Source organism: Gasterosteus aculeatus, chromosome 20 (genome assembly GCF_964276395.1).
Source record: "Gasterosteus aculeatus chromosome 20, fGasAcu3.hap1.1, whole genome shotgun sequence".
Classification (NCBI taxonomy): domain Eukaryota; kingdom Metazoa; phylum Chordata; class Actinopteri; order Perciformes; family Gasterosteidae; genus Gasterosteus; species Gasterosteus aculeatus.
Window position 1 is genome coordinate 16,594,139 of NC_135707.1, and position 225,221 is coordinate 16,819,359.

Genomic DNA, 225,221 nt, shown 5'->3' on the forward strand with positions numbered 1-225,221 from the left:
GGCGATAATGGTCCTTCGCTCATGCAGGGCAGCTAAAGCGTCAGGAGACGGGCAGATCGAGTCTTTATTAGACGCAGTGAGAGTCACATTTTCCGGTAAATGATCAAGTTTCTGCTTCATTAAAAAAGGACAAGGAAATAATCATCTCCCGCTTTCATTTTGTTTGCTGCAATCTAAATAGAAAAGAAAAGACAAAAGACCGGGACGTTGCCGCTGAGGAACTTTATTGCATGCCGTTTTCTCTTCACAACGTGAAGTCTCAGACAGACAAATGGCAACAGAAGAGAGCAAATAATGGAGATAAAGGGTATTTATGCTGATGCAACTGAATTCCTTATGTGATGAAGGCACACAAACTTCTCAAAAACGCACTGGTGAGAACTAGAAAGCCAGTTTTTAGACAATCTTCTTTAGTAGGACGGCATCAAATAATGGATTTTGAATAAGAACATTTTAGTCTAGCAGGATTAGCATGGCACTGCAAAGCTGAATCAGCCAGAACAATCAACGTTGAGGGGGGAACAAACCCACCGTGAATAGAAAGTGAACATGCTGCCTTGGTAAAACAGCTCACTCTAAATCTCAACAACAAACGACGCTTTGCCACAGTTGATAATTCACACTTTTCCTTATTGACACCTTTGACGCGAGCTTCCACGGATTTAACACGCACTAGCCCTCAAGGTGATGCCGTTTGGACCCACCTCCATTTCTTTGGCAACTTTATCTTCAAATACATTTGGAAAAGTTGAGGACTTTTGACTCACGGTTTTGTCCAGTAAAGCCATCACCCCCGCAAGAAAAGGACTAGCATTGCATGCGTAATCCCAGGCCAAAAGATTATTTTCCAGGTACCACATTCAATCAATAAAAACCCTGTCGATCTCTCCGTGTGTGTGTCTCTCTCTCTCTCTTTCTCTCTCTCACTCACACACACACACAAACAAACAAACAAAAACGCGGAGCAGCAATAAAGTAAAAGCTTCAACACTGCAGCAACGAGCATACGTTTGAGTCCCACGCTGGTGTGGTGATGTTTGGGGAAGCTGAAGAAATAACTCCGGAAGGACGACTGCAGAGGACGTTCTTGTGTTTGCATGTTGCACATCAGTGTTTGTTCCAGGTTGGGGCTGCCATGGGACCCCTGGAAGACCTCTCCACCACGATCAGCTCCTCGGGGTTGTCTCGCGCTTTATAATGGAGCAAAAGGTCTTGGATGGCTCGCTCTTCAATCTAAAACGGACGCACAGAAAACAAGCTATGAAAAGGAGATGTGGGCGATGAAACCAGAGGACATTTGAGGGTAAAGGAGAAAGCGCTGACTCTGCGCGCTTAAGGGTAATGAGGGTGTTTTACGTAACGGCGAGCAGAAAGCCTGAGGGAGAGAAAGTGTTTTGAGAAGGCGCTGACAGAAGCTTGGGGGCGTCCGGGGAAGAGCAGGAACGGCTTTAAAGGGAGCAAACCAAAGGCTCGGAATGTGTGGAACATGTTCTTCATTAGATACGCGCATGCCAGATCGGGATAGAAAAAGGAGAGGCACTCTGCCGCCGGCCACATCACCCTGAAGCCCCGCCTCTGGGTTTTATGAGTGCACGACGGCTAACGAGCACAGACAAGACGCCGTACCTGGATGAGCGCCAGCGGCTTCTCCCGGCTGCGGATCAACGCCGCTTCCTGCTCCTTCTCCTCCTCCACAATGGAAGCAAAGGTCACCAGGGAGGAGAGGGGAGGGCTGCCCACTGCTCCCAGCACCCAGGGCCTGATGGGAGAGAGAGAGAGAGAGAGAGAGAGAGAATGGGCATCAGTGCCTGCTGCTGCGGACAAAAGCTTAGTTCAACCACCTCTGCTGTGTGTGAACGGCTGCCTGTTTACTCGGCAGCACGCACACGAGCACGCAGGCACGCACACGCGGCCGCAACCTGTTGACCCATCCAGCAGACACAGAGCAACGTTAGCACACAAACGGCGCTTACACCGTCGGCAGAAGTCAAATTCAACCACCGTAAGCTTTTCCAGCTCCATGCATGCCGTGGCTTTGGTTGGGAGTAAACAACTGTACCAAAATGAAAAGTGATGTGGGAAAATGATGCAGGCCTTCTTCGTTAGAATTAGATCTTTATTTCCCATTAACGTTGAAAATATGTAGAGGACCTTGAAGCTGCCTTGAATAGCGGTCATATAAATAAATGTGCCGAAGCTGAAAGGCATTCAATTCAATTTAATATACTTTATTGGCACTGAAAAGGACAATATTATATTAATATAAGTGTCAGGTATCATCATCATTTCCCACTTCGTTAGTTGACAACCCATCTTGCATTTTCCTTTCCCAAAAGGGATGGTGGACATCTATTTAATACGACATGTGAAATATGACATGAGATTTTTGTGCTCTTAGATTGGTTTCTTATTTCATAGCTGATGTGCTGCATTAATAAAGTTATAAATGTGTATAAACCCATTATCTGTCAAATGACGCACGGTAAAGCTATATGAAAAGAATGTCGATCTGGACAACAGAGACCTCTGGAAAGAATTATTAAGATATCAGAAAGAAAAAGAAGAAAGGCATCTCTATTAATTCTGACTTGATATGGAAAAAGAAGGAAGACATACGAGAATATACGAGATTGCTGCCGCTCCCCGAGCCTTGAACTCGTCCGTCTCTCTGCTCATCCAAATACTGAGAGGAACCCAAAACCTGCTCCCTGTTCTGTATGATCCGTTGTGACACGAGTGCTGCCCTTATCAACACGGATTAGCATCAGCGGCTTTGATATCTACAAGTCTGCTCCAAAGATTACCCACGCTTCACGCTGCAGAGACACAGGAGAGGAAGCACGACGTCTGATTAAAGAGACTCGCGTACTAAAGAGAAAGCCAGAGGAAATTTACTTTTTAGACGTGAGAGGACTGGAGATTTTTTCCTTCTCTTTCAATCAAAACCAGATCAGAAATATCACAAAATCAGAAATAAAAGTGGTAAAAAAGGTAATGTGGTCCGTTCTTGGTCAGTTGTATGTAAATAAACTAGAAACAAATTAACAGACGGATGTAAACCCCAACTGGATCCACATGTGACGTGTGTGTGTGTGTGTGTGTGTGTGTGTGTGTGTGTGTGTGTGTGTGTGCGCGCGCATTGTGTTCCTCCGGCTGTCAAGGCGATGGAGCATTGGTCAGGATGACTCTGTGTCGGTGGGCAGGTCGACCCGGCGGTACCGGGTCACTAAGAGCTGTTCACCTGAGTGGGGCGTTACTCAACTAGAGGTGCCTGTCAGCCAGCCGGTCTGCTCACAGCTCACAACTGTCCTTCTCCTCAGAGTCCGTGTTCGACAAATACACATCGTTACTTCCTCTTTCATTTCTTAATCTTAAAGTCAGACATCGTCCGTTTCAGATCCGTTTCAGATCTTGAAGGTGCGCGCACACACACACACACACACACACACACACACACACACACACACACACACACACACACACACACACACACAAGATAAAAAAAGTTACATCTAATGATTGGGATGCTAATAATATGTTTAAATAAGTTGGAATGCGTTTTCTTATTAAGGCTTGGATTAAGTATCACGAGTATTGGAGAGCAACAACTGTTAATAACTGTTATAGTTGTATCAAATATCTCAGAAAGCTGCAGTTTCATGAAACACCTCAAGAGTGCCACCAAGTGGAAATCAGCAGGACTCAACAGAGTTCAAGACTCGACATTACTTTGACAGCAAACTTTTTTTGAAGTATTTGTACTTCAGTGTCTGGGCGCGCGCGCGTGTGCGTGTTTCATAGATGCTCACCCGGTGTGTCGCTCTGGCTCGCTGCTCTCGGCGCATTTGAACGTGACCTTCCTGGTTGCACAGGTGGCGGAAACAGGCGCCACCGGAGCACTTTGGCCCCTCTGAGCTCCGGTTTTTGCCGCCATAATCATGCAGTTCTCCTCCTCCTTCAGCAGCGCTCGAAATGAGCAGGAGGAGGTTGGGGACTGGACTGCTGTTGCCCTGGAGGAAACAAACGACACAGATAAATAGTGTGTGTATATATATATATATATCACACAGATTCATGATTCAAGTTTAAAACTGATCACCTGGAAGTTGTCCTGTACAACAACCGTCTGATCTGCCGGCCCGTGCCGCAGATGGGCTTCAAGGGCCTTGCTAAAGGGCACTTCAGTGGTTGTAATAAGACGTTTCACTTTCCGAACCCAGATTGCGATGTGTTTCTAACTTATTCTAATTTGTCAAGCACTGAATCCTTGCGGTGCTTTTAACGTGAAGCAGGCGTGTGATTTACTGCCAACGGATACTATTCACTTGTGGCCAGCAGAGGGCGCCATGAGCTACGGGATGGATGTGGAGAGTCTTCTACCCACGACTGCAGACAGCATCGAGCAAGACAACTTGTAATTGCAAAGCTTTGGTTTTTAAAGAAAAACATGCTGTAGGGACGGGGGGGGGGGGCTTGGGGACGGGCTGCTGCAGATCAGATGAATTTAATGCAAAGCATGCCGATGCGTTTGTTGTTTGTGTACACCTTTCTGTTGTCAGTAACTTATTCGTGGCTGTGCGGTCAGTGTGGTCTTTGTTGAGCCGGCAGGTGTCTGTCATTTGAAACGTACAAACACAAGTCCTATAAAAATACTTTAAAACCATCTGTCCCCCGACTATGAACTCGTCAACGGCAACCAAAGTTATTCCTGGCTGTCGTGGTGTAGTGGACAGTAGTGGTCTTCATATTCGGGCTTGCTCACCAGGCCTTCCCACTGCTTTTCAGCGGGGTGACTGGAGGGGTTGGTTTGGATGCAACGGACTCCCCAACGCCTTCTTTGTTGGCCATGGCCAACATCTTCCTCTGCTTCTGGGACAGCTTCGTGGGAACAGGGGCGTGCTTAACGCCGGTGCCGACACTGCAGGCAGGAGGAAGACGTATTTGCTGTTAGCTGAAGGCAATGAGGTGAAACCAATAGTACCGTCATTCAGACTGGGCAATTGCATCATTACATGTCATTTAGCTGACGCTTTTATCCAAAGCGACTTACAATAAGTGCATTCAACCATAGGGGTACAAACTCGGAGCAAGAAACAAGAGCAAGAAACAAGAAAGTGCAATTTCCTCAAATATGCTACAATTTGTTAGTGTTTTAGAGGAGGTAGAGTCTGAAGAGGTGTGTCTTTAGTTTGCGGCGGAAGATGTGAAGGCTCTCTGCGGTCCTGCTGTCAGAGAGCTCGTTCCACCACATTTGGTGAATAAAGCAACAGTTCAATTGTACTTTTACCGCAAGTAATCATGGAATGATTATTATCACCGTCTGGTTTGTAAAAAAAGAAAAAGCGGACCACTCGCACCTTGCGGGGCTTTTAGGAGTTGCTCCGAGGGTCTGCAGAGAGCTGGCCTCCATGTCCATGATGGTCCTCAGATCCAGGACAGGGGGTGGACGAGCAGCACTGCAGATGGTGATAACACAGTCACACATACTACCACAAGATGCAGATCAGACATCTATACTTATTTATCATTTCCTCTCTCTGTCCAAACTTCATCTTCCTCGGAATGAAGCGGCAGGACACAAGAGCCGTGTCAGCATGGCTTTTCCTTGGCAGTGTTCAATTAATATTCAATTCAACTAGGTCCAGTTTTTCTTGAGGCAAAGGTCTTGACTAATCTCTAACATATCTAAACAATGTTTTCTACTTTAACTGGATGAATTGAACTGTTCTTCTCTCAGAGCCATTAACCAATAATACACAGAATTTCAAATGCTAATTTTTCACAGGGACACATGAAAAATATTGTGTCTCATATGTTGAGAGACTGGGAATATGTGTGTGTTTCCTGGAAGCTGCTCTGGTTCAAATAGCAGCGTGCGCTGACGGGTGGAGGTCGAATAAATCAGCGCGTGGGTTCGCTTCCTGCTGTCAGCTGGTCTATAGCTTGAGGAGGAGGAAAAACCAACATGATGGTTCAAATCAAATTTAAGATCTTGAAGTCCAGCTCACCAGGGCGGGACCTTGGGGACGGCTCGTGGAGCGGAGTTGGGGGGTGCAGGGAGGGGCCCCCTCATGGAGTCCGTCTTTAGCCCTTGACTGAAAACCTTCTCTTCCTGCGGATGATAAAACTATTTTATCCACGGTTATATTTTTCTGTATAATAGACACCACTTAATGTATTGTAGCTACATTCCTTTAATTATCCAAGAGGATCAAAACAACCACTAATGGAACTACAGTGGGACTTTTATAATAAAAAAAAGGGTTTGTTATAAGTTTAATTATAATGCACAGACTGTAAAACCATCATAAGCAGAGAAGTACATTAACATGCGCAGAGCTATAAGACCCTCCCCCCAAAGAAATGAATAAAAACATATGTTGTAAATGTAATTGTTGCGGTGGTCGGACGTTAACCTCGGCCCGGACAAGGAGGACCGGTGACTGGATGTCTCGGGGGCTGCCCGCCCCCACGTAGCTGCCCTCAGAGTCAGACGTGAGCATATCCTGCAGAGACTCTGTCGAGTTGGCTCTGCCAGACTTCACCAGGCACGGGGAGACCACTGAGAGGACAGAGAGGGCGTTACTCGAATAAGTACATAGCGTCGCCGCTACTTAACGCTCTTTAAAAGTAGCTTTTGTTTAGTCGTACCTGTAGCAGGAGGACTTTGAATGATAGCAGCGAGAGTGTAGCCACCCGAGCTGTCAGAGCGCCGCCGTGGTTTCTTTTTAGCCTTCATCTTGGCCCTCTTAAACAGGATTTCCCTGGAGCGGGAGGAGATAATGTGGTACAACCATTAGCAGATATCTATGTGGGAGTCCAACTTACAGATGTTTAAAGAGACTGCAAGGACTTGCTCATAGCCTGGTAAGCTCCCGCTTCCCTTAAAAGGCTCCAGTAGTCCTCAGCCTCGGCTTAGTACGAGTCTTTCATGTCTACTTGGGGAGCAGGTCCTCTTCAAGGAGGCCACCCCTTGCAAACCAAACAACGGCCCCAGTACGGTGGCCTAGTAGTTCTCCCACACGCTTGGAGAAGCGTCGGACTATCGTGTATTCTGTATACACGGCAGCTGAATCACGAGACAAACCCAATGACAGTCCACGTTGGGATACTAAATATATTTATGTTTCTGTACCTGCAAGAGTGATCCAGTTCTTCGTCTGACTTGGGGCTGAACGCCGAGTTCAAATCCTCATACACACTGAGGTCTGGGGCGTCGGGGTACGGAGTGATAACCCTCCTCTGCATGGCCGGGATCTAAAATGAAAAACAGTCAGAACCCGACCCTGTACACATTCACAGTAAGACGTGAAAACCAGGGTGGACTTGCTGCAGTCATGATACGTTTGACTTTATTTTATAACAAAAAGCACATATTGCATCTTCAATGAGATAGAAAACACATCTTAAGGTACCAGAGGTAGCTGCATCCAGCAGAGTCATACAAGAAAAAAGAAAATCACAATAACATTACATTTTTCTCCAAATCCCCTCTTTTCAAGAAAGAACTGACTACATTTTAATGGAGCAACTACCGCGGGTGAGCTTTTCTTAAAAGTCTGAGCAAGATGACAAGTCTAGAGAGCCGTCACTAAGGAAACTGAAGCAGTGGATGATTCAGATCGATGACTTCCAAGCGGTCGTTTTACAGAATTGCCATTTTTTGCCAGTTCTTCATTGAAAATCAAATTAAAAAGACAAACAATAAGCAAACGTCAAAGCAACGGAAAGGATGATGCGGATTTGGATGTCTTTACAGGTGGCTGCGAGGTGACTCACCATCCTCCTGTAGGCTGCAGAAAGCTCCCCGAGCACTTCTTCACTAAGAATATCCAGCGCTCTGGAAAGACAAAAAACAAAAAGTAGAGCGACAGCCAGGGAAGAAGATATGTTTAGCTCTCTCCGGATTTGTCCTGCTGAATACAATGTGTGTGAAAATGTACACAACTTTACTTGCAAATTCTTTAAATTCTTGAGATCAACCAATGTATACTTTAGAAGTCAGAGTGAAAACTTTTCAGCACTGGGTTTAAACTGTTCTTCAAAAGAATGCTTTTAACTCATTTAAAAGATATTTCCGAGTCCAGTTGAGGTCATTTCTTGTGATTCTTACTTTGACTCCAGCAGGGCGGCCATGTTGACCACTATGAACTGGAGACAGGAGAGCTTAAGCTGCTCTGCGTTGTACACGCTGGCAAACTCCAGCAGCTCTGCACCATTCTTCAGAGTCACTGACAGGAGCAAAGCGAGCAGAGTCATTGACTGGAAATCTTCTCAAAGATGCAATTGTGTCTGTAAATAGTTGCCTTAATTGAAATTTATAAAATTGTGCTCAAATCAAATGGAATTTGTGGTCAAGTAACTTAAAAAAGGGCAGAGCTTGATGCTTGACTGATCCAATATCTCAAGAAACAGGGTAACACGAGGAGCCTCTTTCCAACCCCCACCATGCATTTTTGAAACTATATTTCCTTGCTCACCGATCTAGTTTGCTGTGCTTTGTGACTGTGACGTCTTTTCTGTCATTACCATTTTGCCTAAATGTAACAAGAGCACAACGTTCTTCAAAGCTCTAGCTTCTTAATTTGGATCTCAAAGCGCCTCTGAATGAACTCAATCTTCGCCCTAAGATCCAAAGTCTGCAGACTAAAGTCTCACGGCATCAAATTGTAATTCATGACAGAAATGCAGTATTATTTCAAGATGAAAGGAAAGCGCTATTGGGCAAAGTAAATGATGCGATGTGGGCCAGATTAAAAACAAACACAGCATACGGTTCTCCGTGATGACGACCTCGCACATCTCCTTCAGGCGCGGGATGAGCAGCTGGTCGGCCACAACCAACACGTTGCAGACAAACTCCACATTGGAACACTCTGTCGGGCAAAAGAGACAACAATGCGTCCAAATTAGGCAAAACAAGTCATGATTAGTTTATAATTTATTGGATCAACATGAATCTGGAGAAGTTACCTTTAATGGTGTGGGACTCATCCGTGTAAACATACTCTAGAATGGCGTGCAGAACCTCGGAGCTGGTAGCCATCTCCAGTGCAGAGCAGGAGGTGGCCTGAGGGGGGACAAGACAAGACAGTTGGGTCCCCTGCCGATACGGTTCCCTCCACAAAACAACTGCAAGCATTGTGACTCGTGAAACATGGCGTACCTCAATCCAGGGGTTCCCAAGCATACTATTGAAGTATTCTGAAACAAGAGTTAAAACTTTTCTGTAAGTCCAAAACACAGCAACATCAAATCTGAAGTGGGCTTTACACACGGGAGGCTATTAGCTGAAGAGCCCTTTCATAGCTTTACGGGAAGGTTTAATGAGGAGGCATTTCTTAATGTAGGACACACAGCACCAGTAAAAGGGTGGAGCCAGCTCACCATTTTTATTGAATAAGAAGGTGGGTCCAAACTTTTGACTGGTACTGTACACGTTTGTGCAATAATAAAAACGTGCTTTCACCATCAGTATGAATAAATGAGAATGAACAGTGTTGGTTCGATGGAGGATGACAGGGTGACCTTACCTAGTCGTGCACAGAGGACACTCTTGTGACACGGAAACTCTTTTCCATCTTCAGATTTCAGTGTAACATCACAAAGATACGAGCTGCACAGACAAGCAGGTGGAGACATCAGAAAATCTGCGTTTTTATGTAAACCTCATTATTTGCCTTGTCTATAACAACGGATCATTCATACACTCATAAACGCACCCTTTCTTCTGGTAGAACTTGGGCTTGTTTCCAGTTTTCTTCTTTGTGACATAGATTTTTCCACTTTCATACTTCACTCCATCCAGCCTGTTAAGGACAAGAGAAAGCATGAGTGAGGAGCAATGACACCACATGCGTTCCTGCGCCGGGGATTAGAGCAACACTCTGCGTCTCTCACCGTGCAGACAGGCTTCCCAGGCCCAGCTGCTTCGCAACCCCTTGCAATGTTTTCACCGGGTTGGCCGCTCCCTCGTTAACGCCGGCCTTGTCTCCTTTTCCTCCTTTCCCCTTCTTGCCAGGCTTGGCGCACCTGCTCTTGGCCTTGTCACCACCTGTGGTTGCGGGGGACAGGGAGCGGTACACCTCCAGGGCTGAGCGGCCTGTCAGGCTCAGGTCCTGCAGGCTGCTGATAAGCCTCTCCTGCTCAAAGTTCTTGTCGATAGAAAGAGGGGAGCAGCGGCGTCAGCGGCTCAGTTCTTCAAGGACCATACAGATATTCTGCACATACTCGAGCAATAGTATAAAGTTAAATCCGGCAAGTTTCGGCGAATGACACTTTGTTTTTCTTCTCCTCACCTGATTCGGTCCCGTAGAGGCCCCTGAGACTCTCGGCCGGGCCCCGTGCACCAGCAGCTCGCAGGAGTCGGTGTAGATGAAGTGCAGTGCGTATTCCAGCATGTCTGGTGGGATCTTCTCCAAAATGATTAAATCGCAGCCCACAGCATCCTCGCTCTTCCTCACTTCTCCGTCGAGCTCCTCGTCAAGTCCACGCTCGGACATGAACTGCTTGCGGAAGAACTCGGACCTCATGGACAGGATGTACTTATGGGCGGGAAAGGTGCGATTGCCGGCCTGCAGGGTCACATCGTGGATGCTGTCCGTTTCGTCCGCCTCATCCAGAAGCCTCCGAAAGTGTTGGGAGAAGGAGGACGGAGAAATGCTGGGAATCTCGTACAAACTGGATTGAAGACAGGGCGGACGTCATTGTGGCAAAAGGATGAAAAATGAAATGTGATACGCATACATTTAAAACACACACAAAAAAAACAACAACACATAATCTCTGACAACTGATTGCAAGAAGCTTCCATGCTGAAAATCCAATAAGCAGCGAAGTCTTTCAGAGATCTAAAAATAAGGCCTATTAGACACCCCCAGAAAACACGAATTGCCCACTAAAGTATGCAATACCCAACTGGCTGAATGTGCAAACGAGACACTCTGGTCAGTCACTATGGAGTCCCTGGGGAGACGCTGCTTTTAAAGTCGCATCAGCCGTTTAATGCTGATGAATCATAAACTAAAACTTTGTTTATGACTCAGCCATTCTCTATATGCTCTTCAAGCATCAACTATTTAGTGCAAAATAAACAAATGTAGAGATTTATGAAGATAAGCAAACTATCCAGGGGAGCATTATCGAAGCCATGGGGCAGGTAACCTACCTTGTCTTGGGGTCGGACTGAAGCGCTCCAAAGTTCCGGCCCTTAGAGTCCATGGTGATGCTGACAGCTCTGTGGACATAGGGGAGTTTCTCCAGGCGAATCCGCTCATACATCGTCCCGGCGTCTGTGTGTCCACAAACCTCCACACTGCGCTCTGAGGTTACAACAAGAATGGACATTTTATTTAAAATAAACAATTTTGTTCTATAATATTTTTACTTATTGTTCTTCGTCCCTTCCGTTGGACACCTACTATTGCTGCCTTTTTATCACAAATGAACGTAATACGTTTTGAGGGTAACTCATTTCTTTCATCAAAGTTTCTGCATTAGCTTGACACATCTAATGTCTGTTGAAAACTATTTAAATAGAGAGAAAAATTGACCAACCAATACAGCATGTACCTACATTCCTCACCTTTCTTCTCCTCGTACTTCCTATACTCTCCAGCCCACACGCCACTGAAGCCCTCTCCCTCCTGAGTCACAAACATCATGCCGTTCTTGCTGAGAGCGATGTCCGACATGAAAACCTGACGCCCATACGCCCACCGGCACTGTCTCACCGAGCTGGAAAAGGACCGCCAGCAAAACACCTGACAGAAGGATGGAAGTTACCTCAGATTAAGTTACACAGAAGTCTTAGTCACCATCTTTATCTATAGAGCTGCATATGGACTAGCCTGCTTTGGTATTGTATAACTGTCTGCAATGCAGATATAGTTAGATAACAGTAAGAGGAGTTGCACATTCTGCTCCAGTCTCTAAAAACAGCAAGAGAAGTAAGATATAAGTTGTATTGTATCACTAGAGATACATTTGGGCACATGTATCAAGGGATGCTTCCCTGCATATTATGGCTAAATAACAGGATGAAAAGCATTTTCTGTAGTACTACTAAATGCACGTACTCTCCCAGCTTCATCTAATGCCAAGACGGACAGTTTTTCCCCTCCTCCCTCATTCAGGATCTGTGGCACCACACGGTGGTCCAGACACCCGCCGCTGACCAGCACCTTCTTCACGTTCAGCTGCCTGAAAAATGTAAAATTAGAAAAAAAAGAAATGATAAATATGTCATACTTTTTGCATTTAATGAAGATCCACATTTGTTGATGGAAGACGTTCAATTGACTATCTTTAACATCTGCCTTTGAAGGGATCCAATGTTGGGTTAGTGCTCTTTAACAGACAGCCAGGCACTCAGCCACACGTTCCAACAAAGAAGAAGATAACATAATAGCTCCCAGTTTAGATGATTCAAATTTGGTTTGAATAGAATACAGGAGGTGATGCAGAGCAGAAAGTGTTTCTGGTGACTTGAAAAGGCTGCACATGTCAATCAGATCCATGGGCACTGAAGAACATAGCGCTCACAGAAACTACATCTCCACATCTGCCTCTCTTAAGTCTTGAGCTGCTTGTGCAATGAGATGCTGGATATTGAGATAAATGAGAGCCGACTCAGAATGAAAGAAGTAAGTGTGCTTTGCAGTTTGGTGGATATTAAAGGACAATTTTGTGTTTATTAGGTTTCCCCGTGTTCACCTGGAAGCCATTTTCTTGCACTGGTACTCAGCCAAGAGGTAGACATCGCCCTTCTCAGTCACGACCACCGTTGCTCCATCACTAGCTGCTGCCATCGCTATGGTGACATCCTTGTGGTGCAGAGCGGACACCTGCCGGGGGGCTGTCACGCACTTCTCTCCGTTAGGATCCAGCAAATAACCTGGATGAGAGCACGCAACATACATACAGCGTTTTTGGATGTCACAAACGGTTGTGTTGTGGTGTCTTACCCCGTTAAAGTGCTAGTTGTGGGTTATTAATTGTTATAAAGTTAAATAGCTCCGACCGCTGCGCCCTCTGAGGTTACCGCTGAACATTATATTTTACAACGCATGCCGAAGAGCGACAACAGTTGTTACAGCTGTGCTCTGGTGTGAGAAAAATTTATACCGTGAGGAAATTTGAAAGCGGTATACTGCGGTGTACTGCCACATTTAGTGTGTGAGAAGCAGCGCCCATTTGCTCTCACAATGCTGGCTTTAGCTGACACTCACCCAGCTGGCCTCCGTTGAGTCCCATTGTGTAGACTGCCTCCCGGGTCCAGAGCACCGTGTGGAACCTTCCTGCTGCAACTCCGATCACCGTCCTGCCTTTCAGCGCCTTGGAGGACACCTGCGTCCACAGCATGTCACAGTGACATTGAAGCAAAAGCATACAACGGTTTTATAAAAATTGACGTTGTTGGATGCAGAAAGTACTACATCCAGCTCAAGAAGAAACACCTAAAACAGAGAGCAGACTGACGAAACCTCTGAGCCTTGTTTACTTCATTCACCACAACAAACAAAATGTCATTTGGCACATAAACAACGCTCGTGGAATGCACTGCGAAAATGTCATCGGCCCCGTTTCCATCGCCCTGCCTGCTTACCTGTTTAGGGACATGAGCAGAGGCAGGAGGCGGCACCAAACCGAGCTGGTGGAAGGTGTTGAGGCCAAAAGTGTAAACGTAGCCTTCTTCCGTCAGCACCACTGTGTGGTCTTTAGCTGCCGCCACCTGGGAGCAGTGGTGGGACATGAGACCCTTCACCACCCGGGGAACCTGTGGAGGGGAGCGAGGAGGAGAAGATTAAAGAGTACGATTAAAAGTTACTCTCAGTTGCAGGCTAATGGAGGCAAAAACTTTTTCAACGTTTCCGTTGTGAAACAAAAGGAGCAGCTGGACACATGACGAAGTAGAAATGATTGATATTTACAAATAGGCTTCAAAGTTATGAACTGTTAGCAGACACAGCCTAAAAAAAATCCTCCCTTATGGTCAAAAACTGATATGATTATCGTACAAAAACACCAGATTTTGTCAACTAAATGCACAATGAGTAGGACATTAAATCGAATGGAAGCAATGATCATAGAGGCTTCTGTATGATTGTAAAACATATGGACGCATTTACAGATTTTCAAATACAGGCAGAGGGTTGCCACACGTAGATATAACGAGCTTCACCAGATAAGTCTGTTCATCTCCATGGCCAAGTCGTCCTCCTAGTCCATGTCCACAGGTGAAGACCTGGCCTTTCTGGGACAGGAACACCGAGTGGAACTTGCAAAGGACCACCTACAGGGAGAAAAGGATATTAAGCAAGCGCATGTTTATTACCATCAGGATTTTTTTTAAAACAACAAATTCTATTATTATGGGGGGGGGGGACTGTCTGAAGTTTGTGCTGATAAAAGCTTCTTGTCATAATAATTTGGACCTCATAGCAGAGGCAGTGACTCATCTCTTTCCATGTCCCTCGGCCAAGCCCTCTTGTAGCGATAGTAAAACACTACGACAATAAAGGCCGGGGCAGAAGTGGAAAAGCAAACATCATTACTAATACATTGCCCCCCTCAAGCTTTCAATAGGGCACAGGGATGTTTCCCAAAGTATCACATTGATGTGGACATTCACTCACATGCGTACACACCAGAGTAGTTCATTTAATTAAAAACATGTCATTGTGGAATTAATATTTAACCTCTGGCACCTGTTTGGTCGGGCTAGGAAGACAAAGACTAAACGCAGTGGCACTGGGTCATTGTGTGGTCATGAAATCAGATCTATCCGTCCCCCACAAGGCTTCATAAAATTACTATGCATGTTGAGTCCTGTATGTCAGCAAAAACAAAAAAAAAGAAACAAAACTTTAGATATAAGGTTTCTCCTGTCCAAAAATACTGGTACATGAAGCCCAGGTGAATCGTGTTTTAACAGACCCCACAAACACAAAGGTCTTAAGAAAGGATTACAACGACAACACATGTAACACAGTCGATACTTAAGCTCCGATAACCAGCATCTGGTGTGTGCGCCACGCACACCACTGGGGGTAGTTGTGCTGCTGCCAGCAGCTATATTAATCACACAAAGAGGCTCCACAGGACAAATGCATGAAATTGTAGTCGTGCTGGCACAGTGTGGCAGCGTGGTTTAACCACGCACGGACCGGCTTTACAAAGTCACAAAGGAGAAGAGCGATCAATCCACACCAACTCTGCCCTGGATTTGACTCAAAACATGTCAAACATCAATAGTTTGTTTTTTTCTGAATTTTCTTGCTGCATAACAAACTTAATTCAGTTATCAAACATACAATTTAAAACTCAAGCAAGGTTTTCACCTTGCCCAGTAACTAATTCTTTCTTTTTTTTTTACCAAATGGTGATTTCCTCTAAAGAGAAGGCTGTGTAACATCAGACTCTGGGGAGGGAGTGTTTTGCTGGTTTACCCACGTGGTGTGTCTTATCTGGAGTGCCCATGTGTAACACATGTTGGCATCGAGTTGAAGCATGAGCCCATTACTGGAGTGATACAAGTGAAAACACTTTCTTCACTCCACGGAGAGGCGGCACAATAACAGCATGTTGTTAGCTTACCTGCTTGATGTAAACCCCCGTCCTGGCAAACACATCCACAAGCTCAGGGTGCTGCCGGCTCTCCTGATTACCATGACCCAGACTGAAGTTGGTATTGTTTCCCCATGTGTATACTTCCGTTGGGTCTGTAATGAGGAAGAAAAACACAATTAAATACACAAGCACAACATGAAGCCTCTTGAAGCTTAACTGAACCACTGGTCTCTTCTCTGCAATTAAAAGCATCTTTGTATGGCACCTTTCAACAACAAGGCAAATCAAAGTGCTTTACATAAGACATGAAAGCCATTAAGAAACTGAAAGAACGGCAACGCAAAAAGACACATTTAAATAGATGTAAAAAGGGTCAAATAGATTAAAAAAAAAACCAGAGGGATGTTCTGCTGATTCACAGTAGGTACTACATCATTTTCTACTAGATGTGTGAGTAGAAATCATTATATGGCACAAGGAGAGTTAAATCCTGTGTGAAATGTATCATTAAACAGAATGAGTTACAATGATGTTGAGAAGCCTGGTTACACCTGATAAAAACATTATTGGATCCACAGTTTCACCACTAACGACATAACAACAACCAAAAAACGTGTGAGCATGGTTGTGTTCCCTGATGAAGGACACAAGTTTTAGGTCCCACAATAAAGAGTTTTGAGCTCTTTACATTTTTTCCATCCAGCTTTTCTTACCGGTGTTTTTGAAAACAACATGCGTTGGTCTGTCCTTCATTGTAAGGTCCAGGACAGAGAGACCCTCCTTGTCCTGTGTGGAGAGAAGTCCTCCATGCTGAAACAATGTCAATAAGCAAAGGTTATTCAAAGTTAAGTCCACATTCTTAAACTTAGTGAGAAATATTATTGACTAATTTTGCAAATGGCCCCATTGAAAAGGGAAGACTTGGGTTTTTGGAGATGCAGGTTCAATACATACCTTGACTAGTGATATGAGACAGTGGATGTGTCCGTAGAAAGCGCTGCGATGCACCGCGGTCCAGCCGGACTCCTTATCCTTCACCGTCAGGTCAGCGTTCTTGCTCTCTAGCAGCCAAGCCAGCAGGGCCTTCTTGCCCAGCGAGGATGCCAGGTGCAGGGCGGTGCGACCAAAGGCATCCCTCAAGGCCGTCGCATTGTGGCAGTGTGAGGTCAAGAACGCCCGCAGACGCCCCTCAGAGCCGCCCGTCAGTGCCGCCACCACCTGGTCCGCGTGCTGCTGCGAGCGGCATTTGGGGGTGCAGTCTGGCAGTGATAGACTCATCCTGACCTACTCCAAACACTCTGTGTGCGCCCTTTATTATCCCTCTGATTGCCCACCACCCAATATCGCAAATAAAAAGCTTTAAAAAAAAAAAAAACAATGCGATGTAACAAATCCAAATCACTGACACCAATAGCGGTTAATGTAACAGTGTTGTTCTCCCAGGAGAAAAAGGTACATAAAAGAAAAAAGAAAAAAATGCGTCAACAAAAAGGTTGAGATGGTTTGAAGTGCTAGAATTGTGCTTGTGTTAAGGTTCCACCGCACCCTAGCATCCCCAGAGCCTCTCTGCGGCTTGTTTCAATCCACCATGTCAACCAAGATTTGAACACAAACTAAAGTGCTTGCCGCATACGATGGCACCATGAATTCAATAAATACAAAAAACTCTTTTATACAAATGTGTACATTTCAATGTTAGCAAAAATAGTTTCTTCTTCTAATACTCTATTAATAATTTATGAAAGGCAAAGATTGACAATCCTCCGATTGTCTTGTCCAGCAGTCCAACCATCAAACTTGAGGGGAAAGGCCACCTTTCCCCCCAAAATTCGCACAATTTTTTTTAAAACTCCATAATTGTAGGTTGCACCTGAGGAGAGAAAGGTGACAAGCGTCAGTAATGAGAAGCAAAGGCCTGCATGCACTTGCAAACTGCAAGTCCAGCTGTGTAGTGTGGAGAAGTGAGCGGAGATCTAAAAGTTCAAAGGTCACAGAAAGTTTGACCGATCAAGTAAACACACACGCTGAGCCGACAGGTTCTGCCAGACAGCTATTTGACAACACTGTGCATATTAGATTAAGCTGAATTGAATCGTTGCATATGGTTTAGGTTATGGGACCAAGGGGGTTATCATTGTTGACTAAACAGCATGATTAGGAACAGCTAACCTAACGTTAAGTTAGCCAAATAGCCTCTTGATATCCATGTCAGGCCATATGTTTCTGTGTAATCGGGGGCGTTGAAGCCATTGCGAGCCAATTAGTTACGTAGTCTCAGAATGCATTTCCCACATCTGTTACAAAGACGCCAGCAGGCTGTGCAGCACTGCTGGCTAACTAACGTCTCTTCACACAAGTGCTAACGTTAAGCTAACGTTAGTTAGCATTAAGTTAGCTAGTGGTGCCGAAACCGGATAACGTTAGCCGTCAGGTTACGTCATAGCGAGCTATGTACTTCATATGTGAGAGCTACCAAGACACCGGCTGTGAGCGGAAGCACTGGTTAAGTTATACGTAAGGTCGCTAGCTAGCGAAAGACATGCTAAGCTACGCTGCACTGACACATCACCGGAACATAACGTTGGCGAGCTTTTATGCAAATTAGCGTTGTATAATTTCTTACCTTCCGCTAGATGAAGAAACAGGGTGACATGGAGAAAGTTGCAAATACGACGTACATCCACTGTGTCATTACTGCGAAGACGACTCTCTTTTTTTTCTCAAGGGCTAGTGAATTTTGACAGCACAGGAAGGCTGAAACGCTGCAGGTTAGGTAAAAACCTTCGCTACTGTCGAGACTTGTGATTGGCCGGGATGTGTGTATCCCGTTACGCTATTGGTTGACTGTGGGGGGTGTTGGTTGCGTCTAGGGTGTGTTGTCTCTGTCGCGATGACGTCACAGGCCTTTTTTACTCCTGCAAACAGCATGAAAAATCAGTAAATACGTTTTTTTTTGTATAACAAGCGTACTATATTTGTGAATTCATCTTAAATGATACAAGGAACCCACACTTGATATTAAATTGTAATTGTAATTCTTACAAAAGTTTCTACTTACTTCAAATTGCAAAAAAAGGCAGAGAAACTGTTTTTTTTAGAATACTTATCGAATAAAGATAATATCTTTTGTGAGTACAGTTGTGTGAGCGATTACAATTGTTTCATAATCAACAGATTTCAGACTTCAGATTGAGGATCAATTTATTTTCAGGTTCCATGGTATAACTCAGATGATTGTCACAGTGACCGGCAGTACTAATAGGAAGGGGGGAAAGTAGGGGCGAAGCTAGGGTTACACTGGGATCTACACCACGTCTTCCAAATATGACATATTGATGAGCACCCCCCCCCCATCACCCATGCATGAACACATCCATAGCTTTTCATTGCAATGAGGCAAAGGTTTATGCCTCAAAAGGTGGAATGCGAAAAATACAGTCCATTTGAATAGTTAAAATAATTAGACAATCACATTCTTTTTTCGAAATAACAAAATGTTGTAGAACCCTTGGTGTTATAAAATGTTTCACTTTTTCTCATTATTGTTTGGGCGAGTTATTTACAGAAAAGCACTGGAAAATTGCCTTCTACCCAAATTGGTCAAATCCAGGAGTTCCTTTCAAATAATACCAAGTCATCTTTCCTTTGCTCTTATTATAAGCTTGTCGTCTTATAAGTCGTGTATTCTAATGGGTGTTTTTCATTGTCTTTATTGGTTTTATGCTTTAGAGACCCATAACATCAATGATGGTTAAAGGGATGAGGATGTATCTTAATGAGTACCAGTAAATGAGGGCCTCAGTGACGTCACATTATCATCGATGGATCAAATGACGTGTTTGTTCATTTGGTCCGTGTGTTTAACGCAAAAGAAGAAAAAAAAAATAAGGCAAAAAGTCAGTAGAAAATTACGATATAAAATAAACTTGTAAAGAGTTTCTATCCACCCCCCTTTCTGCGTGTAAATGGTATGCTCCCTCCTTCCAATGGTCTGCACTGTGCTGCCGCTGTGGGTTCTTCTCCCCCAGACTCCCCCCCGCTTAAGAAAGCAGCAAACTGGGAGCTCGTAACACGCAGTGATCCATATGGCACCTCCGGCAGACGGCGAGGTTTTCTCAGTTTCGGAACCAGCAGCGCCAGTAAGCCATTTCCCGATTTGACGTCCAGCATCCGACGATTGTTTTTGCTGGAAGTGGGAGAGATAAAAAAAAAAAGAGATTCCGGTGAAAGCGTGAGGTTTGGGAGGACGAACGAGGAGGGGGGAAAAAAACCTGGGAAGTTTGCGAGCTTTGTCCACCGCCGCCACCTTCATGGAAACGTAGAGTCATCCTCCCCGAAGATGGTTTGGGGGTAGTTATACGCAGTCTAGGTTGCAGCTGGCAGCAGTTTTTCGAAAGGTTTACGGCGGGAAACACAGTTGGAAAAAACAAAAACTTTCCCCTTGTGTGAAGAATAACAAGGCGGTCGGTTTTCTGAAAAGTAATCTTTACGCACGCTGCGCGCACACACACACGCGCGCGTTTGTGCAACCCGAGATGCGCCTGTTGAGCCCGTCGTGCGGAGAAATGCGAGGGACAACGCACATGTGCGGCGTGATGCGTTCGGTTCTCCCGCTGCTGCTCGCGGCCGCGCTGTGCTGTCACGGCTGTCCGGACAAGTGCTTGTGCTTCTCGCAAACCGTGAAATGCGTAAACCAGGACTTGGATGCGATTCCGCGTTCTTTGCCGGCAGACACCAAGTCCCTGTTCGTCACGGGCAACCGCGTCTCCCGAGTCAGCGCGGACTCGTTCCCGACCCGGCTGCCGTCGCTCACGGACCTCTATCTCGGCGGGAACGGGATCGAGTCCGTGGATGCGATGGTGTTCGACAACCTGCCCAACCTGGCGCGCCTGGACCTGAGCAACAACAGGATCCAGGCTTTCAGCGAAAGAGCCTTCCCGGAGGACAACAAAGTGCAGCTCCTGAACCTCAGCAGGTCTTTCCACAATCACTCCTTCATGGACGTGGTCCAAAGCGTCCTGCAGGGAGGAAACCTCCTCCAGCTGGCAGTCCTGGACCTGTCCAACAACGACCTTGTGATACTTCCGGACGACATGTTCACGGGCCTCCCCAGCCTGACCAACCTGAGCCTGCAGAACAGCTCGGTCCTGTCGGTTCTGAACGGGACGCTGAGGGCGCCGCCGCTGCGTGACCTTGACCTGAGGGACAACAGCCTGAGGGACCTGCCCTTCGCCACCCTGGAGGACCTCGGCCTCAAGCCCGCCCTGCACGTCCAGCTGGCGGGGAACCCGTGGCGCTGCGACTGCTTCTTCGAGGACACGCTGCTGTGGCTGAAGAACTCCACCCAGGTGGTCGACGCGCAGAACCTGACCTGCGCCGACCCCAAGGCCCTGAGGCGCCGGCCGCTCCTGCGGGTGGAGCGGTCGCAGCTGAAGTGCTCGGGCGACATGGAGGGCGTGCTGGAGACGTCGTACGTTTTCCTGGGGCTGGTGCTGGCGCTGATTGGCGTCATATTCCTGCTGGTGCTCTACCTGAACAGAAAGGGCATCAAGCGGTGGATTTACAACATCCGTGACGCTTGTAGGGACCACATGGAGGGGTACCATTACAGGTATGAGATCAACTCCGACCCGCGCCTGGCCAACCTGAGCATCAATTCAGATGTGTGAGCGAGGACGGGACACTGTCTGGGACCCCGCAGTGAGATCCATATAGATATAGATGCATATACTGTATATCTATCTCTATATCCATATATGACATGACTTGTACTGTTGAAATATGCATGAAAGTTTTCTTCAACCCCCCCCCATGATGCTATCCAGATGTTGCATCTGCCATTGCTCCTAATTAACCCCCCTCAGAGCTTCCATTCAACAACTGCTGCATGTCCGGTACAAATACAAGGCAGCCGTGATGTCGACGGTAGCCTCCACGTAACATTGCATGGATAACGGCAAAGATTATTTGGGGAGAGTTACAAAGAGTGATGTATCCTGTTTTAGGATAAACCTATGGAGCTTGAACCTATGGAACATTGACTTTTAGGTGAGAAGAAGCATTGCATCCTTGTTACTTTGCCTCTGATGCAGAGAAATGCTCCACTGCTTGTTTCTGTTCTTTTTATTATGTGAATTTGTGAAATAGAGTATGCATATTCGAAATGATTATAGTGCACATTGCATAGTTATTGGATTTAGTAGGTGGATGTAATTGCTTTTTCTTTTTCTTTTTTGTGGAGTTATTCGTCGAAATAAAATGCGTCTGAGTTGCTGGTATTTGTCTCGACTAAGGGCCTTTTTAATGTTAAGAGCGAGCTGTGCGATCCACGACTTTCACTCCCTCCTGAGACGAAGCCAATGGCAAACACTAACTCTTATTCCAGTTCAACCATGTGTGGGAACGTCATTTTTATACTGTAACGTCTCTACGGCAACAGCTTAAGCGGTGAGCTGCTACAGCTGCAAATAAAGTCAAATTGAAGCTGAATAGAGGACATTCCGTCTGAATTTAAATGAGATGTCTGCAGGTGATGAGAGCAGAAAACTTTTTTTCTTCCTGTATTTTATTTAATCTCCCATCCAATTTGCCGCCTGCTGTGAATCTGATAAAAAGAAGAAGAAAAAAAAACCTTTGCTCTGCAGCCAATTCCCCAAAATAACATCTGTGTGCCGCAGCCCTGTGGGCAGGTTTCACATGCAACAACCCTTCTCGGTCGAGTCCAGCGTGTAATGGAAACCTTTCAATGTACTCCAGGTGCAAAATAAAAAACGGAAAACTGCTACATGACATTTGATACATGCAAATGAAGGCAAACTGAGGTCTTGTGGCGGCGCGCATACACACACGGGAGTGTTATGGAGATGAGGACCAGCGGCTTTTCATGTAGCCCCCGTTGAGGAACTGGCATCCTTGGACAAAGCGCTTCCCACCGGCGTTTATACCCAACTGTCAATAGCAACTTTGGCCGCCATGTATAGTATTGATGAATAATTAGTGTGTCTGCTTTTTCTTTTGAAGGCTGCACCATGCATGCTTGCAGTCTAGCGGTCTAAGCTAATGAAGATGGTTCGTTTTGTCTCCTCTCAGGAATGACCTTCCTTGGCCCGGTGAAGTGCACCTGGATAGGTAATCATTTCCCTCTTGCGCACACTTGTGTGAAAAACACACCTAACGTCTCCAACTGGACTCCTAGGTAGCCTGCGGCAACATGGCGCGCGTTGTTGACAGCGTTGCTTCTTCCCAGAGTTCATTCATTTGTGCCATCAGCTGCTGCAGTAATTGTCTCCAATGATGCTTTTTTTTAAACTTGAGGCGTGTGTGTGTGTGTGTTTGTGTGTGTGTGGCAGGGGAGGATGAATTCTGTATCGCCGTCTGTCTGTTGTGGTGCTCGGAGCAGAGCAGACGCTCAACTGTCTCTGCGGGCCGAAGACGTGTCGACACACCTTCAGCTTCACGCTTTCTGGTCTCCCAGTCTTTTGTCTGGGAGACGTTGGCTCAGAAACGCCAACGCCGATGTATGGAATGTGTGCTATGCAACAGGCCTAAACCTTTTGCAGGTTTTGATTTCGGCCCGAGCCCAAAGGCTGTTGGTTATCAACACCTGTTCCCTCACTATGGATCTGTGATTGTTGCAGGTTCAATTTGGAAACGGATGGTCACACTTCACACGCACACAATCCCCCAAAGTGAGGCTCCCTTACCGCTTTGTCCCAGGAGGGACCTCCAGGTGCAGGCTGCTTACAACCTAATGTTTCCACAGAGACCTGTCGGTGAGTAGCGCCCCCCCTTCCTCACACAGTCTGCAGATTCATATGAAGGAGTGATTTTGCCCGGCCACGCCTCAAGCCACGCTTGGCCGATCGGGTGTAATTACAGTGAAACGGTGGAGAGTTAGTGAGTGAACGGTCGGATGGCTGTGTTCTCTCAGTACACCCTTTGTGCTTGTTAGCGCTGGTCTCCAAACGGCTTCCACGTCCAAATAACAACCCGCCACTGACTGATGGGGTCAGCGGAGATCCAGAGAGGCAGCGCTGGTTCCCGGGCAGCTCCCTCACCTCTCTGCTTTTTTGGTTTGCCGCCTGTTGTTTGTTCGTTTTGTCGGTTGACGCGGGTTTCGTCGCAGACGCTGCAGCCCCGCCGGGGGCTTGTGTCAGCCCGACTATTGTGTGATAACACCCGTAGGGAAGTTACCTTTTGTGTCCGGATGTGTTATTCTGCCCTTGCTAAAGCAGATGTTGGATAAGTGTTATTCACCTTGAGGAAGATGGATTTGACTTCAATGGTACAAATGATGTATTATTATACTCAGTTGGATGCTCTGATAACGAAATGGGTATGAAAGCGCTTTGTTCAGTTCAGTTTTATTTCCCATGAAAGAACTAGACTGTATCTTGCAAAATTAGCCTTTCTGGAACAAAATAATGTCCTTGCGTTTCTAATCCTCCCCTGAAGCTCCGTAAGGGAACATAGAAGAAAGAACTTTGGCTAAAAGGGATTTTGGTACAAAAAAGCCCCTCTGTCACTCCCATTTGTGGAGCCTTATTTTCGCCCCAGCCAGATACAAATCACTGCCCATTTTGCAGAGCAAGCCTGCAGCCAATTATGTTCTCGCAATCTTTTCATGTAATCTGTGGTCTTAACCGTACACAGACCTTGGTTCCCTGCCTCCCTCCATGCACCGTCTTCAGGACAGTCGCCACTAAACACAGCGTTGGGAAGCTCTATTCAGATGAAGTAATGTCATTTAAAAGCCACCTGCTGTGGAAGAAGATACTGGCCCTCAAAAACCTGATCACCAGTCGAGCCCTGTCCCATGCGCGCGCACCATCCCCCGTCCTCCCTCACAACCGCGTTTAATATGCCAGTTGACTTTCCCGACGTTGAGAGACAGACTGGCAGGTTATCGGGTTGCAGATCAGAGTGGCCATAATTACATTCACCGCCCAGCAGCGGTCGGCTGCTCCACAAACACCTGGCACGTCGCCCGCGGCCGCAGGACCCAAAGGATCGCGTGCGTAAGCGGCTGTTCTATTGGGGCGCGCCGTGTAGACCAAAAATCACAGCCAAGAGACCCCGCCGTCCTACCAGCCGGAGCCCCCCCCCCCCCCCCACATGAGATGCCTCCGCTCCTCTAATGTGGATTTATGATGTGGTAGGAGAGCGCGTCGCGGAAGCCAGCGCCCCCCCCCCCCCCGCGTAATGAGCGAGCGGCATCCCGGACAGAGGCGGATCGGAGCTGACAGCGCCGCGGCCTCTTGGCGAGCTCGGCGGCCGCGCGTGGACGCGGGGATCATGGTCATGGGAGGGAGACTGGAGAGATCCAGAGGCTAAACGCAGCGCCGCAGATCTGCGGAGATGCGTGGGGGCTTTTGCGCGCTGAGCTCGTGCAAAGACGGGAGACAACGTGAAACGTGTAGAATGTCAAAACGCACCCGGAGAATGACCTTTTCATGAGGAGAATCTCCGGCGCTGTGGTTCGGGTAAGGCTACTTGTTTGTGTCCACAGCACTTTGAGTAACTGCACGTTAACTTATGGTGTATAATTCTGACATGTTGACCTTCCCCGGGCGACATCTACTCTTGGAGGACTATTAAGAAGAGTTTAATCACAAAAAATCCCCTCTGAAATAAAAGCTCATGTCCTGATGATCCTTAATTCTAGACTCTAAATTGTCCTGTGCTAATGGTGGATGACGGGCAACAAGCCTCTTTGTAATGAGACAATGGGAACGTGTAGCTTAAACTCACTACACACACACACACACACACACAGGTTAAAGATTTTTCGTTTTTTCAGTCTTCAAAGTCAGTCTTCACTCAACATAGTTAAAACATGTCGACCCGTGATGTCCGAGCGCTGCAGCTGCCCATCTGTCCGGCACACGCGGTGATTTCTGTGTTGATTCCTCACAGCCGATCTTTTGGCCAGTCTAAATGGACGCTGGTGTTTTTGTTAAGAGTGTATGGATGCATGTACCTGTAACTGTTTCCTGGGTCGTGATATCAAGAGCACCATTCCCATATAAGGGCAGTGTTCCCTCCCCTTCCCTGTGTGTACCCGTCACTCCCGTGAGCGGGCAGTTGAGCATGTTCTGCTTACATTAAAGAATGCCACGAGTCGGATGGCTAAAGAGATAAACGCCTGGACGTCCGTTCATTCTCCGGAAATCATTGTTCCGCCGCGCAGGTAGGCCGAATAAATAAGCCTACCTGTCAACAGGTTATGGGCCCAGGAACCGGGAATGATTCCAAAGTTTGACGGACTTGCGCGTCGATGGCTAGCATGACCGCGCTAGCATACAGAAGTATCCAAAAGAGCTAGTTTAGCATCGGGAGAACCGGGAAGCTAAAGCTAGGCTAAATAAACGGGAGCTAAACCGAACTACAAACAGCCATGGCAAACCGAAGCAAGAGCCAGTGGCCCACTTTTGACGGGAGGGCAGAAGAGTATGAGCTCTGGGAAGAGAGGATGCTGTGCTGCATGCACGGGGTGGGGCTGAAGCAGACAATCCTGACAGAGCCCGCTGAACCACTGTCGGAGGAAGACAGGGCTAAAGACGATAAGCTGAATGCGGACGCCTACTGTGCATTGGCGCCGCTGCTTGACAACACGAGCTTGGGGCTGATATTCAGAGACACAAAGGACAAGGGCCGAGAGAGTCTCAGAGTGTTAAAAGAACACTACATCGGAAAAGGTAGGCCCCGAATTGTTTCCCTGTACATAACAATGACAGCGCTGAAGAAAGCTGACAACGAGACCGTAACCAAGTACATCATCAGAGCTGAGCAGATCATTACAGCACTCAGGAGCGCAGGCGAAGCACCGAGCGAGGGACTGATGATGGCGATGATCATGAGGGGATTACCGGAGAAGTACAAGCCGTTCACACTGATGGTGACGCATGGTTCAGCTGACATGACACTGGGAGAGTTCAAGGCAAAGCTAAGAAATTTTGAGGCTTCAGAAGACGCAGACCCAGTCCTAGAAGAGGCAGGAGAAAGGGTGCTGAGGGCGCAAGCGGCGCCGAGGAAAAAGACTGGACTAGTGGAGATGGTGTGTTGGCGGTGCGGAGAAAAGGGCCACAGAAGGGATGACTGCACAGAGAAAGTTTGGTGCAGTTTTTGCAGAAGCAGGGGGCACACCGACAAAGCGTGCACAAAGAAGGAGCGTGAGCGGGGCGCCCGGTGCGCATGTGTACAAGATGGCGGCGGTGGCCGTAGGCCCGGGTGTGAACCAGACGGCGACCGGGGAGCCGCGGGAGGAGAAGACCGCACCTTCAGGGCACAAACAGAAGATGCCAGTCTCTCAAGGAAAATGCTGCAGACCCAGAGAAGGGGAATGATCGTGGACACGGGCGCGTCGTCCCACATCATCAACGATAGAAGCAAGTTCAAAAGCTTTGACAGCACCTTCAGGCCGGAGAGACACAGTATGGAGCTTGCAGATGGGAAGCGTACTGTCGGTGTGGTGAAAGGCAGGGGAGACGCACAGGTATGTCTCATAAGCAGTGGGGGGCACCGGTGTACAGTGACATTAAAGAACGCTCTCTACATTCCCTCGTACCCTCAAGAACTCTTCTCAGTGAAGTCTGCTACCGCCCACGGTGCCAAAGTGTTTTTCGATGAAGGAAAAGACGTTCTAGAGTCAACGGATGGCACAAGGTTTGAAATCTATGTATGTAAGAGAATGTACTACCTGCAAACCGAGTGTGATCTAGATGATGTGTGTCACGTCAGCTATGATATTCAGACATGGCATGAGGTAATGGGTCACTGTAATTACGACGATATCTTGAAATTGCAGGACGTGACAGAGGGCATGCACATTAAAGGTCCAAAGCGCAGGCCTGATAAAGAATGTGCAGTATGCATAGAGGGGAAGTTCACGCAGACGAGAAACAGAGACCCGACTAACAGAGCAAAGACGCCGCTTGAGCTGGTGAACACAGACCTAACCGGCCCAATTAACAATGAGTCCATAGATGGTTTTAAATACATGCAGTCTTTCACAGACGTGTGTACGGGGGCAGTGCTGGTCTATTTTCTGAAAGCAAAAAGCGATGCAGTTCAGGCTACAGAGAAGTACCTGGCAGATGTGGCGCCTTACGGCACTGTGAAGTGCATCAGATCAGATAACGGGACTGAATTTACTAACCGAGAGTTTCAGACACTACTGAGAAAGAACAAAATCAGGCACGAGACTTCCTGTCCTTACTCTCCGCACCAGAACGGGACAGCTGAAAGGGAAGGGCGAACTCTTTTCGAGATGGCCAGATGTAAGCTCATTGACAGTGGCTTACCTAAGAGCCTTTGGCACTATGCCATCCAGGAAGCAGCCTATACCAGGAACCGGTGTTTCAACAAGCACACAGGCACTACCCCATACACAGCACTGACAGGTAAAAAGTGCAATTTAGCCGATATGCATAAATTCGGGTCCGAGTGTTATGCCTACCAGCAAGACAGAGGCAAACTAGATTCTAGGTGTGACAGAGGATTCTTTGTAGGGCACGACAAGGGCAGTCCCGCCTACCTAGTTTACTACCCGGGCAAAGGAAAAGTACAGAAGCACAGGCTGGTAAAGTTTGTCACCAAGACAACCTGTGAAAATGAGACTCAGACTCAGGAGCTAGGACTGGATCCCAAAGGGGGTTGTGATAAGGGAGTAGAGACTTCACAGCCTAGCGTACCGAACACCGATGTATTGACTGACCGTCCACAATCCGCATCAGAGGACGACTGCGAGAAGCATCCTAGGGAGACGCCACACGACAGTGGGAGATACCCTACCAGAGAGCGTAAAGCCCCGGGGTATCTAAGAGATTATTCTCTGGAAGATGCTGATGACGACAGTACGCTAACTAGTGTAGATTATTGCTACCGAGCAGTTTGTGGTGTGCCTCTGACCTTTAAAGAGGCCATGACATCAACTGAGTCAGGAAAGTGGAAGAAAGCAATGGACGAGGAGATGGGGTCCCTAGAAGACAACCAAACCTTTACCCTGACTAAGCTACCAGAGGGCAGGAAGACAGTGGGAGGAAAATGGGTATATTCGATTAAGGGAGACATTGACGGAAACGACCAGTACAAAGCTAGGTTTGTAGCGAAAGGATACAGCCAGAGAGCAGGGATAGATTATGGCGAGACATTCTCACCGACAGCAAATCTGACAAGTATTCGTGTAGTGATGCAGAAGGCAGCCCAAGACGATTTGATTCTGCATCAAATGAATGTGAAAACCGCTTACCTACATGCCCCTATTGATCGAGACATCTACATGGAACAACCTGAAGGTTACAAAAAGGAGGGAGATGAGCTGGTGTGTAAACTAGAGAAGTCAATCTACGGCCTGAAGCAGTCGGGGCGAAATTGGAATGAGATGCTCCACACCTGCCTAGTAGATGACAACTTTATTCAGAACCCGACAGACCACTGTGTTTACACAAAAGAGTCTACAGAGACAGGGAAGGTAATAGTGGTCATTTGGGTGGATGATCTGATCATCGCAGCCAGCAACACCCAGAGTTTGGAGAGGGTGAAAAACATGCTTTCTAACAGATTTAAGATGAAGGACCTAGGCAGGTTGAAGTATTTTCTGGGCATGGACTTCATCCAGTCTGACGGCTGGGTAAAAGTGTCACAAAGGAGGTTTGTTGAAAAACTACTGAATCGTTTCGACATGCAGGAGTGTAGGGTTAGAGAAACCCCATGTGAACCAAAGCTAGAATACTCTGAAGGTGCGCCTAAAATCTCTGATGTGAAGAAGTACAGGGAGGCTGTCGGCAGCCTCATTTACCTGACAACCTGTACACGCCCAGACATATGTTTCGTAGTGAACAAGTTATCACAACATTTTGCTGACCCTACAGATGAGCATTGGGTCACGGTGAAACATGTTTTGCGGTACCTCAGAGGTACTGCAGACAAACAGCTCTGTTTCACAAAAAGCCAAGGAAGCCTAGGCATACGAGCATATAGCGACGCAGACTGGGCTGCGGATGTTAGTGACAGACGCAGTACCACCGGGTATTGTGCGAGTATGAGTAAAGGTAGTTCATTAGTATCTTGGAAAACCAAGAAGCAACCCACAGTAGCACTATCCACATGCGAAGCCGAGTACATGGCTCTAGCTCTGACAATACAGGAGTGTATTCACTTGGAGCAACTACTGGGAGGGATGGATTCCTATGTGTATGAGAAAACGGTTGTCTACGAGGATAACCAGGGAACAATTGCGCTTGTTAGGAACCCGGTGTGCAGACAACGGTTTAAGCATGTGGACATAAAATATCATTTCATCAGGTCTACCATAAGGGAAGACAAGATGTCCCTTGTTTACTGTCCCACCGACAACATGGTCGCAGACGTTATGACAAAGCCTGCCTCCAAACTTAAGTTAAAGAAATTCGGGGAAATCATGTTTGGTGTATAAAATGTTGATATTTGACTATGCCATGTTTTTGTTCTGTTTTTTTGTTTATTTGGTCATGTAAGTTTTGCACAGTATACATGTCATTCATAAGTGGGAGTGTTAAGAGTGTATGGATGCATGTACCTGTAACTGTTTCCTGGGTCGTGATATCAAGAGCACCATTCCCATATAAGGGCAGTGTTCCCTCCCCTTCCCTGTGTGTACCCGTCACTCCCGTGAGCGGGCAGTTGAGCATGTTCTGCTTACATTAAAGAATGCCACGAGTCGGATGGCTAAAGAGATAAACGCCTGGACGTCCGTTCATTCTCCGGAAATCATTGTTCCGCCGCGCAGGTAGGCCGAATAAATAAGCCTACCTGTCAACAGTTTTCCCTCAATACCATTTTTTTTTCTTTTTGCGAACTCAAACTTAAGGATCCCACCTGCTTCTTGTACAGTAATGTTTGTAACATGAGTGGTGTCTTAAGTTGTGTTTTAAACCCACTGGAGACTGATCACAAAGTGCGGAGATGTACATCTGTCACCGGCTCGACCATCAAGTGCTCTCTCTCTCTCGTGTTTCACCTTCAAGTGTTTTTACACTGGCTTGCATGAGCTGATGTTCCAACAGATGTGGTGAGAACGATGCTGCCCCACAGTTTTTGCAGCTATTTACACAACACACTCTCAGCAATAACTGCCTTTCCTGGGTGGTTTATGTCACAGTATTCAGCAACAATAAATAAAAAAAACCATCAAAACAACTCATTACAGACTGCAGCCTAATGGAGAATGTTGACGATCAACAAATCGCTTGGAGCTGGACCCTTTATCAACAATAGTGCACCTTTTGTGCAGAGACAGAAATCAGGTAGCAGAGAAAGGAAGCTAGATTGTAAATTATTAAATCAACTACTATGGATTTGTTTGCCTGGAAATGTGATCTGGACCAGATAACCGTCAACGTCTGAGCTCACGGAAACATGTTACTCTGCTGCTGGTGTTTACACTGGGTCATGATCCCATCCACACACATTTACAATGATTGGGCACAGATCGCTTACCTTTTTAATCACGTTTACACGCAGGAAGCCAGGAAGCAAAGCAGCCCTCCATTTAGCTGCATACTCACTATTTAGCAAATCAACAGTGTATAATCACCAGCTTATTATTCAGTAAAGGAATGTACTGTTATGCATGTATATTTATGACATTGTCTACAAAATGTAATTAAATGTAATGGCAGCTATTTGTGTATTTAAGAGGTATTTCTTAAACATTTATATTGATGACTTATAATTGATATGAGTCATCAATATCAATACTGTGAAGAATTAAATAAATTTGACATTGAATGCTTTGGTTGAATATATCATTATTTCTCTTTTTAGATCTTTTATTTTCCAAATTATCATTTTTCTGTTTGTAAAATATGAATGTATTGTACTTCTATGTACAGTATTTGATATATATAGATGTTTTCCCCAGTGGTGTGACGAGTTTGCTAAATTTGTCACTAGGCACCTATAGTGTCAGAAAAGTCGCCAAGCAACGGTGTTCCTGAAGTCCCTGCCGATAAATAATCCAAGACACAACTCACCATAGAAACCACAACTTTTGCTTCTTTCACTTCAGTGTTTGTAGGGATTCAAGACCTGACATGATATAAGACAGTAAGATTATACTGGGTTTTTTTTTAAGATCTTTCTGTTTTTTTTTTGCGTGCATTGTTTTTCAAATTCCAGTCGACAATCAACAGAATATGAAAAGCAGATGCAAGGCAAACATTTTGAAAGTTTTTGGGGAAAAATGAAGGACAGCAGCGCAAAGCGTACAAAGAGAACAAAGTCAAGTCAAGTCAAGTCATTTTATTTTGTATAGCCCAGAATCGCAAATTACAAATTTGCCTCAGAGGGCTTTACAGTCTGTACACATACGACATCCTCTGCCCCGAAACCCACCATCGGCACAGGAAAAACTCCCCAAAAAATGAAAAAACCCTTACAAGAGGGAAAAAAGGGAAGAAACCTTAGGGAGAACGTCAGAGGAGGGATCCCACTCCCGGGATGGACAGACTACAATGGATGCCATGTGTACAGAATGAACAATGTATAATACATGCAATTCCTATGACAGAAATGATTCAAGTAATTGTGAGTAGTAAGCCAGGCGCACAGCAGGACCACTGCAGAGGCAACCACCATCAGATAGAACCACCATCCACAGAATCCTGTGGGGAGGGAGAGCACAGAGATTTTAGGAGAGGGTAATGTTGGTTTATGAGTAAAGTAATATGATTAATATCTAAAATAATGATGATGATGATGATGATGGCAGCAGCAGGCGTCAGCATGGCCACGGTAGGTGTCAGGACCAGGGTCCCGAAGGAACCACGATCTATGGAGACCTGATAGGGGCGAAAGCACAAAGCAGGCCTTCGTTACCGGTAGTCCTCTTGGGGGTGTTTTTTTTTTTTACGAGGGGAACAACATTAAACGATTGGATGTATGATGTGGAATAGATCATCGCAGGGTGTCACAGTGAGTAATGATCTCATGCAGCAGGGAGGATCCGGCAGCAGAGGCAGCCAGGAGGAGCTCGATCACGGCTCCCTGCCATGCTTTTACAAGGTCGCGTTGTGCCAAAAACATTTCCTTTTTCTTTTCCTCCTGCTAAAACCGTGTAACATGATCCACACAGAGAATGAAAGCTGTGTTCTTGCCATTAATCTGTTGGTACCCAAAGTGTTGAAGTGGACACTGTCCTCCTCTGTCCTCAGGCTGCCGCGCTCAGAGGAAATAGGAATTTGCTATGTGGCCTAAAATGATTTTTCACAGGTCTTAACACAAGGCAGCCTCACGGGGAAAACCTGCACGCTCTCTGGTCTTGCACATTTTTAGTCTAGGAAAAAACTATTTCTCCGTGTTGCAGCTGATCTCGTACATCTGGATTTTTCCATCGAGAGGAGAGATGTTGAAATAATACAACCTCACGGTGTTTATATTGTCTGACTCCTTATTTCTTGTTGCACTTGGCAAACACCACATATCTCATTTTAGTCTGAATTATGTCCATGTACTTTGAGCCGTGTGGCCTGTCATCCACGTACCGTTGTTCTAACATCACTGAACAAACTCTATCGCTAAAACAATAACCAACTCACCACTTACAACTTTTGTTTTAAGTGACTTGGACACGGTGAGAAAGAAAATGACGAACTAACAATGTAAACATATCTAAACTTTACATTGTCCTTGGTGAGGACAAGAGAGATAATATAGTATGTATGTATATATATATATGTGTATATATATACATATATGTTTATATGAATATATATGTATATATATTCATATAAACATATATGTATTTGTCAAAAGTTACATACATATGTATTTGTCAAAAGTTTTCTCATTTAATGAAAAGGTCTGTCCAAACCTTTAACTATGTCTCTCTCTCTCTCTCTCTCTCTCTCTCTCTCTCTCTCTCTCTCTCTCTATATATATATATATATATATATATATATATATATATATATATATATATATATATATATCGTATACATACTGTATATTATTCATGCAACAGTATTATTTGTTGATGTTGCAGCAAATTGTCTGCTAACCTTTCACAACATTGGGTCCCTGTCAGAGCTGCAGCTTGTCAGCTTTCCACATGTGCGTATAATACCCAAGCCCTCTAATAGAGTCCTCTCCTTCCTGAGAGGACCAGTGAATGTGAAAATACTCACGTTCACATTTCTCCAGTTACAATCTCGGCCCCCAGTCGTCAACTACGTCGTTCCGCCCCTGTGCCCCCCATCTTGTCATCTTGTATTCTCTGTATGAAATGAGACGAGTCTTCATGCCGGCCGAGCAGTCTGGCAGCAGCACCGGAGAATAATGAAATCGGCCTCAGATACAGTGCAGGCTCAGACCGATGAAATGCAATATTCTTAAAGTGTAGTGTAACACGAGCTTCATATGTAGATACCAGATAGTGGTCCACGATGTCTGTGTTGCCGTCCATAAGCCAACGCTTTGGGCAATTAGGATCTATCTGGTTACCCCTCTGCACGAGAGCCAATCCGAGATGAGAGGGATAAAATCTCAATTAGCCTTTGTAAAGATGCTGCCATCTCTACATACCAACTCACATGTTCCATATAATCTCTTTGTAACATCACACACCAAGACTTTCTTATAGATTCTTTGTGTTACTTATCTGTATTTTGTGTTGCGCTCTCTTCTGATAAAACCGAATTCCTGCAATTCACTGGAGCGTAAGAAAAGTGCAACCCCAGAGGAATTAATCCATCCGCAAATCCGCTAAACAATGTGGGGGATAAACCAGGCAGAAGGTTTGATCTGATAGCTGAACCCGTGGTTTAGCTGGTTCATGAGTGGGCAGCCACAAAAAGGTATCCACTCAGTAACCACAAAGGAATGCAGGCAAAGTCGCCGCATTTTGAGATAAAATGCGTCATTTCTCCCAATGCCTCCCGCCTCCCTTCATCTTCCCTCAGAGAGAAAGCCATTTGTTGAAGATCCATTTATTTCAAACGAGAACAATGGAATTATATCTCAGGGGCGTTGTTACCCCACAAACTTCTCCATGATTTGATGGAGAATAATTATGTACATTAAAGAATCTAATTTCAGCCGTTTGCCTCTCCTGTGTGACCAGTTAGATCTGCAGACATCGGATAGTCTTTGTTGATCTCATAGCTGTCGCAGAACCCATTTGTGTTGTGTTTCTTTTATTTTACATACAAACAACACATCGGCTTAAAAGAAATTATCAACTGTTATATCAGAGAATATCCGTCACTATACAAAGCAGGTCCACGTAGTACGCGTAAATATTTATCACTAAAAGGCTAGTCAGTCAGTCTTGCATTAATATTAAATAAACCAACCAGGAGGCAGCTATGACACCCGACTGTTGCTCATATTATTACTGGGAATTTTACCGTTGTCAATTTTTATTGCTAATATGGTAATCATAGCATTGCTGTTTTTATGTATATGGTGTGCAAATCTGAAAATATGATTACATCATGCCCAATCAAATAAAACAGGTTATGGGAGGATATGAATACTTCCTCACAACCATTTGTGATCCAGAACAGAAATCTTTCAATTTTATCGAGACCCTGAAACGTTTTTTTCTGATTGTGTTGTTAGTTCATGATTCAGAGAATTACAAGACATTTCTTCATATCTCAAAATAACAATAGACTTAAGCAACTATAGTATATCTGCTCTTAATATTTTAATACATAACCTGACCAAATACATACAAATGGGATGGTTTATTATGTGCACGCATGTTCAGTTTACAAAGATGGTTTCAGTGTTTTGAAATAGAGTATTTAGAACTTTTTGAAAATCCAGAGCTGTGATGGCGAGCACATTTACCTTCAAGGACATCAAGTGAACGCAAACATTAATTAATGTGCCTATGTGTGTGTGTGTGTGTGTGTGTGTGTGTGTGTGTGTGTAAGAGTCCACAAAGTCAAGCAGGCAGCTGCTGTGAGGAAATGAAACACTTCCTCCTTGTGCCCATTAGCAGAGTTTTCATCAGCACTGATCCTGACCAGCGCTGGCATGGCTGCTGGCAAAACCCACAGGCAGTAATACTGTGGTACACTGATGTTACAAAGAGGAGTGTGTAAAATGTTAATGACAACGGATCGGCTGTGCATGCTACTGTAATCACACCACCATCCCTACTGGCCGGTTAGTCCCCCCCCCCCAGGTTGTAGGAGCTGCGTGTTTACCACCACAACGTGAAAACACAAGAACGGGAGTGACGAGAGTCTGGTCTTTTGAGCGCCTCTGTGATGTGGCGATGGAGCTGTTGGAGTGATAAAGGAGCTACGGGATGCCAAGTAAGAGACGGAGAAAGATCAAGAGGAAAAAAGGCTGCTGTAATAACATCCCCTGGTTGAGACGCCGACTTCCCCAAGAGGCGTCATTTAGTGGCGTGAGTAACAGTGGAGAGATGTGAGACTAAAGCCTGACAAACGCCACACATTACACTTGATTTTAGCTTGCTCTCATGAAATATTGTGTTGAAATATGCTTTTTCATTTAAAATGTGACGTAAAAGATGCCCAATGAAGTCAGTTAGCTGAGTACGTTAAGTCAGACTAAGTTAAATCTGTATAATTTTCCAATATCAGCCACTATAAGCTAATTAACATGGATGCTTTATATTGCAACTTTTTATTAATCAGAGAAAAAGGATGTTGCTTCTCTTTTTAGCAGCAATACAGTGCTGCTTTAACAGTTAAGTTGTTTTAAGCAACTACATTTCAATTAGATTAAAGGGGTGTTCTTTCCTCCTACTTTCCATTGCAAAAATTACATTAACGCTTCCCATCGTGACCATGATTCAGTCTCCACATAGTGGATCATGTCCTAACTTTGTTATAAAAGCTATTAAAGTAGACACAATGCATTACGACATCGTGAGGATCGACCGTTATGGAGACAAGCAGGTCCAACATTTAGCTACGAACAGCTGAAAATAACTGTACAAATTGTGGAGAGGGTGAAACTTGATGTTTCTTCTGTGACAGAAAAACTGAGTTTCAACCAGTGATAAATCCTTAATGGTTGCTAGCCGTTTCATTCGTGGAATTTTCCTACCTTTGTAAAACATCCATCGTGCTACTGGGACAAGTAAGGTGAGTAATACAGAAAGAAGGCAATGGAAAAAACTCAAAGATCATTATAGCCATTTGCTCCTCCTAAGCTGTAAGTATATATTTTAGCAGAAAAAGGGAGGCAGGGGGGGAAAGGTGACGAGACAATGCTCTAAAAATGAAAACCTTCTCCCCGTCACCTGTCACCTCTGTGGGGTAGCGAGTGGATTAGTTATTTCCTCCACTGAACAAAGGCTTCCGTCCGATCGAACGCGCTGCCTGGGAGAGATGTTTGGAGGGAAATATAAATGAGGAGAAGCTCCAGGAAATGGGACACTTGCACCTCAAAAACATTAGTGCCTCACAACGTGCACAGCGTTGGAACCATTCAGAAGCTTTGGCTTGGTCTCATCCCATCTAAAGATAGATTTTAGGAAATGTATTGGAATGGAAGGCCTTTCTTTGGCAAGTGGCAATGGGTAACACACAATCTGGCGCGCACGCACAAACGGAGACCGTGGAAACCGGTCCCAGTTGGCCAGTGGGAACGTGTCTCTGCCTATCATCCGCTTCTGTTCCAGGTTTCCTCTTTCCTTGGGTTTATCGCGAGAAGGACGAGTTGCTGTAAGGTTGTAGGGGTCAGGTCGGCTACACAAACAGAGGGCCTCTTTATCCCGGGGCTACAATCAGCCAAAACGCCTGCAGAAGGAGAGGGAGAGGACAGCAGAGCAATGTGCTGCGCGAATGTGTGCTGTTCGCTTTGTTCACCCTGGCTGTAGCTTCTCTTGTAATTTACAAATGCTGTAATGATAATAATATAGCTTGTTTTTTAACGTTTGGGGTGAAAACTGTATCGTGTGTGTTGCTACAACTGTTGATTGAAACTAAAATAGCTTTAAAATAGGCTATAAAATGTATTTTGCAGCAATTCATAACTTATTGTCAGGATTTATTTTAATAACGTGTGTTACTTCATTTATCCAATACACAGGTCCATAACAAAATAAAAACACATAAAGCTAATTAGCCATATGCTTTGTGTTGTGTGTTAATTAGCCAAAGTTAGCATGCTAACATGCTTACTTAGATAAACCTACCACCTGTACATTGGTGTAACTGTGTCCTTGGGACAATGTTAGCATGCCGATGTTAGCATTTACCTCAAAGCTCCTCTTGGTTAAAAGTGGTAAAAGAGCCGCTAGCATGGGTGTAAGACTGTTACGCTTAGACCAAACACAAAGCTAATTTAAGGGGTTGCACGTTTGCATAGAAAGTTCATCAAAAGATGTAAATTGGTACAAATTGCCCAGCTGAAGCAAAGCAAAGAATGTGTGATTTGGGTGGAAGAAGTTGGGATTATCCTGTGAATCGGGTCCAGCAAAGAACAGAGGAGACTTCAGTGATATTAAATAATTTAACATGAGTTCTGAGATCGGAGGCTTACGGCACTTACAACTCTCTACTACGGTTTGTCCACTTTTCATTCAAAAGGTCCAACATGGCCACACCACGCTGCCGTGGTACCCCGGTGGCGTGCAGAGGAAACATGAGTCTGGGTAGATAGGATCATTTGTCTCAGCCGTGAGGGCTGACAGATTGCCCTGTCGTTAACATCTCTCCATCTCTTCCTGTGCCCAATTCTATCCTTCCCCCATTTAGATCCCCCCCGAAGCAGCAGCAGCAGCAGCACAGCAGTCCATATAGCTGTCCCCTCACTCACGGGACACAGCTTAATGATCTAGCTTTGCTAAATAGTTAGAAGATTTCAATCGTGGGGGAAAAAAGTCTTTAATCCACTAGATGTGGTCCTTTATATTGATACTTTCCTCTTTCTTTTTAAATTGATGCCCATCTATTACCTTTAGAGAATTTTCTAGACAACAAACCCACACTGTACCTTCCAGGAAAAGCAGATTTACAGCAGCCGGAAACATAACTTCTTATTTTTCCCATAATACATAGCGAACATAACCGCTGATAAGAATCCCCCCCCCCCCCCCCCCCCGACAGAGACACAAAAGCTTTTCAGTCTCCAGACTCGGAAGCAGCACCCGATTCATCTTTCCTCGGGCGGGAGGAGATACGGGCTGCAGCAGCGGCAGGGACGGTATTCTAACACCACACTTCCAGCATGGCTTCCGTCTCCTCAGTCAGCTGTCAGCTCAAAATGTCTCCCGTCCGTCAGACCAGAGCATTCAACTCAGTACGCGCTTTCTTAGCTTTAATTTAAAAAAGCAGCAGTCTGCAACCTAAAACAACATAAATATTGCTGACGCATGTGACAAGTATGATTTTCACACATTGTATTCTCCCATTGGACCAGGCACTCATCATAGTGAGCTGTTTTCTCTCTGTCATAGCTGCTGTCACAAGCATGATAATTATGAAAAGGGATTTTTCCTAGTTTCTTTTGGGAGTTGTTTTTTTTTTTTTTTTTTGCCTCGTGCTCACTGAGGCAGCTGTATCATTCTTCTCTGGGAGCTGGTTGACACTGAGGCCTGTCCTGCTGGAAGGCTTGGCATGGGTTTGCTCAAAGGTTGCCAATGAGACTTGTTAAGACCAATGGACAAGCTAATGAGCCCCCGAAGGCTCCACTGATATGCCCCATGGCCTTGTTAGAAAGCCAAGATGGGGGAGTTGCAGAGGGAAGAGAGACAGGCGGATGTATGGGAGGTGGGGTGGTGGTTGTTAGTTATGGGGCAATCGGGGGAAGTGAGAGACGTGGACAGTATTATTTTGGAGGAAACCAGATTAAAAACTGACACGATCACAAGGACAGTGTTAGCAAGTAAACAAAAGAGGAAAAAAACAGTTTTTCCAGGAATTCGCAGTTTTTAGGATACATCATCTGGGAACCATGAATGTCCATCCAACATTTAGTGACATTTAATTCCAGACATTTTAAGCGATTACTAAGGAAAAATTCAAGAGATAACCAAAAGTAATTGGTATCATGAACGTATGCCCAGAATTTCATGGCAATCTCTCCAATGCTTGTTGAGATATTTCCATGTTGGAAGCAGGGTACAACAAAAACGCAGGGACGTCTAATAAGGCCAAAGTCACTCTTCGGGCCGGGGTCCACGGGCTCACCCAGAGCCATTGCATCCGGATCTGGACCGAAAAACATTAGAAAATTATATAGAATTCTGAGTGCTGCAATTTTAACTGGGCCAGCTTCGCAACACTTATTCAGAGCTACAGGAAACCCACTGACCAATTACATGCCTTATACACACAGCCAGTTCAATATGTGTTTCAAATATTCTTCTAAACTTCCCGACGCGAGTGAGATCAACGCACAGGAAAGACTGGACCAGAGGTTGAACAATAGTCGGATAAATGAGTCAGAAGTTATTTCAAATGGCCTTCTCCAAAAAGATTATTTCTTTAATCAATATGGGCCTGACAAAAAGAAATCAATATTTGAAATGACGATGTAAATTATAAATAATGCATAATAATTATTTATAATTAACCTAGTTCAAAAAGATTCACAAGAAATATTGTTGAGATACTCAATTTAACTTTTTTTTATTTGATTTGACACACAGTGGTTGACAATATACATTAAAACATCTGCTTCTTCAATATGTGGAACAAGTTACACATTGTTCTGATATTTTGTATCTTTGCATGACAGAATCCTCTCGTTGGACCTTGTAGAATTTAAACTTAGAGGGTCGCGGGGGGCCAGGAGTCAATCCCAGCCAACACAGAGAGAGACGGGTTCAACCCAAGTAAATCCCAAGTCTTCTTTGGCGATATTTAGCTATTGAAGCGCAAAAGCAAAACCTTTTATGCTTTTGTCTTGACATTTCACCCTAATAGTGACTCAGAAAAGGAGAAAAAAAGACTAGTATCTCTGTTTTGCAGATTCTGAGGATAGATGAACCATTAGGATTGGGTGACTAAAACAGGAACTCAATCTGATGCCTCATTTCCTCTTGGAGACGAGACGAGCTTTATGGCTTGACCTTCCCCAAAAGGATCTTTCTTTCTTTGTACGGGGGCCACGGTGTAATCTCACACATCGCTGTCTCACATAATCCGAAAATAATATCAAACACATTAGCAAAGGCAAAGGACCGGAAAATCCAATTTGAAATTCATACTGTGGCGCTCGTAGACTTGATCACTCCATATGTGGGATGTCACATATGGTATTAACAGACATTTTTCTCCAATGGGAGGCGGAGTCATGGAGGAAGCGGAGTTCTGGGTGACGAGTTACACTCTTCAGTACCAATCCAGGTGCTGAGAGGTTATTCCTCCATATTTCTCTCACTTTACTTCGGCTTTGCCAAGTAAAATACGACTCAATTGCATATGCAGTATTAGGTTCAGGTGATATAAAAAAAATAAAACTCTGGATCTACAAGATTGAGTTGGAGGAAATATTTTTAATTTTAAAAAGGCACATTTCGCCAAAAAAGGGACAAATTTGAAGGTATGAATATTGCAGACATTCCCTACAGATGAACCCCACGGACTTTGGCGATCCCAACTTTTCCTCCACCAATAAGAAGCAAATTTTTGTGAAAAGTATGTAAAGTATTAGATGGATTGCCATGGAACTTGGTGCAGATATTCCTCATGCATATCAGGTATACCCATGTATGTGCCCCTTAGAATGAATTGGCTCAACCTCGGTAAATTAAAACCTTTTAATCTAGTGCAATGAGAAAGTCAAAGATTTCTTCAGTTAGACACAAAATACAGATGCATTTATAGCCTTTTAGAGCAGTTAAGTGTGGCCGTAGTGTTCTGTTGAAATGTTTTGATAATACCCTACAATGGGATTTCATCAAAAATAAGGACTGGTCACCAATGCTACTTTGTACGTTAAACAGGGGTGGCCAAACATGAAGTACACCAAGATCAATGTTACAAGCATACGTACAGACAACAAAGAGGTCTGTCCAAAGACTTAAACTTAAAGTCCTCAGCAGGAATTTGAAGCAACAGCTCAAATCTGTGACTATAGTTGGATATTCTTTCCCTTTTACCCTCAAACCTACTGTGCACATGAATAAGGAGAGCGAGCAAAAACTGTCCTCAAGCCATGAACAAGTAATTACTAAGGCTGAATATGGAGTAGACCTTTATTCAGACTGATCTTTTCATGATAACTGAAAAGGCTAATGAGCTGCACAGTGTCAACAGAAGATACTGGCCAAAAAACTTTTAATTTGACACTTCCATCGTCCTTCAAGGGTAGAAAGACAAAGACTGTCTGAAACTCTTTATGGCTCCTGGGTGACTGCGTCTTTCGGTGTGTTCAAAACAGCGGCAGCGGCACGTAATGTGGAGTAGCTCCTTCTGCTCAGCGGGCTTGAAACAAATAGGTTATTTGGGGCCTACTTCATTTGCACTTGTGGAGAAAGGGCAGGAAGAAAATGAGAACCCCTTGACGGTTCAGCGCTGGATGTATTTAATTAGCCAATTCACTCAATGCCTTTCCACCTTAGTGGCCACAATACTTCTTTGGATTCCTTAACGTAATTGTCCTTTTTGCCGCATGAGAATCTAGCAGATTCAGGCATGTATTTAGGAGCGGGGAAAAAATGGTGCCCTCGCCGCAACTAAAATAGACATGCAAGTACAAATGATGCTGCATTGCTGGTCAGCGATAACTGATGCAGACTATGTGCAGAGTAGAGGGGACGGCATCGTAAGCCCCAGTAGTGATCAGGAGCCGTTTCAGATCCTGGTTTCTTTGCTTAACTGAACCTGACCTGGCTCGGCACAAAGCATGGCTTATTAACAAAGTCCAAATGGCCTCACCTTGATTCGCAGGAAAAGTCAAAGCTTTCAAATGTCACATATCATTAAATAAGTCAAGAAACGTGTACCTAAATAAAAACACATGATTTACATTTAAAGACTAACTCAACACAATTTAATACAAAAATACATAATTGTTACTATGTTGAGAAATGTCCCTGCTTTAATAAGATAAAGTCAGGGGATCATCTAAAATCAGGGGAGCCCAGACTTTATTCAGAGAGGGCAAATATTTCAATGTTATAAATAACCTACGTTATTAAGGAGACTCAAAATCGAAATGACACTTTTTCTGTCGCTTAATTTTTCTTTTCTTACTTAGAAACAGCTAACAAGCCAAATAAAACCTTGGAGTACTTTGGGCAGCCCTAATCTAAATAAGTAGAATTTAACCCCTGAGGACCATGAATGTGTGTAGAAAAATGGATCATTCAATCCATCTGATGTTTTGGTGCCAGTTTACATTTCACAGACGAAAACAGTCAAATGCACGATGGCGCTATCGGGAAAGTCAGTGGATCATCAAAGTCAATACGATTCATCTTCTGGGAACCATGAATGCCTGAATAGAAATGCTCGTCGGGAGACAATAGTTTAAACATAGTCTTTGTCAGTGTTGGACTGAGCAAATGAGATGGTCTTTGCCATCGCCAGATTCATGTGTAAAACCCACTTTGACATAATGTAAGAGCTACTTGACCAGCACACATCGCGATGAACATGAGGAGGTGAAGAGTGTTTAACTAGACACTTTTCCCCAATGATTCTCGTTACCACGCATGTTACATAAATACCATCAGTCATTGGCACACAAATAAAGCCACAACGAGACTAAAATCACCTTGCTACACAAGCTGCAATTACACTCAAGTGGAGGATGGACTGCTGTACCCTGGGGCTGAAGTGCCTCTATAATAAGCCTTCATGGAGAGCCAACTCAAGAACAACGTCCCACATCTCAACCAGTAGTGCTCTCCAGCAGAGAAAACAGAAAGGAGGGAATCTTTAAAAAAATACAACAGTTTAATCTGTTTGTTGAGAATGAAAAAGACAAAAATAAAGCTTAGAAATGGGGAAACATACAATGTACACATACGCGGTCTTCAGCCACTATGGTACATGCCAATATAATGGTACATTAGGATAAAAAAAAAAAAGAGCCTGTCCCGTGAATCTCATCCGGTTCTACATTTAGTGACTACATTTTAACATTTAGACGCGCTGCCTTGTTTCAACATGAATTGGTTTGCAGGTGACGACACTAGCAAACATGTGGAGAGGCCACTAGACGACACAACTAGTTTGGATTTAAAAAAATAGAAAGAAAAAACTATTCCAGGCTTGCTGCGTTTTATTTCTGCAGCAACCTCCTACTTACTAGACAGCTGTGCAGGATATGACCTTAACGTACACAAGCGTACAGCATGTGTTCTCTGAGAGGAACGAGTGGAGTCCGGACCTCCTGGCATCGGCCTTTTGACCTCACAGTCTCAGATACGCCACCTACGGACAACAGGGAAACATTTAGAAAGTGGTAAATTACATACAAATAAAATAAAAGCAGAATAACCTTAAAAAACAACAACAACCTCTGGTTAGTCCTGTACAATGAGGATGTGTGTTCCCCCAAGCACTGATGCACTGCATCTCTGAGGTCTGCTGATCCGCACAGAAGCACATTATCTTCCATTACTGTCTTCACACAACAAAAAACACTGGTGGCAGTGATTTAATCAACTTCAGAAAAACACACATGCAGACAAACAAAGTGGAGAAAAACTGATCAGCTCTGCCTTCCCTCCCTTCCATTTTCTCCCACCATCTGCTATTCCTGGGTGTTTGCCTGCTGCAGACAATGGTTGCGCTCCACTGAGAGCTCTAAACCGTGATGATGGATGAGGGCATTCGCCCCACTCAAGGCCCCGTCTTCTCCATCCCCATGCCAGTATCTGCTCACCACTCGAGCGCATCAATGGGAAATTTGCAACTAGAGGTGAGCTCAGGAGTGAGAAAACAATAACACAGTGTGTGTGTGTGTGTGTGTGTAAGGAGGATTTAGAGCAACGGGAACCTTAGACGGGCGAGAGAGGCTGAGTAAGAAAACCGGAGGGTTTCCGAGGTTGATGCTGGGAAAAGGGTGGGAGAGGGTATCTTGCTCCTCTTGACCCACAACTCATTCTGTGGAGCCGTACAGGTTCAAACATTAGGGCTGCCCTGGGAATCCCAAACGAGCAGATGCGTGAGACTGGAGGAGATAGTAGCGGTACATTTTGGCATTCTAAATAAAATTTGACCAGGAGTTAAAAGACAACACAGGGAAAATAAGTTGAATCTGTACTGAAAAAAGGCCCACGGATAAACACAGCTAGTAAAACATCCAATTATGATTTCTTTCCTCTGAAATCTGATCATCAGAACTTAGGGCGTGGAGTGATGAGCGGGCAGGGAGAACACATCATGTGTATGCCAAGCAGAGAAGCCAAACCACCACCACAAGTCCTGAACAAGTCCTGAAGTTTCATGTTTCCCAATAGGGCTGGAATGGGTTAAAGGGGTATTTTAATCTTCATGCTGGTTGGAAGCCAATGCTAGAAAAAGCTAACTACTGTTAGGCTTTATGTGAAAACAAACAGCCGAGAGATCATCACTCCCTTGTTTAGGATTTGGAGTCAAACTAATGAGTGTTCCACTTCCTTCCTTCTGCTGAGCACATTTTTTTCCTCTTTTTTAAAAGATCCCAACTGTTGAGATCATAAGACACCACACAAAAAAGGTTCAGATAATTCAACGGGCACTGCGAAAATCACATTACAACTACTAGCGTTGCCGATAGCAGGTCTTCCCAGAACAGTGCAATATGCTTAAAACGTGTTACTCTTTGATCTCGTTGAAAAGGCCTCAGCGGGCACCATTTAGAACTTCACGGCAAAGCTCTTGCAGCTCTTTAGTAGAAGGGCCTTTATTGAACAAGGGCAGATGTCTGGGTATTAAAAGGTTCTGAGACAGTGGCATGAGAGTCTTTTGAGCAGACGCATACTCTTTGAGGCCTTTGTGGCCGGGTCTGTTGGCAGAACACTTCCAACTTGGCAAGCAGCACGAAGAATGTTTCTTCAAAGAAACACGTTGCAGCTGATGCTACCACGCCGAGCGGGGAAGTCCTGCAGCTCCAGCAGACAGCAGAGGTGGACAAGGATCAAGTCACTGACAGACATAATTACGGTCGTCGCGTGGGACTTCAACCCCGTCCTGAGGAGAGGATAGTTGATCTCAGTTTGCCTGTAGCGGGTGTGATTTTACATCCTTTACATCCCGGGACTCAGTGACTGCAGTTCTGTTTTGCAGCTAAATGCTGGAAACACAAACGTTACAATCAAACACTCCTGCACATCCATGCAAGCGGCACATCGGCGTGCCACGGGACACATGGACTGATCCGTCCCTTTGTCACAGCTACGCATTAACCTGAGCAGCGGGTGTATGCATTTACCATCAAATTAAAATCAGTTTGTATGTTTCATATTTTTTAATGCACACAACTAATGAGCAGCATTGTTGTACTGTATTGTTAGTTAAAAGAGGCGTAAGGGGTTCAAATAATTATTTAAAAACATCCCCTGATATTCTTAACAGCAACTCCTGGCCAGAAAGGCTGAAAAAAATTTTGATTACGAAATTAAAAATCAGAAATGACCAATTGGTGTCAAGCTGGTCTTCAGCAACTCACAACAACGTGTAAGCGACCAACTACAATAAGATCACTGTATAATACACCCCCCCCTTAACCAGAGGTAGTCATGAATGAACACCTTTAAGACATGTGCTGCCAGTTGATGACAACAATTTAACGAGGTAGCATAGAACTTTAAAGCAATGCATGACTAGTCAAAAGCGTTGGCTAAAGGTTATCCATAAACAGCTTGCTAGAAGTACATTCAACTCTTGCGATGCACATGCAGGCAAAATCACTGGCAATTTGTAGGAAGAAATGTTGTATGTTGTGTCGTGACATTCACTGTAACGCAGACAGAAATGAGCACATTTGGAATGTGATGGGTGGTGACGAAGGTATGAGTAGTCATTCTAAAATTGCTGGTAACTACTACTTTGGACATTAATAGGCATCTTGCACATAACTCACAACTACCTCAGGCTAATGGCGTCACATGCTGCAACCAATGCAGTAAGATTGCATTGATTCATATGATCCATACAGCCCATCGGCTCTTCCTTGTGGAGCGTTTTTGCACTTTTTAAGTTCAGCCTCGGTCTAATTTACATGCCGTCTCAGTGGGAGTGACGAGGAGATTAACGAGGTGCGGGGAGGAGGGAGGCGTTGTCTGTTCCCCAGCTAAAGAGTGACACTCGGAGCTGGAGCCACTTTACACGCCTCTACACCGGCGGGCGCAGGGAGGGAGGGCGGGGAACGCAGCGGCCCTGACAACAGTAGACATTCCACATGCAGGATAATAACAGGCTGGGTCACGGTGCAGGCTTTGATCCATTTTCAGGGCTGAAATGATCCCTCTCTCTCTCACACACACTTCAAAACAGTTACCTGCAGACCATGTGTTAGTGTGGTTAATAGATGGGCTAGGCTGTTAGAGCTCATCATTATATATATATATATATATAGATATATATATATACACACGGGTAAGCTGCTGAGATACACTTTTAACTAACTTCAGTACTTAGTAGGAAGTAGTGTAAGTGGCCGTCATGATAAGAGCTGCTTGAGTTGTATAATGCTAAAGGAAAGGAGCTTCAAAGTAATACCTTGATCCTGCTTGTTTTATGTTGTCTGAAAGATACTTCTTTGTAAAAATTGTAGTTTGGCCGCTGCAGACTGACGTCACTAAGCGTCTAAGCTTATTCAAAGTGGAGTCGGGTTGCCTTCAGACTGCGGCTGTCTTTTCCTAACTCCTCATGGATTCTCCTAACCATCTTTCCTTGACCCCGTGAAGTTTTGCACAGAGGTCAGATAGTGGTTAAGAATAGAGAATCTAGCCTCGGCCTGCTGCGGGCTTGTTAGCTTAGCTGCTAGCTAGCCCCCTTCCTCACTCATATCTCAGATTCAACAACACCCCTGGTCTAATTAATCACCGTGACAACAGCAAGCCATTAAGGTGAGCCGGTCCCAGGGTGCTGGTGGACTCGGCCTTCACAGCAGACATTTTGAAAGTGAGCGAGCGTCCACAATAGCAGGAGCCTGACGCTCATTATTAATGAACCTCAGTAGTGTATACGTACACATGGTGCTAGATTGTCACCTCATTGGCCTGCAGAATTCTAATGCACAGCAGGCATTTTGACTCATCGTGGCATAGCATCGCTAATGATGATCCTAATGATGGCTCGTTACCTTTAAGTGGACCAGCGAGTCCTGGAACTGGCTCATCTAAATTTAGTACCGTGACAATTAGTTACACCTGTGCTTACACAGCCATGACGTATTGAAAGTCCAGCAGCACAGAGAGTTTGGTGATCTCACAAAGCATGGGGACACTCAAAACCTGACGGGAGGTCTTCGTTTTCTCTTTAAAGTCAGTGATTCAGAATGGCTGGGATCGATCCATGCAGAGATTATATCGCACGTGTGGAGCAAGCAAAGTACTATCGTAGCCACTGAAGATCTGATTTTCCTTTGAATGAGGCGGAAGTGATTGTGAAGAACGATGCCAGTTGCTGTTGTCAAGCGATAAAGGAGATTGCTCCTTGGGCCTTTAAAAGAGCAACGGCAGGACCCCACTGCATGCTGGTCCTCTACTTTGGTCATTCTGGCCCGAGTTGCCCGAGTTTTTAAAACCGCATTGTGAACATGGACTGTCCGACCATCTCCGGTACTGAACATGGGCCCGTGATCTGTAGAGCGTCTGCGATCAGGAAGGGCTCAAGTGTGGCGCTTTATTGCACTCCACTTTGCAGCAGACCGATGTGTGCGGGCCTTCTCCATTTCAGCACAGCCTAATTTCGGTGAAATGGTTTCCTAATCCCCCCCCAATCCTAGATCCCCAATGTGCGAGACAAGTCTCAGTTTGAAATTCTCGGTGCTTGCGCTGTGAGAGCAGAACAGGAGAAAGTGGAAAGCGGCGTGAGGCACAATACAGTGATGGCATGACAGGAGCCCACTGGGTGTGAAATAATTAGACCGGCATTCTGGTGTGATTGAGCCCTCCACTCCACTTATTTTAGAAAAGGTGACACGCTGCTGGATTTCATATTGGAAGCGTGTTTGAGTAAAAGCAAAACCTTTTGCTATTATGGAACGATCACTGTCCAACTTAGTGCTGCTATTTTAAGCTTTCCATTCTTGTATTGCACATATGTGCCAACCTTACAATTAGGGTGTCAGGTTTACAACTCTAAATCGGAGGTGAGGTTTGAAACGGGGATATGATTTACGAAATGGTCAATTAAAAATATGAGCTTCTCGTTTCTGTCTGAAAAGGCTAATGGCGGATTCTGTGCAGAACCCTGTGAAATGGTCCAAAATATATACTTGATGGATGAATACGTATACGGTTTCAAAGGCTGTGACTTAAGCTGTCACGGATAAAAGAAAGTAAGTTGGCAGCCTCGCTAGGTGATGATCCATGAAGGAGATATGCAAATAAAGGATTACCACTGTTCTTCCACTACAAAGCTGGTTATACTTGTATTAACGTTTTAAGTATTTATAAGAAAGACGGAGTGAAGGCGTCCATCAAAACGAAGACCCCCATTCGCTTTAATGTTTTATCCTCACACAGAATCATTTTCTGTTACTAATGTTACATGAAAATATATTATTGCATAGGTTATTATTTTGAGGAAAGGAGGTATTCCAACTCCTGTCTCGGTAATATAACAAAAGCAGCTTCACATGACGTCCAACCACACACTTATTCTTCTACGGCGAGCCAACATTTTATTATTCCTACTTGCAGACTTTTTAGCAGATGGAAAGCTTAAGAAAGTGGAGGTAGTCAGTTGTTAAACTTTCGGAGCAGGAGGTGGAGGATAATGGTGCGAATTACCCACCACTGTGTTTAAAAGGGCCGGGAGAATGGAGTTGTCAGCAAAACCAACGCACCTCTCATTTTGCGGTCAAAGGCCTTTCCTTTGCAACTCAAGCTAAATATACACATTTTGCACAATTACAGGTGTAGAGAAGCTGGAAACAGGCTGACAAAAGTAAAACCTTACATTTGACCCACATAATCCCTCTGCCGAAGCTGTGAACCGAAAAGCTCTGAATCGTGAAATGATGAAAGCGCCAGTCAAGCACTGCTGAATACCGGATAAACAGGGTGCTGTAAGTATGTGAAATAAGTGCTTACTGTCAGCTAAGGATAAGGACACAATTCAATCTAAACACCTTCATCAGCTTATGTATCCCAGAAAAGTTTTTCACAAATTGAAAAAAAAAAAAAAATGTCGTGACACTAGCGTGTCTTCGTCGTCATCATCATCATCTTTTATACATAATAACGGTCTCACCTCATAGGACCTCATGCAGCACATGGACGCAGGAAGCGTGGAGTTGCTGTCATCGATCACTTGCAGCAGCTCCTCACACACACTCAGCGGCAGCACCACGGGATGTCCGATGGCATTGGCCTCCCAGCTCGTTACAATGCTGGAAACACACACACACACACACACACGGTAAAGCAGGAGTGATTTATAATATCCGCACAGCATTACACAACAGAGACAATGCCAGCTGTATAGCTGCTGTAAACCGCGTCGAAGCATTTGCCTCGAAGCTTTAATTAAGCTATTAACCATAACCTGTACTTGATAAAGGGGGACGCATAAAAGTGGATGGATGGTAATGATGATGATGATGATGATGAGTGTGTGTATGGTGTCAACATTTATTTTGTGTGAGAGAAAAGAAGAGGACTGAGGGGGCAATAAGGTTTGTTGACACGGCAAATCAAATCCATCCTTTGTGCATGGAAATGTAATTCCAGTGTTTTGATTGCACAAAATGAAGTCTACAGAAAAAGGAGTCGCCAATAAAACTTCCACTAGACTCAATTTCCGCATGCATGAGGCCTCGTTCACGGTGCACCCGACTGTGATGGTGCCTGCAACTTCCACTCAACTCATAATCGAGTCAACGCCATTAGTGACAAGACTAATCCACTTAGGCGCCTGCTCGCCGGTTCTCCAGCCAATTATTGGTAGTTTTAACAACACTCGCGGCAACATTGGGCCGCAGCCGACTGTATCCCGGAGAAAGGGGGGCATCATCCAGGGAATTCAGCTCCCCATTTAATTTGAAAGTGTCAAAGATGAGTGATGGTCGGTAAATGATGTCGAACTGAAACTGAAGTGTGAGTAACACCGGCGTTTAGCTCTGCAAGACTTCAGAGAAACATCAGGGAAAGGTGGCAGTAGCCCAAATGTGAAGCACTTTACAGAAAGGCGCAGAATTCTACATTTAGAACACATCTGTGATTGCGGGAAAGTCTCTGCACAGACGTCAACGCCGTGGCAGCGGAGCGGTTGGCTAGCAACTACTGGTGGCAAAAGCACTACAGTGCAAACACGGTAAATATCTTAACATGGCCATTTGCCATTTTAATGATGCTCTAAATATAGAAAACATATTTATCATCATTAATATTTTAGTCCGGCAGATTATATTAGCGCGCTGCACGTATATGGCTATCTGTGTCTGCTCAATCAAAGTAATTTAGAAACACAGAGAGCAAAGACTTCACTTCACATCAGCTCTGCACGCATCCGTTTTTCACTCTAAACTTTAGGCAGAATCACTGGATTCATTTATTTTAGAGCATAAGTTGAAATCTGCAGTATGACATTATTCACAAACAGTGAAGAAAAGTTCTCCCTTTACGGAAACAGATGTGCCAGTGAAAATGTGCTGTCGCGGCTTGTTTCCCGGGAAGGACTTCTCTGTTGGCAGCAGGCGTGCACCTCTGGCGGAGCGGTTTCCGATGCATCATTCAGCTCCTACAGTCCATCACGTCATTTGAAATGTACTCTGGCTGCTTACAGTAAGACAAGCCTGTCTCCTCTCATGCGAGTCTTACCACTAATTACCCTTTCTCCGCTACTGGGCTTGTCAAAACAGTCGAAACAACAAAACGTCTCTGTTCTGCCTTCACCCGAGGAGGAGGAGGAGGAGGAGGGAAAAAAGGCATAGTGCTGATTTAGTTGAAAATAATTGGGGTGGAAGGCTCTTCCGGTGGGGTGCTGCTGTACCGAACACGAACGCGGCTCATCCACCTACACCTCTGCTAATGCATCGCGGCGAGGAACGCCGAGCCTCGCTCTGTCAAAGCACCACCCGCCGTGTGGGCGCAACGCACGCGAGCACGGCTCCTGCGGCCGACACAATAAACACTGTTGACTGCAATCTCGTTTGCGAAAAAAAAAAAACACACAAAAAAAAACCCCACACAAGACAATTATGAGCGAGCAGGGACCCTCAGAGGAAAGGGTTTCAAAGCCGAGGAAGAATCTGGTCGTCAACAAAGTATTCTTTTATCCCCCTCGCAGTGAGCCCAGACAGGTGCTGATTGAGAGGGTGCGCTGGAAAGATGAAAGGATAAGATTAGGAAGAGAGGGGGGGGGGGATTGAAACGAGGGGGAGGAGGAGGAGGAGGAGGAGGCGGTGAGCGCGCTCGCTCTGCTTACTCTCTCTGCTGGGCGCCTGTGTCGGAGGGGGAGGCGTAGAGGAGTTTCAGGGCTCGGGCGGCTCCGGGAGACGGATCGTGGGGATCCGGGCAGCCGAGGGAGCTCTCCGGCACCGACGCCGTGACCGAGTCGCCGTTCAGCAGCCAGACCTGCGAGGGGCAGACGGGGGTCACACGGGACTCGAGGTCACATGACATGATGAGGCCACCGCGCGCCACCTCGTGGGATTGGCCGTCGGTTTGAGTGAGTGTATAGGCGGTGATGGGAGCCTGCGTCTGCCTCGGGTCCTTAAGCTCAGAACGGTCTCCCCAGCCTGTATTTACCTGGCACACGTCTATGCTGCTGCACTGCGAAGGTCAGCCAGCACGCACACAAACAGTTTCTGAGCACGTTATATAAAAGCGCTGAAGGATGTCTGTGAGTACAGTACAGTTTCTGAGCTGTGGGCTCACACACACAGACACACAGACAGGCTGAGGGGAAAAAGCCTGCCTGCACACAACATGTGCCTTTGTGCACCTCTAACGCAGGTCAGTTTTATTTTTTATTTCACATTCATTATAGAATTCAAAAGGATTTTAAATGTAATGTCTCCAGTTTCAAGTCTTACAAGGGCACCATTTGTGTAATACGGATATTTTAGGTGAGCAATGGTGAGCAAACAAACATCCCCTGCCAGCTTCAGTTGAAGTAACATTATCATTGGATCATAAATGCCATGGCGCACACTTCCCTCAAACCTCCTGTAAATGATGTGCAGCGGTGTGTCAACGTTGCTCTACAAAGAGCCACTTGTTGCTGATTTTAAAGAAGCTGAAAGCCTGGCATTATGCTAAAAAAAAAAAAAAAAAATCCCTTTCAATCAGCTTTTTGTATTGCTGTAAGAACCTGACATTTCACCCTGTCCCATTAATCAACAACCTGAGGAGTCTATTTTTACTCTGACTACGGTGTTCTTACCAATAAGAAGGCTTTTCCGTCGGGGGTTTGGATGGAGAAGTGGAAGGTGCTCAGCGAGGTGGACAGCCCCAACAGCCGGGCTGCGACAGTCTGCTGCAGGAAGAGCGACCTGTACACAGGAGCTCACGCTCATTGCTTCATGCATTTCGTCTTTAGAGAGCATATCGGCGTCCAGGTCAGGCACTCATATTAAAACAGAATGGAAGCATCGATCACTTTCGGCAAGATGACAAAGCGTTTTTCTTACCCGCAGCTTTTCAAGATAAAGTTATGGAAAAATAACGTTTTATGGCCATGAGTGAGCACAGTACTAATTATGAACACAGAACTGTAAGACAAACTATGTTCAAATACGGAATCTTTAAAAAAAATAAATAAAAAAAGGGGACGCTCCCAAAAGACTGAAAAAAAGCTAAACCGTGTGCTTTATCTATAAAGTATGCAGCCGCCGGGAATATTCAAAACATTTTACTCTGAAGCCTGAATTGAAAAAGGCCCCCTCTTCATCTATTCCCCAGAAAAGAACGCGCTTTAAACGGCGAATCGTCACCACTGGCAGTTTGGATGAAAACCTGCCTGTTAAGTGAGGCTTCGGGCTGTCGGTCTCCCACAGCGGGCTCCACCACCACCTGTGTGATGTACAGTTTCAGTGTCTCTGCAAGGCACAAGAGGAAAAAACACTCGTAAGCAAAAGACAAACGAGGACTATCATTATAATCCACGGAGCGATTCTTACCCGGTGCAACAGCCTCTCCCAGCACCAACGAACAGCTCTTGCAGGAGATGAGTGCCAGTCGGCGGCAGGGCTTCTGTACGAAACACAGGGGGAAAAATGCGCACACACACAGGCCCTCAACTTTAGCCACGATTGGTGTTAGAAGAGAAGGAGAGCGTGTTGTTCCCGTGTTTTTCGCCCAGCCATGTCTCATATATAAAAAACAAATCTTGAATTAACCATTTAAACCATCCTCTCCTCGTAGAGCAGATGGTTTACATCTATACAATCCTGTAAACCAATCAGAGATCGATGCGCTCGTTTTCCTCACCTTGGAATCTGGACCGTCCTTGGAGCCGATCAGGCTCACCTCCTCGGTGAGGGTCTCTGCACAGCCGCCATCTTTGGCCAGCAGGAGGAAGGTGTCGCCCAGCAAACAGTCCTCTGCTCGGGGCAGAAGCTTCCTGTTGGCGAACGGATCAGGGTGGCAGCACCAGTCGTCCACGATGGCGTTCCAGTTGCAGTTGGGAAGAGGAAGGACTCGCTTAAACTCTCTGAAGACACACAAGAAAAAAACAAAACACACAGACAGTGGTGGGTGGGTTTTTCGGTCACATTGCTTCACTTACCACGGTTTGATGAACGTCGTCACTTCGTAACTTGCAAAGGTTTCATTAAACTCTTTTTTTTTTTTTGTCCAAAAAACAGCTGCATCCCACAGCTGACACGAGGTTGAGGCGAGCCATGATAGGACACTTTGAGCTCCGGAACCGAAACAACGAGCTGGAACGGTACAACTGCGGATACTCATCTATGGAGCATCACTTATGACCATTTCCCACTACCTACAGTCATCGGACCCATTGTGCATATAACACACTGATTGCAGCAGCTTTAGTAAAACATTTAGTTTATTCATTCACACAAAACTCTCGGTGCCATTAATTCCTCTGATCAGCCATATTATAGAATATATTGATGCATAATGAGGCAAAGTTGTACTTTGAAACTGCCAGCAGTTCTCCTGACTTTATTACTTCCCACCGAGCAACAAACATTGCTGAGAAACATCACCAGAGGACGAGAGTCTCTTTAATACAGCGACTGCAATTTTCAGCATGTTTTTCTGCAAGCCCGAGGGTTTTAACAACAACACCACGGTCCGCTTCAACCCCCTCAAGGTGAGGAACGATTGGTTTTTAATGGCAGACCTTTACGTCACACTGACTCTGTTACTCTAAACCAGTCAGGTCGACGACTGCGGCTCCATCCAGCCATCAAGTGTTCTGTCCCATCCCTTCATCTGACTGGTCACACAGTCCATAAACACCTGCTCCTCGTCCTCCTGCCGAGGAGGGTGTACATAAAACCCCCGTTTCCAACAGTGCTCGTGCGCCGTCTCCTCCTCACCTGTCCTCCAGCAGCCTGGTCATGCAGCCCTGGCAGTGGAAGCAATAAGTCTCTTTGGCCCGGAGTGTCTCCATCGCGCTGTCAGAAGCCTCTGTGGAGCGCCAAAGGCAAACAAATAAATGACTCGCATTTGTTGAAAGGATGGAAACCTCATACTGCAAAGCACAAAGTCAATAAAACACCGGTTGGAGGAGGTGGCTTGGACAGGAAGCGGGCGATCAGTGGGATATTGATTGGATTTCTCTAGAAGTGTCCTTTGTAATAACTTCTTCGCCCGGGAGTGCCAGGAAAAATGCCAAAAAGATGGGAGTTTGTGGATATTACGCAATTACTCTGGGGTACGCATTTGATGATATGAGGGGAAAACTTAAAAAGGGGAGTATTCTCATGACTCCGATGATCAGTTGCTAGTGGGCCATTGCAAATCCAAATCTACATCTTCACAGTCAAACGCCGATCAGACAATTGATTCAGGAAAGAAAGCGAGCTCTAAATAGCTCCCAAAAAGACTTTGTTCTCGCCTTGGCGCTGACTGGTCTAGCAAAGCGGGAAGGGGCGGGGGTTGGCACGTGGTCTGGATGCGTTTCCCCACAGTTGTCCTGGACGTTACCTTCGTCCGGGCTTCGTGTGACGCAGATGCGCAGTCGGAAATGCAGCTCCTCCTCGCAGAAGTCTCCCGCGGGTGTCGGCGTGCAGGATCCCTGCTCGAAGGTGACTCCTGCTGGCAGAGTCAGGCTCAGCTCGCCTTTGGGAGTCTTGATGTGGAGCGATGACTCCCCACCCGTCACCACCACATCTGCGGGACTGCTGGCCACGTTCTTCCTGGAGGACAGAGGCGAGCAGACGCTGTGAGGCCGCGGGTTTAAGAGGGACAGAAGAAGCAGATGTGCGTTTTTCTTCCTGAGCACATGGAGGCTCGTTTCATAAGAAGGTGCATCTTGATCCCCCCACCGATCACAGTCCTTTGTCTCCCATCACAGGGATGTCATGGAATCGTGTGTGTGTGGCAATAAAAATAAAACAAATACACCTTTCACGCCCAAAATAAGATAAGCTAAAGATTTTCTAATAGCTTTATAGTTCATGTAAAACCCGAGCGGTAAGGAGAAAATTAGTTTGGCTTAAAGCAGGGGTCTCAAACTCAAATCAGGTGCGGGCCAGATTTTTCAAGGTGAGGAAAAGGAGCGCATTGGGCCGGAGTTTAAAGACTGGAAACACCTGCAGCGTTAGTTACCATGAGACTCCAGAGACTCATCTCTCCACTTTACGCCACTCGTATTGACCCTCATACGCTTCACATACACGGCGCCTTTTAGGAACCACTTCCGTAAGTCAACCTTGCCCAAGGCAATTACCCACAAGTGATTGCGATGGGATTACCAGTGGATAATGTAAAGAAAAGGTAAACAAAGAGGACAGCACGGACACACACACACACACACGGTTAATTATGTTTGTTGAGCCAAAAATATATATCCAATTATATAATATAAATCAATCAATCATTCAGTTTATGGTTGAAAAATCTGTGTCAGGTAATCTGATATGAACACAACAGTCCATTGAGAGTCCCAAGGTTGTCTGCGAATCTCTTTAGCTCCATCTAGTGAGAGGAAAGGCGACCCTGATGTACACTAAAGCAATTGATAATATGAAAAAAACATTCACTGATGAAGCAGTATGACGTTTACAAGGTGATTTGCAAACATTAAGCACTCAAACCATCCACATAAGTAATACCACAATACAAAGTACTGAACTAGTAGTAAAGGTCCTGCATTCATTATAAAGCATATATGTATGGCCGACGTGCTGTATAAAAATACTTATGTAGAAACGCTCCTGCCAGCGGTATATCGAAAGGTCATTATTATATATGGAGGTGTATTTGTATATCTTAGTTCGTCCCGGTGTAAATGTAACGACTAACGTTGAATATACGGCTCTATAGTGCAATCAATTAGGAATTACCAAATGTTGCTGGTAACTTCAGCAGATTGTGTGACACGGGTGGCAAGAATCAGAGATGACAACAGTTATGAAGGTGTCACTGAAACAACACACAAACACACACACACACACACACACACACACACACACACACGACACACACACGACACACACACGACACACACACGACACAACAACATTAGTGAAGGCGATGTTGGAAAAGGCGCAGCATTCATTCACGTTCATTGGGCTACATTAGCTAACGCGCTTAGCTAGCCCGGCGTTAGCTTGCCAGAACATGGAACAGTGCTAACTAACGGGTACGGTTTAGCTCGCTAGCTTTCTAATACAAATAAAGACCTCACCCCACAATAAGCAGTCCGGTCTGCAGTCTTTTTCTCAGCTCTAAGAAGACCCCGACTCCATGTGTTTTGGCTGGCCCCTCCAGTTCTGCCATTTAACGTTATGAACAATTTGAATATATGTTTTTTTTTTTCAAATTCGCGCACCAATCAAATCAGTGTGTGCCGGTGAAACTCGGCAACACTGCATCCAAAATAAGGTAAATATAAAGTTAAATGTATCTGCTTCAGCACGCTGGTGAAATCGAGCAGCTACTAACGTTACTTGTCTGCGGCGTGACGTCTGACCAAGTCGCCAACATTACGCACAGCACGAGAAGAGCATCCGGTCCCACATTTCAAAATAAAATACCCAAGCCTATTCGTTTGTTCAATTACTGATAAAGGCTTACAAATAGATTGACCCATGGTCCGTCTATAAAACAGTACTTTTTTTGTTCTCAGGCAAGTGGTGGTCTGGATCCCAATGGGCAGTTGTGTGTTAGAATTTGCTGGTAGTCCTTCCTTGTCCAGGCACAAACATTGCTTTTGAAAATGCCTACGTCTGGCTGTTCTTTTTGTTTCGTTATTGCCACCGTTGTAGTAGGAGCACATTCTTACAGCTGTTGAATCGTACGGCTACTTACGGTGGATAATACTAAGATGTAGCGAGACAAATTTCGAAGTCGGTTACATTTTAAGAAAGACAAAAATAAATATTTCCGATTACATTTCCGGTGACTTGACGCAACTGCGAGGCGGAAGCGCGCAGCGGCTGGACGCGTATGGACGTACAGTTAATCTGCAGTGCAGTCTGGGAGCTGTCACTCGTCTCGCTTTGTATCGTTTGGCCGCCGGCAGCTACTGATGCGCGCATCAGTGTTTATTCACCCGCCGCCCGACAACACAACGAGGAGTAAGAATATGTAGGCTACAACTACACGTCGTCTGCCTCCGAAGCCTTGTTGTCAAGGGAACTCGTGTGAACGGGAGACACCGGAGACAGCCGGGCCCTGCATCTCCAGCATTTAAACAACCTGCCACAGACCCTTACGTTAGCTAGCTCTACGGCCATATTATTGAAGTTGTCAGCTGTTTCTACTCAGCCAACCGGACTCATGATTGAATCACAGTTGCCGTCCTACATCGCGTAACGGTAAGCAATTAACGTTATATCGCCCTGATTTGTCAACGGTGTAATGTAACGTTATACGTTAGCGGAAGTCCCCTCACCTAGCTGGCCGCATGCTAGCTGCCGCGCTACTCGACTCTCCTCCCGCTAAACGCTAAACGCTAGTGGCACATTGGACACAATTCATCCCGGAGACAAACGTGCTTTTGTGCGTTTCTAATATGTGTTGTCTTTTTCTTCCTCCTGACGTGTTATCCGCCACGACAGGTGCGCGTACCTGCTCTCTGCAGGGTGATGCCTGACACCAGTGCTCGAGTCAGCGCAGACACACAAACACACGTTTAATCCCCCCCTGACATTCTTGAATAACGTTACAAGACCGCCCTCGGACGCTGCCGTTTCACGCGTGTACTTTTCAAACGTTTAACATGGCAGACTCCTTTCAGTGAATCCACGGCGTCTTCTTTTATCGCAGCAGGTGTGAGTAGTATTAATTAGTCACCGCCTGGCTACAAAGGGGCTCGAGCGCTCACTCACTAACTAACTTCTCGGCACTGAGTCATCAGCCGTGTAAATAGTTCCACCCTCGCTCGCTGTGTCTAATCAAGATCAAATGATATACTCGTGCATTTATCAACTCCCTTTTGAGAAGAGGGGCACTCGTAGCTAACACAGCGTGGCATGAGTAGTGTGTGAGAGTTGATGGACCCCCCCCTCATCCTCATCCAGCTTATCCTCGTGGATCGTATCCCTCCTTCTCCAAACACGTAAAACAGAGACTGTAAATGGCTGTTTGTGCCTTGTTCACTCTGCTGTACGTGACTCTTATAAAGTAGCCGTAGCGACACTCTGAAATGTACCACGTTGGACCATAACAGCCGTGTTTTTGATCTTCTGTTGTTTTTCAGTTGCGGTGTGATGCACGTACGTGTGCCTGGTGTATCACTTTAGCGCAATAACCACCCAGGAGAATGAACGCAGAGGAAGTGGAGCTGCTCAGTGACTCCAAGTACAGGAACTATGTGGCAGCGGTGGACAAAGCCCTCAAGAACTTTGAGTACTCCAGTGAGTGGGCAGACCTCATCTCTGCGCTGGGCAAACTCAACAAGGTGATGACACCCCCACCCCCCCCCCCCCCCCCCCCAAACACTGCTCTAGTTTACAAGCTGCACGTTTAGGTTCCTGCTCTGAAAGACAAAACGTGGGATGCACATTAGAAAAAGCAAGCGTTTTATTTTTAGCATGCAATGACAGGCAGTATAAAATCACATTTAATCTGCTCTCGCTTGAATTACACAGAGGAACGTCGTCCGTGTACACTGTTGTGAATGCACGCTTCATGTGCGCCATCTGTGTCTCAGGTTTTGCAGAATAATGCAAAATACCAAGTGGTTCCCAAGAAGCTGACGATAGGAAAACGGCTGGCCCAATGCCTTCACCCTGCGCTGCCCAGCGGGGTCCACCGCAAGGCCCTGGAGACCTACGAGATCATCTTCAAGATCATTGGACCCAAGAGGCTGGCCAAAGACCTCTTCCTATACAGGTGATCCTGTAGTTCCACTCGACACTGGCCACTAGTTTGCTGGACATAAAGTGTTCTGCTAGTATGAAAATAAATGATCTCTTTTTTTGTTTTTGTTTTGTTACATCACTCTAGCTCTGGGCTCTTCCCTTTACTCTCCAATGCCGCCATGTCTGTGAAGCCGGTGCTGCTGGGACTCTACGAGGCCTACTACTTGCCCCTGGGAAAGACTCTTAAGCCAGGCCTGCAGGGGCTGCTGACCGGGGTGCTGCCCGGCCTGGAGGAGGGCTCCGAGTATTACGACAGGTGAGAGGAGGCGTGATGGGAAAGGAAAAGACGCTTCTGATGTGCACACACCGGAGCTACCAGAACAGGCCGTTAGAAAAGGAATTGATTTCACTCAGTGTGAATGATAAATGAGATGTGACTCATTGCAAGATTGATGTTTCAAACTCAAGACAGACCTCTGGGTTTGGGGTTTGATTCCAGATGTGTGTGCTGTTTACATTTAGGTTCTCTAGAAATCTCAAGTTTTTCTATGGTCTTATCCATCTGTGTTGGTGATAGATTGACTTAATAAATAATAGTTGTGAAAGCTGTCTCGTATGTTACAAAAGAAGCAAATGAACACGTCTCGTCGGTGTGGCTGTTAATTAGTCTCCCGGCCTCTAGAGGGCGCCACCGTTACAGCTTAAGCTTATGTGGTAAAACCTTAAAATCGGTTTAGCAGGAAAGCACAGGTGAGACTGATTATTCCACAAATGGCTCCACTAATGTTCCTCTAAGCAAAGGTGGATGTGAAGCATCATTAGTTACATTATTAGAACAACTGTTCCTGGTACATGGCACAGAAAAGGCTACTTTTTGGGGTTGACATATAAAATGGTTTTTCATTAGTAGTTATTGATCAGATATGCAATATAGTACCGTCTTCATTTGAGTTTTACCAAAGATTATTTTTTATTATTTATTTATATTTTTGCCAAAATATGTCAAACATACAAGGAATTTGTCTCGGCGGTTGGTGCGTGACAGTAGACAGTGTAACAATAGACAACAAGACAGCAGTGCACAAGTAATAAAATAAAATGCTAATGCAATGGGTTAGTAGGATAAGGCTATGGGTTAGTATAGAATAAGAATAAAGTTAAAGTTAAAAAATATAAAAAAATAAAGTGCACTATCGAACAAGTGACAAGTGACGACAAAGTGACGAGTGAGAAATGACAGTTAAAGTGACATGTGCAGTGTGAAGGGGAGGGACCGGTGGAATGTCATAGTCAGTCAGTGGGGGACCGGCTCTGTTGATGAGCCCGACTGCCGACGGGAAGAAACTGTTGGTGTGGCGGGAGGTCTTAGTCCTGATGGACCTCAGCCTTCTGCCAGATGGAAGGGGCACAAACAGGTTTTGTCCGGGGTGAGCGGGGTCGGCTACGATCTTTTTAGCTCGCTTCAGAGACCTGGAAGCGAACAAGTCCTGCAGGGACGGCAGATTGCAGCCGATCACCCTCTCTGCAGAGCGGATGTGTCTCTCAATGTATTTTGTTTCATGATGTAATCGTACTGTGAGATGTTAGGTTGACCAAGAAGCACTAAAACCTGCGCAACTAAAGTATGACCAATACGTGTCGCCGACGCAACCAGCTAGAACATTCTCCCTGTGGTTCTTTAGGCCATGAAGACGATTACATTAGTGCCCTGAGTACTGACTGCACACACTTTCTGACACACTGTTAGTTAATCTATCAAAAACATGTAACAACAAGTATTCCTTTTCCATCTGGGTGCCAGCTTTGCTTGAGTAGCAGAAGTTCATTGTGCGGACGTGTGTGTTTTTGTCTCAAATGATCCCTTGTTTTTCACCAGAACCAACACCTTGTTGGAGAAGGTGGCAGCGGCGGTGGAGCAGTCGGCCTTCTACAGTGCCTTGTGGGGCAGCATCCTGACCAGCCCTGCCGTGCGTCTCCCCGGGGTGACCTTTGTCCTGCTACACCTCAATCGCAAGCTGTCCATGGAGGACCAGCTCTACGTCATCGGCAGTGACATCGAGCTCATGGTACGTGACCGTAGACCGCAATGCCAACGGCCTTACGGATTACGGAGTGAGAGAATTGTGTGCTCTTACACTGAAAAGGTTCTCAAACGACCAAAACCGTACCGCACCACCTTCCCCCAAAGCCACGTAGTGTCTGACAGATCTTTGACCGAGGCGTTCACAGTGCAGTGTTGTTTAATGCACTACTGATCCTATAAGTAGTGTAAGAATACGTGTTCAAGATTTGGAGCCTGGTCGGGGTTATCAAAAATTCAGCCGAATAACTTCTCTCGTTCTGGAAAATTTATTTGTCAGATCACAGGTCAAGTATCAGCGCTGCGTTTGCAAAGGCAGGAGCAGTTCAGGCAGCACACAGGCCGGAAGAACAACTAACATCAGCAAGAACATCATGTTTTATAACCCTGGAAAGACAGAGAAGGAAAGATTTCTATTGGCCCTAAACTGGCGTAGAGGAGGACCTTCCACCTCCCGCATCTAAAGATCCGGTCACATCAATGTCCAGACTCCTGACTTAACGTAAACATCGTAAACAGAGTGTGTATGTTGAACAGTGTTGGTGTGTCTCTAACCCCCCTTTGGCTGGTAAATCTTCTAGTTGACCCGCAGACCTTACATTCCTCAGCCAGGACATAAACTGACTCCCCATCCTGTCAGACTCGTGTCTGCCTGCTTGGCAGATCCTGCTTCCCCCCTTACCTAACTCTTAAATCAAGACAAGACAGCGAACCCTCAACTAAACCCATGAAAAGAACTTTTGATTATCAGTAGGCAATTTGATTAATAATGCGTCTCGGGTCTCACCAGGTGGAGGCGGTCAGTACCTCAGTCCAGGACTCCAGTGTGTTGGTGCAGAGGAGCACCCTGGACCTCATCCTCTTCTGCTTCCCCTTCCACATGAGCCAGGTAAGGAGAGCTGTGTCAGCCACAGTACGGTGATGATGATGATGTGTGTGTGTGTCTTACAATTACTAGAAGAAAGTATTCAATTGGCGTGTATAACTGTTCCTTGTGCATCCGCATGGGTTTGATCATGATGAGGCGCTGGTGGCTCATGCTGGCTGCTTGTTGAATTCTCCCCAAAACATTTCTGGACCTGTCAGGGCTGGAAGTGCGCACATGTGTAAGACACAAAATCACTCCAGTCATTTAAAAAAACCCTTCTTTGTTGTGTCCAGGCGACTCGCCCTGACATGATCCGGATCCTGTCAGCAGCTTTGCATGTGGTTTTGAGAAGAGACATGTCGCTCAACCGCAGACTCTACGCCTGGCTGCTGGGTGCGAAATACACACACAGGCACAGTACCGACATTGTAATGCACCAGGGTTCCAAAATACCATTTTATTTCTGTTGAGTGAATATTATATAGAGTATATTGTCGAGTTCAGAGAGGAATTTATATTTGGAGGAAGTCTTAACAAAACCAGAATACACCCATATGTGTGTTTTTGTGTGGCACATGCAGTGACTATTCTACTGTCTATCTGCTGCGGCCTTTGTCTTACTGCGTTTTCTCTTGTTTGCAACACTCTGTGGATGAACATGCTGGTAAGTGTCTGCATGGCTCAGGATGGACACTGTCTTTCCCCCTCCAAAGCAACAGTTGCAGTATTGCAATATGCCAGATTTGAGATCAACATAAGTGATACAAAACAAATAAAACTGTTAAATACTGTACAGTGGGATTCTGAGCCTTTCCTCCCCAATGAGTGGGATGAATTATCTTGCGTAAAGCTCCAACTAGTTGGACGTCATAGCAATTTGGCAAAGCTTCTAAAATGTTTATACTGTGGCTAGAATGTTATGTTCGCAAAAGCCATCAGGACGGGAACAAGAAGAAGCTTAACAGAAGATACAAATAAATTGTATATTGCCTTTATTAAATATAATAAATTTACCCACCCAAGATCCAAACTCAATTTCTGTCACTCCGGACCGGTCCTTTGCTTCTTGCCCTGTGCTTGCATATTCTGGATGTACATTTACACCTTCATGATTCCCGTGTCTTTTCACTTTGAAGGCTTCGACAACAACGGGGTGATAACAGGCCCCCGCAGCACCCGGCAGAGCAACCCGGAGGAGCATGCCAGCCGCTACTTCAACACCTTTTCTAAAGACATGCTTATCCAAGTGAGGCGTCAAGCTAACTGCAAAAAGAGAATGCTTTGATTGCTTTAAATGTACCTTCCGAAAACCCCCTCCTGAGACGTACAGTATGTCCATGTGGGGAGGACGCAGTGTTTGTTGGGAGTTTGGCACAGCCTGTTCTGTTTTGTCAGCCTCCCAATTTATCCGTTCGCTTTAATCTTTCTCCTCCTCCTCTGGGGTTTGCAAGTACGTCCTGCTTTCTTCTCCCACTCCCGATAGTGTCTTTTTGAAGGTCCCTGTCCTCCCAGTCTTTTACACTTGTGTAGTCTGTCCTGTCATGCTCGACACAGATGAGCATTGGAACGACAGGAGGGGGACAAACCGAGCTGACGGGAGCGAGAGGGGGGGAAAGCAAACAACGAGATATCAGGAGGGGAAGTTTTGTTTTTCAATGTGCTTATTCTTTTGTTTAATTATTTTTGTCCGCCATCTGCCCTGAAATGGCTATTGGAGTTCCCTTCATTGGGAGAGCGTTGGTACTACAGAGACAGTCTGTTCTTCACTTCACACCATTAAGTGGCAGACGAAGCGTGACACACACACACACACACACACACACACATGGGAAACATTTAAATTGGAAGGCAACTAGTTGTGCCAAATATCATAGGCAAAATAGTGTGGGAAAAATGCTCTTGAGTTGTGGGCTGTTTGTGTTTGCAGGCCATGGTGGGGATCTTGCAGGGCAGAGCCCGGGGCGGGGAAGAGGAGAGCGTCCTCATGCACGACCTCAAGCCATTTCGCATCCTCATCAGTCTGCTGGACAAACCGGAACTTGGTAACAAGTCTATGGATAGAGTCCATCAGTGTAGTTAGTGATGTCAACATGTCACACAGGCCAATAAATGTATGTATATATGTCTCCAGGTCCAGCAATCCTAGAGGATGTTCTGATCGAGGTGTTTCGGACTCTTCACACACAGTGCCGAACAGAGCTGGACCTCCAGAACCAGAGTCCCTTCAGTAAAGATCAGGCGCACCTCAGCAGGTCAGTATACGCAGCTGTAAATTGACCTTACATTGAAAGTTATGTTGTTGAATGGTCATAAAGTAACCATAAATAGTTTAATAATTTCAGCGTTACAATTTAAGTACCATAAACAACCGTAAAACATCTTTACAGCCTACTAACTGGCAAAACAAAAGTAGTGAAATGCATGCTTTAAGTTTATTAACGAAATGAGAAATTGCCATCAAAAATTATTTGAAATTTTGAACTTTAAGTGAGAAAATTGTAATATTTCTACACAATAAGCAACTTAAAACATTGCTGATAAGAGGATTCTGTTCATTATTTTTATCCACTCACACAAAGATGCTAACTGAACCTTCTGTCATAGTAAACTACGAGAGAACAAGAAGACAGCCGAACTGATTAAAACGGCCAACCTCCTCTTCAACTCGTTTGAGCCGTACTACATGTGGGACTACATCGCCCGTTGGTTTGAGGAGTGCTGCAGGTTTGTTTGTTCGTTCAAATTCATGTGTGCACAAGTACACAATCTGCCACGGACTAAATACCAGCGAGCAAAAGCTGTAGTTTCTCATGTTTCTCCAGCCATTTTAAGATGGTGATGCGTTATCCCGCCCCGGTGTTGTGTTGTTTTTGGGACACTGTTCAGCTGGTACCAGAACATGCGTTTCCCGCAACCATAACAGCAGAACTCCACTACTGACCTCAAACGAAATGGATCCAGAGGTTTACACTCTAGTTCACTGCTCAACATCTTGAAAAAAGCTACGGTTTGCTTGTTTTGCAGGAGGACAATGAACAGCAACACGCTTGCACCACGGCATGCTGGGAGCTTTGATCCTCCAGAGCTCTCATTGGTGGAGTTCTGTCAGCTGGTTGATTTCCTGCTGGATATCGTTTCTTTGGTGAGAACCATTTTCTTCTTTGCGCTGTCTTTCTGTCGGTTTTTCTCTTCTCTAACTTTCTTGCATCTATTTATCCCTCTGTCTTACTCACTATTTGTTTCTCTGTCCGTTTGCCATTTTGCTTTGTTTTTCTCAATTTGTCTTTTTGTCTCGTTTATCTGCCTTAATTTCTATTGCAGAATTTTTGTCTTCCCTTTTCTGTCATTGCGTTGACTCCACCATTAGACCTTTTTTTCCCCATTCATCATGTTTCCCTTCATGCTGTTGCCATTATTCAGTCTCCCTCCCCATATTTGAAAGTTTCATTTTAGAGATTTCAGTTTCCTCAAATTATTCCGTGTGTGTGTGTGTGTGTGTGTGTGTCCCTGTCCCTCCACCCCATCCGTTCTCTTCCTTCATCTACAGTCCCTTGTCTCCTGCTTGGGCTTTCCATCTCATTCTCAGTCTTCCATCCTCTTGGCTCACGCCCTTTTTTTTAAATCAATTTTTTTATTCCAGTTCTGGGATGTTTTTGCCATCATGATGGTGTGTGTGTGTTCACACCTCCTCTCTCGGGCATGTGTGCGTGTACACAGGTTCAAAAAGGCCTGTGTTTACTTGTCTATACAGAATTTGGAAACCCCTCACTCCTGTTTTACCCTCTTTAAATGCTTGACTGTCTCTGTGTGTATTTGCGTGACAAAGGGAACCTTGCGTTCCGTGAGTGTGTGTGTGTGTGAGCGAGAGCCGGATAGTGTGTTACTACACACCAGGTGTTGTGTGGCGTGCGCTCTGCTTGCTCCTGTCTGTTCAAACGATCTGCTCTTTCTCCTTAAGCCTACTAGAAGCATGAGGGTAATCTGCCAGGTAAAGTACTGTTCTTTCCTGCTTTTTCACCTCGCCCTGCTTCACTGAGGCTACGATAACATTTCTGCAACGTCCTGCAAACATCCGTCAGGCCATTGTTGTTCCTGCCCTGCTTCCAGTGATCATTTCAGACAGTCGTATTTAACACTAAATAAAATGATCCAGAGGAAGAAGTGGGATGCTAACAGTCGTTACATGTGGTGGAAACCGACCCCGGCTGTTTGGTGTGGACCTTGTGAAAATGAAATCTGCCCAGTGTTTTTTCTGTGTCTTCTGTTCAGCATGCATGCAGCTCTATGCTATTGCACTACTCACATATTTTTAAGAAATATGACTCCTCTAATTATCTTCATGATACGATAATTTCTATGATTTTATTTTATTTTTTATTTTTTTTGTATTTGGTTCTTAACATAACGTGTTTTGCTTGTCGAGTCAAAATACTGAGAAAGCGGCAAAAGAAGCTCTGGATCTGATCCAAGTGTGAAGAGCCTTTTCCAGGAAAATAATGACATAACATTAATATATACATATGCAGGTCATATACAATGATAATAAGCCTCGTATAGGTATATTTTTACTAGAATAAAATAAGCAAAGCATACAGTAAATGTATGATTGTAGGGATGTCTTGGGATAACTGTAAACACCTGAATCTTTGCATCTTAATTTTTAATATTCTTATTTAGAGGCTGGAACTGACATTCGTATAATGTATTTCTGATAATAAATTCGCATCTTAAAATGTTACCTCTGCCAGGTCACTTGTATGTTATTCATACTCTGATAAGAGATGTGATCATTCGAGGTTTCAATGTGTGTTTAATAATATTTAACCACGCAAACTATATATTTTTTTTAAATCAATAATTTTGAGTCAATTAAAGTCCCATATCGGCTTTAGTTAATGGCCGTAATTACATTCTATCAGGTTCACCACCTCCAAGATACCCAATAACTCCTCCACTCCCTCTGGTCCTAACTTCCCTTCTCCACGTCGCCAAAACATTTCCAGGAGACCTACATAGAGATCCAGACGGAGCACCTCCCTCAGTTGCTGCTGCGCATGGTGGCAGCTCTGACCGCTCACCTGCAGGCGCTGGGCCTCGGGGAGCTCACCCACTGCCTTCGTCTCTGCTCCAAGATCCTCAGCAAAGTTCAGCCCCCGCTGGTGTCCCCACTGGCCCTGCCGTCGGGCCCCCAGGCCCAGGGCCACTTGAACCCCACTGCCAATCGCTCAGACTCGGCAAGTGACGAGAGCAGGGGCAAGGAGGGCAAACAGGTGAGGAGAAGTGGGGGGGGGAATTGAAAGGGAAATGCACTTCTGCCACTTAAATCCCGATGGGATCAGTGTGTCTTGTCGCTCTAGTGGTCAGTTGGATATAGAAATTGTTCACAAGCTCCAAAACAAAAGTAACGCCCCTGCCATGCCAATATTGTACTTTGAACAAGCCTGCCAGCTGATGACTCTGTTTGCTCTCTGATCCTTTAAAAGTTCTTTTGATAAAAGCATGGACCCCGTTGCGGCCCAACTCTGAGCAAATCCCAGTTTGACCTACTTCCCCTACAAGTTACAGCCCAAAAGTCCATCAGATCAGGCTCTGATGGTGTGACCGGGTCCCTGAACAGTTGGCTGGGTGGTCCCACGACTGGCCCTGTCATGCAGCACTCCCTCGACGTGAGGCATTTGAAGCACGTTCAGACCGAATGCATTGTTTGGCCGTCCTGCTTCTCCTGGTCCCCGTCCAGCAGCCTGGTTGTTGAAGTGTTCAAGGGCTCAGTGAGGCGCAACTTTAGGTTCAGTCAAAGGGCCCAATGCTGGGTGATGGGCCGGGGCTGAATGGATTGAGGTAGGCCCAGGGGGGGGACAGAAGAGGGCATGCGTCGAAACGCAGAAGAAAGTTACCCGACAGCTGAGCCCGGCTCGCCTTCCCTCTCCGAGGAATAAGAAGAGTAGACGAGCAAGCGATGCCTCATGGGTGAGCCCCATCCGTTGGAGTGGAAAACATTTCACATACATGCACTGAATACTTACTGCAACCCCCCCACCACCACCACCACCCACCCCGGGGGAGATACAGAGAATCTGCTGTCTAACGTGCCATCTGAGTCCAGGCCCCAGAGTGTGAAGGCTGCCTCTATCAGAATGCTTTGCCCTCAGGCTCCTAAGGGCTGAATGTCACAAATGGCAGAAAGAAGTCCCTCTTGTCGAGCCCAACAGCTGTGTGTACATTGTCGCTGTGACTAATTGTAAGGTATGCATTTACTGAATCTATGGGATATAGTCTTCAGGCTGATTCTGGATCAGGATGCAGCACATGTAAGCTTATATTTTTCATCTCAATCTAACATTAGGAAACATAAAATACACTCAATTTAGTTGTTGTTATCATGCAGGTTTCTTGTGCAGTGGTCCAGATGTTGATTTTGTGTAAAGCATGCATTGCATTTAGGTGCACAGTTACTGTTCATGCTGCTTGCTCACTGGGAAAGACTCAGTGGGACACGTAAGCAATTTAGCCACATTCTAGGTCTTTTGTTTCTCCACTCTCCTCCTCACGCATCCTTTTTTTCCTCCTGCAGGCTTTGCCTTCCACTCTGGAGCGAGGCAGTGGGGAGGTGTTTGATGACGGGAAAGTCCCCCCCAGCAAAAGCGAAAGTGGCTTCACAGACTTTGTCCAGTACCACTGCAATGGCCCGGATGAGACGGAGCAAAGCCCTCACCCCCACACAGCGGGCAAAACGGGCCGGCGCGCATCAGGCCCATCGCAGAACAAGCCTCTGGACAAACCGGTCATGCAGTGCTGCCTGGAGCACTTCCAGCAGTTTCTCTCCCGACTCATCACCTTGTATATTACGCCGGGGCAGGCGGACAAAGCTGAGGGTGAAAGAGGTGAGATCATGAAATCGGAGCCCCCGGTTTCAGAAGGCCCCCAGCCCACTGGTCATACGGACTCGTGCTCAGAAGCAGGGTTGGTCAAGAGGGAATTGGTTGCTGCCTTCACCGCTGCCTGTCAACTCTTCCTGGAATGCTCCAGTTTCCCTGTGTACATCGCAGAGGGCAATCTCAAGTCCTCACCCTCACAGGAAGAGCAGTTCGGTGAGTTTGGTTACATTTGCTCCTTCTTCCTGGTATTCCCACTGTCCGCAAAATGTTTGCCATTCAAACTGTTATAATAAGTAGACAGTGATCATGGTTTTCAGTGGAATATCTACCCACTGTTTTGATGTATACAAGGTGTTTTTAATATGGATTAAACAGCAGCAATACACCATAATCAATGGTAGGGATAGTAAGAGTATTGTTAAGATGTATAGCTGTGTTCCAGCTTTTAGGTCCAATTCATGACATGAATACTTTCTATCTGCCTTCAATACAGTCAGCGAGCAGGTCGGTCTGCCAGTGTGGTTGCAAACACTGATGGATGCCTGCTGCCTGGCCAGTGACTTCAGCCTGCAGGGCGTGGCCATCTCCCTGATCATGGACCTCGTGGGACTCACCCAGTCGGTCGCCATGGTGACCGCTGAAAGCGTTGCATCCGGGGGCAGCTCAGACTCCGCCCAGCCGATGAGCCCCAGCCAGGGTCGGGTGGCTGTCGTCATCAGGCCACCACTCACTCAGGGAATCCTAAAGTATATCGCTGACAAGACCAACTTCTTTAAGGTACAGTTCATCTTTAGCACACAGTGGAAAATATTCTTTTTGGATGGTGTTGACCCAGTTAAATCTCCCTCCTACCCCCCCCCCCCCCCCCCCTCCCTCCTCCCACCTAGAGTGTAGCTCTGATCTTATGGGACCAGTTGAGTGAAGGAACTCCTCAGCACCATCAACGCAGCGTGGAGCTCTTCTACCAGCTCCACAACCTGGTGCCTTCCTCCAGCATCTGTGAGGACGTCATCAGCCAGCAGCTCATGCACAGAGACAAAGTTAGTACAGTGGACACTCTACATCTACCACGAAAGAGATGCACACGCTTCAGCAATATCTGTCAATGAAATTCATGGTCACGCACGTTTCGCTTTCAGAGAATTCAGCTGGAGGCCCACGTGAAGTTCTCCGTGCTGTGGCATTTGACGAGAGATTTGAACATCAACAAATCCTCGCCTTTTAATCGGACCTTGGACAGGTATACGGCCACATTGAACTGTTTTTTGCAGTAGTTTGTATCAAGAAGGGCCCGTCTTGTGATTTTCGTTTCACTTTGTCCTTCACAGATCTCTGTTCATCATGCTCGACAGTCTGAGCTATTGGGATCCGTGCACTAGCGCCGTTGGCCGGGCTTGGCTAAATCAGGTTCTGCAGAGACATGATATTGCTCGGGTTTTAGAGCCTCTCCTGCTAGTTCTGCTCCATCCCAAGACCCACCGAGTATCCATCCAGAGGGTGCAGGCGCAGCGCCACTGGGCCCAGGTGTGCCCTGAACCACATGAACAGGAGCCATCAGAAGCCCTCTACACCAGGGACTCTGGCTTCTCAGACAGTAAGCAAATGCCAGTAAAACTGCCTTTTTTAGTTGCACTGCCATGTATGGCGTACCTGCTTTCCACATAGACTGTTTGTGATCCACATATTCTCTTCTCTCTTTCATCTTTTCAAGACTTTGGTCACATCCCAGGGGAGATGGGGACGCAAGAGGAGCTCCGAGGACTGGTGATGGGGGACATGGAGCCGTTCTGTCTGACTGTCAACCCCCTGAGCGACAGCCTGTCCTTGCTGAGCCTGAGCAGTGAGAACTTGCCACTAGCTGGTGAATATCACCCCGCGGCACAACAGGGGGAGCTCCAGAGCTCCGCGTCCAGTGGTTCTCAATCGTCTACAGTGGAAAACTGCAGCTTTGAGGAAGCCGAGGTTGACCCAGTCAATGGCTCGGAGCAACAGCCTGGTTCTTCTTGTGACATGTCCGAGGACTCGATAGAGAACGCAGTGTCTTCTGTTATGAAAGACCTGATAGATCGTGTTTCCAGTTTAGCAGACGAGGGATCCTTTTTTGAAGTCTCGTCTCAACATGAAAACTGGCTCCAGACAGACACAGACAGCACTTCCTCAGAAGCCTCTACTGGTCCCTGTCAGGACTCCGTACCTCCTCCGGGCTCCAACAGCCAGACTCTACCTGAGATGCTGGCTGGAGGCACGCTGGAGTTCCTCCATGTCTCGCGGGCTGACCTGTCTGCGGAGGACGAGCACAGAGAAGGAATCACCCGTCACAGCTCTTCACCGTCCATTGTCACGCTGCCGGATGGCTTCGACCCCGCCACCCTGGACCACAACCTGCAGGTGGACGACCCCCAGGCCCGCAAACGTAGCCACAGCAGCACCCAGCTCAGCCTTAAAGGGAAGATCATGGAGAGGCTCTCGGACAAATCCACTGGGGCCAAGCCCAAGATCAAGAAGGCCAAGAGGAAAGAAGAGGCGAAGCAGCGAAAGATGGCAATTCAAGCTGAAAAACTGCGCCCGACCAGTATATTTTTCGGGGACAGCTTGGATCTAGAGAACTGGTACAGCTGTGGGGAAGGTGAGGTGTCAGAGATTGAGAGCGACAGCGGATCCCCCAGCGCGGGGTCCGTTGGGACCTCCGGGGACGTCAGTGTCACAGAACGCAGATCATCCTCTGCCCCGCCTCGTTTTAACATCCATCCTCTCTACCAGCACGTTCTGCTCTACCTCCAGCTGTACGACTCCTCCCGGGCGCTACACGCCCTGTCGGCCATCGCGTCCATGCTCAGAGCCGCTCCCTCAGGGTTTGTGAGTGCCATCTCCACCACCAGCATCAACAACACCTACACTCCGCAGCTGTCCTTGCTCCAAAACCTCCTTGCCCGCCACAGGGTCTCCGTCATGGGCAAAGACTTCTACTGCCCCATCTCCCAGGACTCCCACTCCCACTCATTCCGCAGTGCCATGTACCTGGAGATCATCATCTCCCTCTGTCTGTACTTCCTGAGAAGCTACTACTCTGCCCACCTGACCGCTGGCCCTCAGGACCTGGCGGGGAACCGGGCCATGCAGCTGACCAGCGTCGAGGTCCTCACGCTCCTTTTCAGCGAGCTGGTCAAAGTCACAGGTGGCTCCGCCAAGGGCTTCGCGAGTTTCATCAGCGACGTCCTCTCCAAGTGCAAAGTCCAGAAAGTGGTTCTCCATTGCCTGCTCTCCTCCATATTCAGTGCCCAGAAGTGGTACGAGCAGAAGGTGGCAGGAGCGAACGTGGCCACGGTGGAGGAAGGTCTGTCCGAGGACAGCGTCATCAACCTGTCAGAGGACCAGATAGACAGCTGCAGCGCCGTCCAGTCTCAGCTGCTCCGACTGCTGCAGAGCCTGGTCGTTCTGGAGCACAGGGTCCTGTTGCCAGCTGAGGAAGGAGGAGAAGGGGGACCCGTGGGAGGAGGCGTGGGAGGCGTAGGAACGGCCGGCGCTGCTGGGGCCGGGTTCGAGATGCTGGGTGGCGAGGTGGAGCATGTCAACCCTCAGCAGCCAATGACATCACTGCAATACCTCCACGGCCAGCCGATCACAGCGCAGGGTATGTTCCTGTGCGCCGTGATCAGGGCGCTGCATCAGCACCATGCATGTAAGATGCATCCCCAGTGGATAGGACTAATCACGGCCACTCTGCCGTACATGGGGAGGGTGCTGAGGAGGGTGGTAGCCTCGGTCACTCTGCAGCTGTGTAGGAACCTGGACAATCTTCTCCATCAGTACCGCTACGAGACGGGACTAACTGACACCAGGTATTGACATTTCTTTGGATCTTACAGATAAGCTGTGTTATTCTAACACACTGACACAGGCAGTCCTTGTAATAAAGCTTAGTGTTTGGCCAGCAGATGGCACTCTAGACCACAGGATGCAATGGCTGTATAGCACATCATCATCATCATCATCCTTCTCTCTCATGAATCAGTTGTGATCAAAGTGTTTGGCATTCAGAATTTTGCATGTATATTTTTTTTCAACATATTTCTTAATAATTGCATACTATGTTCCAGACCACAGTGGATGGCTCTCTGCATCCCTCCTGACCTAATTCTGACAGTGTTGGAGGGGGTGACAGCCATCATCCATTACTGCCTGCTGGATCCCACTTCCCAGTACCACCAGGTGAGGGCGCCGAGCACCAACAAGTTGCTCCTTCAGTCCACTGTGATTGTTTTCAACCTCTGCGCACATACTCATGAATATTAAGGAATATATGAATGCAGGCATTCTTATATCGTAATTCTTATTGCAGTTTATTAATATTTTTGAGTAATTACTTATTAATATATGCTTGATGTGATCTACGTCTGTGCACAATGTCTTAGCACCATGCAGTACACTGACTGTCTTGTTGCACAATCTGCCTCTCAGTTACAAGTGAGCGTTAACCAGAAGCACCTGTCGGAGGCTCGATCAGGCATCCTTTCCATCCTCCACACCATCATGTCTTCTGTCACCCTGTTGTGGAGCGTCCTCCACCAGGCAGACAGCTCCGACAAGCCAGCGGCTGCGTCTGCTGCCTCTACGTCCAACATCAACCTGGGCTCCACTAAGGTAACAGGCAATGTTAAAGGTTACATATTATTAATCAAAGACTTAGCCAAGTAGAAGAACTGCAATGGTAGCTCACAGAAAATTTTCAGAGGTGTGATGTTTGGACAGCCAGGCCAAAAGTATTCTGTATTACTTTCTGAGAAAGTAATATTGCTCCTTGTGAAACTGGCAATCATACAAATAGCAGTAAGAACTGAATCTCAATATTGAGATTAAATGTTACTTCTTTCACAGCTCTGATTTTTATTGCCCTTGTCCAGATGATATTATTTCTCATTTTTCTAGAGGTGGCTGTTTTAATTTTTCAATGAGCTGATATAGTGATTTGAATCCTCTACAGAACATAAGCTGTTTGTATGCACTGAAATTTCCTCGTGGCAGTATGGCCTGTAAGAAGCCGTTTGTATTGTGAATCCGACCTTACCTTCTTGCTAACATCTGTTCTTCAGAACCTGCGGCAGCAAATCCTGGAGCTGCTGGGTCCGATCTCCATGAACCACGGCACTCACTTCATGGCCGCAATCGCTTATGTTTGGAATGAGCGGAAACAAGTCAAAACTCCGGTCCGAAATAAGGTGGGTGTTCTGAAAAACGGTGGTTAAGGAAAAGGTAAGCGCTCCCGGGCATCTGTCCAGAAGGCAAACCTTTGACAGATTTCATTTACTTTCTGGTATATGTAGCAAGCATCAAAATGTATTTGAAGAGTGACCGTAACAGCGAGCTAAAGCGCATTGTTCCATGTGACTTTAATGTTTGCCTTGTCTTCCAGGTGATCCCTTTAGCCAGTGAGGAACAGCTGCTGCTGGTGGAGCTGGTTCGCTCAGTGAGCGCCATGCGCACTGAGACGGTCATGCAGACGGTCAAAGAGGTCCTGAAGCAGCCGCCTGCCATTGCAAAGGACAAGGTTGTTGTTGGTTTGCAATTTTTAAGTCAATTTTTTGATACCCATTTCCTTTCACCTTGTTCATGGTCGTTCATGACACTAATATTTGCTTCCCCACAGAAGCACCTCTCTCTGGAGGTCTGCATGCTGCAGTTCTTCTATGCGTATGTCCAGAGGTGAGTTTACTGCACACAGCAGTGTATATGTTAATAACCCATGCTTTACTTTTTGTAGACACCGTGTCGGCCTTCTAACCGCTTTACTCTGCATTCATGGTCTCTTGTGTCCTAGGATCTCTGTGTCCAGTTTAGTTGACAGCTGGCCATCTCTGCTGGCGCTGTTGAAGGACTCCATACCGTTGGGCCTGCCCGCCCCCGGACAGTTTCTCATACTCGGGTCGGTTTCTCTTCCTTTTGCATCTTTTAAGTGTGGTGCTGATGTGCCAATTTACTCAAATCTGGGTATAACCTGTGCAACTATACTTTAGTAGATGTTGGTCTGAGTTAAATGGTCAGTGTGGTTCTGAATGAACAAATCATTCACTGGAGATTTGACCTTCCTTGACTTTCTTGTTGCTTTCTCTAGAGTTCTAAATGAGTTCATTCTGAAGAATCCAAATCTGGAGAGCAAGAAAGACCAACGGGAGCTGCAGGTAATTACTGCAGCCACCTTGTCTGCTATTCATCTCTCAATTGTGTCCATCAAGGTATTTCATTTCCTTTTAAAGAACATACTTTAACACACAGTAACCTCGTCTTACTAACAAGTTGTACTTTCATGTCACCCTGTGAAGTCGCCGCGGTTGTGATGAACTCAAGTGACTGTATGTAACTGGCGTGTTTAGGACGTGACCCATAAGGTGGTGGAGGCCATCGGGACCATCGCAGGCTCCTCTCTGGAGCAAACCACGTGGCTGAGGAGAAACCTGGAGGTGAAGGCCTCCCCCCAGATAGTCGTGGATGGAGCCAACATGGAAGCTGATGTAGAAGGTGCGCTGCTGTTTATAACGACTTACTGCTCTGGAGAGTCCCTGCGTCATTGAATAACATGCAATGCAATATCATTTGTGAAAGTCTAGTTTCAACGGATCCTAAATCCATTCTAAAGAAAATTGTGCACAGAAAAACCTTTTTTCTGCCTGATTTAAGATGAGTCTCTCTGTTCTGACGCATGACTGGTTCATTCAAGAGGCAATCTTTATCAGTTGTTGACTAATATGAACGTGAGACTGAGGGGTCAAATTGGAGCACTTAGATTCTGGTGCTTCAGCATGGCAGTGTTAATCATTTTCCTGCTGTACAGCTGCTGCTAACGTTTGGTATGTGTGTTTTGTAGATTTAATGCTCACAGTGATGGAGGCCTCCAGCTTCACTCCATCAGTGTACAGCGTTCACGCCCTCACACTATTGTCCGAGGTAAAGCATTCTGCTTGTTATTTCTATTCATCTCTGTGACATCTTAAGCTTCTCGCTCACATTTGCCAGCAAGGTTTAGTCCACTAAACACCGCAGCTCCTTATAGCGCATTTACAACCACCTGCCCACCTTCACTTTTAGAATTATTAGTGGCCCGGTGAATGCTTTGTGTGGAGCTGTAAGTGAGCTGCACCATCTAAATAAGAGGCTACTGTCATTTAGATTAAGGTGGAGCTAATTCTGCAGATGGTGCTTCACTGCTTTTTCTGCTTTTTTGCAGTTGATGGATTAATGTGCTCATTCAAAGCAATGCATCAAGCCAATTCTGCAGTGCACTTTCTTTATACTGTTTGTTGGTGCAGCGGTTTACTGTATATACAGTATATACTCAATAGTTCAACAAATGCCTACGTTGTACTTTGAACAGGTAACAACTAAAGACTGACATGAGTGAATGCTGACTTCATTTCTTAGGTGCTTGCTCATCTGCTGGACATGGTGTTCTACAGTGACGAGAAGGAGAGGGTGATCCCACTGCTGGTTAATATCATGCACTACGTTGTGCCCTACCTCCGCAACCACAGGTGGGGATGCCCTTCTCCCCCTTTTTTCATATTTTGGGTGAAATGGTAACAGTTAACATCCTCACCGTGGGATGGCATTAACTGGGTAATACATGAAATGTCTTTGTTGCATGTTTCCTGCTCCTTCTGGCAGTGCTCACAACGCCCCCAGCTACCGGGCCTGCATCCAACTGTTGAGCAGCCTAAGTGGGTACCAGTACACCCGCCGCGCCTGGAAGAAGGAGGCCTTCGACCTCTTCATGGACCACACCTTCTTCCAAATGGACTCCTCTTGTGTCAGCCAGTGAGTAGGAGAGGGAACATTGTAGTTAGAGTAAATGTTAACTATAAAAGAGAGCGAGAGAGAATTGACTAATATAAGGATATTGGACCCAATAACTTGAAAGAGGCTGAGCATAATTGTATTAATTGCTAATGAACTGTACTTGTCTCATCTATCAATCCATCCACTGTATCCATCCAGTGTAATCTAACAAATCTTGGAGATTGACCCATTTTGGATTAGAAATGAATAAAAAACCTAGAAATGGATAAGAAGCATGGCCTTGTGTGCCCTGTCAGTACGCACATCTAATAGTAATAACTAATTGGACATTTATTAGCAGTCTCCGCATTTGTTGAAAAGGTCCAAAAAAGAACTCCGATGCCAGAGATTCATTAAAGTCAAAAACCCATTGACATAAGTGTTGCATCAACAGACTCTTGGAATGGTGCATCTTGTTTCTGGAAATCAGTTGATTGTGTTTGTTATTTAAGTACTTACTCTAAATTTCCGAATCTTTCAGCTGGAGAGCCATCATTGACCACTTGATGACTCATGACAAGACCACATTCAGAGACCTCATGAGTAAGCTTTGGTTACACACCGTTCAGCACATTGTACATTTTCTTTCTAACATTTACAGGGCCATCTTTCGCCAGTTCGCCTAAAATAAATAATAAAAATGTGTGTGTGTGTGTGTGTGTGACATAGCTAATGCCCAATATCACAAATTTCCTATTTTCATCAATTTTAGCTTTAAAACCTAGAAGACCTTCTATCCTTTTGATCATTCCTTTGGATAGTAGTATTTACTTGTTAAATGGATACTAGATGGACAGACATTGACTGTGTGCTCCCCTTCAGCTCGGGTGGCTGTAGCTCAGAGCAGCTCTCTGAGTCTGTTCACTAACAGAGATGCTGAGCTGGAGCAGAGAGCCATGCTGCTCAAACGCCTGGCTTTCACCATCTACAGCAGTGAAGTGGACCAGTACCAGAAGTACCTGCCTGACATACAAGGTAAACGCTGCGCTGTATTCTACATGCACCCGTGTCGTATACTGAGGTCTATACTTGGTTTATTCACCTGCATATTTAACTGAGCTGAGCAGATACTTAACGGTTTGTGTGTTTTCAGAGCGTCTGGTGGAGAGCCTGCGTCTGCCGCAGGTGCCCATCCTTCATGCTCAGGTGTTCCTGTTCTTCAGAGTGCTGCTGCTGCGCATGTCCCCCCAGCACCTCACCTCGCTGTGGCCGACCATGATCACTGAGCTGGTGAGACCTGGACGTCGCTGACTGCAGGCGTTCTCCCTTTCGGCTCACTTGTTATCTTTCCATTGTTCTTCCTTTCAGCCCTTTCCAAATATTTTATTTACACTCATTTACACATTCTACATGTGTTTCCCTGCAGGTTCAGGTGTTTCTTTTAATGGAGCAGGAGCTAACGGCAGATGAAGACATATCAAGGTGTGTTGTCTGTTCATAATACAGAGTTGGAGCGCAGCATAATAAATTCACTTCTGCCTGTGTGATTTATCCTCTCCTGTCCTCCCATAGGACGTCAGGGCCGTCTGTGGCCGGCTTAGAGACCACCTATTCTGGTGGGAATGGCTTCTCCACCTCCTACAACAGCCAGCGGTGGCTCAACCTCTATCTGTCTGCCTGCAAGCTCCTGGACCTGGCTCTGGCCCTGCCTCCCGAGAGCCTGCCTCAGTTTCAAATGTCAGTGCAGACGAGCCTTGTTCACAGTTGCCTCTGTGATTGGTTTATGGAACCTGTTTCAGAGATAATTAGCTAAAAATGCCAGCCTGCCACCATTTCGTACGGACGAATGCATGAATCCTTTAAAACTCTGACTTATTAATTTGATAACTCGTGTATTCCTGATCGTGTCCTGTCTCATTACAGGTACCGCTGGGCTTTCATCCCAGAGGCTTCAGACGATTCAGGATTGGAAGTGAGACGCCAGGGGACTCACCAGAGGGAGTTTAAACCCTACGTGGTCCGACTGGCCAAGCTGCTGAGGAAACGAGCCAAGGTATCCCACCCCCCTCTGCCCCCTGGGTACACAAAGTTATTAAAATGTGAAATGACATGAGAGTACGCGCAGTTCCAGCTCCAGACCATTTCATTTCAGAAAGACGCATACATTTTTCTAATACATTTCCCCTTCCCGTAGAAAAACCCAGAGGAGGACTGCTCCACCCGCACGCTGTCCTGGGAGCCGGGCCACCTGATGCTGACCCTCTACGTCATCCGCAGCATGGAGCAGCTTCTGCCCTTCTTCAACCTGCTCAGCCAGGTGTTCACCAGCAAGGCCAGCTGCCGCACGGGCCCCGCCTACGCCCACAACCCCGCAGACGGCTCCTTCCCCGGCCACAAGGAGGGCCACAAACTGGAGAGCCAGAAAGTCTTCTGGAGTCGAGCTCGACAGAACATCGAGGAAATGGTGGAAAAGGACTTTCTAGAAGGACTCATCAAGACGTGAAAACGCACACACAGGGAGGAGGGAGGACAATTAACACGCAATTTATCAACACTAGTGAAAAATCCCCAACTTGTACATTAAAGAACAAGGAAAATACAAATCGGGAAAATATAGTTTGTACATTTTTTTTTTGTATTTATGATTATTTCACTTTTTAAATACTATTGTATTTCATTTTAATTATTTGTATATATGGAGCAGCTTTGACGACTGACTTTTAACATTTTATGTGAATCCTTTTGAACAAAGTGAAGATGCTGTGCCATTCCATATCGACGTGACTTAATAAAGATTTGTAATGGGAGGGCAAGATGTGACCTCACTGTTGTCATGAGATTAAAATTGAATTGACACTATGCACGTGCTCTAGTGTATCTTCTAATTATGTTTTGTTTGGGATTACAGGTATTGTGTCTATGTGGCTGGCTGTGTCCATATGGCTAGACAGATTTAGCACATCTAACTATCAAGCACGTCAAACAGCCCTTTTTAACTGCACGCATTTTGACTTGTTATAGGTGGAAGACACTCATCCTCCAAATGTCTGTGACAGCATTTAGTCAACCCGCTTCCAAAATCTGAAACCGCTAAATGGAATTCCTCCGTTACCCCTGTGCCTTTCCTGCTGTGACACGTTGTGTCCTCCGCGATGAAGACCTGAGCTGCATGCGTTGATGTGGTCAATGGCACATACTTGACTGTTCACAGCTTGTATTTGACAGCAATAGTATTTTCAGGTCATGATATACAATGTTAAAGATTAAACCAGTGGGTCCCAACCCGTTTGCTCCCCTACAAATAATTGTTAATAAAGTACAATATGGTAGATGTTTGTGTAGCGGAACTTCTTCTTGGTCCATGGGAGGAGAACCATGCAGTAAACTAGCAAACAATACATGGTTGTTCAAGTAGTTTATGATGGTTCAAATTTAAAAAATATTTTTTTCAAACTTTTAAAGCACAAACTACAAAATATGTGTAAGAAATTACTCCGTTGAATATGATTGAAACGTTATGATTTCAATCTATTGCCTTCGTAGAAAAGGTTAAATGTCATTCAATTGATCCCAAAGCAGTGATCCGCATCAGCACCACGGACAGCGACACGTGCTGCCTGCCCGCAGCCTCGCGCGAGCTGCAGAGAGCAGCGTTATCCGAGGCAGCGAGCTTCGTGTGACCTTCACGGTGCGCTAGAGAACCGACACGAATCAAGCCCGGCTGTGCATCCACAACCTCCACCCAGCTCTCGCGATGAAACGGGGCAGCGGCAGTGGTTGGTGACGCTGCGTCACCTGACTCGGAGAAGGAGGCGGGGCGGGATGAGAAATTCTAAATATTTTAATAATGAAATAAGCAAGCGGATGTAAATCCACCAGGGGCGCCGCCATCCAACGACCCGGGCTGAAGCGCGCATCTGAGGGGCTTGCAGGCTGACTTGACAGAGAGAAACCGACGCGCGAGGAAGAGGAGGAAAACCCGCTGCAGTGGATGGTGGGAGATGATGACGGTGATGATGATGCTGCCATCCAGGAGCTGATGTTCCGCCACACGCCCCGCTGATACACAAGGACCGTCGAACTGGTGGTCGTGGTGGGGATTATCCAGGAGGCTGGAGGAAGGGAGACGCATCATCCGGAGAGGAGCGTTTTTGTGAGAAGCCGATTGATAACACGGAACTGAGCCATAACACAAGAGAAGCCTCACATGTACGACCTGGACGAGGGTTTTTCAGTGGGATGTTGTAGCTCGCCTGTATATAACTACATGATAAGGAATACGCTGGTCTCCAGGGAAGAAGGTCAGCGCTGAACTGACTGGAGATCATCCGATCGCAGCATTGTTATGCAACTCGTATCATTCGCAGTCCTGTAGGAAGCGCGCGGCTCTTTCCTCCTCGGCGCGGTGCTCCTGCGGTGCTTTCGAGGGCGGCTGGGACTACTGAGGCCGGTCGTCTATTCCGGTTTGGAGGTGGGCCTGGGGGGAAGGCGGGGGCCGGTGGTGGTGGTGGTGGTGGTCGGGTGTGTGGGGGGGGGGGTAGGACCATAAGCACACGCTCGGTAGCAGCAGCTTGAATCCAAAGAGAGAGAGAAGATGTCGGGTCAGACGCTGACGGACCGCATCGCCGCGGCGCAGTACAGCCTGACGGGATCCGACGTCGCCCGAGTTGTGTGTAAAGCCACCACACATGAACAGACCGCTCCGAAGAAAAAGCACCTGGAATGTGAGTTATCTATCCATCTATCTATCTATCTCTACAGATCTGTATATGGGATCATATGTCCTTTCAACCCTCCCATCCATCCTCCTCATGTACATCTAGGCCATGCACTCCCCCCCACATCCATTCCTCCAGGGTGTGTTAATGTGCTTGCAGTGGGGGGCATCAGCCACAGCGTGTGCTCACATGCACATGCAGTCACGCAGACACAAACACACATGAATTACACACTATAATTCAGACTTTAACGGAACAACCTATCACTTTATTACAGGAGGGGTTTCTTCCCCCGCCGTGTAGAGCCGGTGTAGAACCAGAGCGAAGGTACAGAGTCTTAAAACAAGGAAACCCTACTGACTGGAGACCCGCTGATAAATGGATAATTAAAAGAGGTTTTGTCGCTGGGCCTTTTTCCTTGACTCGTGTCCCCTGTGATATCACAAATGTGCCACTGCAGCAATGTAGCACTGACGTTTTTTTTTCTCTCGGTGCAATTTGTTGATTTGTCACCTTATGGCTTAGACCCGTGAGGGAAATGATGGAGGCTATAGTGCCAATTCAATTACAAGCACTAGAAAGGAAAACAGAGCGGGCCTATGAAGCATCAGGAAAAGGCCTTGGTGCGTACAGACGTCTGAATGTGCTGTATACTTTTAACATTTAAATAACGATTGATGCCATTTCAGGTTAAAGTCATTACCAATGCAATTAGTAAGAAATCACTGCTTTGGCATTCGATTTGTGAAAAGCAGGCTGAGGGAGGCTAATGTGTAGCACTGAAAGGGGAGCGTCAGCTCACCGGGACTTTAAGTCAGCGGCATTTAGCTTCTAGTGCTTCTGACAACATTAACTCAAAAAGTGTTAATGCACAGAAATATCTACAGTGACAAATGTGAAGACAAACATTACGATGTAGTGAAAACATCGCAACATTTGGGCTGATCTGAATGATAACACCGAGGAGACCGGTTCTAAAGTGTGTAGTGGTGAAGGGTGCAGAAGGAAGACAACTATGACCAGGTGACTGTACAGCAGACATTCGCTGTTGCACGACACATGATGAGAGCCGTCATTTCCTCTGTATGAAAACCCAAAGGATTCGAGTCCTTTGGGTTTGGTTGGCAATCTCCAACCCGGTGGGAGAAATCGATCGGCCTGTCTGTTTGTTTCCAGGCCTCCAAAGTGAATGATGGGCCGCGTTAAATCATAGCACTACAAGGTGGAAAGCTCGCCCACGCGCCAAAGTTAGTGTCTGCACTTTGTGCCAGTGTGTTGCATAGTGTGTTGCATAGGTCGCAGACAAAAAAATGATTTCACACATTGTGGTGCAGTTTGCTTTCGCCTTAAGCCAAGAACGTGTTTCTTTTAAAAGAAGTCCACCCTCCTCTAAGTGAGGAAATGTTGAGTCCTTTAACAGGAAGAGACTTTCTGCAGAGGTTTATGCTGGCCACTTCTCATAAAAACATTCTTGCTAATTCTACGCTAAATACAACCATTCATTTTATGCCATTACTATCTTTCCACATTACTTATTACTGTATAATAAATGGTTGTGTTTTTACAATTGTAGTTCTCCAATATGGCTGTTTGTAGTGTTGTGAGGGGGCGTGGCCATTCGTAATGCGCAATGCGTCCACGTGGACTCCATAGCTTGTTTTATTCAAAGTTTAATAATAATGAAAGCGATGATGTGACGCGTTTCCAATTTGCACCTCAGCAATACGCTGGGCAAGTGTAAAGTAGACCCAATGAGCGGTTATTGCAAAGAACAAACACACACACATATCACACTGGGCTGCAGCGGAAATAAGTCACGGGACTCAATTTCTTAAATCCGTTTTATTTCCCCGTGCACATTTGTGCACTCTACTTAAAACATATCAAAATCACACACATACAGACATACAGAGCATTTCCTTTTATTTTTGTGTGACCACAGAGCAGAACTATTTTGCTGAAACCTGAAAGGTGTAGAACATGCACACTATCAACGAGGTCGTAGCATTAATCTTACCTCTGTGTGCCGTCCTATTTCACAGAGAACTAAAAGACGCTTAACTGCTTTATTCAATGCAACCATAGTGATTATCCTGTTAATCTGTTTTATACAGCATCTATAGTGATAAAAGATAATCTTATTTTTCTTAAACAAAGAGTCATGTTTATAATTCTCCCTCAGAAATCTTGCTAATGTTGTACTGCTGTTTACACGTACATCATCCACCCAGTCGCACGCATATTCTGACATTTCTAATTATATAAGAGATTTTATAAAGACGTTGAATGCCCACTTACGTAGCTCTTATCTGGCTCCTTTGGTTGGTTCTCTGATTGGTCGAACTGACCAGCGTTATCGAACCAATATCCTACATGTGACATCCATTCACCTAAATACGTTCTAAAAACTACAGAAATTGGAGGATTCATTTGTTCTCTTATCTTTCCCCAATGCGTGCAGATCTCACCGGATTAGTGTCCACAATCTAAAAATAATCTCCTATGGATCGTTCCGCTGACAGCTAAATGTGCATTGGTCTGTTGCTCATCTGATCTAGTTCAAATGACTGGCAGGGCAGCGAGCTCCATGTGCTTTGACAGCGTTAGAGGAAAACGGAGAAAATCGTTTTTTTTACACTTGAATCTTTCAGCATCCAAATACACCATCAATCGAAACATCTGTGGTGCAAAGACTTGTTTTAATAAGACAAAACTAACCTGCAACTGTAAAGCTGTGAGACGGCTTTGTTGAGGGGAAATGATTCACCACCTAGATGTCCATTCAGTGATGATTCCAATGCTCACGAAGCCTTAGTGACAGAGCCTACATGTACCAGGATGCATTGCACACAGGCTACTGACACCCAGCCAAAAGATTATTTAGCCCAGTTGCATCTAAACCTATGCAGATAATAAAATAAAAAACAGGAGGCTGTGTGTTCGATCCAGCGCTGAACCAGGCGGCAACATTTCTTTTCTTATTGCAGTGTTTCACATAACAGTTAGTTAGTTTCTCCTGTTTTACCTTTCACAATAAAAGCCCAACATCAGTTCCCTGCATCGCTCACTGGTCATCTACCATCTCGGCCCATGTTTTTTACGATGAATCTGGGGACCCAGAAGATTTTTGTCCTTTCAGGTTCAGCATAGCGGACTTTCACCAATTGATTTGTGCCAGCAGTAGCACGATTGTACTTACGTGTCTCTAGAACACACTTTTGCCATTCATTTTAGGAAGCCTTACGGATGATTGCGATACAGATCAGAAGGCCTCTAAACTCGTAAACGATTAAGGCTTAGGCAGCAGCTCTGATTGCCTGACGTCACACATGAACCGAGTGTGTGTCTAAGAGAAGGCTGTTGATAGCTTACTGCAGTGGTTCCCAAACAAGGGTGGGGGGTCGCGGCGGTGGGCCATCCGGCTGGTTGTGGCTTCATCACCAACCCTAAAAAACCTTAGTCTCGATACATTAACAACTGTATTTTCTTTGCTTGTTTTGGGGGGGTGCGGTTGGGTCGGAGGTCTCACAATGTCCCTCTATCCTCAAAGGGGGCCTCGACAGAACAAATTGTGTGAATGCGTTCACAGCCTCACATGCTCGACGTTGCAGACGTTTGCCGTTGTCGGTGTCCCTCCCCAGCCCAGAGAAAGAAGGACTTTGAATGAGGGGGCGCAAGTGTCTTTTTTGTCGTGTGCAGGCAGGAGGAGGAGATGCAGCTGTGAGTCAGCTGTCTGAATGGGCTGTCATTAGGATCATTACTGCCAACAAAGGAGACCACTGCTGAGGAGATTGAAGTTTTTGCATTGGTCACAGAATCAGAAGCGCACGGCGTGTGCCGGCAACGTCGCCCTCTTCCTGTTCAGTGTGAGAGAGCGAAGCTCTGTGCTGCTTCTCCTCACTTAAAAACAGCAGCCTGCCAAACGCAGATGGCTGTGTTTCCGCAAACAGGCCCAAGCGCTTTTCCAGCTCCTAACAGCCTCCATCTCGCGCTACGGCTGCTCATGTCTCCCCAACCTCTCAATTCTCCTGCTGTTAAGATACTTTATAGCTTAAGGGTTATCTCTTCCAAAATGTGTGCCATGATTTTGGGCCCTCCCACTGGGTTGAAAGCACAGAGACGACGTCTATCATACAAGGAACCGATTCATGGCTCAGGTTCCGTCTGTGTTTGCTGCAATAATTATCACCAGATCTGCTCCGCTCAAAATCTAGTCACTCCAATTAACACAAAGATGCGATTATACCTGGCTCAGAGAAAGGCAGGGCACACGACCTGCTGGGTGTGTGTGTGTGTGTGTGTGTGTGTGCGCTCGGCGATGGGGGGAGGAAGCAGCAGGATAAGCGGTGAGAAACATAAACAGTGTGCCCAGTCCCCTTTGGCTGCTAAGGGGCTGTTACCACAACATGAGTCACCATCCATGTGTTGCCGTGTTCGAGAGGCAGATTGTCTCTGAAGTTTCACGTGTGTTTGCGCACGTGCGCATCAAAATATCACTCTCTCTCACGTCTCCATTTAAACCCACGTTAACAAGCAATAACCTTGTAAGACTTGACTCAATAAGACATTTGCTTTCTCAATAACAAAGTCCTTGGCAACCAAATAACCAGGAATACTGTTTTACAAAAATGTTAAATCCTTTAATAAATGGGGCAAGCTTGTTCAGGCTTGTACTTGTAAATACAAGTGCCCTTTAACAGATTCCAGAGGAAGCTGCCCGGTGTTTTCAGTCAGGGAACCGATGGATAATTGCCTTGACTTGAAGATCCACAATATTTATTTATGTAGTACTTTCTTTAGTGTGTCTCCTCTCCTCTTCTTCCATGACCTTCATGCCCTCTATGCCCACTGCTCTGAGTCAGTGTGGATTACATCCACGGCGCAGTTTACATCTTAGTCACTCGGTAGTCTTCACTTTGCGAATTGCATATATTTAAGTTAATCGATTCTCTGTTTCAGCTTACATGTAGTTCTCCGCACTGAGAAGCACCATATTCTCATGGGCATTGTAGGTGGTGAGTTGTATGACGGCTCATGAATCATTTCATGGTTTGAGGTTTTGTTTGGGCATATCAGTGTAAACCCTCCTGCACCTCATTATTACGAACCATAAAATGAAGGCCCTCCACAGTTTATGGTTATAAAACCTCATTGCAGTGAGAGGCAGCGTGTCTCTTTGGCTTACAACTGCTCTGTAATACATGCATATTGCACACTGTGTGTGTGTCAGAATAAAGGCAGAGAAGAAAAATATTCTCTTTCTGTTGCTTCAATTGGTCGCCACACGCTTCCCTTTTTCCGCCTCGCCCACTCGATCTTCTCACCAGCGCTCTCCGTGTCTCCGTACTACTTTGTGGTGGTTCTATGCGATGCCTTGCCTAATGGCGACTCACGGAGAACAGAGGAAAGCAGAAGGAGGTCGGTGAGAGGGACTCAGCGTGCACTGCAGTGCTGATCTAACGGGCGCCAGAATGCCTCTCTAGCGCAAAACACGGGTGTGGGAGGTGGACAGTCCTTCTAACAGTGTGTGGCCAGATTAATGAGCTGCGACGAGAACCCCCCCCCCCCACACACACACTCCCTCATCCAGCTGCTATTAGACTATTATCTTCTGAATCTCAGCAGCGGATTCAGATGCATTGGCTTCTCCTTTTTTTCTGACCCTTTGTCGGGTCACGATGCCCTCGATCCTGCTTGTCAGACGGTAAAACCACTTACATTACAGTGCGGTTGTGTCTGTACTTAAACAGGGCAGGATGATTGTCCTGCGACCAGCAGCTAACCAGCGTTAGAGAGCCATGTCTACACAAAGGCCTATCAATAATGCAGCGCGGGCTCAGGTTTCCTGCTCTTTTATCACGCTGCAGTTCTGCCTCAGGCCCAGACTTTGCAACAACATAAAGTGTCACAAAAAGTTTTTCTCCACTGAATGAATCATCGGATAAAAGGAACCCCTTGCGGATGTTTAGGTAGTTTCACAAAGTTTGGAGACAGCCTCCCTCGCTGTGGGGTGAGTGCATTAAGTTCAGTCACTTTTCATTTAGCTCAACTGTCCTGCATCCGAGAAATGTCAGGAAGCATGCAGGTGCTTTTTGTTAAATCTGGAACACGCAGCCATTTCCCACAGCGGTAGTATGATAATTTCATTAGTCACTCATGCAAACAGAGGACAAGTCTGGGAGTCCAGCTCAAACGTTCTTCATTAATGCACCTGACTCTCAAGTTCTGTGCAATTCTTTTTGCTGTTTCTTGATGGTTTTGAACCTTTTCAGGAGGTTCTCTCCGGAGGTTATTCTATTCACACCATTTTGCCTTTTAACGGTTTGAGTTATGTGAAGTAGGGGAACTATCTCCTTAATATACCATGAAATTGATTGTGCATCTAGGTCACGGCTTACTTGATTAGTTCTGCGGCCTCCTGTTTTTCTTTTCGCTTTATTTTAGCCTCCAAACAGATACTAATTAGTCCTTTGTAAGAAGAAAGAGGAATACAGAATGATATCTGTCTCTGCCTCTTTGGAGCAGAACCTTTACCCAACAGAAATACACCAGCCACAAGCTACTGGTGTTCCATACAGGGGGGGGATTCAACGCCCCATTTGAAGAGAAGAACTTAAAAGGGGTAAAGGCAACTAGAGAGGAGGAATTTAATGTAGCTTAGTCCATAAATTGGAAATGTAGGTGGTGAGTAGATCATTCTTTTATTGAATATCTGGGTGTTTTCAAATCTTTGTTTATTCGTCTTGTTCTGAAGCTTTAGTAGAAACTCCCTGACCGCATGCTGATTGATTTGCTAGCCTACCGGTCCATAGGGCGACCAGCAACGCTGAAGATGCAGCGACGGGGCCCTTGAATAATAGATAGTGGAAGAGTAGAACCGCTTTCAACGTTGATACTATGCCACTGAATCTTTCCATTCATATCTGTATAAGATACATCATTTAGAACCAAGAGCAATTCAAACTTAAGTCTGGTGTGTTAATCTGCTTCTGGATTTTTAATACCATATGGACGTTAAGGCTAATAGAGAATATATAAAAATCTAAAAATGGATATCGTGTGAATTTGTGTGGGATGCCCTTAAAATTTCAATAAGATCTACCTTGCCACATCTTCATTATTGGTACATTTCATTATCCGTCTTTGACTGTGCGTTTTGCAGACTCGCCGCATGCATGCATGCTTGCTTGGCGGTTTGTCTTCAGTTGAACGGCCGCACGTCAGCTTTTGATACCAGTCACTTTTAAAATCTTAAACAAACCCAACGAACGTGGAATTGTCTTCCCACGAGCAGCAAAGACCAATTGCAATGTAGCGGAAAGAGGACGCCGCTGCTATCTGTGTCCACCAGCAGTAGCAGCAGCTTGTGTGGGATGCCAGCTCCCCCCTCAGATGTCACTTCCATCCTCCGCCGTTTCTGGATCCCAATGGCTTCCTCTCTGTTTGGCTGCCACGCCACCTTGGTGCTACGCTACACTGGGACCGAGTGCATTCTGGGTATTTTTTTTCCTTCCCCCTGTATGCTTGAGGGTGAGAGGAGCTATAAATAAACGCCGTGCTTTCATGGTCCGCGTAGCTCACCAAGGCATCGCTCATGCGGCGTGGCAGTGCACTCTTGTGAAACAAGAGAATCTGGATATAAAATAGTGTAGAAAACAACATATATGACCAGGTTTTTGAAAGGTGTTGGTGACAATTAATATGAATTTGTTGCTGAGGGTTTAGTGTTATCACTCACATACATCCGGCTTCGGCTGGATGACACGATCAGTTTGCTGCAACCTGAGTTTGCACCTCTGACTATGATTTCAAAAGACTTTTACTGTAACCTTGATGCCACTGATAATACAGACCACCTTGACATCCCCCCTTATGGCTTTTTGGTACATTAAAAAAAAAAAATCCCTTAATTCTCAAAAATTTGGGAGGGTGTGTGTCGTGCAGGCTTGCGCATATGGTTTTGCGTGTCCTGCATTGCCTATATTCACTCTTGAACACACATTATCTTGGTAATGACGTTCAGTTATTGATATGGTGAAGGCTGCTCTTTGAAATTGGACTCCTGTCAGTTAGCTGTGGCAGAATTCAGGGCAGCCTGATGTGGTTTTCAGTGACAGTTATCTGACACTCTGGAGATCAATGAAACGTAAAGAAGAAGAAGTAGAAGATCTGAAAGCAATTAAAAGGCCATAAAAGAGCTGTAGGAATGCTTTGTGTTTAATACCTAGCATCAAGTAGTATGAAAAAAGGCACTGCATCCCTGATTTGTGCTCAGTGACATCATCTGACACGGAGCTGCTCTCCAGAGATGGACAGGTTTACTGCTAGGAACAAATATGTCCCCCAGTGTCAGCGTGCAGCGTGGTACCATTTCAGTTTGTGAAGATTGCACCGGACATTTTGTGCATAAAAGATGAGGCTGCATGTTGCATACGTAGCCCCAACAAAGCGCTGACTCATTACACGTGGTTGGATTCTAAAGCGTGTGTGCCCCATCTGTTTGCATGTATGCCTGTTAATGAGTGCCCCTCCCTCAGACAGGTGTCCTTCTCTCTTGTATCTCCCGCCTCTTATTTAAAACCTTTATCTCAAACACACACACACACACACACTCAGTGTTGAGAATGGGAACACGTCAAACCAATGGTTTCCCTCTCGTTGCTCCCTCGCTGCACAATGACGGCTGAGGAGATGAGGGTACGCATGCGCCTGCAAACCCTCTCGCTAGGATGAGTGTATAAGATCGTATTGTAAAAACATGTAGAGGCTCTTGTAATCCTCATGTGACCAATAACCTTGTGCAACAACTAAAAAAAGATCTGCAGGCTTTTTATGAAGGACGTGTCCTTTGTGCTGTTAGTGAAGACACAGAAATGTTACACTGGGAACAGGAGATAAAATACCATCTCATCATTGGCCACCACCACACATTTTAGATTTAGTTATATCAAATACTGTGTTGTCGGTCCTGTGGGTACTACAGTATTTTCAACACCCGTAATTCCCTGGATATTAAAACGCACCGTAGAAGCTTACCAGAACCAGAACCAGAATCGGCTTTAATGGCCATACATTGCACATACATGGCAAACACACATGGTCTATATATGTAAGATAGGTTAAATGTTGCTCTGTCATACATAGATATACAAATAAACAACAGAATATAAAAAATACATCTGAAAAAAGACATTAAGGACAACGAAATAGAACACTAAGCATAAACATTACTGATATGTACAATATAACTATGAGGTAGCAGTACAATATAATAGTGCAAGTAGTGCAGATGGAGGTGTTAATTGTTAATTGTTCATCAGAGTGACGGCCTGTGGAAAGAAGCTGTTCCTGTGCCTGGTGGTTTTGCCGTACGGTGCTCTGTAGCGCCCACCAGAGGGGAGGAGTTGGAACAGCTTGTGTCCAGGCTGTGAGGGGGTCTGCAGTGATCTCGCCTGCCCGTTTCCTGACCCTGGAGGTGTACAAGTCCAGGATGGAGGGCAGGCTGGAACCAATAGTTCTCTCTGCAGACCTGGCAGTCCGTTGTAGTCTGGCTCTGTCCTGTTTGGTGGCCGATCCAAACCACACAGTGATGGAGGATCAGAGGACAGGCTGGATGGTGACGGAGTAGAAAAGAATCAGCAGCTCTTGAGGCAGGTTGTACTTTCTGTACAAGTAGAGTACAAGTACATCCTCTGCCGGGCCTTTTTCCGAATGGAGTCGATGTTGGAGCTATTAATCTGCTACCTCTATTTATTTGATTACACCAATCGTATTTATGCCTCTTAATCAACTGGACCTCAAATTGGGGTTACTGCAGGCAGCGTTGGAAACTGTTTCCTATTGTAATGTTAGGACTGATTGTGTCCGGCATGGTCAATCATTCAGTCCTTTATCTCTGTTTTTGATCTCCAAAACCTGTTCGTAAAAATGTATGCGAAAATCTTGAACATACAAATTCGTAGTGATACATACAAAATAAATACGGACTGCAACTGATGACGTCACCCTATTCAGTGAATGGGCACCTGCACCCCGGAAACACACTTCATGAAGTCTAACAATGTAAAGTAAACGTGTTATAATTGCATTTTTAACGAGAAATCAATGTTAAATTGTAAGAATAGAATACTAACCCTAACCCCCTCAAAAAATCCAACATGGCGGAGAGACGTTCACTCAAGAATCCAACATGGTCCGCCATGTTGTTCACTCAAGGGGCGTGGTTAACCACCGCCAGTTCCTATGTATTGTTACGAATTTCTATGTCAAATATTTCGTATACATTTTTACGAACAGGATTTGGAGATCACGTTGTCATGCTAGCTGAGTGTGCTTAACTACCAGCTACTGATAATAACTAGTAGTGAGAACTACAAGCTGCCTTCTTCAGCTGGTCACTATGACCTCTGCCATTTGTGGCCAACTGAGTTTTCCTGTCTTCTGCTTCTAGATGTCGGTGAGAGACTCAAAACGCGTTGTGAAAAATCAAAGTATGAGCTGAAAGACTTAAAAAGGGCTCCATGAATCTTAAGGAAGTTGTCGAGTTCAGGGTTTATTCCCTGTCGCTTAAAACAATTGTACAGATCTAGATTACTTTTACTTTTGCACATCTAGTACAGTACTTACAGGCAATAACGTATTTATGATACAATTCGCTGTATTTTGTAACATTCAGAACAGCGAACCAAGCGTTAAACTCCTGTAATTATTAATCGGTGTGTTCAAGGGCTTCGTATTAAGCTGCTCACACATAATGAATAGTTCGGAAGGAAAGTGGGGAGAGACGAGTGAGTCAGGAGTTCCTGCTGAGTTGCAGTCCAGCATCTCGGTAGGAGCAGACTCTATCCAGCACATTTTCTAACGCTAATATCGGTTCCCTGACACAGTCATTGTTTGGAACCGTTTGTACGGTTCAGAGCACTCAATAGGATCCTCCTGTGATCAGTCTTGATTTTGAGCAGCAATGGTCGTCATAGCTGAACAGAGAAAGAAAAGCAACTTCTGAGTATGAAACCCCTGATTGACAAGCGCAGTGGAACAGCTACCGACCCTTCCCCTTGAATAACAGCTATAATCTCCTTACATTCATGTGTATTGCACTCTCACTTGGACATTATCAGCAGTAGATTCAACATCAACCGCCTCTATAGATCTTCAACGATAGTGACGGTTCAGTTGGTCTCACAGTCTGGCAAAAGGATTCACCTTCACTGCAGGAAAGACAGAGAGAGACAGACAGAAAGACGGGCAGACGGAGAGATGAAAAGCGTAGGACGATGCAGGCTGCTGACTCATCCTCCTGATAGGGATTATCTCTCTCCCTTTGTGTGTGTGCATGTGCTGCCTTACTACTGAAGAGGACGTGCATAGCAGTTATCACCGCATGATGCGTGATGGAAGCATGATGGAAGCGTGATGGGAGCGTGATGGGAGCGTGATGGAAGCATGATGGGAGCGTGATGGAAGCATGATGGGAGCGTGATGGGAGCATGATGGGAGCGTGATGGGAGCATGATGGAAGCGTGATGGAAGCGTGATGGGAGCATGATGGGAGCGTGATGGGAGCATGATGGGAGCGTGATGGGAGCATGATGGAAGCGTGATGGGAGCGTGATGGAAGCGTGATGGGAGCGTGATGGGAGCATGATGGGAGCGTGATGGAAGCATGATGGGAGCGTGATGGGAGCGTGATGGAAGCGTGATGGGAGCATGATGGGAGCGTGATGGAAGCATGATGGAAGCGTGATGGGAGCATGATGGAAGCATGATGGGAGCATGATGGGAGCGTGATGGGAGCGTGATGGAAGCGTGATGGGAGCATGATGGGAGCGTGATGGAAGCGTGATGGAAGCGTGATGGGAGCGTGATGGAAGCGTGATGGGAGCATGATGGGAGCGTGATGGAAGCATGATTGGAGCGTGATGGGAGCATGATGGGAGCGTGATGGGAGCGTGATGGGAGCATGATGGAAGCGTGATGGGAGCGTGATGGAAGCGTGATGGGAGCATGATGGGAGCGTGATGGAAGCATGATTGGAGCGTGATGGGAGCATGATGGGAGCGTGATGGGAGCATGATGGGAGCGTGATGGGAGCATGATGGGAGCGTGATGGGAGCATGATGGAAGCGTGATGGGAGCATGATGGGAGCGTGATAGAAGCATGGTGGGAGCGTGATGGGAGCATGATGGGAGCGTGATGGAGGAAACTGAAGCCTCCTCCCTTGACAACCACGGCCACCGCGGGCAATCGGACTTGATGTATTCACGGTAACAGCGACATGAATTATAGAGCAGATGAAATAATTGGACCATTTTCCTGAATAGTGCTTATAATAACTAGTTTTCCTTTCATGTCATGGATGACATGAATCCCACACTGCCAATCATGTGATCCAAACAGCCACTATTTTGACTTGATAACTACTCATCACATTAAGAATACCCCTGTATGGAAACCACCTCAGGTATGCGCATTTAACCGACGTGTCCGATCACACGTAGCAGCAACGTGGGTTCAGCACTTCAGGTGAATTACAGTTTGCTTTACTTTTCACCGCTTCCCTAACTGGGGATGTTGGACGAGAAGAAGAAGGATGTTTACTCATAACTTGTTTTCTGACTATTGATGGTAAAAATGGAAGCTATAAACATACTAGTGTAAAAGTCCTGCATTTTTTACTTAAAATGACAATGTAGGCTACTTAAATCTAATTAACGTTTGTTGAGCTTTCAGTCAATTATTCTAGGAGGTGTAATGAATAATAATGCACCATATTTCATTTGATATTTTGTGTCTTTATCAGGGAACCGTAGTACTACAAAGTTAGTAGAATAGTAGTAAAAGATAACAGTACTGGCATTTTGATTTTAATGATTGTTGGCTTTGCCATGGTGAGATTGTTCTTTCTGACACATTTGTATGTGACACACACTTCAAACTAACCCGATATTATTCAATGAGTGTGAGATGTGCCGTCATTTTGTCTATATTTCGCCTGGGAAGAAAATCCAATAGGCAGCTCTCAGCTTGCTCCTTTCTGCTGGCCGTAAATACGCAGGATGGATATGACACGATTAATGAATCACACAAGTAGCTCTGCATCTGCCCTGCTCGGCTGAATCAATGCTTTTAAAATGACACTGGTCATAATTTCACTCCCCCTCCGTCAGTCACTGCACGGCTACTTCCCTCATGTTCCCCGTACTGACTGAAGAAGTGCCCTGAGGTGTGCTGTGGGAGGCCGGCCTGTGTATCTGCCAGTGGATTGAGGCAATAGATCAAGTGAGAAGAATAGCCCTTTTATAGCAGACTTCTATACAAATGAAGTTATTTTGGCAACTAGAGGAGTTGCCCTCTGATGGCCGGTAGAAGTGATAGTTTAAGGGACTCCAACATTGGCTTCACTGACTCGGAGGTTGCATTGTGGTGTTAGGAATGTTTGCAAAGCCTTTGGTCCTCTCGCTCCCTTGGTCAACTTGGAAGCTCAATTACTAATTATTATTATTCAGTTTCAATGGTGGTTTAGGAAATGAACATTTGTATCATATATAGCATTCATTCAGTTGTGGGCTGCAGAAGCATCTGTGTAAAATCTACCAATTATGACACATATCACCAAACACGTTAACAAACATCTCCAGCAGACATTAGCATTTCTAGAGTCGTGTCTCTGGCCTCCCAACAAATGTAATATTTGCTCTCCTTTTAGCTGAATTGAAATATCTATTTAATTCAATTCATTTAATTTTGTATAGCCCAAAATCACAAATTACAAATTTGCCTCAAAGGGCTTCACAGTCTGTACACATACGACATCCTCTGTCCCGAAACCCTCACATCGGCACAGGAAAAACTCACCCCCAAAAATATCTGTCTCATTAGCTGATAAAAACTCACCCAAATTCGCTTTGTCTGCCAGTAGTGTGGATTTAACGCTGAGAACAGCGGCAAGCTGTGGTTGGAAGTTACGCGGATGAACCATCCGCCGTAACACCAGGAAAATGTGCTTGCAGAGGCTAGAAGGCCTCAAAATGAGCTGAGGGTAGCAGCAGGGGTCAAGAAGAAATTGTCTTTATGGCGGTGTCCCGTTATGCAGCTTAACATTTGCAGAGATTATTTGACAGGACAGTTGTATCCATGACAACCCGTCCCATTAGCAGATCGTTTTAGTTGCAATATTACCCTTATTTTTTATTCATCATTATAGAATGAAATATGTGGATTTATAGAGTCAATCATCTGCAGGTGGTGCTATATTACAGGTCGCTCCATCGAGCGCCGTCTGTGTTTTGTGGCTGATTGTGATTCACACTGCAATCATTTCTTCCCTTTTGGTCACGACAGTTTCTCTACGTGTTCCACTCGTTCTCTGCCTGTGCTGCAATGAGCCAGTGTGACTCACTCACACCAGGCACTGCTCATGTAATGTGATGCACTTCATCAATCACATTTCAATAAGATGGAAAACGGCAGCCTCCAGTGTTAAAACTAGCCCCTCCTGCTTGCAGCAAGTGTGCTACTTACGAAAAATGATGTCAAAATAATCTGATTTAGACACACATTGCACCCTGCGCAAGCTGACAGTTCTTTCCAAATCTAAAAAGGTTCAGGTATTAGAAGGAGACTGAGCACCTCGCTGCTGGAGTGACATTTTTAAAACAGGTGGATTAATACCGAACACGTGAACATTTCTAATTTCATTTCATGTGCTCAGGAAACTGCACTGCGCGTATGAAACAGAAAATTAGGATGCAAGTGAGTGCGGCTGGAAATGCTGCAAAGCCCACACCCAGTACCACCGCATCGAATCCTGTCTGCCATTTCTCGCCCATCTGCTATCATCACTTGAATAAAAGGGTTTCAGCGTGCCGCCGCCGCAGCAGAGCCGAGTCTCTTCCCTGCTGCTAATATCCACCATCTGACCTTCTGTCTCTCCTCTCCCTGATGCTTCTCAGACCTGATCCAGGCCACCCAGGAGACCAATGTGAACGTCCCCCAGATGGCCGACACTCTGATGGAGAGGGTCGGCAACGCCAGCTGGGTGGTGGTCTTCAAGGCCCTGATCACCACACATCACCTCATGGTGAATGGCAACGAGGTGAGGTTACAACGCGCTGTTATTACACGAGCCCTGAGCGCATATGGTGGTTGCTGGTTTAGATGTCCTGGAAAATACAGTCGGGGGAAGTGGGTCAGTATTTAGATACTCATGAGTAAGGGATTTTCCCCCGAGCTGACCCGCTGAACACCACCATAGTGCGGTTGTGGCTCCCAGTTGTAAAGTAGGGCAGTGCTGGATACGCATATGTCCTGCTCTAAAACATCAAATGCACGGGCACAGATTAACTGGCATGCATATGCAAGTTATAGTGTAAAATGGTAGAGATAACAGCATATAAGGAACGCTATATATATATATATATATATATATATATATATATATATATATATATATATATATATATATAGCGTTCAATCTTTATTTATATTCTAACCATAATCAAACCCATAGGACTTTTAGTTGTTTAGATGATGGGATGTGTGCATCCATAATTACATAGATCTGGAACTATTTTATAAGGAAAATACAAAATAGTAGTCATAGTGTGGAATGAGTGGATTTTTCCAACCGTTAAAACTGCATTTTTCATCATTTCATAAAAGTCAAAACATAATTTGTAACTAGGATTAACCCAAAGAGAATCATCACCCAACTCAGATCCTCTCAGATATGTTAGCGTTCCTCAGTTCATAGGTCTGGTTTTACTCTCTCAGTTTTTACCTCTGTCGGTTCATTCTCAGTACCCTCGTTAGTGATTAGATTTCCAGACCTGAGTTTTTTTTAATACGCTAACCGCATAGCAACAAACAGCAGACGACCGTTAGCGACTATAGCTGCATTTAGCAAACAAGGGATGCAGACAACGTCCTCAGGGTTTGGAAGACACCAAAATAGAGCAAAACGGTGAATGAATCAGCTGAAGAGACGTACAAGTCTTCAAGTGAAAGTTAATGCTGCACTTCTGTCTGCTGGATGTGTAAACTGATCGCCATCACTAACCCTGCCCTCAAATCTCCAATAATATATTAAAACAGAAAACTGTTGTGAGGTACTGGCATTACGCCCCATGTCCTCTCTGCACATTCACTTTTACATTTTTATACTAGCTGCATGGTCGTAAATGTTGACCTCGGCAGCAGACATGGAACTAGCAAGGGACTGGCCTTCCTGCTCCTGGTCCTGACCCTGCGACCCAATGTATCTCCTGACAGCTGAAGCTCTGAATGGGCACCCGGGGACAACTCAAAAGAGATATAGCGATGCTCCTTTACAGTCCACCAAAGACGGCAAACTACCACTGAGTTGCAGATGACGAGAGAGGGACAGTGAGAGACCCAGAGAGACAATGCCAGAGAAAGAGGAGGGAATGTGTTCTGCAGTGGCAAAGAGCATGAGAGAGTTTGCTGTAGTAGATAACGTGAGCTCAAGCCTTAGCTCATTAGTTATTCATTTACCGTCAATACTAATCCCAAGTCACAATCAGGGCATGGCCCTCACATCTATGTGGTGGGGAGCAGAAGCGATTTAGTGATGAAGAATTAACCTCTGCAGTCGATGCAAAGACGATTGTGGTGCCATGAGCTGCTATGGGGACACACGTTTCACCAATACGCTCAGAATAATGTGATGGAGTGGTATGTTTCAGACGGGGCTGTGCTGTTGTAGTGTCCCTAATAATGAGAGTATGAGTACTGGCTCTAGAGAGAGAATGAAAGGAAGTAAATTGTTCCGCACCATCAATCCAGGGCAGGATTTTTCATTCTTGTGCTCCCTTTATGTTAGAATGCTCCGTTATGTGTAATTGCAGCCCCTGGATAGTATTTTGTGTGTGTGTGCGTTTGCATGTGCATGGCATGTATTTATGTTCAGGTGTCTGATTCATATTCACACCCTCCCACCGACAAAGCCTGCCTTATTGCTCCTTTAATGTTGGATGTCTCTCTAACCAAGACCGGCTTAGAATTACACCTCTCATGTTAATTCCACTTTCTTTCCACTTTCCACTGCAGGCACTTTCACAGGTTTAGTGCCGAACAGCTCTACTGAGATGGCTGTGAGCCTTAAAGCCTTTTTTCTGCATTAAAATGGAGCCTTGTGTTAGGATATGATGCTGAAGATAAATCAAGCTATGACTGCTGGAATATACTGTGTTCATTCATAACTGTGTGTCACTGTCATTCCTGTTTATTTCTCATTTGGTGAGTTTATATTTTTTTGTTATTTTGAAATATAGTTCTGTTGGCATGTATTATCCATCAAAGGTCTGTCACCGTGTTGCACCATGTCGTCTTGGGTCTGTTTCATGAAGAATCAGTTAACTAAGCTATTTTTCGCCTCAATTGGAGTAATTTCCCCCGTTGAACAATCAGGGTTCGGCACAGAAATAAACCCCGTGTATTTGTTCTCTCATGCAGAAATTCCTGCAGTTCCTGGCATCTAGAAACACCTTGTTCAACCTCAGCAACTTCCTGGACAAAACTGGCTCCCACGGTGGGTGGAGTGTCTTCCCTCCCTGTCTTACCCATTCCTCCCGTCCTTGTCCTATCTTTCACTCTCATATCTTTCTGTTAAAGACAATTAGCTTAGCTTAGCATGGAGAATGGAAACAGGGGGAAACCGCCTGATCCTATAATCATATGTACCGAAAAAAAGTTTTAGAGATGCTAATGAATGTATTCTGGCAGAGCCATGCTGGCCGTTTCCCGCTAATTCGAACTTTATTCTAAGCTAATCGAAGCATAACTTTAGCTCTGTGCTTAGCATATATACAAAAGTATGGTGCCATCTTTCAATGGAGCTCTCACAACAATGTCAACAAGGTTGAAGAGCTGAGAGATCCACTTCCACTTTTCACATTTTAGAGTCGGCTCACAGAGCAAAAGACAATTGCATTAAAGACATAACTTTTTGGGGGGTGATTTTTTCCCCTCTGCACTGAATTGACAGAGGAGACGGTTTTATTTACGTGTGAGTTTTTCTTCCTCAGGCTACGACAGTTCCACCTTCATCAGGCGCTACAGCCGCTATCTCAACGAAAAGGCCTTCTCCTACAGACAGATGGCTTTTGACTTTGGTCGTGTCAAGAAAGGGTAACGATTCATTCATTTCTCACGCTGCCAAGCTGCATGACTATTTCACCATTTATATTGATTTTTTACTTTGTTAGTTTACCCGTGACCCGTACATGCTCCCTTCCTACTTTCCCTCCACATCTATCAGAACAACATACATCCCACTGGTGTCCCGGTGTTGCGCTCTACTGCACGTACTGAGTGCAGAGGTGAATACAGAGTGGGTTATTACTCATGCTTGCAGAGCGGACAGCTCTGTTCATCTGGCAGACTCAAGGTCCCCGTGGCTACATTAGCTGGCACTGAAAGATGTAACTGCAGAATACAGAATAGAGATCACCTTGGTGGATGATTGCACGGGAAGTGTGCGAGGTATACGCAGGTGTCCTATGCGTCGTTCCGTCTGAGAGCTGCAGCTCAATTCTCACATGTTCTGTTTCTTTCCGCCTCCCCTTCCGGTGTCAGAGCTGACGGAGCGATGAGGACCATGTCAGTGGAGAAGCTGTTGAAAGGAATGCCCACCCTGCAGAGCCAGATCGACGCGCTGCTGGATTTTGAAGTGAGTGACTCGCAACAACGTCACTGCACAAGGTTGATCTATTTGCGCAGGGATAAAACACAGGAGATCAATCTCACAGGGTTGAACCATGTATTCCATCAGTGAAACAAAAATGTACACGAACGATGCAGATTTACCCCGTCTTAATCTTCACTGTGTATTTACAATTATGTATCTGTAACTTCAACAGAAGGGTTAGACAAAAATACAACTACCAGAGATGACCCACATCAGTATTATAGATAACAGTTTCTGTTTTAGCTGAAATTGTATCGTCGCTTTTTTTTATCACTGCTTAAATACATTTTTTTGTTTGCCTAAAATCCATTTAGAGTTCCTTCTGTTCATCCTGGCTTTTATTTCCGTCTGCAGGTGCAAGCACCGGATCTGAACAACGGGGTGATAAATGCCTGCTTTCTCCTCCTCTTCAAAGATCTGATCAAGTTGTATGCCTGCTACAACGACGGCATCATTAACCTGCTAGGTAATGAATCACTACTCTCCCGCCCTGGAAACGACTCCAGAGCAACGATGCCCGCAGTCATTCCCGTTTGTCCCCAAAAAGAGACACTTTTGCTTGCAGCCGTCACCACACGCGTTTTCCGATTTCATTTTAATACCGCAGGAGGTGTGTGGTGCTGTGGGCATCATTTGGCAGTTTAGCACGTCCAGATGTTCCAGAAAAGTTCAAAAGTACAACCACGGTACACGTCTATTGTAAAAAAACATGATGGTGACAGTGGCATATTATGCAGCTGAATGCTTGTATTCATATGATGAATATATGGAACTTTATTGCTATCCTTATCCTTCCAAAGGCTACAGGTATTATTATTGGTTTTGCAATTTTTAAAAACATAATCACTCGATTATTTAATTAATCAATTAACAAAACCTTACTAATTTGTCTTTTGCACTTAGCTCTAAGTCATGTTATGGAATTTCTGACATAAATACTTTAAAAACGGGCCACAAGAACATAAATATATATGTCAAATATTCTATATATTTATCAGTTTCAAATTTATTTTCTTTAACAGGTGAGGTCTGTATTTTTTACCACATCTTACTGAAATAGAAGCAAACAATGGTTTTGTGAGATCTGGTGCTCTGGTCTAGTTCAGCTGAACTCAATGACCCGCAGTGTGTGTTCGTAGTAATGAAGTCATAAACATTGCTGGCTCGTTGATGTGTTTCAATATTTTGTGGAAAACCATGGAGCTCTGGTATCAATTCCGTGGTGGTTCTGGACGTTGATGTGTTTCATGTGTTGACAAAAAGAACAAACAACGAATGTCCTCATATTTAATTCAACAAAGCGTTTGGCATTTCTCTGTTATCCAGAAAAGTTTTTCCAGATGAAGAGAAGCCAGTGTAAAGACGGGCTGGAGATCTACAAAAGATTCCTGACACGGATGACTCGGGTTTCAGAATTTTTCAAAATCGCTGAGGTAGTTTATATTACTGATAGCAATTAAATATTTTACTACTTAGTACCTGTTGCACTGAAACGTCACTCTGTTCTTTTACAGCAAGTGGGAATAGACAAAAATGACATACCTGAACTCACTCAGGTAAGATCTACTAAGGCTTTTCCTCACTATTATTTCTTAACAGTGAGTTGTTATTGCTTTTTACTTTTCTTAAGGTGACGCGCTGACAGAAGAGCAGACTTAATTATAAGTAAATGTCGTGTTTTTTCTTACTGTGCTGGATGTCGTGTGACGCTACCATCGATGTTGTAAAAAGGAAGTTCCACTCCCATTCGCCCGGCAGCCAATGAGCTGTGGTTGTTTGGTGATTGACGGCCCCTGGGCCCTCCTTCTCTTTTCACTTCCAGAGGTGCGGGTTGATCATTCAGGCCGAGAGTGTGAGTAGCGAGCACAAAGCTAGCTTTTGGGAGCAAACAGCTCAGAGAAGGGCAACATTATGAAACTGCCTTTGAGCGGCCCGAATGAAGCACACGCAGCAGACACACATCGGGCCGCTCTGATGATGGAGCAGGACCATGTGACTGAGAGAGTCGAAGCTTTGATGTGCTGAGCGATGCTGCTGACGTGGCTGCTTTCCACTGCTGAATGTCTGAGTCAAACGTACTGTGTCATGGGACAGCAGATTGTTATCCCCAAGGTGTGCTGGAGACTTTTCAAAAAAGCTATATTCACTGTGACGGTTATTCAAAAACTGTTTGATTCCTAAATTTTGGGTCATTGATTTGAAGTGATTCCCAGACTGAGAGAACCAATTTCTCCTGTTGGTTCCTGAATTAATCCAATGGCAACTGCAGTGTTTGTCTGTGGAAACTCTACGGCTATAACACAGTTCTGTAGAACGTGGACGTAGCGGTAAGGATGACTTGCATGACAGGGCGCGCTGTAATGCACTGCAGAAAGCTAATTGTTTTCGAGCATGCCGAATTGAACAAACTGCAATTTATGACACTATAGACTACTTGGAATAGAGATTTGATAACCTGTAACGATCAAATGTATTAACTGAGATGAGTGATACCACTAATGTACTATGGAGCCAACAGGTGATTAACTCAGCTTAATATAAACTCTGCAAACAGGGAAATGGCCAAACCGGTTGGTTCATCCCGGCGCAGAACTGTCTTGCAGTTATTTTGGCCTCAACCGTGTTAGTTGAAAATACTGTTACTTTAAATTCTGGTCAAATCTGGTTTCATGTTGTTAACAGCAAAGTAATCTCTATAATAGTCTGAATAATAGTTGGTCAGTGACCTTTTCTGAATGATGATACCATTTTTCTTACTAGCCATAGTGCAGTTGTTCAAGTGATACTCTGTAAGCCCCAACTACGTATCTTAGAGTCCCGTCTTAAAACATGAATACTGTGTGCTTCCAGGTGAGCAAACGCCTATTAGTCTTCCAGATCCGTCAAACTGCTTTGAATTAATCTCATTCTCATCACCGCTTTCTAGAGGATTTAGATCAGCACAAGCGAGACAGATTGTTCCGTCCGACTGGCTTGTGAAAGTGCTGTGTAAGCAGATTTAGGTCCGTCATTTCAGATCATATTTTAGACATCTATCAAAGTAGTGATGTTTTTTAAGTCTGTATTAACATTGACCTATTAATAAGCCCGAGGATGTCGAACAAACTATTTTTCTGCATGTCGGCAGGTGACAACGTGCTATTTCTCCTGGTCGAGCATGCAGCTTTGCCTTGTGACTGGCTGGAACTTTGTTCCCTCTTTTAGCGTTGAGATTAAACCTTTTCACGTTTTCTTTTCTGCAGCTGGTTACATATGTTTACGCTGTTTAATCCCCCGCTTAAATTGTGGATTATAAAAGCTACGGACTCATTTGGTTGGTACTCAAAAAATATTGATGCAGCAGCCCTGTTCTGGGCCCAAATCAAACTGTCAATTAGCAAAGCATCAGTTGTTTGTACTGTAACGGTCCTGCATCTAGTTTTGCAATTAGAAAGTATTGGTTGACATCTATCGTCATTGAGGATGAAGAAGATGAACCACTTTGTTTTTATATACGAACTCTTATTCCTAGAGTTATTCAGCGTTTTTATTTGATTACATGGTCCACTGTCGTGGTGTTTTACCCTGTTAAAGAGTGTTTGTTGTGGGTTGTTGGTATACAACATAAGGCATGACTCTCAACACAATCTCAACACACGTAAGACAAGGAGCTCCGCTGGGCGCTCCTCGATGTCGTGTTAAAATAAATTCTGCCGCCTGCCAAAGAGCAACGTCCGTTGTCATGGCGTAACACCGGTATGAACTGTGCGTGAGAAATTCATCCCGGATATCTTATACTGTTTGAGCCGATATCCCTGCCGGCCCTACTGTCGCTCCTCTCTAACCATTCCCAACGTTTGCAATCCTTGTTAAATCATATCTTTTTTTACTTTATTTATTGTTCTACAGGCCCCAGAAAGTCTCCTGGAGTCCCTGGAGACCCACCTTAACACACTGGAGGGGAAGAAGCCGTAAGTAGCTCAATACATCTGCAAGCTGTTTCTCGTTTTAATTGTTTACCAGCAGTGACACAGAGCTGACGCGTCAATAATCCCGTAACTCTACAGTGTAATGCTTCCGTTGGGATTTTGTCTCGGGTTAGCTTGGCAGTACAACACGCACCTTGGTTTGTTGACTGTTTCATCTTTGTGTTACAAAGAGTGCTAAAAATGATCTTCTTTCTATTCCCCTATACTCCTCTACCGTGTCAATTACTATCTTTACTCCGGTCAGAGAGGATAAGTAAGTATCAAAAAGAAAAGGACTTAAACTATATTTAGACCATTGTTTATAGAAATGACATCTGAGCAAGTGACTGACAATTGTATTGTTGCCAACTTTTATCTTGCTCAAAAAACGTTTCTATGGAAAATACTTTTTATTTTGTGATGCTCTCATTTGTGACCTTTCATAATTTGCATCACTGTTGTCATCGTCATAAAGAACATCGATAAGCCTTGCACCGATGCCACTACTAACATTTTCATCTTTGTCATAATTTTTCTGCACAATCAGCCCCGACTTTTACAAAGCTTCAGACGCATGCATTCAGAAACGTTCAGCTCCCACTTTCTGTCTGCAATGTTTAAAAGGAAGGCTTTGTTGAGGAGGAGCAGAGGCTGAGATGCTAGCTATTGCTAAGCAGTGCGCCGCGGGTCCAGTAATTGCACATGTGCACTGAGTGTAATTGCTTTAAAATACTGCCTGCCTGGAAAAAAAACCCTGCAGTAATAGTTAAGCTGTCACTTTGCCTCCCGTGTCAGTATACGCCGTTATGTGTCACCATGTACTTCCTTGAACTCTTTAACTCATGTGCTGTCATTGTTCTTGCAGGTCGCCCACTAAGGTAAGCTGTGTTTCATGATGATCATGATCTAGCGGTAATAATGGCCGTTGCTTACGTGTCTTTGCTTACGTATAGCACAGTTATTCAGGAAGTGATTCAGATGTTTCAAAGCTGCTGAAACACATCAGCTTACATAAGTAAAAGAGGATCTTTCCCTGCAGCAGGATGCGACAGCCAACAACAGCGTGCCGGCGGCAGCTGCTGCCGCTGTTGCGCCGGCCAGGCGTGCCCCTCCTACTCCTGGCGGCGGGCCCCCAGCTCGCCCCGGGCCACCTGCCAAACCTCCTCCGCCCTCTGTCACCCCCACCGCGACAGCCCCCACCGTCACTCCTATCAGCAAGTGAGAGTCACTCAACAATATTACAGTGTGTGGAATGAGCTGCATCAATATTTGAGCATTAATATTGCATTCGAAACGGATTGCCTGCGTCATCAGCCCTCTCTCTTTCTCTTTCGTTTTGTTTAGCGCTCTTGATGATGGCTTCTTGTTGGATCTAGACCCCATATCCTCATCAGCAAAGGGTGCAGCAGCAACTTCCTCCACGACTGGATGGGGAGGTGAGAACTTTGAGCTCCGTCAGAACCTTGTTTGTATTTTTTTAACAGTATAGTATATCGTTTTTTTTCACTATAAATGTTACAAGATAACATGCTTTTAGCATCCTAAACTAGCTCAGTAAAAAATAAGGGTTATACACGGTTGATGTATTTGATGCAAACATGATTTATTTTGTAAATATAAAAAAATATGGTATTAGGCTAATGCATTAGCTAGTGAGCCGAAAAAAGCTAGCCATTTATTTGCACTGAAAATAGATATTGATTTTCCTAAACTTAAATGTATGTACAGAATAAGTATTAGTGGATGACATGGCATATTTGATAGACATTAATTACATCAAATGCTTAATGTCGTCAACTAATCTTTGGACATTAGGACATTAGGATTTTCTAAAATTAAAGTTGAAGTCCCTGCAGAGCAATTCTTATATCATAGTAAAATGAATGGAAGCTAATAGCGTCTCAGTCAAGTCTGCAAGAAGATCAAATCAAAGTCATGGTCTGTTTTGGAAAGTTATTGGTACTAATATAAAGTGGAACTTGTGGTAAATGAGCTGAAACAATCTGACTGTGATTATGTATATTATAATCATTATAAAGCTGCTGTTGCTCTTTGCCGTCCTCTCTGTTTATCTCCACTGATAGACTGAATCCAAATGTACTGAAAAGTAAATGAAGGGGCTTTTAGCGCTATTGGATTATTTTTAATAAATCAGTTCCTGACTATAGTTGGCAGCTTGCAAATTAAATATGTCTAATTTTCATCAGCTCATTTCCATGGGTAAAAATAATGGGTTCTCTTTCACCTGTCTCTCTGTCTGTCTGTTTTGCAGATCTTTTGGCTGAGGGTGAGTACTCTGTTAGCACTCTGCTGTGAACTGAACAGGGAAAACTCCCACAGGCTTTTGATTTTCACCTGACTTTCTACCCTACATTGTTATTGTCTTAGTGTCAAGCTATTTTCACCTTTTGGCACCTGCTAAGCCTGTCTATTTTTTTCACACTGCCGCCTTCCTCCCCATCTTTCTTTCCTCCTGTTCCCCTCTTTTGGGGGTTTCTAACTGGGCCGTGGTGTTTGGATTACGGGCTTCATCCGCATAGCAGCTCCGCCTGCAGCTGATGAAGCCTCTGAAGCTCTCCTGGCGGAGGGAGAATCTGATGCTGCTGCTGCAGTGGCGGCTGCCCCTGCACCTCCCGCACCCAAAGCCGCTGCCGCTGCCACTGCCGCTGTCACTGCCACTTCCGCTGCAGCCACACCGGCACCCGCCACGCTGCCCGTCACAGCTCCAGCCTCAGCTGCTGACTTGGACCTTTTCGGAGGTCAGAAAACATCTGATATTCAAAAAGAGATCAAACAACTCATGGGTTTCTTCAAGAAATACATAATGCTGTTTGACGGCATTGCCAGAAACCTTAAGGCTCGTCCTACCATGTGGATAGGTTTTGTCTGCTGCACGATAAAAATATATTTTTGTTGTAACTATATTTTGTTGTAGCATTACAGTAAATGGCATATGTCCAGGTTTATTTTGTTTGAAAATATAAAATATTTGAAAGAAATGTCCTGATATATACCAAAAGAGGTGCACTTTTTCATATCAGGCATTAAAGTCTTCTTTATCTAGTTACTAAGGTATGAAGGATTGAGAAAACATCTTAAGTACTAGGGGGGTAACGATTCATTTTAACAACGATTCGATTTGAATCGCGATTCATGATTGCCGATTCGATTCATGGACGATCTGGGTTAATTTAGAACGATTCGATTCGATTTGATTCAGTGACTTGAAATCGATTCAGTAACTTTACTGGACAGTGCAGGAAAAGTTTCCAAGATCGCTGTTGTTTCTTGTAAGGAAATCAGGTTTAAATTAATTATGGATATTATAAACAAGCCAACACCAATTAATGGCAAATGTAACAACCTTTTATTGGAATCAAGTGCCATTTTCAATGTAAACATTACACAATAATTACACAATGTTTGGATCAATTCACAGAACCCCGGATTTTCAACATCATTGTAGGGTCGCACGTCATTACAGATAAACTTTGCTAGAGGTCCTGACTGTCGGCGTTGTTTAATCCCACGGCGCCTTAGTAGATGGCCGGAAAGATTCGTCGTGGGTTTTTATTTGTCTTCTACATATTCTACAAACAGCGACGACTTATTTAGAACACCTCCGTGTTTGCAAAAGCCCAAATGTTTCCACGCGCTGGATCAATAAGTTGGTTTGTAAATGTCTCGCTCTCCTCCACACTGTGTTTTGTTGTTGTCCCGAGTTTTGCGCGTCTGCCGCTGCGTACTGATGACGTCACAGACAGGCAGACTGAATCGAGTAACGTTTAACGTTTCTAAAGTGCTAAAAAACACACACACATCCATACAGTTGTTGTGCTTAAATTCAATGTGCAGTTTCCAAGTATCGATACAAATCGATTATGTACCATTTCTATCGATTTGTAATCGATATATGTCGTCCGGAATGCCCATTTGCGGAGCACAGATCGATTCAGTTGGATCGCAGGAATATAAATCGATTAATCGATTCAGTGGATGAATCGTTACACCCCTATTAAGAACAACAGGCAATTGACGGTGATGTCAAGCTGTGACTCAAATGTTATAGTTTTCTATACTTAACATTTTTGAACGTTTTTACGTCTTGCTCTGTTGCAACCATGTACACTAACCTGCTGACATACCGTCAAGCAAGGCATTGAGCACAGAGCAAAGCGTGTATCATTTGTGGCACAAATTGCAAAAATATGAGCCGGTATTGTGGATTACTTGTTTTTCTCTGGGTTGTTTCGAGGCTGAATAATTACCCCAAGAAGATTTAAATTACGTTTGACATTAACAAGTTATAAACTTGTGTTTTTTAATAATCTTGCATGGTCAACCCACTGCAATATAATGAATCTGCTATTATGACTGGTATTTTGGGAATTTGTTGCATTTAGCTTTTTTTAATTCATCACCCTTAATGATTCTCCCCTAATGACCTACTAACAGTTTCACAAAAATGTCAAGAAGATGAGTAGCTGGATTTTTAAATTTACATTCTGGCTAACCTCAAGAAAAGAGGAGGTATTTGCTGAAAAGAAACGATTGAGTTTCTTTTTCAAAGAGTGACTTTGTCCATCCCTGAACTCCACATTCTCCCTGTTGTCACAGAGTACAAGTAACTTGTGACAACTTGCCTCATTTCACACACCTGCACAGGTGGTGCACTCATTGAATGCAGCACTATGCAGCCCTTCAAAACTCGCCATGTGACTGATGCTCCAATCAGATCTCCCGCTGCAGTAACCTGGGCTGCATATTTCTTGTATTCTCTGCTTTTTCCTGATGCTGACCTCTCATTTCTGTTTCCCTGTTCATGTTTACTCATCTTTTGTTCCTTACATCCATGTGTCTGTCGGTTGTTATGTTTTGCGTTCCCGCTGTTTTCGTCTGCTATACCCTAGATGCGTTTGCACCTTCCCCAGGAGACGGTCCTGCCGCCGCGGGCCCTGCTGCCGATGCATTTGCTGGATCTGGTGGGTGACAAAACGGCTTTTGCGTGCAAGTGTGCGAGTGTGTTGGTGTGTTTGAATGTGAAAGCCGTTGCTTTTATTGCATCGAAGATGCTCCTGCTCACATAGGGGACAGTAGCCAACAGGGCCTACTGTCTCACTCAAATCCCGCTTTAATGCCATGAACCCTCTCCTCCCTCATCTCAAATACTCTTCTCCTCCTAATATTTAGCCAATAAATACTATAGTAACATTTTTGTTACCCGAACCCTGATACACAAAATGATTATCACACTATTCATTGTGAAGCTTTTTTTTTCTTGATTTAATGTTTTTCAATAGCTTTATTTAGTCCCTTTCTTTTGCCTTCTATAGAGCAGGACATTGATCGATGTCATGCCTGCCCATTTACTTTATTCTCTTTTCAACCTTGACCTCCAGTATTAATCGGAATAAAAAGGAAACCAGGAAAACTTGTCCTATTCATCAACTAACCTTTTCAGTGATAAATGTATACACAACGGCTCTTAAGTGGCCCACATGTCCTCTACATCTCCTGTGCTTCATGAAATCTCTGGTAAACACATTTGTACAGACGTGCATGGTCACCAGAGGATGAATCTTACAGACTTTGGTGAGTCCCTGACGCTCCATGTTGCAATGCAATTAGGTCTAAATTAGGATATGATAGTTGGTTTTGGGTTTAAAATACCTCCAAGACATCTTCATCAACCTCAGCTGTACTTTGCTTTTTGTGATGATATACCAGCATTAGCAGCAGTCGAAACTGAGACAATGAACATCAAGATAGTTATTGCGATGCCCAGATGCTGCATCACAAAAGAATAAATGACTAAGCAGAAATAAGTTTGTTTATTCACTTTTATTTCGGTGCTGAATCCTCACTCTTGAAAGTATGTTTTCAGCTTTGTACAGTGTTTGTTGCTTTAACAAACCCAACACCCCCCCTCCCTGTTCCTCATCCACTCACCCTGCCCTTAATTTCTTCTCTAATCGTAACACCCCCCCCCTCCCGCCCCATCAATCAACCCCTCCCCCGTGGTGCTCGTCCTGAAGACCCCTTCGCTACAACGGAGGGGAGTGCGGCCATCGTTCAAGAGCTGGACCTGTTCGCCATGATGCCCACCGACACAGAGGCCTCCGCCGTCACCCCTCCCACCTCTAGTGAGGCGCCGACCATCGTCGCTCCCATCGCTGCTCCCGCTGCCCCCGCTGCTCCCGCTGCCCCCGCTGCCCCCACCCTTTCTTCCACCACCACCACCACCACCACAACCACCACCGACACCACCACCACCACAGAGTCTGCAGCCGCTCCGACTCTAGATATCTTTGGTGGTAAAGTCCTCTCGCTCTCATTACGCCTCGCACTGCATTTCCCTGCATTATGATGATGATGTAGGTTTTGATACTGAGGATGACTGTGTTGCTCTTGCTAGTGATGATGATGATGATGATGAAGACAGTAGTGGCAATGTTCCTATACCCAGTCCCTACATTTCAGAATTGGTTCTTTTTTTTTTTTTTTTCATGATGCCTTTCTTGGAGATATAAATCATTTTATCATGTTAATCAAGCAGCTTGACCTCCTCTGCAAAATTTCTACTTTGAAAAAAAATTTAAATAATTGCTTTTTTTACTATAGTCCAGTATTTATTTAATGTTTGGGGACCAAAATCTCTGTGTTAATTTGGCCTCTGGGGGGGAAAAATGGAGGTTGCTCAACGTGTCTTGGTTACCATACTAACAGACAGCCTGCTAAATATAAGAGGAAAAACCAGCTTTCTTGCCCCGCTTGTGACCAATGTTTTAGATACTGACAGCTGAGAATGCGTCATTTTAGCTTTGGCACTTTAGTTAAAATGGAATTTTGCTCAATGTCAGTTTTCATATTGGCCCAATGCGAGCCAGGATGGGATCCAGCTGCCAGTGACCTTGCACAGATGTGCATAGATGGACAGACTGATGCATTTCCAGCCATTTTGTATTTGTAATCGTTCCACCACTTTGGTCCAGACTTAAGCGCCTCGGCAACAGTTGGAATGATTGCCATCAGATGTTCATATTCCCCACGGGATGAAGCATCTCACTTCACATTTAGCGCCATTCGGTCAAATTTGAATTTTTCCAACCTTTTGGTTTTTGGCCTTTACGGTGAGACACTTAAATCAGTGTTATTTGTGTTTACTGCTAATTTACTAGTGTCAACAAGCTAACGGGCTGAACTCATCAAACTAACCTGGTAAATATGACTTGTCAAGCATTAGTATTTTAGCTCGGTTACTGTTGTTAGAACTCTAACGGTAACATTTTGCCCAAATCACTATGTACAGCCCTACGTAGCCACTAATGCGGCTGCAGACTTTCAGCCTTCAATAAGAGCTCTCTCAGAGCAAAGGCACATCTAAAGTCACAGGTGCAAACAGCGGGAATCCTCATCCTGAAATTTAGCAACATAACCTTTTAATTTTGCACTGTTTATATTTGCATTGCACTGAAAAATGACACAGCAACTTACCCCATTTAATAACCCTTCATCTCTCCTCTTAATCCATCATTCTGTGTTCACTGGACTTGAAATCTGAATGCACATCTGATTGTGTGTCCTTGTTCTTAGATATGTTTGATTCTATGCCTGAGCAAAGCCCTACCACAGAGTCCAAAGCAGCTACCACTCCTAGCGTAGACCTTTTTGGTGCAGGTACAGGAGTCGATAACCATTTCTCTGTGTGTGGAACCTCTTCACCTCTTCTGGTTTCCATACGTCCACTCCTCTGTTGACTGTTTTTTATGCCCCCCCCCCTCACGTCTTGGTTCGTCCCCATTAGTGGCATGAGATCTGTGCATGTAACCCACTCTTGGATTGTCGTCGTGGCTGCTTTCTATCTAAGCTGTCCTTCTACCTGCCGCGCTAACACTTTACTTTGCTCCATGGTTTCCTTTCTTCCTCGCACTCTGCCTCACGCTTGCGCTGGTCAATTAGACCTGCCTGCTGTTTCACGCGGGCCGTCTCCTTTGCCCGAGCTGCCTCCGCCTGGAGACATTGTGACCGGTGAGTTAAGCTGCTTTATCTTTACCGCATCACCACTGTTCCATTTCTTCTTCCGCAAAGTGTGCAGCCAGCCACAGCTTATGGTGTCCGCATGCACATGCACACTAGTCCTGTACTCCCAAAGGGTGCACGCTGCGAGGTTGTGGATACACAGCGGAGACGCAGGGATGCCTGCTAGGTCTCTGCATGTCTGCAAGGCCTTCAGAACAGGCATACAAGTTCATGAGCAAAGTTTCTCCTCTTCGAAATAACACTGTCACGTCTCACTGTCACACAGTCGCACCGACTTGGGAGTAATTGACTGCTTTTGTCTCTGCACGTGTCTCTGTTCAGACTCATTCGCATCTCCAGGTCCTGGTGCCGCCGACGTCGCTCCCGTCATTGCTGCCGTCGCAGCCTGCAGCCCAGAGGCCTCCTCTCCTCCCAAAGCAGAGCCCGCCCCCGTCATTGACCTGCTGGGTGCTGTACCTCCAAACACAAACGCACACATCTTTTCACAGCAGCACGTGCTGCTCCTTAAAGTATTTTCTCGGTTGATACAGTGAAGTATTTAGTAAATGTTTATACCGGTGGGGGGATATTCTCCAGGTGTCATTTCAGCATCCTAGACCCAACAGCTACACTCCCAAAGTAACTATTAGAGACGTGTTTGTATGTCAACATAGTGGATGGAGTGGTACACATTTCCCCAGGAGATAATTACTTTAACCCCCCATGGGATTTGCACCTTTGGTGAAATATTGTGGGATCACGGAGAGATTTGTTACAGATACCTGCATTCAACTTTTTAGTTGTAGTTCTTTATTTCGGGAACAATGGGAATTATCGGAAAGATGGGACAGTATATTGGTCGTAATTCAGGAATAGATTTGTTTTTTTCTGCTGCACCTGTTGCATTAATTGATATAATTCAGATTACATCTTTGAGATGTTCTTGCTCAACCATTATTATAGGAAATATGAAAGCAAACCGCCTACTTGCACTGCTCTCATCATTTAAAACCAAGGCTGTTGTGGTTGATGGAAGAAATTCTCCTCAGCACCAGCTCTGCATTGTTGATGTCAACACGATATGCCCCCCCCCCCGTGTCCCAGCATTAGGTCCGGGGCTGACCTCTCCCCCCTTTCTTCCCCTCATGCTGCGTTGTGGATAACTGGACGGCCCTGCAGACTCCTTCGGCAGCCCTGTGGAGGAGACGCAGAGCTCTGCTCCTGGAGGGCCTGCAGACGATCTGCTGGGAGGTGAGTCTCCTCTGATGTCTTTATGGAAATGATGGTTGGATTACAAAGGCTGATGGGACCAGTCAATTGTGATTAGATATCCGCAGTTTTGCAAAACGTTTTCATGCTCGCTAACGGCCAACGGAAATGTTTTATGCAGATTAGGAAATCAAGCAGGAAGTAATGACGGAATTGCACTCAAATGAGTAATGACAAAGACTTGGCAGGGACATTTTATTACACACCCGTTCCAACTGGAGTCTGACTCATTTAGAAATGTTTGCAGAATGTCCGTCAAAGGGATGTCAAAGAGAACAGATCCATTAACTGTGTAAAAGCACAGAACAGTACCAGCACAATGATGTAAAAATACTCCATTCCATGATAAGGTCTTGCATTCAATGATACTGAAATGATGGTCCAATATTATCAAAAAAAATAAAATATCAAAAGCTTCTTTAACTGATACATCCATATAAATGACATTTTTCTGAAGATATTATTGTAAACGGTTGTCGTAGAGTTTTGTTGGTTACAAGACTTTGTCTTGATTAGTCTAATCTATTTGTTTTACTAGTATTGGGTAATTGTTTTACTTATTTCCTGTACTTTTAAATGTCCTGCTCAGATACTGTAATACATTCCACTTATTGTTCTTGATAAGATTGGGTCTTGTAAATGGTTTGATAATGCTGTAAATTCTATTTAAATTTCGCTTCCAAGACGTCTTGTGTGTCATCTGTTGTTTCATTAATCGTATTTGCTAGCGTTCCCCGTGGAATGAGGCTGAGTCAGAAAACAGTGCTGCATAGCACAGTCCTGTGTGTTGTCCCCTTCAGGCCTGATGTCCCCCACCCTGGCTCCCACTGCTGCCCCGGCTCTAGCTCCAGCCTTGGCCCCGCTGCAGAACAGCCTCCTGGAATCCAGCTTTGATGCCCTGGGCTCCCTCGGGTCTCCAGCTCCGCCTGTACCGGCCGCGGTACCAATGGTACCATCTGCACAAGACCCTGGAACCACCACACCGGTGCCCTCTGGTGGCTTTGATGCTTCAAGTAAATGGATTATAATGTTTTTTTTTCCTAAATTCATTTAGGTTATTTGTCTCATTGTCATGCCTTCTGAAAAACGAGTAATTTATTGATTTTTGCACAGGTAATTTGTTTGATGCACATTCATCTGCGGTGGATTATTGAAACTGAACTACTTTAACTATTATCTGCGGAGAGCCTGACTATCGCATGATTGACCTGTGCTGCTGTCACTGTCCTCCTCATACATCCGACGGTTGTTTTCTGCTCGGCTCCTCAGCACCTTAGCACTTCTCGCGATGATTTTTCTTTTCTATATCTCTTCTCTTGTACTTTTCACACGTTCACAAATGCTGTGCTTTCTCCTCCTGCTCACCCCACCTCTCTGCAATCTTTCATTGTTGCATTTCTTTCTGTCTTATTTGTTCTTTTTGCTACACACCCTCTATCTTTTGCTTCATTTATTTCCTACTTCACCACTCTCCACACTCCTTCTGCTCTGCTGGGTCATTGCTTGCTTCTTCTAATCTGTAACCGGTGAGTTCCACCCGGCAGCGCGTTGCATCATGTGCAGTTTGGACGTCTTCCCTTCTGCATCTCTGCATGTTGCAGTATGACCCCAGATTGTCTCCTGCATGAGACAAGACAGACTGTATTGTTGTTCATTTTCCTTTAGAGCAGGGGTCTCCTACCACCGGCTTGAAACAAATCTTATTTTCTTCATTACATACCTAAATATATGATTGATATATGATATATGATATGATTGATTTAGATCATTACTGACGCCAATTACATCCGCTTGTCCCTCTTGAAACAATTCCCAAGTGTTTTTCTTGCCGCGTCTGCAGGTTTTCTACTATATTATGAGCCATCAAACAGACTTTAGCTGAACGCAATGGTTAAACAGTTGAAAGAAGAAAAAATAACTTGTTTTTAAGTTATTGATTAACAGTTGAAATATAACTTGAAGCTAAACAGTTAGCTAAAAGTAATGGATGAATAGGTAACTAAAAACAATATTGAAATTGTTATCTTAAAGTAATGACAAGTGGTAACGTTAATTAAAACTAATACACTAATACAAATAACAAATAACCGTTTTTGATTAAAAGTTGAAATTGTTGCTTGAAGTGCTTTGCAGGAATTAGTGTGGAAATATTGTGGAAGCTTATTGTGATTAATGCTGGAAAATGTTAACTTCAAATATTAAAGTTGAAATAGTTAGCTGAAAGGGTATAAACAGGGTTTAGCTTCTGCCAATCCCCATAGTAAAAAATACAATCTGACCTGAACATCAATAAAAAGCTTTTAAATAATACTACACAAAGACACAATTCATCTAATTCATTGTGTTCACTAACATTTAGTTTAAAATCAATATTCGGAACATGACACTTGGTGTTGGTGGTAATCTTCGTGGGCTTTGGAGGTGCGTCAAACCAAGTTGATAGAATCGAATGCACCTTAAATCAACTTTAAACCACACAATGCTTCTGTAGAGGTTAGTTGACACCTTGTTAAAAACCAGTGCTTTACTCCACAATCGGCCAGTTCAGTCCCATAGATGTGAGTATGTAAACAAGTGAGGGCAGTTGCTCTGACTGATGCTGAAATAGACCTACAGTTCGGTGCTGCATTGTGCATGAGGTGCTCAGCTGATGACTGTCACAACCGGATTTTCCCCTTCACTGTAGTGACTGCTCTCACATCTCACCTCTGCTCGTATTATTAACTAGATTACTAGATTAGTGATTAGCAGGTTAGTAATCCGTGTTGTTTCTCTCATGTCCCGTCATTCCTACCCTCCCTCCAAGTGTTTGGTGGATTAGGCGACTTGCTGATGCCCTCCATAACGCCCCAGAGCACCGGCGGCAGCAGTACTGGAAGTACAGCGTCAAGCATGGCAGCTGCCGCAGCGGGGGGCAATGCAGCCGCTCCCCCCGCCCCCCTTCCTCCAACCAAGACCGTCGGAGGAGACCTGGACTCGTCACTGGCCAACCTGATTGGAGGTAGACAGCCGCTGGTTTTGTCTGGAGATCAGTCGTTTCCCTTTCTGAGGAATAGAAGTGTAACTGGTTCTTCTTTCTTTCTTCTGTGCAGACCTTGGTGTAAAGAAAAAGTAAGTGTGTACGAATGTAACTTTTATTAATGCATGATACTTGTGTAGGCTTTGACGTGAATGCAAAGCTCCTAGAGAGCTATTTGTTTTAAAAATTCTGTATGTTGCAATCATATGAGCTATTTGCTTTTAGTTTGCGTTTCAATTGTTTAATTTCTTTGTTTGAATTTTGTGTAATTATAGCCAGCATATAGTTACATTTTCCACAGATATCTATAAGAGGAAAATATGCGATATTTGACTAATGCAGTTGTTTGATTTCTTAAGGGTTTCTTTGGATTAAAACCCTGTGTTTGATTCTCATTAGGGACCCACAGAGTGAGAAGAAGCTAACAGGAGGGGCCAACTGGATGCCACATGTAGCTCCCACAAGCTGGGCTACATCTGGAGCTCCCATGGTAAGAACTGCATGCGCACTACGCCTTAACATCACACTTAAACAAAACAGACGTTTTGCTGCAAGCAAGACTCTGCGTGACTCATTGAGCACTGACACTGACCTTGCATGGCAGCTACGTCTTCATCGCCGTGTGAATGTGAGGAAAAGTGCTTTGTAAAGTAGAGAGGCCGCGTATTAATACAGAACATTTATTTTTATTTAAGATAAACATGGCGATATAATAAGTGTTTTTTCGCTGTTGTCACTATTGAAATTCACACATGCTCCTCCCCGTGTCTCTCTAGGCTGGAGCCGCCCCTGGAGCTCCTGGGGCCCCAGTAGCAGCCATGGTGCCACCAATGAGCGCACAGCCTGGCTTTGGCATGGTGAGCTTCGTTTCATGCAGTTCTCCAGAATTTAGCAGTGAACCTTTTATCAAATGTCCATCAGCGTGCATTGCAGTTTACACATATGTAATATCCAGATCATTGTGATGGATAAATCTGCATAGCCCTTAAAAGTCTCTGGGTTTGTCCCTGTGTTACCAGCCTCCTGCAGGTGGGCCGGTAGCTCCTGTGCGGCAGTCCATGATGGGGCAGCCGATGATGGGACAGCCCCTGATGAGACCTCCCTACACTGGGGTGGCTGGAGCTGCGCCCGGAGCACCGGTAAATAAATACATTTCTATTTCATTTCAGCAAGATTTGTGTTATTGTAAATATATGCTTTTTGTTCTTATTTTTCTCAGATTCCTCCAGGACCTGCAAGCCAGAGCCCCAAGAAGCCAAAGGACCCTTTGGCAGATCTTAACCTCAAAGACTTCTTATAACGCCCCAAGTGAGAGCTCCCACCGCTACATGCAGTATAGTACATGCAGTATAGTACATGCAGTATAGTATGTCACGTACTGTGGTGATTGAGATATGGACAGAAGGTTCAAATGTCTTTGCCTTTACGATGTTTAAGGCTTGAGAGATGACTTCAACATAGACTAAAAACGTTACCACTTATTCCACATATTTTAGTGGAATATTTGAAGTAAACAGTGACAGAACTTTTTTAATCTTAATGGATCAGTGTCAACTACTCAGTGCTAACGAACCGTATATTGCTGCGTATTGAGGGACAATCTGTTGGGAGAAATTAAACATGATATTATATAATATGTTATCTTTGGTGTACGATTACTAACAACTAAGAAACATGTTTTCGTTATGTTACAATGAGAGGTTTTTCATCGACATACAGCGTAATCCGGGGATCCTGTTTCTACAGTAGCTCAGATCCCGTCAAACCAAAAACTAGCTCTGGACAGGGACACTGGCCTCTTCCTGTTGGCCATTGTAGTTCTCCTACTCACTTAGCACATAATGAGGGTTTGTTGCAATCTGTGACCTCACCGCTCGGTGTCACCAGATCCTCCATACGGGACTCTGAGTGTTTGTGTAGTGTTTGAACCTCTTTTAGAAAAAGATACGCACCATACAAACACACTATCAGTATTCATGGGAATAGAACACAAATGAAATGACTGTCTTGTCAGCTTTGCATTAATTAAAATGTGACTCTTATGTTGAAATGTTCTCTATCTTGCAGCTGCTTTCTTCTCTGGAGCAGAGTCCTCTCACCTTTACCTGGTGTCTGTCAACATCTCAGGATGTTCAGCTACTATAAGAGCCTCTTTTCTCCACCCGACCATCAACAACCCCCTTCTCCTGCGTCATGTTGTAGCACAAATTGTGAAAGTGAACCATATAGGATTATATATATATATATATATATATATATATATATATATATATATATATATATATATATATATATATATATATATATATATACATATATATATATATATGACAAAAAAATACAACCGAGTGCTTATGTAGATGTACCAGTCTTTTGTCTAAACAAAATCACGCAAAACCCAGAAAAAAAAAAGTCCACAAAAGTTAGTGAAAGAAAGTATGTGTTTAGGTTTCTTTCCAGTGTTGAATGATGGTTGTGCTTTGGTGTCCTAAGCCCCACCTACCACCCTACATGTGTTATAAAGGGGGAGGAGCTCTTCTTTGTCCCACTCTGATTGGAGGAGAGTGGTAAACAAAGCCCCGGTCGATTTTTTCAGGAGAAAACTGTTGTGTGTTGTTTACAGAAAGTTCCTTGTTGATGTACATAGATTTCTCTGGGGAGGAATGCTTCTCCATTCTGTATGTTTGTTGAAGAGAAATATAAATGTGAATCTGACATGAAATTGTAATAAGTCGTGTGAGTATCCTTCTATTTCCCATCATCTTCTGAAAGTATTTGGAAACAAATATAAGTACCGCTACATGGTGACTGTATATTGAGAAATAACTTCCATGGGCTTCTGAATCATACCAGAACAGCAAGGGATCATTTTAATTTGGTTATTTCTTTTAACTTGTGACTTATTTTGTTTCTTTCATCGCCCCGTGCTAAATAAACATGTTCTTTTTCTCTTAGAATAATCCTCCTCCAACAGCAGTCAATAGTTGCTGGCATTGCTATTAAAGAACATATCTTACAATAACTGCTTTAGTTCTAGTCAGAGAGGTAACCTCAAACTAGCCCTCAGTATAACTGTACACGTTTCTACCTGCGGTTTGACTCCTCCCGTGTGGATCGGTCCGTTGCCTGTGCTTTCTTTATAACTAACACCAGTTCAGTATGATTCCTTTTTGTATTTAGTGTAAAACAATATTCCATTGCCATACTAAACTCTACGTTCAGACAGATCAAATTAATTAAGATTAGCAGACAACTAACATCCAGCAGGAAGGACTGTAGCAGTCGAATAAGGTTCTGTTTACACTCACTGTTCCTCACCAAATAGGCTTTGGGTGCATCATTGAGGCCTAGCAAATGTGACGAATGAATTTATATCTTCAATGAAACATTTGAAAAGAGAGTTTTTGAAAACCTCAAAACGTATGTTGTTTACACACAAAAGGGGGCCCAGGGACTGAACTCCGAAGGGTCCCCAAGTTCCACGATGCTGTACTAACCCCATTGTAACCTCTGCTGTGGAACTGAGTCACAGCATGCACGGCTGCAATGCTGCTTTGACAATATTATCTTCAAAGCAAATAAATTAAAAAATGTTGATGTTGATTTCTGTCTGAACATGTTTTTGTTCGTTGTTAATTTGGTCGTTGCTAACACAAAGCTCCTCTATTCCTGCAGACTAACAACGCAGTCACTGTGTTGACATGCATGTGGACAGCTGCTGTGTAACCAGCGGCTCTGTGCTGTAAGCCTTCGCTGCGCGTTGTCTTTTCAGTGGACTAAATGAGCAATTGGTCTTTTGAACCTGATATGATTCAGAGAGAACAATGGGAGATTATAAACGTTTTTCATAACTGAATTATTAAAACTGTATTTTTGTTTAGTTGTGAATTTGTTTTATTTATGATGGCCCGCCCCAGTGCATGTAAGCCCTTTGAGGTGCAATAAATTCAATGACGGAGTGAACTGAGGATTTATTTTCTTCCATATCGCAAAGATTTCAGACGTGTCAGTTTGAAGCAGCTCTCTATGAATTTAAACCCCAACACTTCAACTTGGTAAAGTTGGCAAATCCCAAGGCGCATTGCTTGTAATATGAAGACTTTGCCAAACATAGAATTTACAGATTATCACCTTAGAAAGTTGGTGGCTAAATTACCAGCGAGCAGATGTTTATTTACACTTTCAGCAGACACTGAGCAACACTTTCTTTCTTTCTCTTCCCAGCTGACAAACATACATCCAATATTTACTCTCATTCACTCTTTATTTGGTCTTCTTTACTGCTTTGGCTGCTAAATGCTCCACTATTTGCCACAGCTCGCTGCCAACTTTATCAGCCTAGAAAGATAGAAGCTCAAAGCTTTGAGTCAAAGAGTTCATTGCTGTTATGTGATATCTCTCATTAAACATATAGAAAATATGCATTAGGGCAGCTTTAATGGAGACATAGATTCAACATAATCTGGAGGTGAATCTATTTCCCAAATATGTATTATAAGGGGGGCCCAATAATAAATTCTCCCCCCAGCAAAACAATGAACGCATGCAGTCCAGTGGCTCGACTTGATAGTAGTTGTGGTTTAGAGTTAGTAGTTTTTTCGAGCTGAACAGTAACATAAATTATACATTTGATGATATATGTGGTGGTCTCACATCGATGTGTGCCCACACACCAGTGTATAGATCCTTTGTCATTTGGATAATCACAAACACAAACACGCATGTAGTAATCTTGTTTAATGGTTGGTAGTCTTCAATTGGCATCGTTGATTTCAGGTATTTGGTATTTACAAGGATTCTTGCATACATTTTTGGAACATAAACTTAAAAAAGTAAAAAATATAACATTGCCGATTTAAATTTGTTATTTTATAACGATATTTCCTTGGTAATCTCATTAACCTTTAGAATTAGAGAAATCGGAACAGCTCAAGTAAATCATTAAATGGTTCAGTCTCCATTTAACATATGTCGCCTTATATGAAATACATCGCTACAGTTCTGGGCTATCAAAATATATTCTGAAAAGTTTCCCTGTCCTCTCTAAAGCCCCTCAACGGTTTATAATTCCATAAATTAGCACCACGTCGTCCTCTGGATAAGCACCAATACAATTATGTGCAGAACAATGAAACCACATTTCATTGTATGTATGTGTTGTAAAAATATTTCTGGATAAAGAATATGCAAAACACCAGTTACATCAATTAAAAACGTTCATAAAACCAATTATGTCATAGCGCTCTCTTGTCCAATTGTAAAACCAAAGTTACACATATATCATCTGGGTCTTTTGTCAAAGTCATCTTTACATTGGTTGCGGAGAAAACTTGAAGAATGTACCAGGGGCTCTACTCAAAAACATTTTAATTTACACTCTTCCAACATAATATCCAAAAAGGTGAAATCTTAAAAAAAATATATAAAACTAAACAGCAGATCTGAACGATCTTAAGTACATACAAAACATGTTTTTTTCTTGGTTGTCTTTTTTTTCTAGCAAATAAATTATAAAAGCTGAAGAGCCGCAGTCCTCGTGATGCACTGACGAGTTTTTGTAATTGTCAACAGGGAGTCTGTATGGCTGTGTGTGCGGATCAAGGTAGGTAGCAGGAGTCCCTGGGAGGGAAGGGAGGTGAAAAGGAGGCAGGAAGAGGAGAGGCCGTGGCCTGGGCCCCTAGTTGGTGGCAAGCTGTCGGGGGAGGAGAGTAGGTAGGGTGTCCCATGTGGAGAGAGAGTGTTTGCTGGTTTAAGGGCGACCCTGTGTTTTTCTTAGGCTACCTGGCACTTACTCGAGTCCCCGTGGACCCAATAGCAGATCTGGGCATATTTGAGAGGTGTTATCCTCACCGCCACGTTGTAATCCTGCTGCATGCCGTTCCCGTTCACGTCCACCCACTGGTGCCCGGAGAAAACCCCAATGATCTTCCTCGTCCACTTCTTCTTGCCAGGTTCCTTGAGGCGGATGTAGATCCCAGAGCCACTGGAGCCGGACTTGGCGTCGCAGTGCTGGTACAACAAGTCGTTGGACTCCTCAGAGACGGAGCAGAACCGGTACACCAGGTTACCAGGACGGTCATCATCGAAGCCAGAGAAGTGGATCCTCCCGGCTGGGAGCTTCTTGACCGAGGGGATGACGCCCAGATCCATATGCTTGACCTTCGGGGCTTTCTTCAGCTCCAAAACAGCGTAGTCATAATCCGCAGTCAGCCCGTCGGACACCCCTTTGAACCAGCCCTTGGGCACCTGGGTCTTCTTCACCCCGGTCCACTTAAACAAAGGCCTCCCTGATTCTACACTTCGCCGACTCCTGTTCTTTCTACCTTTACCTTTTCCTTTACGGCCGCCTTTCTCTCCTTGCTCTTCCCTTTCCTGCGCTTCCTCTTGATCCTTGTCTCCCTTCCTCCTTCTGCCCTTTCCTCGCCCTCCTCTCCCTTTGCCTCCTTTCCCTCGTCTGGACTTGTCTTTCAGAATACCAACACGGAGCTCCTGCACCCCGTCTAGATAATCCCTCCCGTCGTGGATGCAGTGGGCAGCAGTCAACACATGTCTGGGCGACACGAGAACCCCGGAGCATCCTGTGGAGATCTTCACGGTGCTGGAGAAAGGGTATTTGGTGGAGTACTGCTTGTCTGAGATTGTAAAGCGGGTATCCGGGCCGTACACCTCGCGTTTGTGGCGGGAGCTGGAGGAGACGTTGCTGGACCAGGCGGTCACCTCATTGAGGCCCTGCACAGAAACCGAGGTATACGTGCGGGTGCCGTTCTCGTAGACCGTCTCGTAGGACAAGAACTGCTCCAGGTCATCCAGGGAGGCGGCGGGAAGACGGCGCTGACACTCTATCCCGCAGGTCCCGCTCGGCTCTGGCTGAGGACGGGCTGAAAAGTTTGGGCTGCCGAGAGGCACAGTACGTCTTTTCCTTACCAGAGGCACCTTCCACTGTGGCCAGGTGTACTCGTCGTCCACTGCATTCCCTTCAGCAGCTACGGCCACCACCATGGCCAGCACCGTCATCGGAAGCAGCACACACAGGGGAAAGGGGCCCATTGTTAAGTTGGGCCTGGCTCTGGAATATAAAGAGTAGAGAGGAAGGCTTAGGTACACGTTGCAATAGAGCCGGAAAGACTTATAATTGTTTAAACATATAATATCTATGGCTTGGTATACACATCCACGTGCCCCTCTTTTATAATCACGTGACATTTCCCCTTTTGACATCAGCAGACCACTGGACTTATTAAGGAAAAGCAATCACATCCCTGTTCAAACAGATCAGAAGGCCGTTACCACACCTTCATAATTCCTTTCAATCATGATACCACTTGATTAACTATCAAGCTGTTGGTTATTTGAATTATTTCCTTCTGTTCCTTAAAATATCAGTTTGTCGCCTTGAAACTTTTCACACAGAGACTCATGTATGGCCACAGGGAGGCAGAGTAGCCCAGAATATTAGAGGCACACGTTGTGTGACAGCAGAACTCAATCAGTATTGTCCAGTTTTTTTAAATAGCATTCCTACTCATTGCAATTCTACAGGGAAAGACATGTAAAACATATAAAGCATTAGCTGTGTGGTTGAGAGGAGATTAATGTCCTCTGTTTCTTGCTGGAGGCTGCGGGCAGCGAGGAGGAGAGGACAAACCCTGGTTCTCCGAATGGGCAGAGACAGTGGCTTGGAGGTTTGCCACAATGGTTAACCTTCTCCTTCAGTAATGGCCATATCTGGTTTCCTTAGCTCCACTCTAGTCCTCGTTGTGCATCCAAAGGACGTTAAACATCCAGACGGCTTGCTGGTGCAGGCTTTTACCGTATGAATGTGATGATGCCAATATCCCTGATAAAGTTTAATACCTTCAGCAGACCATCACTTAACTACAGGGTAGGAGAGTCGGTGATGAAGTCACACAATAGGGGAAATCATAGGGGTTAGATGGTGTGTGAAGGACAGTCTGACCAACTGGGGAATGCAGCTGAAACTTGCATAATCCAGAGGGTCCACGACCACACATTCCCTGTCAATGAGACAGTGATTGGTTTGGCAGAGCTCCACGTAGACGCCGCTGAGAGGGAGCATGAACAGCATCCCCTATGAACCATTTAGATGCAACATCATCCTCTGCAGACAAAACATCCAAGGCATCTTATTTTTTTCTTTTTCTTATTCGAAGTTGAAACTATCGAGAATGCCCTTTTCATTTGGGTTTGTTTTCCAATAAGCGCACTGTCATGCAAATGCAAAGGAGACCAGTCGGCTTAAGTTTACCACGGATTCCAATAAAACATATCCAGTGGCTAACATCTAACCGGCCCCAATCAGACGGTGATAAAATACAAGCCCACAAGAGCTATAAAACAGCCTCATTACAAAAGTGACTGTTCAGCTTCACAGTCACACCGCTAGACTCAGACATAACAAATATCCAGAAGAAAGCCTGCAATTAAATTCACCATTGAGGGGAAGCTGATATGCTGCCATGATGGCTCTTGGTCATAGAAGGCGCTCATTTGAACAAAGTTTTCCGCAGCAGTCAGCTGAACAAGAAGTGTGCCCCCACTCCATCCCACAGCGAGAGCCCCCCAGGAGACAGAGTGACCAAAGTGCTCATGAAGCATGGATCACCTTCTACTGTCGAGTTTAATCGAAAAAAAAAGATATTTCATTGATCTTGACATGTTGATATAACGTCTTCATCTCAGGAACAGAGCCTCCACTGTGCAAAACACAGGAAAATCAGGTCTTAACAATAAGGTGTCAAAGAACACAATTTAAAATATTTTAGTGATTATCAAAGACAAGTTTCTCCTCATTCAAAAATAATTAAATGTAACCATTAGCTGTGGATGCTATTGTGGGAAATAAATGCACCGTTAAATTAGATCCAATCCAATGTGAAGAAACCACAATTCCACATCTGTTACAGCATCGCATACTGTAATTAGAAAGAATACGGCCAATATTAATTGCAAAGTAACTCATTTAAACAGATTTTTTTTAAAGCGTTAAAAAATAAATGGTTTGTACAACAATCCGAATAAATCTTCTGGGGTCCGTCCATCCAGAAACAACAAACTAACTAAAGTCTATTAGAAAACTGAATACATCTATGAAAAAAATGGAAAAAAATACTATGAGCACACTTCCCTCATGGTTCCATCAAGGTCTGGCAGTAAATGACAAATGCTTCCTACCTGCTTGCATCCGATTGATGGATATGCCAAATCCGCAGTGTATTGTTTATTTTCCCTAGAAATATACAAATATGATCCCAGCCGTCCTGGTATCAGCAGGGTGACGGCTCCCTTCTCCTCATTGCTTCTGCTGAGAGAGACAGAGTCGCAGCTGGGACGCTCCGCTCAGGCTGCACTTGATGCTGAGGAGGGAGGGAAGGAAGGAGGGAAAGAGGGAGGGGGGAGGCAAAAAAAAGAAATCTGAAAAGGCCTTTTTTTCCCCCCTCTTCTAACAAAAGCTGTTCAGATGTGGGTGGGACCAGACCGGGCGACCTAACTAACTGCTGAATTGGGTGAAGTCAGTGTTCTATTCAGCAGCAGCCCAGTGCGGGAGGTGTGCCGGGGTACAGCGGGCCAGGCAGCGGGGGCAGCGCGCCTCAGTCAATGGGACTTCCAGAGGACTGTGAAGGAATTAGTTCTGCCGCTCACCCAACAATAGATGGAAGGCGTTTCCATTCTGAGCTGAGCGAGCCTCAACAGATGCAGCAGCTTTTGGTCCAGTGAGGTGCAAACACCAGAAGTTGTAGCTGCTCCTGTAATGCACCCAAATGATTTACACCACTCAGAAATGTGTTGACGGTTTATTGTGAATATTAAAAATAATCCTTTAAAAATACAATACTCACGTGCCTGTCCTGAAACCAGACCTGGACCTTTCCGACCCTGATTACCCAGCAAGAGGAAGAATCATGGTTATTTTCTTTAATCTTTAATTTTGCAGTTACATGTACAATTTCCCTTCCTGCAACAATTTAGCATTGCGCACATTTTCGGATAAAATGGCTGAGGCGGAATCAGAGGTAGGCTATAATGTTGTGTGACACACACTTCCTCCTTGTGACAACAACCACCGGGAGCTGCTATTCTCAAGCAGGGAAGAGGAAATTGATTATCTACATTATTTCATGATGAAGTAACGCATGTAGACCCTCTTTTATTTTTATCATTAAGTCTGACTGTGGTTCTTATATATGTTTAATGTATTTACATAGTCCCTCAGAGGATATGGATGTCTCATAATCAAAGAATTGGGCTGCATGCTATCGCATCTCAAGAGGTTTTCTTTTCTAAATATTGTTTCTTTATTCGTATGAATAGGACATGCATGCACGACAGAAAGAAATGCGACACCTTGTCGACTGTTATCTTCAGTCTTCGGGTGAAGCGCAGTGTCTCTGGGCACTTGGCCGCTCGCTGCCTCCACCTTCGTAACAGGAAGTGAGACTCACTCAAATCTCTTTTCTCTTTATCCTTTGCATCAAGCAGCCGGCGGTGGAAGACCGGCCCGGTGACTCGTCGGAGTCTCGCCGAGCCAAGAAAAAGGCACAGAAACGTGTGTGCGATGAGGGAGAGAAAGGGAGAGTTGAGGGCGGGGGGGGGGGGGGAGTGTGATGATACACATCTGGCCTCGAGGGGAAATGAGAACAGGATGTCATTTCGATTTGAACCTGATCTTTTTGTAATCACTTCTGTCAGTCAGTTTGATTTACAGGAGACTTCACAGCAGCTCAACCGATGTCGGCAAACTGGCTGTAAAATGACACCAGTCGCTGAGCCTGTGTGTGAAAGAGAGAGTCCGTGGGTGGGCTGCACACCTGACCGGCATGTCGAGGATCCTGATGGACGCCCGTCCATGTGGGCAGGGATCACATTGGGTTGGCACATGACCTACGTTTCTCTCTCTCTCTCTCTCTCTCTCTCTGGGTGTGGTCCGATTCCTCCTTCGGGCTTAGCATGCTAATGGAGATCGACCCAGTCAATGAAAATATACCACTGCGACTGTAAACACACTCGGGTGCTTTAAGCTCGGCGTATGCCACACAGGCTGTGGGGAGAGAAAACGTTGCGCATGGGACATCACCCGCAGCTCTCTGACTTCTTGAAGCTTCAGTCGGGTGCAGCCACCGCTGTCCTCGTCAAATAAATGATTATACTTATTTAGGCCAAGAAGCGGGCGAAGCAGAGGCTCCTGGCCTAAATCACGGCATCATGCTGCAGACACCACAGTTGGCCACACATTTCTGGCCACTTCGATACTGTGGCCATTGTAGAACGAAATGAAAGAATAGAACATACAAATATGATATCAAATAGAAAGGTTCCATGTTAAAGTCAGAGAAAGATCAGTACCTATAGTAGCTATGGAAGACGTAATTGTACATGTGCCTCCTCCTTGACTGGATACACCAATTCTACCACCCGATCATCTAGACTTAAAAGCAATGTCCAAGCCAGCCAGCCAGAAACATCCAGCTTAGGCGTAAATTCAGTCAGGAAGACTGGCTATATGTGGGTACGGCATAAGCTGCTTCCGTAAACCGATCGCTGTTCTCTTGTCTGTTGCCGTCAGTTTCATTTCAGCAAGCACCAGACGCAACCCTCCGCCACCCCAGACACCTCCAATCAGCAGGGGAATCTGGCATATCAGAAGAGTGGAGCGACTTGTTCTCCACCACCAGTGTCTGGACTCCCAGACAGGGAGGAGGTGCCTCATCTCATCTGTGCATCCCGGCCCCCGATCCATCCTACGGCTGGGTAGAGTCCAAGCCAAACTTTGCACCTTTAATACTTGTGCTGGTTTTGATAAATCATTGTTAAAAGTTCAGAAGTCTCTCCTGATTGAAATGAATTCAAACAATATATGATTTTAGATGATTCTAAAAACTAACTAAACCAAAGACACTGAGCTGGGCACAAATTGTTCATTTCTATTTATTGTGTCCAGTCGAACAAAACGTCTGAGGTTCCAGGTGTTTGATAAATGCACCATGGACCAGCTGGCAGACATTCTGCCTCATTCTAAAATGAGCCGGCGCTTCCGACGCATGATTGAAATCCTAATCTATACATTGCCTGGCTGGTTGAACACAGCAGACCACTTGATGTATCATCTAACGGTGAAAAGGCTCTACAGCGGACTAGTCAGTTGAAACTGAAATAATCATGTTACGGCCTTTTGCAATGTCTAGGTGAATGGCCATAAAGGGCCGAGGACTAAGTTCGCTGTGGTAAAGACGGGACAGAAACCATAACATGACGCGAGGTTTAGTACTAGTTCTTTATTGAACGGTTTCCAGCTTAATAAACACATGACATCAGGGTCTCAAAGGCCAAAACAATAAACAACCCCCCCACTAACTAGAAAATAAGAGTTCTGCTTGCCTACTAGAAATAAACAGAAACAATACTGAGCGTCCTGTGTAGCCACAAAACAGGAGAACAAAAGCATGTTAAAATAAATGGCAGAGACGCCCTACAGACGCTCACGGTGGGTCTCAGCCACCGGAGGACACCGGACCTGGCTTGCTGCTGAAAGACGAGAGAGGCGATAATAGAGGCGTCGCTGATCGGCTCATCAGCGGCTGGAGAGGCTTAGCCGGCGTGAAACTCTCCCCGAGCTTTCTCCTAAAACGCCGAGAGACAATATGAAGTCAAGGGACGTAACAAATTAAAAAAAAGAAAATCCTGGACAGACAACCTATCAAACAGCTGTGTGTGCTCTCTTTCTGTCTTTCTCCCTTGGGGGCAAGTCATCAACTGTTGATACATTCATGATTTTATTGGTCACCTCTTCAGCCGTCTAATGATCAGACACACAAAAAGAAAACCCCGTATTGTTATTATTGTGTCCATGCAACATGCTCCCGATCTCTCACACGACGAACCGCTGGAAGTACACGTGTCACGTGTCCGGGTCAAAGGTCCCAATGGTGGCGTGGAAGAAGAATAAAAGGGTGGACCAGATTGAGACAGATGCCTCAGCCCTCAGGCTTCCAAATGGAGACACAATGAGTGATGTTTGTGGTTGTGGTTGGCGCCGCGTGGTGTAAAGGGGCTTTTGTGATGGACGTCGTGCCCTCCCCCCGGGTAGTGCTCCCTTTGCGCTCTGCCGTGGTAGATGGACGTCTAACGGGAGATACGTTTCTGGAATGGCATCACATGTGTTTGGGTGTAGAAGATGGTACCTCGCCCTTCTTCAGGGGACAATGCAGACTGCGGAGGCTCACCCTGTAATTCCAAAAGCAACTGCAATTGTTTTATTCACTTTTCACACACCCGAAATTGACATTGCGCACTATGCCGAGGTGCACGTGAGCAGAACCGTCGCATGCAGCGGCATTAGAGGACCTCGTTGCCCTTTTCGCCGCATTCCACATTAAAGGATGCCTACTGCTCGACACAGACCACACTAATAAACCAACTCAGAGGGCAGCAGTGACCCGCAGTTCACTTCCACAGGCTTTATTTTGACAACTGAATGGTCTTTTAGCTCTGCTCCATGTCAAACAGACCACCATTGATGTGATAGGACTCTTTACCTCACTACCTCTCTCTCACATACACAAACATTAATACAGTACATAGTGTATATATATATATATATATATATATACATATTCCAACAGTAATGGGACAGTTAGTTAAAGGTCTTGCTTAGCTCCACATGCAGTTTATAACCTTTTTGATAGTAAATATTTGGGTAAATGGTTGGCAGGCCAGCTTTCAGAGCCGAGACTGTATGTGATGAAAGGCTGACTGAAGTCACACGTGCTCCTTTGAATCTAATGTGCAAATTAACAGGCAACCACAGTCCCGCTGCAAAGATGGACTTGTGAAGGCGGGTCACGGCACCGCCGTCAGTACATTTTGGAAACACTCAACCTTTCAGAGAAGTTACGTCTCTGCCCAAGATTTTGAGATTGGGCTTGATTGCTCGCTTTGACGTTGGAGGTTTGTCACTGTTCCAAGACAAACAGCCCAGGTTACCGTGGACATCCTGTTAGACCTCAGTGATGGTTACATGGAGCATGACAGTGAAGGGCAGATTAGTGTGGCACGTCGTTTCGCAGTGTCGTGGTGAAGACGGATACGGATAAGTATGTATGCCTTTATCACCTTCATGCCCCTCAAACTGTGTGTGGCCTTGTGTTTACACAGGGTGGCCATAATCCCCCGCTGCAATAGAATCATGAAAATATCATTCCACATCACAGACCCGCTTGCACCTGGAACATCCAGCGTCCCCTCTCCCGAAATACTCAAACCATGCCCCTTTCTTTCATGAACGCACAGGGATAGTATTTGGACACTTGAGGTTGCCGGGCCATGATTGATGATCTGGTAATTTGTGCTCCGGTACAGTAATGGCTGGTTCGTAAGCTCAAAAGAGCAAGAAGCCAATGGCATTTAAGAGCCAAGCCTCCTTCGAAAAGGCCAACTAAAAATAGGCATCTCTTTCACTGACCTCTCTGTCAGATACAGGGAGCCTTTGCTGCTGCTGTACAGCACATACATGACAGTGTTCTACCATAGAGGCTCCTACAAATAAGGAAGTAAAGAGAATAGGCCTTTATAAAGTGTCCTCTCACCTCATCCATCAAAGTCAAAGCATTCGGCCAGAGGGGAACTCTCCACAAAGCCCATCTCATATCATGATAATAACGTGTACACACCAGGCGGATGCGAATCCTCCAAACAACAGTTCGCTCAAGTGCTGGTCCGACATGAAGCCAGTTCCTCCACTTTGCAAAAACTTAAACACTGTACACCAAACATTTATTTTGCAGATTATACACTTGATGCACCATCAGCCAGCTCATTTGGAATCAACATTTCAGGTCGACAGTTGAGCAGACGGATCCGTAGTGTGTGAAGCTGTTTAGACACGCTGAGACAAACGTGGCGATATTTATCCCTGACGGAGCCCTTGTTTATCTTGAGGATTTTCTTCATTTCACAACGCGCTGCCGGGTCCAGACATGTGCCAGGAGGGCGGATACGAAACATGTTTTGTTGAGGTTGAATGTTGCATATATTAGTCCGATGTACACATAGACAAAAAAAAGATTCAATAAATTCAAGTATAGTGTGTTTGACGTATCCCATGCAAAATGTATTAAATTACAGGGGGGGGGGGGATTTCTCTTGTGCTTTTTTTTCTGTGAACACAAACATTGTCATGCGAACAAATGCTTGCAATGATTTCATTCGATAAGAATGAAGCGGGGAGGGAAGACATGCCTTGGAGTGTTTGCATGTTGAAAGAATGAGAGACTCACATATCCCGCAGGGTCAGAAGGTTAAATCAACACACTGTGGGACGAGGTTAACACACTAATCCTCTTTGCAGGAGAAGAAAGGGGGTTTTGTTGAAGTGCAATGATGACGCCTCCGCGGCTCATTCTGCCGACAGCCATGCAGCACTTTGACTTTCTCTGGCATTCGCTCTGTCTCATGTTCAATGTTGCGTGTCTAGTTGCGTTTGATGAATGCTGACCTGCCGGCTTCACAGCTTCTTTTTGGTTTCATCTTGCTGCCATTCTTGGTTCAGAGGCAGGCCGTGCTTTCTAAAACCATTATATATATTTTAAAAAGACACTAATGTTCATGCATTAAAGAAAAACACACATGCACACTGTAAACGTATCACAGGAGGCAGGAGTAGACCCAAGCGCAGATTTAATCAACAAAAGGTAAGAAGGAGTAGGCTTAGTCGTATCCAGTAAACAGGCAGGAGGTCAGAATCCAGGAGCAGGTAGATAGGCGGATCAGGCAGGACGCAACGAGGACAAGGAGTCTTCAACAAGAGGCCAAACAGGAGATCAGAATAATGCTCAGAATGTGATGGTGAACTACACAAGACTGTGCAAGGAACACAAAGGAATCAGGGGTATTCATACAGACCAGCTTGGTGGGTAACCAGACACAGGTGTGCAGGGATAAGTGGGCGTGCACAACAGATAGGAAGACACAATACGGAACAAACCAACTAGACCGTAAACAGGGGGGGGAATTTGGGGTCCAGATTTGAAGGCCTCGGTACTCTGGGGAAGAGGAGCGCTGGATTGTGACACACACACACACACACACACACACACACACACGCACACAAGAACGTATTGTTTAACACCAGGAATGGAAGTAACTAATTAACTAGTTGTTTTGAGCTGTGATTTTCACAATTTGTACAATTTAACTCACTTACGTTGCTTATCATGTATCAAAATAAATGTACACCGCTGCATTTCAAGTAGCATCAAGAATAAAGGTGAATTAAAAGTTATATACAAGAGTCCTGATAAACAAAAGAAAGGAGATCAATCAGCAGCAGCAGCAGAGGAGGAGCTGCAGGTGGGACTGCGGTCGTAGGGGGGCGGAGCTCCAGAGAGCGGACGCCAATATTGATACGCACAAATGTGTGTGCTCTCGAGCCGAATTCTCAGAACCAGTGTTTCGCCTCACGCACAGTGAAATCAAATAAAGGGGAGTTGCTGCTCTTAGCATTATGCACCGTATCTTAATTTATCTTGATGAATTATTGAATTAACAGCTACACCCAAGATACGTTTGTGACCTGTGCAGCCCGGCTAACATGCTGAATGCTAACAGGCTCCTGGATCCTCCAGCAGTAACTTCCTTGCTCACTGAAGACGTTCACCTTTGTTGAAGTATGGAGCCTCAGCTCAAACCGTTTTAGAAATTGAGAAGCGCAGTGGGACCAGAGAATGCACTGGTTGCACTGGGACAGAAACGCTGTGTGGACTGGGTATACTGGGACACACAGGCCAAGCGGACTGAATCTAATGGTTTGAGGATGAACGTTGAACCTGGAATCTTCTTTTCTTTTTTTCCACTTGTCACTTGAGTTTTTACCGGTTAATTCCAGTGAGATGAAACTGAGGAAGGCAGTAATCTTTTGTATATTTATAGTTGACAAACTGCACAGTTTCCATTAAAATAAAAACAACACAATACAAATACCAGAGTACAGTAATTTTACACAACGTGCATTGATAAGAATCTAAACTCTCAAATCAACACCTTATGCGCATGCCTCAGGATATGTTCTGGGATTCCTCGACTCGTCCGGGTCTGTGATGATACATCTTGTGGTACACTCGGGTCAACCCAGCTTTCTCTAATAATGCACGACGGAAAAGTTGCAGCTCAAAGCTCTCTCTTTCTCCTCCTCCCCAAATATCTGTGGGCTCAAACAGTGGGTCATTATGAGCAATGATCAGTGAAAGGGCCCATTGATTTGAGGTGCTGGGGGAAGGTCATGTATGGACTTGTAGGAAAACGAGAGAGAGAGAGAGCTAAGAATCAATCATGTATGTATGTATGTATGTATGTTTGTATGGCAGCAGGCTTGGAAGTGCAACGTCCCTCAGGAGCCCCTCCACCCATTTCCTCCCATGGTACTGAAGGCGCTCAGCGGGGGCGACGCCTCTCAGCTTTTTTGGGTGTTGTGTTCAGGGCCCAAACAACAACAGTTACAAGCTCGTAAAAGTACCCGAAAGGTGGAAATGTGCTTCTTGTTCAGATTTTCCTTTTGCCAATGATCAAACTTGTGTCTATGCTCCACCACTTCGTAAAACTGGAATGGCTTTTGGAAACATGGGGGAGTTGTGGAATGCTTATTCCGTCGGTCTATGAACCCACTGCGGAAACACACCACAGTTTATTGGTCAAAAGGCTGTGATGATGAAAGAGGCCAAAGGGTCGAAAGGCTGTAAAAGCCTGAAACAGGTGAGCACGCCTACATACATGCGAGACGGACTGTTTCACCTCAAGCTCTTGTGTTACTTTTAACTTTGACCGTTGTGCCTTTTCACCCATCCGCTCTGTTTGTTACATTCAAAATCCACAGTCCCTGCCACAACTCTTTCAACCATTGAACCATGTGGCCATGTCCATTGTTATCTCAACGCTAAAAGATGTTGCACAGTAGTAGCTCACTCATTTAATGTATAGTACGGGAAAAACATAACCCTGGCTTCTTCAAAATTATGTTGCCCTTTTGTGGTATTTATGAAACTGCTTATAAAGATTGGTTGATTTTGAAAAAATAAAAAAGTGCCTTTTTAATGGGCTTGCAAGATGTCTGTGCACAACATAACTTAACTTGTGATGTATATCAGCAAATATTCATAATGCTCAAGATGCTCTCATTTCAACATACATGAAACAGTCAGTATTGATCATCTAAAATTGTAGAAAAAAATCTAGAGTGAAATCAACAATCTCCCCAAAGCGCTTGGATGTCCAAGTACAATATAAAATAAATGACACCAAGTTCAGATTTAATTTGTTGACTGTACTTGTTCCATTGAGCAGGAGTCCCCGTACAATCCTCCAGGACCCACCTTTCTCAAACCTTCACATCCACTGTCCTCCCTATAGTTCATACAGGCGACTGCCAAAGCAATCAGAAGGTAGTTTCCCCCTCTGTGGCTGTAATTACATTTAACGACCAGGTTTGTAAATCCTTCGCCGTCGTCTTCGGTGCAGGAAGTGGGGCCAGGTGTTGCTCACAGCAGAATAACTGAAGGTGAGAGGGAAAACTATGGGTTTGTGGGTGATTTTTATTCTCAGTAATTGTATTACTGAGTATTGGTCTTTGTATACCTCCGCCCCTTCCTGGCCACAAAAAGCCCCAAAGGAATAAACAAGAGTCAAAACACAGACAAGGAATGAAGGCTGTGTACGATGCAGACCGCATAGATCATGGTCATAAGTAAAGGCACTTCCTCAGCCACGAATGTTTGTGTATGTCTGTGTGTGAGTCAGTACCATGCTTGTCATTAAGGGGCAATAACAATAGATTTATGTCTATAAAACATCTGGTTCAACTGGGCCATGAAGGCTTGATGAGGGAGGTGATGAAATCAAATCAAACGCAGCCCTTTATGTCCGTAACACGTCCGTTTCCCACATTCATTTTTAAAATCCCCATTATTCTGTTAATATTAACTAGTTATCATGTCATTACATCACCAGTAATAGTTATATGCTTATCAACTACAGATCACCAAGACAGGGTCCAGGGTTGGAAGAACTCTACTTTTACTTTGGTAAAACTAGCGGTACCACCAGAATAAGATGCATGCATTACAAATTGTACTCAAGTAAAAGTACTAAAGTATTAGCATATTATTCTTTTTTTCTGAACAAGTAGAAGCAAAATTCATCAATGTTGAACCACTTTGCTTATTGTGTGTATTCCCTTTCTTAGAAACTGGTGAGACTTTCAGTCATTGGAGAATAATGGTTTCATACTGCCTCATTCTTCTCTAAAGGAAATACCTCCCAAAACTGCAGCCAGATGGACGCGGTACGTCGACTCTGCACAAACTGTACAGTTGTACTCTACACAACAGGAGTGAAAAACGAAGATAAAGAAAAAAGGAATCCTTGCACATGGGACAGGGGTTGATTTTGATTACTTCATATACTGCTGGACAGATAATAAATGTCACCCTGGTGATTATTTAAGTCTTATCTTAAACCATGGCAGCACATCAGAATGTCCTGGTTGGGCCATAGTGAGCGTGCTATCATGCTGACGCTAGCATTTCGCTCTAAGTGTTGCTGTATCAGCACAGCCCCTCTTATGGCTGAAGGCTCTCAGTCTGTTTTAATGTTTGTCTCTTTCTCAATTTGTGGTCAAACTGCCTGAACTGTTGCAACCTATGTAGGCGTTTCAAATGTGATAGCTCAAGGGAAAGTAATGTGTGGGGGAAGAAATGATCATAAATGTGTGGAGCGTTTTTTTTCCGTTTGGTTTGCCTGCAGTGGTGTATATCTGGTTCATGAAAGCCTTTAGCGGAGCTCCTGTAACGTGTCTGTGCCCAGGGCTGCCACTGATTAACAGATCCTGTATGAGACGTATCACATCTGTGGGTTTTTGCCTTTGAATAATAAACATATTTAGAATCGGATCAATCAAAGCTTCCAGCTGTTCCATTACTGTATTAAGCCTTCGATGTGGGACGATTGCGCTTCCAAAACTTTCCCAGCATTCCTCATGCCCTCCTACTGCTAACTGGCGTCCTGCCTCAACCCTCAAAAACATAACTTCCTGCTACGGAAACAGATGCCGTTTGTCCTCCTGATTGATCATTCAACCACAGACTGAAAGCCTGACAAACAAAGCGATCAGGAATTGATCTTTGGCTTAATTCAGTCATCGATATCAAACGTTGACACAAAAAATGCAACTGCTGCCAGTGACAACCAATTTACAAGGTTATCTAAAATTTGAATCCAGAGGTTTTGGTGGCTACCCTACCACTGTATTCCAATAATTAATAGAATTGGATGAGGCAAATGATCTCAGTTCTTGGGTTTACACAACTTGGCGTGATCGGTGGGTTTGGCAGCAGCAGTCCAGTGTTGACTCAGAGGACAAACGGTCAATGAGTCTATTGCCAAACGGAGCCAACAGAAACCCAACGTGACCCCATGTGAAACTGAGCAGCCTGTTGATATTTATTTGTTGGTGGCCTTTGTTTCTTACTCCTGCAGACATGATCCTAAATGAACTGGAGACAGTGTTGGTTTTCGTGGCGGCTGAAATAGGAGAATAGGAGAAAGGCCAAAGGGTTCTCAGTCTGCTGTACCTGCTACTTTGTATGTTCAACAGAGAACGGATGAGTCTGTGAGGGAGGGGACATTATCAATCTCTCCTCTAGACCACATTTGCACACAGCCACAATATGGCATGATTTATGGGAGGAGTGTTGTCTCAATGCAACAGGTTCAGACACTTTCCCACGACTTCAGGTAACTTTATCCACATATAACTTATCCTTTCCGCTCTGCAGACGGAGACGTTATCAGTCCAAATGTCTTCACAGGTTTGGCCCGAGACCAACCTTGAAATAGAAATTAGTCTTCAGATGTGTACGGTTCAGGGAACGGACTCACTTTATCTCAGTGACACACAGTGGCCACAAGAATGTGGGAGGGCTGAAGCTTGTATTTGTCCCTTCGGATGCCCGTAAGTCTGTAGGGACAACAATATGTAAATCAGCTTGGTACGAGGCAAGGCGGCGGTGAGTGTGGAGCAGTCACCCCATCCACAGGAGGTATGTGGGCTGAGGGTTGAACAACCTGTATTTCGCTCCCAGACTACCATTCAGGGGCATTTTTTCACTATCAAGGTATCAGCTGCCAGATGTTGCATAACCTGAAACAGTGTGAAGGCTGAAGTTTGACCTTGGCCTCAGACCTGTCACATCCCTCAGACACACAATGTAAAATCATCTCAGAATCAGAAACAGCTTTATGCTCATGCATACAGGTTACATCTGCTCTACAGTACATACAACAACAAGAACATACAAAAAGTCAATAATAAAAGGCAATATACATAAGAATAAAAACACCAGAAAAACAAAAAAACAGGCCTTTTCCTGACCTCGGAGGTGGACAAATTTGGGATGGAGGGCAGGCTGGAGCTAATGATTCTCTCTGCAGACCTGATGATCCGTGGTAATCTGTTTCTGTCCTCTTTACTGGCCGATCCAAACCACACAGTGATGGAAGAACAGAGAACAGGCTGGATGATGGCAGAGTAGAACAGGACCAGCAGCTTCTGAGGAAGGTTCAACTTATTGAGCTGGAGCAGGAAGTACAACCTCTGCTGGGCTTTTTCCCTGATGGTGTCGATGTTGGAGGTCCATTTCAGGTCCCGGGAGATCCCAGAAACTGAAGGTCTCCACAGCCGGCACAGAATCATTGAGTGTGGTGATGGGGGCCAGTGTTTTGGGAGGGTCATCTTGAAGTCCACTGTCATCTTTACAGTTTTGAGCTTGTTCGGCTCCAGGTTGTTATGACCACACCAGAGGACCAGCTGGTCAACTTCCCGTCTGTACGCAGACTCGTGACCGTCATTTGATGAGGAGCTTCATGAGGTCGACCGATGGGTCCTCTGAGGTGCAGTTGTTTGTGTAGAGGGAGAAGAACATTGGGGGGAACACACATCTCTGGAGGTGATTTTTCCCAGACTCACCTCCCCTGTCTGTCAGGAAGTTAGTAATCGACTGTCAGGTGGAGGCTGGCACAGTGAGCCCGGAGAGTTCGCCTTCATTAACCCCCGGGATGGGGTGTTAAAGTGGGCTAATCGAACCTGCAGTGAAAAACACTTGGTCAGCTCTGTTGGTTCTCTATGGAGGCGAGGGATGATCGTCCGTAGTTCGTGGTGCTTGTCTACAGTACAATTGCCAGGAATGAACCCAATAAAACCTATTCTACAATATTGTTTAAAACAATATGGCTAGTATTTCATATTTAATCTTTTTTTAATATATACTTTTTTATATGTATTTTTATTCTTCATATTGTAGCGTGCCTTAAGTTCATGAATGTATATGTACAATATATATGTATTGGATATATATATATATATATACATATATATTTATTTTTTATTTTATTCTTAACTTTTCTATTAAGTAAAGATGAAATATGTAGCAAAACCGTTTTAAACAATATTGTAGTTGGAGTTTTATTGGGTTCATTCCTGGCTGTACTGTATGGAGGCAGGTAGGAAGACCGTCGGAGATTTATTGGACGGATTAAAATGCGCCTGACTGAAAAGGAGACTGCGGTTGTTCTTGAATTACCGTGAGTGAGTACAAAAGCAAAGGGTGCGAGCGGGACTCGGGATCAGATCTGCGCGTCCACTTGTTGTGTTTGCGTCGTTTCGCCGTCGCTCCATTTAAAGAGACAACAGCATGGCGCGCGCCGCTCTGGTCAGGCGCGAGTCAGTGGAAACCGAGATGCACAAGTCCGAAGACAAAGGCAGAACCTTCGTTTACACCAAGAAGAGGGGCTACGACGTCACCCGAAACCCTCTCTTGAACAAGGTCAGTGTGACGCTCCGTCGTGTGAGTTTTCGGGCTGAACTTGCATTGAGCTGCTGCCTCCACGTGCCGTGGGAAATGTCAGACGCGGCGACGACCCCCCTCGAAGTGCTTTTAGAAAACGACGTCATGAGATTCGGCTAACTATTAGTTTGGTAAAAGTTTAGTGGTTAGTCACTGCGGTGATCATGCTAAAGATGACACATGTCTCACGAATATTTCACTTTCTGTACAATTTGTAAAGTTTTTATCTCCTTCACCACAAAACCGGCAGCCATCGTTGTAGTCCGTAAGTATGTAACAGATATTTAAGTTGAGACCGCCGTTAATTACGCTCCAGAAGCCAGTGAGCGAAACATTGGCCGGGAGGTTTAGGTATTCGCTTTACACGTGGTTATATTTAGATTTAAAGAGACCGGTTGCGGTGTGGAAGATCAACATGAGAATCCGGCCCCAACAAAGAACAGACTAAATGTCATTCAGCGTATGCCGTTACAAGCCACTGTGTGTGAGTTTAGGGCAAACGCTTTAAGATTAAAGGTTTATTTCACTTTCTCCCTTTAAAATGAGGAACAGAGTATGAAGTTTCTTAACAATGCAACAAATAATGCTGAGTAGCTTCCTCGTGGAGCATGAGATAAGCGGAAGCCTGTGGGCTGCTGAGGTTTCCTACATGATTCATGTGACCAGCGCTCTGCTTTTCAATAGGTCTCACGTGTATATACATTTTTGTTTCACCTAGCTAAACAATAAAAAGCTCCTGGCATTTCCAGTGTTTTCTCTTTGTATGGGCCTCACGGGTCAAACTGTGGTGGCGGCGTCTCTGTCCATGGTGCTGACTGACCGTCCCAACAACTGGCTGAAATGGGGGTGCCGCTCTTATCTTGTACACGAGCCGGGTCTGACTGCTCCTCATCAAAGTCAGACTCATTTTTAGAACACTTGAACTTTCTATTTCTTCCCTTTGGATTGTTTTTCTCCGTGTGCTCTCAGAGGCCACATGTGTCTCCCCCTCGGCAGCTACAGGAGAACTCTGGGCCCCATCGACGTCTTTATCTTTAATCTACTCTGGTTTGTTTCACTGTGACTTTGCAGCTACAATATTCCTGCATATCTCAAGCTTCCAAGCTGCTCCGCTGCGATAAAGGTCCTCGTCGGTGTTCCACAGTTGGGTGGTGAGTGGATTAGTGAGACAGTGGATTTTAAACAGGCCAGTGTCTGTGCAGCGAGGAGTGGCGAGCTGGTGGCGGCACAGAGACGTGCTTGTTGAGCAAGTTAATGACTCCTCACCCGAGACCGCCACATGCTGCACATCGACCCTGTGCGTTGGTTTTCACGTGTGCGCATTGTGAGGTGGTGCGTGTGCACCAATTGCTTTATGAGTTACGGCAGCCTGTGCATTCAATCAGAGACACTAATGTCACTTTTTATTGTGAGAACGTTTTTTTTATTTTGTTTTTATGAACGTGTAAAGTGAAGACATGAAACAAGTAATCTGGGAGGAATTTCCTAAAACAACGTAGACTGTTGTTGTGGAAATAATGAGATGTCACCTAAGAGGAAGTCTTTTATGTTTACATTGACGCACAAAGACGGAAGGAGTTCTGTTCTTGTAGCATAACAAAAAGCAACATTGTCTTTTTAACACAAGGTAATGGATCATGGGAAACAGAACCCTAATCAGGAGACACACGAGCACTAGGATTTATTACGTAATGACACATCCTGAACAACCCGATGATTACCAGCAGCAAGAGTTTTCCCCTTCATCATCATGTGGAAACAAAGTGCCGGTTTTCAATACTTTTCTAGCTGCTCATATTTCTGTTTGTGGACAGATTTTGTTCATGTGACAGTGCAGTAGCTGAATTTACCAAGTGTATAGTTGAGATCACAATGAAGTTGCGTGTGGTCACTTCACAACCCTTTCCAGATCTGCTGTCGATTTGATTATCTGAACTTGCAAGTCACCCGAAGAGAGATTGTGAAACAGATGATACCTAATACAATTTATTATTAGCAGTATTACTTAACAAATGTGTCGACACTATTTGTTCTTAAACGTCATTGATTAACTTGCCGTATTTGATTCTGTCTAGGGTGAATTTGTTCAGTTTACTGAACTGATTTCAAATAGTTTCCTATTTTAAAAAAACTCTGCAGGCCGATGTGGTGGTTGTTTGTTGCAGAGGTCAAACCGTGACCTACAGCTTCACCCCCTAAACCTGAACCAGTAAATTGTTTGTTTACGTCTCAATTTACCCTCTGGGGCCCTGAAGGGATCCAGTATACAAGCTCTTAAAAAGGGCCAGATAGGTTTACCTTAAACAGTGACCGGCCCGGCACTAGGGATGTTTTGCTTTATTTTGTGTTTTCTTTTTTTTTTTTTTAAAGGTCCGTTGAGAACGAGGCGTCAGACATTGAAATTCGGAGTCTACTGAAACCATAAAGATGTGTTTAAAGAGCAAATAGTGACGCAGAAAAATCATTTAACTCAGTTTTACGACCAAAACTCCCTCATCTGTTGTACTCCCTGTCCTGGGTTTTGCTCTTTCCTCTTTCTCTCTCTCTCTCCCCATTTCCTTCGTTTTTCTGTGAGCTGTGTTAAGAGTCAATGTTATGAGAGCCACAGTTCTTTGTTCCTCTGTTTAAAAGAAGGCTCAGCATGGCCAACTTTATGAGGGAGGAGAACTCCCTTTTTAATGTTTGCCATACTAAATGAGCTCACACTTTGTTACATCGTTCCGTAAAAATAAAAGTGGTAAATTGGGATTAAACTGTGCTTGAAACAACAACAATTTGAGGAGCCAGTATTTTTTATTTGGACAGGCTTGATATCTTGCTATAACGTTGATAGCACGAGCCCCTGGCCAGTGGAGACACCAAAACACAACTATTTCTACACGCCGAGCAGGAATTTAGCTGTTCTGGGCTGGTAGTTATAATCAACCCAAGCCCCTCATCACTTGGTTTAAGTGACCCCCAAACACAAGCTGGCTCAAACACACACACACACACACACACACACGGGTTTGAGTCATAGCAGGGCGGGGGGACGGCGGGGGGGGGGGGGGGGGGAGGGGGAGAAGGGTTTCCTGTGCAGCCAGGTGAACCGTCCACTGTAGGCCCTGTGCGTGAACCGGGGCGAGGAAATTGGAGGAGAAGCGAGGAAATGACTGCTAAGGAGAGTTAGTGGCCAGGCACAGGCGAGCCTCTGTGGCTCAGGCAGTGGCACATTGTTGCCCACCCGCCTCTCTGATTTCAGGGAGACCCTCAGGGACAAGGGATGTTTACCTCCCAGGGCCGGCCCACTTCACCCCTGACAGTAGCCGGTCACAGCTCAGCCTGCTAATTGATGCTGGGGACGCGGCGCTGAAAGCAGCCTGTCCTCACATCTGCAGGCCTGGATGCCCCCCTTTAATCCCACCCACTCCCACGCATATATGTTTATTCTACATGCTGATGCGGCTCACGCACGCGGCCTCGCCTTGCTCTGTGGCCCGACGCCCCCTCCCCCCTCTCTGGAGGCGGGGGCCGGATGTCATAGGTGTGTTTTTGCGCAATAAAGAGACGAAGTGGGCCGCTGGATCGCAGAAAGGGTCCTCTGTGGCGAGGAAGAGAAGTCCTCTGTCTCCCGGCTTGATCGCGCCTTAATGAGCCGCCTGTGTGAATCCCGGGCCCCTCAGGACGTCGCTCTGACGCTGGTTCCGCCTGCCGAGGCCTGCCAAAACAACAACAACAACAACAACCGGCTGCTTAAAAAATGCTCTCCGTGCCTAATCAGGGACGCTGTTTCACCTCAAATGCTGCCGGTGTGTCAGGCGGGCCAACAGATGCCCATTCACATGCTCGCTAGGTGAAGGTGACTGTAAAAAGTTCAGTCAGTCTTACAGGTTAAGGAGAAATGAGAACTGAGACGCAAGCGGGGAATAGAACCCGAGAGCTCGTGCCGAGGTGGAGCTGCGATTTAACGCACCATTTGCAACCACAAGCTCCGCATGTCAACCTGGCAAGATGGCGCATGAGATGAAAGGCTTTGAGTTAGATCCTCTGCTCTCGGCGAGCGCCGGACCACAGTGTGTCTGATTGGGCATCCAGGATGTGCTGGTATGCCGGATGGCACCGGTCCTGCTGACCTTCTGCAGCAACTGGAAGTAATTAGGCTCTCATTGGATTTAGTCGGATTTGGCCGCTTTATTTTCTCCTCCTCCGGTTTGCATTTTCTTCCACTTCTAGGCCGACGTGAAAAGAATTAGCAACAAAAGAAAATGGCTTCAAATATCCTCAGCTTTAATTCTAAAATGGAAATGTTTCGGTTTCGTTCGGGCTCTGAATCTCTTTTCCTTTGGTGTGTATCCTGCTTGGTTGGTTGCTACGGAGTTTTCTATGGGAATTGTAATGTGCTCCAGCCGGTCTTTGTTTCTAGCAAGGAAAAGGGTTTTATAATGCTGCACGCACGCCAACCAAATTCTCTCCGAATTGGTCAAAGGTGCCGGTGAGGGAAGAGCCGGATGACCCGACACCGACCTCGGCAGTCTGGAGCTTTGATTCCCGCTGAGTCACTGTGTCGCCGTGACACCAGGAGGATGTTTGTTTTCTGCCCAGTCAACACTTACAGCTTGATGCTGAGAATTAGTGCTGGTGAAGCATTACAGCAGTGCTTTGTTTATGCCGATAGCCGAGGTTCCCATGGAACTTGGTAGTCTCTCAGCCTTCTGGAGCCTATCCTTCATGAGATCAACACTTCAACACTAAGTCAAATGTTCTGATGGATTTGTGAAGAAATGAGCCCCAAATGATGGTAATTCTCTCTTGAGACGTTAAATAGTTTGACATTTAGGAAAAAAATATTTACGGCTGTTTGCTGTTCATCACAAACATTTTGGTCAAATTTAGGATCACAATGTATCACTTTTTCCCTTTGGAAACGACATGTTTCACAGTTTAAGTGCGCATTCAGGCAAAAGGACGAGGCTAGAGAGTATCTGGATTATCTTGTTTTCGTAATAAAAAAATTTGACTTGAAGCAGCGACTCAAGACTCACTCACTCAAGAAGTGATCGCACATAGCTCCCTCTAAACCAGCGGGGTTTTCTTTTGAATACTTTGAAGATATCACATACTTATCAAGAGACATTTTAGGCCAAAAATGTTAATTGTCCCATTACATTGTTTCAGAAGCCAAATTCATACAACATTCAAACATAATCCTCAACCTCCTCAAAAACAAAAAGCTGCCAAAGGAGGATGTGATGGTTGGAGCGATCCAGGTTTTCTGACTTGTCTTACTGGAACGCAACCAACCCCCAGCGTGACGTCATTCCCAACGCCTAATTCCAATTCAGAGGTAAATGGAATTCGGGGTAACCGTAACATTTCCAAAGGCCACTGCGCAGGGAATTCTGACGTCACTGCACTGTCTCCGGGTTGGGCAGAAAAAGTGAAAATAAACGTGTGTGTGTGTGTGTGTGTGTGTGTGTGTGTGTGTGTGTGTGTGTGTGTGTGTGTGTGTTACGGCGGCGGTTGTGTGAGGTTGAACTCGATGTTGGCAGCGAGATTAACAGCCTTCGTTTAACTGAGCGGTATAAATTGAACAAACCTTCCTCTGTTCAGTTTTGTCGCAGAGCAGCTGCACTTGTCTCTATGTGGACCACCAGAGCGCCGTGGAAATACTGTGTGTGTGTGTGAGTGAGTGAGTTGTCCCAGGTGTGGCCAGGTGTTCCAGTCTGACTGCGCACATTACCGGTGACCAGACATTCCTCTGATGGACTGGAGTGGATCGGCCAGACACAAAGAAAGTGCACCTTCGTTCCCCTTCAGTAACCATCCCGAACATGAGTATTACTCACACACGCACACAGGCCCAAGTAGACACAAACACACACTCTAACATCTTCATAAACCACTTTAAAGGGCCTAACCTGTTGCCCCATAAGTGCTTTTAGCAGTTTTTTCTTCAGAGCTGCCTCCAATAAACTGAGTGTAATATGATCACGCACACATTGATGTGAGGACAACGGAGGGCCATTAGCTTGTCCCAGACTGACAGACCGAGAGAGAGAAAGAGAGTAGGAGACAATCTGAGCCTCATCACCTTCATATGAAGCTCATCTCAAGCATCCAATGCTGCGCCCCCTCACCCCCCAGCCCACCTTCTACTCCACTCGTCAATGCGGCTTTTGTCTGTTATTTTAGAGCGAGGGTGGCGGAGGTCTCGTCGTGTCTTCATCAGCAAGAATTTTAAAAGTGGTATTCAGTTTCGTCGTCGTGCAACTGAGTGAATATATTCACGTGAGACAAATGCCCAGGGAGAAAGCCATCATTGCACTGATGCTGTGTTGATTGACAGGTTTTGTGTGCTGGATGTTACGATGACGGGATTTGCTTACGAGGGGGCCATGAAATAGATGGAAACACTTTGGTCAACTTTGACACGCTAATTTACCAACAGTGATGTTGGACACGAGTTATTTTCTTCTACATGTGTACTGTCTGGGTGCATATAGAGAAGAGGCTGCAGGTAGGTGGTCGATGACGTTATGGTGGACCTCCATTAGTGAAGTCACTGAGGTGAAAGGTGAGACTGGCACTACACACAAAACACTTCCCAAACACGGCCGCTGCTCTTCTTCCCGACCCAAAGGGGGCTGTAATTAACCTGTTTGTTGTTTTTGCGCCACACTGTGAAATGGGATTTTCTCTCTGTGGGACCAACAAGAGATCCATTTGAGATTACGACAGCTCGCTGTGCATGTACCAACATGTTGTTCATGACCTTGTAGCTCAAGGTCTTTGCTCTTTTTTGCGCATGCTTTGTGTGAAGGATTTACTTTTTTGTTGTTTTTTGCTCGAGAAAAAATAAACTGCACAAATGGCATTTCATGAGGAGCGAGTGTGAAGCACCTGTATAACGTTACACATGGCCGCGGAGGCCAAAACTGTCACTTGGACATGACCGATGAAAGCTGAAGCCCAAAGTGAATTGGCACTGAAGGCTTGGACGTTTTCCCGGCAACACTCAGGCTCCTAAGGGACCTGGACGGTGGAGCATGAAAGGGCTTCCTCAAGGGGATCGGCCTGCGTTTTGAAGAACCCTTGCATGTCCGCTCCCTCCGCCCACTCAAGGCTGCCCTCCCTGAGTCAACATCAGCTCGGTTTCCAAGGCTGCTTGACCAAAAAGCGCGTCTGTACATTCACGAGTTGACACCTTCTGATTTAAAGAGCCGCTGTACTTTCGTATTTGCTCGGGAGGAGGAATTTAAGATGCTCCTCAGAGCGCAGTGTTGCTGGTTAGGGATCAGAACAAGAGCTGTGCTGTCGTAGTAAAGCTTTATAATGGATTCTGATGAACCTTTTCTGGACTCTTTACTTGTGGTTATACCAACGACCTCAAGTTATTGTCACCATAGTTTTCTGCCTTATCCATTGAAAGCTAAAAATAAAAATAATAATGTCCAAATCACTGCTTATTTTTAAAAACCTGATGTCACACTGTAGTGTTTTTCTTTTTAAAGACCTGCAATTACACAAACACAGGGATAGGTCAAGCCGTTCAACATATTCAATTAATCTTAAACATCAGGTACACAGAGCTTCCCTTCTGCTTGCTCCTCTTTTTGAATTTTCTCAGTGCTTCTGTCTATCAGCACAGGGCAGAAATGCTGTTGAAAACACTACTTCTCCCTCTGTTATAATGTGTTTGGCCCTGCAAACAGAGTTCTGAGTGCCATAGTCCCAGGCCTGCTAATGACCAAAATCTGTCAAGGAATGAGAGCGCACATCCGCCGGGCCTCACGCGGCACATTGGTGGAGAGGCATTCATTGGGAAAAGCTTAGTCAGGCAGGAAGATCCTGAGAGACGGATCAAAGCTGACACGAGCTCTTTCTGTCCCTGCTGAGAGGAAGGGATGGATTTAAAGGGCTTTACTCGCAGGGCGATCCTCTCGGCTGCCATGGGCCTGATGGGTGGGGCATCTGGCATTTTTACGTGCGGAAAATGTGTGATTTAGACACAATAAGGCCATTTGGTATTTAATACCGTTAGAAGACAAACGTTGGCCTAAGTGAACGCTTTCATGGACAAAGAAATGACAGCGACCAGGCATCTAACTTCATATTCGTACTTCACAAGTCATTTACTCTCAAACATTCAGTCACACGTGACCTTCTGCTGAACTTACCGTTATCTTTTCTGCAGCAGGAGATTGAGCTACTGTATCAAAGTACAAGTCTGGACAATAATAAGTGCAAAAAATGATAAGCATACTAACATGGAGATAAATATTTATTGAACTCATTGACCTGTGTTTGAAGCGCTGTTTCTGTCTCGTTGTACAAATCATTAACAGGTTTTGTGTGACTTGCCATGTTTTATACCTTCCTGAACGTCTTCCTTTGTCTTTTTATGAAAGACGGACCAATAGCACGTGTAAAGATTGGACATGGACCATCAAGTTCAGCCTTCCTGTTGCAAACTACCAGTAACAGCCAACAGGCGATGTTTTTAACATCCCACATTCCAGTAAAGTAAAAAAAAAAAACGGGTTGCTTATGAGCAAGTATGCCCGAGGCCCGGAAAAAACTACCATGCACCCGAGTACGGGTCATAGGGAAAGACGCAAAATGTCAGAAGATCAGGGATGACAGCAGACGAACCGACAAGGAGACAAGAGACACACATGGTTTGAATACGCTGGGAATGTGCAGGTGATTGGACACGGGAAGAAACTATCAGGGACACGGCAGACAATCGCACTCAGACGAGAAAACACACCTGAGCAGGAAGTGAAGTAAAACACGAGGGGCAGGAAAATACAAAAAAAAAACAGTAGAATAAACCCAAACCGTGACAATACATGGTATTTTCACTCTTCTCTTGGGATGATCAGCCTCAGTTGTCTCGCACTGAATGACCCTCTTGTCTGGTGCTTCATACAGGTGCTCTAGTGTTTCTCCCCCAGGCGGGTTTATTGGGCTCAGTGTGCAGTCCCGTCTGTCACTGAACACTGACGGAGGAGAGATACAGGAGATAATGAGCAGTCTGATTGGATGTAAGTCCCTACAGCATACAGGGGAGTACAGTATGGTATTATGGAAGAGATGGAGATTAAAACCCCAGCGAAACCCTTGAGACCGTTACTTTACACGCATTAGCTAATCTGATGAATGATGTATGAACTTTGGGGAGTCCAGAGTGTTGACCAGGTCTCGGTGGCGACCGTCTTCTGCACGCAGACTGTACAGATCCCCCGTAAAGACGTCTATTTTAAATTGAAAAACCGCCGTTTCACACTTGCTAAGCGTTGAACTCAACGGAGAAATGAAAGTAGGTTTGACCTGAGACCTCAAGCAGTCTGTACCGCGAGACAAGCAAGCCATGCTATGGCTACAGCAAAAGAGACTTGTGTGCTTTTTCAGAATGACTCGTCATCTTTGTTGTTGTGAAGCACGTTCAGAAACGACAAGCACCACAAAAAGAACCAGATGAAAAGTCTGCTAAAAAACAAACGTCCAGAATTGGTTGGTTAGACGTAGAATAGTTTTGTTGGTAACAGAAATCTTAAGTGATTGTTTTTTTCAATCGTTAACAGCTTCCATTTATGCTGTAGAAGATGCTAAATGAATGATCGCATCAGGAATGTCACCTCTCACCCTTTCACCTGTCTTTATTGTTAACATTAAGTTGTTATAAGAGATTCACTGTGGCTATTTGTAATGGAATGTCTTTAGATGGAACTTCTCTTTTTTTGAATACAGCATAGTTACCTCGGGGGAACTCTGGAGAGTCTTAAGGTGCACCTCTGCACAGCAAGTGAACCAACTCTCTCCTTCACTGTCTCTGACACACACACACACACACACACACACACACACACACACACACACACACACACACACACGTGCGATCATGCAATCATGCATACACGCTAATGTATACCAGGCTGCACAGGGTTTTCTCAGTGCTACACCTGCAGCCAAAGCCCATAAAATGCCATTCAATCTCTTCGTCTTCACTGTTGCTGAGAACACGTGAAGTTGGCTGCTATTAAAAGGTTCTGCCGCTTCACTAGAAAAGCAGTTTTACTAGCTTGCCTTCAGGTGCAGCATTGTCTTGAGGACAAATGGGAAAAGGATGTGGTGTCAGAGGAGAGTTTTTGTAGGGAAACACCGTTGCACCTGTCATGTGTTGAACCCGGAAAGCAGTCAGAGGGCAGAGGCCACGAAGCGCTGGATTCTCTGGCATGTGAGTCGGGCAGCAAACGGGTCATTCTAAGGCCTCTTTGTTTGCTTTTATCTCTGGAAATGGGCACTGACATCTCTGACCTCCATTGTCACGTTGCTGTCTCCAGACTTTCCAACTGCTTCTCTCGGCGTCTTCCGAATGTTGAGAGGATCGCTTGGACCGTTTTGGATTTGCTTTGACTGAAATACATCCAAGCAAATCACTGTCGAAATGAGACTTTTCTTACATTCTAGTCGCACTGTGATCCGTGTCGGAGAATCTGTGAGCCTTTGACCTTGTTTTTGACTTCCGGTGGACATGTGCCAAGCATGTGCCTTCCACCGCCGAATAAGTGGATGTGCTTCACCCGGTTGGGCGACTGTGGGTGAGTGGGGAGCACGGTCGTCCTCCAATCAGAGGGTTGTCGGTTCGATCCCAGGCTCTGCCAACCCGCATGTCGGTGTGTCCTTGGGCAAGACACTTAACCCAACATTGCTCCTGTAGCTGCGACTACATTGTATGAATGTTAGTTACTGATGGGCAAGTGTCACTGTGTATGGTTCTCCTGTCATCACTGTATCCGTGTATGAATGGGTGAATGATGGCATGTAGTGTAAAGCGCTTTGAGTGGTCGGAAGACTAGAAAAGCGCCATACAAGTACAGTCCGTTTACCATTTGTGGTTTCAAATGAATCCCTGATTGAGCGGTTTCCAAAGCAGAGCCACGTATGATTCTGTTTGTCATCCATGTCTTAAGCATGAGCCGATATAAGACCAGCTGTGACTCTCATTTGTAGAGGCAGTGGGTCTGGATGAGGAGGTGATACGAATAGATCTAAAGCTGGTTGAAAGCACAGATGGAAATAGTGACAACTAGTATATTGACAGCCGAATTGATTGGTGAGGTCAGGTCGCAGCTGCAGGGCTCAGGTTACTGGTCTGCAAAAGTCACCTCAGGAAATGAGTTAACCTCCACTCACACCCGGGCTGCTGCTGCACTGTCAAACTGTGAATTCTTCTTCAGGAAGAGCTTCTACAAGGTTGTTATAGATGGCAAGTATCACAAATCAAATGCAACTCAATTAGTCAGTTTTATAAATTGTGTACATGCAATCAATGTTGAAGTGTCGACATGATGCACACAATCACTGTTGTTACAGTCATAGATTCCATGCAGTTTGGAATGTGGTCTCTGGTAAGAATCTAGATTATACTACAGTAAAATATTGTGAATCATCTCTCTCCGACGCCGTATGGATGTATTACTTGATTGATTTGCAATGGGAATTGACCTCAGGACCCCCCCCATTGTATGAGACCTGTCCCATCATCTATTGCAAACAAGAAATGTGGTCAGACTGTAGAGTTAAAGGGGTTGGGTCAAAAGGTCAGATTCCACAGCCGCTTGTGTGTTTAGCAGATCAAACGCAGAGAGCGAGCATGAACGCACACACACACACACGTGCAGGAGCATACTGACGTTTATGAATGCAATCGTTTAGACGAGCTGATCGAACCTGCTTCGCCAAAGGGCCAACAACAACATTTTTTAATTTTTTTTATACCTGAGTTTGGTGACTTTTTGCCCTGCAGTTTGGTTGGTTATTGTTTATATATTTCAACATTGTTCTCACTGATTTCAACTCTACTGCGTTAAGGACACTTGAGCTCTACCGGTGTTTCCCTCTGTTATGTGTGTGTTTATCCATGGTGGATATTTCATGACCTACAGTGTATAAAGGTCTGTGAATGTCTTTAACCAAACACCACTCGTCTCCACTGGGGTATCAGTGTTCCAAATCAAATTAGGTGTAATCTCTCATCGAATTAGAAAATTGTTTTCTTTGGATGAATTTTACACCGCTTTCGTGATGAAGACAAGCCGTTGTGATGACATGATTCTGATGTGACTGACGTGGATTGTGCACGTGCACAACAGAAACAAGTTCCACACAATCTCTCCTCGTGCAGCTTTGACTCACTCCTCTGCTTACAGCTCAAACCTCGCCACAGCATCTGCCTCTGAACGTGGCAGCACCACAGCTTTTCTTCCTGTCACTCCTCACCCCGCTGGATTGCTCATTTTTGGATTTAATGCTCTAATCCCAACTTCGGTGAGGAATCTCTCATTCCTCTTTCCCCCACCGGCTGTTTTCACAGCGTCTAGACACACACGCAGAGTTGTGGAGTGTGAGTCTTCCCCTGCGGCAGCATGGGGGACACTTTGTGTCCACGCACCCTGTCTGCATGAACGAGTACAGGGCTTTGTCTTTGCAAAGGATTGTCTTAAATATGCATTAACATCATGCTTTTTGAACATACATGTGTTTTGCATGGACACTGGAGCCAGGGATGCACGTGACTCAGTCTTTCCTCCCTCCGTTGGCCTCCGATAGCATGCTTTTAATTCCACTTCTGCTGACTCCCAACTTGAGGTTTATCCCGCCTGATCTTTAAAAACCTTTTTCACTCTCAGGCCACGTCCAAATCTCCGTCTCGTTCCTTTTTTCTTGCAAAGATAACGTTCTTTTTTCGCAAATTCCCGTCTTTGATCAGCTGAGATATACTGCGTATGCTGCACACATCCAAATCCAGCGAAACTGCGTTCTGCCGGAGTCCCGGAGCACTGTGTGGGGAACACGTGGCGATAATGGTGGGGTTGAGTGCGAGGCGCCGTTTAATGGGAAGTGGCTCCGCAGCTCTCCCGCCCTCTGTTTGGTCAGCTGCAGAGAGGTCGTCATCACCAGCACAAGTGGATCCAGCAGCGTGGGCGAGCTCAATTGCCGCAGGTCACTTTCTCACAGTCCTTTTTCAACGTTGCGCAAATGTCAGCCCGCCTACGGTTTTCATTTCCAGCTTTTATAATGGCCCCCGCACAGGAGGTTCTAAATTTAACTCCCTGCAGAGAGGTCACCAATCGGTGACACGTGATTAGTAAATACCGTGAGCATTTAGTAAATGGATCTTTTAGTTCAGGGTATTTTGAAGCTGTTTGCATGACAGTCAAAATGTGCTTGATCATGGAGCTCTCTGTCCGAAAATCTTAAGATTCTCAAACATTTGTGTCCCTGAAAAACCCACACTGCAGTTTCATACTTGGCTTTTCCATTACCCTGCCAGTAGTTGAAAGCCGTTGTAGCAGAACTGCGAATTTGCAACGCCATCGACTCGGCTTGTACTTTCACCTTTTACGCTCCCAAAGGTCAAAGATTGAAAAGTGTTATAAAATAAGCCTGATACGCTAAGCAGAAACCAATCTTGTTGCACAAGGATGTAGGGAATTTGTGTTTGGGATTGCCACCCATTAAACATGTGATACTGGCCCATTAAATCTGAGTAAAGACTTTACTGGTGGAAAAACAACACTGTGAAATTGAGTCTTTACTCCATTTGCTCAGTTTTACTTAAACACACTTACGCAGAAAAGCATGTGCCTTGTATAGTTAATTTCCTGTATTCAAAGTGTTAACCCCTTTTTAAACCTCATTTGCGATCCTGTGATTGATGTGGTTCACTTGCTTCTGTTTGCCCATCGGCTTTGTCTTTGTTGTGTTTTACCGTCATGGAAACACACTCAGATGCCTCGTTAATGTGGTTGACCTTACCCGAATCATTAAGGCGAACCTTTGGAGAACGGTGGTGCTGATGCAGCGGGAATCTGAGACGGGGGCTTTAGATGGCCATCACTATACATCACTTTCGGCAAGTGTGTTTTTTTTTTTTTTTTTACTGATAAACAAGTCGTACAAGAAGGCCGTCTCTGCCTCCTGTATGAAAAGAAAACCTGGCCTCCCCCACACAGCGCTAAAACACAGAAGGGCTCTTTGGCTACACACGTCTCTGCAGGGCTCCATGGTGCTGCCAAACGTTTGAACCCCCTCCCTGTTGAAGGCCGGTGGGCTTTTTGTCCCTGTGTGCGATGTGCCGCTCCAGAGGGACTCAATAGGAAAAGGCCTCCCTGTCGTTTTCAGGCTCGGGTCTCAACAGGGGCAGTTTCTCCTGCAGCACGGGGGCCTTTCCATTGAAGCTGCAGCCGAGGAGAGAAGCAGCGGAGTGAGGCGCTTCTTTATTTGGAAGTGGGAGTAGGGAGTCAGAGGAGAGAGAGAGAGGACCGTGGGGGGGTGTCTCTTATCTGTAAGTCTCACGAGCTGAATCAATCCTCGCTTTGTGTGGAATTACATCATCTCAACGTGGAGCTGGCTTTTCAGGGTTTAAGATTTTGGTTTGGAGGTTTTTTTCTTGTAAGCACATTATCCATCTAAACCAGTAATTTAGTCTCACAGAGAACAGAGAGGAGGGGGGCGATTTAAACACATTTTAGTTAATGTTCCTTGCTTTACCAAACATTGGGTATGATGCTCCGCATCCCTAAATGTGCTGCATACATTGTTGGACCATGCATTGAGACGAGGCTGTAGTGCCAAGTAGCTCTGCTGTAGGCGTCCTGTCCCTGTGTGCAATGCAAATGAATTCACCGGTCAACTCTCTAATGGCTTTCTGCTATTTCGTGTGTGAGCGGAGACGTTAAAGAAATGACTTTCATGTGCTGGATGATTTGGAAATATTTTGGATTCAGTAGTTCAACTCTGCACCTCTTTTATTGAGAAACTCACTCAACATTTTCCCTATGGGTTGAAACCTCCCAACCTGTTTAAATTGCCTCTGCCTGACGGTACCGTACGCACCATCTGCACGGCCGCCAGCAAGCTCTTTTGTAAAGTCTCTCTACGCGGTGGAGGAAGTTGCATCAGATTGAGAATACTTACTTTCCTACGAACACTTCAGATATGTTGAGATAAGGAGCCTTCTCTTGTGGCCGAGCCAAAGCCAAGAAGTCCTACCGTAATGAAGGGAGTGGCTCTGCTGTTAGGCCGAGGCACCAGTGCGGTTGTGGCGGATGGAAATGAAAAGGTTGATGTGGCAGAAATCTCGAAACCATTACGCTGGAGAGTTGCGAAGGACCCGCCCTTTGAACTCCCTTGGAAGCGAAGCGAAGCATTTTTTTTTTTGTTTTTTATCAGATTCAAAGAAACTTGCGCTTTCATCTTTCTTGTTCGGACATCTGGGGGCCTAATTGTCTCTTTCCTCCCCGCTGAGTGTTTTGGGGCCGGGCATGGCAGCACTCCGGGGTTAAGGGTTGGCACTGGCCGACGGGTAGATCACAGGTTAGCGTTGTTGCCGCGGCTTGTGGAACACGGGGCTGCGGGCGTCACATGTGTTGGCACAGGGTGAGGCACTTCAGATGTGGTCGGGGACATGTGGAAGCTCTCTAGGGTTTATCCGGCCCGGCCCAGGGCGGGCATCACAGCAGTCAAACAAACACAAGAGGGCTTTATCTGTATCTGTGTGTGTGTGTGTGTGTGTGTGTGTGTGTGTGCGTGTGTTTGCAAACAAGAGTGCGTCTTTCAACACTGTTGTTTGGAATCTGTCTTGATATTTCAACTGTAAGAGGGAAGCTCAGCATTCCTGCAGAGCGTTGTTCCTGGCTCATTCCGAGACAAAGCCCTTCCTTTATTCCTAAGAAGGCCAAACGACGGCACACCTCGAGAGGACCTTGGGATTCAAGAGATCGGCAGCTCTACTTACAAGCTACGGTCAAGGGCGTTGCAAAGCCAACAATCAAGTCAGAAGGCAAAGACATGTCAAAACTGGCATTAAAGCGCACGTCGCTAATCTTTCTTTGGGTTAAAACCCACCGCTGCCCCTGCACTTGGTTCCTTCCACCGCAAGTTGACCCGACCATCATGAAGTCACTCATGGTTTCCCCGTCTGGGCGGCCGAGCTGCCTGCTCCTTCTGTGGGGGGGGGGGGGGGGGGGGGGGGTGTTAATCGCTTGCTTTGCTCCCCAACTCCATCGATGGCCTCCGTTGATGCGACATGTGACACAGCAGCCTTTGAGGGCAACTCCTCCTGATGAGGCCTACTGTGCGCTTTCCTTTCATCCTTGCTGGCTGATATAGAAAGTCCATTGCCCATGTGTTCTCCTACAGACAACTTAACAGTAAGGTCAATTAAACGATGGATTGATTGGAAACAACTGTCTCGTAAAGCTTTTGATGTGTTATTTTCTGTATATGACGTGGGTGGTTTTGATTTGCTCAACGGCGCTTGTTCTCGAACTTGGGTAAGAGACGTAGAGAGAATTCACACGGACGACATAGATAGATAGATATACAGACAATACCATAGAGCATACATACTGTACATGTATGACTGTCGCCAGTCAGCAGGTAAGTGTGAAATTTACCTGCTTGTGAAAGTGTTGTAAGTAAGGAGTAACAACCAGTTGGATCCTAAGAGTATCAAACCTGTCTGCCACAGCCTTGTATTAAGCGCAGTATTTCAGGACTCTCCTCTCCCATGTGTCCTTAACACTCAGCTGTGGAGCAGTCGGGTGGTGGTACCTCGGTTTGGGGGGGCTGCTGCTCCAAAGGCGCGCAGCAGGCGCCTAGAGAGGGCAACTGAAAAATTCGAAGAAGGGAATTAATGTTTGGGGAAGGTTGTAATTCTGTGCTGCTTTTGCCTATTTGAGGTCCGTTAAATACAGACTGCGTCGGGCCTGGGCGGCCCGAAGGCGGATCGGGACTCGTGCTTTGGGGTCGGAAATAACCGGTGGCCGCTTTCTCAGTCATGCTCACATAATTTACCACTAGTCAAGTCACTGACATCGTTTGTGGGTATTAATGCATGCATGTTCTGCCTAAAATCATATAATTCATCATCATTTTTAGGCGGTGAGCAAACACAACATCTGTTTCTTCAGATGCTCCGCCAAGAAAGGAACTCGCGTTTTTTTGAGAGATTAAATCATAAAACCAACAGCTAGGAAGCAATCTGCTCTATATAACAAAATGTTGGACTAATAAGATTTGTGCGCCTACAGTCAGTCTGCCTCACGCATGATCCTGCTCTTGGAAACTGTGCCAACGAGCCCAGCTCAGCATCCGTGGACGTGGTCCAAGTCAGGAGGGGTTTGCAGCTCCGCTTCTGTCACAGCAGTCGGGCAGCAGCAGCTGGCATGTTGAGGCTGAGGTTTCACCGGGTCGATGCACTTTTACGGGCTTAGAGGAGATGGAAATGCCCACCATGCATCACTTGCAGAGAATAGTCGATTGCTGTTCCCATTTACAATATGCACTGCATACGTGTTCTGGGTGATTTGGGGACAAACTTAAAAAAAAGAAAACAGAAAAGTCTGCAACTGAAGTACCTCATTCTCACCACTGCCCTGATTTCACATTGACATATGTCTCCTCCGCACGCCTCAAAGGTCAGAGGTCAGATTCTGGAGGCTAACAGGCTTGACACTGAACGTGTGCGTGTTTTTCCATATTCCGGCTCGGAGTCAGGGATCAGAGAGATGAAAGGCAGGGTAAAGGTCAAAGTGAGGCAAGTTATTGGTCTTGACCTGGCTGTGTGTGTTGTTGAGGATGTGCACTGGTGTCAGCGGACATCGCACCAGAATGTGAGCCGGCGGCGGCCCCTCTGAACGCAGGTTGGTGGAGAGGGAGCCCCTCCGAGAGCAAACACCACGGACAAACAGAGGACAGGTTTGACACGGCACCTCTCTCATCACTCTGGAATGTTTGAACAGAAACAATTGGTGAATATTTTCCCCCAACATACAATTGATCAAAGTTTTCACATGCGGGTACATGCCAAGAGTGCAAAAAGGGCAGGAGATAATATTAAGGAATGCAATATAAATTATCGATTTCATCATGGTTGCAACAACATTTCTTTGAGCCAAGTACAGTTATTTAAGCAATATTTTCTAATAATTTGGTGGTCACTTTGGCAAAACAAGTATAATGCAAGACTTTAAAAGTAATTATGAAAAAGTCTTAGGAGAAAGTTCTAGGAGAATAAAGTGATGAGGTGGATTTATTTCCCATTGGCGTTCTCTTTTACATGGTTGCAAACTTCAACAGTGTTTTGGTGCTCTCATGCAACCTCGATGTGGTTATTCTTATTAAATCTAGAAAGCCTAGAAAAAGGATTTCCATGAAATACAGACATTTTGTCTTTGTTGCAAAAAAATTAATAAAAATGAACAGCCGCCACATTGGAATCCCGGAGTGTCTGCTGGCAGTAATGATACGTCTCCGGGAAGTGAAGAAATAGTCCCAGACAACCAATTATCTTTCACACATTATGCAAATGAGATACAATATATTCATGCAAGACCATTTTTGACAACATGACATAAGTGGTGAAAGGGTTACAGTTTGTCATCCTTCACCATGGAAGTAGACACCTTTGCCCTCTTCAGTGGCGGTGGTTTGTGTGTGTCCACAGGGCATCGCTTTCTCCCTGGAGGAGCGTCTCCAGCTGGGGATCCACGGCCTGCTGCCTCCCTGCTTCAACAGCCAGGACCTCCAGCTGCAGCGGGTGCTCAAGAACTACGACATGAAGAGGGATGAACTGGACCGGTGAGGCTTATACACAAAAGTAAAATTCAGACGGATTCCTCAGAGGATTTCCCTGTGCACGCTGGGTGTCCCCACATCTGGAAGCCTTCAAAAGCACGAAAGGCCGATTACCCATCAGACCCCCCCCCCCCTTTCCTCCATCTCCTCCATGGACTCCTTTTTCTAACCTCCACAGAGACCAAATGAAAACTTCAGCTCAGTTTTGCACGCATCATTAGTGTCTTAGAAGTGCTGCTAGCGTTGCGTAAGGCCTCATATTCTAACTCAGCCCCGGGCTCTTCGGGCACTCAGTCCAGACCAGTCGGTTTTTTACTGTTTCGAATTCTTTCTCATTAAATCGGGTCTTATTCCAGTCTGCCCAGCTCACACAGAGTCAACCGTTCCATCAGCTGTCGCTCCCTATGTCCAAGATAAGCCAGCTTTTTTGTGAGAAAAGATTTCAGGGTCAACAGTTACTCCCAACTTTTTTTTAAAAGACTCCCTCATTTTCCACCGTGGCAACATGGCAGGATCAACAGCTAGTCATTATGAGCTTGTGACTGGGTTCCCATGCAATATCAATGTCAGTGTCGCTCCTTCTCCTTTGCGTTTCAGCGTCAGGCTGCGGTCCCGCGGATTAAGGACTGCTATTTGTCTGCCGTTGCTCAAGCCCGCTGTGTTTACTTGCAGTCTGTTCTCCCACGGTGAATCCTTCTTTGGCGCTGACTGCTGGACGCCGTCATTTATTTTCTCCCGACCATAATGCATTCGTTTTTAATCAAATATCTGGATTTTTTTTTTTCTTCTTTCAGTGGAATTAATCGTGTTATGGCAGAGGGAAGACAGCTGCAAGCACATACGTTTATGATGACAGATGATGGAGTGACTCGAGCACCTAATGTGACTGTCGTCAACAGAGGGAATGGATATCAAAGGCTTTGCCAACAGAAACAGGACAGAATGTAAAATGGTACAAGCTTAGAAAACGAGCCCATTGATCACTCTGAAACGCATTAAGATAGATTATGTCCTGACTGCCTCAGTTGACTTTAAAGGAAACACTGCGCACAGTAAGTCAGCACGGATGCTGCTTTATAAAGCAGTGTGTACTGTAAATATTCCCGTTTCCTCTGTGCGGGCGGTGCACACGCCTTTTATGGTTAAGAATGGAGGAAAATTTTCCTTAATGATCTGCCAGCATAAGACCAAGCAATAGCACACTGCAGTTGAATGTTAGGGTTTGGTGTGGGGATTTAATCGTGTTTGTTGAGTCAGCTAGATGAGATCGTAGTTTGTGACTTTAATATCTACCTGCTGTTACACACCCTACCCGCTCAAACTTTCACTTTTCACTTCTACTACTGGGTCTATGTTCCAGTGTAAAGTCACTAGTTATTGAACAAAAAGAAGCACACTACTAATTGACAGCAACAAGATGTGAAATTAAACCAAATTACTGTGACTCGAAGAACTGGTCACAATTCCACTGCTGTTTCATAATCTTGTGCCAACCGCATGTATTCTACATTCGCCATCTTCTCTTCTAACTAAATGCACAAACACGCTATACTTTCAACGGGATGGAAAAGCTCGCTGAGCAGCTCAACTTCTCCGTCTTCTCAGACGCTAACGTGACTCACTATTGCCTCAAGAGGAACAAGTGGTTTTACAAGACGGAACAGGCCGGTCAGCATGCAGAAGATATCTGTGACCCAATACAAGGTGTCTTTGACCAGATGTCTGGATCATAACCTCTCCACTCTCTGTTGCCAGTGTTAGTTCATTTTCTTGCATTGTTTCGTCCATATGAGATCAGAAAATGATCCAAGGGGAACTCAAAATATTGATTTTGATATAACGTGAGAAAAGGAAAAAATATGAAATTCCTCGCGAAGCTGTTTGGCATTTTCTCCTCAGCCCAGTTGTTTGTTCTGGAAAAAGATACTAAATGTAACCCGTTTAGAACAGGAACAAATCCAACCGCAGACTGAAAGTTAATGCGAAAACCTTTCATGTGAGAAAGTGCTCGTGGCAGAAGCTAATTCAGTTCACCAGTAAGCAAACAATGCTCCTCTAATGCGACTGTCACCTCCGTGTATGGTGCAGCTGCTAACCTATAGCAGGGAGTGCGTGCATGCTTTTATCCCCTCAACAAGGGGCACCTTGTGCTCTTCACTTTATGGAAACCGCTCTGATTAGTAGAGCCCTTCCTTGCGTGCTCCACTTAATGTGTTTTATATGCAAACCCCCAGTTCCTGTGGAATCTACAGGACTAAGATCTTTCTAAAGAGCTTTCTTTCCTATCTTTTTATTCGCGTTTTTTACAATCGGGCTAAATTAAGCTCGGTTTTCAGTGTTGTGTCCATCCAATATAATCTCCAAATGGACATTTTCATAGTAAAGATGTTAACCTTTGCCTTTTCTCAGACAAAATGTGTTGTTGGCAGTTTCAATCCTGCCTGGTACACTTGCACAACGCACAGATGTCGCTTAAAAATCTCTTTTTTTACTCCCTGTGACTCCCAGATATGTGTTTCTGATGGGGCTTCAGGACCGCAGCGAGAAACTATTTTACCGGGTGCTGTTGTCGGACATCGAGAGGTTCATGCCCATCATTTACACCCCCACGGTGGGCCTGGCCTGCCAGCAATACGGGCTGATATTCAGAAGACCAAGGTAAGACACACTCACAACAGTGTCTTTATAAAAGAGCCCTCCCAAGTTGCAGTGCAGAACTCATGCTTATATTATACAGAAGGCTGGTGAGGCTGTTTTCCATTTCTCTTTTTCCAAACACGTCAGTCTTCAACTCATTCGTTATTAAGTGTTTTATGATGAGCGTGCTTATAATTGTTTTGTTGTTGTGGTATCAGCCAGCATTGTCCTGTTCTGCTGGCTGTGTGGTTTCAAGGTTTTATTGTTTCTGACCTTTCGCCAATCACGTCTCACTTCTTCCAATCTGAATGTTTGGAGATAAGGAATGCGAGTTGAAGGCGGCAGTAACCAAGCCTCCATTACTGTCGCTGGCCCGGCCAACGCTGCAGCAAACTGCACCATATTCTGTGTGTCCTGTCATGGCTGCATGCTTAAAGGCCTCTGGAGGTTTTGGTGACTCACACACACACACTCACACACTTTCTCTAATCAGCTTTTATTGGCTGTTTTATACCGCCCTCGACGGTCTTCTCACTCCGGCCGCGGCCGGTAGGGGGTTGAACATTTTTGGCTTGTATTCATTCAATCTCACAATACAGCAATGCTAACGGCATGAAACACAGATCTGCAAGAAATAGAGTTAGACGTGCTGAATAGTTACACAAAACATCAACATGCAGACTGTGGGGGTCGGACAAGAAGCATAATGCTTTTCCGGGAGAAGTATGAAGATAAAAAAATGTGTTTTTAATATGAAAATGACTGCGCTGCCTTCATATTTTTGGTTGAGTCTGAATAAAATGTCAGTCCCTTGTTTACAACGGCCAACCACCTGATGTATCAGACAGATTCAGTCAGATTTACTTCTGAAATGAACACGTTGACAGTCAACCAGACAGGAGTTGTATAGTTCTGACGGAGGATCTATCACATTTGGCAACTTAAAAGCCTGTTTACAAGCATATCTACTGAAGCTGGCCGCAAATGGTCAAATGATTTGATGTGTCACATTGACACCAGAAGGTCAAGGCCTCTTAACATGTGTACGTTAAGTCTGAATCGGCCTGTGAGGTTTTCTAATGTGAACCACGCTTGCAGGGTGTGGTTGGCCTTTCAGCTGCAGTTTGGTCAGACGGCTCAGATGGAGGCAAACCGCGGTAAGCTGCAGAAAGCAGTTTCTGGGCTCACCTTGAGCAGACGAGCCTTCGTTGGGTTCCTCCCCTCTTCTACTGTAAACACACTTGCAGCCTCTGTCTCACGCACACACCTTCTTACGAATGGGTTCATCAAGTTCAAGTCTTTCACTATCTGACAGCAGCGCTCCCTGAGCGGTTACTAATCGATCTTTAGTTTTTGTTTGTTCTGGGCCTCATTCTGTTTGTTTTGGCAAATGCCCACACTGGGTGTATTTAAAATAAACCCAAGTTTGGTTTCCCACCAGCTACCTGTTTCCCCATCGCTGCAGAACTATTTGGGGAAAATATTCCTAGCATGCTCCCCTTCCTCTCACACTGAGCCGACCGGAGGAGTCATTTTATACGCTGCCTCAAAATCCCAGCGCAGTGAGCCAGGACCTGCTGCCAGAGGCCCGAGGGTTGGAAGTTCCTCTAGGAAACGGGCATCAGGGGGTCACTTAGCAGAATACACCGGGGACACACGCCGGCCGCGTTTGACAGGCGTTGTTTTCCAGCCAGGCCGTTTCTCTCTGCTCACCGGTGAGAAAGGGGAACAAGCTGATGAGTTTGCATGTGTTGCATTCGTATATTGGGAACTGTCTGTTTGCCTCCTTGGTCCAGGATGTAATATATTGACAGCTGTTGGAAGGATTTCCAGATCCAGAATTAATGGTTCCCCAGAGGACTACTCCTCACAATTTACTTGGTCCCCTTACTTCGCATCTACCTTCACATCTGCACTCAAACACCATCTGCATCGAATGGGATGATGATCGTGTACAGATCCCTATAATGCCTTTTTTTGGCGTTGCCAGTAAATATGTTGCAGATATCAATGCCCTCCTCAGAATTATTTCCAATAATTTTGGTGTGCACCTAACTTTTGGGGCCATCTGATAAAAATTTAAATTGTCATAATTATTGTATAATAAACCAAATATCTACATTTCTTAGCCTCAACAATAACTTTATTATTCAGTTTCCATCAAGCACAATGCTCAGGGGATTTTACTCACTACTATCTTTTAGTAATGTGTGTGTGTGTGTGTGTGTGTGTGTGTGTGTGTGTTGCAGTCAGACCACCACAGCAGCAGATTAGGTCTCCACTCAGCGGCTTTCAGGTATAAAGCGTTTCTGTGTGGAAGCAGCAGTGTCTCCTTGTCTTGCCTGACTTTACCAGCTAATCTGCCTCTACAAGACTAAACACTGCAATTCCCGGCTCTGTGCGGAGGCCAGAGGTCAAGCCCAATTCAGTGTCAAAACAGGGCTGATTCATTGATCTTTGGATGGGCCGGGGCAGGAAGCACAGCTGTAAAAAGGAACTCATTCACATCATCAGGAGATTAGCAGACGTTCTTTCTTTTGTTGGTTTGTAAGGCTCATAGGCGGACGCAGTGTTAAGCAGAGAAAGTTGCTCAGTCTTCACCACACAACGTGTTTTCCCTTTTTTCCCCATAAATTGTGGGTTGTGTACTTTGTTTGACAGCTAAAAGTGTCCGTTGTGATGGATAATGTTTTGTAGTCTTGCATGAGAGTAATTAGGTGTACTTCAACCGTGTCTAGTCCCCCGTGCCCTCTGTGCTGCACTGCTACCGAGTGACTTTGACTCGTCCCTTTTTAAAGTAGCACTCGCTTGTTTAAGGAGCTCTGCAGGTAAGCGACCCAAACCGATCCATCTCACTGACGGAGATACTTGATGTCCAGTAGCCCGTTAGTGGATTCCTCCTCAAAGGGGTCAGCTACTCTACTCGCTAAGTGATAAAGATATGTTTTAGGTAAAGACCAGATGCTCTCTTCATCTTCTTCTATTCCATGTCCATGGGTATTATAATTTATCTCCAAATGTACAAACAATATACACCTACTTTATATGATCTGCTAATTTAGTCTGTCTTGGGTCTGTGATTTAAAATGTATGGGATTAGCTTTAAACACAAATAGACATTGTTTTAGATACAAAATAAAGTAGTATGTAACAAGCTCTTTCTTTATACTGGGAATTGTAGTTCTGACATAAAGTACAATCTAGCTACTTACCAGCTGTGTGGACACAATGAGTGAAATGTTTAGCATTCGTCCACTGAAGGAGAACACTTTTAAAGTGGAACCCTTGTAGTATCTATTTTGTGTATGTACCAGGTTGTATTTGTGTGAGGGTAATAAGGTGTGAAATAATTAAAGAGCTATTTCATTATCCACTAAACAAAAATATGTACTGCAATGCTTTCTTTTAAAGATAAATGGTAAATGGACTGTACCTGTATTGCGCTTTTCTAGTCTTCCAACCACACACAGCGCTTGAACACTTCATCTCAACCTTCACCCATTCACACACACTAAGGTCATCCTGGGATCAAACCACCGGTCCTCTGATTTGCAGGAAGACGGTGCTTTCCACTCACCCACAGTCGCCCTTGTGGTGGAGTGGAGAAGGTTATAAAGGACGTTATAAAGGCCTGATGAGAGACATCAGCCGAAGCTTCCTGGGCCACCTCTGAAGTGGCACATGCCACTGATGATGAAGTGTTCCAGCTTTGCAGATTAGGGGGTTTTCAGGCTGTGATTTCATTCCGTTTGCGCCCACACACACACACACACACACACACACACACACAAACGGTTGCACTGTGAGAGAAACTATTTACTTTATATTGATGGCGTCCAGGGTGAGTAGAAAATAGACTTTACTTCATTGAACCAAAAGAAACTACTATCTTTTCCACGTATCACGATTTTAGAGAGGATTTCTTTTCCTAACAATGACTGATTGCATGACATTTGCTGGTGTAATTCATTACACCGCAATTTTGCCCTATGGTTTACAATAAGAGAAGCTCGGAACGGTCCGTGCTGATTGTCATAAGTATTATAGAAGTAGGAAGGAGAGAGAATGCCTGGAATAATATACTGACCTCATGAGGAACGTGGCAAACATTTGGGGATTAATTCCACCCTGCACTTACCTCGAGTCCGAGGACGTTTTCAAGCCAGTGAAAGCAAAGAAACCGTATGGCACAGTAGACTGTGACTAACGTTTGCCTGCAGTTCACCTTGGTGTAATTGGTTAAAATCCATGGCAGCAAGTTAACTGTACAAAAATGGAAAGTAATCAACCTAAAACGTTTTGTAAAAACTGCAATATAGTTCCACCTTTAGTACGACACAGTCTGTGCTCGTTCACATGGAGGCACATGGTGTTCTGGGATGAATATGTTTATGCGTCGATGTTTGTAATTTTGTGGTGGCTAAGATGATCGTCTACATCCGAGGTCGACTACCAGCACCTGGGTGTTGCCCCCCCTGCTTTAGCATGTTTATCTTCCAACTCTATATTCCTGGTCCGAAGATGAAAACCTTTGAGTAGGGTTGGCGCATGACTTGTATGTGTGTCAACTCGGTCTCCTCTTTGCAGACATTAAATGTCCTGTTTGGATGATTTTACACCGGTGTTGACAATACATTTTTCTAACAGCGGATCAAAGTTGCAAGACGCAAACACCAGACGATGCAGTAGCGGCTATAAGTCAATCACCATGTAGCCGCGCCCTGGAACAAACCGTGATATCTATTTTACTCTGAATTGGACCATAATTGACTAAATGAACGTTGCGCTGTAATGAAGAAAACTAGCAATTGAGAGCATAAAACACCGTACTGAGGGAAAGAATGAAGTGGCTGAAAGTTATTTAAGTGTCATGTTGGTCAAGTGACTGACCGAAAAAATTATAGAATAATAGAAAGTTTATTTTACTTCAGCATTGGCTTTACTTTTCGGGGCTAGAGGTTTCTGCCTGACTGCTACAGATATCGGAAAATAAGTTAAAGCCTGTTAAACTAATCAGAAAATGTTGGAAGCAAAATGTAATGAAAAATGTTTTGGAGGTTGAGGATCTTTTTCGTCTTTCATTAATACTGTGATTTCAGTGTGACTTCTCTAGAGCTGCTATATAATCCTATATGTAATAAAAGACTCTTCCTCCTCGACCAACGGCAAAATTAAAGAGCGCAGTTGTGTGGCTGCTGTCCTCACACCATCACACCATCACCACCGCTCACGTGTTGGTGCGTCATAATATTTTCACACACCTCCCAAAAGTTGGCAGCAAGCTCAGAACCTCTCTGATGGATTTAGTGTGAATTTAGAATAAGTAAGAAAACAGTGTAGATCGACCAAAGGGTTTCATAAGGACATAATGTGAAACAATTGCCAAAGCAACTTTGAGAGTAATAACCTAAGCTGGTGTGAGTGTATACTTTGTCTTCCTGCCTTGTGGCAGAACAAATAACACGGAGAAGTGAGAAACGTTGTTGAGTTAAATACGATGCCTCATGGAATAACCGTGATGAACTGTAATGTTTTGAAAACGTTGGCCACTTCCACCACTTTGTACATAAAAGCTCTGTAGGTTTCAACAATGTTGTGATTTTTTTTGAACAATCGCTTGTCACCGGGACCCATTAAACCCTCAAAGAGAGTTAAAATTGAAATACTATATCATGTCTTTATCACGCCTGTCAGGGCTGCAATGTGTGCGTGTTGCTCGGGCGCCAGAGGCATGAGCTTGTGTAGGAGGGTTTCCAGCCCCTCGGCAGACCAACGCCGTTCCTACAGCCAGAAGGGTACGAGTGAAGTAACGCAGCGCACGTGTGTCATGGGAATCTGTAATTATGCAGGGTAAATGGAGAGCCACACATACGGGGAGAGGTGGGATGTTGACGATGTGTCGACATTTGCCGGAGCTGGATGTTTCCAGCCATGTCGTTGTCATTTCCATTATTGGCATGCTTTGAATCGCCTGCTGCACACAGATGCAGAGCAGCCGTGCAGCTGAACTGCTTCAGTAGATCCATGAGGGGAAAACCAAGGGTTAGAGCTGGAGGACATGGTGTCAAATGGGCGAAAGCTCTCTGCTCCATCTCTTTGTATTCGTACACATTTATGAACCACTCGCACTCAGTAGTTTTAATCCAACTTTGTTTCCCCTGGGATTGAGTGGAAACTCCGTGATCACAGTCCAACACAGTCGAGTCGGGTGTAAAGACATTATGGCCCAATGGAAAAAGTTGAAAGTGTGATGGAGCTCAGTTTAAGCCTGAACTTTTTTTTTTTTTACCGTGTGGATTAGTGGAGATGAAGTTGTACAGTTTCTTGTCACTGAGGAAAACGAACCATCTGATTTACTACCAAGTGTCGATTCGTCCAGGTGTGGCATTCCAACTCGGACACAGTTGTGGCCGTGCAGGGACGCTTCACACACATTACATCAACTTCTGGAGCATTTTGTGTCCTTCCAATGCCACAGCGATTTATGATGTGAGTGAACTCTGACCACCGGGTTGTGAGCATCATAAAGCCAGCAGTGAAATTACATCATGTCTTTATTCATTTGCATAGCCGCTGGCTAGCGGACCAACCAATCGGACTCATTCTGCCTTTCGAGTTGGCAAATGAATGGTTTTCGGGAATATGCAATAAAAGGCGGGGAGGTAAAGGTGATTTAACTAAGGTTTAAGGATATTCATCATCATAGTTACAATTGGCACCTTTTAAAACAAGAAGCTGGTACACATTTAAACGGCTATTTTTGCGTTTCCGTTAACGAATGTTCAACTCTATTGAGGCTCGACGGTGGAGATAAACACACTGATTGGTGGACACTAGGATATAAATCCCATCTGGCTATTAAACGTAGAAGGTTAGGGTGACTCCCCGCTGTCCACTGTGCTGATCTGGGTGACAGGCCCTGTTTTTTTTTACGTTTGTCTGTCACTGATGTGACGCCAACACGTGGATCAAAGTGAACGGTCGGGATGCGGTCAAGTCTCACGTAACAAAAACGGGTCAAAGGGATTCAAAAAGAAGTGTCCCCTGGAGTCAGATCCCATTCCTGTGGAGAGGTCAAAGATCAGAGAGAGTCCGTCTGCAACACAACCAAAACCAACCATCTCCCAGGTAAAATGATATGAAAGTGTGGACAGTGCATGATGCATCGGGAAATATGAATGCCATCAAACAGCAGGATGGATTCAGAGATCCAACTCAAAATCCAGGGTGTTATAGTTAAAAGTAGTATAATATAATATAATGTATTGAACTCCTATTTAGTTCTTATATATATCAGGTAAATGTTACTGAACTCCACAGAACAGACTGATAAAAATGGAAAAAATCGCAACTAAATATGATAGTACTGTATAGTTATTGGTTTTAATGGTCAACCGTACCCTTTGTCCTAAATAAGAAAACGTATTGCTCACAAGTAAATTCCACAGCTCCCTTGAGCGCAGATGGATATCTTCAAGTTTTCTGTTTATACGTTCGGGCCAAATGCATGACAGATCTACTACCGTTCACAGCCAAAACTGAGCTGAGAGCTGATATAGCTGTCAAAACAAACATAAAAGACTGCTTTTAGAACTTTCTTACCACATGTATTAACTATAGTGGGATGTTTGTCTAAAAAGAAGTGTCGCTCTTATGAGATATTAGTGTCAGATATTGTGTAGGCCTCATACCGTTCTTAGAATTATGGTATTTTCTAAGTGCAGATATTGAAAGCGGGGGCGTTTGTTGGTGATTTAGTCAGAGGGGAGGGACCCATGTCAACGTGAGGCTGGTCGAGGTTAAGACACGAGTTTCGGTGGTCTGGTGGGCGACGATTGAAAGCCGCCATGCCTCCATACGCATGTAGTTTCTCAAAGCAGCCGTCCTGCTCAGAGCTCCATTTCTGTTTATGTTAAAAAGATAGAAATAAGCTGTAGAGTTTATGGTACAAAGATTATATCCTAATTTAATCTCAAACGATATTTCCAGTGTTTTAAAGTCTTTCTTGGGTCCCAAACACGATCCTTTAGTTAATATAACCAACATCACATGCATCTTAGGCGGGTTCTACAAGACAAAATATAAATAAAGTGTAAGTGTAATAAATATAGTGATAAAATAAAAAAACATCATTAGAGACCGGTTGGATCATCTAACCAACTGTGACGGTTTTAGCCTCTCACGTATTTAGTAGGTGAATTTTGCTCTCAGCTATAAGGCCTGAAGAATTGGAAACTCTTTTCCATCTGTTCTTCAGTGGACACCAGCGGCTCCACCAAGCCAGACGTGCCTGAAATTGAATACACAGAAAGATCAATGAGAATACAATGAGCCATCTATTATTTTCATCCATACACTTCTCTGTGAGTCTGTTATTCATGCAGGGACGGCTTGGGCTTCATACGCTTGTCTTGTATATGCATTATGCAGTGTGTCCTGAGCATCGTTGCTAACACAAGGCAGCATCTACGGATACACGTTTTTTGGCAAAAGCAAAACCCAATTGTTTTTAAATGTGCCTTTTGCAACCCACACACAACCTCATTGCCATTGGAAAACCTGGTTGCAGGCGAACTGGAACTAATAGCCAGCCGGGTTCATCAGGTCTGGGCCTCTGATGCCTTTAGCAGGGCCGCTTGGCTGCGACGGCTCTCTGCCGTCTCTTGCCCCTCGTGGAACGCAGGAGAAGCTTTACTTTCACAGCCCCTCGTCTGGACGCTCGGCTGTCTCTCCTTCAGCAACGCAGACGACAGATTGTTGAAACCCCAGAACCTCACGCTGTCTGGTTGCTATTTTCATCACCTGCAGGTTATCCTGCGAAAAAGATTCCGTGCCTTTTTTGTGTTTTGCCTCAGCGTGTTGCCCAAAGCGATGAAAGGCCGATCAGATTGGCTAAACTCTGTTCATTTTGGCTGCAAATTCTTTGAGAGTTTCTCCCCTCCTCCAAGACTGGAAAAGCTTAAGGAGGGGAGATTAGTTGCTCTGTGGAAGCCCGGCCTGATTTCAGTGGGCCGCAGTGGAATGAATTGTGGGGGGGGGGGTTATGGTTTTCCGAGGCCAGTGACTGGAATTGGTTCTTGATTGTGATTCCTGCAACGTGTTGAATAGTTTTAATGTTATGGCCCAAAGTCAGAGCGTGCCATGTGGGGTGGGAGGCCGAGGAAGAAGAAGAGTACATTGTCTTCAGAGAGGCGTGAACGACTGGGATGAGAACTCCTGCTCGTCGCGTTTCATTTCCAAGTGATGACAGCTGTGTGTTGAACGAAAATGACCGGGTACAGTTGCGTCTTGCTGCTTAAATAACTCCCAGCAGGAAAATCTCCCGTGGCCATCCAACAAGAGATTAAACAAACACAGGAACTTGTGTTAACTGAGCTCTTTTTTCCCCTTTTGCCTGAGGTCTGTTGCGTATTTATTCTCTTTGACCATCATCTTTTCCGTTGGATTGAGTTATTTTTAAAATGGGCCTTCGCGTTCACCTCAGCTCATGCTGCACCACGAACATGCTTATTATTTGGCACTGGCCGACCACAGGTTCTCACTGAGCTTTCTTCTTCTCTGCCATTGGTTTAGTCAGATGCTTGGCTGCTTGGCGCGCTGCAGCATCCTACAGCTTCACCGACTTGATGTGCTTGGAGGTAACTTTCAGTTTGTGCTCAAACTGAAGAATCTCACATTGCAGTGATGATTCATGCAACCCCCCCCCCCCCCAAAAAAAAATGATTATCTCTGTTAACAATAATGCTTGAAAGGAAAAACAATTTTGCCTTTTCATGGAAAGCCATTAACTTATTAAATTCCACTCAAGGAAGGACGCAAGAAAGTTGAAACCAGCACTCTCATTGCTTAAATATTGTACTGTCGGTCCTTTTCTCCGGCGTGTGGTCGGATACCACATCCAGTCGTAGAAGTGACTCTGTCTCCTTTTGAGTGTGCAGCATGTCTGAGTGCGTGTGCTGGGCCGTTTAGCTGGATGCGGTGCTGGTCCTCAGAGGATGCTCCACTCACCTGATCTGATAACAGGCAGATGTGTGGTGGACCCAGACAGATGTGTGTCGGACCGTAATGGACTATTGACATTCCTTACAAATTAAAACATGGAGTCAAACACATGATACTGTTTATCTTGACATGAAATGTTTGTTTTCGCTAGACGCCCACATCTCCCTGAAAGCAAATAGAAACACTTTAGTAATGCGGAAACTACCTACATGAAGCCAGATTTACACCACTCAATCTATTCAACAGCAAGGAACAAGTTAACATATTATTTAGTGTGCAATGTATTACTTTAATAACTAGTCCAGTCTGTTGGTTAGTTGGATACGCGCCACTGAGAAATGATTTGCACAGAAGTCATTTACACAATTATGAAGTGAAGTGATTAAATACACATGGTGATGCGTTTTGCCCGATGAGGCAACCTCTGCGTCCAAAGCGTGAAACCCATATGGGAGCGGCACGAACTTTCTACCGGCCATCAGGAGGCTTCTCACTTAGTTATTTACCTTTTTAGTTTATGATTTCAAGTCTTCTTTAATACAGCGTGATGTTTGTTTAGTCAATTTTTGGTAAAACACACCGTTAAGAAGGATACGTCTGCCATGCTGCTGTCCACTCTGATTTGTATGTTTTGCTATCACAACTTTAGCCTTTCACACTGTGTTTTCATTTCTTGAATTTAGGGGACGTGAGGCCGACCCATGAAGTAGTGACTCAAAACTAGACGTTTTATATTTGTTTTATTTTTGTTTCTTTCAATTGGCCACAGTTCAGTTGCTCAACTTGGGTGATGTAAATACACAGTACAATGTGTACGGTATTATGTTTGCGTTGCCATTTCCTGTCTATGCTCTAACCTCCATGAGTTGAACCTCAAGTGGCGAGTTTATTATCACCTATTATTTGAAATGTTAATCTGTTTTTTATGGCAACTCCATGGCTTTGTTTCAGAGACATTTGCCTGAAATTCCCAGCCTTCTTAACAGCATGTGGTGTGACGGAGGGGTCCTGTGTGTTCACTTTGGAGCGGAGCTCCTGTTTGAACTGGTTTTGAAAGGCCATGTATCTCCACGAGGGAGTTCTCCCACTGACGTGTTGCTCTTTCCAGCCGTGACCCCGTATCTTGGACATCCCGCTGCTTTCACATACCATAAGTTCCACACTGCTAGAAGTTACAGGGCCTTGCGTTTGTGATCGCGGAACAAGTTTCTGACGAAGACCTCCGCATGCTGCATGTTGTTGCTAATTGAGTGTGCAGCTAAACGTGTCACACTATCTCTACAGCGTCGCAGGGCTTACACAGCGTAAGGCAGGCAACACAGGAGTTTGATTTCTTAGATGACGCACCCATTTGACCTGTGCGTCATCTTTTTTAGTTTATAGCTAGGAAAGACTTATGCTGTTCAGAGCTCTAGGCTAACCTGTTAAAAATCACGTTTGCAAAGTGACATTTCTGACATTGTAAACATATTTGTGTGTTAAATATAAATATATTTTTTACATTTACCTCATTTACATTTAAATCAGAAGGACAGTTTTCTCAGGGGACAGATTAATTGGTTGGTTGCGTCACACAATTTCGGTATTGTTCTCACAACAATACAAATGAAGTTCTATCCGTGCGAAAAATAACAAATATTTGGCAGAAAATAGTGGCTGTAATTAACCTGTTTTTTACTGAACATTTTTTTAAGATAATAATAATATAATGCAACTTGTGAAAAATAGAACAAGTTATAATATTTGGAGTTTTACACTGCATAAAAAAACAATAGTATGCAACCTGTGCAACACTAAATCGTGGTGGTATGAGCCATCCCATAATTTGCAGACTTGATACGTGCTCAATATTGAGCTTGGATCTGTATTTCGTTTATATAGAGTCAACAGCAGTACTTTTGTAATATGGAAAGCCCTTGAATTAAAATAATTCAAAATTTCCCCACGCAACCCATTAGAGGGTCTCGCCCCACAGTTTGAGAAACTCTCCCGTAGCAGGACTTTGACCTCTCATGCTATTTCTACCATCTTTTCTCAATGATTTGTGTCCTCTGTCAGTCGAACCGCATGTGGCTTTGCTAACCGACGGTGTGCGTCGCAGTGGAGATTAACGTGATGCGTTGTGGGGGTGAAGAATGGTGCCCGCTGGTGTTTTGTGTGGACACGGGTCAACGATCGGAAGCTGTCTTCCTCCCTGTGCTCAGGTTGTGTTTTGGGGTCACGGTGTGGAAAGCAGCTTGTCCTCCCGCCGGCCCCCGGCAGCCCTTCCACGCTCCCTGCGTGTGTTTTGTGTTGACCTGCGGGTCAGCGGAGCTGCTGTTCCAGGCCATCAGGTTGTTTTCTTTCCCTCTCGGTTCTCGTCACACTCTCTTAGTGGAAGAGACGGACACGGCAGCTCAATGCTTTGTGCACCTCCCCTCATCTAGAAAATAAGGTGACTGCTATTCGTTGTTCCTACGCTGGGTTCTATAGGTGTGTGTGTGTGTGTGTGTGTGTGTGTGTGTGTGTGTGTGTGTGTGTGTGTGTGTGTGTGTGTGTGTGTGTGTGTGTGTGTGTGTGTGTGTGTGTGTGTGTGTGTGTGTGTGTGTGTGTGTAGACCGCTTAAAAGGCATGACCACCGCTGAGTCAAAGGTTGTGCGGTCAACAGCTCCTCTGCAAATACAGAATGGAATAAAATGAGGGTTTGGAGGAGAAGGAGAATACTGGCCAGCTGAACCTAAAATGTTTTTCACAACCTTCATGTTGACAGAGATTAGGCATTAGTGCCGGTCTGCTTGGATCCATCTCATGAAGTTGTTTTCCAACAGTTCATATCGCCGGGTCCGCCTCAGCCCCATCTCCCTTCTTCCTCCCCAAATGACTCATATTCCTGTAGCTGGCAGTGGTTAGTGGTCCTCTGGGCCTCAGGTAAACACACACAGCAGGCACACATAAACATGCAGTGCATGTGCATTGTCCTGCACATCTACACACCTGCAGTAGTGTGCAGATGTGCGTCGTGATATGGCCAGAAACGGGTTGATTTCTGTGACCTCTATGTGACCTCAAGAGCTGTTTGCAGACGCAGCATCATGTAGCCAGTGAGCCTCAGTTTTTTCCTCTTTGACGTACTCCAACCAATGATCAATTGAATTGAATCAATTGAATGTAAGAAATTGTGATTTCTAAAGGCCACGGTGATCTGTTCTGTTTTTGTTGGACCAGCAAAGATATTCAGTTTTAACACATTGCAGAGAAAAGCAGAAAAAAAAGTTGAAAAAAGTTGAAAAAAAGTATTATTAGATTAATCATATTCAGAAAGTTTTAGTCTTGGCATGGGGCATGATTTTAAAAAAGGGTCATTTTCAGAAGGACATTAACCAACGATTACAGGTGTTTATATGGTAAATAAACATATAAACTCAAATATAGATGATAGAAATAGGTTAAACTTTATTTTTGAACATTCAGTCGTCTCAGTCCATGGAATTATAATGGAAAAAATATATTATTATTAATTATTTATAAGATATTATTAATTGTTTAATAAAATAATGTTAATACCAGTGGACCAGTGGATCGGCTACCTTTGGATTTCCATCTGATTGATGATCTCTGCTCCAGGGATGTCAAAGTCACTCAGTCGGTTAGTCAAACACTCAAGTCCAGACCGAAATGTCTCAACAGGCTGTTTTATGGACTTGCATGAAGTTTCACGCAGACATTCATGTGTAACCAGACGACGAGGCGTTTTGACTTAGTTGGTCCCATATGGCTGCACGAGGCTTGAAATTTGAGATTTTGAGGGAAAAATTCCAAACTTGGATGTATTATCACAGAATTTTCTTAATCCCCCAACATTTCCTCTGGCGCCTACCTCACTTCGGAATGGAATTTGACCAACGCTTTGGATAACGACAAAATAAATCAAATTTTACTTTGTGTTTAATGCTAGCTACTCAGCAACTTATAACCCCATCTGTCTCCAGCCTCACAAAGCTGCCTGCATGGCTGCAGATGTTTTTTAACCACCATGGTAACTGATGTAAAGTGGAAACGTGCCGTCTACCCTTCCTAACAACCGCTTCTTATGCAACAAGTGTGTCCTTCTCTTCATCTAACTAGATTGTATTCTTGCTTTTAGCAAAGTGTCGTGCTGTTTTGAGTCAGACATTTCTCCACTGTTTTCTTTTACGAGCGTTGGCCTGAGACGTGTCTCCACTTTGTGAGCACAGTGAGGTGTTGCCCCCTCAATTCTATAACCCAATGGGCGTGTTGGGTAAGAAAGACCCTGCAGCTGGACCCCACGCATTCAGATTATCTCCTCAGCTTTTATCCTGGAGGGAGCCACGCTCATTCCGGGGGGCAAAAGACGGAGCAGCAGGAGGAGGAGGGGGGGGTTAGTGGGTGGGGGGTGATACTAACACAAATTCATATTTGGGGATTCTCAAGGGTCAAAGCAAGCTCCATGCAGAGGCCCTGGGCTTTGCGCTCAACATTGAAGTCCCAGGTGATAATGGTATTCAATAAAGTTGTGGTCAGAAGAAAGAAAGGCCGAAAAAAAAACGTCTCCCTTTTAAGTCTCATAAGCACAGCTCAAAGCTTTCCCCTCAAAGCGTGGAGATGATGTTAGTTTAACGTTCAAAGTGGGTGTGTTGCCATTGCAGTATAGCAAGAGTGATCCAGAAGGGTCTCTGTCACTTTTCTCTTCCTTTTGCTAAACTGCGTTTCTTTGTTGCAGGGGGCTGTTCATCACCATTCATGACCGTGGCCACATTTCTACACTGCTCCAGAACTGGCCAGAGAAGGACATCAGGGTAAATGATGCTACTCAAACAGTCGCGTGAAGTCTTAATTAATCATGTCCATGTTGTTCCAGCACTGCGACATTATAAAGCCAATGACAGAGGTCTTGTTCTGTCGCACTGTGTCGATAAAGCAGAGACCAACGATATTCGTGTGCTAAATTGAAAATGCTAGAAACTGTGTAGGTGACCTGCCTTATCCTTAGATCTATATGCATTTAGCATACAGCTTGATTCTCCTGTAGGAAATTACAGTGTACACAAAAAACAAAAAAACAAAGAGCACAACCAACACACATCCGTTATTATTTTGTAGCAAAGAAATAGTGAAAATGTATGTTGCTATAACGTTGAATGATTTCTATGATGTGTCCAATGTCTTTACCCAAAGGACAGTCATCTCACACCAGCCTGCACAACAACAAATGCAGGGAATTCATTGACCCACTGGGGGTCTGTCTGTGATCTGGGTATTGGTCCTCTCACTGTATTTACCTGAAATATGTCTCTTCATCCTCTGTATCAAGAAACTATTTGCTAAGTCACAATCAAGCCATATTCAGAATGAGGAAACCAGTGGACATTCCTGGCATGTCAAATACACCTGCAGCCTGGGCCACCTGTTCAAAGCTGTCAACAGCAGCGCATGTAGCTCAGCGCTGTCTCATTGGCACGGCGGCCTTATCGTAAACTCGCCTAATATGGCCGACTTTTAATATTTCCATAGAGCGAGGGCACACGGGAGCAGGGGTCGTCCGCTGACTCACTCGTTAACAAGTGGCATTAGTTATGGTCATTTTAGATTTTAAGTATTCGTGGAGGAACAAATGACCCTCGTTGTTTGATTGTGGGATCAGCCTGGCTGTACAAAAACTTTTTGCCAGGCGTTGTCTGCGTCACACAGATGGAAAAAGACAAACCCTCAACAATAAGGAACATTTTAGATATAACGCCTCTGCTGAAGTGCAAGTGTAACACAATGTGTTGATTTATGCTGTGGAATCCACCTTACTGAGTAACCAGTGAGTGGAAAGCCAGGGAGGAGATCTGTAGGAGGGCCTGGCCCACTCGCAGGGGGAAACAATCATGCTAACTGGGTAGCAGGCCGGACCTGTTGAGGCAGCAAGGAGGCGAAAACTACTGCTTCTTTTATGTTCTCATAAAATAGTGTATAAATGTGAGGTCAACTCCAGCCTTTCAAAGCTTCCCGCTCTGCTGTTCGGCAGGCGGTGTGTGTGACGGACGGGGAGAGGATCCTGGGGCTGGGGGACCTTGGCTGCTGTGGGATGGGCATCCCTGTGGGCAAGCTGGCGCTCTACACGGCCTGTGGAGGAGTGCCGCCCCAGCAGTGCCTGCCCGTCATGCTGGATGTGGGCACAGACAACGAGGTGAGAGCCAAGCTCCAAATAGAAGTGACATCAGAGGTGGACAGTATGTATCCATGAACATTAGTACATTTTTTCAATGCATCTACCTGTATTTCCATTTTGTTTGGAATGAATAACTAGTCTAGGGCCGTGCTAGCTGCTAGGCTGCAGTTAGCACACACCATAAGCTAAATGTGAGAATGTGAACATGCTGATATTTAGCAGGTTTTATTCCTTGTTCATAATGTGAGTACATTGGCTAATTGGATTAAACAACCATAAAATGAACATTAGGATTAATTAGTGAGCTGGCGGATTGTGTCTTCACATAAGATTCCGGTCTTTATGCTAAGCTAAGCTACCTAGCTCCTCGCTGTAGCATCATATGTACTGTACAAACAAGAGAGTCTAAACCCTGACAGGCAAGTGCACTTCCCTAAACGTCAAACTCCACTAAAGTCAAGTAGATTCGGGGTGTAGGACTACCGCCTCTAACAGTAACTTTTTTGACTAGCACATCTGTTTTAACCTTTATTTTATTTATTTAAAATGTGAAAATAAGACCGCGCCAGGAAAATGGTTTGCCTCCCACACAGAGGCCAGTAATAAAGGCTTCGGAGCAGCAGGGGCTGGACTCAGAGTGGATTACATTCATTTAAATAGATGTAACTCTAATCATCCATGTGGAGAAAGTAGGTCACTAAATGAAAGATGTGCTTGGTCTCTTATTCTCAACTCTATCACCCTGACCCTTAAACTCAAAATATTATTTATGAGTACACTATGGTCTATGCCAGAAGGGAAATGTTCCTTATCCTGCGTAGCCCTTTTGGCCTTTCCTTAGAAACCTGCCAAGAAAAGCAAACTAATCTCACATTCAACAACCAGGAAAAACATTTAATATGAAGTGAGGTAAGTAGCTCCATCGATGGATGCCAGATGGCAAAACACCTCTCCCCTCTGTTACCACCTAGAGTCCCCGTTCTCTACGGCGCTGTCTCCTCAAAGATGATTCTAACTCTGGGCAGGGCAGCATGTGCCTGTGCAGCCTTAGACAGACTAAGAATAGTCTGCGTGAACATCTAAATATACACAACCCTCGGCCAAGGGCGGGGCAGCCTCCGATCCGTGTGCTGGACACCGCGCAGCTCAGGAGCCGTCCTGCCTGCTTCGTCCAACACCGTCTTCACATGACTCAGTCCCCCCGGTTTCAGCTTCAAGCCAAAGCAATGTCCCACGTGGATTAAGGATGAGAGGTGGTGCTGAGGACAGATGAGTTGGCAAATTAAATTGAACTCTCAACTGATTTCCTACAGAAATCCTCTGTAATGCTAATGATGTGATGTAAACAGCCAACTTAGTTTGATCCAATATATCATAACTACGGTTTCCGACAGTCAATGGGCTCATTAATGAACATGTTGTAAACCGTTTCGTTAAGGCTGTCTGGAGTCCTGCAACACGCAAACAAGTAGCTATTCCTTACGCTCGTAAATGATGAGAAAATACCTAACATTGGGTTTGGAGTTATTTAAAGGCACTTGGACTGATTTCAAAAGTAGTATAATAAGCAATGTAGAAAGTATGTAAAAAGTTAGATTTGAATGTATTACTTTTTTTAAATTCCACTGGACATGATACTTACCTTTTGGAGAAAAATGTATCATTTACCATTAACTAGGGAATACTAGTGATCCATCAGCACAACAGTACAAACAAAGTACACAGTAAATGGACAGGGACCAACCTGGTCTCTAAGCACATAAACAAACACGTCGTAAGTGTACGCGTATGCAACTTTAAAAGAAATACCTATAAAAGAGATTTCACTGTTGTCTGCCAGACCACAGACGGCTTCCATTTTTCTCTTATTGTTAAGAGATGACAGGCTAAATTAGTTGTAATGGGATAAATTGTGTGTCTGAGGGAACTATGAGGTAGTGGTAGCTCCAGCAAATTATTAAAATTACTGTTATTATGGGATTGTATTTGTCTCTGAGGAGAGGGAGAGAGAGAGAGTACTTGGACGGCTCTACTTGGATAACGCAGAGCACTGACAGGAATGAGTCCAGTTTTTACTGCATCACCTTTTATCTGCCTGGACTTTATCCAGCAGTGCCTGACGTCTCCTGGTGTAACTGCAACACACACACACACACACACACACACACACACACACATTCTTTTGCTGAAACTAGAGTGAGTGATCCAGGACAATATGCCGTTTGTGCATCCCTGGTCTGCATTCACTGCTTCTGTAAAACAAATGTATCACATTTCAGACATTGCATGTCCACTTATCCTCCCTGATTAAAAGTCCAGTGGTCATCAGTTTGGAAACATTTTGCAAGTGAAAGTGAAGCTTCTGTGCGTCGGGCTGGCGTGAACTGTAAAACCATACGTGAAGACTAATCCCTACGACACAAAGGACAGTTTAGCTAATCAACGGTAATCTGGGACAATGAGGTCAGGACACTTAAACATGTGATGCCTCTATTTCACCTTTCTAAACACAGTTTTGCTCCATTAACCGCATGGGATAACACTCTCAATGAGAGATGGTCATTTATGAGTCTCGGCTTGCAAGCTCTTGCATCATCCTGTTAAACTGCCACCAAAAGCGCCCTCCCCTATCAACCGGGCTCTCAGCAGGATCCCATGAAAGGGATATCGGAACTCGGCCAACTCCGTCTGTTACTGTCCACTGCCAGGAAACAATTTGTTGACTTCACATAAATCTTGCCTTTTTATATAAACCTTTCTTGACCCGTTCTTGCAACGTGGCAACTCTTCACCCTGCCATGAAGGCGGCTGTCGCGCTCGTCTTAGTGGCCCCCTCTAATTATCCATCTCCAGAAGTAACGTTGGCCTTTCCCCACGAGGCTCGACGACGCTCTGGATCGGCTCCCCGGCCGTTGGGGCCAAAAAAAAAAAGCGCTTAGCAGATTGAAGTTGAGTCTGTGCTCCGCGATGTGTCTATCTACAGTGTGGTGTATGTTGGGACACCGTCCGTGTTGTGTCAGGCAGGTGCAGCACGACAGACACCTCATGGACTATGTGCCGATACCGCCGAGCAAAGTCTGTAGGCAATCTGTCACCACTTCGCCAGGTGACGTTTAATTCCACTTCATTCATCAGTTTCTCTCCTTTATGATCCAGAGGATGAAGCCTACTTACTTTACTTTTATCCTTCATTACGTAGTGGTTGTATGAGTTACTCGTCCACATTCCGTGGATTATCGTAGATGACGGACGGGATGCTTAAAGATCGCAGGAACAGACTGTATATATATTTAGAATATTTCATCATATTTGTACTTGTGAAAAATAATGGCTTTCCCATCAGTCTGAATGTATGCTATTAGCATGCTAACTCGCTGAAATAAAAGAATGTGGTTTAAATGTCAATAGAAATGAGCGTTGGCTCAGCCTGTGAGAACAGTCTAACAAGGCGTCCTTGGCTCTGGAAAGGGGCTTTTAATAGTATGAATGAACACAAATGGCATCATTAGAGTTATAGGGCCTTGGACATTGAACGTCTTTAATGCAAAGCAAATGTTTGAAAGGCAGATGGACATTTGCACGACACCATGAAGTATCCTTTTTGGAAGTGTAGGATCCTCAGTGTCTGGGACTTGGCACACATTGGGCAGTAAGGGGATGTTTTCACTTCTGCTACTCAGGTATTTTATAGGTGTTTTAAAAGCCTTCCAACTTTATGGAAATCCGGCGCTCAGTCAAGTAGTTTTTTACAGGACTTTAATTTTCTAATGATGTACTTTGCTGAATAAAATTCTACATTTTGGACGCTAATTGTTGTGGAAATAGGAACAAACCAATGAAATGTATGTTTGCGGTTTAATGAAGGAGTGGGCTAACTGTTTGTAATTTACCTGCATCACATTGCCGACTTGCTTGTGTTGATTTTACAGATCAAAAGCATTTTTCAGCTGTTGGGTTGCATTGTCCCAACAATGTCATGGGAATAGTTAAAATAATTGATCCAGTGGATATTTGGAGCTTCTTACTGGTCAACGTATTTACCCAGTGCAGCTTTAGAGAAGAACATACTAAGTTGAGCATGAACATTGCAAACAGAAAAAGGGACCTGTTTTCCTTCCTGTTCTCCTGAAGTCTCTTTATTTTCACATTGTCTCCTCTCACCTCCCGTTCTTTCCTCTTCCTCTGTGGGCTTTTGCAGGTGCTGCTGAAGGACCCACTCTACATCGGGCTGAGACACAAGAGAGTGCGAGGACGGGCCTACGATGACCTTCTGGATGAATTCATGGCGGCCGTCTCTGACAGGTATGATGGTATTGGCCTCATGCAGAAGGAGCACAGCGACGTAGCCGGAGATTTTTCTAGTCAGTCGCAGATGATTAGTTTTTACCTTCTTTGAACTGGGTTTTCGTTGCTTAGCGACGCCAATAAAAACCTTGCGTGCTGGCTAAAAGGCAGAATGAGCTCATTGGAAATCAGGAGGTCACCGTCAGTGACCATCTTCTTCAGCACGGCTGACCAGCCATTCAGCTGTTGAGCCCGACCCTTGAATGTTTTTGACTCTTACCTGCGCAACGTAACGTATCTTGAACCTGCCCGTAATGGTTTGTCTTGCTTGTCAGTCCACACAAACTCAGCCAAATGGACTTTTTCCAGTGGTGAAAGGACAACCGTTTTCCTTGTTGTGAACAACATATTTAGAAGTGAAATGCATGATGATTCTAATCAGCAAAGCCTTCAGGAATCTCTGTGTCGACTCACGAAACATATCTCACCATACCTTCAACCAAGTACTGAGGGTCTTGTTTCACTTGGAGGCCCAGTGAGGCTGAAGTGTTAAACGCGTTGTGTTGTCATTCATTCGGATTTCATGCACTCATCATATCTTTATTTTGCTGAGGTGTTTATATGCAGTCCTACCCTCAATGTGACGTGTGTATACTTAGCGGTTCGCATGCATGCCGACACATCTACGCATCTCTGTGTCCGTGAAGCTGTGACACGCACACACACACATATGGGCACACACAAGAGTCCACTAGAAGAAGTCTGGGCCTCCTCCAACTGGCAACAGGAAGCCAGGACTCTAATAACCGGGTGGCTTCTCAACTGCAGGCAACAGCGGAGCCTTTTCCCGAAAGGAGCCAGATTGGCGGAAAACGAGTAATTATGGGCTCAGAGATTGAACGAATGATTACAGCTCTGCACTCTTTTAAGTAATATTCCTGTTTAGGTTTCTAACAAACTGAACGGGAACTGAAATACTCCAGATTGAGTCATCATCAATAAAAAGCATAAGTAGGGAGGGAAGTGTTTGATTGAAGGCTAAACTTCTCCTGATCCTGTTGAACAATCACTCGACATGCTCTTGTCTTCAGGCAAAAGCTAATGATCCCTTAATCTCATTGCTCCCGGAAACGCCCACCACACAATACGAATCTTTTTCATCATCTTTAAGCCCTCTTGTGTTTTGTTTTTGTCAGGACCCCGCTGGATAAAGCTGACGAGATGAAACTGGAAGGATGGGCTTTTAGTTACAAGCCAATAACACGCTAGCTTTATTCATACTAAATGTAGCCATGACGCTCCTGTGGTCATTGTGAGGTTTCCAGGTGACACGCAGAAGTCACTTCACCTGGTCAATGCGTAGTCCAGCTCAAAACACCTGCAAAACCACAATGTAACTATGACTATTATTTATCTTTTTAGATTTTTTTTTTACCTTATTAATAAATGAGTTCATTATCTTCAAGGTGCTGGTAGGTAGATGTTGTCTAAGTTGCATGCAGAATCTACAAAAACACCTTCAAGTATCTTCATTCCTTGGCACAGAAAAGCAAAAAGAGCACTGCTGGATGGAGGAAAGGAGCCTGAGAGGATAAAGAATGCAGAAAGCGTCTTTGTCGTCAATAAAGGCTCAGGGATTTGAGAAATAACGTGTGCTGAGAGATGCTAGCTCCGAGGAGAGGGAGAGAGGGCTTGGTTTTTAATAAGCCTTAACCATGAAGCCCTGTGGGCACCGCAGTAACAGACAGCCTGTGTGTGTGTGTGTGTGTGTGTGTGTGTGTGTGTGTGTGTGTGTGTGTGTGTGTGTGTGTGTGTGTGTGTGTGTGTGTGTGTGTGTGTGTGTGTGTGCGCGCACGTTGGACAGCTGTGTTTGGACAGAGCAGCCTTGTGTGTGACCTTCTTTGCAGAGAGCCGACTCAAAAATGAATCACTTCTCCCTCCCCGTCCACAAGTCCATGCAACTTCCACCTGCTTCCTGTTTGCCGGGGATTCAGATTTGATTTGATCACGTCTCGGGTGAAGACGCATCGGGTTCCCTTGTCCTACCGAGCGGCTCAGACATGATGCCAAAGTCCGAGTGAATTGACACAATATTAATGTCTGGCATTAATAATAAGATCCCAAGCAGGTATTCTCAATACAATGAACTGGTTTTGCAATAAGTATGAAGACCTCCATCTGAAAACATTGAGTGCATTTTTTCCTTTCATGCTTTGACCCGTATTATTGTGGCACGTCGTAAATCGCAGGAGTGAATACGTTTCAAGCACAAAGGAGCTCTGTTTTGTTCTGCCAGCATTTCGCAAATAGCTTAAGCGGCCCAGCGGCAGGAGAGGTTCAGCCTCTCGTCTGCAGTGTCTTGTCTGCTCGTCTGGTTGTTTTCTGTTTCCAGATGTCTGTGGCGGGAAAATCCAATAAGTCAAAACAGAGCATTCATATATTGTAGTTTGTGCAATGCAAATGAATGATGAAAATTAATCCAAAGACCCCAAATGTTACTCACTCTGCTCAGATGGGGTAGCTAAATAAAAGTAGCAAGAATGAACCGAACATTAGAGTTACAATCAACGCAATGCTGTAAGACGCTGAAATACTTTGTAGATCTTCAGGTGTAGGTTTTCTGTCTTCTCATATTGTGCGGGATGCGAATGCTTTGCCAGCCGGCCCTTTTTGGTCTCACAAGTCACTGAACAGACACTGCTGTTAACAAAGCAGCAGGCAGAGAGACTGAGAGTGATCTCACTGCCAAACAGCAACAGCAGAGATGCACCGTCTCTTTATTCTTTTTCATAACAGCCGTGAGAGGGAAACCAAATCACAGCCTCGCCAGCAGACAAGTCCTGATCTCAGTTTTGAGTTGAAAGTCATTCATTACCAAATGTAATGTTATTTTATACCTTTTATCACGAACAAGAATATAGTAACAATTAAACTATGAAGCCTTAACCTAAAGTTAAAGACACTCTTCCCTACAGGAGTGACCTGGCAAGAAATCTCACTATGAATACTCATTTGTGAGGGATACTGATTGTGGCCCTAGACATTCATATAAGTATACATCTAAATCACTTATTATTTATGCTAGGGAATAACCTTTTAAGCCCTAACACACTCAGTTGGATCCACACCATGAAGTTATGTTATGGTACAATTTACAATGGTGCAATATAATTAATAATACCACAAGTTTCACTGCACACTCTGCACCGTCACCACATTCATTTCCAGTTGTTCTGTGTTGTTGCCCAGCAACAACAGTCCTGCTGTTCAGATGGAGAAAAGGGTCTTTTGTCAGGTTTTGGCGTTCCTTGTGGAAAGGTCGTCAAGGACAGACTTTCAGGCACAAAAGGGACCAGCAACACAAATGGCGAAAGAGGAATCCTGTTCTCTCTCTCTCACCCCCTCACATCATCAGTGGTCTTATTTATGGGCAGTGGACGCCCATAAATATGCATGTCTTCACAGCTCAGTTGTTGTCAGGAGCCTCTGATCTTTCTTTGCGGTCATTTTAATATAAAAAAATTTCTGTATGTACACTTAATATCAAAATATCGAAACGTAACTATTCTTTACTGAGAATAGTTGCCGCCGAAGTATCAGCTTCTGCTGAGTTCTGCACTCCCAGGTCCATCTCTTTTGGCTGTTCTGTTCAGGCAGGTTGGTTCTGCTTGAACTGGTGTGACCTCTCCAGCGGCCAGTCGCACGAAACCATAGCAAAGAGCGCCGGCCTCCGTCTCCAAAAGCCCCAGCACAATGAAAAGTTTACAGCTCCCTTCTAAGCCTCATTATTCCTCCCCTTCTCACAGGCTCTTAGTGCTTTAGTGCTGCTCTCGGCTTGATAGAAAACACATTTCTCTCCCCGTCGCTACTGCCGTGCTGGCCGTGAGTCAGCCGTACTGTCAGGAAACGGTGCCTCGCAGTGTGGCCGATTGGAGGCGATGGCGCTCTCGCCTCGTCGTGGAAATTACATTTTATTGCAGTTGAACTCGGGTCACTTCTCGTGCTGCAGTTCTTTCTCCTCCCGCTTCCGCTCAGCTTCATCCACCTCCCGCTGAAGCTTTAAGCTGTTCAGCATCCGCTGTAACAAGTGGCAAACCGCTCTGGTGGATTTGATATTGTCCTCCTCTTCCTTATGCGGAGGGGTTTCATGAAAAGAAAGAATGTTTATAGGTCGAACAGGATGAAAGTAAAAAAGAAATGTGAAATGGAAGGATTCCACCTCCTGCTGTTGTTAAGTTAGCTGACAGGCCCACAGGTGTTGGGGGACGGGTACGGGGCCTGTTTGCTTAGCCTGTCCCAAATGTCCCCACTCGCTGAGACATGATCCCTTTGTGTTTTTAACACAGGTTTCAGACCACTTCTGTATTTAGATCGATAGCAGGCGAAGTATTTCACAGGCTCTAACCTTTAGGAGACTATCTAACCATCTGCAAACGTTAACATCTACGGCTAACTAGCCTACTGGAGTAGCTTAGCATTATTTCCAAGTAGTTTCCTGTTATAATATTCCGTGGTTTTGAGATTCTAGGACGGTATTGAGACTTTGTTACTCAAGCCTCCTCCTAACTGCGTCTTTTCAACCAATGAAGACAACCAGAACTTAGTTAGTCAAGTAGGCTAAAATCTGCCAGCGGCAGTTGTAGACATTATAAAATAACTTTTGACAGTGATGGAGAACAGCATCTATGGAGCTATTCAAACACCTTAAACAGGTTCGCCTTTGCTTTTCTTACAGCTGAAAGCCTCTTTCACTGCGTGGAGAAGCAACAGCAGTCGCTCTGCACACATCCAGTAAAGTCCCCTGAACAAAAGCTCCATCTGTTGAAAGGCCTGGGAACTCAGGATTCCTCTTTGTTGCTGCTAAATCAAATTTACAGACTCATAACGCCGGCCGGTCAGCTTATTTTTGTTGTGTGATGTTTTTGTAGAAGTATGTCTGGGCAGCATCTTGTAAACACTGCCGCTTCGCTGGGAGACGGTGCCTGTGCCTCCTTCCACAAACCGGGTGTGTTGGTGATTCTAACTCTTTGTGGAGGTTTGGCTTCCTCTCATTGTGAAATCGGCTTGTTCAACGTCGACGAAGCATACGGTGTGCAAGTTCTGTGACTGTAATTTTCACAAACCTGACGTCTAACACAGAATTATTCCTTCCTATGTAAAACCGGCCGTGGTCAGAAAACTGAATTAGATTTATTTGTTATTAGTTTGTTATGCGCACTGAAAAGCCCAAATCACCCCTTTTTTTATTTCTGACCCTGTGGCTTAATGTGGTGAGAGAGCGCCCCCTTCAGGACGGAAGACTGCCCTTCCTTTATGTGTGTCTGCAGAAGCCGGTCAAAGGACCTTCCCCCAATAAAGGTGATCTCCTTCACTTCTCAGGTATGGAATGGACTGCCTGATTCAATTTGAGGACTTTGCAAACGCAAATGCTTTCCGGCTGCTGAGCAAGTACCGCAACAAGTACTGCACATTCAACGATGACATCCAAGGTAACTCAAACGCACACAGACACACACAAAAATGGACGTCCTTCTCTGGAGTGCCTTTTCACTTTTCTTTCATAAAACTTAATCATAATAATCAAATACGGGTCATATGCTTCTTTTCATAGATCTGGAATGTTATCGTTTGTTAGCGAATGTTATCTTATTTTAATAATTGATTAGTTTGTTCGTATTTTTTATGCTTGCTTGTTTTGCAATCAGTAGGTGCAGCAGTAACATGAATGTCCCACATCCTGTGAAGAACATCAGTGGGACTATTAAACAAAAAGGTGTTGCACTCTCATGCTCCGTAGGCACAGCTGCAGTGGCGGTAGCCGGGCTCCTGGCCGCTCTGCGCATCACCAAGACCAAGATGTGCGACCACACCATCGTGTTCCAAGGTGCAGGAGAGGTTTGTGCAGCACACTTGTAATGACTCAAACTGTCCAGCAGCACGTTTCATTTTATTTCATTATTTAAGGTTGAAGAGTTCATTATTGGGTCGTGAAACGAAGGATTGTAGCGTCCAGGCTGTACGGAGGGCTGAATGTGTGTCTGATTTTACACAAATGGCATCTTAAAATAGATTTGACTATTGGCTTTATAGTGCAGCTCCTCCTCTCTTGTCCCGCCCCCAGGCAGCGATGGGGATTGCTGAGCTGATCGCCATGGCCATGGAAAAAGAGGGACTCGCTAAGGACGAGTGTTTGAAAAAGATCTGGATGGTCGATTCCAAGGGTCTCATTGTCCAGGTATCTTGATAAAATGCTGCTAATGCACATGGAGAATTAACCAATTGACGGCCCGTTTAGACAAAGTAGATCCAGAAAGAAAATACACAGCAACACTAATAGATGTTATCACGGGTTAAAAACCTCTGACGATGAGTTTTCCTAAGCAGTTTGACATCAGTTACCTCCACAACTAAACATTTCCAATGGTTTGTTAATTCACATGCCAGGTTTGTCCTTGGAATAGCTGCAAACTGCAACATCTGTTACACATCTGTTTTGTCCACCATATCCACGTGATTCATTCCTCCTCTTCACTCTCCTCAACTATTCCCTCTCTCCTCCATCCCACTTACCGTCTCCTCACCAGAAGAGCTGGAAAGTACCAGCATTCCTTCATTCCAACAGCAGTAAAGTGTTAGGGACCAATGTCAATGACTCCAAGTATTAAAGTATTAAATCTTTTTGGTACTATTTTTCTACCGGTTTTCATGTCTGTAATGTCCTGCTCCTCTCCTTTACCGTTAGGGTCGGGACCAGCTGACTCACGAGAAGCAGATGTTTGCTCATAAGCACCCACAGATGAAGAAACTGGAGGATGTGGTTCGGGAACTGAAACCTACAGCGATCATTGGTAAAACAACCAGCACTTCATGTTTTAATGAGGCAGCTAGTTTCAGTACCAGTCGGATGACACTGATGGATCGGATTCAAGGGTATATTGAAAGAAGGGATTGATCGTAGACTTGAATGAGAATTTGGGGTCATTTGGAAAATGCGTTTAAAGTCTGAAGACTGAATATTGAACGTTATAAGCTTTCTGTCTCAGGTGCGGCGGCCATCCCCGGTGCCTTCACCCAGCAGGTCATCAGAGACATGGCTTCCTTCAATGAACGGCCGATCATCTTTGCCCTCAGCAACCCGACCAGCAAAGCAGAGTGCACCGCCGAGCAGTGTTACACCCTCACAGAGGTACCGTTATTCATCACAATAATGCTGACACAAATGGCCCCGAACGATGCCCCTGTTGATCCGTGATCAATGGGTGAATTCACGGTGCCTCCACGGGTCGCAGGGCCGGGGCATCTTCGCCAGCGGCAGCCCATTTGACCCGGTCACCCTGTCCGATGGGAGGACCTTCTTCCCCGGTCAGGGGAACAACGCCTACATCTTCCCCGGTGTGGGCCTGGCTGTCACTGCCTGCGCCGTCCGTCATATCAGTGAGGAAGTCTTCCTCACTGCAGCAGAGGTACACAAACCGCATGTACAGCACGCACACACCTTTTAACACAATGTTTACCCTTACTTATTGTTCTATTTTGTTTGTAGCACTGAATTATTACTACTGATGCACATGTGTAGGTAGCGTGGAGGATAAGCTAATTGTTTCTTAATATATGGTTTAGTTTTGCAAAATGCTGCAGTCTTGTGTGGTAATTAAAAAAATGGGTGTTGGCCTACGTTAATACAAGCAATGGTGTATTTAGAAATATATAGAAGAGGCCAAACACACTACACTGAATAGGGATAGGACAAGCAGCCGTTAAACTTTGAATATTCATACCACTCCCAGATAAATAATTACAGGCATTAAGAAACAGAAGAGCTCAAAGTACGGTAATGCCATTAATGTTCTAATTATACTGCAAAATATTCCTAATGAGAAAATACTTCTTAACATTTCACCCCACCGAGCTGTAGCTAGCTGAGAGTATTCATGTGCAACACAAGTTGGCATATTTTGATGATTTCCTCCTTTAATAACATGAGCTGTGTGTTTTACCTTGTTGACAGGCTCTCGCGCAGCAGGTGACAGAGAAGGACCTGGCGGAGGGAAGGCTGTATCCTCCTCTCGGCTCCATCAGGGACGTCTCTCTCAAGCTGGCTGTCAAGGTCAGAGCTCAGCGTACAACGAGAAGCAGATGCACCTTGGAAGGGTTCATAGTCGCCTATCCGAACCAGGCCACACTCATGCACACTCTGCATCTTCTAGACTTGTTGTTCATCGGTGTTTGGGTGCCGGCAGTGCGGCGATGTCCAACTGAGCCTTTATTGAAAATCCATTAAGGTGTGATAAGCCTAAAATGTGATCGTGCATTGATGGATTTACTGCTTCTAAATGCAACCAATGTGGGCTCAGGATAAAAGGCCTCAGCGGAAACCTTAAGTCACCTGTTGTCTGAATTTGATATTTTCCTTAAGGTAAAAAACAGTCTTGAAACTTGAGTCTAGTTGTCTAAGGGCTTGTGAAACCTCAACACTATTCTCCAACCCCGTGCATTACAGGTCATGGAGTACGCCTACGAGCACAACATAGCGGCACTTCGCCCCGAGCCGTCCGACAAGGAGGCCTATGTGCACTCGCTCACCTACAGCACTGACTATGAGGAGTTTGCTGTGGACTCGTACCGCTGGCCGGAGGACAGCACGGCTGTGCAGACATGCAAACTTTGATGCACCGGACGGCGACCCAGGAGCCCCGGAGGGGAACGCCAACTGACACGCTAAATCATCACGACACATGACATTGGGATACGAAAGGGTCTGTCTGCAGATGTTCCTCTTTCATGCTGTATTTATATCATGTGAAATGCAAATCAGAAAGAAATTTGAAGAATTTATTAAATATTGCACTAATGGTTGTTGTCACTTCACATTTTAGGAGGTCCTTCACAGGATACTTTTAATTCAGCTGTGAGAGCTTCTTTATGATTGTCAGCTATAATCCAAAAATTCTTTGTCAAATAAAAATGGTTTTGATTGATATCTGACTGAAATTCTTAATGGAAAAAGAGTTTGATTTGGGTGTAAAAGGGACTTCTGATGAATTTATAAAGTAGCCTCAATGGAGAAATGCTGTGAACAGAGGTTATCTTCTTGTGACGCACACTTTGGTATCTTTCTGTAGCTTCATCAACAGACGAGAGAATGTACAAACTGTTTGATTATTCTTTAGCCTGTTAACCGTCATACATCATCTGTTAAACGCTTCATAGAGTGAGAAAATGCACCACCGTGTTGCACAGTGCTCCGTCTCCCTCTAGAGGCCGATTTGAATCATTGCAATCAGTGTGACTCTTTTATTGACAAAATATATGCAGAACATCGGACAGTAAGACAATGAGACAAGACAAATGACATTCAATTCAATTCACAAATTTACAATTTAACTCAATAGAAGGCTATGGGCCAGGGATATAGAAAAAAAATTGTACGTGGATGTACAATTTTTTGACGAAAAATATTTTGACGGAAATCTAAAAAACCTAGTTGAGAATCAGTAAATATGGATGTATATAACTTTATATGACTTAAGTAAACTTTCATTAATTGTGTCATCCACAAATCAGAGATGGGCACTCGAGTGGTGCGTACATGCAAGAAGCAATAAAAGCTCCATCGGCGTATTTTGTCTCTGCCCACTGTGACCACTGAGATGGTTTTACATTAATGAATCAATCACTAGCCAGACAGTCAGTACCAGAGGCCTCGGCTGGCCTGCTGCCCAACGTGGTCAGAAATCAATAGAACCGGTCAGCATTCAGAGTTGTGCGTCTGGCCCTGGGCGCCGAGCAGAGACACTAACATTAACTTTCCCTCCTTGCCTCGCCCACCCTTTTTAATTCAGCCCTGGGCCACCGCCACCCTGACACGGTGATCGACGTGTCTCAATGTCAACAGCATCCAGCAATCATGGTCTATTAAAACACATGAGCAACTCGAATATAAAAAGCCATTAAAACACATCTTTGGTCAAAGTTGCCTTCCAAGCAAATCCATAACTTTGAGCTTGGTTTAAATGTTTCAATAAATCATCATTTATGCATCTCTGTGAACTGCTAATTTATCAATACTGTACACGTGTGATGGGTAGAGCTCTCCCCTCCCCCCCCTGCCTGTTTGGCCACACCACCTTAATTGGTGATGCCTAACAGGTGTGACCAGGTGCTCTTTAAATGGGAGCTTTTGCCCCACTAGAGCTAGAGGGGGGCTTGCTGTAGGTCTCCCACGGCATAGGCACAGCACTCGCCACGTGCGGATGGGTTTGAGCGGAATCTAGAGGTATGTCAGGGGTTTTCTGTTTCATGTTTTAATATGCTTTTTAGCAGTGAAATGTTTATTGGCGTTATTTACCTTTTCTTTCTTTTATACAGGAAATGATCAGGTGGTGCAACGCTGAGCCTGGTCACTGCTGTTTTTGCCTTTGATTTAAAATAGATTATGGTTACCCGGTTTATATAGTATCTTTGATTGTGAATTGCGAATTTGTTTTCTTTCTGGGTTAGTGTCTTTGTTTTGTCCTACATGAACAACCATTACTGCGCCCTATACTGGGGGTCCCTTTAATGCCAGTGCAGGTGGGCATATAGTAGGCCTACAGGGGGTGGCTCACGAGGTGGAAGGCCCTTTCAGTTTATTTTGTTTGTTTGCTGTGTTTTAATTCTTTTTGATTTGCTGTGTTTTCTTTCCTTTGACCTGGTGGTGGCCCCCTTGTCCCCTTTCACTCCCCCGCCCCGGTGGGCCTCAAGTAGTCACCTTGTACTGGTAGGGTACCCCAGTATAGTAATCCTTTTTCAAAGCATAGATTATATTTTGCCATAAAACCGACCAATGTTTCTGGATTGATTATTCCTTTTCTTTTAAATATTAAACCTACTTGTAAATAAAAAAAAAACATTGTTACAAAACTGGAACTTCACCTCTCTGCTCCCTTTCTTTTTCATTACAACTGATATTCTTTGGGTGAGAGTCCCAAAGTGACGTTGTCACCCTTGTGACCAGGCGAACGGCCGCCCCGGTTACACATGCATATTTACTTTTAGCTATTTCACAGTTTATTTTCCTTCACAAGTAGCCAACTTTATTTGACTTTCTTTCTTTTTCTTAAAGCTGGACTGCATTCTAAAGCTGACTTCCAGTAACACCCCCTCCCACATATATCACTATCCTCTCTCTCTGTGCTGCGGCCTTCACCCTGCAGCCCTCTGTGGCACCTTGCTGGTCACAGACAGGCCGGGTGATTAGCAGCTGTAACTCGGCATCCTTTTGACCTTGTTTACAGTCTCACATGAAATGGCACCTTGCAGAGACCTTGTGATCAGTGCCAATCAGCCCGGCCCCCGAGGGAGCGTCGCCTGTCTACCCATCCTCCCCGGCGCCTGTCTGGCTTTGAGCCCGAACGGGGAAAAAAAAAAAAAAAAACCTTTCCCAGCTGCACGGCCACCAACGCACCCTCAGCATGTCCTGCTTGGACTCTTGTGTTCTCCACAGCACAGAGGGCATCGTTTCGTTTTCCTCTTTGGGTCCATTAGTTGTTCGTCTGTGGGATTTAATTTTACTTTGCCACTTCTCCTTGAGGAAACATTGCAGATCTACTTATTTATTGACTATTCTGACAGCGATACGTCATTTCTGCTCCCTCGCTTAGTGCCCTCCACCAAGTGGGTGAAATGCGGAGCTCTGTGAAAAAGAGCCTTCTCCAAAAAGAAGACCAGCAGAGGGCGCTCTAACATGTTTGTAGCAGAGGTCAGTAAAAAGCACATGAATGTTACATTTATGGAATGAATGATAATATTAACACATGTGTCTATTTTCTCCAAACCGTCCCCTTCTCCTTCAAGTGTACTACAGCCGGTTTTACTAATGAATTCAAACAATGAGCCAAGATAATTATTAAAAACGCATTAATGCAGAAAAATAGAAATCACTGCTGGCTATTTTTACCAGATACATCTTCATGTGCATTTAATAGTTCCGACTATTATAATGTCCCTGGTCTTTGTGTGAGCCAGTGAGTGGAAATTATAACTTGAGAGGATGAGGATGAGGATGATGATGGTAAATTGGACAAAATCGTTGAGGATATAACTATAATTGGCAAGATGAAATGAATTACATTATAGTGGCATTACTCACTGCTGCTCTGTTCACTACGGAACGTGCCATTTCTCATTTTGTATGCTGCTGGGAAAGATGCACTTTTAATAACATTGTACACTAGCATTTTTACATTTTTATGAAACCATGATGTTTAACAACAGCAACATGTTTACAGTCACCACTTTTCAAACAGCCTTTTGCAAGATGTCTTTAAAAACGCAACAATGACAATTCAGATCTTTAAAGAATAAATAAAAAAAAAAAATTATAGGAATTACATTCACGTATAAATCTTAAATTATTCCAATTAGATTCAATATTCCTGTTTCCTATTTCCTGCTGTGTGTGTCTGTGTGTGATCCTCATCAGGTGTTTGTCATTTTAAAAAACTGTCTTTTTTTGGGAGTTTTTTTTACAGCTAAAAGCCAAAACGCAGAGCGATACAGGTCATCGCTGACAGCTGTGATGTGATGAATGCGGTTTTGACTGGTAGAAAAATATCATTCCATGTTGTATATTATTATAAATTATCATAATAACGTTTCTTTTTTTATATACGAATTGTTGGGCATCATCCAATTTGCCAAACCCGATCTCAGAGGCCCAACAGAGAGATGTCTGCTGTGGAAATGAATTACTGCAGATCTTTGCCTCGTTTGAGATTTTACCATTTAACACGAGGTGTTAGATACAAAATTGAATCTTCATCTATATTTACCGGCTAAAAGATGAACTAATCATTTGACCGTAGGGGTTGAACTACGCCTGAGCAGAATACAATGAGCTTCAACCTTGACCTTTGGCCTTTCCATGACCCCTAGTCTTTGACTAAAGGCCAGATCCATACCTCCAAAGTCATATACATTGATTTAACGTTTAACTGAATTGCCTTTTTTTCTTTATTTCATGCAACGTTTGTCCGTTTCAGCCGGACAGCACTTGCTGTACGTTGACATGAAACAATCCGGCTATTTGTGGTGCGAGACGAGTTGTTACACCAAAGGGACCTTTTATTTTCTCAGCAAATTAAGCGTCCTGCCTGGCTGGTGGTGGACAGAATACGGGACAATTATCAAGAAACCGCCCGTGCTCAGCAGCTTCATACCGCTCTCCTGTCTCCATAACGGTGATTTAAAGAGACGCCTCCGTTTGGCAGACAGTCCGTGAGGCCTTCGCGTCACGCGGGGTTTGAGAGGCAGTGGTGGGCGCAGGTTTCAGACAGCCTGTTGTTTCCCAGGGCGGGTACCGCACGCCGACACCGAGCCATGACAACTTTTTCCTACGATTAGCGCTGAGCGCGGCCATCCGCATTTGCACTGAAATCTAAGGTGACGTGTGTGATCTCAACCCAAAGTCGTGTTTAATTAATCTTTGTTGCTGCACAGGACGCACAGACATCATACCCTGCAGCGCTCATCAGGGGCAACGACAACAAAAAAGCAACGTGGTGCTAAGAAAGGCCGTTCTGCATTTATGCGGAACGAGGTTGAATCTTCATTTCAGAGAAAATTCAACTTCAAAAATTCAAGTGCAGATATTTAGTGTTTATCCGTTTGCTAAATTAAAAGTGGAGAAAATGTACATGTTTTAGCCTATTTCTGTGTCACACAGCACGTCGCCTTTAGCTGTTGAGCATGTCTTTGCCGCCTTTTGAATGTCGGCACATGCTAGCCAGGCTTGTGCTTATTATTCTGCTTCAAGCTCCAGATGGATCAACACATGCTGAAAATATTACAAGCAAGACATTTGCATGTGACCTAAATCCCTCACTTCTGCTCCCCCATGCAAAAAAGTAAAAAATGTTATTTAATGACCCTGGACCGGGACATTTGGACTGCACGCTATTTTTTCCCACAGTGGGTATTAGATTAGCAAAAGACACGTTATATGTACTTTTCCCACTTCATTAATACACATACTGTATTATTTGGTGAGAGAGCCGTGTAGTTTTCTATCTATCTGTTTATTGTGGTTTGTGTCAAAGTTGTGACAAATAGTAGTTCTATAATTAATGCATTCTTTACTCGTATTATTGGATGTAAAGTGCATTCTGCCTTGTGTGTGTCTTTTATATAATTTTCATTGTGTGTGATAAATGGATGCTCTCACAGTTTGAATTTGATCCTCGACAAGTACAGACCATGTTCCAAAATAAATTGAACTGATTGATTGACAAAGAAAGGTAAGCGCACTGTCACACTTGAGGCCCTCAAGACCAGTAATAAGCCTGCATAAACTCTGCGGCGCCCCATTGTCTGACATCACGTTTAGCATGCATGCATTTTCAGATATTACCATGCACACATTTGCCACAATAGCCGTGCTTATTGTTTCCGGGCCTTCATTAATTCTGTAATTGTTTGCTGCCAGTGATTTACTGCCAAGTTCTGTAAACATCAAAGCTTTTTCCCTTTTTTTTCTGAAACCAGACCCGATCCATCAAGTTAACATGCATATTGCATCTTGATCTCAATAAGTTGCCTAATTAATTGTGAGAGGCAACAACAGCGTCTGGTTGTTGTGCGCGTGCAAAGTATTTTGTCCCTCCCGGCTTGTGTCCGTTATAGTGCGTCTCTGCCGTGCCTGTGCGTGCGTGTGTGTGTGTGTGTGTGTGTGTGTGTGTGTGTGTGTTGCTGACTACAAATGAGCCCAGCACGATGTATCTGTGTGTGATGGTAATGCGGCCTTCGGCTTGCTCTCCCTGCCCGTTAATAACCAGGTTCCCTTTGATGTGGCCACGACAAGCTAGGTGGCCTCCTTTTTCTTCTGTTTTGCATCCGTTGCGGCGCGTAAATGCGCCGGCTGTGTTATCTCCTTATCTGCTCAAGTGTCCACCTGAGTTCGCCCACCTGACAGAAGAGTTAGAGAACCTGTATGTTTGATCAATATGTGGCAGCGTACCGTGGAACCATCACAGAATGAACTGAACCCATACTGTTCATCCCTTTTGTATAATGTTCCAGAGGGGGCGAGAAGGAATATCTAATGGTCACATATGTACCCGACTGCCATCGAGTTTAGGGACTTAGATAAAGATTTGAAAAAAATAATAATCCATATGGAATCAGCACAGGCAGAGATATCCCGACTTTTGCTCTCAGGTAAAAGTCATCAAATACATTTGACCCTACATTTCCCATTACGCAACTCAGCCGGGTCTTTCATTACACTTTCCACCCCCCCCAAAATAATGTCCCTCCAGAGCCGTAGCTAGAAAGAAATGAGTGAATACCTGCCGTGAGATACTCGAATAGAATAAAGACACAGGTAGAAGCTGGTGAACATAGTGGAGCTTTTAGCCGTAAAAAACGCCATATATTTCCTTCAGCAGTGGAAACCAAAAAACAGGGCCCAAAGGAATAAAACAGTAAATGATGGAGACACATGACTCCTAAATGACTGCTAATAGAAACATAAACAACAAGTTAATGAAGGTTTATTTTGTAATTCAGACTGCTTTGGCACAAAGACCAGATATAAAGATCACACCAAAACAATCACATAGACAAACTCTTCAGATGATCCCAATTAATGCAACTTTCCTCCATTAAAAACCCAAATCTCCTGCAAACGTTCAGTAGTACAGGTCACATTATTTCATGAAAGAAAAAAAGAAAAAAAGCCACCGGAATAGAGCGTTCAATGCAAACTGAGGACAGCACTGGCTGAGGGTTTGTGCCCCTATCTTAGTCAAATCCTACTGTGCGCGTGCATAAGTGTGTCCATCTTGTGGCGGCTGCATATGGATGGATGGCTCATTATCTATTGTCGGCTGGCACAATGGCCTGGAGGCCAGGCTGCGCTGTCCCAACGGCCCCGAGCACAATACCTGTAAACAGTGAGAAACCTAATTGAAAACACAGTGTAGCATCACCGTTTTTTACCACAATGACAAACCTGATGAATAGGCTTTCAAAAAAAAAAAATCTGTTGAAAGATGGGAGTGAATTCCGAATGAAAAGGTCGCAGCGGTGAAATTATCGAGTGTAACCTCAAACATGTCTGAATTTTTGGGGGGATTGTTCTCAAACTGGTGCTCTTATCAATACTATTTTCACAGTTGGATGTTGTTTGGATGCAGGAAAACGAAGAAAAAAAAATGGACCCCTCTTGCTCCGGATAACTATATTCCCGATTAGACATGTTAGCCCACATCAAACACTGAAGTAGATGACGCACAGCATTGATTTGCTAGCTTTTAAAATGTTATGCATGGGCTCACTAATGCATTTAACCCTCATGTTGATTGGTACCAATGTGTCCCTCACATGAGCCTCAAGGCACTGAAATCAGAGATATAATCGCCCTGTATGTTCCAAATGAGGCCTTTACGTTCTTTAAATGACAGACACGAGTGTGGAAACGTCGTTCATGTAGGTCAGTGAGTCTACATCCATCCATCACCTCCACCCACCGGGATCTCAAACAAAACGAGAGAGAGAGAGAGAGAATAAATCTAAAAAAAGAGCCTTGTGTTACTCCCGCTTCACTGCACGTGGTCTAAGTAACAGTGATCCAATCAGATAAAAGACTAGTCAACATACAAGTTTTGCCGCATAGCTCAGCCGCTGCACGCCCGCCACAAATTCACTAGTTCCCTGTCAACTTGTTGGCTTCCATTATTTTGAGATGTGACATTGTGAACCTAATTCTTCTGACTCTGTTCTTTAAGTGGGTTTTGCGATTAGGCTCAGATATTTGCCTCTGTTTCCTCTCATGCGCAACAAAGAGCCTCAGCCACATCCCTGCCTCTCTCCTTCTCCACTAACATGTCTTTAGTTCTCTCCAACCAAGTGGCTGCTATGCTTTTTCCCCCGCATCTGTCCTTGTTTGCACATTGTCGGCTGGTTATTGCAGCATGGTAGTGTTTTGTGGATCAGCTGCCGAGCTTTGAAGAAATGTTTGTCTTCACGATCGGGGAACCGATGCTCAGGTGAAACAACGGTGAAAGTGATCCAGGTGAAAGCTGCAATGATCGAACCCTTTATCTGGTGGAGTTCTCAGTGTTGTCTGGCCTTGTTGGAGTCCACTCGGTTAAATGACTATAAACATTCTCAATGCCGTAGATGCAGATACGTTTGCTATATTTTAAAGGGAAACTGGACTTAAGACAAAGAAACCGCTCAAACCTGAAACGCACCTCATTTTAAAACAAAATAAATGGCTTCATGTGTTAATGGAAGAGTCACTCTCAAATGAAGTTGCATTATGGGAGTTGGAGGAATCCAACTTTTTTGCGCATTAATATCCACCATGCGTTTTTTTCAATCTTTATCTAAGTTATATCTATAAGAAAATCAATGACATGTCCCTGAAGATAACTTTCCTCTCACGAATAAAAACACCAGTAACACGGCGTCTCAGCTCTATGAGCTTGAATACTTTAGCAAAGGGGCCCGATCAATCCATACCTTCTTTGATCACGTGAAAACGCAACTGTATATTTACAAGTCTTTAGAGACGACCAGCAAAGTCCTCATCAGAGCCGACAGGCTTGGAGAGGGCACTTTGGGAGACGCGTTACGCCTCTTTTGCTCTCCACTGTCTGTCACATGCATGCTTGCTCAAATGCGATTGGTCAATGACACTCGGACTGCAAACTGAAACCATCCTGAACGTCGTGCTGTCACTCGTGCAGATACTAGTACTACTTGTAACAATCAAATGACTTATTAAGGTCGCTGGGTTATCATTTCAAATAAGTCACCCGGACACAGACTGTTCAAGCACATCCTTTATTCCTAAATCAATAGTCCCTTTGTATATTTTTTGAGGAAACAAGCCCTCACGTTTTCAAAGTGACTGAGCTTTATTTCTAGTGTTTTCTGGCAGCTGATGATTGTAAACGGCACGTGGCCCGCTAGAGTGAGACTTTTGAAAGGCCTCGGTGAACAGCCATGTTTGATGGCTTAAAAGGCCCTTAAATAAAAGTTCCATTGAGTGCTTGATTTTGTTTTAAGTCGTCTATTTCCATATCTCTCTCTCTCTCTCTCTCTCTCGCTCTCTTTCTCTCGTTCTCTGTCATTCGTTCCTCTTCGTCTGCTGACCAGCCTCACACTGCCTGCAGCGATGCCCTCCAGATGTTCTCTAGCGCAGAAAACGGTCCCCAGAAAACGGGGCGGGGCCATCATGTGTCCGACCATGCTGGCCTTTCTGGGTCGGCCTCTCTCTCTCTCTCAGATCCCCAGGCCACAGACTCTGGTCAGCGAGGCCACGCGACCTGAGGCTATGGGTAAACCCGGGCAGGTCTTGGGCCCAGAGGTGTCACCTCAGATTTGCAGTTAGTTGGTCTGAAGGGTCTCTGTGACGGGCCAGGATGTGATCGGGTCAGAGTAGCACTAATCCACTCGGCTGGTTGGGGCGGGTTGGGACTCTGGTGTCCCACTAAGTTTGGCCTGGAGGATCATAAGGTCACAATTTCAAGAGTCTGGACTAGCCTCGGGTAATATGATCCGAAAGAGATTATCACAGGACTACAAAGGAAGAGAAGAGCTATTAAACTATCAGAGTGACAGACAGAGAGTGACAGACAGAGAGAGAGAGAGAGAGAGAGAGCGAGAGAGAGAGATGGACGTAGAAGACAACAAGCATAGAAACACGGCTATAAAGCAGTCATATAAACTTCAGACTGATCATTGACTGAAACGCTGGGGGTCTAAGAGGGGGTCTTTCAGCGTGTATTGTAATGCATTAGCAAGGTTTTAGGTAAAGCATTACGTTAACAGGCTCTATGACGAGGTATTATGTTGGAGTCTTGGCCTTTTGTCAATGTGGATGTGGTGCTTGTGTTTTCCTTTAGTGAGAGAAGTGTACCAATCCTTTACCCCAGTAAACATGGCAATCACACATCAACAATACTACAACAATATCACTTATAGTAACAACATACTTACATACAGTCTTTTTATTTTCTTGCTTTTATCCATTTTGCAAATCACATATATGTATTTTTGAATCGTCTGTATTACTACCAAGATTTTTTTATTGATTCAAACAACATCTGGATTAATTGAATGACGGATTATTAGAAATAACAAACTCATCTTTCCCCACAAGGATTTACAGGTGAGTAATTTGTGACTAAAAGGATGCTTGGTGATTGAACATGCATACCTTAACGACAAATGTTTGCCCTGCAGGCACCGTTGCTCAAATTAAATCTCATGCAATCAGATTAAAATAATGTCCTGGGGAAATGTCCCCGTTTAGGTTCCAGTTTTTCTCGTCTGTATGAGGGTTCAGCTCATGGTATTAATTGGGCTCCATCGCAGCCAGATTTATTGAACATGACACTCCAAACAGGCCCTGCCTTTGCAGCCAACAATATGGAGGGAGGTGAAGGAGTGGGAGGAGACATACAAACCTGAATAATTAAGGAGGAATCACTGACCAGTTAATTAGGCAATTATGGTCAATTAGCCAGCACGTGGGGAAGTGTGAAAAATTCTAGCAGGCCCTGATCTTCAAATGAGCCTTCTGACACTGTGACCTGTTTTAGCCTTCAGGGGGCAAACGTAGCGTTAGCAGCGGAGCATCTCACAATATCTTCCAATAGACACACACATACACAGACAAATCATTTAAAGGCCCTTTGACTCTCCCACACTTTCATTTGTCTCTTCAGCTGTATTTATTGCATAACACAGGTTTTTATGATAGTATTTTGACTTAATTGTTTGTTACCTCGAATCATTTTAAAAGCCACGATGCCGTGATTACATGAAAACGAGGTAGAATAGACAATAACAATAAAAGAGTCAACCGTTTGATTCTGATAAATTGCCTCCCCTGGTCTCACTTGAGTGTTTAAAATGAAAAATACCTGGGTCGGGATTTTCCCTCAGCATCATCTGTGGCTCGTCTGAACATCTGCCTTTAACTCTTTCATATATCATGTAAACAACGTCCAGCATCCGGAGAGTACTGGCTAGTACTCGCTGCCTTCGTTGGTCGGGTTGGGCACGAGCAGTTGAATTCATTTGATCTACAGTAACAATATCAGGGTAAGTAAGGAATGAGAGGTACATGCATCTGCCCCACTGGGAACAAAACAACGGTCATGACTGTAACGTCATGCCGATATTCCAGATGTGGATCAATCAACATTTAAGGGCCGCGCTCGGCCCGGTTTACCTCTGCTCCTCTCTTGTTGCGTCCCTCCCGTCTGGTGGCTGCATATTGATAATTAGTACAATTAATAATTTGTTGTATTTTTTAGTAACATATTAATGCAGTATACGTACTGGCTGAACGTTAGGTTTCATGTGATTGGAAAAGGACCAGCCAAAAAACGTGTTGATGAGTTAAAGAAGGATCTCATGTTCCTACTTGTCACTGAATTAATGTGTCCGCCCCAAAAATTAAAAAAAACCCTTATTTACCAATAATCCTGCAGCCGGCGTTGACACATTCTCCCAAGATGTTGCCGCACACATTTGGTGGCCGGAAAACATGATGAATGACGGCTATTAAAATATGCAGCTAATATGTTCTGCGGTTCCATTTTAGCAAACCATAAAAAGCAAACTTCCTATTGAAAGCAAAGCTTTTCCACTCCTAAGTATGAGCACTGTGGAGTGTAATGAAGTCGTCTTCTTCTAATCTGGGGAGTAAAACAACCTGCCGTGAGGCAGCGTAGTGGCTCTCGTGCTGTGCTCTGTTCCACACATAACAGCTCTCTTATTGGCTCAGAGGTTATCGGAGGGATGCACGTTAAACGCTTCGGTTGCCCGCAGTAATAAGCAATGTTAAATAGGTGCAGACAAGCCGCTGAGTCTGAGTCAATGAATAAAAAGGCAGCGCATTAATTCCTGCTGGTGATTTTGGTGTTTCATACATCCGAGTTCTCTTTGCCAGCATGTTTATTTCTCACATGTCAAACAAACAACCAAGACGCGTAGTGCTGTGTTTCCTTATTGCGTCTAGTCAAAAGTCAGTTGCATTTTTCCTATCTGGAGATGTTGTTAATGGACTACACTCGTTTGGCACTTTTCATGTCACCGTTCACCCATTCGTACACTGATGGCGGGAGCTACCACACACAGTGACACCTGCCCATCAGTAACTAACATTCACACCCGGCTACAGGAGCAACGCTGGGTTTAAGTGTCTTCTCCAGGGACACGTTGACACACGGGTAAGTAGGGCCTCCGATTAGAGGACAAACGTTCTCTCCACTCACCCACAGTCACCCCAGCGTTGAGGTATAAACCTTGAAGAGGCGGTGAGCTGTGTTTACAGTTGGATAAAGGAGGACATATATCACTAGATAGCTGTGTGACCTCTGTCGCCATTCATTAATTGAATATGTTCAGAGGAGGAGAATTAGCAAGGCCACTATCAATTGTTGTCAAAGCAGAAAAATAAGCCAAATAGCCAATTTGTCCAGACAACATTTTAATTCAATGCGCGTTTCTTTTTTTAATGCAAATGGCAATACAAATATACAATGCAGGCCACTGTATGGTGCACTTTAATAGGGATGAATGTGTTTACATGAGACTGACTGACCCTGCGGTTCTTTGCATTTCTTGCAGCTCGACTTTTTTAGTAAGATTAAGTCATTTGATTTCACAGTGAGGTTAAACATTTTTTTCAATTACAATGTTTAATGTGTATATTTTTCATGTTAAGAAATTACAACATTTCCTGTAATGTCAGGCAATCATTTCAGTTTAGTTCAAAATGTTCTTAAGAGATATCTTATTCTTATCTAAATATATTAGACTTTACAAAAACATTTTCCAACATTTTTCTCTTTCAGTACGAGCTTTAGTTTGCGATAATAACCCTGCCCTGCAGTCAAGTGTTTTCTGATGGCGAGCTGTCAGGTTGTTCCTCATTTGAAGTGTGAATAAAAGTGTGGACACTCTTCACCTCGTTAGAGGGAGCAAGGCTGTGCGGCCTCAATCTTTTGACCTTTGTGACCACCAAAGCCCCGGAGGCTACACGAACACAAAACACAATTAATTAATGGATGGATTACATTATTCTAATGTTGTTTTTCTTGTTGATGCTAATCAAAGTCAGAAATGCTGTAAGAATAATATTATACGATATGATATAAAATAATTTTAATCTAATCTGATGTAGATTATGAAATTAAGCAGATCTGTTACCACGAGGTGCACATTATTGAAAATGTGGCTCGTATTTTTTAAAGAAAAAAGAAAAGCAACAGACATTTACACACAAGAATAAATATATACATATTAATATATGATACGACTTTTTAGATTTCCAGAATCTGCATAACATCTCTCATCTAACAGGAGGACAAATTATTTTCTTGCATTGAAATGACTATGCATTGTTTTACAAAATGCCCTAAAATTTGACATACGGTAGCTATTTCTTTAAAGAGATAATACAATAGCAATAGTAATTTAATCACTAAGACTGCATCAGGAGTGTATATTGTGTAGAATTGAAATTAGTTTATGGTCCTTGAACAGAATGGACATACAGCCCAGGCTTATTATCAATGTCATGCAGTCAGATCAACTCAAGAGCCATTAGGAGTGACGAGACACAGGTTGCAAAGCTGGTTAAAGTTAGTTTGAGTCGTGAATGTCGTGTTTTAAAATCCTTGCCAGGGCAAAGACGGGGAACCAATTATAGTAACAGGAATACTCCCTGAAAGAGGGTACTGGAAATAATGAAAGAGATGCTTCCCCTAGCTGTATTCTGCTTGATTTGGTTGGTTTTCTGAGGCCACGATATTCAAAAACAGCACTTACAGCCTTAAGGAGTTAAGCTACTCATAGTAAAAGAAGGAGGAATGGGATGCCCTGCAATAGGAAGATGTTTTCCCCGAACATGCACTTGAATCCAGTCCGATGCGCTTTTGCACAGCGCGGCATGCATGTCTGAGTACACAAACCAATCCTCCCTCCAGGTTTGAAAAACTCAACTGGCCTCCCTCAGACCCCAAGGCATTCGCATGGCGGGCGAGCTGCATATTAGACACATATGGTGCCGAAACGGATTTAAGAAATAAGCTGTCATCAAATAATCAAATCATTCATGTTTCAGGGAGCAATAACGGAGGTATGTGAGCAGTGTATGTCCCGGACCTTTCTTAGAGGGATGCCTTTGTGTGTACGTGTACTCGGTGTGTGTGTGGACACAAAGGCTTGTTACTGTCTCCTCTCTTTTTTGCGGTCACACGGACAGCAGGCGAGCTTGATTCCGAAGAGGATACCTGATTGTTATGAACCAGATGAATTTTAGAGACTCCTTAGATACAGCAGAGGACCATTTCACCAACCTGATTTTGGGGCTTTGTTTTTTATTGCAAAGTGCTTGACACATCATTTAGAAAGGTCCTCAAGAAATAAACTTTTGTCGCAGAATTTGACCCGAACAGCAAAAAAGGGCATGGACCAGTTATCATGTAGCTACTGTGACACTACATAACAGCTCATATCGTAAGTCAAAAGTAGTTTAGCACTTTTCTTACTGATCAATTCCCACTGGTCCAGATAAGCGGTTGAATTAATTAAGAAGAGCCTTAGCCGTGCGGTGGCTGGATATGATGCACACTATGCAAGCACAAGAAAAGACAAGCCAGTGCTTCCTGTACGCTGTCCGCACGCATCCCATCAACGTCAACAGATCGCAGCGTCCTCACGGAGGAAACGAGCCAGCACAGAGGAAAGGGGGGAGTGTGGGGGGGGGAGCACATGCACCACTCGGCCCACCAAACCCGAGGCTCTGCTTTTCTAAACCTCCGCCTCTGCCCGCGCCCACCTCGCCGCTACACCCCCACCTCCCCTCCTGCACCCACCTTCCTCGCAACCCTAGGCCATGCGTCCAGGCTGAGTATGACAGATCGCAACATCCACTGCGACAATTGTTTTTTCCCAAAGCATCTACTTCCGTGACCCCATCAGCAGATAAAACCTTTCCCCAACCCCTGACGGAGTGTGCCTCTCACTTATTTTATTTATTTTTGGGAATGTGTCAACATTTTCTGGCTGGCTGGCCAGGCCCGGCGTCCTGCCGATGTCGTCTTGCGTGTGCGTGAGCCGCTGTGTGTCTGCGTGGACCCGTGTGTGTTTACTTATGTTTGAATATATTTACGTCTTTGTGTTTTTCTTATGTCATTTCTGCATAAAGCAGGCAAGAAAAGGGCCATGTCATTCTTCCACAACTTAATCAGAGCTACACTCAGGAGAGGGCTGCTGCAGCATGGACCTCCGTGATCATGTTAATGAGGTCCCCTGGCTATGCAGTCATTGAAGTATAATTGACTTGTTCGTCTCTTATCTTCCTAATAGACACTCTGACCCAGAGCACGTTTATTTCGCTATGAGAAATGTCAAGAAGGATTGGAAGTTTCCTCAGTGTGCCCATTAAAACTGGAGGCATGCCACCCTGTCTCCAGTAAGCCGGGAACGCCATTGGCTCCCTGCCTCATTATGCAGATGCCAAACGTAAATAAATGATTTGCAGATCACTGCTGCCCCCACCACTCTGACCCCCCCCCCTCCACCCCTCCACCCCTCCACCCCCCACCTCCACTACCTCAACCACCGCGCTTGCCTTCTTCCCAAACTGCCTTCTCCCCTCCAAGGTGGACAGGACAGAGGGAGGAAACAAAAAACGCTTGTGGAGCACCGTGACAATTTGTGTCTCTGGAGCAAAATAAATACACATAGGTAGTAATTATAATAAGACACGTCCCTGACTTGAAAACCTGGCGAAGCGCATTGATGTTGTTACAGCCACGTATGTCTCCTGGCTTTCAGGGCCCATCACAATCAAACGGGGCAGCGTGTGATGCGGGAGGACCAAGAGGCAAGCTGCGTAAGCGAACCAGTGGCTGTGGTCACACGCTCGTGGATATGAGGGGGAACATCTGTGCGTATCGCCATGTCCCTGCATGTCCACCATGTCTTCTCGGGACAGTCGCAGAGTCACAAAGAAATGGCTTTCGGTCACAAGGCGCCGTTTGCTGAGAAATGTTTTCCTAGTTTTGGCTGGTCACATCCTGCGTTTCTCAGCTCTCCCAAAATCCCATTTCCTCCACTCTGAGAACAACTGCAGTTTTGAGAGATCTGTTATAAATGTAGAGCTCTGGTTGGATTGTAAAGGTTTTATTGTATCACAGTTTTGATTTGATGTACACGGTGAATAGAATAACAATAACCAAATAATTAAAAATGACCTTCTATCACACCTTCTGCAGCTATGACGGTATTGTAGGTGTATGGCTGGTTTCCTGTACACAGGATTAAAAGAATATTGGGATTATAATTTTATTGTTTTGCAGGAAAAATGTTTGGGAAAATGAAAGTATGGTCATTATTCTTCTGCCAATCTGAGAAACAAGACACAGACACAGACAAACTGAGCGCTATAACAACCTCTAGCTAACTACAATAGCTATGTAGCCAGGTCCTTGCTTCCACATCATTAAATGCTACCAAGATGCATTCGTAAAATGCTAACTGATTTTTTTAATATACATTAACATTTCATGTGCCAGTTAAAACTAGTTTGTTAGCTAATAGTTTAACTATTATCTATCTGATACATCGGAGCCCCTAGTCATGCAGGGTTTTTTGTGATATACAGACTCTGATGCTATTTTTTTATTTTAAAATATATTTATTCATTTTTTCTTTAAATAGTATCTTAAACGTGTTTCAAAACCTTTTTTAAATACTAAAAACCCAAAATTTAAGCAATCAAAATATGTGTGTCATTGTCAACAACAATAATATTCCAATAAGAATGACATGAAACCAGTTCTCAGTAACACAGCTGTGGTGCAAAGATACAATAATTATTATATCAGTCACACAAGTGGTCTATTTATCCAGGACATATAAAAGATATTATGTTCAACACACAAGCATCGGTATAATTTATAAAAATGCAATAAAAAAAGATGTTTACCACACTTCATATCTGTGAAAGGCCGATACGAACCCTGCTGTCATTTCACCTCATTTAGCGTGCATTAATGAGATGACAGTCGCTGCCTGTGTGCCCCCTGAAATTTGAATTTTCTGATCAGCTACTATGTGATCGCAGCACTGGCTGTGCCTTGACTTGGAGACATCATTATAGTAATTACCACAAGCTCTAGTAGTTGCAGGCAAATAATTCTGCCCAGTTCATTTTTTTTCCTCCCCCTTTGCTGCAGCTCCACAGAAAAGGGGAAATTACATTTTTCACCAAGCCTTTCTGTTGTCTGTATTGTGACAGCGGTCATACTCCATCACATAGCCCCTCTCTCAGATAGCATTATCCAACAATCGGAGTAATGGTAAAAGAAGAAAAAAAATAATACTGAGCCGAGGAAACAGTCTATTTACCTCGCGGTTCCATACCACCTTTAGCCTGTGAATAGAAGAATAGGTTTAGCCTAATGACTGCCTCCCATTTACATCTTCTCGGCGGTTCAAAGATCATCTTTAATTACATGAATTTGGATCGAGGGATTCTAATTAATCTTTTGCGGCTTTGATGTTGCCACAAGCTAAAAGTCTGAGTTCTATGTAATGGTTTGTATCTAATAATGGAAGGGACGCTTCCAGCCAGACGTGTCCCTTGGATCATCAGAATCCATCTGTTCTGCTACATTTGAGTCCTTTTTTGTTTTTACTGGGAAAAGGCCACTTGTATGAAATCAAAAAACATCAGTGGGCTAAGTTATCAGAAAAAATGTGTATTTTTTTAAACAACGAATGTGGAAACTCATCCCTGCTTATTCACTGACCCGCATGTCTGCCGCATAATAAGAAACATTAGCATTTCTGTGGTTTCTAAGATGATTTATTATTAAAGCACCCCGGAGCGTGCTAGAGCGTTAGCTTGGTGCCACCTTTTCTGGAGCCGCTGTGGTCCTCGCTTGCCGCACGCCACACTAACTCTCTATTTAACAGATAACTGTCAGGGTGTGAGGTTGGAAGGCAGGACTCAAACGCAGACTTGCGGCAAACAAAAGACTTTAATAGTCACAAGGATCAAAAAACACCGGAACTGGGGGCAAACGCACACAGGCAAGAGACTACGACGATCCAAGACGAAAGACAATGACGCGACAAGTGACACAAGAGACACATGGCTTAAATACACAAGGGAGGTGCAGGTGATTGGACACAGGTGGAAACTATTAGACGAACACAGGGGATGACGAGACTAGGCAGGAAGTGAAGTTACCCGGGGACACGAGTGGCAGAAAACTACAAAATAAGACAGGAAGTGAACCACACCGTGACAGTACCCCCCCCTTAAGGGCCGAATTCCAGACGGCCAACACTAGAGCGAACAAGGGGTGGGTGGGGAGGGAAACCAGAGACGTTGGTCGGACCACCCTGGAAACTCTGGGGGTCGGCCCGGCGGGCGGCCAGACGAGCGGGGAGCCTCTGGGGGTCGGCCCGGCGGGCGGTCAACAATCCGGCTCCGGAGCGGCGACTGCAGGGCACGGAACGTCTCTAGAATGGCAGACTCGGAGACACGGGAAACGTCTGGGGTAGTCGTCGTCGGCAGCTCGGGGACACGGGAAACGTCCGGGTTAGTAGTCGTCGTCGGCAGCTCAGGGACACGGGAAACGTCCGGGGTAGTAGTCGTCGTCGGCAGCTCGGGGACACGGGAAACGTCCGGGGTAGTAGTCGTCGTCGGCAGCTCGGGGACACGGGAAACGTCCGGGGTAGTAGTCGTCGTCGGCAGCTCGGGGACACGGGAAACGTCTGTGGTTGTAGTCGTCGTCGGCAGCTCGGGGACACGGGAAACGTCCGGGGTAGTAGTCGTCGTCGGCAGCTCGGGGACACGGGAAACGTCCGGGGTAGTAGTCGTCGTCGGCAGCTCGGGGACACTGAACACCTCCGTAGTGAGGTCCAGCTCGGGGACACGGAACACCTCCGTAGTGAGGTCCAGCTCGGGGACACGGAACACCTCCGTAGTGAGGTCCAGCTCGGGGACACGGAACACCTCCGTAGTGAGGTCCAGCTCGGGGACACGGAACACCTCCGCAGTGAGGTCCAGCTCGGGGACACGGAACACCTCCGCAGTCTGCTCCAGCTCGGGGACACGGAACACCTCCGCAGTCTGCTCCAGCTCGGGGACACGGAACACCTCCGCAGTCTGCTCCAGCTCGGGGACACGGAACACCTCCGCAGTCTGCTCCAGCTCGGGGACACGGAACACCTCCGCAGTCTGCTCCAGCTCGGGGACACGGAACACCTCCGCAGTCTGCTCCAGCTCGGGGACACGGAACACCTCCGCAGTCTGCTCCAGCTCGGGGACACGGAACACCTCCGCAGTCTGCTCCAGCTCGGGGACACGGAACAACTCCGCAGTCTGCTCCAGCTCGGGGACATGGAACAACTTCCGCTTGCTCCTCCTAGGGTTAAGGAGGTCCCGGAGCTCGAGGCAGGCGAGCTGATAGCTCCTGGGACCAAAAACACAGTTTGTTTTCCGCTGCCAGAAGGGACTCCTTACGTCCAGGTAGTCCGGACCGTAGTCTGGCAGCGGGTCTGCTGAGCCCTTCTTTGGTCGCGTCATTCTGTCAGGGTGTGAGGTTGGAAGGCAGGACTCAAACGCAGACTTGCGGCAAACAAAAGACTTTAATAGTCACAAGGATCAAAAAACACCGGAACTGGGGGCAAACGCACACAGGCAAGAGACTACGACGATCCAAGACGAAAGACAATGACGCGACAAGTGACACAAGAGACACATGGCTTAAATACACAAGGGAGGTGCAGGTGATTGGACACAGGTGGAAACTATTAGACGAACACAGGGGATGACGAGACTAGGCAGGAAGTGAAGTTACCCGGGGACACGAGTGGCAGAAAACTACAAAATAAGACAGGAAGTGAACCACACCGTGACAATAACAATTAACAGAGATGAAATTAATGCCAAATATATAAATGAGGAACTGGCGTAAAGGAAGCTCCATCAATAGTGGGATGAGATTGGCAGAGAAACACATTATGTGGACCTGAATATCCGCAACCACTTCACACACACACACACACACACACACACACACACACACACGTGGATAGATGAGCTCAGGAGGACGTGTGGATGCTTTTTATCAGCAGCATAAAATATACAATTTGAGCGTCCGTCCCCTCACATGGTCAGGGTCGGAGTCCGTTTGTTAAACCTGTCTGTAATTTTGGAGAGCGAGCTGGATATTCTCTCCACTCTGTAATTAGGTATTCAAGCCAAGGCCGAGCTGGTCAGCGTCTTCATTTTTCTGTTCTAATTAGCCTAAATTGAACAATTTGTTTTTTTCTTTTATTCCCCAAATCAGCCGCTAATCTAACAGTCATCTACATTCAGAGAAGTGGCAGCAAGTGACACTGATAGACCTCCTACTGCAGCTCAATAGTACAATTACATCAGAATTGTGCCTCTGACAATCCTCATTGATAATTAAAAGTTAAAGGTGGAGTGCGTAGCAGTTTGCTTTCTATGGACAAATTGCCCATGAAAATTGTTGCTGTTTGTTGCAATTTGTTTCCTCCCTCAGTCTTTTAAAGTAAGGCACGGTATTTTATTCCTCATCATTTGCATGCAAGATACTTACATCATACTATTGTAATATATGTGTTTCATAAATCAATGCTTTAACATTCTCTCTTTATTTTCCATAGCTCCTTTGGATGGACATTATAAAGTAAAGCAAGATGAGAAAAATGTATTCTAGTGGCACACTTCATAACCGAAAGCTAGCCGATGGGCTTTAAAAGCACAGCCAGCAAACATCAATGAGTAAAAGCACACAAAAAATCGAATCAGGGCGTCACAAACAGGCATGCACTCAGAGTAAAACAATGAATCCTGATTCTTTAGCTTGGATTTGGGAGTAGTCAGGATTGTCTGACGTCTTGGCTCTTCTGGAAATGGTCCTACATTGAGCAGCTTCGTCGTCTTTAGTTTTGACTCATTAGTTCTGTAAAAAGCAGGTAAACTAAATCCAGTCGACCTAAGAGGTGTGCGGGGTTAAGCATAGGTCAGCAGGTCGGATAAGTGTCTTCGACCTAAACGGGTCAGGGATTTTAAGTTGATTTGCGAGACACCAGCATGCCGAACCTCTCGCCTCCACTGAAGCAGTCGGTTTGTTGCATTAGACAGACCTGTTGCAGTGGACTAGTCTGCTAGAGTGCACAGTTGGTTTGTAAAGAAGGGATCAAATGTTGTTCCTGATGAGTAAACTATTTTATTTCTTTTTGATTTAGACTTGTTTGTGAGCTGTAAGTACTTTCATGCTGGCACCTCATGAGAACCGGGATGAGTTTAGACTGGACACTGCACAGATTTTAGGGTAAGACATAAGAAAGACATAATGAACACACATATTGATATCATTTAGTGTGGTTTTTACTTTGTGATGATTCCCTGATGTTCAATGTTTGCAAAGAAAAGCTTCTCTGACAATAATCATTTTATCTGGGATAGTTGTGTGTACATCTATGGGTGCAATGCAGACAGGAACTGCTACGAGCTAATTCAGCAAACTTTAAATGGTTCTAATTTGGAAAATGTCAATAAATGTATCCCCAAAAACAAAGCGATTGTATAAAATAAAACAAACAGTGGCTTGTGCGAGACGGTGACCTTTTGCCCTTTCATTGATGCCTCCAGAGCATTACCTCTGTTGCTGGTAATCACAGCTCAAAACCCTGTGCAAGTGTCTAAATGTGAAGTGTGTGTTTGTTTCTCCCTCTGCATCTGTGTTGGTGTGTTTTCATTTGTGTATGAATAGATCATGACTGTGGGGGTGCACGTGTCCTTGAGTGAGTGTGTGTGAGTGTGTGTGTGTGGGGGTGTGTGTGTGTGTGTGCCCGTGTGTGAGCTGCAGCGTGTGTTAAACATGTGCTGGCGTTCTCAGAGGAACAGCAGGGCTCTAATAAGGACTAGTCCTGGATGGCAGCTGGTAAACTCTGTCCTCCGAATAGGTGTCCTTTATTCATACACAAAGGAATGCAAATTAGTCCCCGTGCCGAGTGGACACTGAGAACGGTTCCACATGGCACACACGCTCACTCGCAAAACCTGCATTGAGAGTTGCACCGCAACTTCCCCGCAATCAAAAGAAAAACAAGCAGGACAAATGACAACCCGCACAGCTGTTGTGCGTGTGTGTGTGTGTGTGTGTGTGTCTCGGAACATGCACGTGTGTGTGAGAGTCAAAGCACAAGGCCCAACTAAGGGTTATTTTTTTGTTACAACAATAGGAATTCTTGTAGAAGTCTGAAGAGCTCAAACCACACACACACACACACACACACACACACACTGACCAACCCAGATACACACCAACCTGGACACACATTAAAACACCCCCTTCTAAAAGCCCCCACGTGAAAGCTTCGTTTGCAGTACCCACTGGTGACCTCATCATTGCTTTTGTATTTAGTTTTTTTCAAGTCCTCTTCTTTACACATTATAAAAGATATCAAGATTCAGCCCTTCAGCTCGCTTTTCAAGTTCACATAATTATCAAGTGTGTGACTTTTCCAAGCTTGTAAAATTGTAATATACTCTTAGTATGGCATTGATAGTGTTCAATTAATCGCATCAGATTTTATGCTGTATTGATTTATTAATCGTTTTCAAGAATTGAAGGCCTTCAAAACAAGATGATGGGCTGAGGGAGAAAGCGTCAAGTGTCTTCACATGACAAGGAAATAAGCTCTTGAAAACACACACCAGAACATATTGCATGTAAATTGGCGTCTGCACTTCATTTAATGGATATTTAATTTTCAATATTGAAATACAATATGTAGTTTGTGTTATCTGGAGCCTTTCAGGTCAGCTAACATATTCTGATTAATTCAAAAATAGGTCCTCAACCTCTTTAACACAGTGATGAACTCCAAAGAATCTCTATTGCAAAAAACGGCCCTAGGAAATGCTTAAATAACAGCACAGATCAAGGGATTATGTGAGTGATGAGGGCAGAAGAAGTTATTTGATTAATATTCAGCAGTAATCTATTGGCAGCATGTTAGCCAGCGCAGCCTGCTACCAGTTTGCGGCCTTGTTGGAAATAACTGGTTAAATCAATCTGTGTTTCTTGCCATGTAGTGTATACATTTAATGTAGATTACATTTGTAGATTGACCACAGATACAAATATGCATTCAAAGCTGTCAATTTGTAGGTGTGAGGAAAAGTCTTACGGATATTTACATCATGGTGGCATATAAAATGATTTCAGCGTGCTCAGAATAGCACGAATAGATACCCTGTCAGAACCAGCAGTGGAAGGGACCTAGTGCGAGGCCAGTCAGACATCAAAGGGGGCCAGCTGTTTTCTCAAACTGGGGAGAAGGGGTGGTTTGGAGGAGAAGAACAAGTAGGGCTGAAGAGGAAGATTGAGATGACACGTTGGATCTCCAGGAGTGTCACTTTGTGTAATAGGCGAGTGGCGGGTATTCATCCGCCTCAAAAAAGAGAGGGGCAGGATACTCTACATGGACTTCAATGAGACTTCAGTAATTACTTATTACTGCACATATGGATGAGATGGGCATTGAGAGGACTTGAGGCGTGCGCTGCTCTTAGGCCATCTGAAAACCACCTTTGGGGTGACTTCAAGAACATCCCTGTAATGCTCCAAGACAAAAGTCTCATTACAGGTAATTATGGACTGCCTATATTGCAGAGTCCACCCCCCCCCCTGTCCTTCCCTTTCTGAAAAAGGCCCTTTGCCTCACCCCCACCACTTTTATCCCGTCACACAACAGGGAAGGCAGAGAGTGGGCGGGGGGGCTATTACCTGGGAGCAGCCACTGATCATGGCCACGGACGCTTTACTGCCCTTCCATTCATGTGGAGTGGCTCACTTGTGGGCCGCAATTACCGACCGAATGATCCAAACTAGGCCTTACCATGAAGTAGCCGGACTGACTTAGTGACTGTACTATTCTTTGTGCACAGTATTGTCTTATATGCTTTTAAACAGAGAGGAGCGGCTGAGTGTCTATGTGTGAGCGGCCGTGGGTGTGCGTGTGTGGTTACTTTGCATGGAGCGGGAAATGGTAACGGAGGAGGACGGGGTTGATTTCAGAATGTGTTTATGTGGAAAAGTGGCTCAAGGGTCAAAGGAAGAACAGGGTCGGGCAGCAGGCAGGCATATGATGCAGGTCCGTCGACAGGACTTTTTGCTCCTGTCTCCTGCAAAACTCACCACTATGGACACTGGAAGTTAATCATACTGGTACAAACACGATGGTAATCAGCAGACTCATAACAAATATGCTTTGGTGTACCCCTCCACAAGCCCACTGCCTACAGCGGTCAAACCCTGACGTGTACTGTACACTTCCCTGCACGCAAGCCCTGCTCCCCTCTCAACATGAGCTCGGCGGTGTGGAGCTGGTTCAACAGGCAGGGCTGTCATCCACAGATCAGAGGCAACAATGGCGCCGTCCTCAGCCGCCTTTGAATATGTCACTGTGGGAACAGCATAATCAACCCCGTGTCACCACCAGCTGCTCCATCCGGCCCGCATTAGAATAAACAACAGGCCTGGAAGAAGCAGAGGTATAAAGAGAGCAGACAAGTGGGTAGGAAGGAAAGCAATACGCTTGTCTCGTCTACCACCGATGGACAGACAATATTGTTCCCGGCTACTTGGCCCAGTGTCAATCCAGTGCTTCATCTGCGGCCGCTGGTGAACAAGGAGGCATGAAGCACAACTTGAGCCAGAGGCTGAAGGGAGGCGAGGTATGGAGAAGCTCTGATACCCTTTAGAAAGCTTGAGCCTATGGAAACTTATGTTAGATTTACCTTCGAACACCTTCCGTCATTTTTAAAATGTCTTTTTTGTTTTTCATGCGAACAAACTTGTGTAGGCAGTTTGGTTCGTACAGTAGAAAAACATACAACTCCTTGGGTTGAAGATACTGGAGGAGGGAAAAGAAAGACAGACAAAAACCGAAGTAGTCCAAGCCCAATAGCCACAAGAACTGCCATTGTTCTTTATTAGAAAAGGGTTTCAGGCAGGAATATGTTTGACAACAGGGCGGTGTCCTTGGGAAACTCTTCCTCAGGATGTGAATGTAGGTTTTTGTCATCATCTTTGACAAAGGGCCCGTGCTACCTGTAAATAGGAAGCCATGTTTCCAATTTCTCTGAGGCCGAACGCATCAGGTCGCTCTCAAGACCAAGGCCAAGATGAGACATTATTAGGCAAGCATCGGCTCCAAGAAACTCCCTTAAAACTCTGTCAAAGTCAAAATGTGTTGAAGTCACCCTGAATAAACATTGAGGGAGTGTAATCTTCCACCACCAATCCCCATATGCAGTGAATGACATTAAATATAGGTTGTGTAATGCGTTTACTGCACCCTATTCATCCTGTTTCAAGTGCCCTCTCACTAGCCAAGATGTCTTTTCTTCTCCAGTACCTGTTAATCATACAAAATGATGCGTTCGCCATTGATTTCATCAGTCCGCCGCAGTTGCTAGTAATTCCATTATAACATGTCTGTTAGTACAATAGCCAGATATGGCTTGAATAAAGGAAACCTTTCTTTGCCTTGTCAAAGGTAGGCTGTCTTCCAAATTACTTCTTCAGAAGTTAAAAGGCCCAGTGCCTAATCAGTCTATTATACCAAACTAATAGATGACCAGTAATTGCAACTAATAACTTATTACTCATCTACACAAATATTCTAATAGCTTCTATTTAGAAGCCATTTTTTTCAATGGTTATAGTAAAAACGGGAGGGGGGTTGTTATTCAGGAGCCAGACAGACAGCAACACAAAGAAATACTCCCACAAAGGAAGCTGAGAAAGCAACCTGTAGCATGTTTTTTCTTCTCTTAGCCGGATTAATATCTAACCTTATTCATGGGGATGTGAAACCTCAGCTCCGTCTTCATCTCCAGATCAGTCTAGCAGCAGGGCATTGTTTGGTGCCCGTGCCCCTTTTGAGAGGGAGACGGCGCAGGGAATTACAGATAATGTCCTCTATCCTCTCCCCCTGTTAGCCTGCTAGGACTCAGACACAGAGCTCAGTGGGGACCAGGGAGGTGGACGCACTGTACATGATTTGAGCCGCAGCAGCCATTGTAGTGCCGACGGGGCTCACTGGTGGAAATGCATTCAGTCACAGGCAGGCGGCGACGAATTACCAACGAGACAATTTAGTAACGCATGGTGTTCAGTGCAGGACGCTCATATTTGTTCGACGGAATCTGTTCTGACGGAACAATGTTCTATTTATAAAAGGCCAAACAATATGTGGACAATAATTCATTCTTAGTATATAAATACCCTCCAACTACACAACTAGCACAGCAGATCTTACCGTTAGCTAACGTTAGCAAGCCAGCTAAAACCTCAAAATAGTCTATTCAAGAACGTTATAGTTACAGCGAGGTGCATTGCTTCTATTTTGGTCGAGTTTTGGTGCTGGGATACTCTGGAAAGGCCTCTATGTCCTGCAAGGTGTCGGCCAGGCAATAAAAGTGTGTGGGGGGGGGCATTACGAAGAGGGGGCAGCTTCAGTTCAATATTTTACCTCTGGTTAAGATTGTACGACTTGTATGATACGACCGCTTGGAGCCGATTGCCTACATCAAATGCCGCTTGTTTTTGTGTTCGATTGAAGTTCCTTGCAGCCCATTCGTGTCCAGACGGCGGCGGTGTTTCCAATCGTCGGTTGTATTCATTCAACTACACAATACAGTGGTGGTGGTGGTGGTTGTAGACACGCCTAAACTTTACTGGGTGGACTTTTCTAGTTGCATTTTGGTTTTACTTGGGCCTTTATTGTGTGTGCACCTCGGCAACTTTGAAAATGAGGATTTTAAAAGTTTTAGATCAAGTAAATCAATAAATTAACATTATAAAACACGTTTTTAACGTGTCTGCAAGGAACGCCTTACAGAGCTACACTTGACAATCATCTATTAAAAGTTGCACCTTCACGCATTGTGATTTCAAAAACATACTCTGGACCGAATCTACATTTGGGAGGAAGCATCATTAACAAATATGTTTATTGACCGCAGCTCATTGAGGTTTGAATGGGCGAAGCACAATAGCGGTAGTTAAAGGGGCAGGACACACAAAAACCCATTGGGAGTATACAGCCCCCGCTGATCAATGACCTCATCCAGAGTCAGTTTCTCTTTCAAAGGCGGCAAGACCAAAGAGCAGCGAGGCCTTTTCAACCCTGCAGATAACAAACCAACACCAGACACCCAATAAAGAGACTTCCACTTCATTTAAAAGCAATTAATATTCTTGGCCGGCCGGCGTTGTCCCTTTGGTGTGGCAGGTCTGTACACGCCCCCTGCACTGTAATGGAGTTGACTGGTTAACTTTGAGTCCGTGGCCACAGTGTTGGCTGCCTGGGTGAGAGCAGTGATGCACAGTGGGACACAGTGTTTAGATCAGACTGAATGGACCTGTCTCACAGCCCACTGCACCCCAAAAGAGCCTCCTCTTCACCATCTCTTTCTCTATACGTGTCTCGCTCCTTCCATCTCTCTCTTTCTGTCGCTCCCGTCTTCTTTCTCTCCTACGCGTCCTCTCAGAGTCTATCTTGGCTTTTGTTTCCTTTTTATTTATTTTTTTCCTCCTTTTCTTTCTTTTTTAAGTTCCCTTCTTGAGTCTGTATGAATTGGCTCTCAAAGGGAGCAAGGGTTTAAATAGTACGCCTTTGTTATGTTTGGTAATGATTGTCCCCCGAGGATGTGGAGGAGAAAAGGGTGTAAAAATATTTTGTCCCTTTAAGCACACGCACCCTTGCTATGTTACCGTGCTACTATTGCAAAAAAGGGTTGGTCGATGGAGTTCCTGTTCTTTATGTGAAATAGATGTACTGTACATTCATTACATTTGAATATAGGGCAGAAATACCTGAGTACAATTTATGACAGCCTTGCGGGCCACTGGATGCTCTACACGAAGAATCTCTGTCTGACAAGCATCTTCATGTGGATTCTTTGCTCCCAGCCGCTGCATGTAAAAAACCTAAACCCCTTCCAGTTGAGTACCCAAAGAATGCATCTACAGCGACATGACGTGTGACGGACACAAAACAGAACAAAAATACCAAAGGAAATCAGAATAAATTTAAGTCACTTCACTATACACGCATGCAATTTTATAAGAGCGGCCTCTCAAAGACACATCAGCATGTTATACACTGGCATATAGCTGCATGTGCTGTGAGGCTGGAAATGGGAACAGGAGTTCTTTGAGCTAAATGCTAACATCTGCATTCTAACAATACAGATGTTAATAGCAATAACACTAACTCTGACAGTGGCAATGCTATCATGCTGATGTTGAGCAGATACCGCCTTTGTTCACCACCTTGTTTTTTTTTTTCTTTGTTCAACAAATGGAATTTGGGATCCGCTAGGCAGAAAGGGCAGCGCATCACATGCGTAATACAAATCCCCTTTCCTTTATAACTCGGATTTGTAGACTTCATGGTGTTGCCAGAGAAAAAGACAGGGGATTACCTGAGTATGTATGGTTCATTGAGTAGGGACCATGAATGTCTACACAAATGTCAACTGCAATTCTTAAATTTTATTCTGTATCAAAGTGGTTGACTAACCAAACAACATTGGCATCCTGAGAGCCGCCTCACTAGCACGCTATGAAAGAAGCATCAAGAGGAAACGGAATGGGATACAGGTTGAACACGCAAACCCAAGCGGGCAACATCGGAGCACAGCGGAGTGTTTTATGGAGAGAGGTTTTCCTATACAGAGTTGAGTTCAACAAGTTGAATGGTAATGACCAGTCCATTAGCATTCGCCTGGTTGTTTAGTAGGCTGAGTGTAATGAGGTAATCAATGGACCACGTTCAACACATCTTTCCAGCGTTAAAGCTCATTCAGCGCTGATGACATCTTTTTAACAGTAAGGTACCAAACACATGAAACAAAATAACTTCAGTTGGAAGGCCGTGGCTGAGTCACAGCTCAGCAATTCCAAGGAGGACAAATGGCCCAACTGTTACTCCCCTTTAGACTGGGGTAAGCAGCCTGTCGATAGCAGCCCGTGGGCTTCAATTAAATCCAACTTTTAACCCGCCGATCAATCGATGGGCGCTAGACCTGCTACTTTTTGATGCCACTCACTTGTTTCTTCCACTCTGATCCACATGCATACAGCACTCCATCTTCAGGGCCTGGTCACACGTATAACAAAGGTGAATTTACACCTCCCATTCACCTCCACCCTGTGTGGGCGAAGCAGCAATACAAATTTGCACATTTGCATTGCAAACAAACCAAAATCATGTTTTTCCTGTCTTTTTATGCCAACAACGCGTATGTATGTTCTTGAACTCTAATGGCATTAGGGCTGTGCGTGTTTAAACATAGAGCTCCTAAACTCTTCAACAGTTTTCAGTCAATTTGGTTAAAATTTTTGTCTAATTTAAAGCCACAACCTTTTTGAGAACATTTAGAAATCATTCTGTGCCACCATTTAAATAAATATTTATCTTTCATAAGCCTTGACAATAAGTTGAAAAAGGTTATGTGTGTTTTCTATGATGCATGAAGTTCAGGGTGGAAGGAGACTACCCGTCCTATTAGTAGAGTGTAAGACCGTCTAACACGGTCAACAGGTGTTGCAGTTGGCACCGTTGGCTGCAAGGCCTTCTTCTCCATCTCCGTGTGGTTTATTATTTGTGTGGTTTCATGTTGTTTTCCTGAAAGCCTCACCTTTCATCCACATGTCTACCTCTAATGCTTCACATACTCTGAAAGTCAAGAGAAAGTCTCTTGGCCTCAGTAGCGCAGTGCTGTTTGATATTGCCACAATATCAGTGCATTCGTTCCGACAAAATCATTCTGTTAATGTGTTGGTTTGAAGTTTGTAACTTGGACATGAATAGACTCCAGAGCACACAGACCTGACTGCTTGATGTGGGATCTGAACAATAGTGCGTTTTAGTTTACAGAAACCCGCGCGAATCAAAATTCATCCTCATTATTCATCACATCAAACAGGGCTGGAGGCCCAAAGCGAGCTCATTTGCAGCTGAATGTGGGAGGCCTCGCAGACAGTGTCCTGTTTAGCATGTGTTTGCTCTGCAGAGGTGGTGGAGGGACAGAGGAGGAGAAGGTACCAGTGACCCACAGCTGGTGTGCCACAGCCTCGACCTTCTACCTGCTGCCATCGCAACTGACAAGCTCGACCAAAACCAGAGACTAATACTCTGTCTTTGATCGAAGTGGCTTTGACCTTGTCACCTCTATGTCTGCTTTCTTATCCACGTGCACCCAAGTTTTCAGCTACCGTAGTTTCGTCCGCTGCTGCTCTTTCCAACCCACATGTCTGCCTCTATTTGTGAGAGGGACGACAAATTCCAGTACAAGGTCCTCCCTAGCACAATCATTTTTCCCCTCAAACAAAGCCAGTTCTCTTTCCTTTAGGCTGAAGGCAGTGAAAGGCAGATGTCCATCTTTCTGATTACAACTTGTGTCCTTCTTTCCTCCCTTTATAACTCCCCACAGTTGTGCGCATGCATGTCAGGATCTATTTAGTGTATTTTTTCGTCTTCATCCAAATCTGCCTCCATCCCTCTGTGTATGTGTGTCCTTGTATCTCTGTGAAACCAGCAGTGCCTGTTTACCCTACCTGGTTTACCTGCTCCAGGAGAGCATGGCTGCATCCCCGTCACGTCACATCTGCTCTGTCAGAGACCGCCACCATTGCCAGGAGGTCCGCATCCATGTGCACGGCTGGGTCATTCCAAGTTGAAGATGGTGCGTGCGGGTGCCGGTGCGGCCATTTGTTCCATTTCTCTCAAGCTCCATCCGACCGGTTGTGCAGGTTGACTCTACCTGTGTTCATCTCCTGGTCTACCTGCTCCATCGAGAGCCAGACTCAATGTGGCGGCACCGTCACTCCATATTAGATTCAAAGCAGGATGAAAAATCAAGACAAACACTCGTTGCCTCTCTGACAGAAATGTTTTTTGTTTTTAACCACTGGGGTCCAACAGAGAACTGAGACCCTGTGCAGGTTTAGTGGATACAGAACTTAGACTGTGGCCTTGAAATGACAACGTTGCGACATCACAATATTTTCTAGTTCCCCGTCCTTCGTCTGTGCTCCATTGTGAGAACAGCAGCTGGTGCATTGGATGGAAATAGCATTATTGGCAGCGAACAAGGGACAATCATTCTATTTCCTACTAACGGCAGATAATGTATTGTATACTCCAACCAGGCGCTTCGTTCTGGTCCTTTGTTCTATTTTGTGTTTTTTTTGCTTCTAATTCATTTTTTAATTTATTTTATGATTTTTTCAGTTTCACTGAACAAAAAATGCGACAAAACATCGTGAATGACAAAAACTATAATTGAAAAGAATGTAAATTAAATGTATAGGGGGTCGACAATTGCTCTTTATAATATTGGATCCACTCTTTTCAGGTCAGCTGAGGACATTACTCATCTTTTCCCCTTGTATAGTTCATTTTCCCTAGCGTTTTTCATGGATCCCCGCTTTGATCTTAGAGAAGAAATCAATTTTTTCATTGGGTGAATTTCCTTTACAATGTCCTGGGTTTGGAGGGTCACTTTTCAACTGGCTCCTTGTGATGGCCTTTTGCAAGTATCAGGTTAGATGCACAAGTATATCCGTTGGTGTGTGTCGGGAATGAAGAAAGAACGAAAGACATGGTGTTTTTTTAAATGTTAAGATGCCTTTTGATTTGAAGAAAAAATATCCAACTGCCCCAACAACAAATCAAACATCTTTTAGCTTTGGAAGCCACAACTTTTTTTTGTTGGCAGCGACAGTGGACTAAGGACTCTTCAACATCCTGCGAGTGATTTCAACCTGTTAAGTGGCGACGGAACATATAACAACAAGTTCCTTCTGTTTATTGTGTGAGCAACCTGGCTTTGCAAGCATTCCTCAAAAACCAAAGGAATCAATGATGGATTTGGATGAGAAGCAAGCTAAGACTGTTTCAAAATGTGCATGCCAGAGTCTTTCAACAGAAAGGTTTCCATTAAGGCATAATTACCTGGTTTCAAATCAAATGAATATTTAAAACGGTAAACATGCAGAAGTTTAGTATGACGGTTTTCTCCCTCGTGAGCCATTCTCAAGCCAGCTCTGCCCATGGCCCTCGTCGGAAGGGTTGTGGTTCAAATTAAAGTGTGCATTGCTGTGTAGCATTGTGAGATACACCGACCTTCCAGCTGACTCTCCAATGGAGAAAATGTTGAATAGTGAGGTCTACACACACACCCCCGGACGCACCAAGATGCCTGAGGACATTATGACCCCATGTATATAGCTGGCATACCAACTATGTTTTTATTGTTTGTTGGCATTCATCTAATTTTCATCAGATCAGCAGCTGCTGAAATAGAGGCTAAATCTTTTAATACAATGCAACGCGTTAAGTGGAAAAGCGAAGGGAAAGAAAAAGTCTTAATGACTTCCTCTGATCTCCGCATCTCATTTGAATGTGAACATACTGTTCTTTTTTTGGTTGTTCTTTTGTCTCAAGTCTCAATCGCCAGATGTAGTCTTAGCGCTGCAAATAAAAACACCATCATCTTTATTAACCATCAAAGCAAGGAATAATGAATCTGTTGCTCTGAATAATCCGGTGTCTATCTCGGGGAGGTTAAAAAGTAACCCCTCACACTATGCTGGGTGCTGTTCAAGGTTTCCCTGTTGGCCATTTGTTGAACGATGCAACATTTTATTCAGAAACTCTTTCGTTCAGACTCTTCCGAACACTTTCAGCTTAACGAGTTCTTCAATGAGACACTATATTCAAAGTCTCCAACCTTTTACAGAGAATGTTGTCTGATTGAATGACTTATTTAGTGTTTTTTAAACCCTGACATTTCTGAAATATAAGCTTTGCTGCGTCTCACCCGTCACATAAGATAAAGCGCCAAAAAGGATTAATGTGATCAAGGCTTCCCACATCAGCCGTTGGAGGAGACCAAACCATGGGCTCAAAAACAAGTCGGCCTCGGTGTGGTGGCCGGCTTTTAAGTCCGGTTTTGGATCGAATTCTAGCCTGGGAGTCAAACTCTCTCAATCAAACTCTTTTCCCCCTCCAATGTTCCCACTAATGAACGGCACTAATTGATTGAAAACGCTGGTGGGAGGGGATGAGCGAGCAGGGTGTTATAGTGTGAGAGCGAGGAGGAAACACAAACAGCACCTGGACTCGGTCCAGCCTGATGTGGGGGCCCACAGCGGAGAGCCCCTGAGTATTGTGTGTGGAGGAGAGGATACAATGCAGGGTACAGTGAGCTGGGGGGGTCAGCCACACAAAGGGGCCAGACAGCCCCGACCCTGCTGTGGGCGAAAACACTTTGGAGTTAATTACAGTCATTTCTGTGGGTTGAATCGTGGTGTGCATTTGTGGCCGATCGTGAGGAGAAAGGTTTCATGTGTATCACACTGGCCTTTTTCTTCTCTTCGTCTGACAATCTGCAGGGGAATAAATCTGCCAACGAGGCGCATGTTGCTTTTAACTGCAAAGACACACTTTTTTTCTTGCCTGGAAACGCGACGATTGAACTCTTCTTATGGGAAGGGTTGAGGTCACCATCCTGTGTGGGAAAAAGTCGATGGTATCTGCAATCTCGTTCTTCCAGACACTGCGCGGCGCTTTGCTCGTGACCATCGGGTGAACAAAGATTAACCAGCGAATCAAAAGCTTTGCTTTGTTGTTCAGGTCTATCTTAACCATGGAGGCACCTGACTTGCACTCAACCCCGACATCCATCCCCTTCGCCTTGACTAATGGGGAAAAAACACGCCGTTGGGATGTGTGTGATGCTCCACTTTGGCTTGTTGTCTGGAAGGAAAAGGCCCCATTTATTTTCAGCGGTGGAGTCAAAGCTCACTCGAGTCTGTTGACACCACACAGACGGAGCTTGAATTGGGGCAGTGATCACAGGTGGAGTACCACTTGTTGCCCATAACGTGTTTGGGGTGAAGTCAGGAAAGTAAAGCAATTTCTTTCTCAAACAAGGTTTTCAACTCAATTTGATTTGTATTGCCCAATATCACAAATTGGCCTTGGAGTGCTTAGTAAGCAATCCTTACAGCATGTAGGCTACTTTGTCCTTGGTCCCTCGCATTGAAAAAGGAAAAAAATTTTAACGTATGAAAATATTGATATGTGCTAGATGCA

The 225,221-nt window shown here is 44.9% G+C and overlaps 7 protein-coding genes across 34 annotated transcripts; 4 read left to right on the forward strand and 3 right to left on the reverse strand.

Annotated features, from left to right (window-relative positions):
* Window positions 1–207: 207 nt before the first annotated feature.
* ibtk (inhibitor of Bruton agammaglobulinemia tyrosine kinase) lies at window positions 208–18,462 on the reverse strand. The gene is made up of 29 exons (XM_040164668.2): window positions 18,194–18,462; window positions 16,525–17,440; window positions 16,284–16,380; window positions 15,598–15,722; window positions 14,183–14,293; window positions 13,607–13,777; window positions 13,230–13,347; window positions 12,715–12,895; window positions 12,078–12,201; window positions 11,585–11,762; window positions 11,168–11,321; window positions 10,299–10,680; window positions 9,901–10,154; window positions 9,723–9,809; window positions 9,534–9,616; window positions 9,167–9,204; window positions 8,974–9,070; window positions 8,775–8,876; window positions 8,114–8,231; window positions 7,780–7,840; window positions 7,136–7,257; window positions 6,652–6,764; window positions 6,417–6,562; window positions 6,009–6,112; window positions 5,358–5,456; window positions 4,763–4,918; window positions 3,810–4,010; window positions 1,627–1,759; window positions 208–1,233 (listed from the first exon to the last, which is right to left on the reverse strand). Exons 2-29 carry the CDS (start codon window positions 16,846–16,848, stop codon window positions 1,108–1,110), a joined length of 4,005 nt encoding a protein of 1,334 aa, XP_040020602.2. The 5' UTR covers window positions 16,849–17,440; window positions 18,194–18,462; the 3' UTR covers window positions 208–1,107.
* A 299-nt stretch (window positions 18,463–18,761) lies between these two features.
* tpbg (trophoblast glycoprotein) lies at window positions 18,762–21,848 on the forward strand. Its single transcript, XM_040164669.2, has one exon. It carries the CDS (start codon window positions 20,106–20,108, stop codon window positions 21,237–21,239), a length of 1,134 nt encoding a protein of 377 aa, XP_040020603.2. The 5' UTR covers window positions 18,762–20,105; the 3' UTR covers window positions 21,240–21,848.
* Window positions 21,849–40,144: 18,296 nt separating this feature from the next.
* Window positions 40,145–57,979, reverse strand: ube3d (ubiquitin protein ligase E3D). 3 transcript variants are annotated; one of them, XM_040165922.2, is made up of 10 exons: window positions 57,477–57,979; window positions 55,772–55,983; window positions 55,162–55,252; window positions 54,083–54,305; window positions 53,773–53,845; window positions 53,613–53,691; window positions 53,037–53,145; window positions 52,077–52,225; window positions 49,902–50,040; window positions 40,145–43,925 (listed from the first exon to the last, which is right to left on the reverse strand). In XM_040165922.2, exons 1-10 carry the CDS (start codon window positions 57,566–57,568, stop codon window positions 43,905–43,907), a joined length of 1,188 nt encoding a protein of 395 aa, XP_040021856.1. In that variant the 5' UTR covers window positions 57,569–57,979; the 3' UTR covers window positions 40,145–43,904. The 3 variants fall into 3 exon arrangements, 2 of the variants coding, with proteins under 2 accessions (XP_040021856.1, XP_077951566.1); XR_013453905.1 differs by having other exon boundaries at window positions 43,801–43,925; window positions 49,902–51,971; XM_078095440.1 differs by lacking the exon at window positions 40,145–43,925 and adding an exon at window positions 45,077–45,163.
* Window positions 57,980–58,192: 213 nt separating this feature from the next.
* On the forward strand, window positions 58,193–80,545 carry dop1a (DOP1 leucine zipper like protein A). 4 transcript variants are annotated; one of them, XM_040165901.2, is made up of 38 exons: window positions 58,197–58,608; window positions 59,493–59,693; window positions 59,946–60,127; window positions 60,242–60,412; window positions 61,973–62,162; window positions 62,967–63,065; window positions 63,338–63,437; window positions 64,181–64,290; window positions 64,972–65,086; window positions 65,176–65,296; window positions 65,649–65,768; window positions 66,069–66,186; window positions 67,003–67,032; window positions 68,048–68,314; window positions 69,616–70,132; window positions 70,413–70,696; window positions 70,807–70,959; window positions 71,059–71,159; window positions 71,248–71,513; window positions 71,631–73,758; window positions 74,017–74,128; window positions 74,378–74,560; window positions 75,010–75,135; window positions 75,330–75,464; window positions 75,564–75,619; window positions 75,735–75,839; window positions 76,029–76,095; window positions 76,288–76,432; window positions 76,779–76,858; window positions 77,333–77,442; window positions 77,576–77,725; window positions 78,228–78,289; window positions 78,569–78,721; window positions 78,840–78,976; window positions 79,113–79,168; window positions 79,259–79,423; window positions 79,610–79,739; window positions 79,881–80,545. In XM_040165901.2, the coding sequence occupies exons 2-38, from the start codon at window positions 59,556–59,558 to the stop codon at window positions 80,187–80,189; spliced, it is 7,491 nt and encodes a 2,496-aa protein (XP_040021835.2). In that variant the 5' UTR covers window positions 58,197–58,608; window positions 59,493–59,555; the 3' UTR covers window positions 80,190–80,545. The 4 variants fall into 4 exon arrangements, with proteins under 4 accessions (XP_077951544.1, XP_040021835.2, XP_077951543.1 ...); XM_078095417.1 differs by having other exon boundaries at window positions 64,208–64,290; XM_078095418.1 differs by lacking the exon at window positions 67,003–67,032 and having other exon boundaries at window positions 58,193–58,608.
* A 999-nt stretch (window positions 80,546–81,544) lies between these two features.
* On the forward strand, window positions 81,545–121,331 carry snap91a (synaptosome associated protein 91a). Of its 22 annotated transcripts, none has more exons than XM_040165905.2 (28): window positions 81,545–82,410; window positions 97,360–97,502; window positions 99,881–99,956; window positions 100,453–100,555; window positions 101,003–101,096; window positions 101,469–101,580; window positions 102,441–102,547; window positions 102,629–102,670; window positions 105,003–105,064; window positions 105,927–105,939; window positions 106,101–106,279; window positions 106,406–106,497; window positions 107,334–107,348; window positions 107,602–107,820; window positions 109,972–110,043; window positions 111,097–111,375; window positions 112,655–112,738; window positions 113,021–113,089; window positions 113,423–113,548; window positions 114,260–114,331; window positions 115,150–115,362; window positions 117,156–117,350; window positions 117,442–117,460; window positions 117,768–117,858; window positions 118,145–118,225; window positions 118,388–118,507; window positions 118,588–118,676; window positions 119,436–121,331. In XM_040165905.2, the coding sequence occupies exons 1-27, from the start codon at window positions 82,281–82,283 to the stop codon at window positions 118,666–118,668; spliced, it is 2,889 nt and encodes a 962-aa protein (XP_040021839.2). In that variant the 5' UTR covers window positions 81,545–82,280; the 3' UTR covers window positions 118,669–118,676; window positions 119,436–121,331. The 22 variants fall into 22 exon arrangements, with proteins under 22 accessions (XP_040021839.2, XP_077951555.1, XP_077951548.1 ...); XM_078095429.1 differs by having other exon boundaries at window positions 111,097–111,204; XM_078095422.1 differs by having other exon boundaries at window positions 109,993–110,043.
* A 759-nt stretch (window positions 121,332–122,090) lies between these two features.
* On the reverse strand, window positions 122,091–126,877 carry prss35 (serine protease 35). Its single transcript, XM_040165920.2, has 2 exons — window positions 126,561–126,877; window positions 122,091–124,434 (listed from the first exon to the last, which is right to left on the reverse strand). Exon 2 carries the CDS (start codon window positions 124,413–124,415, stop codon window positions 123,141–123,143), a length of 1,275 nt encoding a protein of 424 aa, XP_040021854.2. The 5' UTR covers window positions 124,416–124,434; window positions 126,561–126,877; the 3' UTR covers window positions 122,091–123,140.
* Window positions 126,878–139,863: 12,986 nt separating this feature from the next.
* me1 (malic enzyme 1, NADP(+)-dependent, cytosolic) lies at window positions 139,864–190,954 on the forward strand. 2 transcript variants are annotated; one of them, XM_040166048.2, is made up of 14 exons: window positions 139,864–140,251; window positions 158,769–158,902; window positions 161,408–161,557; window positions 176,259–176,334; window positions 177,549–177,710; window positions 181,891–181,994; window positions 187,356–187,465; window positions 187,774–187,871; window positions 188,098–188,211; window positions 188,719–188,824; window positions 189,020–189,162; window positions 189,266–189,439; window positions 189,985–190,083; window positions 190,477–190,954. In XM_040166048.2, the coding sequence occupies exons 1-14, from the start codon at window positions 140,120–140,122 to the stop codon at window positions 190,642–190,644; spliced, it is 1,770 nt and encodes a 589-aa protein (XP_040021982.2). In that variant the 5' UTR covers window positions 139,864–140,119; the 3' UTR covers window positions 190,645–190,954. The 2 variants fall into 2 exon arrangements, with proteins under 2 accessions (XP_040021982.2, XP_077951567.1); XM_078095441.1 differs by lacking the exon at window positions 139,864–140,251 and adding an exon at window positions 140,359–140,537.
* The last annotated feature ends 34,267 nt before the right edge of the window (window positions 190,955–225,221 follow it).

Coding starts and splice junctions, on each gene's coding strand:
- ibtk (XM_040164668.2), bottom strand. CDS start 16,848: ATGAGTCTATCACTGCCAGACTGCACCCCCAAATGCCGCTCGCAGCAG. Junction 10,155..10,298: donor CCTCTACGGGACCGAATCAG/GTGAGGAGAAGA, acceptor TCTATCGACAAG/AACTTTGAGCAGGAGAGGCT. Junction 1,760..3,809: donor GAGCCAGAGCGACACACCGG/GTGAGCATCTAT, acceptor CTCTCCCATCAG/GCCCTGGGTGCTGGGAGCAG.
- tpbg (XM_040164669.2), top strand. CDS start 20,106: ATGCGCCTGTTGAGCCCGTCGTGCGGAGAAATGCGAGGGACAACGCAC.
- ube3d (XM_078095440.1), bottom strand. CDS start 57,568: ATGGCAGAACTGGAGGGGCCAGCCAAAACACATGGAGTCGGGGTCTTC. Junction 52,226..53,036: donor ACGGAAAAGCCTTCTTATTG/GTAAGAACACCG, acceptor TGCCCCTCGCAG/GTCTGGCTGCTGAACGGCGA. Junction 45,164..49,901: donor GCTGCATGAGGTCCTATGAG/GTGAGACCGTTA, acceptor TGATCTCAACAG/TTGGGATCTTTTAAAAAAGA.
- dop1a (XM_040165901.2), top strand. CDS start 59,556: ATGAACGCAGAGGAAGTGGAGCTGCTCAGTGACTCCAAGTACAGGAAC. Junction 70,697..70,806: donor ACAAGACCAACTTCTTTAAG/GTACAGTTCATC, acceptor CCTCCCACCTAG/AGTGTAGCTCTGATCTTATG. Junction 75,465..75,563: donor CTGCCATTGCAAAGGACAAG/GTTGTTGTTGGT, acceptor GCTTCCCCACAG/AAGCACCTCTCTCTGGAGGT.
- snap91a (XM_040165905.2), top strand. CDS start 82,281: ATGTCGGGTCAGACGCTGACGGACCGCATCGCCGCGGCGCAGTACAGC. Junction 100,556..101,002: donor TTTGGTCGTGTCAAGAAAGG/GTAACGATTCAT, acceptor TTCCGGTGTCAG/AGCTGACGGAGCGATGAGGA. Junction 102,548..102,628: donor AATTTTTCAAAATCGCTGAG/GTAGTTTATATT, acceptor GTTCTTTTACAG/CAAGTGGGAATAGACAAAAA.
- prss35 (XM_040165920.2), bottom strand. CDS start 124,415: ATGGGCCCCTTTCCCCTGTGTGTGCTGCTTCCGATGACGGTGCTGGCC.
- me1 (XM_040166048.2), top strand. CDS start 140,120: ATGGCGCGCGCCGCTCTGGTCAGGCGCGAGTCAGTGGAAACCGAGATG. Junction 140,252..158,768: donor GAAACCCTCTCTTGAACAAG/GTCAGTGTGACG, acceptor GTGTGTCCACAG/GGCATCGCTTTCTCCCTGGA. Junction 177,711..181,890: donor ATGTGGGCACAGACAACGAG/GTGAGAGCCAAG, acceptor GGGCTTTTGCAG/GTGCTGCTGAAGGACCCACT.